Source organism: Schistocerca piceifrons, chromosome 5, assembly GCF_021461385.2.
Source record: "Schistocerca piceifrons isolate TAMUIC-IGC-003096 chromosome 5, iqSchPice1.1, whole genome shotgun sequence".
Lineage (NCBI taxonomy): Eukaryota > Metazoa > Arthropoda > Insecta > Orthoptera > Acrididae > Schistocerca > Schistocerca piceifrons.
The window spans coordinates 146,394,905-146,683,262 of record NC_060142.1 but is presented as its reverse complement, the minus strand read 5'-3'; the positions used below and the strand labels follow the sequence as shown (position 1 = coordinate 146,683,262).

The window sequence follows — 288,358 nt, the reverse complement described above, 5'->3', positions numbered from 1 at the left end:
GATGAGTACCGATCCGAACTGAGCCATGACAACCAGCGATGACGCGTCTGGATTCTCCCCGGATAGCGGAGGGATACCAATCTCAGATTCGCCGGGCATACGGCCCGACAAACATGAGTGATGCTCTGGGGTACCATTTATTTTCATAACTGGACCCATTTCACTGTCTTCCGCGCTACCCTTACAACACAGCAGTACGTTGACGATATTCTACGTCCGTGTTGCTTCCCGTACACGGTGAGAGCTTCTACTGCTTCCCTTCGGGCTTGCCAAACCTGACGTTATACAGCGATGTCGCCAGATCATTCCACAACTGAGAACGTTTGTAGCATTAAGCGCAGAGTCCTCTGACCAACTTGGGATTTTGACGATCTAACGCTCCAATGTAATATATACGATAGGACAACGTAGACGTTCTTGAAAATGGAAGTCTTTCGAAACAGTTGTCTCAATAATCAATAAATGTTTTAAGCACTGACATATGACTCTTACTTACAATGTCCTTTCAAGACATATATTTCACTGCAGTCCCTATCATCAAGAAATTAATTCTAGAGGTATGTTTCAGTATTAGTGACCAGCCAGAACGTTAGTCAATAGTAAAGGTGAGAGCCTGATAAAAACAGCAGAATCGGTCTGTATTTTAAAATTGTACTTTATGCAGCACGTAGTGCATTTAGTAAAGTATGTGGAGAAACATGAGGTTCCACGGGGCTCGCGGAATAACGCCTTCCTCAAATCCATTGGGGCTATAGTGACCATCTAGAGGTAAATGCCAGCGGAATTGCAAGGTTTGCTTGTATGGGATATGTTGTGGATGTCAGTAAATATTTACCACAAGGAACATGGTGATCAGGTAAGCGAAACTGGGATATCCTCCATCACGATTACGGAGTCACTTATCCGAATGTTAGATAGACTTTAACCTCGTTCTGTTCGTATTTTTGGCGCTCCCCATTATTATTAATTTCCTGTGCGTTTTTTAAATTTTATAATGCAGATTATTTACTTTTCTTATTTAGTTATGCATTCGTACACGTTGGCCATCGTTCACTAACATTTTTAACGACATGTGACAAGTGCAAGTGACTAACATTTTTACAGGTTTCCAAGCTCTGGTTGCTATGTCGGCCTACATCCCAATTCATCCTTACATATTTGCGCCACAATGCGTTTGGCCGATTTGATATTAAATGATTGGTCGTGTTTGATTGATTTTAACGCAGTCCGTTACTGTCTCGTGTCTTGAGTTCAATCATACCACATGATTTCGTAACGCACTATTTGACTACAAAATAAATGCTATGACATTTTATGACGTGGAATGCAGGGAACAACGACCTAGTGCTAAAGATGTTTGTAGAATGCCGAGATTCAACAGCCCTTCTGGGGAGTTTTGCGCTCTGGTGAGAGCTTTCTTTGTTACTCGCCCTTGGCAGCGTTAAGGCAGTCGTATCGTGAAGCAACTATGTCTATGTAATGATATATAAATACTGCACGTAAGTGGAGTGTCTGCTGTATTGTTTGTGTTAACCTTTCCTTCGTACAGCAGCACTAGCACCCGCGGTCCTCAATGAGTTGTTAAATGTTTCGGACTCTGTCTCTTCCCTTCAGTTTTTACCTTCCACGGCACCGTCTAGTAACATTGACGTTATTCTCTGCTCTCTTAACGCGTGGTCTGTCATCCGGTTCCTTCTTCTTATTAGTGTTTACCCACTGTTCCTATCTTCGCCGATCATGCAAGGAATTGTTGCCTTCTCTTGGTTGGGAATACCCTCTTTGCCCGTGCTAGTCTGCTTTTTATGTCCTCCCTGCTTCGTCTGTAATGTGTTATTTTGCTACCAAGACAACAGAATTCCTTAATTTCGTCTACTTCGTTGTCACCGGTTTTGCTGTTAAGCTTTCTATATAGCTTACTCACGGCTTTCTCAGATCTTCGAACACTTTGTACCATTTTATACTGTCGACAGATCCCATGAATGAGTCTTGAATTTTCTTACATCTTGCTTCCAATATCAGTCGCAACGCCAGAACTGTTTCTCTAATGCCTTTACCTTTCCTACAGCCACACTGATCGTCAGTTAATGAGTTAGTTACATGTTCCGTAGATCATCTGAATGATTCTTTTACCTAAATGATGTGGAACGAGTCAGTTTACAGGATGTGTATACATGATTTCTGTCAACAACAATGAACACATATTTTTTTAGTCCTATTCGTGTAAAACACTGAAATAAAATAGAAAATACAGCTACCAGTTTTTAAACAGAAATTCGTCCGTGGAATAGAAGGAGCTGTCGTAGAGAAATGATTTTAGGTTAGATCTAAAACTTGCTTTGGTACCTGTCAGAAGTTTTATGTTATTCGGCATGCTGAACTCCTTTCTGAGCCACTGACTACTTTAATAATGGGCAACAGAGATCATTTTTCCAAGACCTCAATGTTCTTCTCAAATTGTGAAGTTCTAATTATGACAAATTTCATTATCGAATATTAAGTATTGTGATTGTGCAATTAAACTGCCTAGCTCCTTCAAACGGTACCTACATGTCTTCCATGGGTGAACACTACATATTATTCTTACTGTTCGCTTTTGTGCAATCAATACTCTTTTTCTCAGTGGTGAGTTACCCAGTAAAATTATGCTACAAGACATTATTGAGTGCAAATATGCAAAATATGTCACGACAGCTATTCATTTGTTTTCAAGATTATCAATTATACGAAGAGGAAAAGTAGCAGGACGTAACAGTTTGAGAATCTCAGCAATATGTTTCTTCCAGTTCAAGTTTTCGTCAATACCTGTACCCAGAACTTTGTAGCAGTCCACCCTACTCACTGACTCAAATTGACGTGTTACATCCGTTGCTGGTATGATTACTTGTTGCACAGAACTGAATATAAGCACAAGCTGTTGATAAGATGGTGAATATCTGCACTAAACGTTGTACCCAATTCTACAACATAGTCTGTTAATATTTTCATAGCCCTGTTCTGAAAATAGAAAATGTGAAACATCAATGTCCAGACGTATTAAAGTTTTATCCTTTTTTTTCTCCTCACCACTGGTAGGCTCGCTCACACTTCCACCCTTGCTGTAACTAGACTGCTGATGCTCTCAAATTTTTTAATAGCTGTAATCTCGGCCAAGAATTCCATCCACCGTTATCTTTTCTGCTTTCTCACTTACTCGCAAAGTGTAGTGCACCGGCGTGGATTGTAGAATACATGCTGACTCATATTGCTTCCCTTGTCGGTTACTGATCAGGACGTGCGTTAATTGCTTCCTTCTTCACATTATTTCTATGTTTTAGACTGTCTGTCGTCAGAATCTTTAACGTTCTCCTCCAGCATCGATTATCAAGATCTCAGAGTCTTTTCTTCTGCGCTTTCCTCAGAGCCCACACGAGGACACGTTCCGTGCGCATGCACCTACTTAGATATCGTTTCTCAGTATCCAGGGTGGCACAACTGGATGTAAGCACCGTTCTTTTCAGGAAAAGTGCTTCTTTCGCTTGCACTATTCTGCTTTCATATCCGTTGTATGTCTTCCATCCACTGTGATTCAACTTCCTATTTACGGTACATAAACGTAGTTTCATATGTTTAGTTTCACATTCAAAATGCGTAATTACATTTTGTTTTCCAGTTATTGTGAACTTCACTTTTTTTCCTTCTACTGACTGTCATCTCATACTTTTGTATTTGAATATCGTCTTGCCATAATGCATGCTGCAGTTCGTCTTTTTTTCTAACTGATAAGTCAATGCCACTTGAAAAATAGATCGGTTTGGAACCTTCTTCACTGTTTTCCCATTGCTCTGATTTTCATGCTATTATTATACGTATGTCGAAAACGGATATTATCAATTGGAACAGCGGCCAACACACACACTATATATATATATATATATATATATATATATATATATATATATATATGGGGGGTGCGTGATCTAAAGTATCCTAATACCTGGTGAAACGTCCCCTTAGAACAATTTATACATGACTGTGCTTAACCTGACACACAATATTTTTTAGCGCAACGCAATCTGACTTTCAAAATTCCCTACAAAAGAATGGCCCTGACTAACATTAGACTATACCTTTCACAAATCACTTACCTCACAAAAATCTTCGCTGCTCAAGCTACTGCAATACAGCGAGCGCCACTACTGCCAGCTAAATAAAAGATTCAAACTATGGAACGCACTAACTACTGATAGGGATAGTTAGCAAATGAAAGATATTAGTAGAGAACAAACAATGTATTTACCTTGATATCATCATATATAAATATAGCAGTTCATGACAAATTACAAATCTCCGCCATCTCTCTCCCCACATCCACCACTGCTGGCGGCTCACCTCCAACTGCGCAACGCTACGCGCTGTTCACAGCCAGCTGCCTCTGCCCAACACTACAATGGCGAGTATTACAACAATGCAAAGCAGCCACAGACTGCACACAGCACAGCCAGTGATTTTCATACAGAGAGCGCTACTTGGTGGCGGCGTTACCAATATAAGAACCTAAACAGCCTACTTACATAAAGAAAACATAAACAGCCTACTTACATAGCCCCCATGCTCCCCACAAAAAATTTTTACAAATGGTGTTGGGCACTGGCCAATACAGATTTGACAAAAATTTTTCACAATTACAGTAACAAAGATATAAAATGCACACACTTATTGATACAATGTTGGTCAAAAGCTAAAAATTTCTCACAGTGCATAAAGACAGTCCAGATTGTTCATCACAGTAAAAATGCAGAGTTTTTCTCAAAGTCTGAGCAGTAAAAGAAAATGCACACAGAAGTAGTGGATTTCCATGCAGTCTTGAAGAAGTAGTGTTGTCCTTCCAACGGAAAGACAGTGCTGACTCGACATGCAGACAGGTAATGGGCCATAACAGAGTAAACCCACAGAAGAGTCAGTCGACGTTTTGAAGAATATTGGTAGGTAGGTCATCACAGAGCAGACCCACTGTAGTCCTGGTAGAGAGTATGGTATTGGTGGGCCACCAGAGGTGCAGACCCACTGCAGACCTAGTAGAAATAATGGCGTTGGTGGGCCACCAAAGATGTAGACCCACTGTAGTCCTTGTAGAGATGGCCAGCAGCCATCTGTTGTGACTGTGCAGGTGCACAATCACTATCGAAGAGTCTTGCGGAGAATATAGCAAGTCCATAAACCACCACTTGTCCACTCACAAAAAATTTGTTTGACCTGTCCTTAGAACCAGCAATGCTGTTAACCAGTTCCTTGCTGAATTATCAACACACGTGCAAACACTATCAGTCCCTACTTCTCACATATTGTCCATATACTATGACCAACAGAAACGTGTGCAGTGAAATGTAACTTACATGTTAATAATATCATGAACTGCTGACAATTACAATTTTATAACATAAGAATACAATAACAAAGGTACAAAATACATCATTAAAAACATAACTATACAGATAACATTTGTAGTACAGGCTTTACAAAAGAATCGAACTAACATATACATCAGTGGAATTATGACATGAGTACATACATAAAAGATCACAATAACTTTTGAAACATCAACTTCACACATGAGCATTAAACAGAACGGAATTAATAATGTCTAACATCTTTACAAAGTAAATAACATATTATTAATGCCAATTATATTCGAGGATAACAGTATTCCTCATCATAGTGAATGTACCTTAATATTAAAAGAAGAAAAAATTCTATGAAACTACACAGAGACAGGAAGAAAACAAATACACAAGGGTACACAAACACATAGTGGGATAACGCCAATAGGAAAGGATAGGGTTCGTTTTCAGTGTAACATTTGGTACTGCAGTCCAATCCAAAACTTCATATATCTTTCCTCTTATTTCAATATTTGTTTCCACCAAAAAAATTCTATCCAAGCATGCTTTCTGTATTTATATGTTCACATATTTCTTACCTCATTATTTATTTTCCATTATCTTACCTCATCATTTATTTCCAAGAAAATCCTACCTAAACCTGTTGTCCCTAAACCCTACTTCTTTGGTTCATATCCTCTTTCAAAATACCCTTTTTTTTTGGCCAAACCATTTTCTTATAGCTTCTAAATGCATTTCTTCCAATTCATCATAGTTAGTTTCTTATATAGTCTACCCCCTCTTAAGCTAACTTAAATCTACTGAGCTCAGATGCTAAACTAAGGGACGAGGCAATGCAGCAGCACATAAAACAATTAATATAAACAGCAATGAAAAAAATGGAAAATCGCAAAGCAAGCTACAGTAAATCTAAATTACCAAGCAATTCAACATTACAACTAATATGAGGCAATGCGCAGCACACAAAAAAATAAATCTGGCTTAGCAGAGTAACACAAACTAAAGTTCAGTGGCACTATGCCTGGCAACCAACAACAGAAAATGAAAGAACTTATACCTAAACATGACAAAGCTTAAGCAGAAAAAATAGTACACTAAAAACAACACTGCAGACAAGGGAAATGTATATTCACATCTTAATGTCTACGTAATTAAAGTGGTGCACCACAAGAAGTTATTCTACCAAAAAGTTACCAAGTACTTGAAAAGAAAATTATGTGTCCAGGTACTGTTACTAGTCCCTTCTTATTGTTCTTTCCTTTCCAAGAGCTCCTTTATCGAAGAATGTGGGTCATAAAATAATTATTTAATAGATCTGTTGACAGAAAGTGTTCACATTAGCAAATGCATTTTATTTTATAAAAGCAATGCTGCAACACAGCTGGAAACCAGATGTCAAATGAAATAAGCAATTACGCAAACCAAAGCATAAAAATATCATTCAATAGCTATGTGGCATTTCGTGTCAGTAGCTCTCAACTCTCGTAGAAAGACACTTGTCATAATCAGGTGTGCAGATGTACGAATATTTCCCATCAATTCATAAGCATTTCAGTAATTAGCACAAAGTATGAGTAACCATATGTTTTCAGGTAATGAGCGTGTAATATTTGCGATGCTTTCTCTAAAGGAATGACAATGGTGAGGATAATCGCCCCCCTTTCTTTTTCTCCATCTGTACCTCTGAATGGCACACGCTAATGGCCCCTTTTTTTTTTTCTACCTGTGCCGCTGAAAGGCTAATGGCTTTTTTTTTTTTTTTTTTTTTTCGGGCGGCTGTCGGCCAGGTGGGTGCCCGCGACACATTACGTGCAGGTGGTCACTTAACTTTCTTACGGAAATATTTACGACAGCAGTTTCCGCTACAGTGACAGTCTCACATAAAAATATTTCACAGGTCAAGAATTAGCGTTGCAAATCTGTAGAAACAAAATCCTATAGATATAAGTGTCCAAAAAGTTTTCGTCGGCATTGTGATACATTCACACATGATTCACACATGTACACACATTTCATAATTCTAAAGTATGATGCTTGGTTTCCAACATCCTTTTCCATAAGTCAGAGTCCCTAATCACTATTCATTACTCCTTACCTTATTACACATATATATATTCGTCGACACGTCAATCTTGCGACGGCACTTCAATATTTCATCATAATAAATACATAGCATAACCAAATTCCTCATATAGCATCAGCTTATTGATCATAAACATACCTCAACAGCATAATACACATCGTCGTCGTAAAAATAACATCATAACACCTCAGTCAAATCTCAAAATCGTCGTAGCTTCCTGCAATAATGTCAAAACCTAAAAAAATTCTCTGCTCATGTCAAAAGTGTCATCTGCCTCAAACGTACTTTAAAAATCATGATCCCATACCAAATACATCATTCAAAGCTCTCATAGTATCACAATGGGTCCGAAAAAATATGAACAGTTCACACAGTACAGACAAAATACAATTTCATAGGTGTGAAGTAATCCAACTCTGTAATTGCGTAAACATCTGTCACTGACGTAGTAAAAAAAGTTTATCTCTCAGTTACATGATCAGATAGCTGTGTAATTTGTGTGTTAGAGAAATATGGTACCGATGTGTAAAGTTGTATAAGCAAATACCATATTAGCTAGGGTTCCTTGTGGTTGCCACACACATGGTACACAAAGTAAGCGTATACCCCCCTGAGGATTAATGTAATTATACCCTCAGGTGTTACAGATTACAGCAATGAAATGAAATGTATCACTGAAAACCTTTGTATCATTGTACTTCAAATATCTTTAAAAATAAATGTTTTAAGTACAAAATTAATCACTCAAATGCGTGTCCTGTAGCGCTAAATGTGCGTCTTGCTGTAAGATAATTCTGTGGAAGTGTCGTACTTATCTTCCTCCGAAAGCTAAGTTCTGCAGAAGTCAATGTAATTACCTCATGATAAACAAAAGTGAAATGCTTTATGTATAGATATCTTAGTTATTACGCTTATTGCCATGATGAAGAAAGTACTGTGCTGTAACGTATTGTTGTGCTACGGAAAAGGCAATCTCATTGTAGCTATACCACAAAAGTTACTACTAAAACATGTTTTACTTTGCAGAATAAAACAGAAAAACTGTGCAGAAATAAAACAGAACACTACAAAAGCAACATTGTAAATTGTCACTCATTAGAAGCGTCGTGATAAAACCGTGTAGTTGTCACTTAAACTAACCACTGTGTCGTCTGGTATCTCCCAGAAAGTACATTAAACCCAGAATGTATTTTCAAATAAACCAAAATGTTGCATTAAAATCTCATTAGCAGTACCAGTATGTGTCCTAAGTATGTAAGCCTGATAGTCGTTACTTACTCTTCCTAGTACGCGGAATTTCAGCTTGAACGCAATTATCATGCAGTATACGTCGGTAATTTTTCACAAGGTTAGCGTCAATGTTATTTTTCTCTGAGCCAGCCGGCGCACGTGGGTGCCCGCGGCGCGAGTCATTGTCTGTCTCTTTGTTGGCGCGCGTCGTTATTGGGATTAGGAGACCTAACTTCTACAAATTCACCTTGCCGAGAAGGCTCTGCTCTGTTTGAATCCCGCCAGTTCTGATGCAATTCAGGTCTGTCGTTACGATCATATCGTCTGTCGTCATGTCGGTAGTTCCTGTAGTTTCTTTCTTGTCGTTTAAGTGGTGGAGAATTTCTCCCTGAATCGTAACTGCGCGCTGGACCATTGCGTCTGAAATTATTCTGTCTCCCTTGATAATAACAGTTCTGGTTACCATATTGTCTGTTTCTATGATTGTCTCTGTCATATTCATTACTACAGAAATGTGATCTTTCTTTGTAACTATTATTACTCTGCCAGTGGTTGTCATATGGGTGGTGTCTGTTTTGGTCACGATTTGCATTGTAAGAATAGACCAGTCGTGTCCGGTTATTGTTTCTGTCGTCACGGAATTGTGACGGATGTGACCTGTAGTGATTGTTTTCCTGTTTTCGCATCCCGCGACGGTCTGTGTCAATTTCCAGTTCTTGTAACAGTCCCTGAAATGCTTCAATGTCGTCTTTGCAACGTCCTGCTAAAATAATGTGTCGTAAATGTTCAGGCAATTTGAGTAAGCAAATGCGGATGAGTTCTGAGGGGCTGTATGGGTTTGAAAGATATTGATTCTTATGCAACATGTCTTCAAAATATTTGACAAGACTGGAAAATTCAGATTGTTCAAAGTGTTTCATCATCATGATGCTATGATTTACACGGTCTTGTGTAGCTTGAGACCAATATGCTGAGAGGAAGGCATGGTAAAACTCTCCTTCACGGTGGCAATCGTGAATTACCGATCGCATTCTTACAGCTGGTTCATTCTCCAAGCAGCCACACATAAATTCTAATCTGTGTTCTAACGACCAGTTGGGAGGAAAACAATGAGAGAATTGATGGAGCCATGCTTGTGGATGAATGTCGTTGCCAGAATTCTTAAATGTTTTGAATTTACGTGTAGTAATGAACAGCTTATAGTCAAAATCATCATGTCGGCGAGTCGCATATCGGTCATTGTTAGGTCGTGTCGGCCGTTACATCTCAAAATTCGGTGCACATTGCCAATTTCTTTCATAACTTCCGAAATGCCCTGTGTTATTATTTTGTGGCTGTTCCGTATTTCTGTGTCCCTCTTCCCGTATTGGGGCGCGAGTATCCTCTGAAATACGTAATTCTTGTATTACCTGTGTCAGCTGATCTTGTACTTCTCGGATTTCTCTTTTGTACTGTGTATTGATTTGATTCTGATTTTGTTTGAATTTTCTTATTTGTTCATACTCTTCTGTGTCAGTGAAGGCTACAGGTCTTGTGTCATTCAGATCATCATCTACCTTTGTAGATAAGTTAGTGACCTTATCCGAAAGTTCGGCTACTTTCTCCGATAGTGAACACATTTCCTCAGAGTGTTTTTCTGAACCAAGTTTCAGAGTGTCCATTTGTGTTGAAATCGTATCTACTGTGTCCTTTAAGTTTTCTTGAGTTTTTGCAAGTTGCGTAACCGAATCGGTAGATGCAACTGAGTCAATTTTAGCTTGCAAGGTGTTGTGATTTTCATGAACTAGGGTTTGTAGTTCTTTTATGGCTGCTTCGTGATTCTGTAATACATTTTCATGCCGCGAAAAAATGGGTTGAAATTGCTCACAAATTTGTGTTTTTATGTCATTACAGACTTTTTGACATGTCGATTCAATGTTATGTAACTCACTAGTTAAATCTTCACGTGTTTGTTCAAGTGTGGTGTCTAACTTTTGAAGATTTTGTCCCATTGCGTCTAACTGTTGCTGTGTTTGTCTCTGGTGTTGTTCCATTGTGTCTAACTTTTGAAGATTTTGTTCCACTGTGTCTAACTTTTGCTGTGTTTGTCTCTGATTTTGTTCCATTGTGTCTAACTTTTCAAGCTTTTGTCCCATTTTTGCATTAATTGTAATAACAATGCACTGGTGTCTGAAACATGTTCCTCAGTGCTTTTCGGCAGTGAATTTGCACCGGCAACATTCACATTTTGACAAGTGGAAAATGTGTCTTGACTCATTTGAGAAAACGGTGAGAACCCAAAACCTGAGTCTGCAGTATTTGCAATATTGTGTTCTGTCATTCCCGATTCCTGAGGCGAGCTGTTGCCGACCAATCGATCGATAACGCTTCCCAGTTCACTACCTGTTTCACTGTCTACACCATTGTTTGCCGCCCGCTCCATTTCCCTATGCGCAATTACCAAATTACTACTTTGAACATCAGTTAATTCATTACTCAGTGGTGCTGGCAAGCTACGCTCGTCGTCACTATCATTTCTCAATTTACTTTGGAGCCTAGTGTTACGTTTTTCACACGCCATAATTGTCACAATATCTCACACGATAACACAGAAAAGCACAATTTGAAGTGCAAAAGTAGGAGAACACATTAACATAGCACTGAAAATAATATCTAGTTAATTGCAAGCGTAGCTGCGAAATACTTGGTGCAAATCTATATGCATGCCACAACTGTTTTACTGTACAACAATGAAAGGCTACAACTACAAAGGGGATTCTCTCTACAATTACGCGCTAGCAATAAACAAAAGCTACACTAAATACACAAACTACAAGAAAAAATCAGAAGATTCCAGTGAGGTATCCTAGGCTAAGGGTCGACATATGAAACGTCCCCCTAGAACAGTTTATACATGACTGTGCTTAACCTGACACACAATATTTTTTAGCGCAACGCAATCTGACTTTCAAAATTCCCTACAAAAGAATGGCCCTGACTAACATTAAACTATACCTTTCACAAATCACTTACCTCACAAAAATCTTCGCTGCTCAAGCTACTGCAATACAGCGAGCGCCACTACTGCCAGCTAAATAAAAGATTCAAACTATGGAAGGCACTAACTACTGATAGGGATAGTTAGCAAATGAAAGATATTAGTAGAGAACAAACAATGTATTTACCTTGATATCATCATATATAAATATAGCAGTTCATGACAAATTACAAATCTCCGCCATCTCTCTCCCCACATCCACCACTGCTGGCGGCTCACCTCCAACTGCGCAACGCTACGCGCTGTTCACAGCCAGCTGCCTCTGCCCAACACTACAATGGCGAGTATTACAACAATGCAAAGCAGCCACAGACTGCACACAGCACAGCCAGTGATTTTCATACAGAGAGCGCTACTTGGCGGCGGCGTTACCAATATAAGAACCTAAACAGCCTACTTACATAAAGAAAACATAAACAGCCTACTTACACTGGCTGAAAATGACTTAAAAGTTCGTGGCGCCCTCCATATGGTGTTGGCCCTCCCTTAGCCTTGATGACAGCTTTCTCTCTCGCAGGCATACGTTCAATCAGGTGCTGGAAAGGTTCTTGGAGAATGGCAGCCTATTGTTCCCGGAGTACTGCACTGCGGAGAGGTATCGATGTCGTTCGGTGAGGCCCGGCACGAAGTCGGCGTTCTGAAACATCCCAAAGCTGTTCAGTAGTACTAACGTCAGGACTCAATGAGGCCAGTCCATTACAGGGATGTTATTGTCGAGTAACCACTCCGCCACAGGCCGCGCATTATGAACATGTGCTTGATCGTGTTGAAAGATGCAATCGACATCCCCGAATTGCTCTTCAACAGTGGGAAGCAAGAAGGTGCTTAAAACATCAATTTAGGCCTGTGTTGTGATAGTGCCACGCAAAACAACAAGGGGTGCAAGCCCCCTCCATGAAAAACACGACCACACCACAACACCACCGACTCCGAATTTTACTGTTGGCAATGCATACGTTCGCAGATGACGTTCACCGGGCATTCGCCAAACCCACACCCTGCTATCGGATCGCTACATTGTGTACCGTGATGCGACACTCCACAGAACGTTTTTCTACTGTTCAATCGTCTAATGTTTACGCTCCTTACACCAAGCGAGGCGTCATTTCTCATTTACCAGCGTGATGTGTGGCCAAAGAGTAGCCGCTCTACCACGAAATCCAAGTTTTCCCAGCTTGCCTAACTGTCATAGGACTTGCAGTGGCCCCTGATACAATTTGGAATTTCTGTGTGATGGTCTGGATAGATGTGTGCCTATTACACATTACGACCCTCTTCAACTGTCAGCAGTCTCTGTCAGTGAACAGACGAGATCGGCCAGTATGCTTTTGTGCTGTACGTGTCCCTTCACGTTTCCACTAAGAAACAATGGACAATGGACCTAGGGATGTTTAGGAGTGTGGAAATCTCGCGTACAGACGTATGACACAAGTGACACCCAATCAACTGACCATGTTCGAAGTCTGTGAGTTCCACAGAGCGCCCCATTCTGCTCTCTCACGATGTCTAATGACTACTGGCGTCGATGATATGGAGTACCTGGCAGTAGGTGGCAGCACAGTGCACCTAATATGAAAAACGTATATTTTTCGGGGTGTTCGGGTACTTTTGAAAACGTAGTATATATAACAAATACTACCATCAGGCCATTGTAAGAGCAAAAAATCGCAGTTCTTAAGTGTAGGATAGCCTGTGACGGTTCTTGGTATTGCACTCGGTAGTTATTACACAAAACAAAGTGCGACTATTCAGAAAAGAAAACTTTTCTGATGTGTTGAAAAGCAGTTGAGAGATGCTCCATTCCTGCTTCTTTCGATGTCCTTACCTTCCGTTTTCCCCCATCTGTAACAACGTACTGGTTCTTGGAGTCTCATCATACCGAATATGGAGCAACAACTCCCATGAGTACGGATGTTGAGATAGAGGGTAGAGGATACAGGGTCAAGAAGAGATGTTTAAGCTCATACGTACAGTTTTACTGCGTCACTTACTCCGTAATTTCATTGCACTCCTCACGAGACCTACTTATGTTTTAATTTTGTGGTTTGAACGTCGTGCACCCAATACCTACAGTGAATGTATTTGTAAGACTATACTTTTCGCTTGGATGTTCCACCTGCGTCAAGAATGCGACGACATTTGATATTTTATTCACACTAAATTGTTTTGCCAGTGCAATTGATACGTAGTAGTGCAGCTAAATGGCGTATTACTTCTGAATTACTATGCATAACTTGGGCATTAAGATATTCAAGTATTATTTGTTTCCTATTTTCTCAATATTATCTCACACACTACTTAAATCAAATGCTGCCTACTCGCAATACACGTATAAAGCAGATGCGAGCTTGATTTCATAACCGGGAGGGCTACAGTTGACCACCTTGCGTTACAACCCTTCCTTCAGCTGCTGCACCCTGGCGAGCCCTTTGTGTGTCACTCACCCCTCGCGGTAAGAGGGGTGTCTACTAGGTGTCGCTAGCTGCTTCACGTAGCCCATCAAGTCATACTGAAAATTTTCTCATGATCATGCGGCTGGAACAACAAGTTTCTAAAACTCAGATACTGACTTGAATTACTGTATCAGACTGACATTCTTAAAAGCAGCAATGGAAAGTACACCTGAAAGAAAATATAAAGGTACGAAATAAAAGATAATGAGGGAAGTTCAGCAACGCACTGAATGTTTCCTGGAAGTAATATGATGAGAAAGTTAAATATAAGTTACTGAAAAAGCAAACCGCAAAGAAATATTGTGTTTTACTTGTCTACACGCGCAACAAGTGATCATTTTTAGACGAAACTGTGGAACAAGCTAATATACCACACGTGAAATTCAAGAAGTCGCTGAATCCTAGATGTATCATCACATGATGGTGGACAGTTTCCTCTGCTGTACCACGTCTTATGTTCGAAAATATCCTACAGTCTGTAGCTGTTGAATAATGATTGTAGAATAATGGATCTCAGTCAGCAATATCGCAAAGGACCGAGGAAATCTAAAATCCAGACATCTTGATTGTAACAGATAACAGATGCCATAACTGAATAGTTGATTTGCAGTGATATGACTATTTGGTGAGCATTAGTGACAAGGGTCATGAACGGATATAGTCTTGATTCAATTTGTTACTTTTCGTGACACCTAAAATTCGCATAAGCGTGCGTAATTTAAAAGATATGTATTGTGAACAATCAGCAGAGCGGTAATAAAGTTACTTATTTTTTGTGGTAATGGAAGACTGCTATGTAGAAAATGAACAGAACAGATATCTAATTGTACCAATTCAAGTGCTAGAAGCAAGAGTACTATTTCTCAAATGTCTATTAAACCTACTTCATTTAGTCACTTCAAATGTGAAGAGCGGAAAGAAGGGATGAGTGCTTTAGCAAGGAAAGAAGTAACGAAATTAAAATAATAGTAATCATAATCTTGCGTCATTCTTTCGTTTTGACCCTCCTTTCACTTCTTGCATCATATAAAGTAATTAGTTACTTACTACAATAAATAAAGCATGTGTTGCAGAAATAACAATAGTTTTAACCATTCTGCTAACGATCTAAATTCTTTAAAAACTGCATTACAGACTGATAGGTCGTATTGAATACAGTTCTGTAGCTCTCGCCGTCAAAGAACAATCAAAGACAAAATTTCAATAAGAGGAAGTGTAATTGGGACAGTCTACTACGATAGAGTTACGACTAATAAGCGCGGAAGTAGGGAGTATCAGCTATTCAGCACTTTTTTCGGCTTGAATCTGTTATTGTGATGTTAAAACGACTTTTTTTAAAACTGTGTGTGCATTTAAGGAAGTTATCTAAGACATGACAAGAATTTTCCAACAAATGAGACAGCAGTTTGAACGTACTCTCTGAGATGCCAGTATGGTGCAAATTTAATGTGATATGCAGGAGTTCTGCCCTTAAATGGTTCAAATGGCTCTAAGCACTATGCGACTTAACATCTGAAGTCATCAGTCCCCCACACTTAGAACTACTTCAACCTAACTAACCTAAGGACATCACACACATCCAGGTCCGAGGCATGATTCGAACCTGCGACCGTAGCAGCAGACTTAACAGGTTTCGACAGATGGTTACTTTCATGTGACGGGACAGTCTAGTATGTATTTCAGTGTGCCATGTTTAACTGTTATTACAGAAGTATTTTGTTGTTCCCTCTACGCCTAAGTTGAACAAGTTACGCGACTGCCAAGCGTTACGTCTGTTTCCTCGACTCCTTCGTGCCCATTGCGCCCAGTGTGTCGCATCATAGATCAAGTACGTGTCCTCTCACCATAATCGCAACACAGAGTCTCACGTATGTAGTACTATAGTTGCGCCCATCCATCAAACAAAAAGATTCGCAGACTCACCTGTTGCCGCTGTCCGCCTCTGGAACAACATACAGTTCACTCTGCGAACAGTTGAGTGCCTTTTTGCATTTAAGAAAGAAAGTAAAGCATTTTCTTTTGTCATCTCTATAACAATTATCTAAAAGAGTGACATGCACGTCCAGTCCCATCCGTCAAACAGTAAAGCAGGCGACCTCATCTTCTCCTAGTTATGGAAATTTTTTCTGTTTCTCCCTCTCCTACTCCTTGACTCGCGACCATTGCAACCAATGTACCCTGTTAATTTGTGTTTGTTGTTATGCCTTTCATGAACAATATGCTGCTGTAGCTACGCTGTAGCTGTTCATGCTGCTAGTATTTATGTCATAGATATTTCTAAGTGTTGGGTTCAAAACTATATACCAGGGCTATTCGTTTATTTATGTCCGATTAGTCGCGCAATAGAGACCACAGTGAAAATCATAAATTTATTTCCAACAGTTAGCTTCGTCTTAACCCCACTTTACTCCGACTAGGCAGCTGTCGTAGTGTCGTACTAACTTTCCAATATCCTCGGCATAGAAGGTTGTCGCCTGTACTTTCCAACAATTCTCTACGATGGTCTGCAGCTCTTATTGTGGATGATCAGACTCTTCCCCTCTATAACGCTGCATGGGCGTCTTCTTTGCCCCAGCACTATGCGGCCGAGAATTGTCATGTGCACACACAGGCTAACTGAAAAGAGCGACGTGGCGCGATCTACGGCCGTACCAACACATCTGTGCAAAACTTCTTCGAATTTTTATTGTGCTTCCCATTTCGAGACCGATCGGACCTTAAGGGGAGATTTATTATCTTTTGGCTCAAAAAATCGATTTTTAAAACTGCATTTTTGGATCCATAAAAGTGTTTAGAATCCACCCCTGAAACGGTTTTCCGAATACGGAACGGAAATGTTTGTTATTCACTATTGAAGAAAAAATGCACTTGCCTGAAATCGGCCTTCCTCACGCACCAGTTTTTTTTCTTTCGGAGGACGAGTTATTGCACCGAAGCTTGGGAGGAAACACAAAATTCAAATGAAAGTTTGAACGCGTGTGTTTGGAAGTTAGCCCCAAAGCCTTTGCATTCTGGTGCTAAGACTGTTGAGACTGCGACTTTCCTGGTAGTGAGCAGCATCAGCGGAGAGTATTCAGCACTTCTGATGACCATGACAACGGTGGACGTCACCCTGGGACTCTATTCGACGCAGTTCGCCAAGCATTCGGACGACCACCGGATTCAAGAGGCCGAAATCCGCTTGTCACCGGCCGCACGAGCGGCTCTGGAGCAGCGCAGGATGGCCCAGATCGAGCAGAATGCCCTCTGTGAGGACGAGGAAGGATTAGTTTATAGACCCGGAATAGCAGATTGAACTACGTTGTATAATATTGAGTTTGTATGTAGCCAAAACTTCAAACGCGTTTTTCTCGAAATGAGTTTTTTTTTTTTTTTATCGCGCGGTATGGTAGCTTCAAATATACTGAACGATTCGCATGATTCTTTGTTTCCGACGAAGCTAACTAAATTCTCTCCGAGTTGTACCACTTTTATTCCGATCCATCAACTATAAATATTTTTACTTGGCCGACGAAGTCGGAAAATGGATGAAAAACCCAATTTTTTTTCAAATGGCCACCATTTTGTTTCCTATGGTCCAAATAACTTAAGCGAGGTACAATTTCTAAAGAAGCTTATATACTTCGCTAACGTCAACTCAGTTTTGATTTCAAACGAGCAGGCTGACCTGTGACACACGGAACGTGGAGGTCTACATCAAAATTTTGTTTCGTTCCGACGGCACTTCCTCCTTTGCTCTTCGACATTTTCGGTCGAAAAACTTCCAATTCATAGTGGAAATATCAATAAACATTTTGACCAAATTTGACACTAATATCTATAACATATCGCGAGAAAAAAAATCTTAAAGAACACGCTTTTTTCGGGCCAAAGATAGTAAACCTCTCCTTAATAGCCGGCCGAAGTGGCCGTGCGGTTAAAGGCGCTGCAGTCTGGAACCGCAAGACCGCTACGGTCGCAGGTTCGAATCCTGCCTCGGGCATGGATGTTTGTGATGTCCTTAGGTTAGTTAGGTTTACCTAGTTCTAAGTTCTAGGGGACTAATGACCTCAGCAGTTGAGTCCCATAGTGCTCAGAGCCTCTCCTTAATAAACGAACAGCCCTAGTATAAGACGTCTTATAATATGTGTGTCGTAATTGTTGTTAAATATGCAGAACGAATGCCTGGCTAGAAGTAAGTGGGGACCTGACGTTCCTGATGTTGGCAAAATAAATAACATTAAAAATAAATAAGCAGTAAACAGTGCGAATTTTGGTCAGAGTGCCTGTAATACGCTGGGTGTAAGCTAAACGCGCAGGCCCTACGCCACCTGGATGGTGGTGCGCTCTGGTGAGTTTTTGTGTCTCTCACCCTGTGCTATACAACGGTTGACTACCAGGAGGCGTTAAGTGCTTCCTGGGGTAAAGCGATTCAGCGGTGCCTTGACGCAGTTGTGAAATGAGAGCATAACCACAGGGCGAACCCGAACACCACTAACAAAATTTTACGTTTTTTTTTTTTTTATTTTGACATCAAGGACCCGGAATCTCCAGTGGCTCAGTACAGAGTAATTGCATTTTGTTCGATTTTTCATCCCCATTTATGTCTATATTTGAAAATATCTGCTCAACAGTACAAATTTCCGTCTATGCACTGTGTTTCTATTTGAATACAATTTTATTCCATTCGTTTGCGGTATTTGCTGTGGGCTATACTAATGTCAATTTTTCTTTTCGGTCTCGGACTTGTATTCAGTACTGCTCGGGTTCCCTCTGAGCGTTGTTGCATTGGGCAATGTCTTGTGCTGTGCTTTTCTGGTGACTGCATATTGCAAGCTTTAACACTCTTTCGAAGGTATTTTCACATAAACAAATGTAATTAGAGCAAAAACCAAACAAATGGTATTTACATTATTGCTCTGTAACGAGCCACCAGAGACCACAATTTCCTAATACCAAAATAGTCAATAAGCATACCTGAACAACTTCCAAAATTTGTGGCTGTATTTCGGGTTCACCCTGTTAATGATAAGCGAAGTAAATTACATGGTGTCCTAAACGTTTCAGGCCAAAGGAATACAGTTATTAGGGGATTTAATACTTAGTGCTTTGAGCTGTGGAACTAGTGGTCAGAGATGAGCATTTGTTTTCTTTATATTTGCGTGAACCACTCATAACTTATGGCAACAAAAGTAGTTCATAGCAATTTCTCGAAGTGGTACTAAATGCATACACTGAATTGGCACCTGAATTTTACCACACGACACAGATAGCTGGTAGGCTGTCTGTCACTCAAGGACCGTTCCAATGAACTCCAGTTTTTTTCTGTTTTCTATATACAAACCGTTTTGTAACCAGGAGAAAGAGTTTTTAAGTCAGACTCAACGACAGCGATGACATTTCAACATGATCTTCCCTTGCAAATCAACAATGCAATCACCTGTTCTTCAAGTGCTCACGCATATTAACTGAAGCGCCAATGAAGCTGGTATAGGACTGCGATTGAAATACAGAAATATGTAAACATGCAGAATACGGCGCTACTGTCGGCAACGCCTACGTAAGGCAACAAGTATCTGGCGCAGCTGTTAGATCGGTTATTGCTGCTACAATGGCAGGTTATCAAAATTTAAGTGAGTTTGAACGTGATGTTATAGACGACGCACAAGCGATGGGACACAGCATCTCCGAAGTAGCGATGAAGTGGGGATTTTCCCGTACAACCAATTTCACAACTGTACCATGAATATCAGGAATCCAGTAAAACATAAAATCTCCGATACCGCTGCGGCCCCAAAAAGATCCTGCAAGAACGGGACCAAAAACGACTGAAGAGAATCGTTCAACATGACTGAAGTGTAGCCCTTCCGCAAACTTCTGCAGATTTCAGTGTTGGGCCATCAACAAGAGTCAGCGTGCTAGCCACTCAACGAAACATCATCGATATGGATTTTCGGAGCTGAAGGCCCCCTCGTGTACACTTGATGTCTGCACAATACAAATTTTTACGGCTAGCCTGGGCCTGTCAAAGCCACCATTGGACTGCTGATGACTGGAAACTTGTTGCCTGGTCGGACGAGTCTCGTTTCAAATTCTATGGAGTGGATGGACGTGTACGTTTATGGAGACAACCTCGTGAATCCATGGAGCCTGCTTGTCAGCAGGGGACTGTTCAAGCTGGTGGAGGCTCTGTGATAGTGTGGGACGTTTGCAATTGGAGTGATATGGGGTTCCTGATACGTGTAGATACGACTTTGACAGGTGACACGTATGTAAGCATCCTGTCTTATCACCTGCATCCATTCACGTCGATTGCGCATTCCGACGGACTTGGGAAATTCCGCCGGCCGCGGTGGTCTCGCGGATCTAGGCGCGCAGTCCGGAACCGTGCGACTGCTACGGTCGCAGGTTCGAATCCTGCCTCGGGCATGGATGTGTGTGATGTCCTTAGGTTAGTTAGGTTTAAGTAGTTCTAAGTTCTAGAGGACGAATGACCACAGCAGTTGAGTCCCATAGTGCTCAGAGCCATTTGAACCATTTTTTTTTATTTTTTTTTGTAAATTCCAGCAGGACAATGCGACACCCCACACGTCCAGAATTGCTACACAGTGGCTCCAGGAACACTCTTCTGAGTTTAAACACTTCCTCTGGTCACCAAACTCCCCAGACATGAACGTTATTGAGCATATCTGGGATGCCTTGCAACATGCTGTTCAGAAGAAATCTCCACCCGCTCGTACTCTTACGGATTTATGGACAGCCCTGCGGGATTCTTAGTGTCAATTCCCTCCAGCACTGCTTCAGACATTAGTCTAGTTCTGTCCACGTCGTGTTGCGGTACTTCTGCGTGTTCGCAGGGTCCCTACATGATATTAGGCAGGTATACCAGTTTCTTTGGCGCTTCCGTGCATTACCGAAGCCGAACGCTGAACCGTCCTGTTGAGACATTTTCTCGGAGACAACAAGAGCTACAGTCTCCAACAACGGTGGAGACATCCCCAATGAACTATAGGCTACGTGCAGCATTGAAACAAGCTGGTAGCAAATACGGTCCTATAAAGTCGACCTTGGACAATACCAGCACATACGTACACAGAGAATCGTTGCTGTGGTCTGAGACAAGGTTTACATATTGATGTTCATCATTCCAGATGTTGTTAATGTGGAAATAAAAAGAGTCATCGCGGCTGAAAGAGGCCTTATCCATGAAGAAAACCAGCTGCGGGAAGTTCGGCTCCGCCACCGTAGTTACCTGCGCTGAATATTTTACTGAAAGACATGAACACTGGATTCAAAATCGTTTGGCTCCGTGACTTAACACTTTCTTTATTTCAGGTGTGTAGTTTCTCGTCTACACGAATTCTGCGAACTGCTCTCTTTGAAGTGTACATTTCACGTAAAAGTTGACGAGTGCTTACTGGTGAATTCTGTCCCACACGAGCCAACATCATCTTCTCAAATTCTGCTGTGTCAACACTTCCCTATTCAGAACTTTGCTCACCTTTCTTTGGTTTGAAAGATCCAAATTTTCGTTCATTCGTGTCCAGGATGACATGTGTTGAGTAATATGTTATCGATTTATCTGCATTTAATATGAAACCAGTCGCTTTTTAAAATTTGGTTTCTGTGCCATTAACTAACTACTACTCGAATGAAACTTCCTGGCATATTAAAACTGTGTGCCGGACCGAGACTCGAACTCGAGACCTTTGCCTTTCGCGGGCAAGTGTTCTACGGGTCGTGAGTCGTGCTTGGGTAGGTCAGTTGGTAGAGCACTTGCCCGCGGATGGCAAAGGTCCCGAGTTCGAGTCTCGGTCCGGCACACAGTTTTAATATGCCAGGAAGTTTCATGTCACCGTACACTCCGCTGTAGAGTGAAAATTTCGTTCTACTACTCAAATAATTATACGAGCCTGGCTTTTCTACATAGTCCATCATGAGCACTCTGGGTGATACAAGCGACAAATTGTTTGCGTCTTTCCTGTCGTACACGTTGCTCACAAAGAGCTACAGATGGATCTCGTTGAACATTGAGAGATTTACATTCAGAAGCTAATAACACCTCGAAATATCGTTAAAAAACAAGTGAATCAACATAGGAATTTTTTTTCTAAAATTTTCAAGACATCCTTCTCACAACAACACGCCTTCAGAAAAGACAAATGTAAGACATATTCATCCTCCTCCATAAATTATTATTTTCTTTTCCATTTACTATTTATGTTACCTGTTGGTTCATTAACGTTTTGATCTTTATTCTTATATTGCCTTGACTCTAAGAACTAAAAGACTGTCCCATATGGTAGTAATTCGTTCACTCTTTAATAATATAGTAAATATTTAATTCTATTTGTGTATCTTTTTGTCCCATATGACATGTATATCATCAAAGTACAGGGCGTTTATAAATTAGTTATAAGAAAGTAGCCTTTAACTATGACAAAGATGATCACCTTACAGATATGTTTGATAGTTCACTGAATGCACATTATCTTCAACTGTTATTTCCGCCTAACACTGTTAGTTCCGGCGTTCCCGCTAGGTGGCATCTACAAATGAGTTATTCCGACAGTCATCATGGAGTTGTATAACGGTGCAGTTTGTGTGAAATGTTGTGACGACAAAACCACCTTCCTTACCTGTACTAAAGTAAATCAGCATAATGTTGAGATATGGGGTAACCAGAAACAACGTCATGTAATCTAACGTGTATGGGACTCGCCTAATGTGAATGTTGCTTTCGCTGTAAGCTGTAGCAAGATTTACAGTCCTTTGTTTTTTGCCGTTCCAACTGTAACTGGCGTGTCTTACCTGTACATGCTGTAATGTTATGTAATGTCTCAATTACAACACGTTATGGGCACAGAATTTATTTTCCAGCAATATGAGCGCCACCACATTATCATTGTGAAGTTGTCGCGCATCCCCATAGGAACATGCCGACTTGGACTGGACGTGGTACAACAATATCCTGGCCACCGCGGTCACCTGATTCAACCCCAACGAACTTCTCTGTATGGGGTTACTTTAAAGACATAGTATTGGTTCCTCCGCTTCCAGGAAACGCCGACGAGCTGCCACCATACATCAAGACTTGTTTCCTGGGATTTGGCAAGAAACTGATTACATATGGGATATTTGTAGTGTTAGGAAATGTAGCCACATAGAACATTTGTAAATAAAACCTGACGATATACGGCATTCAGTGCTGTATCAAACATTTCTGTAGATTATTTACCTTTTTCACAATTAAAGATTACTTTTGCATAACTAATTTATACACACCCTGTACAACACTCCTTCAGGTTGCAAGGATCGCTAACATTCTCTCTTTCTGCTTAGTGCTCTATACAAATGCGTTCCAAAAAGCCACGCGCGAAAATGCGGTTTTTCGAGGGTTCATATCTCAGGTTCTTTGATTACAGAGATATGGGATTAAGCGTTTTAGATAACCCTTGACCTAGCCACCATTTGTATACGTCACTATTGGAAGAAAGGGCATACTGTAGCTATCCTAGAGCACAGGATCGAAATTTAAATATTACTCACTTCCTACAGCTCATGCAAACTGGACAAGCCGATTGGTTCATTTGCATTAGTTGTGGTGAATGGTGATCCTTAGACGAGATATATAAGCACCATCTGTTCATGGACGGTACCTGAGGGAACCCCAAAAAACGGTGATTTCTGGGTACGAAAAATATTCATTGTGGGAATGGCAAGGTCTGCAATTTCTGTTCATGGCATAGCGTCGAAATTTTCACCATATATTCTTACTATCACATTCTTGGGGAATGTTGATACCATTATTCCGTTACCGAGATCCATAGGGTGAAAGTTAATGTACTTACGCATGTAAAATATGTACGTAACACCCGGTCTGAGGCGTAAATATAGTTTTAAATGACATAGCGAACACATGGCAAGGGTTCTAGGGTCATCATAAGGGTTCTGAGGTTACAGAACTAAGTTTTTAGTCAGCATTTTTTCACCCATAAAACTTTATGACGCGCTGCTCTCTATAGTGGACACTTAATGCCTATACAAATGTGCCCAAAGTGGCACTGCAGTGACAATGAATGTCCTAAAAAGTGTCCTAGCATGTCTAGCGAGCACAACTTAGCAGCGTTACGAATGTATATAATAACAAATGACAACGACATATAAATGTGTCAGCCTGTATAAAGCTGACATGGCTTAAAGCCAAAACATCTCCACTTGATAACGGCCTAAGGGCGAAATCGAAATAGCGGATATAAAATGTTTAACAGTCACTGGCGTAAACATGATGTCTTTCAAAAAAAGCTATTACTTTTGTATTTATGCGTTGTTTCGTCTTCACATAGAGGCACTAGCTGCCTGGATTCTTTTATTTCCTTACTGAACACATTTCGACGTTTTGTTTACCTGCCGCATCACATATTGTTTATTAATTAATAATCGGCATGATAGTTAAGCTATCGTATTTTGCTGGAATTTTAATGAAGGTAGCAGGGAACCTGTCACAACCCTACTACAGTAGGTTTCGTTTCCTGGAGAAGCAGCTCATCAACTGCTCACGCCGTACAGTGCTTGGAGCGTTCCATAAGACATTACAGTTTAGGCGGCCCGTAGAGCTTACACCGCAGAAAAAAATACAGACGCGGAAATTACTTTGCATAGAATATGAGACATAGTTAAGGTATGTTATTAAAAAATAAGCTCCCCTGAAATGCTTTCACTTATAAATAACAGCTATCGCTATTTACAACTACAACCTGTTCGCCACAAGTGTCTCATGAAATGTGACTATCTTCATACCATTTGGTGCCACCTGCTTAATTAACAGATGACAGAAAAGCAATTATGAACTGCCTCCTCAATGAATAAAACTGTTTAGGAGATGCATATTATTGAAAAGCCCATTAAGAGTTTAAATTATTTAATAATACTTAACCGTCTTCAACAACTACATGTCCGTTATTCTTACGTTCTCACCCTTATTTTGGTGTTCAGTCTCAAGAATTACAATGAGGTTCTCGAGATGTAAATTTCTTTTATTGTTTTCACTGAACAGTTTCCTAAACGACTATAAATTTGTGAGAATGCCTCGTCACGTAAAGAGTAACGGTACAATGCCAATACATTTTACAACGACTATCTTCTTTCACTCAATGAATAATTGTTGTACGCATCGCAAGAAAAATATCCGTTTCCATTTCACGTATGGTAACACTATCTTCAAGTGCTGCAAGACTCAAATGTTTTCACACAATTGCTACTTACAGACATACTGCACCAAACAAGACGATGTTTTACACGCACAGAAATTTCACCAAGATTCAAACCAAATTAATTTTGTGTTGGAGTTTCGGTTATGCGTACTCGCTGCCCGGACTTCAACCCTGCTCTGAAGCATTGTTGCCGTCGCGCAGCCGTTTACAGCCAAGTTCGCCTCCCGGGGAGACAGCTGAGAATGATACTACTCGTAGGTCGGTCATTAAAATACCGCACACAAAACGTAATCAGTGAATCGGCTGTACACCCGAAAGGCACATCTCAATTGCGCAAAGAGAAACTGGGATATTATTAAAATTCATCAAGCCGTCAAACAATAAAAGAATCACGGGTGATGTGTTGTGAAATTTCATGTGGGAACGTTTCTTTGTCACCCTCAGTTCTGGCGTTAGATTCGTCTCGAAAGTATCTCCCGGTCCTATAACAACTTAACTCCCACATTTCAATCGGAAATCCCAAGGGCACTGGCGCGTTGAATTCCCGAATGCCTTGGAGCTCGGTCGAGCGATGCTCTCAGCGTCTGAATATTTCCAGCCACTCTAGCTCTCTAAGTACTCGAGGTCGGCCAGGTTTACAGCTTTCTGTTTAAGGCTTACACTGTAGCTGCTTCGCACAAAGCACGCAGCAGATTTCTACCTTCAATCAGGAATGGGAGTATCTCGACCAATACTCTCAGTGTCACAGTTGCGGTGACCTTGAATATCATTGCAAGAATGGACCTATGAAGTTCAGCCGACATATTCAAAGTGTCAGTGGCTAAAATCGCAATGCGTCATTAAACAGCGAGACCCACCCACAACGGTATCTCTTTCTGCAGCCCTCTGAATGTGGGAGTCATTTCTTCACTCACTATAGCATCTTTTGTTGGATTTTTCTGGGCATCTCCGTGATGCCCTCGTACACACCAGGTACATGCATCTCTGATAAAGCAGCTGTGTTTTAAATCTTTTTGGTATTTTTTCACTCTTTCTACGAATACCGACAGTCGAGACTCAAGTATAAGTTGTACGAGTATTAGATAAGCTACTCATTTTATAAAAAAGATAGATCTCTACAGAAGTCTTCCGTTAACCCGTATCTCTTGGATAGGTCGGGCTAAGGCATATTAATCCCGCTAATACTTCTCACTTATCGTTGACACTATATCGAAACGACACAGGCACTTTTCCGCCAATAATGTAAATGTCTTACTCGTGCTTCTGCCTATCTCATCAACGCAACTTTACGTTCTTAGCGATGCTGCTTCTGTCAGACAGGTAAGAAAACATTATCAAATTTTTGACATTGCCTAAGACGTACTCATACAATACTAATCGAAATAAGTAATCTCTGTGGCCCTGGGTATATGAGATTCAGCTTTTCAGTAAGAGAAAAGGATGGGATCTAAGGTCTGGAACTAAAGATTCCCAAACCGAAGATTCATCTCTTTCGTCCACGGAATCAATTTACATCACAGCCTCTGTCTGCATAGAGCTGCATTGCTGCGAACATCCCCATAGGGCTTCAAACGTTATCTGCCATATGGTTTATACAAGAGAACAGGGTAAGATATATGTTTGTTTCACCAAATATGACCTTAGTTTTTGATTGGACATGGTTTAGACAAATGTAATTTTTATAAAATTATTCCAGAGAAAAGATTCCATTTCTGGAGATCCATTTAATCGTTGATCGTCCAATTCCGCATAGCGAACCTTCATCATGTTCCTGTCTAAGGATTTGCAGTTTGGGGCATCATTCAGTGGATTAATTTCAATAAGAAAATTTCTTTTTAAGATGATCTGTAGTTTGTAAATAAATCGAAGTAAATTTGTTCACAATGTAATAAAATTTGTTGGTTTCTCCACTTCATTATTCTTCATGACGTTGCTTCTGGATATTCAAGTTTTATATTTATTATGTGACAGGGTACATCGCCTTAATACTAACGCCGTATTTCAAGGTCATCGGATTTTCATTCCTATCCAACAAATTATTTTGGAGCCACTCACAATGAAGGCTCGCTGCACTTAGTTTATCTCGTTCCGAGTGACCCTGGAGTCAATTTTTAAGGACTGTCCCCCGTAAGAAAAACTGATTAGCAAGTAGACACCATGGGCACCTTGCTCCCATTATGTGCTTTACTGTCTGTCTAAGATAACTTGCAGACAACACTATCTATGTACCTCTTTCCTGGTGGAATGACTGGAAGTGATCGGCTGTCGGACCCCCTCCGTCTAATAGACGCTGCTCATGCATGGTGCCGCGCGGGATTAGCCGAGCGGTCTTAGGCGCTGCAGTCATGGACTGTGCGGCTGGTCCCGGCGGAGGTTCGAGTCCTCCTTCGGGCATAGGTGTGTGTGTTTGTCCTTAAGATAATTTAGGTTAAGTAGTGTGTAAGCTGATGACCTTAGCAGTTAAGTCCCATAAGATTTCACATACCTTTTTTTTCATGCATGGTTGTTTACATCTTTGGGTGGGTTTAGTAATATATGTGAAGAGTCAAAGGGACTCTGTCTGTGATGAAATACCCACAGTCAACGTCTATCTTCAGGAATTCTGGGGATCAGGGTGATGCAAAACTTTTTTTGAAGTGTGTATTTCAACTAACCCCTTAAATTATCTTAGATAAACACTTGATAAATAAGTTTACTGAAGTTCTTTCAATTACAATTATCTCCACTGTCAATAAGTACAAATTTCTTTTCAGTTTGTTGAGCGTTCATTATTTTAATATTATTGTAAATGCTTTTAGAACTTCCAAATTTCATATATTAAATTTTCCGTTATCTGTTGAAATTTATGTACACCAGAGGAGAACGGCAATGCGGCGCACGTTCAGCGAAGTTGTAGTAACACTTATTCCGTCTTCGCTTTCCTAGTTGAATGATCTCAAAACTTATTTTCGAACCGCTGAAAACAGCTCTGGTGATATGGGATCAGCCTGAACTGCTTTTCTTTCAGTTATAATTTTCGAAATTATTCATGAAGTCTGTGAAGTCTAGATGCTCTTTTTCGTGAGTCTTCAGTCTTCTGGCTGGTCTGATGAAGTCCGCCACGAATTCCTGCTCTTTGTCATATTTTCATCTTAGAGTAGCAATTGCAACTTACGTCTTCTATTATTTGCTGTTCATATCTATTTCTTCCTCTACAGTTTTTATCTTCCACAGTGCCCTCTAGTACTGGAACTCCCTCATTCCTTACGGTATCAGTCCAACCAATTTTCAGCATTCTTCTGTAGTACCGTTCCGATTATCCTACAGTGCATATGTCACTACATTTATTGTTGTGCTACAAAGTTTCATTATGAGAAATATCTTGTTTGATACTAGCAGACTTCTCCTGGCCAGGAATGTCTTACTTGCTTTTTTCGTTATTGCTTATTTTGCTGTCTAGGTAGCAGAATTCCTCAATTTTGTCTGCTTCATGATACCCACTTCTGATGTTAAGTTCCTCGCTGTTCTCATTTCTGCTACTTTTCATTAATTTCAGCTTTCTTTTATTTACTCTCATTCCATGTTCTTTACTCGTTAGGCTGTTCGTACCATTCAACACATGCTGCAGTAATTCTTCACTTCCACTGAAGATAGCAGTATCATCAGCGAATCTTATTATTGATAACCTTTCACCCTTCATTTTAATCCCATTCTTGAACCTTTCTCTTATTACTCTCTTTGCTTCTTCGATGTGTAGATTGAACAATAGGGGCGAAAGACTACATCCCTGCCGTACACCCTTTCTAATCCGATCACCTCGTTCTTGATCTTCGAGTCTTATTGTGCACTCTTTGTTCTTGTACATGTTGTACATTGCCCATCTCTACCCTAAGGCTTACCCCTATTTTTCTCAGAATTTCGAACATCTTGCACCATTTAATAATGTCGAATGCTTTTTTCAGGTCGACAAACCCTATGAATGTGTCTCGATTTCACTTCAGTCTTGCTTCTATTATCAACTGCCACATCAGAACTGCCTCACTGAAGCCTTTACCTTTCCTAAAGCCAAAGTGGTCGTCACTTCACAGATCCTCGGTTTCCTTTTCCATTCTTATGTTTATTATTCTCATCAGCAACTTGGATGCAAGAACTGTTAAACTGACTCTCTTGCACTTGTTACTCTTGCTATCTTCGAAATTATGTGGCTGTAATTTTTCCGAAAGTCGGATGGCTGCACCAGTCTCATACAGTCTCTTCACCAACAGGAAGAGTAGATTTGTTGCCACTTCCCCAAATGATTTTGGATAGAATGTTGTCTAGTTCTCCTGCCTCATTTGATCTTACATCTTCCAAAGCTCTTCTAAATTCTGAGTCTAATACTGGATTCCATATCTCTTCACTGTCGACTCGTGTTTCTTCTTCTATCACTTCATAAGACATGTCTTTCTCCTTGGAAAAGGCTTCTGTGTTCTCTTCCCACCTATCCACTCTCTCCTCTGCATTTAACAGTGTAATTCCCATTGAACTCTTAATGTTAGCGCCCTTGCCTTTGATTTCACGAAGGTTATTTTGATCTTTCTATGTGCCGAGTCTGTCCTCTTGATAATCATTTCTTTTTCGATTTCCTCATATTATTCGTACAGCCATTTTGCCCTAGCTTCCCTGCACTTCCTACTTATTTCGTTCCCTAAGTGCCTTGTATTTCTGTATTCCTAAATGTCCCTGAACATTTCTGTGTTTACTTCTTTCCTCGATCAGCTGTAACCAAAGGTTTTTTCACAATTGGCTTCCCTGTACCTACAGTTTTCTTTCTACGTTTTGTGATTACCGTTTTTAGAGATACCCACTGCTCGACTGACTTGCCTTCTGAGATATTCATTATCGCATTATCTATAGCCTCAGAGAACTTCAAGGGTCTCTCTTCGTTCCTTAAGTATTTCCGTATCTCACTTTTTTGCTTACTTATTTATCCTGCCCAGACTCTTAAAATGATATTTATTGCAGAGCTCCTCTCGTTTCTATTACCAAGCCCATATTCTCCCGTAACCCTTTCTTCTACTCTCTCCCATACAACCACAGTCTCCTCCCCCTAGACTATCAGATTTTCGACTACCTTCACGTACTGAATTACCCGTTCAGTATCCTCTCATGTATTTTCTAAAAATGGTTCTGAGCACTATGGAACTTAACATCTGAGGTCGTCAGTCCCCTAGAACGTAGAACTACTTAAACCTAACTAATCTAAGGACGGCACACACATCCATGCCCGAGGCAGGATTCGAACCTGCGACCGTAGCGGTCGCGCGATTCCAGACTGAATGTATTTTCTCTATCTCTTCATCCTTTGCTTGCGACGTCGGCGTATATACCTGAACTATGTTGTTGGTGTCGGTTTGCTGTCTATTCTGATGAGAACAAACCTACCACCAAGCTATTCGTAGTGAATCCTACTCTCGTTATACCAGTTTCTGCTGCTGTTGATATTACCCTATATTCATCTGACAAAAATTCTTTTTTTCTTTCCCTTTTCAAAGTTTTTAGCTTTCCTACCATATTCACGATTTGTGCATTCCACGCCCCGACCCATAGAACGCTAAAATTTTGTTGGTTATTCATTTTTTTCTCATGGTTACCTCCGCTATAGCAGTCCCCTGCCGGAGATCTGAATGGGGGACTAGTCAGGACTCTTTTGCCAATGGAGAGATTATCATGACATTTTTTCAGTTACAGGCCGCATGTTCTATGGATACACAGCATGGGTCTTTAATGCGTTGGGTCCCATTGCCCTCTGTATCCGCATGCCGTTGATCAGTGCTGATTCTTCCACCTTTTAGGGGCTGTTTCCCACCCCGAAAGCAAGAGAGTGTCCTGACCCTTTGACCCTCTTTCCGCTCCCCCCCCCCCCCCATTTTGACATGGCCGTTTGCAGAAGAAGGCTGACTTTTCTGTGCCGGAAGTTATCGGCCACCACTGCTCTATATGCCATATAAATTCATAAATATGAGAACGGGTTAAACAGTACTCAAATTAGACCACTTGAGGGCAATAGAATTTAATAAAATATGCAGTAATAATTACTACGCTGAATGTGATCAAGCCCTTTGGGTTCTACTTTGCTGTTTCTGACAACAACAGAAGACTCTCAACCACAATTCTTTAAAGAGTTGAACTCTTGTTTTACGATGATATAATTTTTCACGTACATTCAGCGGTATACGTGGGTACTGTCTGCAAAATGCGTTCAGACTACAGTTTGAAGTAAAGAAGTAACGAATTAAAACGTCTTCACCCATGCTGACGTCTTACTCCATGAACAGCGAAAATTTAAAAAGCGATAAAGTTTTTTTCCTTTAATCTGTTATGCTAATAGGGAGGGGTGTCAGAGAGAAAAAAATTCTTAAATGTTTGTACACTTGTGTAAATTTTGTTAAAAGTCGCTAAATGCTCCTGTTCTCAAACACTGGATGAATATAGTCTCGGTAATTCGTGCGCTGTGAGTTACACTGCCTCAAGAGACGAACTGTAACACTTCACTTATTGTGTTACACATGTAACATAGCTTACAATGAGGTGACGAAAGTCACGGGACAGAGATATGCACCTACGCAGATAGCTGTAATACCGCGTACACAAGGTATAAAAGGACAGTGCATTGGTGGAGCTGCCATTTGGACACAGATGATTCACGTGAAAAATCTTCCGACGTGATTATGGCCGCAAGACGGAAATTAACAGTCTTTGAATGTGCAATGGTAGCTGGTGCTAGACACATGGGCAACTCCAGTTCGGAAATGATTATGGAATTTATTACTCCGCGATTCACAGTGTCAAGAGTGTGCCGGTAATGCCACATTTCAGGCATCTCCCTTCACCACGGGCAACGGAGTGGCCGGCGGCCTTCACGTAACGACCGAGAGCAGCGGTGTTTGCGTCCAGTTTTCAGTGCTAACAGCCATGAAACACCGCGAGAAACAACGGCAGAAACAAATGTGGGGCATACGACGAATGAATCCTTTAGGGTAGTGCGGGAAAAATTAGCGTTAATGGGCTTTGGCAGCAGACGACCGATGCTAGTGCCTTTGACTAACGCTACGACATGGCGTGCAGCACGTTTCCTGCGTTCATGACCATATCGGTTGGACATTGATGATGGTGATGAAGTCCAATATTGCTTGACAGATGGTAGGGTAATGATGCGAGAGACCCGCACCGCCGTACAAAAAATGGTTTAAATGGTTCTGAGCATTATGGGACTTAACGTCTCAGGTCATCAGTCCCCTAGAACTTAGAACTACTTAAACCGTAGCGGTCGCGCGGTTCCAGACTGAAGCGCCTTGAACCTCTCGGCCACAGCGGCCGCCGTACTAGGTTAGGTCCTATAGAGGTGGTTTGCCATTGCCTTCAACCGACCGTAATGGGGATCAATGACGATCATGAAGACGACACAACAACACCCAGTCATCTCAAGTCAGGTGAAAATCCCTGACCCCGCAGAGAATCGAACACGGGACGCCGTGCTCGGGAAGCGAGAACGCTACCGCGAGACCACGAGCTGCGGACGGTTGGACATTAGATGACTAGAAAACCGTGAACTGGTCAGATGAGTCCAGATTTCAGTTGGTAAAAGCTAGAAAAGAAGGAAGATTAGTATTTAGCGTCCCATCGGCGTCGAGATAATTAGAGACGAAACAGAAGCTCGGATTGATCTAAAGTAGGGAAGGAAATCTCCTGTGATCTTTCAAAGGAAGCATCACGGCGTTTGCCTGGAGCGATTTAGGTAAATCACGGTAAACCTAAATCAGGATGACCGGAATCGTGTTTCAACCGTCGTCTTCCCGAATGCGAGTCGAGTATGATAACTACTGCTCCACCTCACCCGATTTCTCAGACCTGATGGTGGGGTATGACACCACAAACCATGGGCTCAAGTTGTCAACAAGGCACTATGCAAGCTGGTGGTGGATCCATAATGTGCGGCCTATGTTTACGTGAAATGCGCTGGGTCCTCTGGATGTTTCACTACTGGGTGACCATTTGCAGCCATTCATCTTCGTCATGTTGCTAAACTACGATGGGATTCTTATGGATGACAATACACCATGTCAGCGGGTAATAGTTGTTGACCCTTTGAGTGAATGATACGGTCACCCAGTTCGGGACATAATCGAGAGGTCATTTCGTGCACAATATCCAGCACCGCCGACACTTTCGCAATTATGAACGGTTATACGGGCAGTATAGCTCAGCATTTCTGCAGGTGACTTCCAATGACTTGTTGAGCCCTTGTCACGTGGAGTTGCCTCGCTACGCCACGTAAAAAGGAGGTATGTCTACTTTTGTCACGTCAGTGTACAGCATTTAATAGGTAGATTACGACAGCATTTAAAAAATTTTAACTTTGACCAATAACTACATGAAATATCCAAATTCAATTTTTTCCCCTGGTAGCTTTTAGATAGGTAACATGCAACTGAGATTGTGCGTCAGACGACATGACGCTATGGATGTAAATATAGAGTTCCGATTTTTTTTTCTGTCACTATTTGCTTCTGGTATTCGCTTTTCATAACAATTAACTGAAGACATCTCCGTGCGTAGCTTATTACATTGTTTTCTGCAACAAGAAGAGCAGCACTGCACAGAATCTCGTAATTAATACCACCCACAAGTATCAAAAACCATAATTCACTTATTAAATAATCTCAAAGTTTGGATGGATTTGTGTATTACCATTTGTTTTTGGTACGCTATGACGGTAGTAGCCCTATGGTCTCATAAAGAAACTCAACATTCATCATTTTCCATGAAATTCCCCTGCGTTGTAGCCCGCATTAAGTTTCAAAATGATATATCGGCAGTGGCCGAAACGTTGGTGCACCATTTTACGAAATGACACGATCTAGAATTGAGAAGTACTTAATGGAAATTGACTCCAGCCACAAAAATCTTCGAGCTTCCAAACATCTTGTTAAGTGTTTTCACTACTGTTACGGTCACCGCTCATCGTATAAATTCACCGTTCTGGTTGCTTATTTGGCACATCGGCTCTCATTCGGTACATTTCTTAGATCGTTACGATTCGATAGTGCCATTTGACTCCAATACAAAAAAGATTCGTTATCCGTTTTCACACTGATGGCTGTCGTAGCTTCAGAGCCAAATAACAACAATCGAAGATAGCCAATAAAGACGCAAGGCTAAGGCAACAGTTTGTGATTGAAGCGTGAATCAGCGCATTACTTCTCGGTCATTACACTAGAAATTACACTGTGCTACAGTAGTGCCATTCTGTCAGGGCCCCAACAAAAGAAATCTCTTACTGTAATGCGGCTCACTTTCTGCTTAAAATGAGTTGATGACATATGGTAGTAATCTTCCTGCTTAAGTAGTTTTCTGAGTGCTAAGAAAATTATTTTCAAGGTTCATATCCATAAATGTTAGACAGTTTTAAAAATTGAGATTAGGAAAATGCAAAAACCCACATTTACTGGCATGAAATTAACATCTAAACCTTCCGGAATTTAAATGACTTCTTTCTAGCTTGTTACCTGATCAAAAGTGTTGAAACGACCAGGGATTACCTCAGCTGAGTGTACACAAGTTTCTTAAAAGCGTATGCAGGATGACTAATCTCCATGATATTATTGGCAGCGATATACATTTATCAGATAATCAGATAAACAAGAAACACGTTTCCCCTGAAAGTCATCTACATAATCACTCTTGCAATCCCGGCACTGTCAATGAATATGCATTCTACAGTGACTCAAGCGTTGAGGATCGTGCTTATTTGCATCAGACTAACTTTTAGTACAGTTTGTCCTAAGGTTAAGGCAATCGTTTACAGTCTGAGAGAAGAAGGGTTCAAATTCTGGTGAAGCCATCATAATTCACTTCAAATGAATGTTAAGATGTTTTGTTTACCAATATCACACCCAATTGTTTGTTCATTTCGGTACAGTCGCAACTAGCAGTCCGTATCGATGTTGATTAGTTGTTAAATTCTAGTCTTCGAACCGTCATCTCATTACGGTTTCCCGTATGTGTCAAAAAGCAAACGCTAAGCTGTGTGCATCACTCCATGACTGGTTGTTAAAATAGTTTTCTGGAGATTTAAGTTTCTTTCATCTTGGTAGGTATATGTGATATCTTTCCCTCCACGACATGAAAGGAAACAAAGAGCAAATGTAGCTGAATTGAGATAGTCATAAATTTTTAAATCCGTGGATTTTTCTCATATACATTTATACATACCGAAAATCTTTGAAACATTTGCTTTATCTATTAAATTTTTCCTACGTAGTTAATCTGTCATTGCGTCTCTCTGTTTGATACGTGGGATAGATTATGAGCTGACAAAGAGAGTGAACGTCAGTAGAAATCCAATCAATATGTATTTTAATTGCATTCCTTAAGATTTCCACTGTTGTTTTATAATTTTTAGGATTGATTTTAGCATTCATTGATGCGTTTGGATCCCGAACCACGGGTCTGCAGTTTTCATTTCTTATTTCATCATACATGATAAATACACCAGAAACAGCACACACACACACACACACACACACACACACACACACACACACACATACACACACATAATAATGCTAATAAAATACACAAGGGGACTGATGATCTCAGATATTAAGTCCCATAGTGCTCAGAGCCATTTGAACCATTTGAATAAGATACACACGTTTCATACATAACACTAAGCAAACACAACTGGATACTTCAATGCAAAATGCAATCCAGCATCACATACATAATTACCATAATCACAGAAATCGGCTTACATTAGGTAAGCTACTAATTGCTCAAGCAAGTGTTGTGGCGTAGCGCAACGGTTAGCGTATAAACCTCACGTGAAAAAGGTCGTGGGTTAAGATGAAGTCAAACACTGTAAAAACAATTTTGTTATATACATCTAATCAAAATACTTTTATTATAATTTTACTCAAATAATTGGTTTAAATGAGTTGTTTTATTTCTAATTCTTTGCTGCGACATTTTCATCATAGTATTGACTGTTTTTGCCCTTATTTTTCTTCCCGTCGTTCTCTTTTCGTTTGGGCTCTGCGTGTGTCATCTGTAATATGGAATCTTGAACCAATGAGGACTCCTCATCGGTTGGTAACGCGGCGGCTCGTGTAGCCACTGTGAGGGTAGTTTCAGGTAGCCAATGACAGCAAGAAACTACAGTTTGTTTTTAGTGGCGAAACAGATTTTTTTCTGTCTTGAGTTTGCTCGTAGAAGTTAGCTCTAATCGCCGTGAACAAAGCGATCGCGATTTTAGCTCTGCCGCAGGCTGTTGACCACCGCTTGCTGCGATACAATGGGCACTACGAGGTTGTGGTTAGCTTACGACATAAGTTTCAAGGCTACAAAACGTGTCGTAAGCGGCGGTTCAGTCATTAGTCGCTTAAAATCAGCTAGCGACAAATCATCTCGCATTTCCGACATACGGTTGAAACAGGTCTCACCTTGAAAAACACAAACAGTGCGAAGTCCGACACTACAACTACTGCTCTAGATAATCCCCTGAAGGAATTGAAATACTATTCCAAAATCATTTCGTCCCATAAGCATCCGCAATGGGGAGAGGGGGTGTTGAAGAAGGGGCGCTTGTAGCCTCCTGGAATCTGAAAGTGTAGACGTTTTTATTCATCGTATAGTTCTCACGAATTATCAGCAACGATTGTCTGTGACACTACTAAACTGCAGTTGTAACATTTCTGGGAGCGACGGGAAACGCTGTGACTTCAGCAGTAACTTACTTCACTCATGCTCATAAATTAAGGATCATGCTGATACATTGTGAAACAATGCTTTAGTGGGCGGTTTGCGGGTTTAAATCACCTCGGCGTATGCCAATGCGATGCATTTGACCTGCGGTCGTCGTACGGTGGCGCTGGCAGCAGTCCACATACGCAGAGGTGTGTTGGTGCATGTTAGAGTACGGTGCAGCGAGTAAATGAGCAGACGTTTTCAGACGTGCTAATGGCGACTGTGTGTTGAAAATGGCTCAGAGAACACATATTGATGACGTTATGAGGGGTAGAATACTAGGGGGCCACGAGGTTGGTCAAACACAGCAGGTCGTAGCACGGGCCCTCCGTGTGCCACAGAGTGTGATCTCAAGATTATGGCAACGATTCCGGCAGACAGGAAACGTGTCCAGGTGCTACAGTACGGGACGTCCACTGTGTACAACATCGCAAGAAGACCGATATCTCAACATCAGTGCCCGCAGACGGCCACGCAGTACTGCAGGTAGCCTTGCTCGGGACCTTACCGCAGCCACTGGAACAGTTGTCTCCAGACACACAGTCTACAGACGACTGAATAGACATGGTTTATTCGCCCGGAGATCTGCAAGCTGCATTCCACTGACCTCTGGTCGCAGGAGAGCCCGTAAGGCCTGGTGTCAAGAACACAGTACATGGTCATTAGAACAGTGGTCCCAGGTTATGTTTACGGACGAGTCCAGGTATGGTCTAAAAAGTGATTCTCGCCGGGTTTTCATCTGGCGTGAACCGGGAACCAGCTACCAACCCCTTAATGTCCCTGAAAGAGACATGTATGGAGACGTGGTTTGATGGTGTGGGGTGGGATTACAATTGGTGCACGTACACCCCTGCGTGTCTTTGACAGAGAAACTGTAACAGGTCAAGTGTATCTGGACGTCATTTTGCACCTGTATGTCCGCCTTTTCAGGGGTGCAGTGGATCCCATCTACCTCCTGATGGATGATAATGCACGGCCCCATCGTGCTGCCATCGTGGAGGAGTACCTTGAAACAGAAGATATCAGGCGAATTGAGTGGCCTGCCTGTTCTCCAGACCTAAACCCCATCGAGCACGTCTCGGATTCTCTCGGTCGACGCATCGCTGCACGTCTTCAAACCCCTACGACACTGTAGGAGCTCAGGAGCTCAGCCAGGCACTGGTGCAAGAATGGGAGGCTATACCCCAGCAGCTGCTCGACCACCTGATCCAGAGTATGCCAACCCTTTGTGCGGCCTTTGTACATGTACATGGTCATCATATCCTATATTGATGTTGGGGTACATGCGCAGGAAACAGTGGGTTCTTGTAGCACATGTGTTTTGGGACGGTTTTCTCAACTTCATCACCAATACCATGGACTTACATATGTGTTTCGTGTGTGTTCGCTATGTGCCTATGCTATCAGCGCCAGTTTTGCGTAGTGCCCCGTTGTGTGGCACCACATTCTGCAATTATCCTTAATTTATGAGCATGAGTGTACATACCTCGGGTTTTTTTTCCGATTCGATGATACGGCGGCGTTTACGAAACTATTCTGCTGTCAAGATGCTCCATAGACCACTGCCGAAATAATGTTCTCAACCTTTTCGCTGTCTCTTCCTCGCACAACCCTTCCTGATCTGCATCCACATGCACAAATTTCTAGCTCTATATGAACATGGCAACAGTACATACGTGCTCATCATCAATCCCCAATTCTCACAAGACGCCCCTACCCCCTCCTCCACCCCTGCCGCAGGATACACAACAGTAGTTCATCATTTCACTGTGGACGAAAAAGATCACAGTCGATTTGTTGGTTTTACTGGTTCTACATTCAGTTTTACACAGCAAAGCTACTGCAGTAGACTTTGGAAAATACAGTCATGCTATACTGTAGCTGTGTTCAGTTTTACCTAATCTATGGGCCCCGGTGGCCTCGATGTCGACGGGACCTTAAACCCAATCTGTGGGCCCAAAAACATCGCCGGCCGGTGTGGCCAAGCGGTTCTAGGCGCTTCAGTCCAGAACCGCGCAGCTGCTATGGTCGCAGGTTCGAATCCTGCCTCGGGCATGTCTGTGTGTGATGTCCTTAGGTTAGTTATTTTTAAGTAGTTCTAAGTCTAGGGGCTGATGACCTCAGATGTTAAGTCCCATAGTGCTTAGAGCCATTTGAACCATTTGATCCTGTTTGTTCACCTGCATCCATTCATGTCCATACTGCATTTCGACTCACTTAGGCAATTTCAGCAGGACAAGGCGGTACATCACACACGCAGAATTGGTACAGAGCGGCTCCAGGAACACTCTTCTGAGTTTAAACACTTCCGCTGGTCACCATACTCCCCAGACATGAACATTACTGAGCATATCAGGAATGTCTTGCAACATGCTGTTCCGAAGAAATCTCCACCCCCTCGTACTCTTATGGATTTATGGATAGCCCTGCAGGATTCATGGTGTCAGTTCCCTCCAGCACTACTTCTCACATTAGTCGAGTCCATGCCAAGCCGTGTTGTTGCACTTCTGCGTGCTCGCGGGGTTCCTACACGATATTAGGCAGGTGTACCATTTTTTTGGCTCTTCTGTGTATCTCAGTATCTGAATAGCATTGAAAATGTCTGCATAACAGTGCAGTTTCCGTCTGAATGCGCAGAATGTGTAGAAACAAACCTGATCTATTCACTCACAGTGCCTGGTGTGGAAAACAGTAAGTCCCAGCTTGCTCTTCGCTCTCAAGTTTTGCATTCGGTACTATTCAGCCCTGTTTGTCTTGTAGTTTTAGTTGTACATTAACAGGAGTATGGATACGTTTATGGAAGAACAGTTGTCCGATATACACCTCGTTTATTAGTGCACTAAATGCAGTGAAGAGCGATACTGCAACGCTATGCTCAGCATTTCTCTCAGCGACGGCAGCCATATCACAATAGCGTTGTATATCTCTGCTTTGTGTTGTACTTTCCGATAATTGCACATTACAGGGTTTTTCACTGTCCTGAAACGATTTTCTAAGGAACAAATGGAAATGGGATAATAAACCCAACAAATCATAATTACATTATTATTCTGTGATGAACACACGGAATAACGCGTATCATACATCAAAATACTCAGAAAACATCTCTGAATGCTTTCCGAAATTTTTTCGATGTTCATCGGATTCACTCTATATACAGGGTGCCCATAAATTATCTTAACAACTTATGAGTAATAATTTTAAAATTAAAAGAAAATCTTTTTAAAAAATTTCAGCCTGTGATACTGATACTTTTTTACCTTCCAGATGATGCAATTTTGACGCAAAATTGAACCTGAAAACCCGATAAAATGTAGACGTCACAGGAGAAAGTTTAGGGTGTGGCCTGATTCGTACAGACGTCGTCCGATACGCAAGTGCAACAAAACTTTCGAACATCGTTTGGAAGGTAGCCATCGACTAGACTAACTATTCAGGCTTGGCGTACATGTTTGCCATAAAACGGGGCGGGTCGCCGATTTGTTTCTGAGGCTTTTGCAAGGTGTTCGACAAAATCGGTGCGTACGGCAGCCAGAGAGTTAGAAATGAGACGATCAACAGTGCATAATGTCGTGCATGAGAGGTTATGGATATAGCCCTACAAGGTGCATCTGCTTCAGGCATTAAAGCTGAAACGTCCCCTTTGAAAAATTTATGAATTACTGTGCTGATAAACCTCTTACATTATTGGCTTTTCAAACAGCTGAGCAAAACTGAACGTACTCAAATATTCACTAAAGTGACACACAATATTTTTAGCGCAACGCAATCTGACATTCAAAAATCCTATACCTTTCACAAATCACTTACCTCACCAAAAATCTTCGTTACTCGAACTACTGCAATACAGCGAGTGCCACTACTGCCAGCTGAATAAAAGATTCAAACTACTGAAGGCACTAACTACTGATAGGCATAGTTAGCAAATGAAAGATTTTGATAGTGAACAAACAATGTATTTACCTTAATAGTGTTGAAAAATCATAATATACATAGCAGTTCATGACATCCAGTCTTACAAATTTCAAAACTCCGCCATTTCTCTCCCCACATCCACCACTGCTGGCGGCTCACCTCCAACTGCGCCACGCTACGCACTGTTAACATCCAGCTGCCCAACACTACAATGGCAGACAACAACGCAAACTAGCCACAGACTGCACACAGCTCAGCCAGTGATTTTCATACAGAGCGCTACGTGGCGTTACCAATAAAAAAAACCTAAACAGCCTACTTACATAGCCCCCATTCTCCCCACAAAAAATTTTACAAATTGTTTTGGGCAGTGGCCAATAATTATTTGATAAAATTTTTCATAATTACAATAACAAAGATATCAAATGCACACACTTATTGATACAGTGTTGGTCAAAAGCTAAAATTTTCTCACAGTCCATAAAGACAGTCCTGATCATTCATCACAGTAAAATTGCAGTGTTTTTCTCAAAGTCTGAGCAGTAAAAGAAAATGCACATGGAAGTAGTGGATTTCCATGCAGTCTTGAAGAAGTAGTGTTGTCCTTCCAACGGAAAGACAGTGCTGACTCTCGACATGCAGACAGGTAATGGGCCACAACAGAGCAAACCCACAGCAGAGTCAGTCGAAGTTTTGAAGAATATTGGTAGGTAGGTCATCACAGAACAGCCCACTGCAGTCTTGTTTGAGATTACGGAATTGCTGCGCCACCAGAGGTGCAGACCCACTGTAGTCCTGGTAGAGATTGCGGTATTGGTGGGCCACCAGAGGTGCAGACCCACTGCAGTCCTTGTAGAAATAATGGTACTGGTGAGTCAGCAAAGGTGTAGACCCACTGTAGTCCTTGTAGAAATAATGGTATTGGTGGGTCATCAAAGATGCAGACCCACTATAGTCTTTGTAGAGATGGCCAGCAGCCATCTGTTGTGACTGTGCAGGTGCACAATCACCATTGAAGAGTCTTGCTGATAATATAGCAAGTCCATAACCACCACTTGTGAACTCATAAAGTTTTTGGAATTGTCCTTGGAACCAGCAATGCTGTTATCCAGTCCCTTGCTGAATTATTAACACACGTGCAAACTCTAACAGTCCCTACTTCTCACATATTGTCCATATACTATGACCAACAGAAACGTGTGCAGTGAAATGGAACTTACAAGTTAATAATATGATGAACTGGTGTCAATTACAATTTTATAACATAAGAATACAATTACAAAGGTACAAAACACATCATTAAAGAACATAACAATACAGATAAAATTAGTAGTACAAGCTTTACAAAAGAATCGAAATAACTTATACATCAGTGTTACAGGAATTATGACATGAGTACATACATAAAAGATCAGAATAACTTTCGAAACATCAACTTCACACATGAGCATTAAAACAGAACAGAATAAATAATGTCTAAACATCTTTACAAAGAAAATAACATATTATCAGAAGCATTCTACAACATAACTCTTATTAGCTAAACACATTAAGACAGGAAAAACACAAATTCACATAGTGTAATAACACAAAAATACAGGACAGGGTTTGTTTTCAGTGTGACATTTGGTACTGCAGTCCACCCCAAAACTTCATTCCATATATCTTTCCTCTTATTTCAACATTTGTTTCCACCAAAAAATTCTATCCAAGCATGCTTTCTGTATTTATATGTTCACACATTTCTTACCTCATTATTTATTTTCCATTATCTTACCTCATATTTCCAAGAAAATCCTACCTAAACTTGTTGTCCCTAAACCCTACTTTTTAGTTCATATCCTCTTTCAAAATACTTTTTTGGCCAAACCATTTTCTTATAGCTTCTCAATGCATTTCTTCCAATTCATCACAACTTGTTCTCTTATATGGCCTACCTCATCTTAAGCTAACTTAAATCCACTGAGCTCAGATGCTAAACTAAGTGACGAGGCAATGCAGCAGCACAAAACAATTAACACAAACAGCAATGACAAAAAAATGCAAATTGGCAAAGCAAGCAGAAATATTACAACTAATTTAAGGCAATGAGCAGCAAACAAGGAAAATAGATCAGTAGTAAAACTGGCTTAACAGAGTAGTGTAAAGTGAAATTTAGTAGCACTATGCCTGGCAAACAGCAGCAGCAACTGCAATAACTTATATCTAAACATGACATAGCTCAAGCAGAAAAAATATTACAGTAAAAATGGCCATGTTTAATACCTATTTCACATCTTAACACTTGAGTGATGCATCACAAAAACTTACTCTGCAAGAAAGTTACCAAGTCATTAAAAAAATTATTTATGCAATTCCTGTGAAGGGAAATGTCTATTTGTGCTCTCTTTTCTAAGAAAGTATATCATAAACGTATTCTTTACTGGGTCTATAGAGAGAAAATAGTGATATTAGTGCATCTATTAAATTTTATAATAACCAATGCTGCAGTGCAGCTAGAAACTAGATATTAAAGAAAATGAGCAAATATGTACAAAGGAAGGCATGAAATATCATTCATTAGCCATATGGCATTTCATAAGGTAGTAAAAAAATCTCTCAACTAGAAAGACAGTAGTCATAATCAGGTGTATAGACATAAAAATATTTCTTGTCATTTCATTAGGCATTTCAGTAAATATCATAAATTAAGAGCTCCACAGTGTTATCATATGTTTTCAAGTTTGAGCATGTCGTATTTGCGATGCTTTCTACAAAGGAATGTCAATAGCGAGAATAATGGCCCCTTTTTTTCCACCTGTGCCTCTGAAAGGCACACACTAATGGCTTTTTTCCAGGCGACTGCCGCGCAGCTGGGTGCCCACGACTCATTACGTGAAGGTGGTCACTTAACTTTCTTACTGAAATATTTACGACACCAGTTTGCATTACAGTGACAGTCTCATAAAAAATTTCACAGGTCGAGAATTTGCGTTGCAAATGCGTAGAAACAAAATCCTATGAATATAACAGTGTTCAAAAAGTTTTCGTCGGCATCGTGATACATTCGCGCATTTACACACATTTCATAGCTCTTATAGTATGATTCTCGGTTTCCAACATCCTTTTCCACAAATCAGAGTCCCTAACCACTATTCATTATTCATATACGTATTCGTCAACACTTCTTCAATATTTCATCATAATAAATATGTAGCATAATAAAATTCCTCATATATGGTAGCATCATCTTATTGATCATAAACATACCTCAACAGCATAATACACATCGTCATCGTAAAAATAACATCATAACACCTCAGTCAAATCTCGAAAACGTTGTAGCTTTCCGCAATAATGTCAAAACCTAAAAAAATTTCTCTGCTCATTTCAATAGTGTCATCTATCTCAAACGTACTTTAAAATCATGCTCCCTTCCCAAATACATCATTCAAAGCTCTCATAGTATCACAATGGTTCCGAAAAAATATGAACAGTTTACAAAGTATAGACAAAATACAATTTCATAAATGTGAAGTTATCCAACTGTGTAATTGCATAAAGATGTGTCTCTGATGTAGTAAAAAAAAACGTTTATCTCTCAGTTGAATGATCAGATAGCTGTGTAATTTGTGTGTTAGAGAAATATGGTACTGATGTGTAAAGTTGTATAAGCAAATACCATATTAGCTAGGGCTCCTTGTGCTTGCCAAACACATGGTACACAAAGTAAGCATGTACCCCCCTGAGGATTAATGTAATTATACCCTCAGGTGTTATAGATTACAGCAACGGAATGAAATGTATCACGGAAAACTTTCTTTGTAATTCAAAAATCTTTAAAAATAAATGTTTTAAGTACAAAATTAATCACTCAAATGCGTGTCCTGTAGCGCTAAATGTGCGTCTTGCTGTAAGATAATTCTGTGGAAGTGTCGTAGTTATCGTCCTCTGTAAGCAACGTTCTGCTGAAGTCAATGTACTTACCTCATCATAAACGAAAGTGAAATGCTTTGTTTACAGATATCGTAGTTATTACATACCTTACCATGATCAAGAAAGTACTATAATGTAACGTATTGCTGTGCTACGAAAAAGGCTGTCTCATTGTAGCTATACCACAAAAGTTACTACTAAAACATGTTTTACTTTCCAGAATAATACAGAAAAACTGTGCAGATATAAAACAGATACACCACAAAAGTAACAATGTAAATTGTGTCACATATTAGTAGCATCGTGATATAATCGTGTAGCTATCAAAGAAACCAAATGCTAAGTCATCTTTAATCTCACCGAATGTACTTCAAATGAAGAGTATCTTTTCAAGTACCAAAATGTTGCATTAAAATCTCATTAGCAGTATATGTTGTAAGTATGTAAGCCTGATAGTCGTCACGTAATAGTGCAACTAACAAGCAAGAATGTACACACACAATAACACGGTGACATCTGTTCACTATAACAATGCATTTGTAATTTCTGTTTAAAGAAGTTCTCTTGGTTCTTGATTGGATATTTAACTTCAAACATTGTTGCATGGTAACAGTTTCTAAGTCTGACAATGCATACTAGAAATGTGAAGTGAAAAATTTTATGGCAAAGACAAAGTTAAAAAGCAGATTATCTCTCAATAAACGGTTTTACATCTGAAATGTGGTGTAAACCTTTAATCTTCCTAGTATGCAGTGTTTTCAACTTCGACGCAATTATCATGTGGTATATGTCGGTAAAGAATACTGAAATTTTTCTCAAGGTTAGCGTCTATGTAATTTACCCTGAGCCAGCCGGCGCACGTGGCTGCCTGCGGTGCGAGTCATTGTCTGTCTCTTTGTTGGCGTGCGTCGTTATTGGCATTAGGAGACCTAACTTCTACAAATTCACCTTGTCGAGAGGATCCTGCTCTGTTTGAATCCCGCCAGTTCTGATGGAATTCAGGTCTGTCGTTTTATCGGTAGTTTACATAGTTTCTTGTTTGTCAGTCATGTGGTGGAGAATTTGTCCTGGAATAGTAACTGCACGCTGGACCATTGCGTCTAAAGTTATTCTGTCTCCCTTGATAATAATTATTTTGGTTCCCAAATTGTCTGTTTCTCTGATTGTCTCTGTGATAGTCACTACCGCAGAGAGGTGATCTTTCCCTGTAATTATTACTACTCTGCCAACAGTTGTCATACGGGTGGTGTCTGTTTTGGTCATGATTTGTGTTGTGAGAATAGTCGTGTCCAGTTATTATTTCTTTCATCGCGGAATTGCGACGGATGTGACCCGTAATTGTTGTGTTCCTGTTTTCGCGTTCCGCGATTGTCAGTGTCAATTTCTAATTCTCGTAAGAGTCCCTGAAAAGCTTCAATGTCGTCTTTGCAGCGTCCTGCCAAAATAATATGTCGTAAATGTTCAGGCAATTTGATTAAGCAAATGCGGATGAGTTCTGAGGGGCTGTATGGGTTTGACAGGTACTGATTCTTGTGCAACATGTCTTCAGAATATTTAATAAGACTGGAAAATTCAGATTGTTCGAAATGTTTCATCATTATGATGCTATGTTTTACTCTGTCCTGTGTAGCTTGAGACCAATATGCTGAGAGGAAGGCATGGTGAAATTCTCCTTCACTGTGACAATCGTGAATGACCGATCGCATTCTTACAGCTGGTTCATTCTCTAAATAGCCACACATAAATTCTAATCTGTGCTCTAATGACCAGTTGGGAGGAAAACAATGAGAGAATTGATGGAGCCACGCTTGTGGATGAATGTCGTTGCCTATATTCTTAAATGTTTTAAATTTACGTGTAGTAATGAACAGCTTATAGTCAAAATCATCATGTCGGCGAGTCGCATATCGGTCATTGTTACGTCGTTTCGGCGGTTCCATTTCAAAATTCGGTGCACCTTGCCAATTTCTTTCATAATTTCCGAAATGCGCTGTGTTATTATTTTGTGGCTGTTCCGTATTTCTATGTCCCTCTTCCCGTATTGGGGCTCAAGTATCCTCTGAAATACGTGATTCTTGTATTACCTGTGTCAGCTGATCTTGTAGTTCCCGGATTTCTCTTTGGTGTTGCGTATTAATTTGATTCTGATTTTGTTTGAATTTCCTAATTTGTTCGCACTCTTCTGTGTCATTAAAGACTACCGGTTTTGTGTCATTCAGATTATCATCTACCTTCGTAGATAAATTATTTAGCTGATCCGAAAGTTCAACTACTTTCTCTGATAATAAACTAATTTCCTCCATGTGTCTTTCTGAACCAATTTTCAGAGTATCTACTGTGTCCTTTAAGTTTTCCTGAGTTTTTGCAAGTTACGTAAACGAATCGGTAGCTGCAACTGAGTCAATTTTAGCTTCCAAGGTCTCATGATCTTCATGAACAATAGTTTGCAGTTCTTTTATGGCTGCTTCGTGATTCTGTAATGCATTTTCATGCCGCGAAAAAGTAGGTTGAAAATGCTCACAAATTTGTGTTTTTACGTCATTACAGACTTTTTGACATTTCGATTCAATGTTATGTAACTCAGTAGTTAAATCTTCACGTGTTTGTTCAAGCGTGGTGTCTAACTTCCGAAGATTTTGTTCCATTGTGTCTAACTTTTGAAGCTTTTGCTGTGTTTGCCCCATTTGTTGTATTAATTGTAATGACAATGCACTGGTGTCTGAAACATGTTCCTCAGTGCTTTTCGGCAGCGAATTTGCACTGGCAACATTCACATTTTGACAAGCAGAAAATCTGTCTTGACTTATTTGAGAAAACGGTGAGGACCCAAAACCTGAATCTACAGTATTTGCGAGATTGTGTCCTGTCATTTCGGATTCCTGAGGCGAGCTATTGCCGACCGATCGATCGATAATGTTTCCCTGTTCACTATGCACAATTACCAAATCACTAGTTTGAACATTAGTTAATTCATTACACGGTGGTGCTAACACACTGCTTTCGTCTTCACGGTCATTTCTCAGTTTACTTTGGAGCCTAGTATTACGTTTTTCACACGCCATTATTGTCACAATATTTCACACGACAACACAGAAAAGCACAATTTGAAGAGCAAAATAAGAAAACACATTAACATAGCACTGAAAATAATATCTAGTTAATTGCAAGCGCAGCTGCGAAATACTTGGTGCAAATCTACATGCATGCCACAACAACAATGAAAGACTGCAACTAAAAAGGAGATTCTCTCTACCATTATGCACTAGCAATAAACAATAGCTACACTAATTACACAAACTACAAGAAAAAAATCAAATTCCAGTGAGGTATCCTCGGCTAAGGGTCAACATATGAAACAACCTACTTACAAAGCCTACAGACGAACCTCAGCGCAAACATTTTGCAATGAATATGCTAGGTAGGACTGATCCAAACAATGACTTTTTGGAAAAAATTTGTTTCTCCGATGAGGCATCGTTTCAAGTATCGGTCAAACTGAATCATCATAACGTTCGTCTATGGTGTTCACAACATCTCCATGTTACATATGAAATGGAAAGAGACAGCCTCAAGGTTAATGTTTGGTGCGGACTGATGTGCAATTGCATCATTTCTCCATTCTTTCTCATCAAGTCTACCGTCAACGGTGGTGTTTACCTGGACATGTTACAAGAGTTTGCTGCGCCACAATTGAAACACCTGCAATCTGACGTCATATTGAAGCAGGATGGGGCACCACCTCACTGGTCCCTAAATATCCGTCAAATTCTAGATGAAAATTTTCCATATGAGTGGCTTGGACGAGATAATCCATTTCGATGGCCGCCACGATCACCTGGCCTCACACCTACAGACTTCTTCCTGTGAGATTTGTAAGGAATTTGGTGTACCGAACCCAGGTTAGAGACATACAGGACTTGAAGGCACGTATTTGTAGTGCATCTGACCCTATTACCGTGGAGATCTAGTACCGTACGTTGAGAGAAATTAAATTCCAACTAGACATTATCCGTGGCACGAAGGGTACACGCATGATGTGTATGAATGAGGAAACAAAATTTCATGAGTTATCACATGTTGAAAACCATTTGTTAATATCCAGTATAGTTTTAAAGGCATTAAAGTCTGAAGCTGTAAAAATTCCGTCGTCTTCAGGGAAGCATCAGACAGGAAGGGATGGAGATGGTTCACAATAACTTTCACGTAGTGCGTAGCTGTTATCGTGCCTCAGACTACAACCACAGGTACCATGGAAGCCCAGGTGAATGTCTTCCGTAGCATAAAGCTTTACTCATCGGCCTGCGAGTGTGGTACAGAGCATGTTCAGAACTACTGTTCTGGTATATCCGGAAAAGATCATCACGATCCAATGTCGATGATATCGTGCCCACTGCATTCATAATTACCGATGTCGTTGGGTCAAAATGGGAACACGTTTGAGTCGTTTGCCGTGCAGCTCCATGTTCAAGAGTGCCGCTGAACTGTGCCTGAACACTCCTGCCTGCATCGTGATCGTGCTTTGTCGTCAGATCAGGTGCGGATCGCAGTCCGTCCCGTTTGACAGAGCAGACAATACATGTTCTGTGGTGAGGCGTCTTCCCCTTACTCTTGGTTTCATTGTCCTTCAATCAGTTTCCATACGCTATATGCTCAAGACGTCACGCGCATAGCCGAGAAGATTATATTAGATTAGACTAGGTTCAGTTTTCGTTCCACAGACCCGAGAATTAGATGATTCTCGTGAGTGTGGAACATGTCAGAAAGTATAACATAAAAAACATAGAACATTTGAATGTAATGCTCGCTTCCCTGGTCATTTGTCTGGAGACTGTCAAAATATGTGAATACATTACAGTAAACTGGAACTGTTAATACCTACAGAATTAGCACACTGTTAGACTGAAACATAGTTATGCACTTTTAATACATCTGTCATAGACAAGATACCTAATCTCGACTCTTGTACCCCAAGTGCTGTCGAAACTGAAATTTAACAGACATTCTTACTTAAATTGATCTAACAGTCCCTGTTAAGATATTCGTCTACAGAGTAGAAGAAATTGTCTAACAAAATGTCTTCCATGCTATGTTGCTTTATCTGAAACCAAGTACAATTGATAGCTGGCAATTTATTGGAAATGTGTCTTTCTGAATGCTGGACCCCTTTTTGGAACAAAGAACTTGAATTTAGGACTTTATGTTTTTTTTCCCGAGGGCATGCAGCTTTACTGTATAATTAAACGATGATGGCGTCCTCTTGGGTAAAATATTCCGGAGGTAAAATAGTCCCCCATTCGGGTCTCCGGGCGGGGACTAATCAACAGGACGTTGTTATCAGGAGAAAGAAAACTGGCATTCTACGGATCGGAGCGTGGAATGTCAGATCCCTTAATCGGAAAGGTAGGTTAGAAAATTTAAAATAGAAAATGGATAGGTTGAAGTTAGATATAGTGGGAATTAGTGAAGTTCGGTGGCAGAAGGAACAAGACTTTTGGTCAGGTGAATACAGAGATTTAAATACAAAATCAAATAAGGGTAATACAGGAGTAGGTTTAATAACGAATAAAAAATAGGGGTACGGGTAAGCTACTACAAACAGCATAGTGAACGCATTATTGTGGCCAAGATAGACACGAAGCCCACGCCTACTACAGTAGTACAAGTTTACATGCCAACTAGCTCTGCAGATGACGAAGAAATTGATGAAATGTTTGATGAGATAAAAGAAATTATTCAGTAGTGAAGGGAGACGAAAATTTAATAGTCATGGGTGACCGGAATTCAACAGTAAGAAAAGGGATAGAAGGAAACATAGTAGGTGAATATGGATTGGGGCTAAGAAATGAAAGAGGAAGCCGCCTGGTAGAATTTTGCGCAGAGCATAACATAATCACAGCTAACACTTGGTTTAAGAATCATGATAGAAGGTTGTATACATGGAAGAACCCTGGAGATACTAAAAGGTATCAGATAGATTATATAATGGTAAGACAGAGATTTATGAACCAGGTTTTAAATTGTAAGACATTTCCAGGGGCAGATGTGGACTCTGACCACAATCTATTGGTTATGAACTGTAGATTAAAACTGAATAAACTGCAAAAAAAGTGGGAATTTAAGGAGATGGGACTTCGATGAACTGAAAGAACCAGAGGTTGTAGAGAGATTCAAGGAGAGCATAAGGGGACAATTGACAGAAATGGGGGAAAGAAATACAGTAGAAGAAGAATGGGTAGCTTTGAGGGATGAAACAGTGAAGGCAGCAGAGGATCAAATAGGTAAAGAAATATCGAATTTAACTGATGAAAGGAGAAAATAAAAAATGCAGTAAGTGAAGCAGGCAAAAAGGAATACAAACGTCTCAAAAATGAGACCGACAGGAAGTGCAAAATGGGTAAGCGGGGATGGCTAGAGGACAAATGTAAGGATGTAGAGGCTTGTCTCACTAAGGGTAAGATAGATACTGCCTACAGGAAAATTAAAGAGACCTCTGGAGAAAGGAGAACCACTTGCATGAATATCAAGAACTTTGATGGAAACCCAGTTCTAAGCAAAGAAGGGAAAGCAGAAAGGTGCAAGGAGTATATAGAGGGTCTATACGAGGGCGATGTACTTGAGGACAATATTATGGAAATGGAAGAGGATGTAGATGAAGGTGAAATGGGAGATATGATATTGCGTGAAGAGTTTGACAGAGGACTGAAAGACCTGAGTCGAAACAAGGCCCCCGGAGTAGAACTACTGACAGCCTTGGGAGAGCCAGTCCTGACAAAACTCTACCATCTGTGAGCAAGATGTATGAGACAGGCGAAATACCGTCAGACTTCAAGAAGAATATAATAATCCCAATCCCAAAGAAAGCAGGCGTAGACAGATGTGAAAATTACGGAACTATCGTTTTAATAAGTCACAGCTGCAAAATACTAACGCGAATTCTGTACAAACGAATGGAAAAACTGATAGAAGCCGACCTCGGGGAAGATCAGTTTGGATTCCGTAGAAACGTTGGAACACGTGAAGCAATACTGACCCTACGTCTTACCTTAGAAGAAAGATTAAGGAAAGGCAAACCTACATTCCTAGCATTTGTAGACTTAGAGAAAGCTTTTGACAATGTTGATTGGAATACTCTCTTTCAAATTCTGAAGGTGGCAGGGGTAAAATACAGAGAGCGAAAGGCTATTTACAATGTGTACAGAAACCAGATGGCAGTTGTAAGAGTCGAGGGGCATGAAAGGGAAGCAGTGGTTGGGACGGGAGTGAGACAGGGTTGTAGCCTATCCCCGATGTTGAGCAAGCAATAAAGGAAACAAAAGAAAAGTTCGGAGTAGGTATTAAAATCCATGGAGAAGAAATAAAAACTTTGAGGTTCGCCGATGACATTGTAATTCTGTCAGAGACAGCAAAGGACTTGGAAGAGCAGTTGAACGGAATGGACAGTGTCTTGAAAGGAGGGTATAAGATGAACATCAACGAAATCAAAACGAGGTTAATGGAATGTAGTCGGATTACGTCGGGTGATGCTCAGGGGATTAGATTAGGAAATGAGACACTTAAAGTAGTAAAGGAGTTTTGCTATTTGGGGAGCAAAATAACTGATGATGGTCGAAGTAGAGAGGATATAAAATGTAGACTGGCAAAGGCAAGGAAAGCATTTCTGAAGAAGAAAAATTTGTTAACATCGAGTATAGATTTAAATGTCAGGAAGTCATTTCTGAAAGTATTTGTATGGAGTGTAGCCATGTATGGAAGTGAAACGTGGACGATAAATAGCTTGGACAAGAAGAGAACAGAAGCTTTCGAAATGTGGTGCTACAGAAGAACGCTGAAGATTAGATGGGTAGATCACGTAACTAATGAGGAGGTATTGAATAGAATAGGGGAGAAGAGTTTGTGGCACAACTTGACAAGAAGAAGGGACCGGTTGCTAGGGCATGTTCTGAGGCATCAAGGGATCACAAATTTAGCATTGGAGGGCAGCGTGGAGGGTAAAGATCGTAGAGGGAGACCAAGAGATGAATACACTAAGCAGATTCAGAAGGATGTAGGCTGCAGTAGGTACTGGGAGATGAAGAAACTTGCACAGGTTGGAGTAGCATGGAGAGCTGCATCAAACCAGTCTCAGGACTGAAGACCACCACAACAACAACAACAACAACAACATGTAGCTTATTTCATTCCTAGTATTGATACTGTGTATTGAGCTATTGGTTGGAAATAGAGACACATTATTTGCAACAAATTTCATTAAGGAATAAACATACTGAGAAGCAGTGGTTAGAATACCTGGTTCCTTGAACAGTTTTCTACGTGATGTTCTTGAATTTACACCACAAATCAGTCTTATTACACCCTTCTGACCTCTAAAAAATTTTGCTCGTTTTTATTAGTTAACCCAGAATATGATGCCGTATAACGTAATAGAATGAAATTAAGCAGAATTTGCAAGTTTTTTTATATTTATATCTCCTACATCTGACATCGTTCGCATTGCAGATACGACTCGTTTGGGCACTTCAGCAATTCTGTGGTATGCCCTTCCCAGCTGAATTTATTAGCGAGTTGTAATCGCAGAAATTTAACTTTGACAGTCTCTTCGATCTGCATGTCATCATACACTACTGGCCATTAAAACTGCTACACCACGAAGTTGATGCGCTACAGACGAGAAATTTAACCGACAGGAAGAAGATGCTGTGATATACAAATGATTAGCTTTTCAGAGCATTGACACAAGGTTCGCGCCGGTGGCGACACCTACAACGTGCTGACATGAGGAAAGTTTCCAACCGATTTCTGATACACAAACAATAGTTGACCGGCGTTGACTGGTGAAACGTTGTTGTGATGCCTCGTGTAAGGTGCTACTGCTACGGTCGCAGGTTCGAATCCTGCCTCGGGCATCGATGTGTGTGATGTCCTTAGGTTAGTTAGGTTTAAGTAGTTCTAAGGTCTAGGGGACTGATGACCACAGCTGTTAAGTCCCATAGTGCTCTGAGCCATTTGAACCTCGTGTAAGGAGGAGAAATGCATACTGTCACGTTTCCGACTTTGATAAAGGTCGGATTGCAGCCTATCGCGATTGCGGTTTATCGTATCGCGACATGGCTGTTCGCGTTGGTCGAGACCAATGACTGTTAGCAGAATATGGAATCGGTGGGTTCATAAGAGTAATACGGAACGCCATGCTGGATCCAAACTGCCTCGTACCACTAGGAGTCGAGATGACAGGCATCTTATCCGCGTGGCTGTAACGGATCGTGTAGCCACGTCTCGATCCCTGAGTCAACAGATGGGGACTTTTGCAAGACAATAACCATCTGCACGAACAGTTGCAGCAGCTTGACTATCAGCTCGGAGACCATGGCTGCGGTTACCCTTGACGCTGCATCACAGACAAGAGCGCCTGCGATGGTGTGCAAACGACGAATCTGGGTGCATGAATGGCAAAACGTCATTTTTTCGGATGAATCCAGGTTCTGCTTACAGCATCATGATGGTCGCATCCGTGTTTGGCGACATCGCGGTGAACGCACATTGGAAGCGTGTATTCGTCATCGCCATACTGGCGTATCACCCGGAGTGATGGTATGGGGTGCCATTGGTTTACACGTTTCGGTCACCTCTTGTTCGCATTGTCGGCACTTTGAACAGTGGACGTTACATTTCAGATGTATTACGATCCGTCGCTCTGCCCTTCATTTGATCCCCGCGAAACCCTACATTTCAGCAGGATAAGGCACGAACGCATGTTGCAGGTCATGTACGGGCCTTTCTGGATACACAAAATGTTCGACTGCTGCCCTGGCCAGCACATTCTCCAGATCTCTCACCAATTGAAAACGTCTGGTCAATGGTGGCCGAGCAACTGGCTCGTCACAATACGCCAGTCACCACTCTTGATGAACTGTGGTATCTTGTTGAAGCTGCATGGGCCGCTGTACCTGTACACGCCATCCAAGCTCTGTTTGACTCAAAGCCCAGGCGTATCCAGGTCGTATTACGCCCAGAGGTGGTTGTTCTGGGTACTGATTTCTCGGGATCAATGCACTCAAATTGCATGAAAATGTAATCACATATCAGTTCTAGTATAATATATTTGTCCATTGAATACCCGTTTATCATCTGCATTCTTTCTTGGTGCAGAAATTTTAATGGTCAGTAGTGTATGTTATACTCAAGCTGGAAGAAAATCTCTTACTGGTCTGAATGCGTATAAGAGTCTTTTCAAAGTTTAATGAGAATGAATTAGTTTTAAACCATTAGTCAGTGAAAATTTGATTCGCAGCCATTTCTAAATCTATACTTGACTTTCTAATTATGGTAATGTTTGTATCATCTGCAAACAAAACAAACTTAGCATCTGGCACTGTAACAGATGAGAGGTCATTAATGTACACAAGATGGAGATGAAGAGTGATTGCTTAATCTGCAGGTATTTCGCAATGGCACCATTTGTTTCCTGTTAGTTAGGTATGACTCGAACCATTTCTAAGCGCTGCTGGTGACACCATAATATTCTAATTCACACAGTGAAAGGCTTGTGACAGGTCACGGAAAAGTCAGTAGCCTCTAATTTGTTATTGAATGAATTACGTACATTCTCACTGTACGTGATGCTCGTCCCCAGTCACCGGGAGTAATAACCTACCTATTGTCAAAAATCTTTTATAAGTGGGTTTACCCATATGCGTCCTTATCGCCGTTGGAATGATTTCCCATCCGCCCTTGCTCCGCCTATGTACTTTTTTTTACCGCATCACACGTCCGCAACGCCACCAGGCAGCATTCAATCTCTTCGTGGCCATTGGTCATGATCTTTCGGCTCGCCATTGTAAAAGAATTCTGTTTAGGACAAGCTACCCTCTGTATAATTTTGTTCGCTTGTGGTTTGGGACACCCTGCAAATCGTGAACAGTAGCCGTCATTTTGTACTTCCGAGAGTAACGGCGCTCTCTGCTTGCGCTTCGGCTAACGCCTTCCCAATAAGTTCACTGAGTCGTCTTGTATAGCAGGTCTTTCATTCCACAGCGTGCCAGTTATATGTCTCTTTATTCACGTTAAGTTTAGTTGTTATAAATATACAGTGGTGCAAATAAATGTTGCACATGGCTTTATTATTATTACTGGAAACAACAGGCGACAAAACTAATTTTATTCTGTCAGGTACAGTCATAAGACAACAAAAATTAACAAGATAAACACTTTTCCATTAATAAAGACAAACAAAAAATAGCAAAAAGCAACTTTACAAAACATTCCACTGCAAACGATGCAGTTTCTTCTCACAGTAATCTTGCATATCACATTGCTTATGAATAAATAGGCCCTCCTCGTAACTGGAGACACTTCTGAATGCGATTAGGCATACTCCTTACCAAGTTGTCCAGATGAGCGTAAGCAATATTGTGTCATTTCCCGCACATCGGCCTCTATGACGCCCTGTAAGGTCTCTGGTGGGACAGGACGATTACAAACCACTCGTTTTAGAATGACCCATACTTTCCCAATGCAGCTCATATCTGTAGAATATGGAGACCATTCTATTTTACTGATTCTATGCTTCACTAGGAAGGCGTTCACAAGATCGTGACTATTGGGCGGCGCACCGACGTCCATCAGCGTGAACCCCGCTCCAGTATCTTCACCAAATAAAGTCACTATGCAAGCAAGGATGATGTCCCAATGCTTTATACAGGTCATCCTCCCACGTATTGGTACAAGGTGTTTCCAGCGGCCATCCGGAAACATGATTGAAAAACCTTTATGAGTAAATTGGAAATTTGTGGTAAGGACTATGGGACGAAACTGCTGAGGTCATCGCTTCCTAGGCTTACGCACTACTTAAACTAACTTACACTGAGGACAACACTCACCCATGTCCGAGAAAGGGGTCGAACCTCCGACAGGGGGAGCCCCGAGAACCGTGACAAGACGCCCAAGACCGCACGGCTACCCCGCGGGGCCCTTTATAAGTGTGACGGTTCAACGATACTGTTAGGTCTCATCCGAAAGAAGCATTGTCTCCTGCTGCTGCCTAGTCGACAAAGATTGGTTTATCAAATGAAGCATAAAGTCTGAAAATAAGTCCATCACCATATTTTGACACTTTATTTTACAGATCCGTCTTGATCACACAAACTTTGGCACTTCACTGTTCACCTGTTTCATTCCTGCTGTATTAGAGTGAATATACGGAGTCTGTGATCGAACGATATTCTTGTGCGAACTGTTCTGTAGCAACACGAACAAGTCCTGAAATGTTTGCAGGTGACAGGGTAGCCCTAGAGTGGAAATTCCACCCCTCACGGTAAAAAAAGGCTGTTTCAGCCAGAAATATAGACAAAAAATCACTGCATTGATATCATACACTACTGGCCATTAAAATTGCTACACCAAGAAGAAATGCAGATGATAAACGGGAATTCATTCGACAAATATATTATACTAGAACTGACATGTGATTACATTTTCACGCAATTTGGGTGCATAGATCCCGGAAATCAGTACCCAGACCAACCACCTCTGGGCGTAATACGGCCTTGATACGCCTGGGCATTGAGTCAAACAGAGCTTGGATGGCGTGTACAGGTACAGCTGCCCACGCAGTTTCAACAAGGTACCACAGTTCATCAAGAGTGGTGACTGGCGTAATGTGACAAGCCAGTTGCTCGGCCACCATCGACCAGATGTTTCCAATTGGTGAGCGATCTGGAGGATGTGCTGGCCAGGGCAGCAGTCGAACACTTTCTGTATCCAGAAAGGCCCGTACAGGACCTGCAACATGCGATAATGCATTATCCTGTTGAAATGTAAGGTTTCGTAGGGATCGAATGAAGGGTAGAGCGACGGGTCGTAACACATCTGAGATGTAACGTCCACTGTTCAAAGTGCCGTCAATGTGAACAAGAGGTGACCGGGACGTGTAACCAACGGCACCCCATACCATCACGCCGGGTGATACGTCAGTATGGCGATGACGAATACAAGCTTCCAATGTGCGATGACCGCGATGTCGCCAAACACGGATGCGACCATCATGATGCTGTAAGCAGAACCTGGATTCATCCGAAAAAATGACGGTTTGCCATTCGTGCACCCAGGTTCGTCGTTGAGTACACCATCGCAGGCGCTCCTGTCTATGATGCAGCGTCAAGGGTAACCGCAGCCATGGTCTCCGAGCTGATGGTCCATGCTGCTGCAAACGTCGTCGTACTGTTCGTGCAGTTGGTTGCTGTCTTGCAAACGTCCCCATCTATTGATTCAGGGATCAAGACGTGGCTGCACGATCCGTTACAGCCATGCGGATAAGATGCCTTTGGTCTCGACTGCTAGTGATACGAGGCCGTTGGGATCCAGCACGGCGTCCCGTATTACCCTCCGGAACCCACCGTTTCCATATTCTGCTAACAGTCATTGGATCTCGTCCAACGCGAGCAGCAATGTCGCGATACGATAAACCACAATCGCGATAGGCTACAATCCGACCTTTATCAAAGTCGGAAACGTGATGGTACGCATTTCTCCTCGTCACACGAGGCATTACAACAACGTTTCACCAGGCAACGCCGGTGGCCAGCTGTTTGAGTATGACAAATCGGTTGGAAACTTTCCTCATGTCAGCACGGTGCAGGTGTCGCCACCAGCGCCAACCTTGTGTGAATGCTCTGAAAAGCTAATCATTTGCATATCATAGCATCCTCTTCCTGTCAGTTAAATTTCGCGTCTGCTGCACGTCATCTTAGTGGTGTAGCAATTTTAATGGCCAGTAGCGTATTTCTGGATCTTAAGATTTAGTATTAGCTTTTAATGAGCGAAAGACGTTTTGAAGGCAAGGGGCGTGTACTAGTGTCCGTGGATTAGACCTCTACGCTGGAAGGGCACCCAGAGAGCTAAACCTGTCCCGTTCGTGGGTGGCTCTATGTCGTCCAAGGCCTAGCCTAGTGAACGGTAGCCGGTCCGGGAGACCGCCAGGAACCGCAGGAAGGCCGAGTGCCACCTGCTAGCTGGAAAATGCCGAATAAGCAATAAAGGCCGGGATCGGCGCGTGCAGCCCGTTAAGACCGGCCGTCCTGTATGCGGGCGAGCGGGTTTAGCTAGTTTCCACCGACCAGTCACGCTGATAGCTCTCCTTCAGACCAAATGCTTCTCGTTTGTGCCCGCGCGGTCGCGTCTAGTTTGGTTCTAGCGGAGCGAGTGTCTGGGCGCGTCTTTACGCTGCGCCCGCAGCATCCAGCGACCTCTACAGGCGCACCTGGGGCCCGCCGCGACCGGAAGGAGCGATAGGTGGATGCGCCACTTCTAGCGACACAGGTAACTCTTCGCCGAGCATAACTTACCAGAAACTTGTTCTGCCGGTTCCGTGTGACCTATGAATAGCTAACCGCCGCGCTTTCGAGTTCTGTCCTGCAATGGCTCGTTTGGTATTCGGCGTCACATCTGACCAGCTTCACGGACGGAGATCATAAACTGAATTTTAAATCACACTAGTGGACTTTTAACTTCATAGTCGGTGATATGGACTATTACTGGCACGATCCACAATTTGGGACTGTAATCAGCTGTTTACGAAACAGTTCAGTGTCAGCTGTCTAATATACCACAATCCCCTAATGCGGCAGTAACGCCTCCATTCGTGCCCAGCAGTGCGACTGCATATGACGTCATTACTAGTCTCTCGGTGATGCTCGCCGTCCTTTCTCCTCATCCCCTCCCCCTCCCCTCCCCTAGCCAGCCCCACTCCACATTTTTACTGTGCCACTGCCGCCTCCACTTCCCCACCCAATCAGGCCGTGGCTCAAGCGCATGCGTCATGTTCTTCACACGCGCCATTTTGCTTTCCTTCATGGCTGTTTATCACGCACCGCGACAACTTCGTGCTAGCGCATGTGTGCGATATTTATATTTCTCGTTGCGTTCGCTCCTTAGTAAAATGCTCTACATTTTCCCAAAGTGCTACTACTTTAAGAAACTGCGTACACAGAACTCTACAAGACTCAACTACTGCTCTGTACCTAAATGAAGACATTTTTCTGCTTGTTGCACACACAACGAATTTCAACTTAGAAAGCCATTTTCGAATGGTAAACCAGAGCGAGGTGTCACTCGCATGAAAATGGCAGCGAATTCATTCGATGTTGTATCTTTCATGCTGGTTTATTTACAAACAGCCACGAGCCCTAACGTATCGTGCGAGTTCGCAACTAAATTCATATGTATGACACTGTAATGGTTCATTATTTAAGTGACCTTGACGGCACTCCAACACCAGTTCTCGATACCAGTAATATCGTACTACTTTTCTGCGAAGTAACAGACATATTTTTGTGACAATATTCACATTTGGTTTTATTAATGTATAGGTACTCCGATGTATCGATATATTACAGTGATATGGTTCTTTTGTGAATTCATTTCTGTCAGACTGTCATAATCTTTGGCTTACTTGTAACCGTTTTGGTGCGAATGCACACAGAGCAGTCTTTGTTTCACTTTGCAGAAGTTAAGTTGTTATTTCGCTTTGTAAAAGAACAGTCAAGTCTTGTGTTTGGTTAAAGTGGAAATTAAATATATGAAGATTGATACAAAACTGTTCTCTTGGTGATATGACAATTAAGAAGAAGTATATGTGAATTTACAAGAAGTTTAATAAAAATATGCGTCGTGAACACCAAGTCAGAAATTATTTCTGCCATTCCATTGTTCTGATCTGGGATTGTTTGATCATTAAGAATTTCCTCAAAAACGCATTTGTTAGGTCTTCAAATATTGCTAAAATACAGATCTGGACCTTCTAGCACTCAAAGTGGAATCACCCTAGAATCAACAAGATGAGCCATAGCAACTTCGACGAAATTTTCGTGGGAATCCATTCAATATAAGTGCCAAAATTAATGACTTTTTTACAGTGACGTCATTATTTCCATTCTGACGATACTATCCACAGCCAATAGCTTTGTTGTTGCCCGATAAAGAGAACATATGCTGCGTGAGCAACATTATTAATCTGATTTCTAACCTACTTTGCAAGTGGTGGTATTGTTAGAACACCTTGCTCTGGATGAACACTGGAAATGGGCTTTTTAAACTGAAACTACATGCGTATCTAAAAAGAGCTCTTCATAAACATTACTGCCTAAGTCGAAAAATACATCTTCATCCAGGATATTTATGGCTTTGGCGCCCACTAAGAGAAAGACTGTCAGTCGCTTATCATAATAAGTAATACGTACCCATAATGAGCTCTATGAAAAAATAGTCTTTTCACGGTTAAGTGCAGTGAAACATCAGATTTCCGGTAACAAATAGGGATAGCCAACTTCACCGGCCGAACTACCTTCGAAAACTTGCTGTAACTGTCGGATCATACCAGTTTCCAAAATCATTTGCAACTTCTATTGCTCTACGTTCTGCGCAACTTACGCCTGCGATGAAATTCTAGCGGCCATTCTCCCTCGGACGATCGGCGCTATAAATCTAAATCCTGACGTTCTTATCCACAAAACTGCACTGCCCCTAAAACAGTGGACTGACAAATGTAAAAGACAAAACAAATGAATATTTGGCAAAAACAGGTTTTCTTTCCCAACTTTATATATACTGAGCTTAAGATACCGGTATCGCAATTTACAATTCTTCGCTCAAGAAACGATTTTATTTTCGACTCCGTATAATACTAGATTATAGTGCAGAAGTAGATATTCCACGTTGATAGCTGCCCCTGAGCGTCGCTTTTATGTTATAAATATGTCAGTAGTAATACATTGTCTTAAGTCAAAATTATTATTTTTCTCATTTATGTACGAAGCATTTCGGAACTGTAATTTTATTTTTACTGACTGACCACTGTTTTCGAACATTATATCTGCTTCTGTTTAACTCCTAGAACCTAGCAATTATAGAACAACATGGTTCTACGTTTTACGACACAAACGTTTCAGATGATATAGTTTGTTTGTGGTCTTCAGTCTGGAGGATGTGTGACGCAGCTCCCCACTATTTCTGGTGGTAACATTCTGCTCAGTAGTTACCGCTCGGAGATGTGAATCGATGATTAGTTTCACTCTAGAACAGTTTACCCAAGAGGATAATCCTCATTAAGCCATACGATATAGTTGGAGGGCTTCGGAAATTACTGTGCCTGTTGTTTCCAGTTCCTTTCAGTTTTGGCCCATTGCTAACACAAAAAGTTCGTGTTGTCTAACATTACAGGGCCCCATAAGTCAGTCACCCTGACCATTGGCCCTGTAATTTCTGAAAATGCCGCAATCCCTCTTTAGGAACCGTATATTCGTCCGGTCTGAATATATTGTTGGGACACACATGTCATGCAACGGTGGAAAGATCCATGGTTTTTGGTGAACAGAATAAATATCATGAACAAACCACGTATTTTTCAGTAATTACCTGCATTCCATCAGATATACGTCGATAAAAAACCTCTTCACTCGCACTCATACTTCAAGAAATCTAGGATTTTTGCTTATAAACAAAATTATTCGAATGTGAATCTCTGTTCTCTAACCTGAAACTGGCTGAGATTTAACATTTATATTGGTGTATCCTTATATTTACTTTAGCGCTCCATATTTAAGGATTCTAGCTCTTCACAGATACAACTAGAAACTTGTCCGAATTACAGTGCAGTCAATATTTGTCGGACTTGCAGTGTTTCTCTGGAAATTTACACCGTCCTTGCTATTGGGTAATTGTCTCTTTCACTATTACTGCTGATAAACCACGAAGAAAAAGTATATCACGTCCGTTAATACTAACATTCTACTGTTGAGGAGTACCTAAAGTGACAGAAACGGAAACTAAAAATTAGATCAGTTCGATACACAGAGGGAAGTGCAATGGATGTGATAGCATACCTGTTACATTATTACACGGAATATAAGGAGAAAACTAACTCAATTTCTAGCACAGCGCATAGGTTGCAGGAACAATAAAGCAAGCCACGGTGGTAAAATTAGAAAATTTCGCGTTCATACAGAGGATCTTGACAGTGTTTCTCTTGCGTAGCGTACGCCAATTGAATAAGAAATGGAAGAAATAATTCTGATGCATAATGTACCCTCCACCACACAGGTTACCATAATATCGACTTGTATCTAGACAATGGGATGCAGATACCTTTCGTGGAGTGTCTGTTAATCCCAGAGGTGTGAAACAGAGTCCCGACAGATTCTATACATTGCATCATGACAGATGAGCGCAGAAGATTAAACCGTTCCACCCATTTCTCCAATTTTAGAGACGCACAGCGTGTTCATCCCTGTTTATATCGCATTTATATGTCACTTTCCATCGTTTTCATTTCTTTACTGCAAATTACAGGTTTTTATTTATTTAATGCAGACGAAGTGCAGAAACACTTTATCGAATCTGGAATGAGGACAAAAATAAAGCGACGTTGTGCCAAAACTGTCTCTGTTGCTTGTCAAAATTTTCGGGAAATTAATCATAGTATTCTTTAGCACCTTGAGTATGTATGTAGAATCAATAGTTTCACAATCTTCCAGTATTAAGTGAATACGTCGTCCTGATAATACGAGACGTGTAGCATAACTAACGTCCGGTGAGCAATATTTAACTGATGGTAGTTGTGAACGAAGTTTCACGCATGGGCGCTGGCTACGGACTCTTTAGAAAACTACTCTGTTGGTGCTTTGATTTAGTAGTCGTTTGCCATCAAGTGAGAACAGACTCCAAATGCAAAGACAAACGTAGATCTCGCCTGTTGTGAAGTGCGCGGTGCGATTAGGTTTTTGCTGGTAAAAGGATGATAGGTTGCTGAAATCCATCGTCAGTTACGCCTAGCGTATGGCTCTGCAATAAGGGATGACAAATGAATGTGAAATTGGTGTCGAGAATTTCAAAAGGGCTGCTCAGATGTTCACGACGAACAGCAAAGAGGTAGGTCCAGTATTCGGACAGAAGACATCGTTGATCAAGTGAATCAAAAACTTCGAAATGTTCGGCGATTGACAATTAATGATTTGGCTAAGAAATTCCAAAATATTGTTCGAATTCAGTTTAGAGGATTGTCACTGAACAGCTCGAATATCACAAAACGTATGTGAGGCTGGTTTCAAAAATGATCGACCCAAAGAAGGTGTAGAGCATGACATTTTTTGGACCGTGTAGACAAGAGGGAGAAGACTTGTTTTTCTAACACTTTACGGGTGACGAGGCGTGGATATTGTACGACGCAGAATCGAAACAACAGTCAATGCAGTGGTGCCACGCAAGTTCACAAAAACCAGATAAAAGTTAAGCAATCTCCGTTCTCGAATCTAAAAATGATAGCTACCTTTTTTGGGACGAAAAGGGCAGGTTTTTGATTGATTTCATAGACCGAGGGTAAACAATTACAGCTGACATACTCCGTGGAACGCTAACCAAATTGAGACATGCGATTGAGAATTGACGCCGAGGGAAACTGTCGTCTGGCGTAATCTTTCACGATAAGACATGCACCCACACCAGTGCCAAAACCAAGGAGAAGACTAAAGATTTTCGTAGAGAAATTTCTGAGCACCCTCCGTACAGTCACAACCTAACACCAAGCGATTATTTCATCTTTTTGCATTTATAAAAATGGCTGGGTGGGGAACTAGGCGGGCTATTGGGAAAGTAAATTCCGCTCGATCGCAAAACGGAAACCACTAAGAAAATCAAAAATGTTTTATTTTCAGTAGTTAGCTGCACCTTAAAGCTACTTCTCTACGTAATCGCCGCTCCAACTTGGACATTTGTCGTAACTTTTTACCAACCTTCCATTACCCTCGTCATAGAAGGTAGCCGCCTGTACTTTCCGTCAATTCTCTACGCTTGTCTACAGCTCATTGTCTGTGCCAAAACGTTGTATTCTTATACGGTGGTTCATATGAGCAGAAATGAAACTAAGAACTAGCCAATTACTGATTGTGTTGTGGGGGATCAAACATTTCCCATCGAAAACGCCGCAGGAACGTCTTCATTGTCCCTGTAGAGTGCTGCCGAGTATTTTCACGAAGAACGAAACGCGTGCCCACATGTGGGCTGCACACCATCGAGCGAAATCTCTCACCAGGCCCTCATACTTGGCGGGAGACACTACTTTCTAGGCATTTTTACGTGCGCACTGTGCGCTCAGAATTCAAACGAGCGATCGACGGGCATACTAGAGACACAACCCAACACATCCGTGCTAAACGTCATCAGATTTTTCACCGTGTTTTCCATTTCGCGACCGATCGGAACTTACTTTCCGAATATCCCTCGTATTTCAAAACGATGATGATCTCAAGACTGGCGCTACCAACTAGTTCACTTCCCAGGCGACAAACTTCTAAGCAGCTTAAAGAATCTGGCGCAGCGTTACAGAAATGTGAATGGTGATTATGTGAGAAAGTAAAGTGGGTATGCAGTAAAATATTACTGTCAGTAAAACCCTTTCCTCCTGAGCTTATTTTCTTATGATCAAACACAGCTTAGTTTTGGAATACGCCAGTGTTTCTCTAGCTTTCCGTGTGTTGTGTGTGAGTAAGAAATAGCTCTTAAACGAACCTGATGTTTCAATTAGCTTGCAAACAGCTACAGCCACACTAAGCAAATATTGTTCCTGTGCGTGTTGGTAACGCTGCATCGAGTTGCGCTTCGGGAGACACCCCGCCACTCCAGCTATATGTAAGCACACTCGAAGAACATGTCGATAAATTTTTTTTTTTTTTTTTACTCATCAGTCTTGTGACTGGTCCATGCGACCTGCGACGAATCCCTCTCCTGCGCCAACCTCTTCATTTCAGAGTAAAACTTGTAACCTACGTCCTCAATTATTTGCTGGACGTATTCCAATCTCTCTCTTCCTCCACAGTTTTTGCCTTTTCCAGCTCCCTCTAGTGCCATGGAAGTCATTCCCTGATGTCTTAACAAATGTCGTGGGGCGCACTCCGCCTCCTGATGCCAATTGAGGAATTACTCGACCGATTAGTAGCGGCTTCGGCCAAGAATACCATCATAACGAGCGGGAGAGCGGTGTGCTGACCCCACGCCCCTCCCATCCGCATCCTCCACTGAGGATGACACGGCGGTCGGATGGTCCCGGTAGGCCACGAGTGGCCTGAAGACGCAATGCTTAACAGATGTCGTATCATCCTGTCGTTCCTCCTTGTCAGTGTTTTCCACATATTCCTTTCCTCTTCGATTCCGCGCAGAACCATTCATTCCATTCCTAATTGTCCATCTAATTTTCAACACTCGTCTGTAGCCGCACATCTCAAATGCTTCGATACTCTTCTGTTCCGGTTTTCCCACAGTCCATGTTTCACTACCATACAGTGCTGTGCTCCAAACGTACTGCACGTATATCCACGCCTTACGTGCGATTGTACAGCGTTTCATAAGACAATTCTGCCTTCATCGGTACTGATTTAGGCTCAGGTTGCCTGTAGTCACAGCGTTTGTTCCCTACAGCATTTTCAGACGCTGACTTGGTATCGATTTTGGCCTCTACTCCCAACTGGTTGACGGCGATGACCTGCCTAGCTAATGATATAAATATCTAGGCTTCTGCCGCCGGAGTCAGCCTCATTAAAGTTCCTCTGTCTGTGCTGCCACGTCATCTTATAAAATACTTAATGTTGTTATGAGGGCATCAAAAAAAAATGGTTCAAATGGCTCTGAGCACTATGGGACTGAACATCTGAGGTCATCAGTCCCCTAGAACTTAGAACTAACTAACCTAAGGACTTCACACACATCCATGCCCGAGGCAGGATTCGAACCTGCGACCGTATCAGTCGCGCGGTTGCGGACTGAAGCGCCTAGAACCGATCGGCCACCACGGCCGGCAAGAGGGCATCAGAAACGTAAAGTATTAAAATACTACCCGAACTTTCCTGCCGAATTAGTCTGTGACAGGAAGAAGACCGCTGCAATACAGCCGAAATGTCGATTATTTCAATATCTTAGCAATTTACGGCTCTGCATGAGATTGCCTAGTTAGTATCAGGGTATGATATAAAAAAGACCAGTTGTAGGCTTTCGTATACTGTTCCCTAAGGACGAACGTCTTATTAAGTCAGTATCAGTCTTCTGTCCGAAAGGTAAATACAAAATCATTCTGAATAAACAAACCCTTGGTACACTGCGCCACAAGGAAATGTAAAATGCCCTCTGTCCTTCCAGACAAACACTTCGTCTAGCCGAGTTTAAACTCTAAATATTTAAGGATGTAAACCATTTCCTCACGTCGTTGTCATCGTAATTTAGCTACCAAGGAGACATTAACCAGTACAATTGGCTTGCTTATAAATTTGTTGGTTAGGAAGAGATGAACAGCAGTACGTCTATTTTTAATAACGTCATATATTTGTCATTCGTTAATCCATTTCCTCATACTATCACAGTTTCCAGGTACCCGGAATGAGGCAACTCTTGGACTTGCTGGAGCTGACAGTAAACAAATGGAAACAAGAAGTATACACACGTGCCGTTCAGTCAAGTCTTGAGTTGCAGGTATGTATGAGTGCAATGTCCACCAGCGAAGTGAAGTTATGAATGCTATTCAGTTATGGAGAAAGTAAATTTGCACTACCGTCAGGCCATTTGTCTTCTGTCAACTTCATCAGGTATACGCGTTACTTCAGCCCACGTACCTGCAATGTATACTTGTACAGGAGAGTCAAAGTCAGTTTTGTATTATGTTTTTCATAATGGCAGTTTAGTCAAATGGCACACTGTGATGAGTTTTTGAACTGGTCTTGAATAGAGAAAGTGGATTAACAAATAAAAAATAAAGGACGCTATTTAAATTAGACGTACTGCTGTCCACATTTTCCTAAAGAAGGAAGTTACAAGAAAGACGATCTTCCTGTTAAACATTTCCTCTACATATTTTGTATCTTACTCCTAGACAAAAGGTCATTTTGAGTGGCAATGATAAATAGGACATCATATACAGAGTATCAGGGATATAAGTGTAGATATTTCGATTGATGACTGCGGACAGTGGACTGAGTGATTATCTGCAGACTAACTGTTATAGCTATTATTAGTGGTATGTTTCTAAGTTGGTTAGTACCTCCAAGTATGTGCAAAGGTAATATATTAATGATTATTTTTCCCTGTTCACCAGGTCAGGTATTGAAGTGTGGATGCGTGGACGCAAAATTGTTAGTGTACACTGGCAAGCGTAATTCACTTCATGGCACAGTTACAACCGTGCAGAAAACATCAGGTATTAATTTGAAACTTCCTGGCAGATTAGAACTGTGTACCGGACCGAGACTCGAACTCGGGACCTTTGCATTTCGCCCGCGAAAGGCAAAGGTCTCGAGTTCGAGTCTCGGTCCGGCACAGTTTTAATCTGCCAGGAAGTTTCATATCAGCGCACATTCCGCTGCGGAGTGAAAATCTTTTTCAGGTTGTAAATTTTGTGATGTGCTTGAGGGAAGACTGTTAGACAAAAAGAAAAGAAAAACAGGTAACACACTGAAGTGGTTACATATTTAGGTACCAATTATCAAAATATCTTCGCCTATCCCCCTAACACCCCGTATAATCTGCCTCCGTAGCTGAGCAGTCAGCGTAGTTGTCTGCCATACAGAAGACCTGATTCTGATTCCGATTACTGCCAAGGATTTATGGAATGGAACGGGGTGCACTCAGCATCGTGATGCCACTTGAGAAGCTAACTGTTTGAGAAGTGCGGCTCCAAGGTCTGGAAAGTCGCCAAAACAGCCGCGAGAGCGTTGTGCTAATGGCATGCCCTTCCATACCACATCTGCATGACGTCACATGGCACAGAGTGACACGGCGGCCAGTCGATATCTATTGGGTCTTCATGACCTGGACGTATATACACACTACAGGCCACAATACTTGTAAAATGCGTAGTTACGGTACTTCTCAACGGTATTACTGATATCCCATTTAATTCTCCTAATGTACAAAAGAAAAACGATTCACTAAGCGTCCATGGGCTCTAATCTCTCTTATCTTACTCACAAGATCCCTATATACGGAGGCAGCAGAACTATTTCAAGTCTTCCTCATATAAGGGTTTTCAACATTTACGCCACGGATTTCGCGAGGTCCCTTCTCTTCCAGATATTCGCAGTTTGTTTTCTCTAATAGACTTCCGTATGATCTACACCGAGCAGTTAAGACCCTCACAACATCTTTCTAAATTCATCTGATGTCTGCTGCCGTGCCTCGTGTCGGTTTGACAAGGCTTTCAAACTCCGGAGCAGTACTCTAGGAATGGTCCCACTAGCGTTTTATGAGCTTCATTATTGGGGACGAGGTACTTTTACCTTGTACGTATATGAAGTGGCAATCCTCTCGGTTTCACGTTAAGATACATATGGCTGTCATTTTCCTTCTGTTCTAATTTCATGACCCAGTTAATTTTCGAAACAAACATTCCTATTTGGTTGGTTGATCCGGGGGAGTGGGACCAAAGAGCTAGGTCATCGGTACCATCGGTTTAGGGAAGGGTGGGGAAGGAAGACGGCCGTGCCCTTTCAAAGGAACCATCCCGGCGTTTGCCTGAACCGATATAGGGAAATCACAGGAAACCTAAATCAGGATGGTCGGACGCAGGCTTGAACTGTCGTCCTCCCGAATGCGAGTCCAGTGTGCTAACCACTGCGCCACCTCGCTAGGTCATTCTTGATAAGACTAGTTGCCAGAACAGCCAGTGAAGACCTCTGGCTTGCGAGTACGCGGCATCTGGTAGAACATGGCGCTCTCGTCTTCATTACATGTTCCGTGTTCGAGATCATCTAGCGGACGGTCCAAGGCAAATATTTTTATGTAATCGATGCGCAATTCATCAGCGGGGCGTGGTGACCCGACCGTAAATTACGACCCGGAATCTGAACTGCGCTGTCGCGCGTAATACCATGTTAATTGAATCGCCGTAGTTTGGCGGTAAACGCAGCCGGATCAGGCCGACTAATGGTGCGGCAATTTACGCAGATTCCTCGCCGTAAATCAAGTCCCTATCCCGAGCCACGAAACGCCATGTATACAGGCGTGTAATTTCCGATTGATTATGCGTCTCCCTCCGAACACCACAAGCTGCGCCTGTACTGTGGGCGTACGCTCTAATCGGTCACGCCGCGGAGCGTTTTTTCCGTCAGTGTTCCTTTGGCTTCAGTCTTCAGCCGTAGCTCGAGCGACCAAAATTGTAGTAACTCACTCCATTCTGTTGTGAAATTTTCTTCTCTGTAATCTAGAGGACATAAGCACTGACTCGTATTTTTCCTTGAGAGCTCCGTCACCAAAAACTAACTGACATCGTTCTATTCTTTCTATTGTAACGGCCTTTACACTTCATTATTGACAACGGCAACTTCTTTATCTTTCATCGTTTCATTGTGCTTGTAGGTTACATTTCGTCGAAAAATTTTTATTTCTATTGCACCGTTGATATGGCTAAACCGGCACATATCACCTACCGCTTTCAGTAGTCGACGATGCCGTATTTCTTGTGGTCAGCGCCAAGCTCTACCAATCCACTTATGCCTCAACTAGTTCATCTCCTTCATCACACGTCCCAATGCACTCTAGTGGTCTTAAAAATAGCTCTATCACTCTCATGACCTGTTTAATTGCTAGTGTTAACAATTATTCGTCAAGGCAAGTTCAATTAAAACCCAATCGCGCAGTCAGCTTCATTTTTTTGGAGACGCATTTACACATATGTATAATTAAGTTAGATGTAGCTGCTGTCGCCACGGTAAATGGAATAGCCTCGCGTGTCACGTGACTGAGACGTCGTCACATCCTGTACGAGGGTCATTCTAAAACTAAAGACCCCACCCACACCTCCGTATTCGTAGGCGTTCCTAATCTCTGGCGCCAGTATGGCGCTAATGGAGAGCAGAAACGGTCGTTAAATATCTGTGCTGTTTCAATACTTTTTACAAAATCATCGCTCATCGAAGGTGTGCAGTTCATAGCGCAATTCGGTTCTGAATGAAAAACGAAAGCGCGACCTGTCTGAATTTACCAACAGACAATCGAAGTGTATGGGAATGGGACGAAAGAATCTCAGTTCGAAATGCATCATGTATAACGGCGGACGAACGAATATTCAATATGAGAAACAATCACGCCGGCCTTCAGTTTTGATTGACGAACTCAAATCAAGAATTGAGGCAAAAGTTCAATATATAGACGTTTAACTATTGACAGGATGAGCTTATGCTTTCCAGAAGTCTAATGATAAGTTCCTTACCAAACTGATAGCTTTGATTTGAGCTAAGGAAAAGTGTGTGCCAGCTGGATTTCTCAACTATTTACAGCTGAAGTGCCGCGTTCCGGCCCAGGTCCAAGCAACTATTACAGAACTGGTGTGACCAATGCGGCGCAGTCAGGACGTTAACGAAAATATTGTTCGGCTGTGTTTCCCTCATTAACTTTTACAAAGGAGTCGAGAGGGAGTAGAACCTCACTGGCTGTTTAGCTTTGGTGTTGGAAACTGGGAAGGATGTTTGACAGGGACCATGATCTGCAAAAGTAGGAAAGTGACATGAAATCTTTAACCAGGTTTGCTTACCATTAGACACATTTATATGCGAGGTGTGTGGTGTCACCACCAGACACCACACTTGCTAGGTGGTAGCCTTTAAATCGGCCGCGGTCCGGTAGTATAGGTCGGACCCGCGTGTCGCCACTGTCAGTGATTGCAGACCGAGCGCCGCCACACGGCAGGTCTAGAGAGACTTGCTAGCACTCGCCCCAGTTGTACAGCCGACTTTGCTAGCGATGGTTCACTGACAAATTACGCTCTCTTTTGCCGAGACGATAGTTAGCATAGCTTTCAGCTACGTCGTTTGCTACGACCTAGCAAGGCGCCATTATCAATTGCTATTTATCTTGTGATGCATGTACCGTCAGACCGATGTTCACCAATTATGGATTTAAGTTAAGTATTGCAGCAGCTACGTACTTTTCTTGCTATTATAACTCCTTTAACTGTTCCAGACCTCACGCCAGCCTGCGTGAGCTTAAACGCGTGCCTTTCGGCTTCTCCTCCTAGTGGCTTGGCTGTTTTGCCAAGTCACTACAAGGTGTATGACCAGCAAATACCCTTAACATATATACATAAACCACACTTGATACTAAATATTTTACTATCTAAATCCCTTTTACCTTGCTGTCAAGAGGCAAGAGCCACCTGGGTTTCTCGTTCCAGTCACTATTGGATGTTCTAGCTGGTTTGCCTGCCTCAGAGACAAGTGTAATATATATAAAGCCAACTGCAAAACTGCTACACTTCATCAGTTGTATTTGCGCCGCCCAAGCACACTGAGGCGACAGGCGTCATGGGATAACTAGTATCGTATATCGTGTCGGACCTGCTTTGGTCCGGCATAGTGCAGCGTTTCGAAGTGGCATGGATTCAACAAGTCGTTGGGAGACCCTTACAGAAATATTGAGCCATGCTGCATCTATAGCCGTCTATAACTGCAAAAGTGTACCCGGTGCAGAGTTTTGTGTGCGAACTGACCTCTCGATTATGTCCCATAAATCAACATCTACATCTACTTGATTACTCTGCTATTCACAATAAAGTGCCTAGCAGAGGTTTCAGTGAACCACCTTCAAGCTGTCTCTACCGTTCCACTCTCGAACGGCACGCGCGAAAAACTAGCACTTAAATATTTCTGTGCGTGCCCTGATTTCTCTTATCTTATCGTGATGATCGTTTCTCGCTACGTAGGTGGGTGCCAACAGAATGTTTCCGCAATCGGAGGAGAAAAGTGGTGATTGAAATTTCATGAGAAGACCTCGTCGCAACGAAAAACGCCTTTGTTTTAATGATTGCCACCGAGCTGCTCTTCTTTGTACTTTTTCGATGTCATCCGTCAGTCTCACTTGATGCGGATCCCACACCGCACAGCAATACTCCAGAATATGGCGGACACGCGTGGTGTAAGCAGTCTCTTTAGTAGACCTGTTGCGCCTTCTAAGTGTTCTCCCAATGAATCGCAGTCTTTGGTTTGCTCTACCCACACTATTATCTATGTGATCATTCCAATTTAGGTTATTTGTAATTGTAATCCCTAAGTATTTAGTTGAATTTACACTCATCCGATTTGTGTGACATCGCGTAATCGAAATTTAGCTGATTTCTTTTAGCACTCATGTGAATAACTGCACACTTTTCTTTATTCAGGGTAAATTGCCCCTTTTCGCGCCATACAGATATCTTATCTAAATCGTTTTGCAAGTCGTTTTGATCATCTGATGACTTTACAAGACGGAAAATGACAGCATCATCTGCAAACAATCTAAGACGGCTACTCATATTGTCGCCTATGTCGTTAATATAGATCAGGAACAATAATGGGGTTGTAACACTTCCTTGGGGAACGCCGGATATTACTTCTGTTTCACTCGATGGCTTTCCGTCTATTACTACGAACTGTGACCTTTCCGACAAGAAATCACGGATCCAGTCGCACAACTGAGGCGATATTCCGTAGGCAGTTTGGTTAGAAGACGCTTGTGAGGAACGGTGTCGAAAGCCTTCTGGAAATCTAGAAATATGAAATCAATTTGACATCCCCTCTCGATAGCACTTATTACTTAATGAGTATAAAGAGCTAGTTGTGTTTCACAAGAACGATATTTTCTGAAACCGTGCTGACTATGTGTCAATAAATCATTTTCTTCGAGGTACTTCACAATGTTCGAATACAATATATGTTCCAAAACCTTACTACAAATCGACGTTAGTGATATAGGCCTGTAATTCAGCGGATTACTCCTACTTCCCTTTTTGGGTATTTGCGTGACTTGAGCAATTTTCCAGTCCTTAGGTACGGATCTTTCTGTGAGCGAGTGATTGTATATAATTGCTAAATATGGAGCTATTTTATCAGCATACTCTGAGAGGAACCAGACTGATATACAATCTGGACCGGAGGCCTTGCCTTTATTAGGTGATTTAAGCTGCTTCGTTATTCTGAGAATATCTACTTCTATGTTTCTCATCTTGGCAGATGTTCTTGACTGGAATTCAGGAATATTTACTTCGTCTTCTTTGGTGAAGGTGTTTCGGAAAACCGTGTTTAATAACTCTGCTTTAGTTGCACTGTCATCAGTGACTTCACCGTTGTTATCGCACAGTGAAGGTATTCATTGCGTCTTGCCACAGGTGTGCTTTATGTATGACAGAATCACTTTGGGTTTTCTGCCAGATTTCGAGACAGTATTTCGTTGTGGAAATTATTAAAAGTTCGATGGAATTCATGTCGGGTGATCTGGGTGGCCAAATCATTCGAATGAATAGCCCAGGATGTTCTTTAAGCTAATCGCGGACAATTGTAGCCCGGTGACATGGCACACCGTCATCTATAAAAATTCCATCGTTGTTTGGATGCAGATAAGTCTCCAAGCAGCCGAACGTAACCATTTCCAGTCAATGATCGGTTCAGCTTGACCAGCGAACCCAGTCAATTCCCCCTAAATACGGCCTACGATATTAAGGTGGCACCACCACCTTCCATAGTGCCTTGTTGACAACGTGGGCCTATGCCTTCGTGGGATTTGCGACTTACTGTAATCCAACCCTCAGCTCTCGCCAACTGAAATCTGAACTCATCTGACCAGGCCACCGTCTTCCAGTCGCCTAGAGTTCTAGGGTCCAATTGGTATGGTCACGAGCCCAGTAGAAGCGCTGTAAGCCATTTCGTGCTGTTGGCAAAAGCACTCGTGTCGATCGTCTGCTGCCATAGCTTATTAATGCCACATTACTTTCTTCCGTTATTTCACAGAGTGTTGCTCGTCTGTTAGCACTGACCACTCTACGGAAACGCCGCTGCTCTCTCGTTAAGTGAAGGCCGTAGGCCACTGCGTGGTCCGTGGTGAGAGATAATGGCTGAAATTTGGTATTCTTGGCCCACTCTTGACGTTGTGGATCTCGGAATACTGAATTTCCTAACGATTTCCGAAATGGAAATGGAATGTCCCATGCGTCTAGCTCCAACTACCATTCCACGTTCAAAGTCTGTTAATTGCCCTCGTGCGGCCATAATCACGTCTGAAACCTTTTACATGAATCACGTGAGTACAGTCAGAGCCCCGCCTGTGCATTGCCCTTTTGTACTTTGTGTATGCGATACTACGTCATCTGTATATGTGCATATTGCTATCACGTGACTTTTGTCACCTCAGTGTAATAGTGTCTTGTGGTGTGCTCTCCTCTACTATATTCTAGTATTGATTTCATACTGCTCATAGCTTTCCCTTTATACTCTTATTAAGGACTTTTACCCACTCGTATCTGGTTACAAATGGCGTGCTTCACTATCTTTCTAAAATATTCCATTTACACATACTCGCCTTAATTTCCGTCTAATATCCAATAATTGTGGTTGGGTGCTTCGTATCGCGAGAGTGGTCTCGATGATCGCCTTTGTTGGCGTTTTGACAAGTGGTAATCCCGTACTGGTGACCTGACCGACTTTCAAGTGATAACCGTTTCCAGCTGTGTCCAGAGCGTTACTGTAGCAAACGTTCTGGTCGCATGGGTGACTTCGCACGCACACACATGCGTTACTGCCAAGAAGTGTTGTACTAAGCTGCTCCACTTATACTCCAACATTTTACTAAAATGTTCTCCAGTCATGAAACATACACAAAAAGGGGAATAATGGAAGCTATACTGCTTTTTCTCACCTGGTAGAATAATGGTGAGGGATTTGGAACTACATTGTTGCAATTAACGGGACCCAGATTCGCATGGAAGTCCAGGAGCAAAATGCCGGTTAATGTAGTGATGTCATTCACAACCCCGACAAAATAACACAAAATCAAACAAATTCTAAATTTTGACCACCAAACAGAATAAGGCTGCAGTATTTAGTAATTGAAACGGTTTCCTGATCATTGCCTTTACACCTAAAGGAGAGATCATAAATGCACCAGCACACTGTCAGACCCTGCACCGACATTACGTGGCCGAGCGGTTCTAGGCGCTACAGTCTGGAACCGCGCGGCCGCTACGGTCGCAGGTTCGAATCCTGCCCCGGGCATGGATGTGTGTGATGTCCTTAGGTTAGTTAGGTTTAAGTAGTTGTAAGTCCTAGGGGTCTGGTGACCTCAGAAGTTAAGTCCCATAGTGCTCAGAGCTATTTTTGAACCGACACTACCACACATTTCAAAACCAACTGTTTGGAATGTCGTCCAGCCCCATTGTGCTTCTTCACAACACTCGCCCGCATTTTGATGCGTTGGCCAAGGAACTGCTTCGTTAGTTTAATTGGGAAGTTTCACAACATCCACCTTACTGCCCCAGGATTTGGCCCCAGTGATCTTTTATCCATTTTGAAGGATTTTTGGGCAGAAAGCACTACGGAAACGACAACGAACTGAAAGAGAACGATAGTTGTTGGTTCCGCAATTTGGCAGCAACTGAATATGCTGAAGGCACCAGGAAACTTTGGAACGCTACAACAGTCGAGCGCAAGATGTTAAAGTGCACGAAATTTGCGGTTTTTAACGTCGGTGCGCAACATCTTGGGAAAATAGCCGCTGTCAGAGCGCTGTTGATGCCAACATGCGGATAACCTATGTCGTCGTCAGATAATAGAAGGGCCAAAGAGCAACACATCACTAGCCATTTCGATGCTGGACGCTGGAGCCAGTGAGCAACCATTGCCATACAGAAACAACTCGATACTGGAAAAAGAAGCCAACACCCCATTTGTGTACCAAAAATTCACTGCAAACCTCAGGCACAAGAGGCAAACCGTCATTGGCAGCTCGAATCATGCAGAAAGGTCTCGTTGACTTGACAAATCGCAGTACCCGTCGGTATACACCGATGACAGAATAAGAGTATGCTGGAAACCACTTTAGGCGGGACATTCTTTTTGCCAAGTGAGCACCATTGTGTCAAGTGGGAAATGTTCAAATGGCCCACTGACGCATCTGCTTTTGCTCCTCAGGGGCTAATGATGTAGAAACCTACTCTCTAACCATGTGCATTCGCTAATCGCCTACAGCACAACACAGGCACTCGTTACTTTCAGCAAGATAACGCACCTCCTCCTCATCATTCTCGAACTGAGTCAGATTGATTAGAGGACCACTCAACAGATACGAGGGTGCTCGTGCGGTCTCCAGCTCAAATGACCATGACTCTGTTGCTTCCTTCTGGGATGCATTCGAATCGGATGTATATTCCTTGTATCCAGCTCTCGCCCATTGCCGCATGGTACAGGAACCAATGGTGCTATTATGGAGCAGGATGACCCACGGCCTTTAGTGTTTCGTGACTTCGATATTACATCAAGCCACCACCTTCATTAGGGTGAAAATACGTAATTATACTACGGAAGAGGTCTGAATCAGTACCTCACGTAACTGTACATGGTGTCAGGCAAGTAAGAAGTGCAGTTTTCACTAACGTATAGAGGAAAATGTGGCGGATTATCTGAGACACACAAATAATTTTGTCACTTATGTCTCCCAATCATGGCACCGACTGCATTTCTTTAACGAAACTGGGTACGTTTTTCCCTGGGATTAGAAAGAGACTTCGAAGAGGAATTCAACAGCTTAAATGTAGTAACGCCGCTGTTTTTGGTTCTAACCTGAAAATAAACATCTGCTACGGCTGTGTTGACATCAGTGGGCCAAGCAACGCCCAGCAAATCTGGCAACACTGGAGAAGTGTAGCGTAGCTGTAAGATGGACCAGGGGATTACTATACAGTTCGGCCATGAGGGTGCTGATTCGTGCTTGGTTGTACTGGCGTAGCAAACCTGCCATTAACCGGTATAAATGGTCGTTGACTTCAGCAGAGACACGAGCGGCCTGGCAACACCCACCACGAAGTGAGGGTCAGGTAAGCTACTGCCAGATTATGGGTCAGCAAGCAGCCAACGCCGATCTCGGCCGCCATCTCCGCCACACCGGCACCCAGTTCTAAGTACACCGGCTGGGGACTTACCTCTGTGCACCGGATGACCCATTTCCAGTCGCTCTTCAATAGAAGCTGAACTTCTGCCTTAGGGGGCAGCGGTTCGTGTTTGGGGTGGTGTGGCCGCCTGCACGTCAACATCAGAGCGAGGGCTCCTGCGCATGCAATAGTCAACCACTGCTGCATACCCATCTTCGGGGTTCTGACGGTCTCAACGTGAATTCTGGCTGTTACATGTGCCACTGGCATATGCCACACCCCATGCTGTGGAAGCTGGGGGTACATGTTACTGTGGTGGCGCGGGCTAGAAAAGCGTCAGCATCGCTGGGCGTAGACGTCACAGCCATCCAGGCTGCCGGCTTCCACAGCTGGACATCCATGCTGCACGCATGAGGAGACGTGGCCACGACATCGCAGCCCCACGATTGTTGTAGCACAAGTTGAATGAAAGTGCTTTACCTTCCAGCTGTGTTTTCCTAACCACCTCCAGTCAGTACTCCCTCCCCCCTCCCTCTCCACCGGTTCTGCTGCACCTTTAACTCTGCATCACAGTGGCGTCTAACCCCCAGGTTATTACATTAAACCTTCCGTCGGAGGTTCGAGTCCTCCCTCTGGCATGTGTGTGTGTGTGGTGTCCTTGGATTAAGTTAGATTAAGTAGTGGTTAATCTTACGGACCGATTACCTTAGCAGTTTGGTCCCAAAAGATCTTACCACAAATTTCCAATTACATAACATAACGTCAAATTGTAACAAGACAGAAAGACCTCACCACTGATCTGCCGCCAGTACAAGAGGTCCCAGAATCGTCCGCCTCACTACACCAAACGGAGGCAAACATAAGACTCTCATATAAAGTGCTCAGTTGTTGACTGTCAGCATTAATACATGCCACAAAGCGACTCCGGACAAGCAATACAACATCCGGATTAATCACAGCACAGGGCCTTGTTATACAGCATTACGTGCCTACGGGAGTCATCAGTTTACATCCTGTAGACCTTTCTCTTAAGACAGATAAAAGCTCAGAAGCGTTAAATCAGTTAAGTGTGAAGGCTATTTTTGTATCCTGAAAAACTAATCCAACAATCTCTACATGTATTAAGACAGTGTGTGGAATGGAAGGCAAATTCTTCGTGTTGGTACTACTTGCTTGATTCATTGGAACAACTTCCAACAAATGCAGCAGCACATCTGTGAGGAAATTTAGCTGTAAGGGGCAGTCAAATGAATGCCAGACAAATGGAAAAATTAAGGCATCATTTAGTAAGGCATTGTTCGAAAATGCACCCCGATTCCGTAGAAATATCGTAACACGTGAGGCAATACTGACCTTACGACTTATCTTAGAAGAAAGATTAAGGAAAGACAAACCTACGTTTCTAGCATTGGTAGACTTAGAGAAAGCTTTTGACAATGTTGACTGGAATACTCTCTTTCAATTTCTAAAAGGTGGCAGGGGTAAAACACAGGGAGCGAAAGGCTATTTACAATTTGTACAGAAACCAGATGGCAGTTATAAGAGTCGAGGGGCATGAAAGGGAAGCAGTGGTTGGGAAGCGAATGAGACAGTGTTGTAGCCTATCTCCAATGTCATTCAATCTGTATATCGAGCAAGCAGTAAAGGAAACAAAAGAAAAATTCGGAGTAGGTATTAAAATCAATGGAGAAGAAATAAAAACTTTGAGGTTCGCCGATGACATTGTAATTCTGTCAGAGACAGCAAAGGACTCGGAAGAGCAGTTGAACGGAATGGACAGTGTCTTGAAAGGAGGATATAAGATGAACATCAACAAATGCAAAACGAGGATAATGGAATGTAGTCAAACGAAGTCGGGTGATGCTGAGGGAATTAGATTAGGAAATGAGACACTTAAAGTAGTAAAGGAGTTTTGCTATTTGGGGAGCAAAATAACTGATGATGGTCGAAGCAGAGAAGATATAAAATATAGACTGGCAATGGCAAGGAAAGCGTTTCTGAAGAATAGAAATCTGTTACCATCGAGTATAGATTTAAGTGTCAGGCAGTCGTTTCTGAAAGTATTTGTACGGAGTGTAGCCATGTATGGAAGTGAAACATGGTCGATAAATAGTTTGGACAAGAAGAGAATAGAAGCTTTCGAAATGTGGTGCTACAGAAGAATGCTCAATATTAGATGGGTAGATCACATAACTAATGAGGAGGTATTGAATAGAATTGGGGAGAAGAGGAGTTTGTGGCACAACTTGACAAGAAGAAGGGACCGATTGGTAGGACATGTTCTGAGGCATCAGGGGATCACAAATTTAGCAGGGCAGCGTGGTGGGTAAAAATCATAGAGGGAGACCAAGAGATGAATACACTAAGCAGATTCAGAAGGATGTACGTTGCAGTAACTACTGGGAGATGAAGAAGCTTGCACAGGATAGGGTAGCATGGAGAGCTGCATCAAACCGGTCTCAGGACTGAAGACCATAACAACAAACAACAACAACAACGAGGGGATTAAGTAGGGGATGAAGAGTTTTTTGACAATATTTCGCTAATAAGACAATTTTGAAGCTAGAACTACAAAATTTGTTATTTGACTTCCTCGTCAGAAATTAAAAAATACATGCTCAGTATTTTTAAAAATTCAACCACTAGTGGGGCAAAATGCTGGCTGACGCTTTTTTTAAAACAAATCATTATTAAGGTACTATTTAAGCATTTTTAAAGCTACATCTGTGAAAACTGGTGTTTGATTTCTCGGTTAGAAATAAAAAAATACATTATTCAGTATTTTTGGAAATTCAGTCCCCAAGGGAGTAAAACAGAGGATGAAAATTTTCACAGAAATATTTAATTACGAAAACATTCTTGAAACTAAATCTCTGAATATTTGTATTTAGCTTCATGGTTACAAATAAGGAAAATACGTGTTTCAGTGTTTTATATATGTTCAAACCCTACGGGTAAAACAGAGGATGAACTTTTGTATGAAAATATTTCGTTATACCCAACCACTTATAAAGTTAAAGCTATAAAAACCGGTTTTTTACATGTAAAGAAATATGTGCTGGGGGATGAAAGTTTCTACGGAGATATCATCACATGAACTCAAAAGGCAGGATTAACAAAGACTTCCGACTCCAGATCTCAGTATCACTTTTTGGTTAGAAGTACATTCTGTAAAGGCTTTGCCGGCCGAAGTGGCCGTGCGGTTAAAGGCGCTGCAGTCTGGAACCGCAAGACCGCTACGGTCGCAGGTTCGAATCCTGCCTCGGGCATGGATGTTTGTGATGTCCTTAGGTTAGTTAGGTTTAACTAGTTCTAAGTTCTAGGGGACTAATGACCTCAGCAGTTGAGTCCCATAGTGCTCAGAGCCATTTGAACCATTTTGTAAAGGCTTTCTTTTATGGCCTTAATTAGCGTGAAAGTTTTAAAAGTGTTGCAGTTTGTGAACGACATAAAAATTCCATTAAAGAAAAACGAACAAATCTGTGCAGACCTTATAATTTACGAGAACGAAGCAAAGGCTCTAAGCTATTCAGACGACTCAGGTTATTCAAGTAGGTGTTTAAAACCAGGGTCTTTCTTACAAAAAAAATTAAATGAGCTATTAAAACTCACAAAATTAGACCAGAAGCATAATCATTTGTTGCAGTGCTGTTGCAGGGAGCAAAAAAGGAAAAAATAAGAAATTAAGAAATAAAGTTTAAAAAATTAAAAAAAAAACATATCAACATGCTTATGTACTACATGCATATCCAGTACTAAGCCTGGGTAAAATGTGGGGAGGTGTTCTTATTACAAAACGGTCGGCAGAGCATCCCCACACGTTGCAGCTCCCTTTCACAATCTATGACCCGCAAGTAACATATTGACGTCACGGGTCGCAAAGACCACGACGCCAAAAAAGCTCTCGTTTCCCTGGGAACCGACCTTGTCTTAGACAAAAGCCACTGTAATAGCACACAAGCACGGTTAGGTAATGAAGTGTACAAGTATCGTACTTCGACAGCTATAATACTTTAAAATTACTTACGTACGTCACAATATTCACGGCAGTGACCGCTATAGCTTAGCGAAAATTTCCCCGCGTTCCAGTTATTTGTTCTGAGCATATCTGTGGTGACCTACCTTAGCTCCTTCACCCTATTGATTACCATTTCTATTTCAGCACAGTTAGTGATAGACGCCCGATAACTGCACACTTCAGAACTGTCCCCAAGGCAGCACTCGAACCAGCGACTCCAGACAGACAGCGATACCAAAACGGCGACCTAGCGGACACTTAGGGTGTCACGACTTGGGGCACTTGCCACTGCCGAGAACGTCCAGGCAGATAAAAGGCACCTGCAGCTGTTCGGCAGAACAGACGGTCATGCTCTACTTCACGTGACAGCCGCCTCGTTCGCTTTATACGTTCCCCTTCTCAAAAGAATGAATGGCGTCGTAGGAGATTTTAAGGGAAGCGGTGCATCAAAAGTGTAACACTCGAGACCCACGGGTGTCCGACGTCGTAACGATGCCTGTCGGTAACTGTCATGTTGACAGGGGCATGGGAATTAAAAAACCTACACAATGTAAAGATGAAAAGAAGAGGAAAATGGTCAAAATTTGGTGATATTATGGGAATAAAGATACATAAGAGCTCCAACCGCCAGCCAGCCGCACATACCTGAAAATAGTTCTCTTATTTAGATGTTGGAATTTAATAAGAATTATCTTATCAGATGGATTTGTGGTTCTCTGGCTTGAGAAAGTTCTTCACGAGGTTGCTTTCCATTTCCATCGGTCTTCATTTTCACATAGTTTCCACTACTTTAATGTCATCCACCATCTTGTATAGTTCCGTTCATTTCACTCTTCTCCCAAGGACTACTCTTGTTAATGCGTACTCTATAAAACAGTCCCATCGCAACAAGTGACCAAGCCGTTTTTTCTCCTTGTAAGTTCCTACAGTCTTCTCTCTCCTTTTCATCTTAGTACCACTTCATTGGACAATAACAATGCACTTTCTTTTCCCTCTGATTCATCTTCATTCTATTTTATTAACAGACCTCATTAAGACATTGTAACATTTTGTTTGTGCTTCTTACACTTCATGCCGTATCACCCGCAGGCCCGTACGCATGCTGTTCTCTTTCCTCCGATCCACTTTTTCCAAATGGGCGTTTCTCAATAATTTCCTCTAGGCATAGTTAAATAGCAACGGGGAAAGACAGAAGCATTACCTCAATCCACTTACGATCATACCTTCCTCAAACATTTCATTTCCTACTTTTATTCTCATATTCTGTTTTGATATAAATTGTGTACACAATCTCATATTCACTATAATTTTATGGTACGTAAGATTTGGTGCACGGATGTGTATGCGATGTGTGTGTGTACGTGTGTGTGTGTGTGTGTGTGTGTGTGTGTGTGTGTGTGTGTGTGTGTGTGTGTGTGTGTGCGTGTTGCAGTCTTGCATCTGATAGTTTTATCGTACTTCAGACTTACTGACTTTTTCCTCGTTGTGCTTGTGGTCGGCCAAACTTACTTGTATTGTAAATTTAAAACTTTTTGTTATTAGTTCAATTTTAATCGAGTAATTCGTTACCTTATTTCCATAATCGTTGTTTTAACGTATTCAAAAGCAAGGCTCTAATAGTTTTAATCTTAGGTATCTGACAAGGAAATTAGGTGGACGCCTGTAACACAGAAACTGACTGCTCTCAGTCCCAAACGTAAAGATGGAAACTCAAAATATTACGCTGGAGTTCACCGATTCACAACTTGGATTCTCATAAAACACTGGGAGCAGAGAAACATGAGGAACGGCTGCGACAGATTCTGAAATTTACAACATTCGGCGGAGAAAGTCTTGTCGGCTGTGCGATTACTAGTTCAGGGAGAGAATTTGATACTTCTACTTCGTCTCGTCGTGGATAGCATCCATCCGAGAAACGAAAATTTTTGTGTTAGGAGAAGAGCCAGCACCGTGTTACGAGTGGACGCCGAAATGCACGCGTTTTAGCTCAAGCAGGCTGGCGTGAGGAAGGAAGAACTATACTGACGTGAGGGCTGGAACATGACAAGGAATGCGAATTCAGAAAGCGGACATAATTAGTTTTATACTTAACTTTAACCCATTAATGATGAACGTCGCTCTTGACGGTACATGATTCACAATATTATCTGTTCAGAATACATTCTTGAAGTAATTATGATAAGTGAATATGGCGCCTTGCTAGGTCGTAGCAAATGACGTAGCTGACGGCTATGCTAAACTGTCGTCTCTGCAAATGAGAGCGTATGTAGACAGTGAACCATCGCTAGCAAAGTCGGCTGTACAACTGGGCTGAGTGCTAGGAAGTCTCTCTAGACCTGCCGTGTGGCGGCGCTCGGTCTGCAATCACTGATAGTGGCGACACGCGGGTCCGATGTATACTAACGGACCGCGGCCGATTTAAAGGCGGTGACACCACAAAAATGAAGTGCTAAAATGAAGGTCTACCTTTTGAAAGGAGGATGGCGGGTAATAGTCTCGTCAACTTCCAAGTAGTAAGAGACAGTGCTGTTGCGCAGTTAGACAAAGATGAAGTTGATCAGCCGTGGTCTTATTCCAGAAATCATTCATGCATTCATTTGAAGCGGTTTGGGAAAATGCGGAAAACCTAAAGGAGAGAAGTTGGATGGATATTTTAGCCGTACTACCACAAAATTAGGGGAGAGTGTCTTAGCCGCTGCATCTTCCCACCTCAGCACTTCTTCAGAAAAGCCCAAATTCGTCTCATATTTGTCACCCCTTATGGTACTTATGGTCAGATCAGTGTCAACACGTGAAAGACGACTTTTTTTTATTAGAAGTTCTGCTTAACCTGCCAGGACTATTTCGACTGTGCTGTGAAGGTAGCTTATCATTCCTGTTTGTGTGGTTTCTCTATAAAACCTAACCTCCTCAACAACGAATGCTCACATATTTCCGACGACCTTTCTGCCAGATTTTGGAGCAACTTATAGGTTCCACAGTATCTCAGATTTCAATAATATGTACCAGAAATCCTATGCAAAACATGAGTGATACTGTTATCTACAAACAATGCACCCACGAAGTCGGGCAGTGTTCAACGTAACAGTTAGTGACGCAGTAAACATAAAGTTCTCTCTCTCGTTTCTAGATGATAGTTAGACATGAAATAATTAATATTCTGCAGCATAAACATCTGCCATTTTATACACTAACGATCCAAAGACACTGGTACACTTACCTAATATCGTGTAAGGACCCCGCGAGCACGCAGAAGTTCCACAACACGACGTGGCATGGACTCGAATAATGTCTGAAGTAGTGCTGGAGGGAAATGACACCATGAATCCTGCAAGGCTGTCCATAAATCCGTAAGAGTACGTGGGGGTGGAGAGCTCTTCTGAACAGCACGTTGCAAGGCATCACAGATATGCTCAATAACGTTCATGTCTGGGGAGTTTGGTGGCTAGTGGATGTGTTTACACTTAGAAGAGTGTTCCTGGAGCCACTCTGTAGCAATTCTGGGCGCGTGGGGTGTCGTACTGTCCTGCTGGATTTACCCAAGTCCGCCGGAATGCACAATGGACATGAATGCATGCAGGTGATCAGACAGGATGTTTACGTACGTGTCACCTATCAGAATCGTATCTAGACGTATCGGGGGTCCCGCTTCACTCCAACTCCATACGCCCCATACCATTACAGAGCCCCTACCAGCTTGAACAGTCTCCTGCTGACATGCAGGGTCCATGGATTCATGAGGTTTTCTCTATACCTGTACACGTCCATCCGCTTGATACAACTTGAAACGAGACTCGTCCAGCCATGCAATATGTTTCCAGACATCAACAATCCAACGTCGGTTTTGACCGGCTAAGGCGAGGCGTAAAGCTTTGTGTCGTGCAGTCATCAATGGTACACGAGTGGGCCTTCGGCTTCGAAAGCCCATATCAATGATGTTTCGTTGAATGGTTCACACGCTGACACTTGTTGATGACCCAGCTCTGAAAACTACAGCAATTTGCGGAAGGGTTGCATTTCTTTCATGTTGCACGACTCTCTTCAGCTATCGTTGACCCCATTCCTTCAGGATCTACTCGCGGCTGCAGAGATGTCGGAGATTTGATGTTTTAACGGATTTCTGATGTTCACGGAACACTCGTGAAATGATCGGACGAGAAAATCCCACGTCATCGTTACCTCGGAGATGATGTGTCCCATCGCTCGTGCGCTGACTATACAGAAAATATCCCACGTTCAAACTCACTTAAATCTTGATAACCTGCATTTTAGCATCAGTAATCGATCTGAAAACTGCGCCAGACGCTTGTTGTCTTATATAGGCGTTACCGTCCGCATCGCCGTATTCTGCCTGCTTACATATGCCAGTTTCTTTGGTACTTCAGTGTATATCGGCAGGAGAGTTACAAATTAATCGCGTGGCTCAGAGACAAACTATTCAAAGCTCTTGTGTGTGTCACAGAAGTCTCATTTTTGGTTGCTTGGTAAAGCATCTCCGCAGTTTGTACTCATATACGTGCGGAGCCCTGACGACCAGTCACGTGATTAGGCGGTCACGTGCAGTTCGAAGAGGGCCCTTTGGCAATACTCTCTTTCTCTGCTTCTTCCCCTGGTTCGCCCCTGCAGGAGCTAACATCGTTTTCGTTTGAAGTTCTGACGTTATTGTCTTTTGTATTGCTGTGATGGGCATTTCTAGGCTACAGTATTCAAGATTCATGGTGAGAGCGTTGCTTGCTACCGTTCCTGCGACGTAATTGTACACATTAAATGATTCTTTCAGCTTCGCAGATGTGTTTTGATTGTAAGCAAGGTTGGGTTTGTGTCCAGGACGCTTCTTTGTCTTATGCAGTGGGTATTTGTACTTATTTTTGTTCGAGCGGTCTGCAGTTTTTAATCGCTCTCCGTTTTACTTCCTTACTCACTAAATAATATTACGACGACTTGAAAGTTTATGTGGGCTATTTTCTGTTTTTCAGAGTGTGTGGTACTGTATTTCCATACAGCCCTTTGGAGGAAACTGAATCTACTGTTCCTGAACCTTCATGCTTATTCATGGCTCTCATCTCACGTTCCCCCTGAAGTCATTTCTCAGTTTTACAACTTTTATGTTTAATCTACATCAGCTCGTTTGCCCTCTAATTACTTCAGTAGCTGCGGCGAGCACCTGCCTTCAGCAGAATAAACAATATTTTGCCGGACAACGGAAGTTAAGCTCCCATAAGAGTACTAGGGAACGAAATAAAATAACAAGTTTTAAGAGTGTATGTGATGTTATTTCAGTGACTACAAAATCGGGTCAAATTTACACAGAATTTGGCACTGTGGATCCACTTATCAGTAAGACCGTTGACATAGAGTCACGCACTGATTCGGTTGGGAAGGATATTTGAACTGCGTTATCTCCTCTCCTGAGGCCCACAACTGATGTAGCAAATTCCTCTTCTTCTTCTTCTTCTTCTTTTTCAGTAGCACTACAGCCCTTCGTGAGCCTTGGCTTCTTCAACCATCTTTCTACACATTTCTCGGCTATTTCCTGCTCTTTTCCACCCCCGGGCTCCAATACTGATGGGAGCAACTATTACGTCGTCAGTCTATCTTCTTCTAGGTCTCCCTTTTCCCCTACTAAATGCATCACACCTTTGATCATTTTCTTTGGAATTCTATCCTCTGACAATCTCTCCACGTTACCTAGCCACCGTGTTCGCTGTGATTTCACAAATTTTTCTTTGTCCCTACTTTGTATTAACACTTATAATTCGGCGTTGTAGCGTATTCTCCAGCCCTCTTCCTCCCTTATTGGACCATAGATTTTGCGTAATACACTCCTGGAAATTGAAATAAGAACACCGTGAATTCATTGTCCCAGGAAGGGGAAACTTTATTGACACATTCCTGGGGTCAGATACATCACATGATCACACTGACAGAACCACAGGCACATAGACACAGGCAACAGAGCATGCACAATGTCGGCACTAGTACAGTGTATATCCACCTTTCGCAGCAATGCAGGCTGCTATTCTCCCATGGAGACGATCGTAGAGATGCTGGATGTAGTCCTATGGAACGGCTTGCCATGCCATTTCCACCTGGCGCCTCAGTTGGACCAGCGTTCGTGCTGGACGTGCAGACCGCGTGAGACGACGCTTCATCCAGTCCCAAACATGCTCAATGGGGGACAGATCCGGAGATCTTGCTGGCCAGGGTAGTTGACTTACACCTTCTAGAGCACGTTGGGTGGCACGGGATACATGCGGACGTGCATTGTCCTGTTGGAACAGCAAGTTCCCTTGCCGGTCTAGGAATGGTAGAACGATGGGTTCGATGACGGTTTGGATGTACCGTGCACTATTCAGTGTCCCCTCGACGATCACCAGTGGTGTACGGCCAGTGTAGGAGATCGCTTCCCACACCATGATGCCAGGTGTTGGCCCTGTGTGCCTCGGTCGTATGCAGTCCTGATTGTGGCGCTCACCTGCACGGCGCCAAACACGCATACGACCATCATTGGCACCAAGGCAGAAGCGACTCTCATCGCTGAAGACGACACGTCCCCATTCGTCCCTCCATTCACGCCTGTCGCGACACCACTGGAGGCGGGCTGCACGATGTTGGGGCGTGAGCGGAAGACGGCCTAACGGTGTGCGGGACCGTAGCCCAGCTTCGTGGAGACGGTTGCGAATGGTCCTCGCCGATACCCCAGGAGCAACAGTGTCCCTAATTTGCTGGGAAGTGGCGGTGCGGTCCCCTACGGCACTGCGTAGGATCCTACGGTCTTGGCGTGCATCCGTGCGTCGCTGCGGTCCGGTCCCAGGTCGACGGGCACGTGCACCTTCCGCCGACCACTGGCGACAACATCGATGTACTGTGGAGACCTCACGCCCCACGTGTTGAGCAATTCGGCGGTACGTCCACCCGGCCTCCCGCATGCCCACTATACGCCCTCGCTCAAAGTCCGTCAACTGCACATACGGTTCACGTCCACGCTGTCGCGGCATGCTACCGGTGTTAAAGACTGCGATGGAGCTCCGTATGCCACGGCAAACTGGCTGACACTGACGGCGGCGGTGGACAAATGCTGCGCAGCTAGCGCCATTCGACGGCCAACACCGCGGTTCCTGGTGTGTCCGCTGTGCCGTGCGTGTGATCATTGCTTGTACAGCCCTCTCGCAGTGTCCGGAGCAAGTATGGTGGGTCTGACACACCGGTGTCAATGTGTTCTTTTTTCCATTTCCAGGAGTGTATTATCCGCTGATAGGTTCTCAGTGCATTTTTATCGCGTTCTGTCAACGTCCATATCTCTGACCCGTATGTGATAACTGGGCGGACTAGGGAGTTATCTATTAACAGATGTGTTCTTCTTGTAACAAGGCTATTTTTGAAATTTGCATATTTGCAAAGTAAGCTCTGTTTTCTGCTCGTAGTCTTTCTCTTATAACCTTTCCAATACTGTTCTCATTTGTTATTAGGAATCCCAAGTAGTTAAAAGAGGACAGTCTTTTGAAGCATTTCCCATTGATGTTTGGTTCGTTAGGGGTTCTTCTGGCCTCAGATTGAGAGATTACCTTATATTTTCTATTGTTTTCATTTACAATTAGGCCAATTTTTAAGGCTTCTGTTTCCATTGCCCGGTATGTTTCTCGGACTGCACTGATACTTCTTCGTACTATAGCAATGTCATCAGCGTACGCACATATCTGGCCAGTTTTCATAGGTATGATGCCTCTTTTGTTTATTTTATTTACTACACTATGCAGGTCTATTTTGAATAGGACAGTGGAAAGACTATCACCATGCTTCACGCCTGTGTTAAAGTCAAAGCTTTCACTTGTTTTGATAAGGACCTTTACTTTTGTTCCCGTCTCTGTCATAGTCATTCTGATTAGTCTTGTTAGTTTAGCACATATACCAACTTCTTCCGGTACTCTGCGCAGTTATTGCCGCTTTATGTTGTCAAAGATCTGCTTTTCCCATTCATCACCTTCAAACACGCCTTTGACTGCTGTAGCAACTGGACCTTAATATCACACATGCTGGCACTGAGACAGACTTGACGTGCGAGTTCGTCCCACATGTTCTATTGGGGGGAGATCAGGGTATCTCGCTGGTGTCCAGAGAACCCTCATTTATTTGTCAGAAATGTGCCTTGTGTAGACGAGCACTGTCCTTTTGAGAAATCACCCCAAGACACTGGCCCCTGAGAGCTAACACATGAGAGTGCATGATCTCAGTAACATACTACTGTGCCATCAGATCTCCTATGGTCACAGCTAAACGTGACCCGAATTCATGCTCAGTAATTTCCCCTGACCGTGACGCCAGAAGCAACCTCGCTTTGCCTCTCCAAAACATTCGAAGAATGGGACGTCGCCCTAGGTCGCCGCCGCCGCCGCCGCCGATGATGGTTGTCCGGTGTAGTGCAGAAATGCTGAACACTGTGCGAAGCCATTTATCAGCTGCCCATGCTTCCCAATCACGGCACCACCCCAAACGCATGGGATGGTAGTTCCCCAGTCTGGCTGCTGTTGCTCTCCAACCAATGGCGCAAGAAGGCACAGAATGTTGCTGGAAGCCCATTACTTATTCTCAGGTGGCAGGTGTAGATTGGAATGAATTAGGACGCTCTTGATGCCCAATAAGGCGCTCCTTTCCTGTGGTGGTCAGACGTGGTTGACCGAAACCTTGACGATAGGTATGCTTGTGCTCACGACACCGAGCAATCAATTATCGGACGGTTGTCACATCCGAATGTGCCACAAACCTGGATATTGAACGATTCGATTTGTCTTCCAAATGGAAATCAAGACTGAGGCCACTTTCAAACTTTTACAGATGTTGATAACTCTGTCTCATATGGGTATGCGGCACCCCCAAAGAAATACTGCGAACAATGTATGAAGGGCAACAGGCAGAATGCATATTTCCAGATTTCCAGAAAGCATTTGACACGGTGTGCCATTGCAGGCTGTTAACGAAAGTACAAGTGTATGGAATAAATTCACTGATATGTTAGCAGCTCGAAGACTTCTTAAGAAATAGAACCCAGTATGTCGCCCTAGACGGTGGGTATTCATCAGAGACAATGGTATCGTCAAGTGTGCCCCAGGGAAGTGTGATAGGACCGCTGCTGCTCTCTATACACATAAATGATTTGGCGGACAGCGTGGGCATCAGTCTGCAGTTGTTTGCAGATGATGCTGTGGTGTACGGTAAGGTGTCGTAGTTGAGTGACTGTAAGAAGATACAAGACGACATAGAGAAATTTCTAGTTGGTGTAATGAATGGCAACTTACTCTGAATGTGGAAAAATTTAAGTTAATGCGGATGACTAGGAAGAGCAAACCTGTTATGTTTGGATACAGTATTACTAGTGTCCTGCTTGACACAGTCAAGTCATTTAAATATCTGGGCGTAATGTTGTAAAGCGATATGAAATGGAACGAGCATGTGGGGACTGTGGTAGGCAAGGCGTATGGTCGACCTCGGTTTGTTGTTAGAATGTCAGGGAAGAGTGGTTCAACCGTACAAGGGACCACATATAGGACATTGGTGCGACCTATTCTTGAGCACTGCTCGAGTGTTTGGGATCCGTATCAGGTCAGATTCAAGGAGGACATCGAAGCAATTCAGAGGCGAGGTGGTAGATTTGTTATCTGTAGGTTCAAATAACACGTAAGCGTTGCGCAGATGCATCGGGAACTCAAACCGGAACCCCTAACCGGAAGGAGACGATCTTTTCGAAAAACACTATTGACAAAATTTATGGAACTGGCATTTGAAGCTGACTGTCAAACGATTCTCCTGCCACCAACATTAAACGCGCTAAGAACGGCAAAGATAAGATACGCAAAACAGGGCCCATACGGAGGCATATAGATGGTCGTTTTTCCCTCCTTCTATAAGCGAGTGGAATAGGAACGGAAATGACTAATAGTGGTACAGGGTACCTTTCGCCAGGCACCGTACGGCAGCTTGCGTATTATCTATGTAGATGTAGATATACACACATCGAAAACAGTTTTGCATCACCCCGGACCCCAGAACTCCAGAAGATAGACATTGACTGTGGATATTGTATCACAGACACAGTCTCTTTGACCGTTCAGAGATGTTACTAAACCCACCTAAAGATGTAAACAGCCACGCATGAGCAGCGCCTATTAGACGGAGGGGGTCCGACAGACGATCAGTTCCAGTAATTCCACAAGGAAGGAGGTACATGGTTCGTGTTATCTGTAGCTCAATTGTGCCTACCACTGTTCGATCGCGCCGCATTGTTGCTTTGAGCCAGGAAGGACTCTCAACAAAGGAAGTGTCCAGGCACCTCAGAGTGAACGAAAGCGATGTTGTTCGGACATGAAGGAGATACAGAGAGACAGGAACTGTCGATGACATGACTCACTCAGGTCGTCCAAGGGCTACTACTGTAGTGGATTACCACTACCTACGGATTAACCCTCACAGCAACGCCGCCATGTTGGATAATGCTTTTTATGCAGCCACAGGACGTCGTGTTACGACTCAAACTGTGCGCTATAGGCTTATGCTGCGCAACTTCACTCCCTACGTCCATGGCGAGGTCCATCTTTGCTATAACGACACCATGCAGCGCGGTACGGATGGGCCCCGAAACATGCCGAATGGACCGCTCTGGATTGGCATCACGTTCTCTTCACCGATCAGTGTCGTATATGTCTTCAACCAGACAGTTGTCGGAAACGTGTTTGGAGGCAACCTAGTAAGGCTGAACGCCTTAGACACACTGTTCAGCGAGTACAGCAAGGTGGAGTCTCTCTGCTGTTTTGGGGTGGCGTTATGTGGGGCCGACGTACGTCGCTGGTGGTCATGGAAGGAGCCGTAATGGCGGTACGATATGTGAAGCCGTAACGGCTGTACGATACGTGAAAGCCATACTCCGACCGATAGTGCAACCATATCGGCAGCATATTGGCGAGGCATTCGTCTTCATGGACGACGATTCGCGCCCCCATCGTGCACATTTTGTGAATCACTTCCTTCAGGATAACGACATCGCTCGACTAGAGTGGCCAACATGTTCTCCAGACATGAACCCTATCGAACATGCCTGGGATAGATTGAAAAGAGCTGTTTATGAACGACGTAACCCACCAACCGCTGTGAGAGATCTACGCCGAATCGCCGTTAAGGAGAGGGACAATCTGACCAACAGTGCCTTGATGAACTAATGGATAGTATGCCACGATGAATACAAGAGGACGTGCTACAGGGCATAAGAGATACCGGTGTGTACAGAAATCTAGACTACCAAGTCTGAAGGTCTCGCTGTATGGCGATACAACATGCAATGTGTGGTTTTCATGAGGAATGAAAAGGGCGGATTCTTCCAATTTTCTGCACAGGTTCTGGAACTCTCGTAACCGAGGTGATGCAAAACCTTTTTTGATATGTTTAGAAGGCAGGAAAGTTAGATTTTAATGTCCTGCGAGATCGAGGTCATTGGAGACGGAGTATACCCTCGGAATGTTTCGAGGATGCAGAAAGAAATCTGGCGTGCCCTTTCAAATGGAACATCCCGGCAATTGCATGGAGAGATTTTGGGAAATCACGGAAAATCTGAATCTGGATGGACAGTCGTCCTCGCGAAAGCGAGTCCAGTGTCCAAACCACCGTGAGAGCTGGTTCGGTGCGGCGTCTCTGTGATCACTCTACATCTGACACAGTTCATTCTCTACCAGGCCTGGCAACGACATTTAATACGAGTAACGCTAATGCACTCTGGTAGGCGTCACAGAGAATTACAATTCTGGTTATATACATACCCGCCGATGGTGTGTATGTGTACAACGTTACGTTGACATACGATTGTGTCATCTGGGTGCCTCATTTTCTTTCTCAGGTAATGCATAAACTGCTTTCAACAGACAGAACATTTTCTTCTTCGCGCGCAATTTTCAGGTGTTATAAAGTAGAAAGATTTGAGACCCATGTTGCAGTCGTGAATATATCGAGAGTTAGCTTTCTTGTGATTAACGCTTCTTGCTATTAGGTATTAGGCAATACAAGATACAAGTTACATCTGCATTCCATGCGTTTTCTCTACAAGACGCAGCTACACGTATAGGTTATGTTGAATTGGTTGAATGTCTCTCGTATACTTTCATTATCTTAACACATGTTAAAAGACCCCTTCGAATACTCTGTTGAGCTATGAAAATGTGCTTACTAGCTAACATTTCATCGAAAATAGTCAAACCGCATTGTTGTTCATTCAGGGCTCAAAATTTTGTCCAAGAAGAGGAATATTTTCAGCGCACTGGTAATGGAGTCATAACTGCTATGCATACAGGCTATATATAGTCTAACAGGTAGACAGGGCGAGGTGGCGCGGTGGCTAGCACACTGGACTCGCATTCGGGAGGACGACGGTTCAGACACGCGTCCAACCATCCTGATTTAGGTTTTCCGTGATTTCCCTAACTCGCTTCAGGCAAATACCGGGATGGTTCCTTTGAAAGGGCACAGCCGACTTCCTTCCCACCCTTCCTTCACCCTACGGGACCGATGACCTCGCTGTTTGGTCCCCTGCCCCAAATCAACCTAACAGGCAGTAACTAGCTTTCAACAGTATCGAGATTTTGAGGTAGGACCACCGATTTTGACCGATATTCACAAAAGTCATTGCTTACAGCACGACAACGATGAAAATTTGCAAACAAATTCTAAGGAGTCCTCTACATTTAGTAGGTTGAATAAAGCGATTCAAGGTTCAAAATATGGCTATGAGCACTATGGGACTTAACATCTGTGGTCATCAGTCCCCTAGAACTTAGAACTACTTAAACCTAACTAACCTAAGGACACCACACACATCCATGCCCGAGGCAGGATTCGAACCTGCGACCGTAGCGATCGCACGGTTCCAGACTGAAGCGCCACACCGACCGGCCTGAACTTGTGGTCGACGCCTTTCGACCATACGGTACAGTTCTATCCCATATGGCCTAAAAATGGGCGAGTTTTACCGCATACCCCGTCCTAAATGGGGTGAGACAAACACGGATAGAACTGAGAAAGCACGACCCCTCTTATTGGTATATAGGGTGTTGTCGAGCGATTGATGGACAACCTCGCACTTGCTCAGGGTGCGGGAAAGAAGGCCACGTCCGCTCGGAATGCCTCCAGCGTCGTTTAGTGCAAACCCCGTGGGATGACGTTCAGGCACCACAACAGATGACTGTATTACCGTTGACCTTTGTGGAGGCCCTGAGAGAAGAAGTGAGGGAGATTTCCGATGGGCGCCAGCAGCTGCACACTATAGAGAACATGGACAACAACGGATTGGGACTCCGACCACCGGTTCCACTGTAGCAGACCCCATACAAGAGATGCAGCTGAAGGTAGATCCAGGCTCAACCGTGGTGGTTGCCAGTACTTCCACAGAGAGCGTGATAGATCAGGCCCGAGACGGAGGATACGCCATCCAAGCAGCCGAAGCGGAAGCACGACAACGGAAACAGCGTTCGCCGAAGAGAAGAAAGAAGTGACGACTGACTTCTGCGATGATAGTCATAGTCCCGAGGGGACAGTAGACGACAACGACAGTATAGACCTGCGACCAGTGGATTCAACAGATACCGAGGTGACAATGCAGGAGTTGCACAGCGACGATAACTTGAATTATCCTTCTGGTGACCAGAAGGTGGAAGTGGAGATGACGATTGTCCAACATCAGAGCGGTGACATCTCTGTCTCCCATCCTTCAGCCGGCTCTGGAAATATGCTGGAAGACTGGACGCATTAAATGGACCAACAGGAGCAGGATCGAGGATGGTCCTGGCCAAAGCAGGGAGGGGCCGGGGAATGTTGAACAATTTGGTGTGGTGAGGAGTGACGGGGGCACCGATGACCGACAGCAGTTTGGTTTTCAACACCATCGCTTGATGACAACCACCTCCAACTGATGAACACACGCCAGGCGTACCATATTGTGACGATCAACATTAATGGCATCCGGACACCACTTAAAATTTAAATGCTGAAAGATATGTTACACGCTGCAGACGTGGATATTGTACTCCTACGAGAAATGCTTTTCACATCGCCGCCGGAGTTCTACGGCTACGACGCACATTCTTCAGTGGACGATGAGAGTGGATGCGGTATGGTGATCCTCAGTAGGGAAGAAATAAGAGACTGATTACCACAATGGCGCTTCTGGATACCTGGGAACTGCTGCATGACGATAGAAAGGGTTACACGTATGTAACGGGACAATCGGCGAGTAGGCTTGATAGAGTGTATGTGACGCGCGCTCTACTGGATATCGAAATCTGGCCGACGGCTTTTACGGATCATATGGTGTACGTCTGTACGATTTTTGAGTAAGGGTCTCTGGAAAATGAACAGAGCACTTTTATGTGACGCTGCATGTCGCTGGTCGATAGAGGAGGTCTGGGAGACCTGCGTTCGCCGCCAACGGGCATACACATCGGTTCTCCAGTGGTGGGTCAAATGCGCAAAACCAGCGTTACGGAGAACATTGATACAATACGGGCAGGACAAGTGGAACCGAGCAACGGCGGATTTTTATTTTACAGCTCTGAGGGTGCTGACGACCCAACAACCATCGCCGGAAAGCCGCACGGCCATGCGCAGGATAAAAGCCAAGTTATTACAACTGACGAGACTAAGAATGGAAGGGATAATGGTCTGGGCGAGATTGAGGGACGCAGCTGCTGCCGAAGCCCCCTCAATGCATCACATAGTACGTGAACGCCAACGACGACGGAGGACATTGATCAGGGAAATAATCTCTGGAACTGGAAAGCAAGTTGTGGCCCAACGTGACATTGTGCAGGTGTTTACCGACTTCTTCCGCCAGTTATTTGGACCTGTACAAGTGAACCACGAGACACTAAATTATGTCATCTCCGACATGCCAGATAGAGGACCACCACTGGATGCACAGACTTTCAACACAGCGATAACGGAGGACGAGCTGACAGACGCAAATGCCAGGGGAGCTCCGAACAAGCCGCTGGACAGGACGGCTTCCCAATTGAATTTTACCGCGCCTTTGCGTACCTCATGGGAGAGATGTGGATTCAGATGTATAACGAACTCCTGTTATCGCAGACTGAGATACCTGTCGAATTCACGGAGGGTATCATCATCCCAATACCCAAACCACGTGGTGGCAAAATGCCAGGAGATTATAGACCACTAACCCTCCTGAACTGCGACTACAAGATTTTCTCGTGCATCCTTGGGGCTCCCCTGAAGTCTTCAACTTCTGATAGACTCCTCACAGACCAAATATGCCTCGGCGGTAAGAGTAATGTCCATACGGCGCTTGGTGATTACCGAGATATCGTCGCATTAGTAACGGCGTGCCGACTGCGCAGGACACTTGTCCCTATTGACTTCGATCATGCCTTCGACAGAGTGGATCATATCTTTTTGTACGCCGTGATGGGCAGTTTGGGAATTCCCCAGGCCTTCATTCTAGTGATCATGCGACTGTTACACGGCGTGCGATCCAAGGTCTCAGTGAATGGATGGGGCACTGACTACATTATCATTTCACGGTCAGTTCGTCAAGGTTGCCCCCTTTCGATATTTGTGTATGCGATGGCGTTGGAACCCTGCCTATATGGTCTCCGAAGACAGCTGGAGGGAGTGCCGTTGCCACAGCTGACCTTTCATTACCCGTTTATGCTGACGATGTGATGCTGCTGGCACGGACAGGCGATGAAGTACGTACGGCGTTGGCACGGATACAGCGTTACGGGATGGCAGCGGGAAGCGTGCTTAATCTACAGAAGTCACGCTGCATTAATGCCGGTCGCGGATTACAACCGGGGGAGGAAGACCCGCTCATGTTAGTTAACACCATAAAATGTTTAGGTTTCACGTTCCATTCAGATGTGCAGCGGACAGCAGCGGATAACTCCCGACGCATATTGAAGCTGATGCGGACAATGGTGCTGTTACAGAAATTAAGAGCGTTGGGTATGATTCAGAGGGTGGCCTATGTTAACGTGTACCTAGCACCGAGACTCACTCACGTAGCGCATGTCCTGCCTTTAACGCGCACAATGGCAACACGGATACAAGCAAGTTTCGGAACTTACGTGAGTGTGGGACACCTGTTTAAGATCCAATACACAACGCTTACGATGACACCTGGAGAGGGTGGACTTGGTCTGGTGAACGTATATGAAAAGGCACGGGCGTTATTCATCAGTATGGTTTTCCGACAGTGGTGCGGTCAGTTTCACAGTATCTCGGGTGCCTTGGCAGATGACTTTTTTTTTTTTTTTTTTGCTTAGCTATGTCAGAGAAGCCTTCCCAACAATACGACTACCGACAACGCGAGATATGTACCAAATATTACTGCGCCGGTGCCCCAGGAATACCCTGGGAAAGAAGTACCCAGACAAGAACTGGCGACAGATATGGCGCGTTATACGGAACGTTTACCTCCCAACGTCGGTACGTTCAACATGGTATGTGGTGGTAAATAGGAAGTTCGCAACGAACCAACGGCGGCATGCGATTCGTTTGGCACACACTCCATTATGTTTAAGCTGTGCAACAGTGGACACTGATGAACATCGTTTAGCATATAGTGTGGCGGCTCCGGTGTGGCACTTGGCACGACAAATATTGGCGGCCCTGTTACGCACCGCCCCTCACACAATTTCATCGGACACACTGCTTTTCCCCCAAGAATCTTGTTTTCAGTCCATAAGACAAATGCAGTGACATGCGTATGGGGAATGGTTGTGGGCTACGTCTGCAACGAATCGGAAAAGGACAAAATGAATTTTTGGCATTTTCTTCTGGATGGACACGCGAAGCTGCAACAGCATAAGAAATGTAGGCAAGACTTCGCTAATTATCTGCTCCGACCAGATGGGGTGTGGCAGGTGAGATATGAGATACACGAAGTAAGCCGAGACAGACCTCGATCGCACTTAATGGAATCATAGTAATTTTCGAGAAGACGACCCAGTCTTACACCAACGTCTGGAGAACGGGTCGATAGATGGCTCTATTGCTCTAACGATCGTAGGGGTGGTGATCAGGTGTCGCTCCCGACTTGAATTTCATTTCATTGCTAGAGGAGCATGTTTCTTTTGTATTTGTACTGTCAGCGATGTGATAATATCACTTTCATTTGGACATTTTCAATTTTATTCATTTACTTACTAAATTAATTTCTAATTGGCCGCCGGCCGGTGTGGCCGTGCGGTTAAAGGCGCTTCAGTCTGGAACCACGTGACCGTTACGGTCGCAGGTTCGACTCCGGCCTCGAGGATGGATGTGTGTGATGTCCTTAGGTTAGTTAGGTTTAAGTAGTTCTAAGTTCCAGGGGACTGATGACCTCAGATGTTAAGTCCCATAGTGCTCAGAGCCATTTGAACCATTTTTATTCTAATTGGCCACCACTTGTCAAAATTTGGACATTGTAGGAAAAAAAGCGGTCAGCACGAAAAAAAAATGGCAGAGCACTTGCGACAAATTACCATTCATTTACACAACAGTTACTTACATGGCTCATTGTAAACAGTCTGTTTGACCAAATTACACTACTGGCCATTAAAATTGCTACACCACGAAGATGACGTGCTACAGACGCGAAATTTAACCGACAGGAAGAAGATGCTGCGATATGCAAATGATTAGCTTTTCAGAGTATTCACACAAGGTTGGCGCCGGTGGCGACACCTACTACTTGCTGACATGAGGAAAGTTTACAACCAATTTCTCATACACAAACAGCAGTTGACCGGCGTTGCCTGGAGAAACGTTGTTGTGATGCCTCGTGTAAGGACGAGAAATGCGTACCATCACGTTTCCGACTTTGATAAATGTCGGATTGTAACCTATCGCGATTGCGGTTTATCGTATCGAGATATTGCTGCTCGCGTTGGTCGAGATCCAATGACAGTTAGCAGAATACCGAATCGGTGGGTTCAGGAGAGTAACACGGAACGCCGTGCTGGATCCCAACTGCCTCGTATCACCAGCAGTCGAGATGACAGGCATCTTATCCGCATGGCTGGAACTGATTGTGCAACCACGTCTCGATACCTGAGTCAACAGATGGGAACGTTTGCAAGACAACAACCATCTGCATCAACAGATCGACGACGTTTGCAGCAGCATGGACTATCAGCTCGGAGACCGTGGCTGCGGCTGCCCTTGACGCTGCATCACAGACAGGAGCGCCTGCAATGGTGTACTCAACGACGAATCTGGGTGCACGAATGGTAAAACGTCATTTTTTCGGATGAATCCAGGTTCTGATTACAGCATCATGATGGTCGCATACGTGTTTGGCGACATCGCGGTAAACGCAAATTGGAAGCGTGTATTCGTCATCGCCATACTGGCGTATCAGCCGGCGTGATGGTATGGGTTGCCATTGTTTACACGTCTCGGTCACCTCTTGTTCGCATTGACGGCACTTTGAACAGTGGATTTTACATTTCAGATGTGTTACGACCCGTGGCTCTACCCTTCATTCGATCCCTGCGAAAACCTACATTTCAGCAGTATAATGCACGACCGCATGTTGCAGGTCCTGTACGGGCCTTTCTGGATACAGAAAATGTTCGAGTGCTGACCTGACCAACACATTCTCCAGATCTCTGGCCAATTGAAAACGTCTGGTCAATGGTGGCCGAGCAACTGGTTCGTCACAATGCGCCAGTCACTACTCTTGATGACCTGTGGTATCGTGTTGAAGCTGCATGGGCAGCTGTACCTGTACACGCCATCCAAGCTCTGTTTGACTCAATGCCCAGGGGTATCAAGGCCGTTATTACGGCCAAAGGTGGTTGTTTTGGGTATTGATTTCTCACGATCTGTGCACCCACATTGCGTGAAAATGTAATGACATGTCAGTTCTAGTATAATATATTTCTCCCATGAATACACAATATATATAAATATATATAAATAACCTAGTAGATAGTGTCGGAAGTTCCATGCGGCTTTTCGCGGATGATGGTGTAGTATACAGAGAAGTTCCAGCATTAGAAAATTGTAGCGAAATGCAGGAAGATCTGCAGCGGATTGGCACTTGGTGCAATGAGTGGCAACTGACCCTTAACATAGACAAATGTAATGTATTGCGAATACATAGAAAGAATGATCCTTTATTGTATGATTATATGATAGCGGAACAAACACTGGTAGCAGTTACTTCTGTAAAATATCTGGGAGTATGCGTACGGAACGATTTGAAGTGGAATGATCATATAAAATTAATTGGTGGTAAGGCGGGTACCAGGTTGAGATTCATTGGGAGAGTCCTTAGAAAAAGAAGGTGGCTTACAAAATACTCGTTCGACCTATACTTGAGTATTGCTCATCATTGTGGGATCCGTACCAGATCGGGTTGACAGAGGAGATAGAGAAGATCCAAAGAAGAGCGGCGCGTGTCGTCACAGGGTTATTTGGTAACCGTGATAGCGTTACGGAGATGTTTAATAAACTCAAGTGGCAGACTCTGCAAGAGAGGCGCTCTGCATCGCGGTGTAGCTTGCTCGCCAGGTTTCGAGAGGGTGCGTTTCTGGATGAGATATCGAATATATTGCTTCCCCCTACTTATACCTCTCGAGGAGATCACGAATGTAAAATTAGAGAGATTCGAGCGCGCACAGAGGCTTTCAGACAGTCGTTCTTCCCGCGAACCATACGCGACTGGAACAGGAAAGGGAAGTAATGACAGTGGCACGTAAAGTGACCTCCGCCACACACCGTTGGGTGGCTTGCGGAGTAAAAATGTAGATGTAGATGTAGAATACCCGTTTATCATCTGCATTTTTTCTTGGTGTAGCAATTTTAGTGGCCAGTAGTGTATTAGGTGATATTTTAACAGTAACAAATAACCGTAGTAATGCCATTCCTCAACAGTGACGTCCATGGTCGTTTGTAAGCAAAAGGCCACATTCGTACTTTGTGGACAGATGTGAATGGTACGCCGTTTACGGTATCCGATGCTGGCAGCTATGGGACACTGCGTTATTCCCCGAAATACTCTGTGAATTTTACCTGGGTAGTGGGAGGGGGTAAGGGTGAGCGCACAACGATGACGTACGCAAGCAGCGCGCCGAAATTACGGGCGCATTTTGTTGACTGATAGGAGCGGCGATTATACGAGTCCCGAACAAGGCGCACCGCCTCTTCCGCCGCATATTTTAATAGGAAATTAAAGTCTCGCCAGTGCTGCCGCGGACGTAATAGGGGCGGAGGCGGCGGCGGCGGAGGATGAAGAGGAGGAGGAGGAGGAGGAGGAGTAGGCACAGGATGAGGAGAAGAGGAGGAAGAGAAGGGGAGGGGAGGGGTAGGAGGGAGGCATCAATTTTCGAGGAGGTGGCTGCTGCTGCTTCGGCCGGCGGTGTTGAATAATGGAAGACGCGTCGCCGGGGCGCGCTCGCCGGCCATGTAGGGCGTCGGCCGGACTTCTCGGAACGGAGGCGGCGGCGCCCAAAGAAACAGCGGCTGCGGCTGCGGCTGCGCTCGGGTATTTACTGCGGGCCGCGGGTCGCCTCGCGATTCCCGACGGCGGCGTGCCGGCGCTCCTAACTAGAGGCCGACGGGACGCCGCACAAGAAAAGGGACGCGCGGCCATAGCGCTCCCACTTTCAGTATTGTCTGCGGCCAGACCGTTGGCGCGGGCCGGCAAAAACTGAGGCAAGGCGGCGCTGGCGACGGCGTCGCTAGCGGGAACCGCCTAACCGAAAGCGACGACGTCACTTCGGAAGGCCAGCGCGGTGCCGGTGACCTCTGCCGTGACAGTCTCACTCGATCTCCAGGATGATCCATTATTAAATCTAAAGAGTAGAAACTTAAAACGTTCTAACGCCTTTTCAGTGCTGTTGTGTGCTCAGGACTATGTTGCATGTCCCGCTATTTAACTGAGGTGCCAAACCGTTGAGAAATGGTTCAAGTGGCTCTGCGCATTATGGGACTTAACTTCTGAGATTATCAGTCCCCTAGAACTTAGAACTACTTAAACCTAACTAACTTAAAGACATCACAAACATCCATACCCAAAGCAGGATTCCAACCTGCGGCAGTAGCGATCGCGCGGTTCCAGACAGTAGCGCCTAGAACCGCTCGGCCACCACGGCCGACAAACCGTGGAGAATTTTTTTTTTTTATTATTATGCGTTAGTAGATGGCTCGTCGTCTACGTGCCAAGCTGCGATTCCTTCTTCAGATCCAAAATTTGAAAGATATGAGAAGTAGTTTTCTTTTCTGCAGTTCTATTAGTAAAAAATTTAATGTTGTATTTCTGCTCTTGTATTACAACGAATTAAACATAGTGTCTCAGTATTAGTGAAAACTGGAACAAATACTTTCCTTCTGCTATTTTGCCGCAAAATGACTTTGTTGAGGCCGCGGCAGTGTAGGAAATAAAATTTGATTATTTCAGAAAACAGTACAGCAATCAGCAATTGTTAATAATGATACTCAGTTACGCAAACAGTGCTGCTACCGGTTTCGAATCGAAAGGTTCATCTTCGTACGGTGGGATTAAAATGTGGGTATGACAGGAAAGTACACTTTCGCCACTACTATTTAACCTATACATCGAAGAAACAATGACGGAAATAAATTTATAATTCAAGTGTGGTATTAAATTCAAGGTGAAAGGGTATGAATGACAATATACGCTAGTGATATTGCTATCCTCAGTGAAAGTGAAGACAAATGGAGCACTTATTGGAAGGAATGAACAGTCTAATGAGTGCGTAATGCGGATTGAGAATAAATCGCAGGAAGACGAAGGTGATGGGAAGCAGCGACAGATGAAGCATGGAGGACATAAAAGGAAGACTAGCAAAGGCGAAGGGGACGTTAGCGGCCAAAAGGTGTCCACTGGCATCAAACATAGGCCTTCGTTTGAGGAAGAAATATCTGAGAATATACGTTTGGAGCACAGGATTGTATAGTATTGAATCATGAACTTAGGAAAACAGGAAAAGAAGAGAATCGAAACGCTTGAGGTAGTGTACTACAGAGAATGTTAACAATTATGTGGTTCAAAATGGTTCAAATGGCTCTGAGCACTATGTAACTTAACTTCTGAGGTTCAAAAAATGGTTCAAATGGCTCTGAGCACTATGGGACTTAACTTCTAAGGTCATCAGTCCCCTAGAACTTAGAACTACTTAATCCTAACTAACCTAAGGACATCACACACATCCATGCCCGAGGCAGGATTCGAACCTGCGACCGTAGCGGTCGCGCGGTTCCAGACTGTAGCACCTAGAACCGCTTGGCCACACTTCTGAGGTCATCAGTCCCCTAGAACTTAAAACTACTTAAACCTAACTAACCTAAGAACATCGCACACATCCATGCCCGAGGCAGGATTCGAACCTGCGACCATTCTTCCTGCAGAGCTGCTCACAAGTCTTGGAGATGGATGGTGTCGTGACGCAACCCGTCTCCCTAGTGCATGAGAGAAATAAATATACGGTTCAAGTGTGGTATTAAATTCAAAGTGAAGGTATCAATGATAATATTCGCTAGTGACATTGCTATCGTCAATGAAAGTGAAGTGAAATGGAGCACTTATTGGAAGGAATGAACAGTCTAATGAGTGCGTAATACGGATTGAGAATAAATCACAGGAAGACGAAGATGATGGGAAGCAGCAGGAAAGAGAATGGCAATAAACTTACCATCAAAATTTGTGATTACGAAGTAGATGAACGTAAAGAATTATGTTACATTTTATTCAAAATATCCGTGACAGGTGAAGCAAGGAGGACATAAAAGGCAGACTAGCACAGGCGAAGAGGACGTTAGTGGCTAAAAGATGTCCACTAGTATCAAACAGAGGCCTTTGTTTGAAAAAGAAATTTCTGAGAATATACTTTTGGAGCGCAGGATTGCATAGTATTGAATCATGAACTTAGGAAAAAAGGAAAAGAAGAGAATCGAAAAGGTTGAGGTAGTGTACTACAGAGAATGTTAAGAATTATGTGGAATGATATGGTAAGGAATGAGGAGGTTCTCCTGAAAATAGGCATTCTCATACTGTGATGATATCCAGTTTCCGCCTCAGAAAATACGATACACAAACAGTCAAAATACGGTCACATACAGAACAAAAGACATAATTCACAGACAGGTAGCTCACACGACTTCCCTCCCTCAGGTATTGACGACTACGGCCACAGAATTTAACTAAAGTAAATCTGCCAAATGTTGGAGAACTGAGGACCCCATACTTGATAGTATTCACGCGGAGGAAAAAAAAGGAAGTAGAAGTAGTACTTTATCTCTATTTCACTGATTCTCCTGTGACTAAGAGGAAAGTGCATATGTCCCAAATAAATGGCTGAATGGTGAATGATAAGGTTCAATGATATCAAGTTTCCAGCATAGAAATGCACTGGTGTCCAAAATTAAAGCAACAAATGCAAATGTGACAAGGTTACGTTTATTTTGCCACAAAACAAAATAAACAAGTGATAGTAAAGTAGAAAAAATGTAAAGAACGCAGAACGTAATCAACTGCAACATGCATAACGATAGACAAAAATGTTCTTCATTTTTTTCCAACTTAACGGATTTCCACAAACATTCTGACAAATGATTAACGTGCTCAGTATGGGGTGTGACCCCTCCCCCCCCCCCCCCTGGCACCAATACAGGCCTGACAACGACGGCACATGCTGTGAATGATGTCATCAGTCTCATGTTGAGGAAATGACGCCCATTCTTCCTGCAGAGCTGCTCACAAGTCTTGGAGATGGATGGTGTCGTGACGCAACCCGTCTCCCTAGTGCATCCCAGACACGCTCTACGTCTACGAGATTCAAATCGGGAGAGCGAGCAGGCAGTGCCATACGTGCTGTAACTTCCGTTCCAAAACAAAAAAATCATCAACCTCTTGTGCTCTATGAGGTCGAGCATTACCATCCATCACTGCGAAGTCTGGGTCCAAAGCACCTCGCAACAACTGATCTCCTCACGGTACCTGACAGCAGTTAAATTTTGCTGATTAACCAGTACAGTTCCATGAAGACGCGTTGGAGGCCGTTTGCCAATACGGTATCTTCCTTGAGGCTGGTATGGAAGGTCTTCTCAATTGCAACGTACAAAAAATACAGGTACTTTTTTTTTGAGTCATCAGTTTTCTGATATGTTTGATGCTGCCCGCCACGAATTCCTCTCCTATGCCAACCTCTCGATATCAAAGTGCCACTTGCAACCTACCAATCTACGTCCTCAATTATTTGCTGGATGTATTCCAATTTTCTGGAGCCGAGCGACTGCTACGGTCGCAGGTTCGAATCCTGCTTCGGGCATGGACGTGTGTGATGTCCTTAGGTAAGTTAGTTTTAATTAGCTCTAAGATCTAGGCGACTGATGACCTCAGAAGTTAAGTCGCATAGTGCTCAGAGCCATTTGAACCTTTTTTTTTTTTTGTATTCCGATTTCCTTCTTCCTCTACAGTTTTAACCCTCTACAGCTCCTTGCAGTATTATCCAAGCTATTCCCGGATATCTTAACGCACGTCCAATCATCCTGTCCCTTCTTCTTGCCACTCTTTTCCTTTATTCGCCGGTTCTGAGGAGAACCTCATATCAGTCCACATAATTTCTACATCTTCTGTAGCACCCTATCTCAAATTTTTCAATATTCTTTTCTTGTACTTTTCCTACAGTCCATGATTCACTATTACACAACGCTGTGCTCCAAACGTACATATTCAGAAATTTCTTCCTCAAATGAAGGCATATTTTTGATAATACAAGATTTCTTTAGGCCGGCAATGCTCTCTTTGTCTATGCTAGTCCGCATTTTATGTCCTCCTGGCTTCGTCCGTCAAGGATATTTTGTTTCCAAGGTAGCAGAATTCATTAACTTCGTCTGCTTCGTGATCGCCAATTTTGATGTTAAATTTATTGCTATTCTCATTTCTGCCACTTCTCATTACTTTTGTCTTTCTTCGGTTTACTGTCAGTCCATATTCCGTATTCATTAGACTGTTCATTCCTTTCAACAATTCCTGTAATTCCTCTTCACTTTCACTGAGGATAGCAATTTATCAACGAATCGTATCATTGATGTCCTTTCACCTCTTGAACCTCTCTTTTGTTTGCCTCATAGGTTCTTCGAAGCATAGATTAACAGTAGGGACGAACGACAACAGCCCTTTCTTACACCCTTTTTAACCTGAGCGCTTCGCTCTTACTATTCCACTGTTATTGTTCCCTCTTGGCTCTTGTATGTATTCGCCACTGCTGTGCATGTGACGGTGGAGGTAAAAGTACCGCCCAGGTACTTGAAAGTCAGCGCTTGGAGCAGGGGTGCCCCTTCACCTTCGAGAGGCCTCGTCCGATGTAGATCGCGGATGATTTGATTACGTTCAAGGCACTGACTGCGGCAGGCACATAACGCGTAATTACACTACTGGCCATTAAAATTGCTACACCAAGAAGAAATGCAATTGGTAAACGGGTATTCATTGGACAAATATATTATACTAGAACTGACATGTCATTACATTCTCACGCAATTTGGGTGCATAGATCCTGAGAAATCAGTACCCAGAACAACCACCACTGGCCATAATAAAGGCCTTGATACGCCTGGGCATTGAGTCAAACAGAGCTTGGATGGCGTGTACAGGTACAGCTGCCCATGCAGCTTTAACACGATACTACAGTTCATCAAGAGTAGTGGCTGGCGTATTGTGACGAGCCACTTGCTCGGCCACCATTGACCAGACGTTTTCAATTGGTGAGAGATCTGGAGAATGTGCTGGCTAGGGCAGCAGTCGAACACTTTCTGTATCCAGAAAGGCCCGTACAGGACATGCAACATGCGGTCGTGCATTATCCTGCTGAAATGTAGGGTTTCACAGGGATCGAATGAAGGGTAGAGCCATGGGTCGTAAAACATCAGAAATGTAACGTCCACTGTTCAAGGTGCCGTCAATGCGAACAAGAGGTGACCCAGACGTGTAAACCAATGGCACCCCATACCATCACGCCGGCTGATACGCCAGTATGGCGATGACGAATACACGCTTCCGATGTGCGTTCACCGCGATGTCGCCAAACACGGATGCGACCATCATGATACTGTAAACAGAACCTGGATTCATCCGAAAAAATGACGTTTTGTCATTCGTGCACCCAGGTTCGTCGTTGAGTATACCATCGCAGGCGCTCCTGTCTGTGATGCAGCGTCAAGGGTGACCGCAGCCATGGTCTCCGAGCTGATAGTCCATGCTGCTGCAAACGTCATCGAACTGTTCGTGCAGATGGTTGTTGTCTTGCAAGCGTCCCCATCTGTTGACTCAGGGATCGAGACGTGGCTACACTATCCGTTACAGCCAGGCGGATAAGATGCCTGTCATCTCGACTGCTAGTGGTACAAGGCCGTTGGGATCCAGCACGGCGTTCCTTATTACCCTTCTGAACCCACCGATTCCAAGTTCTGCTAACAGTCATTGGATCTCGACCAACGCGAGCAGCAATGTCTCGATACGATAAACCGCAAACGCAATAGGCTACAATCCGACCTTTATCAAAGTCGGAAACGTGATGGTACGCATTTCTCCTCCTTTCACGATGCATCACAACAACGTTTCAGCAGGCAAGAAATCGGTTGGAAACTTTCCTCATGTCAGCACGTTGTAGGTGTCGCCACCGGCGCCAACCTTGTGTGAATGCTCTGAAAAGCTCATCATTTGCATGTCACAGCATCTTCTTCCTGTCGGTTATATTTCGCGTCAGTAGCACGTCATTTTCGTGGTGTAGCAATTTTAATGTGCAGTAGTGTATTTCGAGGACAGTTCGGATCTAGGAGCCGAAGCGGACGGAGAGTAGCAGATCAACAGCATATGGCCAGCAATGAAAGGTATGAAGGTCGGCGGGGCCCCAATGAGGGGCTCTAGGGCAATAATATACAGGAGAGTACAGAGCGGGCACCCTTGCCGTATTGAGCAGCGGATGGGTACCGGCCCTCCAAAATGTCCTTTGACTTGGATTCGGGAAGTGGCACTGCTGTAAAGCAGCTGGAAGACATCGATAAAAGGAGGTGGGGTGTCCATGCGGACTGCCAGTGAAAGTAGGAAAGGATGCTGCATTTTATCGAAGGCGCTATCGAAATCTATAGCGACGACCGCTGCGCTCAGTCTGCAAGTCGGCACCATCGCAGATAAGTCGCGTCATTAGCCTGTGGCAGTCTGTATGTTAACCTGTCCCCCAAGCGTCATTTACACTAGGGAAAGGACGCAAAGGAGTAGCGTTCGGAGATGCACTGCCAGTGAGATGAAAGTCTTGTAATCTGTGTTGAGTAGGTTGAGTGGACGATAGTCTGTGATCGACGAACTGCGGAATGGTTTGTGGACCGGGATGATTATGGAGGACCGCTTGGTCAGATCATCAGTTCTTGGAACATGTCGACCGCTACGATGCCAAGAGCCCCCGGAAGGTTCGGTAAAACTCAATCGGTAAGCCGTCGATGTCTGCGCCCTTATGGATTACATCGTCGACTTCTTCTCTAGCACTGTTAACGAATTCGCCTCCGTCTGAGTGAGGTCACGAGACATGTTGTAAGACGGTCGTCCGGACTGGCGTCAACATCCTCTTCCCTATACGTATGCCAGCAGTGTTCGACGAACACGTTAACGATGTCATTCTGATTCGTCATGGGCGAATCATGTGGAGAGACCAGAGTGTCGATGGCTGTGGCCATCATTAGTAACATCCAGCGTCAGTATCTACCCATATGGTTAAAAATAATATATATAATTAGTGGTCCATAAGTTCAAATGGTTTAGAGTGCTATGTGAATTAACATCTGAGGTCATCAGTCCCCTAGAACTTAGAACTACTTAAACTTAACTAACCAAAGGACATCACACACATGCCAGCCCGAGGCAGGATTCGAACCTGCGACCGTAGCGGTCTCGCAGTTCCAGACTGAAGCACCTAGAACCGCTCGGCCACTAAGGCCATCGGTCCATAAGTAATGATCACGTAGAATCCTTTGCTGTATTAACCTATAACAGTTTAACTTACATGACAGTGTTTGTTATTCGACATTATGGTCCGGAGACTGGTTCATTGTACTACTTAGCCTTACGTCTATGGTTCTCAGATCTACTGTCTTTTATATTTGTCCCAACAGCGTGATTACTACGTTTTTGTTTGTGGCATCTGGGTGTTTCCCGAGTCGTAGGTATTGTGTATGGCACATATGACCTCCTGGATTTTTGCACTGGATTAAGTCATGGCCCACGGTGCAGGCCTATTATTTTTTGATCTTTCTGAGTTGGTGGTGTCCTGTTTGTCTGTCACTAAGTATCGCGTAGTAGATAGTTTCTCGCACCCGGAGGTGTCATTTTACCTTTGAGATGTACTTTCGTGTTATTGCTTCAGTTGATTATGTGTAGGCCACTAGTTGCTCTGCAGATGTTCAATAGTTTTGTTGTCCTGTGTTTTTAAGTAAGTACATATGATGCCTATGACTTGCCGTCCACGGTGTGTATATGTATTTAGTTTTTAGTTTTCTTAAGCTTTTATGCTTTCAGGTTTTTCTAGGATGCTTGTCCAAAAATGTTTATTGTGGTGGTTAACACATGTAAAGTGGTTCTGGTTATTTGCAAGTGGCTATTGAGGTCATTTGTAGTTTAAGGTTAGTGGGTGTGTTATGTACAAGTTTCCCAGTATGTGGCGTTGGAATGATTGTTTGGATCATTTAGTCTGGACGTTTAACGACCACTTCCTGTATTTAAGGTGTGTGAGTGTATCGTTTGTTTCGCAAATTAGTTCGCCCTCTTACTAATTTGTGTGTACTTATGCAGCGTTCGGTTATCACCTCGTTGCGGTGGATGACTTCAACTGTCACTTGTAGTATTTTTTTTTTTTTTAATCTCTGGTTGAGTTTGATTCATTAGCAACTGAGAGTGGGTTCAGTGTCGATTTTCTCCGAATGAAGTGCCTTATGGGCCCACTCTCACAGTGTAGTTTAGGTGTGTGGAACTTCAACATATGAATTACGCACTTCGGCTAACATAACTTCATGCAGATCGCGACTAGATCTGTAAGTAGGTTGTTTAGGTTTTTTTATTGGTAACGCCACGTAACGGTCTGTATGAAAATCACTGGCTGTGCTGTGTGCAGTCTTTGGCTGGTTTGCATTGTTGTTTGCTATTGTTGTGTTGGGCAGTTGGAGGTGAGCCGCCAGCAGTGGTGGATGAGGGGAGAGAGATGGCGGAGTTTTTAAATTTGTAAGACTGGATGTCATGAACTGCTATATATATTATGACTATCAAGGTAAATACATCATTTATTCTCTATCAAAATCTTTCATTTGCTAACTATGCCTATCAGTAGTTAGTGCCTTCAGTAGTTTGAATCTTTAATTTAGCTGGCAGTAGTGGCACTCGCTATATTGCAGTAGTTTGAGTAACGAAGATTTTTGTGAGGTAAGTGATTTGTGAAAGGTATAGGTTAATGTTAGTCAGGGCCATTCTTTTGTAGGGATTATTGAAAGTCAGATTGTGTTGCGCTAAAAATATTGTGTGACAGTTTAAGCACAGTCATGTATAATTGTTCAAAGGGGATGTTTCATACGGCGACCCTGCCAGGATACCTCACTGGAATCTTCTGATTTTTCTTTGTATAATTAGTGTAGATTTTGTTTATTGCTAGCGCGTAATTGTAGAGAGAATCTCCTTTGTAGTTGCAGTCTTTCATTGTTGTACAGTAAAACAGATGTGGCATGCATGTAGATTTGCACCAAGTATTTTGCAGCTGCGCTTGCAATTAACTAGATATTATTTTCAATGCTATGTTAATGTATTTTGTTATTTTGCTCTTCAAATTGTGCTTTTCTGTGTTGTCATGTGAAATATTGTGACAATGGCGTGTGAAAAACGTAACACTAGGCTCCAAAGTAAACTGAGAAATAATAGTGACGACGAGCATAGCTTATCAGCACCACTGTGTAATGAAGTAACAGACATTCAAAGTAGTAATTTGGTAATAGTGCATAGCCGGCCGTGGTGGTCTAGCGGTTCTAGGCGCGCAGTCCGGAACCGCGCGACTGCTACGGTCGCAGGTTCGAATCCTGCCTCGGGCATGGATGTGTGTGATGTCTTTAGGTTAGTTAGGTTTAAGTAGTTCTAAGTTCTAGGGGACTGATGACCACAGATGTTAAGTCCCATAGTGCTCAGAACCATTTGAACCATAATAGTGCATAGGGAAATGGAGCGGGCTGCAAATAATGGTGTAGACAGTGAAACAGGTAGTGAACAGGGAAGCATTATCGATCGATCGGTAGGCAATAGCTCGCCTCAGGAATCCGAAATGACAGAACACAATATTGCAAATACTGTAGACTCAGGTTTTGGGTCCTCACGGTTTTCTCAAATGAGTCCAGACACATTGTCTGCTTGTCAAAACGTGAATTTTGCCGGTGAAAATGCACTGCCAAAAAGCATAGAGAAACACATTCCAGACACTAATACATTATTATTGCAATTAATGCAACAAATGGAGCAAAATCAGAGACAAACACAGCAAAAGCTTCAAAAGTTAGACGCAATGGAGCAACACCAGAGACAAACACAGCAACAGTTAGACACGATGGAACAAAATCAGAGACAAACACAGCAACAGCTTCAAAAGTTAGACTCATTGGAACAAACTCTTGAACAAACACGTGAAGATTTAACTACTGAGTTACATAAAATCGAATCGAAATGTCAAAAAGTCTGTAATGACGCAAAAACACAAATTTGTGAACATTTCCAACCTATTTTTTCGCGTCATGAAAATGCATTACAGAATCACGAAGCAGCCATAAAAGAACTGCGAACTATTGTTCATGAAAATCACGACACCTTGCAAGCTAAAACTGACTCAGTTGCATCTACCGATTCGGTTACGCAACTTGCAAAAACTCAGGAAAACTTAAAGGACACAGTAGATTCGATTTCAACACAAATGGACACTCTGAAACTTGGTTCAGAAAAACACATTGAGGAAATGTGTTCACTATCGGAGAAAGTAGCCGAACTTTCGGATCAGTTCACTAACTTATCTACGAAGGTAGATGATAATCTGAATGACACAAAACCGGTAGTCTTTAATGACACAGAAGAGTGCGAACAAATTAGGAAATTCAAACAAAATCAGAATCAAATTAATACGCAACACCAAAGAGAAATCCGGGAAGTACAAGATCAGCTGACTCAGGTAATACAAGAATTACGTATTTCAGAGAACACTCGCGCTCCAATACGGGAAGAGGGACATAGAAGTACGGAACAGCCACAAAATAATAACTCAGGGCACTTCGGAAATTATGAAAGAAATTGGCAAGGTACATCGAATTTTGAGATAGAACCGCCGAAACTACGTAACAATGACCGACATGCGACTAGTCGACATGATGATTTTGACTATAAGCTGTTTATTACTACACGTAAATTCAAAACATTTAAGAATTCTGGCAACGACATTCATCCACAAGCGTGGCTCCATCAATTCTCTCATTGTTTTCCTCCCAAATGGTCATTGCAGCACAGATTAGAATTTATGTGTGGCTATTTAGAGAATGAACCAGCTGTAAGAATGCGATCGGTCATTCACGATTGCCACAGCGAAGGAGAATTTTATCATGCCTTCCTCTCAGCATATTGGTCTCAAGCTACACAAGACAGAGTAAAACATAGCATCATAATGATGAAACGGTTCGAAAAATCTGAATTTTCCAGTCTTATGAAATATTTTGGAGACATGTTGCATAAGAATCAGTATCTTTCAAACCCATACAGCCCCTCCGAACTCATCCGCATTTGCTTAATCAAATTACCTGAACATTTGCGACATATTATTTTGGCAGGACGTTGCAAAGACGACATTGAAGCTTTTCAGGGACTCTTACAAGAATTAGAAATTGACACTGACAATCGCGGAACGCGAAAACAGGAACACAACAATTACAGGTCACATCCGTCGCAATTCCGCGATGAAAGAAATAATAACTGGACACGACAAGACTATTCTCACAACACAAATCGTGACCAAAACAGACACCACCCGTATGACAACCGTTGGCAGAGCAGTAATAATTACAGGGAAAGATCACCTCTCCGCGGTAGTGAATATCACAGAGACAATCGGAGAAACAGACAATATGGGTACCAAAATAATTATTATCAAGGGAAACATAATAACTTTAGACGCAACGGTCCAGCGCGCAGTTACGATTCAGGGAGAAATTCTCCACCACGTGACAGACAAGAAAGAAACTATGGAATCTACCGACATGACGACAGATGATATGATCGTAACGACAGACCTGAATTCCATCAGAACTGGCGGGATTCAAACAGAGCAGGGCACTCTCGACAAGGTGAATTTGTAGAAGTTAGGTCTCCTAATCCCAATAACGACGCACGCCAACAAAGAGACAGACAATGACTCGCACCGCAGGCAGCCACGTGCGCCGGCTGGCTCAGGGAAAAATTACATAGACGCTATAAGGTAAATACATCATTTGTTCTCTATCAAAATCTTTCATTTGCTAACTATGCCTATCAGTAGTTAGTGCCTTCAGTAGTTTGAATCTTTTATTTAGCTGGCTGTAGTGGCGCTCGCTATATTGCAGTAGTTCGAGTAACGAAGATTTTTGTGAGGTAAGTGATTTGTGAAAGGTATAGGTTAATGTTAGTCAGGGCCATTCTTTTGTAGGGATTATTCAAAGTCAGATTGCGTTGCGCTAAAAATATTGTGTGACAGTTTAAGCACAGTCATGTATAATTTTTCAAAGGGGATGTTTCAGATATGAGGAATGGCACCACATTTTTCTACGTCAGCGAGGACATGAAAGGATGTGCTTGGCGGTTGTCACGTTTGTGTAAGTTATTGTCTGAGGTTGCCTTCTTAGGGCCCTTCGGAGATCATTGTCTTGCTCTTGTACGTTAATACGCATGTGCGTCTTGGTTTTATTCCATTGGAATTACATATGGACGTTTCTAAGTTCGAGGTCCTGTATGTGTATGTTATACATGCTACGGGGCCGCGCGGGGTAGCCGCGCAATCACGGGTCCCTTGCCACGGTTCGAGCGGATCCCACCGTCCGAGGTCCGAGTCCTCCCTCGGGCATGGGTGTGTGTAGTGTCCTTAGCATAAGTTAGTTTAAGTTAAATTAAGTAGTGTGTAAGCCTAGGGACCGATGACCTCAGCAGTTTGGTCCCACAGAAACTTACCACAAATTTCCAGATTTCCATGCAATGGGTTTTAGTGATTAAATTCTACTAGCTTACTGTAGAGGTTATATTTACATAAAAATAGATGATCAGCCACAAAAGATGTTCTTCGGCAACTGTTCATCGATATGTATCATGTATGTTACGTTATTTCTAACCCTGTGGGTACATACTGACCCTGGATGTCACTAATTTTGGCAGCACTGTTTACGTCCAGTAAATTTCCTGGAATCAGTAGAAACACAGGTGCATTGTTTTTGTTGTTAATTTCGAGATATTGCATTTAGGATATTTTATTTACTCAAGTTACACATTTACTATGCTGTTGTGGTCGTGGACCTTAGGTATATGACTCGGTTGCTCTATACTAATATCAATGGAACATGTGACTTCAACGCTCGTTGTGTACTAGGTTTTAGACCGTGACTTACGTTTCTTGTGTATTGGAGGTCATTAGAGTATGTGCTATTGTATCGGTGGATTTGCATTATAGACCATGCCATTAAAAGTAACAGGACATCTGCTGAAAATGACTTATAAGTTTGTGGCGTCTTCCATCGGTAATACTGAAATTGAATGTGGTGTTGGCCCTGCCTTAGCCTTGATACAGCTTCCACTCTCGCAGGCATCCGTTCAATCATGTGCTGGAAGGTTTCTTGGGGAATGGCAGACCATTCTTCACGGAGTGCTGCACTGACGAGAGGTACTTATGTCGGTCGGTGAGGCCTGGCACGAAGTCGGCGTTCCAAAACATCCCAAAAGTGTTCTGTAGGATTCAGGTCAGGACTCTGTGCAGGCCAGTCCATTACAGGTATGTTATTGTCGTGCAACCACTCTGCCCTAGGCCGTGCATTATGAACGGGTGCTCGATCGTTTTGAAAGATGCAATCGCCATCCCCGAATTGCTCTTCAATAATGGGACACAAGAAGATGCTTAAAACACCAATGCAGGCCTGTGCTTTGGTAGTGTCAGCAAACCAACAAGGGTTACAAACCACCTCCATGAGACACACGACCACACCATAACACCACCGCCTTCGAATTTTACTCTTGCCACTGCACACGCTGGCAGGTGTTCACCGGGTATTCGCCATATCCACACCCTGCCATCGGATTGCCACATTGTGGTCCGTGGTTCGTCACTCCACACAACGTTTTTCCACTGTTCAGTTGTACAACATTTACGCTCCTTATACCAAGCGAGACGTCGTTTGGCATTTACCGGCGTGATGTGTGACTTATGAGCAGCCGCTGGACCATGAAATCCAAGTTTTCTCACCTCCCGTCTAACTGTCATAGTACTTGTGGTGGAAACTGATGTAGTTTAGAGCTCCTGTGTGATGGTCTGGCTAGATGTCTGCCTATTACACATTACGACCTCTTCAACTGTCGGCGGTCTCTGTCAGTCAACAGACGAGGTCAGCCTGTACACTTTTGTGCTGTACGTGCCCCTTCACGTTTCCACTTTCTGTCACATCGGAAACAGTGGACATAGGGATATTTAGGAGTGTGGAAATCTCATGTACAGAGGCATGACACAAGTGACGCCCCATCACCTGACCACGTTCGAAATCCGTGAGTTCCGCGGAGCACCCCATTCTGCTCTCTCACGATGTCTAATGACTGCTGAGATCGCTTATATGGAATATCTGACAGTAGGTGGCAGCAAAATGCATCTAATATGAAAAACGTATGTTTTTGGGGATGTCCGGATACTTTTGATCACATAGTGTACAATGAACCTTCGTTCACTATGTCTCTTTTGCACTTTTTATTCCGCCATTTGGTATTACGTTATTATGTTGTTTCTTTTTATGACTGGCGTATTCCGCATTCGTAGGTATTCAATTAGGAGATATACGAGACTTCGGTTGCTTGCTGGTGTAATTGGTTTTATGCGTGGGTCCCCTCGGGTATATGACGTCACTGGAGTGTGTGATTATTGGATTTTAAAGAAATAAAGTAACGTAAATTAGATGCTGAATTTAGTTTTGTATGACTAACGATAGTATATTTTTATAATGTGATTTATCGCTGTTTTAGTAACAAACTATAATTTCTGTTGTCAGTATTCTCATACTTCACTATCATGCTATGTATGTTTCCGTATACAGTGGCCTGAAGATGAAGCTTTTCGGCGTCGAAACTGGTTGCATGTTTTGAATAAACGACGTTGGATTACAACACAGCTGCTCGTTTTAACTATCATTATTCAAGTTCTTCAAGTACGGCTGCTAACCCAGTGTCCTCGATGGATTTCCCAGAGAGTTTGTAACCTCTGGCAGGGTTCGTTCTCTCTGACAGTTTTAAAGAGTACTATGGCGAAAATAATAAAGATGTTAATTTATTCAAAGCTTCCTGACTTCTTGCGCGTGTGAAGCGGCTGCTAAGTGTCACTTGTTGCAGAGAAGTGTGCAACAAACAATGTGAAAAGTGTGCTGGCAAAACGTCACCAGCACTTTGGAACCTTGAGAGACAAAAACAGGAACGATAAAAATGCAGTGTATGACAAGATAAAAAAATAGTCCCTAGACGCTGCTGTCCGGCACAGATTCTCGGCATTCAACGCCGGAGAAGCGACAAGCGGCCATTCCAGTCGGGATCTGCTTATTCGCTCATTCCAGCGTATAGGAGAGTCGTTACCAGTGCCACTCTTTATGAGCGCGCGTAATGAGGGCTTAAGCCATGTCACGGCCGCTGACTTTATCCGCTGGCCACTCTCCAGAGACTGTCCGGGCAGCCGTGGGCTCATAAACATCTTTTTATGCAGACGGTTCAGAGAGGTCGCGCGAATAACCATTAAAGATGTCACACGCGTCACCATTAGCTCCTTGTGATCCGCGAAAACCGTCTGGCTCCTTTACTTCTTTTTCGCATTTAGCCGTTTCGCCTTCCCTTTTTGGTTATATAGAGAAATATCTTGTTGCATTGAGGTTGAGTAGGCAAGGGTCAGACTACACGAACAAGGATTCGGAGCTCTTTCTGACCGTACTCATCCGCTATTTTCAACTTCGGGCAAATCTTGTGTGTGTATGTGTCTGTGTGTGTGTGTGTGTGTGTGTGCACAGTGTGCATCAGTGCCCACTACCAATAAAACTACCGCTAGAAAATGATTTGGTGTTGTTCAAATCGATTCCCAGCTTGCAAAACGTATCTTATTTTGCGTTAGTGAGCACTGGCAATCTTTAGCGAAAATATTATCGACTGCAAGATTTACATGACCTATTGACAGACGAGCTGAGGCACTGGTGAAGGCAACCTCGGGCTTACGGTCGGCTGGGGATACAGGTGATAAAGATCGTGAGTTTTCTATATTACATCAAGCGAATATTCTCCCAGCAAGGGCAGTGATCATGTGACCCAATGACTACCGTGTATACCCGACACTAAAAAATCCATTTCTTCTTCATCTTTCGATTTTGGATGCGACGAAACGGAGGAAGACCACTAATTTCCATCTTTTTTCCACTTCCTCTCTCAGTTGCGAATTTCTCTTTATCCTTCCACTTCATTTTTCTTCCCTTCATTCATCCAGAATCGTTTTTTCATTCTCCTCTTTTCCTCAGACACCACTACATTTTGTATGAAGTGCCTAAATATAATTTTGGGTTTGCGTCATATCTTCTGTTAAACGCGTTCCTCTCGTATCTTTCGTTATTCCTTGAATCGACGAGTTTCCGTTTTCCAGTTCTTAACCCTAGAACACGGAAGGGGCGAAATGTTACATCGTTACTAAACCAATGTAAATTTTACGACTCCGCACTTTATTCAAAGGAAGTCATAATTTATAGTTTGCGCACCAATTAATTACAAGTTCTCCAATCATACGTCACATTCAAAATAAGTACAAAATGTCCTGTTTTACACCCTGTCCTGATAATACCAGATCGGCGAGAATCGCGATTTGGTACCAACTGCAGCCTTAAATTTTACGACGGTTTCGTTATCTAGGGTTGAAAACACTATTTAAAATTCATTTTTTTAAGTTTACTACTGTCTGGGCTGACCACACGGCAAACAAAATAGCTCGCCTTATCCTCATAGTACCTGTCCAATCGGCCGCTTGCACAGCTCTTCTTCTGTGTATTAATTCACTCATCTCTCTTCTCATTACACCAGGAGGTTTATTCATAGGAATGAGTCTTATTTTGACAATGGTCAAGTGAGGAATCGCAGTGCTTAAGACAGTGGACTAACTAACATGTGGTATAAGTTCAAATTTCCGACAGCCATCCACACTTAAGAACTCCATTCTTAGACCATACGTCTGTTGGGTTCCGTGGAAAAGAACACGGTCGATTTCCTTTTCCATTCTTGTCCAGTCCTGTTTCTTCACCCAGCATTATGCTTGAAACAGCTATGTAACTTCCTGCACACCATCTGAAGACGAGCCTGAAAAGGTTCGAAAACCGGTTCATGGAATGAATAAGTAACTATTTCAAAAAAAGTGACTGGTCGCTGTTTTATGTAGTTACATGCAATCATAACAATTTGCATTATTAACAAAAATAATAACTGGAAATAATAATAATAATAATAATAATAATAATAATAATAAAATAGTGGATGATATTATTGAGTTATACACAACAAATTCAATAATAATAATTTGCATTATTAATAAAAAGTAATAATTTGCAAATAATAGGAACAGTAACACTAATAATCACAGTAAAAAATGGTGGCATTAAGTATGATATTGATTAGTTTGGCACTTTTGAAGCCTTGTTTGGTATTAGAAGAAGTGGAAGAAATAATGAAAGAGGAGAGGATTGAGATGATAGTGACAACGGCTGCTAGGAAAGAACCGAATTTCTGTAGAGAACTCTGTACCTAAGAGGAGGGAAAAGTGGTGAGGAGGGAAGGTTGACGACATTGAGCTCCGGAAGAAACAGTTATTGTGATAGAAGGTGGGCCATTAGCTGTCTCTTGAAGTTTGAAATGATTTAAATTCCTCTAATCTTTCGAGGAAGATTGTACCAAAGTTGGGATCCTTGTATAGACAATGAACTAGAGAACATGGAAAATTCGTGTACTGGTATGGAAAGGAGTTTGCTTTGTTGAGACATTTGTTTTAGGAACTTGAGTTATATTACAACATTGTTCCTGGACATTTTATTGTCTGATTCTTTTGGGCAATATGAAACGTTATTGGAGAGTGGCATTAATTGATGTAGGAACTCATGTTTTAGGCTGAAATATCGACACTGTTGTTGCAGCGAGAATGGATCGCACATTAAATGAAATGCGACAGACAAATGATAGAAATGAAGTTTCGGATCTTGGTTTTCTAATTTGTAGGATGTGCTATTGGAGCTGGCACTTGATGTGTAGTTTGACAATCGCCGATGGGACGTTAAATTATTATTTTTTTAATGAATGACGAGAAGAGGGTACATAATTGTCGATAAAACCTGGAAGTTATATTTCTGACGAGTAGGAAAGATCTTTGCTCTTTATAAAGAAAAACTGTACATTCCGGCCGAAGCAATCGAGAAATTTAATAACGTTTGCTAATTTATTGGAAGAAAGATATAAAGAAAAACCTTAGCACTAAAATTTGACAAGCGGATGCGTCCGATGTCTTTTGCGATGTGTGTGGGTGTTATCTCAGAGCTGAAGAAACCGACATGAAATCTTCTACTGGGCAGTTGTTTGTAGATCTAACAAATATTTGTGAAGTATAGCGTTCAATTTGTGTTTATGTGCATGAAAGATGACATGAAACAATCGGAAAATATGAAGCGGGGTGTGGGCCCATAGCTCAATTATTTCGAAGTTTATCGAAATGGCCCCTGAGTTTGTACCAGTGCCTGGTAAAGTAATTACAAGCAGCGTTCTATTACTCATCCGGGTAATACTGTCGAAATATGTGAATATTTCCCAATGCATTGCTCCTCCGTCATGTGGCCCACAAATGCACACGACCAACCTATCTCCTTACCAGAAAACGAAAGTGAGACAGACTTGACGTATGTTAACAATCTCTGCTGCGAGGCGATTATGTGGAACTATATAATGGTGAATATGGCAGATAAAATATGGATCTATAGCTAACAGCATAAATTTAGAGGAGAAATAAGCATATGTAAAAACTTAACCATCTGAAGGGGGAAGGTACTGATAAATGTTTTACGCCAGCAAATGTGATAATGGGAGGAACCAAGAAAGTTTCAATATGCCATAGAACGACGTGATTTGGGAATAAAAAGCAGATGATGGGTGTAGAAACCACTCAGAACTCGGGTATCTATTTATGAACAGGAAGACACAAAAGAAAACATCAAAGTAATCCGAAGGTTAGTGGCACAGTGAGGAAAACGGATAGAAGGAAAAGGGTTTTCGGCTACACGTCTACGACGTGATCATTGACGATGGGGGAATTGGTAAAGGAAGAAGATCAGTGATGTGCTTCTAAAGAAAATCTTCCAAGCATTTAGTTTAAATGATTTAGGCTCAAATGGTTCTGAGCACTATGGGACTTAACGTCTGAGGTATGGGTTCCCTAGAACTTAGAATTACTTAAACCGACCTAACCTAAGGACATCACACACATCCATGCCCGAGGCAGGATTCGAACCTGCGACCGTAGCACTCACGCGGTTCCGGACTGAAGCGCCTAGAACCGCTCGGCCACTCCGGGCGGCAAATTATTTTGGAAAACAACGGAGTAAGTAAATCTGGATGATGGTACAGGGACTGGAAATCCCCTCCTACTGAATGGAAGAAGGAAGAGAGAAAGGAAGATTAAAATACGAGACGGAGCACGGATGACGTGGGAGACAAAAGAAGCTACTGGTTCTGAATGACTCACCCTTGAATACGTCCAGCCAAGGGCGAGGCGGGAGGAATTCGACATCTTTTTTATGCTGCGCGGGCGGTTTTTAATTGGAGGAACTGGTCTGACTTGCTCTGCCCATTATCTGAGCACCCAGTAATTGGTGGGTCCCGAGATGAGGCGAGAGGGAGATAGTGATAATTAACTAGGAATAGAGAAAGGGATAGAGAGAATGAGCGAGGTAGGAGGATAACGTCCTAAAAAGGGGCATAAAGGCCCCTCGTTAAGCCGGAGATATTATTTAGATTCAGTGCATCTGTGGGAGGGAACAGGCATGGCCCGGAGCGGTATCGGCAGCCATCCCGAAAGCAATAACTACTGTCTCGTCAACTACCGCCGCCACTACCGGAAAATCCGGAATCGTGATAAATAAAAGTGGAGACTGGTTAAGTTATTTCCTGGCGTAGCGAGTCGGTCCCGTCTCGTCTCGGGCGGACGTCGCCGCAGCAGCAGCAGCAGCAGCAGAGAGGAGCCGGACCCGAAAACCTGTTGGTCTCGCTAGGCGCTATTTGGAACGAGTCCGGCGAAGAATGCAGCAGCATCGGCGCTAGCTGCAGGATCACCCTCGTCTGGACCGCAGCGTGGCTCAGCATCTCGCAGTGCCTACCCGAGCCGCTCGCCGACGCTACCGACGCCGACTGCCGCGCAGATGGTGATGCTGACGCTAGCGGGCGACGCGCCTTCTCCGCGCCTGCGCTCTTCGCAAAGAGGGGGCCGGCCCGTTTCACCTGTTGCTGCTTCCGCCGCCGCCGCCGCCGCTGCCGCCTGCCCTGCTGGTGGTGGTCGTGACGTCACACGGCGCGCACGCCGCCTGCGCCTGCAGCCACCGCGAAAGCCCCGGTCTGCTACCAGCGCCACTTTGCTTCTTTTTTTTTACTTCTGTTCGTAATTGTCCAATTGTTATTTTTTATTTATTTATTTTCATACCACAGTGAGTGCGTTCTAAATCGAACCGCGTGATGCACCGTTCGTGATGTGTGTGACCTCTGGATGTGTTTCCGTGTGAGTGAATCTAATTTCGTTGCCTTACGACAAATGGCGTACCTGTCGTTAGCGCTAGGAGCAGGGATCCTGAACAGTTGACACACTGTCTTGTAGCTTATCGATCATCGTGTGTAAGTCCGCGGCTCGTGGTCTTGCGGTAGCGTTCTCGCTTTCCGCGCACGGGGTCCCGGGTTCGATTCCCGGTGGGGTCTGCCTCGAGATGACTGGGTGTTGTGTGTCTTTCATCATCATTTCATCTTCATTCACTCGCAAGTCGCCGTAGTGGCGTTAAAGAACTTGTGGAGCGGCGGCCGAACCGCCCCGCGACAGGTCTCCTGGCCACCAATGCCATACGCTCATTATTATCGTGTTTAAAATCTTTAATGTCAGAGCAAACTCCTTTTACGCCTACAAATACCTCACAGCCCGTAAATCTAAGTTAAGGGGTGTAGGACGTCAAACCGGCCGACTTGGAGTAGGAGAGGCACCACAGGACATTTTAATTTCCAGTGTCTATATTTTTGCAAATAAATTCATAAAACTTTGTCAGCATGACCAGGAAGGCTTCAGAATTCACACTCATAGCAGTGGAAGTTGTAAAACATAATGAAATAATTTTTTTACTTGTGAAATTTCATCATTTTTTTCACTTACTAATGGCAGCATTTGCTGCTATAGGTACACTTTTCTTCATAAGTAAGAGAGAAGGTTCGATTAATTTTGCACAGCATACAAACCATACTTAAAGGTGTATGAAACTCTAGAATTTTCCAAATCTATTAAAAGCTGTGGTAAAAATTGAGGGAATTAACTACAAAATTTGTGTTTTTTCTAAACATGAAGTTTAAAATACAACAGATCATTCGTTTTTTCATAAATTAAATAAATTCTAGAGTTTCATACACTTGTAAGTATGGTATGTACGCTGTGCAAAATTCATCGAAGAATCTCTCTAACTTATGAAGAAAAGTGTACCTATAGCAACAAATGCAGCCATTAGTAAGTGAAAAAATGATGAAATTTCACACGTAAAAAAATTATTTTGTTATGTTTTCGAACTTCCACTGCAATGAGTGTGAGTCCTGAATTCTTCCTGGTGATGCTGACAAAGTCTTAAGAATTTATTTGTAAAAGTATAGACACTGGAAATTAAAATGTCCTGTGATGCCTCTCCTGCTCCAAGTCGGCCCGTTTGACGTTCTACCCCACCTTAAGTACGGAAGTAGCAGACGGAATTTCTCATTGTACCACATTACGTCTACATCTTTAATCCGTAAGCTATCGTGCGGTATGCATATCCAGTGTCCTCCCCTTTCCCCCACCCGTTTTTTTTCTCTTTTTCTTTTTTCTTTTTTTTTTTTTTTTTTTTTTTTTTTGTTCATTTCGCCGATGGTAAACGGAATGGAAGATCTCCAGTGTTCTGTGTACCAGTTCGAACATCACTAACTTCAGCATTATTAGAGTATGCGACAAACATAGGGCAAGAAGTGTGATCTTTCACTACTACTCGAACGTCAGATGGAATTTTCTGAATAAGTCTCCCACTATGCAGAACGTATTTGTTGTCTTCCTTGTTTTTCGGTCTCTCTTTCCGCAGTTGCAGATATACAAGTTGTGTAGCTAAATTTTCATCTTTCTCAACGGTAGTGAAAGTCTCACTAAGACCAGACGTGTTGCGCTTTCTTCTAAAGCACCTTCAGCGGACAGGTTTTTTGTTGGTCGCTTCATCTTTCTTCATTAGATGTATTCGCAACTGCGAATAAGGACAACCATCAGCAGTTGAATGGAACGACAGTGAAAATTTGCGCCGGACCCGGGTTTCCCGCTTCGACTTACCATTTGGCTACCCGTGCACGACTCACGGCCACATACAAACTTCCATATGTCTATGACCTGTACTCGTACATCCACTATGCATATCCCCGTACAGGTCAGACGTTGTATTCGAGAGTCTCTTGCCCGATATCGGCAGATAAATACGATATTGCAGTGCCTGTTTTATTCTGATTACGACGCAAGGTTTCTTTGAATAGGCATTCAAAGAAGAATCAAGTAAACAACAAAAAACTTGACCACTGAAGATACCTCAGAATAAAACGAGAAGCATCTGGTCTTATTAAGACTTTCATTAGAGTTGCAAAAGACGGAGATTAACCTACACAACAACGTATTTCTTGTAGCATTTCTGTGTTCTTTCTGCATAGCTTTTTCACATTTTAACAAATTCACTGTCCCCAAACAGGTAGTCAGACACTTTTGTGAAGTCACACTTTGAGGGCCTCCAGTGTTAATCGAACAGGTATGTAGTTCCTGTGAACAGGAATATAAAAAATATATTCCTTTCTTCTGAGTCGGTTAACTGAGAACTGACGGTAATCCAACGTGACTCTGTTACTAGATTTCTACCTCTTGTACGGTCCAACATGGTCTACACAGACCATTTGCAGCTGTTGTTATCAACTTCATAAAATAGCAGCTCCCGTCGTTCAAATTTGTATTTCTTTCCGCGACCAGTTTCGGCTCCTGGGCTATTATCGAGTGGTAATAAACAATTTCATTAAATTGCATTTGTTTAAAGAGCTGCATATTCTCTATGATATTTGCTATCAGTTTGCTCCTTTGATGATCATTAGGTGTCATAAAGTATCATGTTGTCATGTCTAACGAAGACTCCGAGGACACATAATACTATGCCGTCAATTATACATTACTATCTATGGGGTTCTGATAGTATCGTAGCCAATAGAAGATCGTACAACATCAAAACTATGGTAGTCATAAGGTATCCGTCAGTAATGGTGGACAGAGGATTTCATTAAAAGCGATTTCTGTTACGCCGTCAAAAATCAAAAACGTACAGATGTAACAGATACCGGCATTTCTTGAAGTTGGCATAGTCTGCATACCGACAAAATGAACAATTGATTTCTGTTTATTCTATCAGTAAGAAGATATACCCTTTATTCGAATAACTTGGTATCAGTGTCTGATATTAAACACTTTTTTAGCTTTTAAGAGTATCAGTTGACAAAGCTTACCAAGTTTCTGTTGTGTGGAGGTGGTAAGCTTCCGGAAACTGGTTCCTTTCCAAATCGATACCTCCTTCCATGTAACTAGAAGCCCTCAAAGCGAGATGAATAAGCTTATCTTCATCTGAGTGCAATGAAATACATTTTTTCAGAAGGATGATGAAATAATGTGGACAATCCTGAAGAGAAAAGTAATGTAAATGTATTCCATATTCCAGCTGTTCCGAGATAAAGCAATTTGAACTTCACGATATTAGTCGTGTTGGTCGCTTAAACGAGAACATGTTCAGTCATCCTTCACGGAGTTGCTGTTTATGGACGCGGTTTCAGACTATAGTCCAGATTTGAAATGTACAACCGGTTGAGGGATTGATTTCCATCTTTTAAACACTTGCCCTCGCGCTACAGAAAAATATAAGTACCGATACTGTTAGCAATACAGCTGTATTTAGATGAAGTCAAATTTACAGCTGCATTTTTGTTGAACTGTCAGATCAGCCTGGCAACGGACACATCAAACAACGATTTGTTAAATTATCTCCACCAACGCCGCTAGCATTCTTGACATAGTCAGTAGATCTGTACTTCGCACATTATTGAGAATAGAGTATATGGTTACGTGATGTTTTCACTTAAGAATATTAACGGCCTTTAGCACATGGTGATTCCTCCTGTGACATCCTGTTGGAGTAATCTTATAATCCACCTATGGTTTCTGAAATTTCGCAAGGAAGTATTAATTAGACGGTCGGATCTTTTTTTTTTTAATGGCTCTGAGCACTATGCGACTTAACTTCTGAGGTCATCAGTCGCCTAGAACTTAGAACTAAATCAACCTAACTAACCTAAGGACATCACACACATCCATGCCCGAGGCAGGATTCGAACCTGCGACCGGAGCGGTCTCTCGGCTCCAGACTGTAGTGCCTAGAACCGCACGGCCACTCCGGCCGGCTAGTCGGATCTTTTCTTGAGCTGGTTTACATATGTATTTGTTCTCGAATACTTCACATTAAACCTAAAAATTATATACCCATCAACACATCCTTGTTTGCACACATACAATTTCTTTGCGTGTCGTAGGTGGTTTCGGATCAGCATATTATATCAATATTGTGTGACGAGTTGTACAAGAGTTTTGTTAGTCCGCTCTCTCGTAAATGAAAAATGGTTTTACGCTGTTGCCGGTATAAATAGGAGATTGTAAGTGAATTTAGATACGATTTACTCAAACCGTAACGCCGTTACGACGAAGTCTCGGAAACTGCATCTAGCCTACGCGACATAGTACTCATAAAACTATTGTACGATTTACACAACAAAATGGAGGGTACCTCCTATCAACATTATTTTCTTTCCTACTCCATTCGCACACTGAGCAAGGGGGAAGTAACTGTCCATAAGCGCCGTATGAACTGTAATGTCTCTTACCTTACACTCGTGCTCCCTAAACGTAATTTATGATCGTGGCTGCAGAAGTGTCGCACAGTGTTCACCGAATACAGGCTCTCCAAATTCGCCAACAGGATTTCGTGAGAGCTACGCCTTACTTCTTGCATTAACATTCCCCGAGTATTACACTACCGTGTGTGCTGTGCCGACTCATTACTATCGTAACATCGCCTCTCCGAATTAGTTCAGTATCTTTTGCCGATGTCTACTTGATAACAAAATAAGCAGCCATTCTCCTACCATTCTGCTAGCACAAAAAGTATTATGTTACGTGTATTTGGCGGTGTTTTGCAGAGCTCAACCGTCGATGCAGGCGAATGTTGTTGTACCTAAAGGTGAGTCGGAGGGTACAACTTTTAAGCCAATCGCCGTACCACTGAAGAAGCGGAATGGCTACTCATTCCTTCGGTTGCATTCCATCGTGGATAAATACATCCTAGTTCCATCATTTTAGTTCAGGTGCGCTATAGTATTTTAATATTAAGCACTTACCGTTGTATTTCGAGTCCGGTGCTATTTCTGCCAGTTTGAATTATTACATTCGCATTTATGGCGTCCAGATCGCCAAAAGCTATTTCGTGCAGTGTCACTTCCTCTCTCTCCTTCCACGTCCACTGTGTCATCAAATGCGTGATGAATGTTGGATGAGAAAAGTATTTTATCCGTTAAGACACTTTTGATGTTTACTCAGTGTCATGTCATGTGGGGGACGAAATATTTTTTCAGTGTCCTTACTTCTGTTTAGCGCGCAGTTGATAAATAACTTTTCGCATACCTCATAATAAATTATACAAAATATATTGTAGAGAAAGTCTAGCTGTAGGATTACTTTTTATTATTCAGTGTGCCCACGAGTAACTAGTTTCTTCACATTTACAACACTGAGTAACTGACAGTGCTATTTCCGGATACGTCGTCTGTGAAATAGCCGAGATAAAACTGAGATACCTGTCAATTACAACGACGGGAGAAACTTTTTCTGGCGAGCCTAGATGTTGCTATAAATACTGATAGTGAGTCTGTTACGGCAGTAATTTTCGTAACTGGTAGTGGTTAATACTTTGTATCATCTGTCTTCCCTTCTGTTTTATGCTCTTCGCAGATAAGTGACTAACGTTTTCTCGCATGTTATCGTTTACACTATTGTATAACCACTATTTTTCTAGCAGTCTGATTTGTCGTAAGTTGTATTTTACAATTTTGATTGTATCTGATTAGCTCTGAAGAAAAAAATTGCCCATCATTTTTATGCCATTTTTGTTGTGCTAACCACATGTTGAATCGTTAAGTGAAGCATCGTTTAAAATATATAGGGTGTGAAAAATAAACGTGTTTCAGGGATTTCGTGACAGTATAATGTAGTCTACACAGACAGTGTTAGAAACACAACAGAAACGAATGCTAGCATTACAAAACAGTCAACGATATCCTGCAGAACAATGCGGCTTTACGAGTGGATATCTTTCTATTTCCTGCAAAGACTCTGATGTCTGTAAAATTTTACTTACGGGTAATATTAATATCTACGACTAGCAAAACATCGGATAACTGTGCAAGCAGGACTTAAAAGATCGTAGTCTCAGAACCGTATCAGAAAGGTGCTGCATCTTCATCGTCAGGAATTTTCTGTTGTCGATGAACTAAAGCTTCTAAATGAACGTGTGCATACTCGGTTCCAACGGTGGTTTCTGAATGAGAAGGTATCGGGACATTTAGACCTTCACGTCTTGTTTTTTTTAATGTCTTCAGATGACATCCGGTTCAACGTGACCAGGTATGTAAGCTCTCGTAACACGAAGCATTCCGCATCAGCAATTCTACTGCAGTACCATATAAAGACTCTGCCTATGCTACGATTAGTGTTTGGTTCACAGTTTCCGTACAAGTTCTACTTTGGCCACCCTGCATAGACAGCGTCTGGATTCACAAGTAAATCCTTTTCTATTTCCGACAAAAATTTTGGCGCTAATAAACCGTTAATTACCAGTAACATCAATATCTGTGACTATCAAAATTATGACATAAACTGTACATGTCGAATGACACAATGTCTTGCTGATCTGACCACTCTCAATAGCCTCTGCGCCCTCTTCTAGGACGCTGTAACGACAAGTGGAAGTCGAACAACGAAGGACACGTGGTACGGCACCAAAGATAAGCAAGGCTACAAGGCTGGCCTCGGTTAAACAAAGTTTTGATAAAGGTGCTGTTAAAAAGGCGCTGTGCGAAATAGTGTCACGGAAAAGGAAACGTGCAGAGAATGTCCCATTATCTCGACTCCTGTCGCTGGTGTTTAACCTCCCGAAAATAGGGAGGTCCTTGTAGAGCACGACAGGCTTCGAGTTGCGAATCGGTCTTAGCCTTGTCCAATGGTTCCCCTTCAGTTGCTCGGAACGAGGATTTGAAATTGCTTTCTCCGGAATACGAGTTTAGTACTCTGAACGAACGACAGCTGTGTCAAGAAAATTGGAGTTTAATTTCACGGAGGTGCATGTAAGCGGCGTGCCATCGTAAAAAGAGCCCCCGCGATAGAACGGGCCCTCAGACGGAGCGGATGATTGATCGTTTTTAGTTACCACCATGCATATTCATACACTTCACGTTGCGACAGGCAGACGTGGAATATTCATACATAAAGAATGACACCGAAACTATGTCGATGTAATCGGGTAGCTGATCGCCACCTTGCTTATACTTCTTACCCTTTCTTCCTGTCCTTTTTTATACGTGACACGCAGACACAGGCAAGTGCTGGGGGTTAAACGCATGTTCGTAACTGAAGCTAGTAAAGCTAGGCGCAGGGTACCACAAGTTTCAGACGAGGATCTGCAAGAGGTTATTCCGGATCCCATTCTCTCTCTCTCTCTCTCTCTCTCTCTCTCTCTCTCTCTCTGCCTGTGTGTGTGTGTGTGTGTGTGTGTGTGTGTGTGTGTGTGTGTGTGTGTGTGTGTCCTAAAGTCCAACAAAAGTAAAATGTCGTGTAACGGTCTTTTTTTTTTCAATGTAGTTGTAGAGCTGAAGTTTTAGATTACACAGAATACGTTTTAAATATATTTTGCTTTCTCATCTCAATCTAACTTATCAAGTATGTTATTTTGAAATGTTAAGTGAAATCACCCTGTGCGTCCTTCAACCGTATTCTTCCTGTCACTGTCTGCCTCTCAGTGTTTCCGATTCTGCTTCACTGTATTCCATTTTTGAGTGGCGTCTTCTTCAGGCCATCCTTTCCGTCTACTATCACAGAGTTGTTCATTTCTCGCCCAATCCAAATGTAGTTAAGGTTTACTGCGTTTTTATTTTCAGTATTTCTAGTACCCGTGATGATTTTTTTCTCTCATAAATTCTCTTTCTGTCGAGAAAAATGAACTATAAATGTGTTTCGAAGGCTGTTTCCGTGACTGGCCGTTTAAATTGTGAGTCAAAGAACACGACGTAAGTAGACTCTAAACTTCTGGTTTTTATTTACGACGCGTTTAGGAGAATTTCCTTCAGTGGTGATCGAGGAGACAAAATTAGACGAAGTACAGTCCAAACAGAGACGTTTAAACAATCATTCTGCCCGCTCTCTATCAGTGAATGGAAAGGACAGAGGCTCTAATAGCTAGTACAATCGGAAGTATCCTCTTCCATGCACTTCACAGCTGTTCCTCTCACAAAAACCAATAATTTCGAAATGCCTGCAGTCTTCCTCGAGAGGTGTTTTTCTTTTGGGGTCATCAGTCTTCTGGCGGGTTTGATGCGGCCGCCACGAATTCCTCTGCCGAGCCAACCTTTTCATGTCAGAGCAGCAATTGCAACCGAAGTTCTCAAGCTCTCTGTAGTACGATGGAAGTTGTTCCCTGATATCTTAACAAATATCCTGTCATCCTGTCCCTTCATGTTGTTAGTGTTTTCCTTATATTTCTTTCCTCATCAATTCTGCGGAGAACCTCCTTATTCCTTATCTCATCAGTCCACCTAATTTTCGACATTCTTCTGTAACACCACATCTCAAATGCTTCGATTCTTTCCTGTTTTGGCCTTCCCTCAGTCCACGTTTCACTACCATACAATGCTCTGCTTCAAACGTACATTCTCAGAAATTTCTTCCTCAATTTAAGGCCTATGTTTCATATTAGCAGTCTTGTCTTGGCCAGGAATGACCTTTTCGCCAGTGCTAGTCTGCTTTTTATGCCCTCCTTGTTCTGATGCTTAGTTAGCGGAATTCCTTAGCGTCGTCTACTCCGTTTCACCAACTCTGATGTTAAGTTTCTCGCCGTTCTCTTTTCTGCTATTTCTCATTACTTCCGTCTTCCTTCGATTTACTCTCAGCCCATATTCTGTACTCATTAGCCTGTTCGCTGTTCACTCCAATCAACAGCTCATGTAATTCTTCTTCATTTTCGATGAAGATAGCAATGTCATTTGCGAATCTTATCATTGATATTCTGTCACTCTGAATTTTAATCCCACTCTTGGACCTCTTTTCTATTTGCGTCATTGCTTCTTCAATGTTCAAATTGAACAGTAGCGACGAAAGACTACATCGTTGTCCTCCGCGTTTTTTAATACGAGCACTTCATTCTTGGTCTCCCATTCTTATTGTTCCGTCTTGTTTCTTATACATGGTGTGTATTAATCCTTCTTAGCCTATAGCTTACCCCTATTTTTCTCAGAATTTGGAACACCACTTGACACTGTCGAGCACTTTTTAGGTCGACAAATCCTATGAAGGTGTCTCGATTTTTCTTCAGTCTTGCTTCCATTTTCAACCGCAACGTCAAAACTGCCTCTATGTTTCTTGTACCTTTGTTTTATTTTTGTTAATCGTCATCTTATAACCTCTTTCATGGACATTAAACATTTCATTCAATTGCTTTTCAAAATCATTTTCCTTCTCTGACGGAGCAACAGTGTCATCGGCAAATCTCAATGTTTTAATTTCTCTTCCCTGTAAGTCAATACCCCTTTCCAAATTTCCCCTCGGTTTTCACCGGTAATAACGTAATTCACTAGGTGAACGCGACTAAAATGTGAGGCATGATTTGCATGATTGGGGTTTATGCCGGTATTGGCAGCAAATCGCTGGTCAGGATCTAATGAGCAGCTCTCGCGCTAATGGAGTGTTCACGCTCGGCTGTCGCACCCATTGGCTGTGATGGACTCCTGAGTGCTTCGCAACCCACAGGCGGCTACTTAACGAGGTCGGTTTTAGAAAAGCGTTGGCGCGTCCGCTGATCCGTTAAACGACCACTTACTTAGGGGCCGGGTTAAAAACAGGGCACTGTAGTGGTAAAAAAAAATCCACCTTCTGATACTCCGAGAAGTGCGGGACGCCTCTGGTGAAAAGTACGCTAGGCCTCAAGACCGACAAGTAGAGCAGTAAAGTTAAATGCGAGATCAGCCACCCCAATGAAAAGCTTGATTTCTGTTTTATTTTCAGACTGATCTTATCGGAATTAAGGCTTTACACACTCAGTGCCTAGAAGTCTTATCCGTTGCAAGTTAAGAGAGTGATTCCATAACTGCCGGAGCGTTTTCTCACGAGACTTGGCCCTGTTATACACTGTCTTTTGCAATATTTTGCGTAGAACATTCAGAGCAGAATATTGCCTCCAACCCGTTCAAGGTCGTCGACTGTCTAAGGTGGTCCTATTAATTAAGAAAACAAAACAACAGCAAATTGATGACTTGGCCTGCAGGTACATAATTTACGTCCGCTACGTCTGTCAATTCATTAATAAGGGAAACCATTCTGCAACTACTCCACGAGACTATTTGTGAAATGTAGGGGCATGATTCGATAAAAGCAAAACTATGCAGCCTCCTTGGGCAACAGTTACTAGCCATCTATACGAGCAAAGGCCGTATTAAAAATGGCAAACTATGTGATCCCGATGCAATTAGTGTTCTTAACCGGTATCTCTTTTACGTCGTTGGAAGAATTTTGCTCTCGATGGACTGCTGTCTGCATTGCGGGAATACAGTATTTAAATGGAAGAGATGCTGAGTCTCTTAACAACACAGGATTTAAATAAATCAGTATTTCGCGTCCTGTCGATGTATCATATACTATTACAGTCATAAGTGGACAATCGTTGTCTGGGGTATGCAACCATTTCCGCTTTCGTTGTAAACATGCGAAACTATGACGGAAAACCTAAATTGAAATTGTCATTTGAGACTGAGGTTCATCCGAAAGCATCTTCAGTTTGTAATCACAGTACATGCTCTGGTAGACATGCAGAGGAATGAACTACAGTGGAAGGAGAGAAATATGATGTCTACGAAGACTGCAGCGCTCCCTCATTTGCATACCGATCTCTTTTTACGAGTTTAAAACTATACGACGCCAACGTAAATACTGTCCTAGCTGGAGTAAGTACGTATTGCCTTTTTGTGCAACGCTTGCCACAGGATAAACCAATTATCCAACATGACCTTGTCCCTACCTTAGTGTGTAATTCCCATTCTACGTAGCTTTTCTTATTAATCCCCTCCTTCACCCGGCCCTCTCTCTCTCTTCCTCTCTCTCTGGTAGTTAATTTGACTATCACCTTGAACTACAGTTTGTCTGTGTGAAAAATTCCAGACGCTGCTTGGTTCACACACAGTGCTAACGGTATGTATTCCTACAAATGTCTGCATTCGTCAGTTCATAAACCGAACAGTATTTTGGCAAACCAAATAGGTTGAAGACTGTACCACTTAAATATTTTTATATTTTTGCAAATACTTTGATTACATACTTAAGCACGTAAATACATGTGCTCCTCGGCCGGCCGGAGTGGTCGAGCGGTTCTAGGCGCTACAGTCTGGAACCGCGCGACCACTACGGTCGCAGGTTCGAATCCTGCCTCGGGCATGAATGTGTGTGATGACCTTAGGTTAGTTAGGTTTAAGTAGTTCTAAGTTCTAGGGGACTGATGACCTTAGATGTTAAGTCCCATAGTGCTCAGAGCCATTTGAACCACTTGAACATGTGCTCCTCATTTTAATAATGTCTCAGTCATCTAAAACAACACAATTAAAGGTGCTTACTGGTCCACATTGCAATTTCTCTTTTACATTTTATCTATATATACGAATTAAATGTAGGGCTTAGTGTTTAGTGAAAGAAGTTACCAAGGACTGTAAAAACAAACACTTCCTTTGCAGGTTTATTCTGCCGCTAAGAATGACGATTTTTTGAAAACAAAAAAAATTGCTGGTTTATGAGAGCTCTTCTATGAGAGTTGTATCTACCGTAGCTTCTCTTTTTTATGTGAAGTGTCACTGAATAGGGATAGTTATTATAGTAGTCTACCTTCAGTTACACTTTTTTAAAAATTGTCTTATAGATTTAGCGCTCTGCAGCCTGCAAATATTGAAAATATTTCATTACATAATACGCGTAATGGAGTAACCTGCTTACATCACTACAATGTATTATAACATGACATACTTTCAACTACAAAACTTAGCTACACGCATGTCTGAAACTTTACGAAAATATCGGAAAATGAGACCTAGTATTATTTTCGTAGAAAACTCTCACACTAGGAACAAGTATCATAAGCCTAACAATATGACTAAAATATTGCCATATCACGTTACTACAGCAACTTCTGTTCTTATTCAGGCGAGTGAGGGCGAGTGGAAACCATTTTCACCTTCAACCACAGCTGCAACTGGAACTAGAACTATTTCGCCGTCGGTAATCTTAGCGTACACACTGCATAGGAATCATTACTTGACACAGTCAACGAACATTTGATAATATATTGGGTTAACTCAGTCCCAGTAGCAAAAGGTGTGTTAAGTTCAAATTTCGAATCAGAAAATTCATACGGCGGTAATGATAGAGTAGTAAAAAATACGTTGAAAATCAGGAAAGGTCTTAGAGCGATAATGACAGATTGATAACAGTTCAATAACAGCCATAACGACTAGCTGCACAATTTCTGCAAAGTTGTAAAGACAGCTACAATATCAACAAAATGTTTATGCACGAAACTTGGGCAGACTCCTCTGTCTTTTAGTAATGTGAAAGTATTCGAGATATGTCTTACCTCCGGAAGTAATCCATATAACACTGTTTCTCGGGAGACATTATCCAGAATTACTGGAGGCTGATCCTTGGGGTATATACAGGGTGACAGTTGAACTATATCAAATAAAATCGTCATAACTTCTAAACGGTTTGCATTAGGACTGTTGGCCACGGAGCATGATGGAAATTATTATGCGCTGTGTGGTTTGGTTTAGCGACGATGCCCGGGTTGGTCAATAACCAGAATTGACGCATTTGTGGGACTGAGAATCCGCGATCGGGAAGTCTCTTCACTCTCAACGGGTGACTGTGTCGTGTGCAATATTCCAGACACGGAATAATCGGTGCGATATTCCTTGATGGCACAGTGACTACCGAACGGTACGTGAAGGTTTTGGAAGATGATTTCATCCTCATTATCCAAAGCGACCCTGATTGCGACAAGATGTGGTTCATGAAAGAGGGTGCTCGACCCATAGAAGAAGAAAACTGTATGATGGCCTGGAGCAGCATTTTCGGGACAGCATACTATCTCTGGGGTACCCAGGGGCCACCGGTACGCGCCTAGATTGGCCGCCATATTCTCCGGATGTGAACACATGCGACTCCTTTCTATGGGGCTATATTATAACAAGGTGTACAGCAATAACCTCAAAACCATTGCTGAGCTGGAAACAGCCATTCAGGAGGTCACCGACAGCATCGATGTTCCTACACTTCAGCGGGACATGCAGAATTTGCAGAATTTCGCTATTCGTCTGCGCCACATCATCGCCAATGATGGCAGGCATATCGAACATGTCCTAATCTAAATCCGAATATCCGTAGTGACGTTTACATAATGAATAAACCGTGTATACGCTGTAGTTTGTAACTAATTTACGTTTTTGTTCATATACACTCCTGGAAATTGAAATAAGAACACTGTGAATTCATTGTCCCAGGAAGGGGAAACTTTATTGACACATTCCTGGGGTCAGATACATCTCATGATCACACTGACAGAACCACAGGCACATAGACACAGGCAACAGAGCATGCACAATGTCGGCACTAGTACAGTGTATATCCACCTTTCGCAGCAATGCAGGCTGCTATTCTCCCATGGAGACGATCGTAGAGATGCTGGATGTAGTCCTGTGGAACGGCTTGCCATGCCATTTCCACCTGGCGCCTCAGTTGGACCAGCGTTCGTGCTGGACGTGCAGACCGCGTGAGACGACGCTTCATCCAGTCCCAAACATGCTCAATGGGGGACAGATCCGGAGATCTTGCTGGCCAGGGTAGTTGACTTACACCTTCTAGAGCACGTTGGGTGGCACGGGATACATGCGGACGTGCATTGTCCTGTTGGAACAGCAAGTTCCCTTGCCGGTCTATGAATGGTAGAACGATGGGTTCGATGACGGTTTGGATGTACCGTGCACTATTCAGTGTCCCCTCGACGATCACCAGTGGTGTACGGCCAGTGTAGGAGATCGCTCCCCACACCATGATGCCGGGTGTTGGCCCTGTGTGCCTCGGTCGTATGCAGTCCTGATTGTGGCGCTCACCTGCACGGCGCAAACACGCATACGACCATCATTGGCACCAAGGCAGAAGCGACTCTCATCGCTGAAGACGACACGTCTCCATTCGTCCCTCCATTCACGCCTGTCGCGACACCACTGGAGGCGGGCTGCACGATGTTGGGGCGTGAGCGGAAGACGGCCTAACGGTGTGCGGGACCGTAGCCCAGCTTCATGGAGACGGTTGCGAATGGTCCTCGCCGATACCCCAGGATCAACAGTGTCCCTAATTTGCTGGGAAGTGGCGGTGCGGTCCCCTACGGCACTGCGTAGGATCCTACGGTCTTGGCGTGCATCCATGCGTCGCTGCGGTCCGGTCCCAGGTCGACGGGCACGTGCACCTTCCGCCGACCACTGGCGACAACATCGATGTACTGTGGAGACCTCACGCCCCACGTGTTGAGCAATTCGGCGGTACGTCCACCCGGCCTCCCGCATGCCCACTATACGCCCTCGCTCAAAGTCCGTCAACTGCACATACGGTTCACGTCCACGCTGTCGCGGCATGCTACCAGTGTTAAAGACTGCGATGGAGCTCCGTATGCCGTGGCAAACTGGCTGACACTGACGGCGGCGGTGCACAAATGCTGCGCAGCTAACGCCATTCGAGGGCCAACACCGCAGTTCCTGGTGTGTCCGCTGTGCCGTGCGTGTGATCATTGCTTGTACAGCCCTCTCGCAGTGTCCGGAGCAAGTATGGTGGGTCTGACACACCGGTGTCAATGTGTTCTTTTTTCCATTTCCAGGAGTGTAGTTCAATAATTGTCACCCTGTACCTACTTACTTCCTATATCGCCTATTGTCTACTAGAAATGTTTCTACTATGGACACCAAGTTGGCGCATAGCGTAATCATCCAAAGCAACGGAGAAATCGCCGCAGCCGAGAGACGGATCAACATGACAGTATTTTATGTCCGCCTCGATGAAACAGACGTTTCCGCTCAAACCATGACGCTGAGGCAAAGTCTGGTTTCTTCTGGTCAATTACGAACGGTAAAAATAGCTTCAGTCATCAGGATGTGATCCGCCTGACTTCAAATCAAGCACTACCACCCCGACCTTAAGTCAGCGATCACTTAGGCCAGATCAACGGATGAGCAAATTTTTAAAAACAGGCACTATGCCTCTGAATATTGAACATTCTAATGTTATTTCGTATTGTGTGTGCAGATAGTGAATCACTGGCATGAATTTCGTTTTTATCTGATGTTCTTCGCGGCACTGAGCTTTGCGAAACTATTCCGCGATTCCCAAGGAGAACGTGAAATTCCCAGAAAATATGCGTTTAACAGTGGTAAGCGGTGTGTTTCGGAGAAGGACATCTGCACTTCTCACGCAGAAGGCCGATCTCGAAGGCTATCGCAAGCGTGGCTGGTTACTCATTAGGTTCTCTACATTTTCGGCAACGCAAAATTTAAAAATAGATAGATTACGTAAGTCTTTGCAGACGACTCTGCTGCCAACAGATTAAAGTTCCGCACGTGTACAAGAGTAGATACCGGTAATATTTAAATTCGCACTCGGCTGCATCCGTTCATTTCACTTCTCAAAATATTTCTGCCTGTCGTTTATCGTGAGTCTGTGGAGGAGCTCAGTATTTTTTCTCGTCTCTTCCACTGGTGAGAAGGAAGACGTCTGTAGCAGACCACTCGTCAACTAAGACTAAGCTTGACTATGCCTATAAGACTTGTCTCAGGTGATCATTAATATGTAATAACAAATATTTACTTATTAGTGTGAGCAGATTCGAATCGTCCGTTTTTTCTGACCTCGTGACTTCACTTTTGGAATCCAAAAAGGGCTACTGGATAAACATCAGGACAATCAGATAGCTTGGTGTAGCTTAATACGTAATATAGATTTTTGACCACTGTGCTATATCGTTGTTGTATCTTTCGAGAAAGAAAGGAAGAATCTAGAGACCCAGGGAGAGGTCAGGGGCCTAGAAAGAGGTACTGTATAACGCTAAGAAAAATCGCTTCTTAGTTTTTGGCAAGATAAGTGTATAGTTTTTATTGTCTGTACTAAACAATTAGATCAGCAAGCAAAATTACTTTACAATTGTTATTACCAGCACTACATCAAACAAACGTGTATTCATCTCCATTAATTTTTCTTCTTATTGTGAGAGTCAGTGGTTTGCAGCTATCACTCCATATGGTGACGTTTGTAATGTTCTGGTTGTCTCTGATATTCTAAATGTCTACCATGCTATAACATATCTCTCTTAAAATGCTTCTAAACCTCCATAATCCTCATATGAATCAGCTACAACTGCTACAGTCATCCCTGTGCTTCCTCCAAAAACTGTATTCATCAGAATGGGAATCAAAATGTTATCCTCTAAATACAGATGGACCTCCAATTATTTTCTGCAGAGGAAATCCATCTTTATTTTAACAGCACGCAAAATTCTATACGCAGGGTTGTAACGGCGACGAAATCGTCGTCGGAGTGGCCTTGCTCTGCGGTATCGTTCTCCCATTGTCGTCTCTGGACCTTGCGCAAATGTTTTTGTGTGCCTATGCGAATTAATGCATTCGCTGTTCGGCCCGCCCATTGTGGCCGTTTTAGGAAAATCGGATGCAGCGCTTTCGCACATATAATTTACGGTGAAAAGAAGAAATCCACAGACAGGTTGCTTGTTTTTGAGCAGCAATTTCTTTGTCCGACACGGCTAGAACAGCGTTGGAGTAGAGGTGCGTTTTGCCTTCTGTGACAGTTCGGCTCATAAGGCGAGAGCAATATCACATCTATAGCCTATAATTCAATATACTATAGATGACAACGTACTGTGTGCGATCGAATGAATCCACATATGGAAATTTTCAGACTGATTTTTTTTCTCCTGCTGGAGCGGTATGTAGATTCTTCTTTGAAAATCATTTCTGATTTTGTTTTTGTTTCTTTTTTCTTTTTTTTTCTTGTCGTCGTTTTATACGAGATAATAGGAGTAATTCATTATAATGTTGTATCGCAGAACTGACGGGGTTGTTGAAACATATAAGGCAACTGTTTGTTCTCTCTCTCTGTCTCACTCTGCTTCTCTCTTGTTTTTCTGCGACTTGTTTCCATACTGTTTCAACATACTCTTCAGTGTATGAGAAAGAGCTCCGACGTGATGGTGGTACTCTTCCGTAGCTTATCTTACCCTCTCGATACTTGCTGAATCCTCTGAATATTGCAGATATATGCGTATTTTACAAACAGAACACAATATTCCTTGCTAGATTGATCGAATGTGATTCCATACACACAATACTACCGTAGAACTTGTCATAACTTTCTTTCACTGCGATACCTGCGTAATCACACTCAACAGTAACTATTGTAATCTAACAAAAGCAGTTTGACAGTTTGGCTACAGTGCATGTATGGTCAGTTATCCAAGTCGTGGCCAGATAACCTAGAGCTCCACTCCGCTAAACTTTCTTAGGACACTTTGAACGGCAGGTTCGGCGAATAATCACCGACGATGCAAATGGGGACCCTATTGCGCTAATACACAAAGTGAATGGGAGTGGAGGCAGCCACCTGCTGTGAGCATTATGGATTCTGCTTTTACTTCCGGTCTCAAAATGGCACACCTGAACTACAAGGACTTACAATATATTGCATAATTAAAGACAATGCATAGCATTCATTTCAATATTAAGGTTTACTGATAAGATGCATAGAACTGTCACCAGTGTGTTTTAGAATAATAAAAGACATTTTATTCTCGCTTATGACATTTTAGGTCGTCGATGAACTCGCGTATAGGAAACAATATAGTTTTCTCAGGAACCGGTCGTATGAAACTCCATCTCGCTGTGTTCCTTCCTAATATTCAGAAGGCAGTAGCTCTTATTCATGCCTTATTACCTCATTTCCAGGAATAATTAGATACAGTTCCGCATCGTCAAATGCTGAACTTTGGTATAAATACTCTTCATCGAACATCAGCTGTGGCTTCCGGAGAACAAATACTGTGGACAAGCGATTTAAAAGCATACGGAATGAACAACGAATTTTTCTGTCAGTGCATCCACAGTTCTCTCTTCCGTAAGGAAGTCACCGAACACCAGAGCGCTCATTGAACAATTGTAAACACTCTTACGTGTAATATTATTTTCGCATCGCGCCTACGAAATGAGGACACTGCACGTGGGCAGTACGTTGGCAACGAATAGCATTGCTAGGAAGTTTACCAGGCGCCTTAAAAGCCAACAAATGCCTCGACATCCTAGCTATTTGTACCCTAACGTCACTTATTTTAGCAATCGGATGCTTGGGTTTGGTTTACATGGCCTTGATTGCAATGCTTTTCGTCACTATCCTATGTGACAGTGATCTGTTTGAAGGATATATCGATGAAATGAGGTCCTAAATATTAGGAAAAAATCGTGAAGACAAAATTAAATTAACCGAGCTGAGTCCTCAGAACTAGTAACCCAGAATTTTATCACTACGCCAAAAAGCTCTAGTGAATTTCATTAAACAAATAAAATATGGTCGTTAGGATTTTCCTCTTTCTACTGCTAGAAGAAATTTAGAGTCCACAAATTTAATACAGTGATTCATAAGCCTTGTTCGCCGTATTTCCAGTACCGTCTACATAAAACGTAGCTGAAAACGTGTTCGCCGAACAGCTCATGCAAGCTCGGTGTGTGGAACCCTGAGGCGTGCATGTCGCAAATTGCTGGTTGGTTCCTTAACCCAGCCAGTAAATCACTGTGCACACGCCGTCAAGTAATAACAGCCATCCATCACAGTGTTCGCGAATTACAAGTATCTGTCAGCTACGATTAACTCACCAATGGGGCAGTTATGCAATTGGAGCACAACACTAAAATTACCTCGGGTGTGTTTCCTTCTTACCTTTTATTGTGCCTGTCTTTAACGATCTCTCCGTCGGCCTCATATTTAATCTGCCTGAAGAAGGAAGGAAGCCTGGAGTCCAATGCCCCGTCGACATCGAAGTCATTAAAGGCACAGGCCAACTACAGTTGGACAGGGTGGGAAACGAAATTGACCGTATACTTGTGAAAGGAATAATCACAGCAATTGTAGAGAATGATTTAAGGGTAGTGTGAAAAACTGAATTTCTTGTGGCAGGTGGGGGTAGTGCCAACCACGAACTATGCGGCTGTGAGTTGAGTGCCAAACACTGGAGACTTGTGAGTGTACAACGCGCATCGTTAAATATTTTATATCTGCTTTAAGTGTGAATTTCCTAAGCTTCTTTTCTAAATGTCTCTCTTACTTTTCTATCCTAGAATATACACAACGGCCTTCCAGCATATTCTTAAGCAAATTAAATCATTATCTCAAAGGCTGATCCGGAAACAACAGTGTTCTTCAAAAATGGTTCAAATGGCTCTGAGCACTATGGGACTTAACATCTATGGTCATCAGTCCCCTAGAACTTAGAACTACTTAAACCTACCTAACCTAAGGACATCACACAACACCCAGTCATCTCGAGGCAGAGAAAATCCCTGACCCCGCCGGGAATCGAACCCGGGAACCCGGGCGTGGAAAATGAGAACGCTACTGCACGACCACGAGCTGCGGACCACAGTGTTCTTCCAGGCACAGTTCTGCTATAAGTTGTCTTTCCTCAAAATAATAAATGGTTGACCTAGACAGTTACATGGGCCATCCAATTCAGAGTGGTACCCGAAACATAGTGAAATTTGCCTTTTTTACCTCCATGAATCTTTTCTATAGACAATATCGACTTTCAGCGTCACGAAATATTGTGAGAATGCTTGTATATGGAAACCCTATCCTTAACATTAAGCTGATCCAGTAGGCCAGCACTGTAATCTATTAAGAAGTAACTTAATTGCAGTGGCGAAAACAGGGAGCCCATTTACTTGCTTAACACAGGAGTCAAGTTTCCTGAAAAAGTTTTTTAACTGAATCCCTTTATTCGTTGAAAAAAATTCTCGCTCCTCAAGATGGATCATCGGTATGCAGCTTTCATTTTTATCAGATTTACGGATTGAAAATACAACGTTGCACCGCGGTTTTGTATATACTCCGGTTTCACCAGAGCAGTTTCTAAAATATCTTAGCTTGTGGTTATGGCAAGTGTGCGGTTCATGGAATTCGCTTGATGAGCACACAGGTAACCAGGGAAAATTGGGGCTTATAGTTCTTCCACAGTCGCTTACAAGAGTTTAGGAAGTTATATTACACGAAAGTTGGGAATCATGAAAATGTATCTCGATGGGAAATAGTTTATGTAGATTAAAAGCTGTTCAGCTCGATGCTATACAAACCATGGTCTTCTTCAGCAGCGCAGTTTTAGGGACTATCGGAACCGGTCGCCTAAAAATAGATTGCTGATTGTGTCACAATGTAAAAATTACTTCATCAAGTACAGCAATTACAATCATCTCCAAACGATAGAAACTCCGTACCTCATACAATGGAAAATTTAGCGCTTCCTTGTCATTTCCTTAGAAGATCTACTGGTAGTTACGTACACCCAATCTAAATAGAGGGAATTTTAGTGAACAGATACCTTTCTTACATTTTTTGTAGTTCTCTTACGATAACAAACTCAGATAACTTAAAAAGAACACACGAAGATCAAGTGAGAGCGATTGAAGGACTTTATGGTGCTAACTAAGATAATTTTCTGTTCCTGCTTTTATCCTGACGTACTAATATACAGTTCCCACTGTTGAAAACTCCTAACTTTTATATTTATTGCAGTGTGTACCATCATTTGGCACTATCAGTTCGTCATCAGTTAAATGAAAAAATCATTGCAAAAGCGCAGTACAGACGCGGTACCATACGACCTATGGAACAGGTAACTAACAAAGTTTTCCGTTTTCAAGAATCGACTTCAGCACGTGTGCTCGGCCTCACATATATATCGGCATTATTTTGCAACATTTATTTTTTATCCGCATTCAGTTTTCCTGATTGATGACGAACTGACTGCTTTATATGTCGCCGCTGTCTTGCAGTGTTCATGTTTTGTTACATACAATTATGTTGTGCGAAGCGAGACATTTCGTTTCTAAGAGACGAGCAATTAAGTTTCAGACGTCGTATCATGTTTTGCCTGAATTTACTTTTTCTTCCGAAATTTTGTCAAGTGTCTGGAAATCTGCAATTCAATTTGTGATGATGCTTTTGTTATGTGCTGTTTCCCTGCATACATATAAACATGAGCTAGATGTGGATTATTACAAATGTACGACTAGGTAAAGATAAACGCGAGCATGTGGTCCACCACATCGATAAGTGATTATTTATATCAGTTGATTAACAGAGGACTTTTTGATATTACTGTCCACAGTTTCAATGAATGGCTCTCACGATAAAATGTCTGCCACGATGCGTTTGGCTATCTTCTCAGAGTTCAGGGCCTTGCCTCACGTATACCTTCCGAAAATAGTGTCTAAAGGGGATGCCTTCTCAATGGTCCTCTGAGGACCGAGTGTTTAAGGGCGTGATCCCCTGTCGTCGGTCTTTCAGCTTTCTCAGTTTTCTTTTATGCTACAGTGAGGATTGTGCCCCAGCTACCTGTGCTCGGAAGCGCGCCGGGATTGTAGACTAGTTTTTTCTGGTGGCGGTCACAGCCCCGGCGCTTCGCGGGCCCGTGAGTGCAAAGGGTTCCCCGAACACCGGATGTGGACGTTCTTTCTGAGGACGGAGGCTTCTGAAACAGAGACGGTGGATGGGTGCGGCCGATGACCATCCAGTTTTCTTTTAAGTCGTATCTCACTAAACGTCGGAAGCGGCAACGGAGCTCACTTTCTTTACGAGACTTAACGTCTAATGTTTTATTTTGTTTTATTCTGGGGACTACAGTCAAAATTTCAAAGCAGTGTGCAGATTTACTACACAAAATACTTGAAATGGTAATCTTCTCGCTTTTTGACTTCCAACTGCTGTTTTCCTGCCAGTGACCTTCTTTGAGTCCTGTTGAGACCATAACATTACAGACATCTCCATAACAGCTTCTACACTGGCGTCTGATCTTCCTTCTCTCAGAGAGAATCCATTTCCATTATTAATTCTATTTGCTTTCATTCATCGTTTCAGGTCAAAATTTTTCCCTGTAATCCCAATGGCCTACATTCTTTTCGGTGAACTACCGCACGTTGTATGCATCAAAACCTACCACTATTTACATTGGCTCTTGTTCAGAATTTGCGTCTCTGGCCTGTGAACATTAATTCTGCCAACAACAGTCACATATACAAAGGCCTTCGGTGTCGTCGTTACATCTATGCTTAAAAGTATGACTGACGTATTGCACAGTTATCCTCCGTTTATTGTTTAGTGACGAGACGATTCCAGTATGAAAATAATTCACAGTCGTTAATCCTGTTTTAAAGTGAACAAAGCTCACATGTTGTTTCTTGTTGAAACCTACCTACATATTGATTATTACGTCTTATTTAGAATACACTTCTATCAAAAATTCTCCCATTTAACCCTGTTTTCCCTTCTATTGTACTTTCGTATATTCTTTACAATGTGCTCTGTGTATTATGCTCCCTAAGACCCTCATATCATTTTTACAACCAATTCATCTGGCCGTTAACATTCAATCTTGTACTATTTAGTCAGTATAGGTAATCTTAAATGCCTACCAGTAAAGATGATTCAGAGTAACAGTTTCTGTATTTCTCCGGTGTTATGGAGCGTAATTTATATAATACGAATTCTGTTACAGAATTTGCGGAATTACGTCCAACGAGTTATGTTAACTAACACGCTCTTAGATTTTCTCTCTAATATCTTTTAATATCTTTTATAATAACTCGAATGTCAAAACTGAGCAAAAACTTTGCTTTCATTTCTTCCTCTGGGTCAAGGTGTAGCCACTGCCGGAGTCCAAAATGGCTCTATCTTATTTATATATAGCTTTCTAAATCAAGTCAATGTGGGGAGAACAGCTGACTGGGACATTAACCATGACGTCACCTTCTCCCAGTAATTGTTGCTTAATTTGGAAATGCATGTCCAAGATGGGTGTGTCAGTTGCAGTTCCGTCAGTTGTCTGCATTTTTCTGTGGAGTAAACTGTCGCTGACATGAATTATTATTTCATCTGCCTAGTTTGCATCAACTTCCTAGACTAAAATTTGTGCTTCAGGTAGCCTGATGTTTAGTGGTGCGAGAACCAGATGCTGTGAGTTATCGCAGCTAGAAGTTTGCTGATGGAATCTAAAGGAGAATAATTATTCTGACCAGTTGCTGACACCAGTTGAATGGTTCACAGGTAGATAAAAAACTACGAAAAATGATTATTTGGCTGACTTTTGATTTGACAGATGCTAAATGGTTAAAATGGCTCTGAGCACTATGGGACTTAACATCTGAGGTCACCAGTCCCCTAGAACTTAGAACTACTTAAACCTAACTAACCTAAGGACATCACACACATCCATGCCCGTGGCAGGATTCGAACCTGCGACCATAGCAGTCGCGCGGTTCCGGACTGAAGCGCCTAGAACCGCTCGGCCACGGCGGCCGGCTTGACAGGTGCTAGCCCCTGATTAATTTGACCGTTTTCCTCTGACAAGTAAAGCAGCGCTTTACTTGGATGTGGTGTGCCCTCACCTTCTTCCAACTTCTGAACAATGTTACCCGGCCATGACCAAATCAGAGGAAAGTGTTCCTTGACAGGCAATAAAGTAGTAATGTAAAACAAATTTTTAGAGAAGAGTAATCTGAGACACGAAGAAAATAGGTAACAGTTGACAAGCAATCAAAGCAAAAGGATGGAAACGCGAAATAAACGAACAAAAATGAACTTGACAATGAAAGGATTAAAAAAATTTGAAAGGATAGATATGAGCACTTAATTTTCCGGAATATTGTTTTCGGCAAGGGTATATATGAAATGGAATGACACTAGACTAGAAAGGACGTTCTGTTTTACAAGAGGAAGCATAGTAGAAAACTAGAGAAAGGAATTTCTGTGATTGCTGAAACCAAATATGTCGAATTCAGAGTCATTACTGACAGCTAGTACATAGCTAATAAATAGTTGCTTCTGCAATACCGTATTTTACACTCACGAGGAAAACACACTGCAATCGAATTTTTTTAATGGTATGTGAAGTTCAGAACTCAAATAGCTATCACCCAAAGCAAATCAACATAACTCTCAAAAATTCTCGACAAAATCGACTTCGATGTTTTCCAAACGTCTGAAATACGTTGAAGTAAGGCCGAGCCTTCGATAGGTAGCGTGACTCTGAGATAGAAGGTTCACCTGCCACGTGGACGGACTGTATATATCCTGGCTATGGTAATGTTATAAACAAAGATGCATGTTGTACGAGCATTTCCATGAAGAATAAAATATGTAAAAATGTAATATGTAATATCTGTTTTAAATGGAGACAACATATAGTGAGAGTCTTTTACAAAATACCGATATTAAGGACGAATTCAATGAAAACTTAATTTTTGTACGCGATAAGTAATCAGAAATAACATGACGCGCATTTTTCATAAAAATAACGATACGTGTTAATTATCATATTTTTGATGAATTCTATGTTGAAATGACATACGTATTCCAACTGAATGAAAAATAAGGAAAAACATAATGAACAAAATGAGGCTCCAACCAGTCATTACCAGTCTCAAACTCTATCGATTTTTTTCGATCTTTATATTTTTACGCTTGCCGCAAATGCTTTTTTTAAAGAAATTGCATCGGCTAGGAACCGAACACAGACCACCCACGCAGCAGGCAAGCACTCTAGCACACAGCCAGGCTGCTTGTCGAAAAGTCGGTCTTACTTTGGGGTATTAAAGACGCTTGGAAAAATTCAAGGTCGATTTTCTCCAGAAATTTTGAGAGTTTCATTGAATTGCTATGGACCATTGCTGTGGACAGTTTGGTTCTGATCTTCAAGTACCGTAAATATAAAAAATCGCAAAAAGCCAATTGCCGTGCAGTCTCTCTGTCAGTGAAAGTCCGTGTATGGCATCGTCCTTACAGAATAAAGTAATCCAAGACACTACACACGCACCACAGCTGTTGTGTCGCTAGATTTTATTCTAAATCAGATATGCAGCAGTACTCTTAACAAATAATCAGTAGGAAACGACTCATATACATTGGAACAAACCTTACGAGGTGATCATAAGCCCAGTGTCTCCAGAAACAGAAATGTGGAATTGCATAATCACAATAATTGTTATTATCGACACGTCTCAGGTTTCGAATCCGCAATATGTTCCTGAAGCGCTAATTGACTGTCTTAGCCTTCCACGGCCTTGTCTGTGAGAAAATGACACAATTTACTTTTACTTGCTGGAGAACTCCTTGACCACTAAGCATTCGTCATTTACCCTGTGGCAACTCAAATACGTGACAGGGCACAGTAATGGATGAACGTTTTTCTGGTGGATTTCTGTCCTGCTCTTCTTATTCACGCCGTTAATTGGCACTGATAAACAAGTAACAAGTCGAAACTTCCTGGCAGATTAAAACTTTGTGCCCGACCGAGACTCGAACTCGGGACCTTTGCCTTTCTCGGGCAAGTGCTCTACCATCTGAGCTACCGAAGAACGACTCACGCCCGGTCCTCACAGCTTTACTTCTGCCAGTATCTCGTCTCCTACCTTCCAAACTTTACAGAAGTTCTCCTGCGAACCTTGCAGAACTAGCACTCCTGAAAGAGAGGATACTGCGGAGACATGGCTTAGCCACAGCCTGGGGGATGTTTCCAGAATGAGATTTTCACTCTGCAGCGGAGTGTGCGCTGATATGAAACTTCCTGGCAGATTAAAACAAGTCATAAGCGTTACCACTCTGTGTGGTGATGCTGAGCTGATGATTCAATGTTTTTGTATAAGCTACCGCTGTAACACGAACCAACGTCCTGTACCCTAGTCAGCCTAAAATCATATACTGGCTGTTTGTGTAGCAACAGACATGTTTCTTTCCTGTTGCTGCTGTGTGTGCAACTGATCATGAGGGAAAAAACTGCCTTTATTTGACCACAGTTATCAGATCTCATAGTTCTCTATTTCATTAAAAGATGACTGTACAATGAACGTTATACAAGGTACGAGTTGTTGTGCTGGGGAGGAAGGTTAACATACAACTCAGAGAGTCTTATGAAAAATTGGAAAGTCTAAACACGTTGACCTAAGTAGCACCCAGTATTTCCTACCCTGCAACTTTGTGCACCATCTTCTCCTTGTCAGTGGCAGAACGACAATAATAGCCGAATTGTATTCTCCAGTGGCTATGGAACTTTTAAATTTGACAGTATATCCTTTTTTGGTGAAGCCATTTTCTACATTTGTGTATACTTCCTGTACACAGACGTAAGATATATGATTACACATGCGACAAAAATTAATTTTTTGACGCATTAGTTGACATATGGTCAATAAGTTTCCCCTTGCCGTTGACTAACATTATCATCGTTATAGTTATTATTATTATTCTACTATTATTATCACTAGCAGGCAATCTCTTTTAACGAATGAGTTTCTGTGATGTTCATATGCCTGACGAATGGTATTGTTCGCACGTAAAAATGAGGAGACGAACAAGCAGGTGATGCGCCATTTCTTCTCAAGGCTTCCATCAGCTCTCTTGTTGCGCAGTTTCCCATTGTGCCCTGAAGTCTCTGTTTTTCAAAGAGTGCTACTCGTCGGTGAGTCACTGTCTCGCCGCTTATTGCACTGAACTCACGTCGAAGACAAATGGAGACGGGCAGTCATGGGTCACATCTTATGATGTACTTTCCTACAGATTATCATCACAGGAAAATAGTTGACACGTGTTTTTGCTTTTACATCTAAAGTCTGTAGTTTTGAGAAAATTAACATAGATTTATTTCTGTTTCGCTGTGAAATCTACATTTTTCACTAAATAATCAGCATTTGATTGTTGTAAATAGTTACTCAAATGAAGTGAAGTAATTCATGAAAATCGACATAATTAATATTTTAATTCGTTGGTCATTATACTTATTCTATTTCGGTCCGATATATAATAATAAAGGTAATTTTGTGTGTGATAATAAACGTAAACAGCATTACACAACGACAATAATTTATTTCCAGTGGAGCTTTTTAAAGTAGCAGAAACATAAACGTTTGTTGCCCTAGGTTAAAGAACATTAATGATATTATCCTATGTCTCGTTTCTTCTACATCAAATGAACATAGCTTTTTATAATGCTGAAAAATCAATCATTTTGTTGAAGACATATTTTTAATGAAAACGCTTTATCTAAATCGGGATGCGAACTACAATTAGAGTCTGTAAATCTGTGTGATGCGTTGACCATTCGTCCACCGGATAGGCTCACCGTCTGATTATAGGCATCACAGATTATACGACACAGAAAATTTCTGCGCCGATTTATTGGAAAACCAAGCTTTGTCTAGCTTACAGCAGATTTTCTTCAATCCATTGATGAACATCTGGATGAACCCTCATAAAATCAGTGAACCATAATTTTCGACTTTCGATTGGGAGCATGAATAATACACTTAACTGTTATGATCTTCTGCTTTCTCTCTTTCATTTACGTCTGCAAAACATTCTACAATCTTTGAAGCTACTGGAAATCAAGAAGCATTCAGGTTTTGAAACGGAAATGATGAGGTTAGAGGGGGAATTTGAGACAGGTAATTACGAAATGAAGAAGCAATCAACGTTAACAGCAATTGAGGTATCCAATATCTTGGAAAAGACTGCATCGAAATTTCTAGAAACCAGTATTAATTATAATATTAGCAAACTTTCCAACCTCTACGCACCGTTCTTGCAGAAATCATGAAGCTAAAATTTGATTAACATCTCCTCGAGCCGTGCCTTATAAATAGTCATTCTTCCCATCCTCCATCCGGGAATATCACGGAAGAAGCTTTATTGGGGCACAAAAATAGAAGTACCCACAACCTCGCATTTTATAGAGATTTACAGGGAACAGTTGTCGACGTAGATTTTCAGCTAATCAGATGAATATCATAATTTTAAGAATAGCAAATACAGATTAGTGCTCGTACTGATGGAACACAGTTATAAACACAGAATGGAGGGACTCTCAGCAAAAAACGTAAAACAGTCGCCTCTCAACATCAGATATGGAATTATTTACGCTATAAAATGCTCCAGCCATGTCCGAGTTCGATATATTCTTGAACTGAAGGCATTTTGTTTATACATCTTAATTCTCGTGACGACTTACGTCTTAAAGTAAACAGTTTCTCAGATACTGTACTCGAAGATATACAGAAATGAATTAGGTGCATACCGCCGTTCCTCATTGCACTAGATATTACAGTTTGACTAAAGGACCGACTTCCATGTGATTTACCACATTATTTCTGGATCATGTCCCACTTGCCACTGAACACTTTTCAACGCCTGACCTGTTTCAACATGTAGGTAACGTGGATTATGTGGGACATGAAATAACTGTGAGAGTTGTTGCTCTAAACATAACAACTGTCTTTTAGATAGGTCACTGAATACGGATTTTTATTCGTATAGGCAACTTGCAACAAAATCTAGTTATATCAAGATAGAACACGAACATCGTTGTCTGCAATGATTACGAAGACTGGAGAGAATTTTAATGATATCAACTAATAAAAATTCTGTTTCAGCCGCTTGACCTCTCTAAATTGCTAAAGACATACGCCCGGGTGATTCCACTGGAAAAGAGCATTCGATTTCCTGATCTGTCGCTCCCTCGATCGCACCTCGCCGCTGTCGAACGTTGATACGCTGGATTTGTTCACACTGACGCTCAACTGCCAGTTCCTGAAGCAGTCGTAGATCCTTGCGGGTCTTCCAGTATTCCACTACAATGTTCTAGCATTGCGAATTCACTGGTAGAACAGCGTAACCTGCGAACATACTAAAGAAGCGACTGACGTCATCCAACAGGTCATTTCTGTTTACAGTGAATTGTAATGGTCGTACAACATTCCTCCGGAGTATACCCGAAGTAACTTCACGTTTCTCTCAGTTAATAGTGCCGTGCAGTGTTCTGTTAGCTAGATACTCTGCGTTGATTCCGCACAACCTCCTGATACATACTCAGTATTTCACTGCCATGACTTGCGTCAGCGGTGGAGCGCCAAGCCAAGCCAAGTACCCGTTCTGTATAATCCAAAGCAACTAGTATACTCCTTTAGGATCGGCTAATATTTTTTGTCGTTATCTTAAACGTACTTCCGCAGGTTCAAATGGCTCTGAGCACTATGGGACTCAACTGCTGAGGTCATTAGTCCCCTAGAACTTAGAACTAGTTAAACCTAACTAACCTAAGGACATCACAAACATCCATGCCCGAGGCAGGATTCGAACCTGCGACCGTAGCGGTCTTGCGGTTCCAGACTGCAGCGCCTTTAACCGCACGGCCACTTCGGCCGGCTTCCGCAGGTTCTCACTTTCTTCAAGCGCTGTGATACCCATAAAATATATCTTTCACCATTACGCACCAGCTCATTTGTGTCCATCATGAATAGTAACCATACTATAACAATTCCTTGGGAAACATCTCTCACGTTTGATGATTTCATCCCGTTGAGAACCTTACGCTAGTGTCTACGTGCTAGGAATGTTGTAATCTAGACAAAAAAATGCCCGATGTTCCATTAGCTTAAATTTCGTTCAACAGGCAACAGTGTCGAACTGCAGCAAAAGGTTTTCGAAAGACAAGGAACACGGAATCATCTTGCAAGCCACTCTCTATGGTATTTCGTACCTCATTCACGAACAGAGCGAAATGAGCTTCATAAGACCTCTAATTATCTCTTCGATGATTGTACGTAAGTCGGTTATCATCCTCCCCTTTCTTTTGCTACTGTATCTTTCTCCAGCGAAGATGCCAAGTACGTAGGGCCACAAGAAACTAGGTAACACATGTTCTCCCAGGCTAAATTACGCAACAAGAATTGCGCACTCTCAGAGAAGAGTACATGTTCCGGGATTCCTGCAGAGACAGTTCTGCTGTGGTACGGATAATAGGCGCATCACAGTGTGCGACTGAAATTACGCGGTAACTAGAGAGCACGGGGGCAAAACGTCTACATTGCATACGAATTCCCTGTGAAATTCTGACGGTACATGGACCAAATGCAATGTTGTATCAAGCCAAAGTGAAATGGTGTCAATTATTTGACCAAAGTCACAGAGACGTGGGTGAAGCAGATCAGGAAGTCAGGATCTTGCACTATGTGATTTCCATCTTTTGGCAAACTGAGAGAGCATCTGGAGAAAAGAGGTTTCCCAACTATGATGGCGTTCACACAGAGGCTCTCGAATGGCTCCGTGACGACAGGTCGGATTCCTATCGGCGAGGAGCTGATCGACTTCTCTAATGTTCCGACAGTTGTTTAGAGTTTTGGTGGCTATGTTCAAAAATAGCGTCACGTATCTGTGTAACTTCGAAGTGTAGCGCAGCATTTAATAAAAAAATATGTAACTTCACCTTGGCTATGAGCACTATGCGACTTAACTTCTGAGGTCATCAGTCGCCTAGAACTTAGAACTAATTAAACCTAACTAACCTAAGGACATCACACAGATCCATGCCCGAGGCAGGATTCGAACCTGCGACCGTAGCGGTCGCTCGGCTCCAGACTGTAGCGCCTAGAACCGCTCGGCCACTGCGGCCGGCTAACTTCACCTTATGAGGTCCCTACCCCCCTGGACAGCCATGCGAGTTAGCACACAACTCTCGGTATTCAGGAAGACGTGTCGGCCCTTCATCGAATCCACCGAATGGATTAACGACGAGGATCAGTTTTCCCGCCAGCCTGGATGTGGTTTTCACTGGGTTAACACATCCGATTAAGTGAATACCGGGCTGGTATCCACGTCCTGCCTCAGTTACATGATTCGCAGACATTTCGAAAACGTTCACACACTTCATCTACACACTTTCACATGTATAACTCTAGACGCAGATTTGTGGGGTACACATGTTCTGTCCCAGGGGCAGGATGTGGGGCAGGGTGGGGTTGACAGAGAGGGCATAAGGCTACTCTCTGCTACTAACATCCAAATACCGATTAGCTTGTCGATCCTGTGAAAGAATTGGTAAGGCTAGGAAAAGGAGGAAGAAGAAAATACTTTTCGCAGTTCTCTTGTATCTAAAGTCGCTATCACAGGGGCGATCTGGACTGTGAAGACTGGGAGTGTGATGCAATGGTCAACGCTCTGGTCTCCTATTTTGAACAATCTGTGTTCGAATCCTCTTCTGGCCATACAGACTTAGGTTTCCCATGGTTTCCTTAACTTCATTAAAGAAAATACCACATTAGTCCCTTTGAAAAGGACGCGACGTATTTCTGTTCTCATCCTTCTCCAGTCTGTGGTTGTGCTCTGTCAATGGTGACCTTATCGCCGACTGTATGTTCAACACTAATCTTTCAGTTTTGCTCACGAGGTTGAAAACCGTTTCGCCTACCATCAAGTCATTAGAAACTTAACGATAGTTCATTGCACAACACTGGGGAAGTAAAATGTCTGTGTCGTTGATCACAATAATATTTTGGGCAACGTGAATCAGGTTTCCTGACCTTGTATTTAGATTCTGTTGAACCCAACAACGATTTAAGAGACACTGTACCACCTCTCTAGGTTATGCCAGTACAGAATGATATGGAGAATCCTTAACAGAAGAAGAGACTTGGGAAGTTGGAGAGTTATTTGAGCAAGCGGACGTATTACAAAAATTATAAACGACTTTGGATGCAGTAGTTAACCTGACACGGTGACCATTAAAAAGTAATACACAACAATTAACCTTCTCCGTGCTTGAAGCAATTGAATCATGGTTGCATTCAACCTGCAGATAGCTGGCTTCGGGCATGGGTGTGTGTGATGTCCTTCGGTTAGTTAGGTTTACGTAGTTCTAAGTCTAGGGCACTGATGACCTGAGATGTTAAGTCCCATAGTGCTTAGAGCCATTTGAACCATTTTTTGATAGCTAGCTAGAATGACAGGGGTAAGGAAAATTGCAGAGGTGTCTGTTCCGATCATCAGAGTGTACTCCAGGTCTTAAATTCAGTTATAAATCACTCCGCAATGTGTATGAAATGAGGGCATAATATAAAGTTGATTGCCATCGGTCAGGCTAACGGGAAAGTTGAACTCGGCCGCTGTCTTTGATCTGCTCAGAAGTAGGTTGTGTACCAGCTCCGGATTTCACCCTCTCCCTATGTTTTACTCCATTCTCATGGAAATCAATACAAACACAGCAGGGTTCACACTGGAGAATATCAGACAATCGTTGTTCTGCTATTACATGTCAAAGTGTCATATGCGTTACCTCAAAAGTAAACGAAGGAAGCCATATGTACCAAGATACAGCTCACTACTGCTTCAAATGTCAATAGCGTTGTTGTTTAATGCAACAGTGCTTAGTGTAGCTACCACAACAAAAAATTGAGAACGTTTCTATCATCAAAATATGATCTGTTAAAAAAAATTAAATTTCTTGACAGTCTTGACCGCAATAAAAATACATTATTACAACCTGTTAATTACCGCATTCACTTGTTAAAAACCATTTTCAGATCTGTGAAAATAAACAGAAATTGTCTTTCAATTAATGTGAGAACATAGATTCCTAAAAATTATTAAAACACAAAAATAGTAAAACACGTACAACCCTTACTAAAGAAAGCTAAGTTAGTAACGAAAATGTTTCTGCCAACTTTGTTCACAGGTACAGATTCTTCAGTAAACATAGTATGTTTCTTACTATTTTTATGTATCAATACTTTTCAAATAACGTAGGTTTTTTAAATATCGATAAGTTCACTTTAAGTGAAAGGCAGTTTTCTGCTTATCCTCATGGACCTGAAGCTGGTCGTTAACCAACCGAAACCGGTGATCAACAAATTATGTTTTTATGTTTTGTATTACTATCAAGACCATCAAAAAATTTAAAAAATAATACAGATCGCTGTATATCTTTCACTCAGCGATGCGTGCATTACAAACATCGTACATGAAATATAATGATGGGGCTTAAACTATCTGCGAAGCATGTATGTGCTTAGCACGCAAAAGTAATTGTCTGTGTTGTGAAATGTCCTTTTTAGCAAATGAGCACGTCTGCCTTAAACCTTTCGAAAATTTCATGAGTGCAACGTCTAGTGACCAAAAATATGATTTTCCAGTGAGATTTAGAGAGACCAACTAGCTTTTGGTTTTGTGGGTTTTCATGAAACATTTATGGAAAATATTGGGATGATCCTTTGAAAATGAAATTGCCGATTTCTTTATTCGTCAGTCCGAGCTTGTACTGCGCTTGTAGTGACCTTGACGCTTACGGCGCATTAAACGATAGTACATCTGCTTCTACACACGCCACAAACCGCGCTATAGAATGTGGCAAAGCGTACGTTAAGTGCACTGTCACTCGCCCCCTCCACCGTCCCCATCAATGTTGCAGCCGCCAATGGTGCGCGGGTTGAAAGATAGTGCGTAAGCCACCGTGTGACCTTGAATGTCTATAATTTTATCTGCGTGGTCATCTCGTGAAATATAGCGTAACTATACTCCGTTTAGGCCTAGGAACGCCCAACGGTACCGACCGGCCGCCGTGTCATTCTCTCGGCGAAGGGGCGTCACTGGATGCTGATACGGACGGTCATGTGGTCAGAACACCTCTCTCCCGACCACTGTCAGTTTTCGTGACCGCAGCGGCTACTTCTCATTCAAGTAGCTCCGCAGTTTGCCTCACAAGGGCTGAGTGCACCCCGCTTGCCAACTGCGCTCGGCAGATCGGACGGTCACCCATCCAAGTGTTAGCCCAGCCTGACAGCGCTTAACTTCGGTGATCTGACGGGAACCGGTGTTACCACTGCGGCAAGGCCGTTGGCATGTGAAATATAACATGCGATCTCAAAATTTTAACAATATAATACACTGTGACGAACACCGTCTCTATTGTGGCATCTGCCAGTGAAGTTAGTTGCATGAGCATCCCTACGACGCTTTCGGGCTCACTAGATGAACGTGTGGCAAAACGCGCTGATCTTCTTTGGGGCTCCTCTGTTTCCTGTATTAGCCCCATCAGGTAAGCGTTGCAGAGAACGAACAATAAACTGTGGGTCGGACGAGTGTTTTTCAGTCTATCTTCTTCTTGGGTTAACTACACTTCCTGAGGTCTCTTCCAATGAATCTGTCTGGCCTGTGCATGTGTCTACGATTAGTTTTATATGGATCTTCCCCTTTATACCACTGTGTACGCATACTCTCTGATGCCTAATGGATGTGTCATGCCTAGTGTCTGTTTGGTAACTGTGAAATCGCCAATTATGAATCTTTCCGCCCATTTGTGCGCACTGGGTTACGTTTGTTTATGTGGTTTTATGTTTTTTCCTGTTATAATGTGTTGAATCCGATTGCGTGGCGTGTGTTACATTGAAACTCTAAGAAGGTGACACACGCAGTTCCCAGGACAAATATTTTATTGATATGGAGACAGTTTGAACTTTTCTCCTGAAAAGGTGCGTGTAATGAATGAGAATAAAATTAATAAGTAACAAAAATATTTCATTTCACAAAGAACTGTGATAACGTGAAAAGAACGCTTGAGCTGTATTAAAATTCTTTTTTAATTTTTTTTCAAATTATCTTTTTTGTAGGTCGTGAAGTAAGATGTAAACCAGAGGACAAGCTACTGTACAGGACATTCTTCGCTGCATTACTAATATTAACTCCAAACACGTCTAACAGCATTGTTTTGTTACTATTATAGATCTATTCTTCCTCCTAAACTCTATGTTCACGGTAGATAATTCGAAAAGTGAGAGTTTGGGTTTTTGGTTGGTACGACGTCAGAGCACTACTTACGAAATGGACATACTCTGAAATTATGAGAAAATACATCAGTATTAATGTACCTATAAATATTAATGACCTAGTTTGGACTAAGTTAGTTTAGTGTTGTTGTAAACGCTTGAGAGTTGAGTGGAAGAGGTGTTTCTGTATATTTCTGGCACTGCCTGTGTAATCACTTTAATATCATGTAAATAGTGGACTGTGACTCGACGTCAAAAAATTCGCCCACACAACATTCATTATCTCACAGTGGTTTTATCTTCCGGGGTTCTCTATGTTTTGCTGTTTATTGCGTAATATCAGTCCACAAAACTGTAAGTAAATCATAAACACTTCACGCTAATACTGAAGCAGTAACCGAAAGGAAAACTTGGTAAACAGATAACAGTACTTGCAGTCTTTCCTTGCTCTTGCCGCAGTTATTATTTCCTATATCACTGTGTTCTTCGCATGTACACTTAGCAGGTGTTTGAAGTCATTCGTTATTTGCTTCGACATGTCAACCGTTATCTGGCTCACCAAGCTCAGTCAACATGGCGTAAAATATTCGACATAATAATACATAATATCAGGCGGAAGAGAAGAACGATAGAGGGGAAAATAGTCGAAGAACTAATAACGTGGTTATACGCGTCCTTTTCTACAGTTTATCACACACTCGAAGAAATACGTCGTTGTTCATGGTAATGAACGCAACTGAAAACTATTCCTGTCTCGCAACAGTCCGACTGAGAGCTATCTCTTTTGTGTACCTTTACAATCACGTACGCCTGTGCGGACGCGCGTTCTGCATATTTCGTCTTGCACGCATGTTCATCGGTATGTACTACAGTGCCCATTACTCAGTTATCACCAGGGAAAGTACACTCGCTATTTTAATTTGACCCACGACGTACTGCAACCTGCTCTTGTAACACCAAGTATTAAGCACTATTTTACGAGGAAAGGAAACGAAAGCAGGTAGTGATGAAACGATTAACGATGTCTGACAAGATACAAGAGTCAGTGTGGCTGCAACTTTCAACTGGGTCTCCAGATTGATTTAAGCATGCAGTGTTCGCGTTCCCCGTTCTAAGACCCGTAATAGTCCAGTCGAAAGGAAATGAATATGCACTGAACGAGGACTGCATTACTTGCAGTAATGTGATATAGGTGAGTTACTTACGAAACTGAGGACAGTTAGATAAGCCGATCCGAAGTCGGAGAATGCATCTGGCAACAAAAATGTAGACACCAAAACGCACTAACGACAGTATTAAATTCATAGAAAAATAGGTAATCTGCAGAAGAATAAGAAGGAAAACAATAGCTACATTATCACACATGAAAGGCAGTCTTTTTAAATTCATCCCCTGTAGATGTACATTTCATCCGCCTCTGTTCACAACTAATTTCGCGTACAGAACTCCCGCACAAATATTTCACTGTGTTTATCCAGTATAGCTTTTTTTGACGTACTCTGGACATGTTTTTCATTCAAAGAGATGAAGTGCACCCGACGTCAAGGTTATCAGTAGGCTCAGTCGGTTCAGTAAGCTATAACAAAGTATCCGTCCTGCTGTTGATGGAAAATTTTAATGTCTATTGGCCTGAAGAGATTTAAGAAAACCACAAGAAGCATATTCGAAAATGACAGAACGAGAAAATACACCTAGTACTTCTGAGGTACGAGACCCATATCTAAATGATATTGGACAGGATTAATCAAAAGTACTTTTATAAGAACTGCCTTCGAACTTTTCACAACACAACGGGTAAAAACTGGCCCGAAAACCGTTTTTGAATTTTTACGGAAAGTTAGTATCCAACGCATCTCTGGGTAAAATAAATCTTAACCTAGTAATCAAAAATAAAAATTTACTTTGTTAGATAATCGAATAGTGTTATCGACACAAGTCAATTGTCCTAAGTTCCTAAGTGTATCCCCTATGGCGATGCGTTGCTATAGAGACGTATTTACCTTCGAAATAACAAATTTTCCCAACTACTCCTGTAGGCGGATGAAAATCCTCGTAGTACGGTCCGGGTTACGCAAGAGAAGCTGCATAAGATTAACGTGTATACCGCAACTGAAAGTGGCTGGTAGCTTAATACGTTCTCTTAGCTCTGATTATACTCCCTACAATAACATCATTCAGAACACTTGTACAGGTTTACTGTTTATGAAGCACACTTTGCTGATACAGAGTGTCTTCGTCAACGGGCAATGGAAGCGCGCGAAACTATTCCATACCGTCCAGAACTGCTTTAAAAACTGCGACAGTCCTTAATTTGACAATTACATGAAAATGTGGAAACAGCCGAGATATTTTGGACATTTGCTATGACTTTCTCGCTAAAGAATTCAGTAAAATGATTAATCACTAAAAACAAACCATATTCGGATATACGTTTTTATAATCTTTTTTTCCTATTTTGGTTTGATGAATACTCCCCTCCCCAAAAGTTTTTAAACACTTTTTTGATACGCGCTGTGTTTTTTGTGACAAAGAATCTATAGTGGGCACTGTCAGTAGTGTGTAAATGTGAGTGATCAAATGTTTTTAATACTTCAATGTTTCTTGTGGATCGCTGAGAAAATGTTATGTTGCTTCCATACAACCTTGAAATTATATAGTGAAGGTCAATGCAGTTTGGAAGATACAGAAAAGTGTAATAGAATGAATAAAGGAAGGCTGGTTACAGTTAAACGTCACGTCTACGACGAGGGCATTGTGGATTGAGGATTACACCCACGGAACAAGCGTGATGGAAGAATTCGACCTGATGTTCACAGTTTAATTTGACAGTAACGGGATCTAAAATTTTTGTAACGTAACGAATATAGATTAAATTAGATATGATAAAAGACGTCGTCTGGTTAAGACCTAATTAACAGAAGATATATTCGTAATAAACACACTTCAATGGAATAAAAGTCAAGCCATTCGCTTTTCAACCTTCGAGATGAAACTGTTTTGCCAAAAAGTGACGGAAGTACAAATTAATATGTTACAAATATAGATCAATACTGTATACTGTTACAAAGAGACTGTCTAATAATAAGGAAATTAAAAAGAAACTACAGTGTTTGAAGTGGACTTATTTAGACTATATCCAATTTTATGCAACATTCAGATGGATTTAGTTCTGCATTGTCGTCCTTCGGTAAGGGTGAAAGAATGTGAAAGATAATTCCGTATTAGTGCAGCTAATTACGAAAGCTGGAATAAGCAGATTCAAATTACAGGTCATCAAATTGCTATTCGCCACAGCAAGACAAGCAGTAAACAAGTTACATTCTCAGACAGCTGATCGGATCTAGTAACTTCTGCATACAAAACTCTTCGATTTCTTTCTAATATCGGAGTAAATATAGCAACATTACATTAAACATTTACTGTCTGAATTTATCCTTTACAAAAAATGTCATTTCCTAAAATATCCCGTCCGCATTTCTTCGAATAATTTGAACTTTATCTAAGTGTTGACGTATCCCCAACACCAAAAAAACAAAAACAAAACAAAACCGCCAATTGAACTCACTTCCTGCCTCTCCACGCAGGCAGACGTATCAGTTGAGTGTAAGTTTGAACAAATACAAATGTACGTAGATCCAATAGTCTTAAAATCTCAAAACTGTTTCGAATTCACCGCGAAACTGAATTGCTCCTACACCATCCCACTCGGCTCAAATCCTCTTGAGTACGAACTTTAGAGTTGTTTTTCTTAATGACATGGCACCACTAATTCACTACAGTAAGTGAATTTCTTTGTGTCACCTAACGTATACGAGATAATGATACATCACCACGGATCTTAGTGGTATTGATTTTAGTACCATGGACGGTCGTTGTGCATTAGGTCACTCTTCCACTATGACACACACGTTCGGCTGCAACGTGCACTAGTGACCTTGCCACTCCTGGCCTTTTTTTTTCTTCATTTCGCACGTGCATCGTGCAGCAGACTCAGAAACTATTACGTAATACCTCCTGTAGTTAGTTCACAATTTTCTGCTCTGCGTTTCACTGTCTCACAAACACATATTTCCCCTGTTATTATGTTCAGTTTGTAGTCTACATTTGTGTGGTAGCATAACATAGGTTCCACAAAGCATACCGGCCGATGTGGCCGAGCGGTTCTAGGCGCTTCAGTCTGGAACCGCGTGACCGCTACGGTCGCAGGTTCGAATCCTGCCTCGGGCATGGATGTGTGTGATGTCCTTAGTTTAGTTAGGTTTAAGTAGTTCCAAGTTCTAGGGGACTGATGACCTCCGATGTTAAGTCCCATAGTGATCAGAGCAATTTGTACCATCCACATAGCATTGACGAACCATACCGCCGTCAGAGTAGCAGTAAGTGGAATTGCCCTAGCAGTTTCATGCTCTTAAACAATAAAATCCACTTGCATCCTGCTCGATGTCAAATCAGTTTCATACATAATATTACTGTTCTGATCTTGTACGTTTTATCCCCCTTGCCGTCAAAGGATAGCAGCAGGCATATCTTTTACTATACGTTTTTTTATCGCTATGGATAACATATACGACCTAAACATGAAAATTTCCGAACTGAGTTCTATGCTGCCAACCACAGGAAGTCGCAGACTGAACTGGTACGAAACCTAGACGTACAAAAATACTGCTACGTGGTCAACCCTCTGGAAATGTTACTTCTGAGCTGTGAAAGAGGTTGAACAGCCCTCCGCTAAGTTTTACTTAGTCCAAAGGAAGACGTATGATTTAGTACGGTATCAAAAATGGTTCAAATGGCTCTGAGCACTATGCGACTTAACTTCTGAGGTCATCAGTCGCCTAGAACTTAGAACTAATTAAACCTAACTAACCTAAGGACAACACACACATCCATGCCCGAGGCAGGATTCGAACCTGCGACCGTAGTGGTCGCTCGGTTCCAGACTTTAGCGCCTAGAACCGCACGGCTACTCCGGCCGGCAGTAGAGTATCAAATAATGCGTGAAATAACGTCGAAGTATACAACCGTCAATATTGTTAGCAATGGAAACCATAAACGAAAGTATTCCTGATTTAATGGCATATTTACTTGGCCTTTCAGCATTTACGGCAACCTATGTGTAAATACTGTAGTGTCGGACGAAGAAATAGGTAGCATGACCGAAGAGAAGGCGCTGACAGTTCAGAATCAGCCTTCAAATGTTTTTCAAGCATATTTTAATCATTCTGAAGTGTATGGGAAATAATCGGGAAAATCCTAGTTAAAGAAACAGCTTGAACTGTATATTGTCAGGCATGCGTTAACATCACAGGAGCACGAGAAATGTTACGGGGAAATCAAGAAACTTTGACAGGCCTTTATCCAAATTTTCCAGTGAGAAACGCGTGGGAACAGAGACATATTTACTATTGTAAGTTCCCGATTTATTTACAGCGTCCTTGAAGTATCTTAAATATACACTCAGTAGTGATGTTACTCTTTTCCGCAGTCGAAAACTGAAACCCACTCAACTTGTGGAAAATGTGGTAGTTGGTATGTTATGAACATAAACAATATGACATTATAATTAAATTTTGTTTTTATCTGCGTCCACAATCCTGCAATAATTTGCAAAAGATTTTGTCTTCTGACTGCACTACTATTCAGTGCATTTAATTATGATCGTGATTTAGGCCTAATGTGCCACTCTGGAATGACAAATGTCTACGTAATTACTAAAATACCAGTTAAACTTCAAGAATACACGCTGTTCTGAGTTTTTAGCACAGTCCAGGCGGAAAATGCCGTCATTTATTGTCTACATTTTTGTTAAAGTACGGTCTTGGACTGATGGACAGGGTAGTGGAGGAGGTAGACACACAAGTCCTAATACACTACTCGTCAAAAACGAGCTGTCACATGATTTAACAAAATGGTTCAAATGGCTGTGAGCACTATGGGACTTAACATCTGAGGTCATCAGTCCCCTATAACTTAGAACTACTTAAACCTAACTAACCTAAGGACATCACACACATCCATGCCCGAGGCAGGATTCGAACCTGCGACCGTAGTGGTCGCTCGGTTCCAGACTGCAGCGCATAGAACCGCACGGTTTTACGAATGTTCGGTACTTGTTGTTTATTGTATACATCTGTAAGATTTAAATCGCCGTTGTCTGTGGTCAGTGTCTGTGTTTCATATTTAACTACAAACATACGTCCGCAGCTAACGAAGTGACCCATAGCGGCAGTGGCGGTACTTGTGCCATACAACTTATTTTGAATGTTATTTAGGTGTATACCACATCCACTCTCTGTATTTTGTCAAGAATCCTTAGGTTGCGCTGACATATACCGGCTAGAATACTGATTAGTGTTTTTCTGCAATGTCTGCCCCCTTTGCTTCTTCAGACAGCCTCTATAACAAAATAAAGTGAGTGAAACATTCAATAATGAACTTGAAGGGCTGTCATGTGACGACCACCCAGACCAAATGCCGTGACCAATGACGAAAAAAAAAAGGAGTCAGCGCGTCTGACTGCCATGCAACGGGTCCGGGTTCGATTCGTGGTTGTGTCGGATAATGTCTCTGCTTGGGGTATGTGTACTGTGTTGTCATCATCATTGATACGCAAGTTGCTCAGTGCGTCGTCAACTTAAAAGAGTTGCAACTCGGCGGCCAGCTTCGTCAGGTGGGGATGCCCGACCGTCAATGCCACACTATCATTTCACTATATTTTTTCTGTAATTTATACCAGCTGTGTGCCGTATATTACACTACTGGCCACTAAAATTGCTACACCGCGTAGATGACGTGCAACAGACGCGAAATTTAACCGACAGGAAGAAGATGCTGTGGTATTCAAATGATTAGCTATTCAGAGCATTCACACAAGGTTGGCGCCGGTGGCGACACCTACAACGTGCTGACATGAGGAAAGTTTCCAACCGATTTCTCGTACTCAAACAGCAGTTGGCCGGCGTTGCCTGGTGAAACGTTGTTGTGAAGCCTCGTGTAAGGAGGAGAAATGCGTACCATCACGTTTCCGACTTTGATAAAGGTCGGAATGTAGCCTATTGCGATTGCGGTTTATCGTATCGCGACATTGCTGCTCGCGTTGGTTGAGATCCAATAACTGTTAGCAGAATATGGAATCGGTGGGTTCAGGAGGGTAATACGGATGAGTGTGCTGGATCCAAACGGCCTCTAGCAGTCGAGATCACAGGCATCTTATCCGCATGGCTGTAACGGATCGTGCAGTCACGTCTCGATCCCTGAGTCAGCAGATGGGGGCTTTTGCAAGACAACAACCATCTGCACGAACAATTCGACGACGTTTGCAGCATCATGGACTATCAGCTCGGAGACCTAGGCTCGGTTACCCTTGACGCTGCATCACAGACAGCAGCGCCAACGATGGTGTACTCAACGACGAACCTGGGTGCACGAATGCCAAAACGTCATTTTTTTCGGATGAATCCTGGTTCTGTTTATAGCATCATGATAGTCGCATCCGTGCTTGGCGACATCGCGGTGAACGCACATTGGCAGTGTGTATTCGTCATCGCCATACTGGCGTATGACCCGGCGTGATGGTATGGGGTGCCATTGGTTACACGTCTGGGTCACCTCTTGTTCGCATTGACGGCACTTTGAACAGTGGACGTTACATTTCAGATGTGCTACGACCCGTGGCTCTACCCTTCATTCGATCCCTGCGAAACCCTACATTTCAGCAGGATGCACGACCGCGTGTGGCAGGTTCTGTACGGGCCTTTGTGGATAGAGAAAATGTTCGACTGCTTCCCTGGCCAGCACATTCTCCAGATCTCTCACCAATTGAAAACGTCTGGTCAATAGTGGCCGAGCAACTGCCTCGTCACAATACGCCAGTCACTACTCTTGATGAACTGTGGTATCGTGTTGAAGCAGCATGGGCAGCTGTACCTGTCCACGCCATCCAAGCTGTTTGACTCAATGCCCAGGCGTATCAAGGCCGTTATTACGGCCAGAGGTGGTTTTTCTGGGTGCTGATTTCTGAGGATCTATGCACCCAAACTGCGTGATCATGTAATCACATGTCAGTTCTAGTATAATATATTTGTCCAATGAATACCCGTTTATCATCTGCATTTCTTCTTGGTGTAGCAATTTTAATGGCCAGTAGTGTACGTGTGAGGTCTGTCCCGAGACATCTGAAGTGAAGCTGCCTCTCCGCTCGCGTGCCGTGTGAGTCGACCTATAAGCACAGCGGCACCTAACAGGTAGTTGATGGTCGCGGAAGGGCAGCTGTTGACAGTAGTGGAGCAGAGCTGTGTTCCCGCATACCTGTCTGCCGGCTGCCAGGCAGACCGGACCCGGCCCCTGCCCCGAGGCGCGGTGGTTCTGACCCTCCCCATTATTATCACTCGCGTCCGGCCAGATCAACCGCGGGACATCTCACACACCGTCTCCCCCCATCTCTCGTAATCACAGTTGTCCCGGCTGATTGTTACAGCGGCAATATTTAACACGACTATAGCTCCACGACTGGTGTTGCTTGCTTATTAATGACGCATAAAAGCAATGAGCAGTCACCGTCTCGCCCATGTCCGCTCGAAGCACGTTTCGGTCTGCGTGACGTTAACTTCTGGTCGGACAAAAAGAGTTTGGAACTACAGCGTTCTTATTTTCCTGTTAATTCTGTTCCCCAGTGGACCTTGCCAGCTTCGGTTCAGCCATGCTGATGATTTGATATAGACTGTCAACGTACTTGCAGATGCTCTTCATTAACATCTATGTCATTGTAGCCGACCATATGGTTAGGAAGCATAACTAGTGGATAGAAGAATGGGAAGAAACACAGGGTCATAGGGACTGCAAATATTGTAACCACAATTTATTGCCCACAGAAAATCATGGTTTACAGTTGGACTGGTGGTAGACGTCACTTATTATCGATTATAAGACTGCGTATCATGACGTTCACAGACTTTTCTTTCTTGTGAATCAACAGTCTTCTGACCGGTTTGATGCGTGATGCTGCCCGCCACAACTTCCTCTCCTGTGCCAACCTTGTCATCTAAAAGTAGCAATTGCAAGTTACATCCTCAATTCTATGCTGGATGTATTCCAAGCTCAGTTTCCTTCTACAGTTGTTACCCTCTAAAGCTGAAGAGGTTATACACTGATGTCATAACAGATGTCCTATCATTCTGTACCTTCTTTTTGTATGTGTTTTCCATATATTCCTTTCCTCAACGATCCTGCGGAGAACTTCCTCATTCCTCACTTTATCAGTACACCCAATTTTCAAAATTCGTCTGTAGCACCACATCTAAAATGCTTCGATTCTCTCGTGTTAAGTTTATCCCACAGTCCATGTTTCACTTCTATACATACTATACATGTTTCACTACTACGTGCTGAGCTCCAAACGTACATTTCCCGAGATTTTTTCCTCAGATTGAGGTCGATGTCTGATAGACTCCTTTTGACCAGGAACGCCGTTTTTGCCATTGTTGATCTCTTTTTTATGTCCTCCTTACTCCGTCCATCATGAGTTATTTTGCTGCCTATGTAGCAGAATTCCTTGACTGGATGCATAGTACGAACAAAAAATGCAAAAAACATAAAAGTGATGAGATACAAACAATGGTAATAGGTGAAGTAGTGATACGTCTCTAATAAGCTGCGAAAGGAACATAGTCCTTATTCATGTGCCCGACCGTCTGGGTGATAAAAGGTTCATTCGAACCCTTTTGACTTTAGCTTAACGTTGCTCGTACTGCTTTAACATGCCGGACAGTGATCATGGTTGATCATGAATTGTTAACTCGTTCCGTTTTGACTTTGAATTAGTACTATTCATACTGTTTTGACACTTTTTATTTGTAAGCATTGAATTTTCTTCAAGTTTCTATTGCATTCCTTTTTTTTTTTTACCTTGTAGCTCTTTGGTAGTGGAATCAATGTATCCTGGTATTCACTTTAAACGTACGTAAATCACTACGAAAAGCTACAGGCTTTATCGTCTATAGGCTCTTATAGACAGACTTGTCTCCATTGACTTTACAAGCACGGTCTTTTGTCTTTTTCTCTGGGAAGGTATTACTAATGGCGTTAGCTGTACGTACATGATGCTTGCATTTGTATTGTGGAAGGAATGTCAAATATGTACAAAACTGTACAGTTGTCCATACTCAGAATATAGCAGTACAGTTTGAATTCGAAGTTCGATTACAGATTCTGACAACAGTGCTCCCATCGAACTGCCCGTTACATTATATATTTTTAACGGGTTTGTATAAAAATCTAAAAGTGTGTAGTGTTTATTACCGTCCTAATAGTTGAGGTATTGAGATAACTGCTGAATTTTCGAAAATAACTATTGATTCTATTGTTTCTTACTGTCTTGGTCACCGGTTTTTATCCAGGTACTAATCTCCTTTAGGTACTAACAAAGTTAGCCAGATCTGACTGCGGACATGTCACGAAGTACATGGAATTTAAATTAGATTCGCACGCTAGTGTTTTGTTCTGTATCAGCAAACACAAATTGCTAGCCACTGCAGAAGAGCACACAAAATAATCCGGCAAATTCCTTGAATCCTTTTGAAACTCTATCGCATGTATTCTAGCATGACTAAACGTGAATGCTCAGTTAAGCAAATATTTTAAATCTGAATAATTTCTTTGTATTGCAGTTAGTGGAGTCATTTCCATTACACTGCGCCAGGAATGTTAGCGGTGGAGAAAGTTTCTCTCTATGACGGTAGTACCGAGTTCTAATTATAAACCCACTATTATCAGTTGCTCGATCTTCTCTTTATGCGAGATTCAATAAATGCAAAGTCATTAGAGAAAGATTCCCATTTTTTTAGGTATTATGTAACATTTGAAACAGCAGCACATACCGAGTAGCGTAGTATTCATAACGCAGTTCAGTTTGAGTGGGAATGGAGTTTTTCCTTATCTATTGAATAACTTTACTATGAAGCGAATAGTATTCATCTAGCACACATTTTTCCATTTATTCCGTATTTGATACTACACATCTCTTAATATACTGAATTCAGCTTACACTTCTAAATGAGATCTTTCTTAGTGTGATGGGAGAAAAAGCCGAAAACACGTTTTACAAGAGAGAAAAGCCGCGCTGGAATCTAAAGAAAAGAAATACCGGTAGACCAAGAAATATTTTAACAGAACAAGTTTTGATGTTCATAAAGGCCAATATGGCTGCACATAAATCCCCCCAGTGGACGTTTAGCTATATCTGAGACGTACGGAAAGGTTCCTTGTTGAAGCGGCAGGAAAAGAGAGTAATAGAAGATTGGGAAGTGTGGTAGCTCACTTCATTGAAACGATAGCTATTAATTTTTTTATGAAATGAGAACTGTGATTATAGAAGACGAATTCTTGCGATGGATCACACAAGAACACCAATTAACAATTTTTATTTTCATTTTCTTTAAAATCAACGATCCTCGCAAGATATTTGAGCCTATTATGTCGTTTTTGTTGGAAGAGTCTTCGTAACGCGTCTTGCATTCTCAGAAACGAAATTAAGACAAGCAGTTAAGGTTATAGTTTATATGTTATCTCTTCTTTTGAAATGCGAGTTCAATAATTACAAGAAGTACAATATAACATTTAAATTATAAAATGAGCGCTGATGAGATCAAAATCCACAATTTCATCTAATGAATGTGTGTCCGACGGTAGACGTGCTATGATGGAGAAGGTCGAGGTAAAAAGCATAATGTAAGTGAAAATTCTGAGTCCCGTTAAACGTCTCGACGTACATACAAAATACTGAAATAAAGCTTGCGAAACAACTGTTGTCCAAACGCAAATGTGGAGCTACAGTGAATTGTACTATTCCAAGCCTCTGAGCACCATATATGGAGGCTATTTTAATCCCAAACTGACGAGGGTAAAGGTAGGTCTGAGGAAGGATTGCTTATGAATCCAAAACGTCTGTTGTGAAGAAAACTGGCGATATCTGACGGCTAAAACAGTAAATGTTATTGAAACACTGCCACGGCTTTTCTTTTGAAGTAAAATCTGTGGTTTAAAGGCAATTAGCAAGAAATCTTACGAATAAGCACTTTGATTGAGGAAGCAAATATGCGAGTTGTAGTGAATCCGTCATTTTCGCACTGATTTCCAAGGATACTTGGAGTCGGCATGATATGTACATCTCTGACTCACAAACAAAAAATAGACACCATTAACCGATTACACGCAATGCTACAGAAAGCAGAAAATAAAGTATGTTGGGCTCTGTGGTCTCAAACAGGTAAAAATAACCATCACCGTTAAGCAAGCACACATTATTCTTAAAATAATTTTTACTACCCGAAGTAATCGCATGAGATATTTTAACAATCAGCGTCGTCTAGACGCGACAAAAAAAGTCGTTCTGCATAAAACTCGTAATTCTCTTTGAACAATATTCGTACCTCAATTTCTGTCAGTGTCAATAAAGCGTCAATAAAGGATGTGGGGCACTCTTCGTTACAACAATAGTAATTTTCTACTTCAAACTCTCATCCTCGGTGATGTTGCGTTGCACGTTTTCGGAGTACAGAACATTAAATTCGACTCTCGGTGCCCAGACCAGGGTTTCCCTAACTGTATTCCACGTAACACTGGTGCTCCGTGGGAAGTGAATAAGTGCATCTCAAAAAACTATTAATAATATGGCGTTTCTTTCGGCATATTCAATTATTTCTTTCAAATTCCCTTATGATAACTGTGTTGTTAGTTATAATTTAAAACTGAAGTAATCACTGATAGAGCAAGTTATTTTATTTTTTTAATTGTAATAACTTGCAATATAAACACGGTGTTTCATTGAAGTATCACAATCCTCAAAGTTTTCCGTCAGGGGGAGATTTGGGAACCCCTGTTCTAGACTACAACTTTAACACAAATTTGGGTTCGTCATCTAACATAAGATATTGCATGTTGTTGACTGCTCTTCGTTTCGGTTAACCGTGATGTATGTTTTCGGAAATCTACGTTTTTTTTTCTTTTTCAGTTTCTTTGCTTCATTTTGAAAACGTACAGTGCACGCACTTACTCTTACATTTTAGTTACTTTCATTTCTAAAAGAGAAGAACGTCTTACTGCACTTTTAATCGACTGATTTAATTGACTCTCGTGAATTTTAAGACGAATTTTCCAGACAAGAGCGTCTGTGCAAGAAAATGGATCGAGTGGTAATGGGTAGAGCTGTGTTACGAAAAAGAGTAACGGTGCAAAACTGCAGTGAGCGGCGTGTTCCATGCTCACACTTGTATATGTTATCTGACGAAGGAAAGTATATACGAAGAAATAGCTGAAGAAACAGACGTCCTATATTTTGATGTAGATACATCATCAAATACGTCTAGATGAAAGAAATATATTGCAATTTAAACTCGCGTCAATGCTATAATTTCGCTGGAGGTGACTATAGCGTGGAGTTGACTGTGGTGCTGCTGACGGTATGATCGCGGCCCTGGCTGACATGTTTTACGGAAGAAATAAAATCGAACGTTATGTGAACCAGTCTCATCCCGGAAGAAAGATAATGCGTAACAAGAAGTACGTAGGTTTTTAAAGAAATACTTAAACTCTGGAAAAGGACCAAGTAAAGCTAACTGGGAACTAAACTGAATGCTGAAAACAAAAGAACGTTCCCAATATAACAATTAGCTGTACCTCATATATTAAAGAAAAACGATACATCTATTTATTAGACAAAACAGTAAGAACAACAGTTGCTAGAAATCACTCGTTGTCGTATTACTTCCAAGTTTCCTTTGCTGGTAAACAAGTTCTACCTGGAACAATCAAGCAGCAAAATGCTGAACACAATGATATTGTACTCGATCTAATGATGGACGAAACTGAAACACAGAAATCAATCTTGTTGTTTAATTGTCTTAAGTTAGCTATAATTCGGCTCTCGAAGTAATTCTGAACAGCTTATTTAGAAGCCATCTTCTATTCACTTAACAATGACGATAACGGTCTTAGAATACTCGAATTACAAACATTATTTCGTAGTGAATGCTTTGTGTACGACATATTGAATAAGAACGAATGGTCCGGAAAGTATGATTTATTTGCTATAAACATGGCAAAATTGAATTGTTTGTTTAAACCTCTAGATTCTGATGATGTAGAGCGCGACTCCTAAGATAAGATTTTATATGGGCCAATCTGTTTCCGTTTTTATTGGGACATCGTTAGTTACATATTTCAAGACATTCACAGGAAAAAAGTAAAATGAGATTAATTCCGGACGTCGGGGAGGTCAACAGTTGCTCCCTCTCAGGCTATTCATCTTGCTCCTGGCGTTTGTTCGGAACGACTGCAGACAGCTGCTGTCAGATGCAGTAATACGCCTCCGTGTTACGTCACGACCAAACTCACGCTTGTGAGAAATCTTTGGAGTCAGAATAAGTGTTGAAATTATACACTTCGTTACATTTTGCATTAACCGTAGCCGATAAAGGGAATATCTCCTAATAAAACTCCATATTCGAAATCTTACTCACTCAGCCTAATTTCTAACGACCCGCTGTATACGAATCTGTATATTTGCTGCGAGAGAAAGTTTAGACAACCTACGACTCCCCTTCGTGCTGCACCCCAGATACCGCCGCATTTTTCTCTTCTTGACACTTGTACAATATGTAAATCAGTTTTCCCCAAGTAGCGGAACGAATCGGAATAACTTGTCACTGTACAAGTAAGGCGGTAGCCACAGGCTGCTCCAAGCGCCCGTTTGAAATTTATCTCTATCAGGCAGCTACAGTAGCTGGTCACTTATCGGCACTATAATGTCACAGCAATAATTTAACTGGAAGGTACAGTCTTGTCTGCAGTCATTCACAGGATTTTGCTAAATCATCCTATTTCCTCATAAAATAGTTGTATGAGCGTACCGACGCCCTCTGAAAGAAATACTTTGCGCAACTCTTGTTCTGTGAGGACTCAGCACAGTGGTTCAGTCTCCAGAGTCTGTGACGAAGCTCGTAGCGACGTGAAAAAATTATTTCACTAGCAAAAGTGTGTAATGATTATGAACAATTTATATGTTCTTCAACAAACTGCCACATCTTTTAAGCGTTTAACGCTGATTAAGGTTATAGAAGCATGGTCTTTTCAGAATATACTTCTGACAAAAAAGTGATTCTGGTAACTGGAGTCAGACGTCTTTGTTAATCCTGCCTTTTGAATTCATGTGGTGATACTCCCACACAAATTTAGAAGTCAAATTTCACTTTTCATATATTTAGCTTTAAAATATTTTAATATAAAGAAATATTTTCATAAAACCTTTTGCCTCCTGTTTCACTTCCTTAGGGGCTGAATTTACAAAACCACTGAAAGACGTATCTTTCTTACTTCCAACAGAGAAATCAAATACCAATATCCACGTCTGTAGCTTTAAAAATGCTTTAGTAGCACTTAAATAAAGATTTATTTTCAAAATAAACTTTCACCTACTGTTTTACCACCTTAGTGGTTGGATTTCCAAAACTGCTGAAGCATTTATTTTTTTATTTCTGATTGAGAAACTAAATATCAATTTTCGTAGTTCTAGCTTCAAAATTACCGTAACAGCGATATATTTTCAAAACAACTCTTCAACCCTTGCTTCTCCCCCATAGGGCTGGTATTTCGAACAGGCTTTTACTAAACGATGCTGACAGTATAAGAGCAACGCCCTCTCCAAATTTCAAATTTCTATCCCTAGCAGTTTTGGCTGGGCGGTGATGAGTTAGTGAAACTGTCAGCCCCTATTTCACCCCCTTAGAAGTTGAATTTCTCGAAGCACTGAAACGCGTAATTTCTTACTTCTAACCTGGAAGCCAAATTCACATCTTCATAGATTTGGCCTCAAAAATGCTATTTTCGTAAAACATTTCATCCTTTGTTTCACATAGGGGTTGAATTTACAAAAATAATGAAACACGTATTTTTTTATTTCTAACCAAGAAGTCAAATACCAATGTCCACATAAGTAGCTTTAAATAGCTCAGTAATGATTTATTTCCAAAATAATCTTCCACGCACTATTTTATCCCCTTAATGGTTGAAATTCCAAAAATGTTTAAGCACTTTTTTATGTTTCTGACCGAAAATCCAAACACCAATATTACTAGTTCTAGCTTCAAAAATTGCCTTAAAAGCAGCATATTTGCTAAAAATCGTTCATCCTCTATTTCACTCTTTAGAAGTTAAATTTCTAAAACTGCCAACATAACCTTTTTTTTATATCTGACGAAGAAACCAGCTTCTAAATTTTCTTCAATATCACATTTTTTGCAAAGCCTTTCATCCCCTATTTCACCCCTTAGCGGTAAAATATCGAAAAATCCCTTCTTAAACGACGCCTACAGCATAAGATCAACGCTCTCCGTAAATTTCAAGTTTCTATCCTTAGTGGTTTCAGCTGAGCGATGATGGGTCTCTGAGTCGGTTAGTCGGCACATTGCCTCTTACATATAACGACAATTATAAACTACTGCAAGTATCTGTCTACCTTTCCCCTTATGAAGAGAACCTCTATATCATTTGAACACTGCGATGTGTCGCTCGCCTAGTGTTCAGTCCATTCTCTCACGTACTCACAGCCGAGCATGCGATGTAAGGGCAAATGGAGCGAGCACAATTGCTCGCATCCATTGCTTACAGAGCGTCGGATAGGCAAACTGGTTCCCAGCCTTATATGTGGCCTCGGCGAAGAGCAGATGCTACTCTGCGCACTCGTTCGCAGCGACGTATTCCGTGAAACACTTCATCCGGGATTCTCGATAGAGCCATGAGATCGTATCGGACAAGTGAAGATGACGCACTATTCACATGCTATTACAGCGCAAACAGTATTGTGTATTTGCCCAAGTATTCTGCCAATAAAGCTAACTGTTTGCTTCGCTTTCCCCCAACATTTTCTACTTGATGGTTCCAGTTTAAGCAGTTTGCAGTTGTAATCCCATGGTATTTAACTGAACTGCAACAATTAATTTTGTGTGATTTACATGCAACCGAAATTTAATAGATTTTTTTTTTTTCAGTGTTCATGTGGAGGGCTTCACACTTCTTATTGTTCACGATCAACTGCCACTTTTCACACCGTATCTTGTTTAAATCATTTGCATCTTATCGAATACAGACATTCGTTTGCTAAATAATCCTACTGTTACAACTGTCATACTAGTACTGCTCTGAGAGCCAGGGTAACTACATGTGCAATTAAAAAGGTTTTAAAAAGCGCTTTTGATTTTAGTTATTCGGGTATTAAGCCATCGTCAAAGGGCCATATAACCGAGGTATCAAGTTTGCAGGTACCACCCGTGAGAGCCAACATTGTATGGTTTTAAAATATCTTAAAACATGTTAGTTACAAAAGATAAGAAATAGCCCCTGAAAAGCGATACTGTGTCGCCTCCTATGGAGTATTCATTCTCTTATTTTCAATTTCGGTCGTGTACTTTCCTCCGGATCTATTTAATTTTTTAATACGTGTGTATTTCAACAGATGTGCCAGATAGTTACGACAGAATAGATCGTCACTACACAAACGCTTTTTAAGTTTGAAACATTCAAAGGCCGTACCTTGATAACTTTTTGCACGCCGACAACTGATTTGTAGCAGCTTGACACTTGAAATTCCTCTCGTGAACAGCTTTCATGTGGCGAGTAAACAAAAATGAAAAAACGGATGTGTTTAAACTTTCCGTTAACTTTCATCTTTTTTGTAAATTCAGCGTTTTAGCTAGAATGATGTGCACCAAACATTTACTGCTTATATGCAAGAGCGGTCAAATATAAAAATTTGAAGAAAATCGTACGAAGTGATGTAGAATAACGAAACTCTTCTCAGCTGCGTTCTTATTATATTTAGTTTGTTCCTAACTTATTTTTGTTTGTTCTAAAACTATTGTTGTCTGCAGTACAGAAGAACTGTCAGCACTAACACTAACACAAAAAAAATTCTCACATTGGATAAGAATAGACTGTAAACTTTCCGCATTGTTTCCGGAATAGTTAATCAAAGTTCACTGACATCTCCTTTTCCGTAGTCAGTTTCAGCAGTCAAATGATAATTCCAGAAAACGTAAACATTGTAAAGAATTTTAATGGAGTCGCACTTCTGTCAACAAACACGTTTAAAAGCAAATTATGAAAATATCACAAAAGAAAACTCGTACCGTTTCTACACGTAAAACATCCGTATCAGATTACGTCAAACTGCTTTTGTTGTGAGAAAATACGGACTATGCAGTCACCACACGAAATCATTTGCTAAATATTAATAGTGGTGGATTTATTTAATCTATTGGGATAACCAAGAAGTTTGTGTGTATATAAAGACACCAATATGAGGAAGTGTTGTGATTAGTGACAACAAAGTAATTTATTCGATAGTTTTTAGTAGCAGCTGATTGTAGATTACCTACGGGAAACTCGCCTTAACAGGTGTGATGTATTATTTTCCTTTTCTTAGACAATAGAGGCAAAAAAACACATTATTTGCCCACTGTATAAATTATTCTTTACACACAAGTTGGACAGTGAGTCTTCCAATGAGAGGAATATCATGAGCAAGAAACTTCATTGCCTGAGAAACATCCATTTTTTTTTTTCATTCGGCTCCCATTTTCGCTTTCATGTATAAGCAGAGTCTGGTGGTATAGTACACGTGTTTCGAATTCCACGTTAAGGTGTAGGCTCGCTTTCCCCGGATGGGTAAGTGAGGTAGGTTAGGGCCACTCAAGTCGTCGAAGAGGCGTCCAATTGAAAGACTTGCACCAGGCGACTGAACCATACGAAATCATAACTACTTTCTAATGATTAGAGCCATACGGCATTAATTCACACTGTCATTACGCAATATTCTCGGAAGTTGTAACAGTCGTTTTGTCAAAACTCAGTAACAGATAAGACATACACTTACTATTAATCGTGTTACATATTCCCGTGATATGCGTCAATAAGAAATTCGATAATCAATAACTTGCGGCAACCAAAATATTTTATTACCTTTATTTCAGTTCCCCAAGAACGAGTGCATGTTCCATTTCTTAATTGTTAGACTGTTTAATCAATTACGTCACCACCGGCAGATTTTCATACGTGTTTCACGTTCCAAAAATGGTTCAAATGGCTCTGAGCACTATGGGACTTAACATCTGAGGTCATCAGTCCCCTAGAACTTAGAACTACTTAAACCTAACTAAGCTAAGGACATCATACACATCCATACCCGAGAAGGATTCGAACCTGCGACCGTAGCAGTCGCACGGTTCCAGACTGTAGTGCCTGGAACCGCTCGGCCACCCTGGCCGGCTTCCCGTTCCAGAGAATGAATTTACATACAGGTCGTAAAGTAATGAAAAATAATGAATTTCCTATTTTTACGTTCCTGCGATTCTTGAGTTGCATAATTTAAGTTTATAGAACTTTTCATGAGAAATTCGTAAAACGTACTTGCAGGAGATACTAGAGTCAAGTAAAAATTTCAGTCATCGCCGGACATGTTTTGAATTGTTATTTTATTCGCTCTTTCTGTTATCTGTGTTCATAGAACTAGTAAAGCGAGAGAGATACAGCTATACCCTCTTATTGTGTAGGAACCTCAAACTGAACTGAATCATCTGGGGTGTGGACTGCCCGGACTATTGGGATAGTGTCATTTGCTTATGTTACACTAAAGTCATTAATCATTTAATTAGCGCAGCACACAGCTTGCCTACAAACTGCTATTTAACCTCAATTTATGTCATTTATGTAAAATTAAATAGTGGTGTTTCCTAGTCAGTTTTTCTTACAAGCTCAAGAAAGTGTAAGAAAGACAAAGTTAGAGAGACATGCATGGGAATTGGAAGGTCAGAATTTCTCCCTACTGATTTCATTGGTTGTGGAACGATCACACGTATGACAAGCAGTACGTTTTTCATTCGAAGCACTTCACTACAGCGCTGACTCTGCAAAGAAGAGTCCAACCATGAAATTAAATTTCCAATTTTTCCTGTTATGTGAATGTGGCGATACACGGACTAAATCCTTAGTATTTGCTTAGCGATATATCGGCGTAGTCTAAAGTCAAATTTCCGAGTTCTAGAAACCGCTAGAAACGCAATGGCTATTCGGACCTAAGATACGTGCCGCAATTCACCTCCTCGGAGTCAGATTGCGATGTTAGAAACTTTAAAAATAAATATTTATATACCATCAACATTAACTGGCGTCATCGTATTACTGATTATTAGTACATGTTAACTAAGCCGGCCGGTGTGGCCGTGCGGTTCTAGGCGCTTCAGTCTGGAACCGCGTGACCGCTACGGTCGCAGGTTCGAATCCTGCCTCGGGCATGGATGTGTGTGATGTCCTTAGGTTAGTTAGGTTTAAGTAGTTCTAAGTTCTAGGGGACTGATGACCACAGATGTTAAGTCCCTTAGTGCTCAGAGCCATTTTTTTGTTAACGAACATCCAACTCACTCCGATTGTTATTCTTGATTACCCATTCTGAACGTAAGAGTGCAGCAGTACTGTCGCAAGATATACCGTTCTAAGGTCATTTTAGGAGTATATCACCAGTTCTACGCCGTGATTGCAACCTTAGTGACTACTTCAGGCGCAGTTTCAAGTTTTTGAGCATATAATAAAATCTTTTAGTTGAAATTAAACACGCTGAACTATAGTTCTACGCTCCGCCACACGCAGTAATGTCACTCACGGTAAAAATAGAGGTAGTGTCGATAGTTCATAACCAGAAACTTTTCTATTAGTTGCGATACTAAGTTGCCGATAGTTCTTATTCTACATGTAACACCAGCTAGCAGTCGTAATCTCCTACTGCCATTAACTGCAGTTACCTTAAACAGTCCTCCGGCTGTGGTGGCGACAGTAACTTATTTTGTACTGATGTGAAAGTTTCTTAGGACGATACCGTAGAGCTTCGTAACCGATAGCAATCAAACACATAAATAATAAGAATTATAGAGGAAACAAAATTGTAACGGAATCCGTAGTAAAATAAATCTCACAGTCCTGAATTTTTCCTTCGTTCATACGTCATGTGCGTGTATGAAAGCTATGTGTCCCGTTCGTCATGTGACTGGAAGCGGTCTAGAGCTATCACCTACTTTAATTTCCCCCTCACGTGCAGGAATGTCCTGCAATCACGCTCGGTGTTACGGTATTGACTAGTTAACCGATTAGCTGGGAGAGCAATTGAGGCTTAGGGTGGACGGTGGCCGAAAGTGCGGGCGCGCGGCTCGAAACATGCCGGCCGACGACGGGCCAACTGCCGGCCTGTAGTCAGCCGCTCCCCCGGACACACTAGTGGCGTATCGCTCTGTCTTTTGTGAGTGGCTGTGAACTGCAGAGAGAAGTATATGATTAGTGTATTTTAAAATTTACGGGTACTTATTCTGTTGTTTAGTTCACTAGCAAAAGTACCGTATTAGAAAACTTGATGTGACGCTCAACACAATAAAATTTGGGAGTGAAAATTGAACCACACAAGGCCTAGAAGCTAACGTCTCTCCTGACGGTAAGATCCTTCGCCGAAACAGCTAATGCTCGAGCAATTATTGCTTTGATTGGAAATCAGTTTTAAGGTAGATTAGGTTTGTTGAGAGCTATGCAGAAATTCCTTTGCTTTTTGTACTGTGAAAAATATTTATGTTGAAACACGTTTTATGTTTAAAATCATTTTCACGAACGAATATTCGGCTGCCTTGCTACTAACCTGTGAAGAATATCTCCAGAATAGATCAAGAACAGCGAAACAGAACTGTAATGGTTTGTGGGTAGGTACTGTCCGTTGCGTCCCAACGTCATCGAAGCTTCGAAAAAGCTTTACAGAACTATAGGTTGTTCTTATAGAAAAGTATTAAAGTAAAAGGGTGAGCATAGAAGCAGTAAGAGTAGGTTCTTGAAATTAATGTAATATATTCGCACGCCAACTACTGTCAAACGCACAAATCTTACAAGAAACCGAGTGAGGTGGCGCAGTGGCTATGACACAGCATTCGCATTCGGGAGGATGACATTTAAAATCCCCATCTAGCCTTACAGATTTTAATTTTCTGTGTTTTGCCTAAATCGCTCCAAGAAAATGCCGAGATGATTCCTTTGACTGGGAAATGATCGATTTCCTTCGCCATCCTTCTGTAATCCAAGCCTGTGCTCCGCCACTAATCATTTCTCGGCCGATTGGACGTTAATCTTACTCTAAAATGGTTCAAATTACTCTGTGCACTATGGGACTTAACATCTGAGATCATCACTCCCCTAGAACTCAAAACTACTTAAACCTAACTAACCTAAGGACATCACATACATCCATGCGTGAGGCAGGATTCGAACCTGCGACCGTAGCGGTCGCGTGGTTCGAGACTGAAGCGCCTAGAACCGCTCGGCCACAAGGGTCCGCAATCTTCCTCTCTTTCTTCTTCAGCGAACAACGTACAGTAAACAGATAACGTCATACTTTCCAACAAACCTGTTCTATAGAGATGTTCGTCCCACTATATTAGCTTCAAATACTCCGAGCAACAATTTGTGACTACGTGTCTCCCATCTACACAGCGCTGTAAAATTCCGAATGTTGTGCCATTCAAGTAGAACACGACAAAACCAAAGTATTAAAAGCATTTTACTTGTTTTTTTTTCTTTTAACCACAAAACAATCTTCTCGTACTGTTACGTCTTATCGAGTATCACTGTTATCAAACTAAAAACAACATATTTCAATTTATAAAAAAATATGTCTGTGGCTTAGTGGGCTACAAAGTTACGGAAACACATTGGTTTTTATGTTACCCTCTCGTGACAGTTATTCAAGCTGAAATTTACGAAATTAAACTGTCGCTTTCTTTAAAGTATCAAAAGTTATTCTGAAGGAAAATGTTTAGCGGTCACGATGTGTACAGTACTATCGCTACTCTTTGCTTCCAGTTCAACTTTTCATGTTTTCCGTTTTATTAAATCATATGTTTATCTTAGAACTAAATCCCCGTCTGACAAATTCCTACAATGAATTCACTAGGGAGAGAAATGCGAAAGAGCCATCTCTGTAGACGGGCATGTGTCTCCACAGCTCTTTCCCGCTCCTTTAATATACCAGCAGTCGACGAAATAGTGCACCTGCCTCACTAAATAAAACTTTGTCTCCTTTGCTACCACCACAAAAAAAAAAAAAATCTGCCTCGACCTTCCCCACGGGGACGTGCTGAAAAGTAGTGCTTCCGAATTTTTCATGAGAAAACTCTTTAAGGTTTTTAAATAACAGAAATGTTATTAACATTCTGCTCTTTTATTCTTCATGTCTACATATTTATTTCTCACCATAGTCACACGCGACGAACACGTTTCACCAAACGAGACTAGTTTCTTGATGCCGTCACAGTAGAATGTTTGACTCTGTTGACGAAGCCATAACCTCCCTATTGCTTGTACTGCTTCATCAGTATGAAGGCATGGAAGGTGTTCCTTAAGTTATACAAACATATCAAAGTCGGATGAGGGATTGTTGTAGATATCACAGCGCTCAATGTTCTGGCATTGTCGTGCTGGAAGAGAGGGCGCTCGATGTGTAGACGAACTCTTCGAATTCGAAACTTGATCACAGCACGTTGTTTCTCACACGCCAGTGTACCTAACGCTACACATCGCCATATTACACGCTACAATTCGGAGCCCTCTAGCGGCAGAAGGTTTCAAACATGTAGACTTGAGGAATAAAGAGGTAGAATGTTAATGACGTTTGTTTTATTTAAAAAGCAGTAAGAGTTTTCACATAAAAGATTCAGAAGGATTACTTTTCAGCAGGCTCTCGTAATTTTGGTTTCCTTAATGCGCTTGCTAAAGATGGAAATTAACTGCATGCCGCGCAAAAATGGAATGACCTAGTCAGCTGCCGTTGAGCTCCGATGAACAAAAGATGTTATCAAATATGTTATAGGCTAACACGTCGTAGCGAATTGGTAGTGATAGAACACTAACTACATGAGAATTGATGAGACTCGAATCCTCGACAGGACTACCTTACCTTCCTTGTCACTTTTCTCTTTAATTCTCCATTTTCCCCGCTTCGTAATGTTCACAGCTTTTTTCCTCCACGCTTTTTTTTATTTTTGTTTGAAGACAGCACCAAAAAATCTTATTTCCGTAGCTCAGATCCTAACTGAAATTATTACAAGGCTCCCCTAACAACATACCAAGAGCAACTCTGGCGATGATAATAATTTTGAACAGCATTTGATATGTATCTTTCTTATCTCAAAGCAAACTTCAAACACTGGTCAGTCGGTTGTTGCATGAAACAACGTCCCACTTCCAGGACAAATATTTCTGTCATCCTGTCATATTCCTAGTGCAATCTGAGATACAATGATCTAAAGAAAAGAAAGAAATTGTCGTAACAGAAGGTGGAACAGTTATGCGCACAGTGTCTTCATCACTCTGCGGTCTCCATCTGTGTGTGGAACTACTGATTTCGCTTCGATCAGGTAGATAACAACATTTCTGAGGCACGCCCTTTTTTTTCGCTCGGCTAATTCATATGCAAAGGCGATGGTCTTTTTCTTCCTTCTTAGTCCCATGTTTTCTTTCTATCGCGATGGTTGCCCGTTTCTTGCTCAATCGTTGATTATGATGTCATCGTTCCCCCTCCTTCTCCTCCATTTCCTTCTGATTCTGCTTCTTCTTCCCAATATTCCAAAGCGTTTTTATTGCGGCGGACATGACAACATACGTTCATTTCTCTCCTTTTTTATTAGTGGTTTTTCGTTCTTATTGTTTCACGTTGCTCCTACCTGACATTTTCGAGGTTGGAAACTTGCTTCCTCCGCTCTCCTTTTTTTTTTTTTTTTTTTTGTTACATACAAACTTAGTCTTTATTTTGTTGTGACATAACACACTAAACGAGCCTGACCTCTTAAGTAGATAATAATTTATTTTGTCGCGTACGTATATTATTAAAATACACTCTTAAGCCAAATATAGTAACCAAATATTTAATCAAATATATGGATACTTTAAAGGGATTAAGAGCAATTCACAATCTGGAAAAAGAAAGGGATTCGATCTCCTCTGTAAGAATGACGATGGCACGTTAATATAGTTACTGCTAGAAACGACATGCTCTTAAGTAGATAATAATTTATTTTGTCGCGTACGTATATTATTAAAATACAGTAAAATATAGTAACCAAATATTTAATCAAATATGTGGATACTTTAAAGGGATTAAGAGCAATTCACAATCTGGAAAAAGAAAGGGATTCGATCTCCTCTGTAAGAATGACGGTGGCACGTTAATATAGTTACTGCTAGAAACGACATGCACAAAAGTAAATTTGCTGCTAAATATTAGGGAGCCTGGGGAAACATTTTTTATCTAGGTAGGCAACTAAAACATAATTCTTCATTGAAAACCTAGCAACGTGTCAGTTATCCCCCGATTCTTCAAATAATCCAATTCGCATGTATAAAACATCCTCAGACGTTGATTACTTCACTACTGTGTTAAACATTTGACCTTAAGCATCTAGTCGAGTAAAGTTTTGTAGAGGTTTCAAACTGTCTTTAAAGTTTGTTGGAAGTCGCTAAGTACTCTCACTAAGAAACAGTGGATAAATAGTCCGGGTAATTTCCGCTTCGTTTTAGCGTCCGCTAGTTTTTCTCACATCTAAGTGTTTATGACGTCATATCTCTTGAACTGTGAGTCGTACAATGTTATAACTTCGTAAGTACATCGAGTAGTGTATGTGGACACTGTCTGCAAAATATGTTGCGAATAGAGTAGGTAGTAAAGAAGTAATAAATTAAAAAGTCGTGTCTTACACCGTTTTACTACTTGAACGGCGAAAATGTATTAAGCGATACACTTTTTCACTTTTGTCATTTTGAGAGGGATGTCAGCGACAGAAAGTTTCGTAAAGGTTTGAAATTGTGTGTAACTTTCGTTGTAAGAAGGTAACTGCTCTCATTCTTAAAATCTGAATGAATAAACTCCTTGACTGTAATAGTAAACTTACTGTGTTAAGCCTTTAACGTAATATCATACCTCTCAATGAGTAGAGTATGATAGTCTTTTAAATTTTTAAATTCGGCTAATGATTATATGAAATACTCAAAATAAAATTTTTATATCCCCTGAAAACCGTTAGATAGACAACGTGCAGCTGGGAATGGGTGATAGTCCCACGGAAAAGCTATTTAGTAAAGTAGGATGTAGATTTCGTGTCCATAGTTGTTGATTGTGGATTGCAAAGTATAAGTGAATTTCTTTGGATTATTAGCTTCTTTGGATTATTATTTATCAACGCACGTTTTCTAAATTATATAAACTATATTTCTGTTCAGATATCTTTCCTACTGTGGCGTCTGGAAAGAATACAAATATAACAGCGATTTTATATATTATGATAATTATTAAAACTGTTAATGATATAATTTTGTTCCAGTTGTGCACTTGTATCATAAGAGAATTGTTTATGATAATTACTAACAACACAGTACGTGAGGTGTAGGTAGTTTCCTTTACGTGGTAAACTGACGGCGTCCCTCTACCTAGTAAATATCTTCTAATTTTTTATTACGTTATTCGTTCGTTAACGAAAGTTCACCTTACTTAGCTCTATGTAGCATTAAGTAGAAGTTACAACGGTAATTTTGATCTGACGACAAAATATTTACTTTCGTATGTATTTTTGCATGATTAATAATAATGTTGTCAAATTTCTTCTTGCTACTAAGAAGGGGACAACGTTTGGTAGCACTGCATTAGAAAAGGACATCAGGAAATTAAATAGCAGTTCAGCACTTTAAAAACAGCGACTGTCACGTGTCACCTGAAGCATCGTCTGGTAAAAGCTGAAAAGCGTGTTCCCTGCAGGTAAAATACTGCAAATACTCACTTCACAGAGGAAATTCAAAATACACAAATAAAAGTAAAATTGATGGGTAACCATAATTGTTTTATATCATCACCGTCATTGTTTCAGTTTAAAAACTATATGTTGATTACACAACTCACTGTTGTTTACAGAACACTAGATTGTGACAGGACTGAAATGCGAAGTTTTACATCTAGATTATATTTACCATTGGGCGTATGAGTGCAAAAATAATATTTTCCTATTTTGTTTTCGGGTTCTATTCTTTCTGGCTTCCACAATGTAATCTTATTAATAATTTTTTAACTTACTCTGTAGCTTCTGAGGCATCCCTTGCAATATATAGATGTGCTAATGAAACCGGCAAAGCTTCGCAACTGCTAAATATTTATGGGGACCTTTGCCTTCTTTTTTGGTTGTTATTGTTTTTGAGGTGTTTTTAAATGATAAACAATGAAATTAGAGGATATTAGAATATACAGCGTTTTTTTGTTTTTTGGTTGCTTTGTGGAAAGAGTGTCAACTGGTTTTCTGAACTAACAGTCCGTGAAAGGACGTACAACTGACCATGCGGTAAACACTGAGCGTAAATCAATTCCCACATATATGGCTTTCTGACCTTGCGCCTTCTTTATTGTCATCGCATTCGAAACAATGACTGAGAGTTTAAATCGCTTAAAATGAATGGGTAAATCGTTTGGGATAACTAGAATGCGAGGTATGAGAGCGACCTCTCGAACTGCTGAACCTGTGAGAACTGACATCACTTCTCATAGGTTAAATCTGCAAATGTGTATCATTACCAAGTTTTGGAGAATTTTGGTTGCGTAATAGTATTACTGGAACGCCGCCTTTAAGCCTCAAACTGTGTTTAGTGGTTTGAATGGTTTTTTTGTAGTTGAAATCGACTGCGAGAATGAAAACGAAATCCCAAATTTTCACAGCACATCACTGCATTTTCTCCTCGCAATCGACTTAAGAGAAAACCCGTAAGTTGTTGTTTAAAGAATTAATACCGTATGTTCGCCCTAAAGTTTATTAGAGTATCGTGTAAAATAAGAAGTAAATCAATCAAGAACTTTTCGAGATTTTTGCTAACAACCGTTCCCCTTTACATAACAGTGCATATGTTTTAACACATAACGCATTGGATACGCACTCTCTTTCCGTTTATAAACATCGTCTTATGCTATTAGCACAATGATTGTGTTACAAAGAAAAACAACTACTTTGTTACAATGGAACAGCAGACAACGAGCTTAAACCCAAGACGTAAGTTGTAAGCAGTATACCAACAGATACAGAAATTCTGAGGAACGCTTCATTTCGTTTTATTGACTTCTGTTCTTTGTAATCACGCGGCTGCCTATAACATGCAAAGAACATTCTTGTTTACTCACACAATATATTGTGCAAGTCAAACGTTATCACTGAATTCTCAAATCCACTTGGCGAGTTTGCCTTGATGTATTTGAATAACACTAGCTGCCTTCATATTGTAACGTGCAATCATTTTAATTAATAAGTTTAGTTTCCTTAAAAGTTTTATCTTTCTGCTATGGAAGAACTTCGCAATTCCAACGTCCCAAAGTAATTCTAGAACACGACCTCTCAGGTTTTCTCGTCGTGATTGACTGATAATGTGCTTTTGGGTGTTCAGCCAAATTGTTGATTCTATTTTCATGTACGATACTTTGAAATGTCATATATATTATTTCTCAACGATGTTTCTTTTTGTCGGTACGCCGTATATCCCATGTTACTTATTCAAAGTTAATGACTGAGACACAATTTTCAAGGTTTCGTTCACCTCAAATGACAAAAAATACATATACAGTTTAAAATAATTTTTTGGTTAAAGTCTATATTTTATAAAAAAACAAGGTAGAAGGTGCCATATTTGTCAATCTCTTTAACTAACGTGCACGACAGCTCTTACTATTGTTAAAATTCTTCACGCAAGCATTGGCTACCACGTGATTTCGATCATACACGCCGGTGTAAAGAATTTAGAAGGCGCAATCTATTGACAATATAGTTTTACTATAATGCCCAACAGCGGTTGGATTGTTTACTTTCAAACACGCGCTGAGCATTGTCGATCAACTTTTACGACAGTGTGACTAATAGTCTCTCTTATTGTGGCAAAATAATTCTGTTTGGTAGAGATTTCCGTCAAGTATTACTCGTCATTAGACACCTCAATAAAAAAGCCTTTGCCGAAACTACAGATAAACTATCACCCATACGTTCTCATGTTAAAATTCACAAGTTGACTCAAAATATGAGATGAAATGGTGATCGTGCTTTTACTGAATGATTACTTCAACGAAACGATCAAAATTCCTAAACGTTGTCATGATAATTATGATAGTTTTATTACCACCATATTCAATGCAAGAGAAACCAATGAACAAAACGTTTCGCAGCTGTATTCAAAGGCAATTTTATGTTTAAAAATGATTATTGTCGAAGAACTAAACAATATGTCATTTATAATTTGTTACCTGGAGAGGCAAAGATTTACCACATTTCAGATATTGTCCAACTAGAAGCAATAAACACCGTTTCTGTTGCATCCTGTAGCATTCCTGATTTCTTTAAATTTATCCAATGTACCACCTCTTCAATTGGTTTTAAATGAAAAACGCTATTATTATATTAATCAGAAATGTCAACGTTAATCAGAGATTAATTATTGGTGCAAGATTAGTGCTAACTCTCTAATGCTAGTAATCATCACTGCTAAATCCACAAACTCCGATGAGACTGTGGTCATACTCTGCCTTCGTCTCACACCTCCTGAACAAACCACGGCTTTGCAAATGATGCGAAAGGAATTTCCAATAATAGTACCCTTCGGTATGACCATTAATAAGGCACAAGACCAGACGCTTCAAAGGGCAGGTTTGTATTTACCAGAAACTGTTTTTCGCATGGATAGCTATACGTGACTTTCGCGCAGAATCAGCCGAGCGGCCAGGGCGTTGCAGTCGTGGAATGTGCGGCTCGTCCCGGCGGAGGTTCAAGTCCTCCCTCGGGCATGTGTGTGTGTGTGTGTGTGTGTGTGTGTGTGTGTGTGTGTGTCCTAAGGATAATTTAGGTTAAGTAGTGTGTAAGCTTAAGGACTGATGACCTTAGCAGTTAAGTCCCATAAGATTTCACACACATTTGAACATACACGTGGTTTTCTCACGAGTTCGCACATTCAGTGACACACGCACACACATACAATCAAAAACTAAATGTCACATTATAACTGCTAAAATTGTTTTCAAAGAATTTTTGTGAAAAAAAGATAAGTTTCAAGAAATAAAATTGATCTGACAAACACAATACCTGCTTTTTAAATGTTATACGTCCATTATTAACTTACTTATTGGTGTCTGGTCAAAATAGTGCGCGAATTATTTGCATAGGTCAACTAGTCTTATATAGCATGGAGTCAACTGAACATCCGAAAGCAGACCACATTTCGAAAATAATCTGAACATCTTGAAGGCTGTTGTTGCCGTGAGCATTTTCACGTTGAATAGTCCGCTATCCCTTGTTCCTCGGCAGCAGGACTAGGGTGTCCGTCACTTGTTTCCGTCGTCGACACGCCAAGTAACTCGATGTTAAGATCTTCTTCCTCTTCGGTTCGCAGTAGGGGAAGTAAATTCGTCCAAGTCACTGCCGATGTTTCTGTTTGCAGCGTCCGTGGTTAAATTCCAAGCCTTTATAGCTAAGAAATGTCAGATGTAAGTTCATCAATGACGAAGGTCGCACAGAAGCAGTGCGTTTCCAGCTGCGGGCTGCGTCCAGCACGCGAGTCGCAGCTTCCTCGCAACCGGCCATATTTATTGCCCACTTGTCTGCACTCGCGTGACCGTCGGTAATGGCTCGCTCCACTAAACGCAGAAATTCCGGCATTTGTCGCGGCTATTGCACAGTGTCGCGCAGAACGCGGAGTGACGTGAATCGATGGAAATCGGACGCGAGGGCAGTTGCAGCTGGGTGTTTGCCGCAGATTACGGCTCGGAGGCGGCCGTTTGCGTCAGCGAGGCGACCGCTCGCCGTTCATCAGCTGAACCGCCGCCGTTGCGCGGTTATCGGTGTGGCGGACGGCGAAGTCGGAACAAGCGCTCCGCAATTGTAAAAGGCCGTGCTCGACCGCCTCCTTTGCATGCTCGCCTGCCACCGCCGCTGAATTATAGCCTCGCGGGCAGGGAGGTCTGCGCCGTGTGTCGCCAGCATCCGGGAACTGCAGCCAGGCAATTCTTTCCCGATGCGATAATTACCCCCAAACTGCTTGTGGCCTCTTTCATTACCATCTCACTGTATTTAAATCAACTGCGAACGAATTGCTTTCGCTAAGCTGCGGAATGTTGCCTGGGCATTTCCATTAACAGCAAATTAGAAATTAACACTTTATCGTAAGACAAACGCAGACTGTCGGCTGTGATTCACCCGTACTGAGAAGAGTAACACGCATACAAAGAAACGAAACGGAAGCTTCGATTCAGTTACGATTGCCTTAAGGGGGGTAGGACGTCAAACGGGCCGACTTGGAGCAGGAGAGGCACCACAGGACATTTTAATTTCCACTGTCTACACTTTTACAAATATCATGAAACTTTGTCAGCATGATTGCCGGCCGCGGTGGTCTCGCGGTTCTAGGCGCGCAGTCCGGAACCACGCGACTGCTACGGTCGCAGGTTCGAATCCTGCCTCGGGCATGGATGTGTGTGATGTCCTTAGGTTAGTCAGATTTAAGTAGTTCTAAGTTCTAGGGGACTGATGACCACAGATGTTAAGTCCCATAGTGCTCAGAGCCATATGAACCATTTTTTTGTCAGCATAATCAGGAAGGATTGAGTACTCACACTCATAGCAGTGGAAGTTCAGAAACGTAGCAAAATACCTTTTTTTTACATGTGAAATTTCATCATTTTTTCACTTAGTACTGGCTGCATTTTTTTCTGTAGGTATACTTTTCATCCTAAGTAAGAGAGATTCTTCGATGAATTTTGCACAGCATACAAGCACTACTTGCAGGTGTATGAAACTCTAGAATTTTCCAAATCTGTTAAAAACTGTGGTAAAAATTGAGATAATTAACTTTAAAATTTGTGTTTTTTTCTAAACAAGAAGTTTAAAATGTAACAGTTCATTCCTTTTTTCATAAATTAAATAAACTCTAGAGTTTCATACACATACAACTATAGTTTGTACGCTGTGCAAAATTCATCGAAGAATCTCTCTTACTTAGCAAGAAAAGTGTACCTATAGCAACAAATGCATCCAGTAGTAAGTGAAAAAATGATGTAATTTCACATGTAAAAAAATGTATTTTGTTACGTTTTTGAGCTTCCAGTACTATGACTATGATTCCTGAATCCTACCTGATCATGATTTCAAAGTTTTATGAATTTATTTGTAAAAGTATAGACAGTGGAAATTAAAATGTCCTGTGGTGCCTCTCCTGCTCCAGGTCGGCCCGTTTGACGTCCTACCCCCCTTAAATACTAAAACGCTCCTCACTGGCGCTTCTAATTAATTTTAATTCGCCTAAGTGGTCGAAGTCAGACTAACAAAAATCTACTCCAATGTTGCGGTTTGGTGAAAAATAAAACACCAACTTTCACGCTTCTATAATTTACTCATATGTATGAAGGGACAACAAATATTTTGTTAATTTCCCAACGCGATTCTCCTACTGACTATTTTTTTCTTCAGTTTATTGGCTTTCGGGCCGTGGCCTTTCAGCTTTCACAACAGTGTAACGTCAGTTATGACGATGCGAGCATAAGGACAACACAACAGCCAGTCTCCGAGACTGACTGACTCTTCAAGAGAACATGAAGCTGATCGTCAATGCTGACTGTAAAAATTATAAGTACAAATACTTTTGATTTATAACGGCAAGATTGAAAAAAATACTTTTTATCGATCTATTTCGTGTCCTAAAGATGCCGAGAAGCTGAACGCAAAATCAAAAATGTTTCAAATGGCTCTGAGCACTCTGGGACTCAACATCTGAGGTCACCAGTCCCCTAGAACTTAGAACTACTTAAACCTAACTAACCTAAGGACATCACAAACATCCATGTCCGAGGCAGGCTTCGAACCTGCGACCGTAGCGGTCGCGCGGATCCATACTGAAGCGCCTAGAACCGCTCGGCCACATAGACTGGCAGCTGAATGCATCTCGAAAATATTTGTTGTCCAGAGAACCGTATAATTAAATTGTATAACTGCAGCTATGCCCCCTATTTTCCTTTCATTTTATATATTTCCATCTGTCACCTTGTTGAGGGCTACTTTCTTTTTCCGCCGCGATTCAGTTACACAATAGTGGTACCGCAGCAACTGCATTACTCCTCTAGAGTAAGATGGTGTATTTGTAACAGAAGTTAATTAGTAGAGCCGGCCGGAGTGGCCGAGCGGTTCTAGGCGCTACAGTCTGGAACCGCGCGACCACAACGGTCGCAGGTTCGAATCCTGCCTCGGGCATGGATGTGTGTGATGTCCTTAGGTTAGTTAGGTTTAGGTAGTTCTAAAAGTTCTAGGGGACTGACGACCTCAGAAGTTAAGTCCCATAGTGCTCAGAACCCTTTTAACCCTTTTTTTGCTTAATAGAACGAAAAACCAGTCCAAGTTGCAAATATTTTATTTTTCATTAGATGACTAGTTTCGGGCCTAGACTCATTTCCAAATCAGCATAACAAAGTCGAAACTGGCATTACCGAAGATGTCAACAAAATTTTTGCAACTTGGACTGGTTTACCGGCTTCTGATTAACAGAAGTTGCTGACCGAAGTTTCTCTAACATGCTGGAAGTTCCTCAAGATGTTACTTTTTTCTTGCTGATTCTTTCTACATGTTTCGATGACAACAGGTTTTTCTCTTATTATCGGCAGTAAGTAACGTGGATCCCTATTCATACGCAAAACTGTTTCTAACTCCAGAAGAATCAAAATGTAGTAACGTATATGTTTGCAAAGTATTTACAGATTCACCACTGATGATGTCTTGACAATAAACGCGAAACGTCTGGCACAACATTATATTAAAATTAGAGTGAGCTGAAGACGGATAAAAAGTAAATAGTCACTGTTATACAACAGTTGTTGCGGAAAATGGCCATCCGGACAAACATGTAAGGTTTTTTTTGTTAATTGATGCAATCTTGGTGTAAAGGAGTATTATTTGTGAGCTACTTCAATCTTGTTATTCGAGTTCTAGTGGTGTATACTTAGTCGCAACGATATTACAGTTCTGATGATCTTGTGTAAACTCAGGGAAGAATACAGAGCCAACTTGGTTAGGAAATACGGAATCTTCCACCGACTGTTTTGAGTTTAATATTCTTGCAGCTAACAAGCGATAGAACCGCTTTAAATGTGAATAAGAATGCGGAGTAAATTATTTTGGCAGATACTGTATTTTACGTGATACAGAATTATCTTTCAGGGGTATTGATTTTTTATAAAATGAGTAACATTTTTAGTTCATTTTCCTTGATGTAAAATTAATTCACACAAACCTTCAGTTGAAGGCGGTTGATTCTATGAGTCATATGCATTTTTCATGTGTTTCCATTTCTTTACTGGCAGCTCCGTCAAGTGAACGAGTTACATTACCTCGGATAACCTCTGCAGTGAGCCTAAGTTAACATTGCGTAATATTTTTAACAACGTCACGTTAACGTGAATGGTACACTATGATACATTTCTGACAAGTCTTTTGGCGAAGAAGTGGGTTGCCGAATAAAAAACATTACATGCAGTTACAAAAAAGTACTGCTGTTCGTATCTTCGTAACGAATGAAGTTACAAGAAAAGCAGTTATGCTGGTTAATGTTCCCCTCGTAACTTCACAACATTACCTTGCAGTATTTTTTTGATTTGCTTGTGACAAACAGTTATTTGACAGCGATCGAGATACTATAACGGGATTGCTTGGGCTATTTTATCTGTTTATTTAATTTCATTCAAGCAATTACTCTCAGCAAACATCAGAACAGTGCCAAATAATAGGCCTCTGAATTTTTTAGACAAACCTTGCTGCCTTATAAAGCACAGGCAGCGGCTTCGAGGCCCGTGTAGGACATGAGTAAACATTATAAATTACGAGACAGTGAATGTTTTTTAAATGTGTAAAACAACTTCACGTTACGCATTGTTGTATGTTTTGACATAGTTTTGAAATTAATCTAATTTCAAGCGATCTTTATAATTAAATTTAATATTGCAGTTAACAAAATATCCTCAAACGAAGTAGCTGGACTTCGTGAGAAAAACACATTCTGGGAAGAAAAAAGAATAGACCGCAGACAGATTTCTGGCAGGTTAACTGTAACAATTGGTAATCACAACGGTTAAACAGAAATAAGGCAGCATTCTCATTCTTTTACAGCAAAAGAAAATCCTCTGAGAAAGTATTGTGTATTTGATTTACATTTTCATCAAGACAGGCATTTTTCTACTTTCCCGTACGAGCAGCGATGTTATCATTTCGTAATTCTCTTTTTTTATTTGCATAGTACATATAAAACAATCATAGAGTTGGCTGACGATGGAGTTGTATAACTCCGAAATCGATAAAACATTGTAAAAATGAACAGTAAAAATAAACACAGCTGACTGGAACATTCCAAACTAAGAGAGCTCCTGCGAGAAAACTGAAACCTTCTCTTCTGTTCCATTAAAGTCACCTGCGTATGAAGACGCCTTTCGATAAAATAAAACAAACCAAAATAAAAAATTCTGGATCAGGAAAGGTCTTGAGCTTTAGAATATGATCCTATTGTTTCACTACCGAATCACCTCTGTCAGTCACTTCTTCATTGACGCCAACACTAACACATTTTCACTCCAATGAACACCCACGTATCTTCATTCTGTTGATTCTATCAAGCGTCATTCGCAAATAGTTCGTGATGAGGATTACACATATCAGTGCTACTAAATTACGAGTTACATAACAAGAAAAGAGGGAACATTTCCGAAGAGGTTTTTCTTAGTTTCGTAGCATTACACACGCTATAATGTGCTTAGAACGGTCAATAAATCAATAAGCGAATTGTGAACTTGTTCTTTAGCTTTCATTTAAAGCTCTGTATGACTTTAACGCCGGAAAAATTACAATTTGGCAAATAAGCTGAACGTTTTCCAATGTCCGAATGAAAATGTTTTTGAAGTATCAGAAAATTCCTCTACTGCAGAAATACAGCAATCTTAACGAGCCTAACATCCATTTCCGTGTGCCCTTCTTATGCAAATATGCATAGCACATCGTACTGGACGTTTTCGAGATATCTGAACAAGGCACAAGTCTAGGATCTGGATGAAGGATGTGCTGATAGAACTTATCAAAGTAGTTTAAAAAAAATTTATAAACAGCGAAGATTGACTTGTAAAATACGTTGTATCGTTCTTGGAAATAATAAAATAAATTGTATTGAAACTGTAATGGAGTGAAATACTTGTAATCTCCTGTACATTAAGGGGCGCTCATTTTTTATCAGTATCCTTAAACTGATAAACGTGCTTGGACAGCATTTTCAATAACGTTTGACAACTGCATTTCATTCTCATCGTGTGGAAAAGAAATATCAGTCGCTTCTTTTTGGCAGTTTCGGTGATTTTCTCAGAATGTTTGTGTAATTTGTGGGATTTTCTCTTTATATGTATGCTCTCTGTATGCACTGAGCTGAAAAATTTATCTTATGTTTTTTCTATCTTTTTGTATGTCTGTAATCACTGTTGCGATACGTCGAAGCATTCAGCTTTTTTATTATGACGTGATGCCTTAATTTTGCGTTCTGGGATACTGATGTTTTTACTGTGCCAGTTTCAAGATTATAATGCTTTGATTTAGATTAGTGACCCGATCTCTCGTAAGTGTTTCAACTTAGTTTCTTCACTAACATCAGTTGAAGGAGTGTCTCCTCTAACTTTTCTTATAATTAAAAGAAAAAATAGAAATAAACACTAAAAACTGAAATATTAAGACCTTTTTATACCGGAATTTGAACACATTATCGTGTTACAGGATACCAACTGTTGTCAACTGGTTTCAACAATTGAAGCGTACGTAACAGCAACACGTAACGCATGTATTTTCTGTTAGACTACGCCTTCAAGATGTGTCACCGTAAGTTTCGGCATACATAGGCTGTAAATCGTGAAGGTTGCACGTGTCTAAGAGAGACTGTGTAAGAGAGATTTAATCTTAAATATTCCTCTGACATGAACGTCAACAGCATAAAGCCTAAAGTGATACATGATTCTCCGTGCTGAACATGTTTGCTTTGTAGTGATTTTGCTCGACTGAGAAAAGAGGCGTATCGTGCTCCAGACGTAAACATAAAGCGAGAAGGATAGCCTTCAATTACTTTCAGACCTGTTCCCCTCTCTCTCCAGACTGCACACACGTTCGTGTCGTCACCCTTGCGGACGTCTCCGCCTCGTCCAAGAATCAACATTTTTACCGAGCCGAGCACGCGCGAGCTGATAACCCGAAGTTTGTAGCTCAGATATCTAAGGACAGTGTTCTAAGTGCCACTTCTTACTGTAAAACTCGGCACGCAATTTTCTTATTAAATCACGAGAGAGGAGCTCTACAATTTCTGAGCTCCAAACCCGTGCACGCGAGGCACTGCACGCAAGACGATTCGCGATTTTCAAACTATAATTCGCCGCCTAACGGCGCGACTCTTTCGCTAAGTTTGCCTGATTTGCAAATTGAATGTAATCGGTACGTTGACATGTTGCCCCGTAATTAGCGCAGAAAAATGCATATCGCAAAAATTGACTTCTGTTGTTTCTCTCCTTTCAGAAATAATGATTTTTTATTACCACTGCATGCTGTCTCTAGTCCTGGACAGAAATTAGCAGTGATGGTTTTGTCAGTTTCCTCCGTATAAAAAACATAAATAAAACTCTTTCACACACTTTCAGGAATGGTGGAAGCTCCAGAAACGTATAAAAATATGTAATGTCCAACATGTTTTACTGTACTCTAGAAAGGTAGTAACTAGTGGCAAGCGTGCTTCGCGAAGAAAATGATCTACAATCCCTGCGTGAAATTTTCCATGGTCTGGGTGATATTGGTGATAGCGGTATATTTAAATGATGTTTTCCACAATATTTGGATTATCAGGGGTAGAAGCGTTTCGTGTGAGAGACAGGTAACTGATTTCGAAGTGTTGTTTACTAAGCCTGCAGAAGCCGCCAAAATTATTCACCAAACTCCGATCTCGTACGAGCTTGTCAGACAGTCATTAATTCGAAAGTGTAAGGAAGAGTCAACAAAAGCTCCAAAGCAGCGTAAATTTCAACCAATGAAAACACAGAGAGAAGTCATACCAGGACTTAATTTATTCTCCCGGAAACGTGCTTGAGCTCGTAGCATGACTCTTTTACTGTCTTTGCTTGTTTCCATTGCTGGAATTTTATGAAGTTTAAGAGTCTATATTCCAAAAGTAAGATCTGAATGTCTCCCGTCCTTTCATTTTAGGTTTTCTTTGTTTATATTGTTGTCTTATTGTGTAAGTTTATACAAAGAGGAGTCCGTGATTTTCTCTGAGGATTTTAAAAGTGTAACTTGTTCCCGCCTCAAGAGTTTTTCAACGACTGCCCAAGGTTTACATACAGCGAGCACACTATAATTATCAAATCTGCGATAAAAACCATACCTATTCTCCTATTTGTCTCATTTTCTCATCATTTTATGAAAGCTTTATTTTTCCAGTTTATATGCAATCCACGTCAATGAGTGTAATAACAATAAAATGGACTTTCTTCACCAGCAGTCTCGTTTCCTAAATGTGGCGTATCATCAGAAGACACTACTTCAAAATTAATGTCTATGAAGTAAACATATTATGATGTCAAGTTTTCATGAATTCATTTGTCGTGACGTTTTTTGTGTCTTACAGATGAATCAATGAATAGGAAATTCGACATGGTTTTTGTATAATGCCGATGTTTAACTGCGAAGTAGTATGTTTTATATTAGGGTTCATGTGTCTTTTATCAACGTAACCTCCCTCAGCTACGGTTGCTTTAACGATCCAAAGCCTAAGAAAATTTGTGAACCGAGAGAATAGAAGTTCGGCTCTGAAATATGTATAGGTTCAATAAAAAAACCGAAATTCTTACGTTCAGTGGGTGTTCATTGAGAAAGAACATTCCACCAAGTACGTTTACGAACAGTGTTAATAAAACGATTGTAGTCATTATATTGTGGATAGGATTACAGTAAACAGATCCCGAGAAAAACAGCAAGTAACACTCTGCCGAGAATCCATGTTCGACTACAGGTCTGGGTGGGTAAGCCGGTTCTAACACGAGAAAAAGACAAGAGCACACCAGGTCCAATAGCATTTTACCCTATTCGATGTAGCTTTCCTTTTAATTACAATGATTCGAGTATTTATTGATGTTACAGCTCTTTTTCCTAGGTAATAACTATCTGATACGCTCCTGCTTCGTGAATAAATGATAGCCATTTGCTACGACAACTAGATACATCTGCTTAAAACTAAATTGCACTCAACTGCTCTCTCCATTGCCCAGTAGTGGCAACTTGCCTCCGTTAGCGAGCACTCGCAATGCTAGTTCTACGCAATTCTTGGTTCGCGAACTGCGTTCCGTTTCTTATAAATGATCTTTTAACTTGTCGACCTGCTCACCTGTGATTAAAACAGAAACTCGTCGCATACAACCTTTTGATATCAAGCGAGCTTCTGTTTTGGGTTACCTTCCGGAACATTAACGCTGTACAAGAACGGTGCACACGGTCCTCTGTGACAAAACGATAGTCTTGGATACTCTCCCTCTACACCAGCAATTTTTTTTCATTCAAAGTAGAAATCACCTGCCATTTTTTTAGCCTAATGTGAATATGTTTAGGCGAGGCGTTGCATTAAAGCCATGAACTTTAAAAATTACGTGTTGTGCAACATAAGGATAACCTAATGTCTTCTTCTTTTCATGATTTCCGTGAGGTATATGGATTACACACATTGTCAGTAAAATTTAATAGCAGTTATTCTAATCTAGTAAAACTGTGAAATTTTTTTTATGTTTTCATATTTTAATAGCGCTTGTACAATTAAAAATTCGATTCAGCGTGCAAACCAAGAGCACTGCATTCTTTATTGTTATAAAGATGAACGAAAAGTTAACGAATTACTCGGGCAAAATGTATCATTCTTCAGTTGGTTATTTTATTTTTTTCAATTGGCATAAAATGATAATTTGGCTGAAGCTGCCTCTCTTCAAACGACTGCACGAATAATTTTCAAAAGGTATCGTAGACCTACTCGAGTTTGCTCAGTTACGCGAGTACGTAACCGCCTTCATCGCAGATGTTGTGATCACTTGACTGCCTTTATATAACCACCACCAAACACTCCTTGTTTATCCTCAATCACTACTGGAACGCTGCCACACGTCTCCACCACAATTATTTTGTAACAGAATTCCGTCCTCAGTTACACTCCACTACTTATTATCTTATTCGCTCAAAATCCTTTGCATGATACTACACCATCTCACATAAAGTATTGTACCTCTATACAGAAAAGTATTCTATATTATTTGTCCTAGTAGTTATCAACAGAACATGCATTTACTTTTCTCAGTCAAATCATCTAAATATTATAAAACTTAGTTATTATGAAAAAATTACCCGAAGAAACATATTTCGAATGCCTGAATCTGTGTAAAATATCTATTTCAGTAACTTTTCTTCAAAGATGCGAAGCTACGGTTAATGTTTAATAGTTTTGTCACTTGTTACCTTAACACTAAATATTTTTGAAAAATACTGAAGAAATCATTTCTTGTGGTTCTGTTTTTCAGTGGACTTCATTTCAGATTTCCTAAAGTACATGCAAAACAATAAGTATTCGTATATATTTATCACGCACTCTAACGAGGTTGAGAACTTGAATAACACTTTTATGCAAAAATTCGTAATACTTAATACCTGCCGCATGAATCGGAAAGTAGTTATTTCATGGTAACCATATGGCAAGTGGTCACATCTTCTCGAAACTTTATGCAGCGCGGACTTATTATGGAAAGAAAAATGCCGAAGATAGTAAAACGATTATGAAATTATATTGAGCTCTTACACAGTATGAACGTAACCATATAATAAGTGTAATAGGTAACATCCATACCGCAAGGGTTGCATGAAACTCTCTTTCCATCGTTAACTTAATGTCATTGTCATTTAAATTAATTTCTGATTTAGAGCTAGCACAGAAAAGAATAGAAGAATGCGGAAAGCGCGTAATAAACGTTCAGTGAAATCAGTTTACTGTATAATATTTACGTCGACAGCTGAAACTTTTTTTCCATGGAATTTACTGCAGTAAACACTATTACATTTGCATGTGTTAACTAACAAATGAATAATAAAATAGCACTTTACAATGCAGTCAACTTACTCTGTTTTATGAGAACTGTTGTTGAAAGCCTGTGACTTCAAAAACAGTGATTTTTGCTGCTAGCAGATTAAGTTATTTTCAGACAACGCTGGACACGTTTCGGAAATTATTTGTAACTGCAAGAGCACTTTACATGTCAGATGCGACTTTTGTTTTTTTGGAAACAGCTGCATAGTTACTATAGCTTAAATGTAATGTGAATTGACCGAAATGACGCACTCACTCGAACATGGTGGATCTCATGTTTGAGATGTTATCTGTATGAAATAACGAAACAAATGACAGTGAGAATAATTACTTGAAACTCGTGTATTTTTTTAACAAAAAATAGACTGCCAAAAGAAAATGCATTAGAAATAAAAGTTGTTAACACGCAAAACTGATCATTTGTAAACAAATAATTTCTACTTCTATGTATCGTGTAATTAGTGCAAACTATCTAACACACACCAAGCTAAGCATTTGCTACGTATTTTAGTGCCGCAGTGTTAGATTATTTCTTTTAGGGTACAAACTGATTGCGAGGTACTAATCGTAGCCTACAGATCCAAAATATGTTGCCAGTTAAACATATTTGAAGCTCACTTTCTCATACTACTACATAATGTAACACAGTCTGACAGCTTGGTTCAGATGTTTCCCTAGCAACATGAACGCTCTACGTTTATTCAAAAAACAAATCTGTGGATGCGTGATATACATATTAATCACTCTGTGCAAATTTCTTTTCAAATGCAGAAAGTGAATAGGATATCGCTAAAAGTATATTTGGTATCACCTGGAATCTATAATAATTTCTTCCACTGAAAAATATATTTTACGAAATTCACGTACTTCAAGGTCAGTTCAAATAGTACTTCACAAGAAGCAATTATCGAAGGTCTACTTCCTCCCTTTTTAAAACAGGTATTTCAATCCTCACTTTTCGTACTATAACTATCTCGAATTATTGAAAGTTTAAATGGAAAAGTTGTTCCAAAACCCACACCTCTTTTGCAAAGAGGGAGCAAAATCAACAACTGCCGACGTGACCAAAATCTCTACCGGAAGCAGTGCAGTTATGTAATTGTTCATGTTACATATTCGATGTGTATTAGCATCAGCTTTAAGAGTTGTCGTACTACAGCGCAACATGCATCAATAAATATACAGAAAAAGAGTTTCGCTGTTACTTACGCAACGCCGTCGGGACGCCTTTCGTATAACCTCAAAACTATTTTCTTCTGTGTTCCTCATGTCACTCAGTTTCAGACACACCTCGGTAAGGGTAAAGTGCTAAGTCTTTCGACGAGAGTCAGTCAGGAAAAATAAAATACAAAGTAAAATATTACGACAACGAGAAAAAAAACGTGTACACAGTCAACTATTTCTCAAAGATGATACAGCATTATGCTGTTCTACAGCAGCACATTAAGCTGATTCTTCCTTTTCGCACACAGAGATAAAGAAATAGCTGGAACTTAGAAACGTAAGTGGGTCATTAAGAAGCGAAAATAATGAAATTATGTGCTCAACTCCCTCCCCCCCCCCTCCCCGAGATGATGTGCTCATCTGTCTTATAATGCATGGCTTTTTTCCTATACAACAAACGGGTACATTACACTTTACATAGAATTTAACTGATTCGAGTCGAAATTATGTAAGCTGAATGAAACAAAGGGTGTCCCCGTACCTATAATTGACTTTTTTTTTAGAGAAAAGTATTTGTGTTTCATCATATGAGGTATATAACCGTATTTTTTTGCGAAATTTTCTGTAACAGAGATAGTTATCAGCGTAAAATTTGGTAATGTAATCATTCTCCGAGAGACTAAATGAACAGAAAGACTGTTAATATTCCGTATTCAACGGTAATAGCAGAAGTGAGGGCGTGAGTTCGTCGTTTAAAATGCTCCCTATATCATCTTTTATCTTCCAGCAAATTTTGAAATTTTTTCGTATGTTAACAAGGCATAAACTCCTCACAGATGCTCAAAATGCCTTCCGCTTGCCACTACAGACGGTGCGTCATGATCTCTCAGACCTTTCCAGTCAATGTCTGAAGATGTCGAATTGTTTCGCACGTTTCAGTGACGCTATAATGAAGCCTCATGGCGTTATGAATGTCAGGTGGCCCTACAGATGACGAGGTCATTATAGAGGGAGTGAAAGTTTAGACTTAAGGAGGAAAAGAAAGAAAAAAGGCAGTTTCGTCTTAAAAGAACGTATCAGACCATTTGCCTTTTTATATTTAGATAAGACTCGGAAAACCTAAATCCAGATGGCCAGACAGAGTTTTTAATTTCTTCTTACAGTCGCTCTGTCTTGTGTCTACGATCATTCGTGTGAGTCGCTCTCGAAATTAGTAGCCTACCACTGTTAAGTCTTTAGTTCACTCGCTCTTGCTATCCATGCCGAAGCTTCAAAACAGATGAACTACAAATGCGTACAAAGATAAAATGTAAACATAGCTATGTATTGGCTAAGCGACTACTTGTCGCTGCTCTGATGATGGCTGCAAAGCCGAAATAGAAAATCGGTTTTAATAAAATAGCATTTCGACAAAACGTTGACTGTTACAATCTAATCAGTTACAAATATCACAGGTCGCCTTAACATGTCCAAACAACCACAATGAAATGAAAACATGACCCACCACGCCGCAGCATTTATAATGAGTGTCTCAGCAGACTGACTTGCGTCGATACTATCACTTGTAAGGTGTACTGCTATCTTTGATGTCATAACGTATCGATATTTTACTCCGTACTTATCGCTCGCTTCTGGAGCTTTCGGAACCGAGCGGAGGGAGTGCTGTGGTGCTGTAGAATGACAACAATGCCTCAGCGCTGGTGGTGACACGACGTTTTGGCGTGGGCGGGAGGCTCGGTGTTCGTAAGAGAAGGTATTTCAGTTCTTTCGCGGTCAGCCATCGTGGCCGAATGGTTCTAGGCGCTTCAGTCCAGAACCGCGCTGCTGCTACGGTCGCAGGTTCGAATCCTGCCTGGGGCATGGATGTCTGTGATGTCCTTAGGTTAGTTCGGTTTAAGTAGTTCTAAGTCTAGGGGACTGAAGACCTCAGAAGTTAAGTCCCATAGTGCTTAGAGCCATTTTTTGCGTTCTTTCACGGATTAATTAAGATATTTGTGATTGATACGGTGTCATGTTTGAGAATCACGTACTGTTGTGGAGAAACATGTTGATAGTAGAACGTAAACGAAAATGCTTCCGTGATCAGTGACTACCTCTTTAATTAGAAATCCAACGTAGCAATGTTTACCTTAATCTTAGTGCGAAACAAGCTTAACTGGTAAACCAGACTGGATGAATGAAAGCATTGCTAGGGAAGTACGCTACTTGCAAAATGGGCGATAAACCAAAGTAATTTGACCTGTACTGATATTATTTCAAAGTGACATTTTCAAGTCATTAATTGAATAACTTAAATATTTGAGAAGTATAAAAGACACGTAGTCACATTAGGTTCAGTTTTATTACGTAACGAAGCGTGATCTCTATGTAAAAAAAATCTCTATGCAAAGCTCCCACACTTGCGTAGGACTGCCACAAAAATAAAGCAGGGAACACTTTATCGAGAGGGACGAGGAGCTTTACATGTGTTGCCGTGACAGGGACAGTAACCGTAACAACAGGGAACAGCAGTAACTTTACGTCCTCAGTGATCCAAGAAAATGAATTTTAAATTGTGGTTAAAAACTTTAGTAGTAGTTTTTTTATCTGGAAAATTGATGAATTTAAAGTAAAAAAAAAATAAAAATAAGGAAGTAATTGGTCATTTTACTTCTTGTTTTGGTGCGAGTAAATGAGAAGTCCCTTCTCCTTGAGCCGTATTACGACTCATGAGAACTGCTTCACTTAATTTAACAATGCGTAATTTTACACGTATTTGTCACATTGCATCTCACAAGTGACAACACAGCTACTCAGTGTCGTAAGAATACGATATACATGTAGATACCTCAGGAGTTAGAGAAGAAAACAAAAGAGCAGAGGAGAGAAAAATTGAGAAAACATTGAGGGTAAAAATTAGAGTTGCTCAGCCGTCATAATGACGCTTGTTATAGCTAAACTGTAATAACAGTTAAATGCTGTGCCGTACTCAGATTTACTAATATTAGCGAAATAAGGTCGCTAGTAATCTCGTCTGCGGTAGCAGCGCAGCCAGTTTTTTTACCTCTCGTCTATATATTCACGACGGTATGTTACCTTGAGTTGTGAGAGGACATTACTTTGACAACTCATTCATTATCGTCTACTGTTCAGACCTGTGAGCGATATGATCGCTGTGTTGTCACTGCGGATAGCGGACCAGAGCAGCAAACTTTTTGCACTTTTATTTTAATTAAGTGCTAAACTCGTTTTATGAGGGAATTGTCCTGTGACGCTCTGTTACGCAAATTCAGGCTCGGCATGATAGCGTTAAACCGTTTATACTGTCTTGAAGAACATCACAGCTATTTCCCTCAGAGAGCCGCATTGACTGAACAAGTTTTATTTATAGTTCTTCCTCACAAACTAGTGGACGCCGGACTAACAAAGCCGGCCGTCAGGTTTCTAATCCCTGTGAAAGGGTCCTCGTATATCCCTTCTGTTTATTTTATTTACTTATTTATTTAATGTTTTTCTGAGTCACAGAATGGTTCATTAAGGTTGGGCTGCATTCAGTTTCTTCCCCGATAGTCATATAAATATTTCAGCGTTATATTTCTTATGATAAAGTTGATGTTACTGACGAAAAATGTGTATTAAAATTCTGTGAGAAAATCTAGATTGAATTACGAAATAAATTTTACTTTGAACCAAGTTTTTGTACTTACGGGGCTTCATTCTCAGTTACAGCCACCCGTTTTAGCTTAATGGACTACAGACACGCTAAGTTCTTCAACGATTTTTTTTTCTTTTTACGTCAGTCTACCGACCAAATTACGACACATAGATACATTTTTCCACGTCAGAACATCACTCACAAAAGTAGTAGTATAAAAAATAAAAATTAGTGGATGTGAAAGTGCTAGTGTGATGAGTGGAGCGTAACTAGTTTCTGTCTACAAGTAGGAAGGAACGTTAGTGTTTAACGACAAGTCGACGACGAATCTTTAAAGACGTTGAAAAAGCAGGGGTGGGGGAAGAAGTGGGGAGGAAACTGCGTGTGTTGATTTTAAAGGAACCGTCTTACCATTTGCCTTAAGCAATTTAGGGAAACTTCGGGGAAACGTAAACCTATATAGCTGGACGGAGATTTCAACTGGCGTTCTCTGAAATGTGAGCACAGTTGCTCACCACTGACTCATATAGTTCGTTCCACTCCATGAGAAAGGCAACAGAATCAACCCTATACTGCCTTATTATACCAATTACAACAATGACATTCATCAGTCATAAAGATTTTGGTAATTTTATACACCATGAATGTCATCAAAAAATCGTGACGAAAAATGAAAACACCTACAGCCGTCTTTATGATTTTATTTTATTTTGTCGCTACCAGTTTCGACGCTTCATTGCGTCTCTTCAGGCTGTTTTGATTTGGTACAGGTTGATACGATCCCCATGCATGACCCATCAGTTGCCAGAATTACTGGATTCGCAGATAATGTGTCAGCACTCCAACCATCAACTGTCAAATCACAGTTGACAGTTGATGGCTGGAGTGCTGACACATTGTCTGTGAAGCGGGACTTATCACTGAAGACAGTTCTGCTCCATTCAATAAGATTTCAGGCCGAATGATTTCGACACCACTGCTTTTTGGTGTACGGAGGTCAATGGTAGTCGGCGCAAAGGGCGCCATGAGCTCATTTCCCGTTTCTAAGCCTCTTATTAATGATCCTTGAGGTCACTCCAGCACCAGTTGCACGTCGGATTGATTATAGTGACGAGTCCGGGACTCTGAGTGCCTCTCTGACGATTGCTCTGTGATCACGTTCTATCGTCTCTCTGGGTAGACCGTTTCTTCACCCATTCATGCCAACATCGTCGAACACTGACATTGCTCCTACAGAAATGTCGAGCGATTCGCCTATTACACCAACCGGCTCTCTCAAATTTTGACATCAGTGTACATTGTTCACGCACCAGTCTGCGAAGCATAGTTATTCTCCAAGTGAGAACACTGAATGAAATTCGCAAAGACTTTACTCCCGGGTATCGACGTTTCCCCTGTTTACTACCCTTGCCACTAGAACTCTGAAACTGCGTTGAAGCGTCGCACATTCATCCGTCGGCGACCGGTAAAGTTCACAATTTTGCGTTTTCCGTCGATACCTGTACGAATAGCAGATTGTGACTATCTTCTTCTGGTGCGTTGTTTTGGTTTTGTCTCAGAGTGTATGTTAAATTAAATACACTGAAGACCCAAGAATATGATGCATCTGCCTAATATCGTGAAGGGCCCCAGCGATCACATAGAAGTGCCGCAACACGACGTGCTATGGACTCGATAATGTCCGAAATAGTGCTGTAGGAAACTAATTCCATGAATCTTGCAGGGCTGTCCATAAATCCGTAAGAGTACGAGGGGGTGGAGATCTGTTACAAGACTGCGCGTCGTAGCCGCGCGGTCTTGAGTGCCTTGTCACGGCTCCCCACGTCGGAGGTTCAACCCTCCCTCGGACATGGGTGTGTGTGTTGTCCATAGCGTAAGTTAGTTTCAGTTAGATTAAGTAGTCTGTAGGCTTACGGACCGATAAAATGTAAATGTCGTGTGACTAGGGCCTCCCGTCGGGTAGACCGTTCGCCGGGTGCAAGTCTTTCGATTTGACGCAACTTCGGCGGCTTGCGCTTCGATGTGGATGAAATGATGATGATTAGGACAACACAACACCCAGTCTCTGAGCGGAGAAAATCTCCAACCCAGCCGGCAATCGAACCCGGGCCTCTAGGACTGACATTCTCTCGCGCTGACCACTCAGCTACCGGGGGCGGACTACGGACCGATGACCTCAGAGGTTTGGTCCCGTAAGACCTTAACACATCCTTCCAAATCTGCTCAATAATGTTCATGTCTGGGGAGTTTTGTGGCTAGCGGAAGTCTTTCAATTCAGAAGAGTGTTCCTGCAGCCTCTCTGTAGCAATTCTGGACATGTGGGATGTCGCAGTGTCCTGCTGGAATTGTCCAAGTCCGTCGAAATGCACAATGGACATGATCAATATAGGTTATCAGACAGGATTCTTACGTACGTGTCACCTGCCAGAGTCGTATCTAGACGTATCGGGAGTCCCATGTCACTCAAACTGCACACGCCCCACTCCATTACAGAGCTTCCACCAGCTTGAACAGTCCCCAACTGACATGCAGTGTTCATGGATTCATGAGGTTGTCTCCATACCCGTTCACGTCCATCAGCTCGATGCGATTTGAAACAAGACTTGTCCGACCAGCCAACATGTTTACAGTCATCAACAGGTCAATATCGGTGTTGACGTGCCCAGGCGAGGCGTAAAGCTTTGTGTCGTGCAGTCATCAAGGGTACACGAGTGGGCCTTCTGCTCCGAAATCCCATATCGATGACGTTTCGTTAAATGGTTTGCGCGCTGACACTTATTGATGGCCCAGCATTGCAATCTGCAACAGTTTGCGGAAGAGCTGCACTTCTGTCACGTTGAACAAATCTCTTCAGTCGTCGTTGGTCCCATTCTTGTGGGATCTCTTGCCGGTCGCAGCGATGTCAGAGATTTGAAGTTTTGCCGGATTCCTGATATTCACGGCACTTTCGTTAAACGGTCGTACGAGAAAACCCCCACTTCATCGCTACTTCGGAGATTCTGTGTCCCATCGCTCGTACGCCGACTGTAACACCACTTTCAGACTAGCTTAAATCTTGATAACCTGCCATTGTAGCAGCAGCAACCGATCTAACAACTGCGTCAGACACTTGTTGTCTTATATAGGCGATGCCGACCGCAGCACCGTATTCAGCCCCTTTACATATCTTTGTATTTGAATACGCATGCCTATACCAGTTTCTTTGGCTCTTTAGTGTATAAGACAAATAAAAGTGACTGGTAGCAGAAAATACACATAAACAAACTTTGATTTTATCCATACTGGATGACAGGTCGTGGTTGTCAATACACATGTTAAAAAATATATCGGCTCAATCACTTGTTTATAGTGTAAAACACTAAGACTGACGCGTTTCGAAAGTCAAGCTTCCATCATCAGAATAATAAAAAGTAAAAGAACCTGTTAAAACTCGCTAAAATGGAACATGCACCAGGCACAGTAAAATTGATAATAAAATTAAAACATCGTGGCTACTTCCCTTGTTGCAGCCGTGTCTTCCAAGGTGCATCTCCACGTAGCCGTCAAAATTAAAAAAAAAAAAACAAAAAGCTCTAAAATGGTGTCGCCTATGGTGTTCAACATCTAACGACATGGCTCTCTCCTCTATCGGTGTAAACCGCCCGTGCGTCTTCGTTGATACCACACACCACGTAGCCAAACACGACACTGAAACACGAGTCAGCTCACGCGCAAGTAAACAAGGAAGTCACAGAGATGTCTATGCAAACAGATAACATATACATGTTCCAAGGACCTCATGAAAGATGGCATCCTGCCAATTGCTAAAAATGGAGTTACTAAAAGAAACCAGTGAAACGTTTAAAAAAGTTATTTGTATCACCTGTTGGCTGTTCATTCAGTGTGTTTTGATTATCCACGCTACGTATCGTAATTTCCAGCTGTTCTAGTAGATCCAGCTTTTGCCTTTGTCCTGTCTGTGTAAAATAACGAGATCTTGATCCGTTCCCAACATGGTGTGTCCCGTTTCCCAAATGTGCGTGGATACAGCTGACTTTTCGAAATTATTAAGCCGGAAAGCATCGCTATGTTCTTTGTAACGTACTTTAAAGGACCTACCAGTTTGGCCTACATAGCTTGCCTTGCACGTGTTACACTGAATTTTATAGACCCTAGCTCTCTCATATTTATCGCTTTCCTGCTGTAAATTATTTCTTAGTTTAAACCGCAGCGTATTATTGGTCTGAAAAGCGGTATCAGCTTAAAAAGGTTTGAAGATGTTAGCCACTTTTTGCGAAATATCACTGAAGTATGGTACTGTGACTCTCGTAATATTATTTGCGGTATTCTTCCTAGTAATCTTAGTGTTTTACACTATAAACAAGTGGTTGAGCCGATATATTTTTTAACAAATAAACAAAGTTTCAGTGTGTTTTCTTCAGTTGCAAGCGCCTGTATGGGACAGTGACACGTACACCGCCCAGAGTTGCTCTTTAAGGAACGCACAAGTCAACGGAAGCTGCACCAACTCGTGTGTGGTTGGGATCAATGCTGGCCTGCGAGTGTCTGACTCACCTGCTAGCGGCCCCCATCTGAGTGTTGGGTAGCCTGTCGGCTCTCAGACACGTGCAGCTTTTGTTCTCATTTGGTTGCCGGGCGTAGCTCTCCGGAGCGGCTGTCGGAAGGTCTCGCTGGCCGTCAGGGGGACTTAGGCTCGCCGGCTCGGCCCGACAGCCTCGGAGTTGACGTCTGCTGGAATTAATTGAAACTGGTGCCCGCCGGCGTTTCAGCTGCGAGCGGGAAACGGTACCAAGCCTCGTAGTCCTCACTCAGCCCATATGATTCTCCTTGCGGCTATACGTATCGAGTTCAATATCAAGCTCGACGGAAAATCCGCTGTAGTTTGCTAGAGCACGATTACAACAAATACTCGCAAGCGTTCTACAGTTGTTTATGTTCGAGTATTATGACTTTTCTGGAGACTAGAAATCTACTCTGTAGGAATCAGCATGGGTTTCGAAAAAGACGATCGTGTGAAACCCAGCTCGCGCTATTCGTCCACGTGACTCAGAGGGCCATAGACACGGGTTCCCAGGTAGATGCCGTGTTTCTTGATTTCCGCAAGGCGTTCGATACAGTTCCTCACAGTCGTTTAACGAACAAAGTAAGAGCATATGGACTATTGGTTGCCGGCCTGGACAACAGAACGCAGTATGTCATTCTCAATGGAGAGAAGTCTTCCAAAGTAGGAGTGATTTCAGGTGTGCCGCAGGGGAGTGTCCTAGGACAGTTGCTATTCACAATTTACATAAATGACCTTGTGGGTGACATCGGAAGTTCACTGAGGCTTTTTGCGGATGATGCTGTGGTATATCGAGAGGTTGTAACAATGGAAAATTGTACTGAAATGCAGGAAGATCTGCAGCGAATTGACGCATGGTGCAGGGAATGGCAATTGAATCCCACAAGTGTAATGTGCTGCGAATACATAGAAAGAAAGATCCCTTATCATTTAACTACAAAACAGCAGGTCAGCAACTGGAAGCAGTTAATTCCATAAATTATCTGGGAGTATGCATTAGGAGCGATTTAAAATGGAATGATCATATAAAGTTGATCGTCGGTAAAGCAGATGCCAGACTGAGATTCATTGGAAGAGTCCTAAGGAAATGCACTCCGAAAACAAAGGAAGTAGGTTACAGTACACTTGTTCGCCCACTGCTTGAATACTGCTCAGCAGTGTGGATCCGTGCCAGATAGGGTTGATAGAAGCGATAGAGAAGACCCAACGGAGAGCAGCGCACTTCGTTACAGGATCATTTAGTAATCACGAAAGCGTAACGGAGATGATAGATAAACCCCAGTGGAAGACTCTGTAGGAGAGACGCTCAGTAGCTCGGTACGGGCTTTTGTTGAAGTTTCGAGAACATACCTTGACCGAGGAGTCAAGCAGTATATTGCTCCCTCCTACGTATATCTCGCGAAGAGACCATGAGGATAAAATCAGAGAGATTAGAGCCCACACAGAGGCATACCGACAATCCTTCTTTCCACGAACAATACGAGACTGGAATAGAAGGGAGAACCGATAGAGGTGCTCAAGGGACCCTCCGCCACACACCGTCAGGTGGCTTGCGGAGTATGGATGTAGATGTAGATGTAGATGTAGACAAACCAAACATCTGGAGCTGGTGCACGCCAGTTACAAAAGTCGATAATGTAAATCAGTGTATCTGGGAATGAACGGCAGAAATTTTAAAACTACGAGCATACAAGAAGCTGGAAGTATGAAAATAGCCCTTCAACCTTTGCAGAAACGGGATGAAACATGGCCAGGAACCATTTAACAGGGAACGGGATATTAAAATTACCAGAATGAAGAATTACAACAGAAGACTCTATCATTACAAGAAAACTTTCACCAAACGCACACACACACACACACACACACACTCACACACGTACACAAAGACAGTCACACAGAATAACACACTCACACACATAACAACACACGCACACATATAGAAAAACAATCAAATATCAGACTTTATGTAGGCATTACAACACGAACAAAAGATGAATGGTAACACACGGTGACAGTTGGTAACACCACACAGTGCACACACATACACACACACACACACAAAATTCGCAGTGAAAAGTTTAAGTGAAGCATTCATATAAATGTTTCCCAAAAAACGCCGAAAAACGGTCACTTCGAGGTTGCAGACCAATAGTGTAAATATGGCTCAAATGGCTCTGAGCACTATGGGACTTAACATCGATGGTCTTCAGTCCTCTAGAACTTAGAACTACTTAAACCTAACTAACCTAAGGACAGCTCACAGCACCCAGCCATCACGAGGCAGAGAAAATCCCTGACCCCGCCAGGAATCGAACCCGGGAACCCGGGCGTGGGAAGCGAGAACGCTACCGCACGACCACGAGATGCGGGCAGTGTAAATATGACTCCAGCACAACACATATGAATTAATAACATCAGAAATCGTAAGTAATGCCATATCGAAATTTGACATCACGAAACTTGTGCAGCAGAAGTTGTTTCTCACGCAGAAAACAAGATAACATCAAGAAAAAATGTAATATATTGTATGTCATTAGTACACATCTCAGTTATGATCGATATGAAACAAACGTGTGCTACAGGGGGCTGAAGATGCTCTACAGATAAAAGAAGCGAAATTCGTATGACACAAAACAAACTGCCTTTCAGTTAGCTGAAAAGAAGGAATACATTTTACTAACACAGAATCAACTAAGGAACGACGTATCGCATATGTAAATGATGACTGAGTTTTTAAAAATTTATTTAAATAGGCTTCGGGCAATGGCCCATACAGCCAAGTACTAGATTTTCAAACGTCAGGCTAAATTATCGTTACTTTATGAATAAGAACAAACTGAAATCTTTAATTTAAAATTTGTACGCATTGTTGTTTTGATGAAGCTTGTCTCTAAAATAAAATATGAAGAAACCAATAAAGAAATAACTACAGTCTTAAAGTATCATCGAAGATAATCTGAGTAATCGGAATTTTAGACCGCCAGACGTACAAATACATTGGTAAATACTTCAGAATTTGTCAAAGCGATCTTTAATTATAATTTGTACTTATCAACTGATTAAAACTCTGAAGTGTGTTAGAACACATAAATATAACAAGGAAACGGAGTAAACTCCAGTGTCCAGGTTTGTTTACAATATTCTACTACTGGCCACTGGTCTACGTATCATCTTCTATTTACACTTTTCTACTTTATTTTTCTGACGGTTAGGCAGATGTAACTAATGAGTATTCATTCTGAAGTACGGTATATGTAATGTGGCGCTATATAAAGCCATGGCTTCCATTAATTCTAGTTTTTTTTTCAAATTTGTTTATGACAAGAACCACTCGGCTTCATCTAATCTATTGTGCCATCATGTGATGTAGTAAGATCACTACTTCTGATGAAGATATTTTTAACATGGTCAAGAGTTTATAAACCTTTATTTGCAACTTGCTGGCTGGTTTTTCCCTCTCTTCAGATATTTATACAGTGTTGGCAGTCCATCTCCTCCTGCTATTCCTGCTGCAATTACAAACTATTTTGCATTGTTACCTTAACTTCGTATCTTTTCCTGCTTTTCCATGCTTTCTTTTACCATCTCAACTCAAGCACCTGTCAATAAACGTTATCTTCTTTGACGGTATCGTAATAAGTTCTTTATCTCTTTAAAATCTCCAGTACTATTTATTTTTTCTGTGCCAACATTTCTTAATATTTTAGCATTCTTAATTATTTTAACTATTTCTGTACAGCTTATCTTCTCATGTTTCCATGTCCGCACCTCAAAGGCCTCCATTCCGTTTTTTCTTCTTGATCGTCCACACCCCACACAAAGCATTTAACCAGTATTTTTCTAAGTTGTCGGTTCTGTTTTCCACTTAGCAGCTTCCTCTTCATGTTGAATGATTGCATAACCATGACACGTTATGGTTTATACTTCTCGACAACATTTTATATTCTCTCTTATTAAGCTGTTTAACTATTCAAAATTTTTGACTTGTTTCTTCCCTTTTTTGTACCGGTGATCATACTCTTGGTTTTCCCTTTAATACTTTGACACGCTGCATTCAAATCATGTGCCACTTTGTTCAGTGCCAGCCCTTTTTCGTCAGAAAGCACAATATTGTCATCAACTTTTACACAATTTGTGCATTTCCACTCATAGCATTACTTTACAGTTTTCCAAAATATATACTGTACTAGATTAGATAGAGACGACAACCTTGTCTGATCCAGCTGTAACCTAGGCATTCGTTTGTTGTCTTTTCTCTATTCTATGCCTTGATTTTCTGCTGTCGATATAGGCTCTTAAATCAGTCCCTTTTCTCTCCAATCCACTGTCTTTTCCCTTTACACCTGTAACATCTTGTCCCGTTGTGCTCTATCAATTACTTTTTCGAAGTCGCTATATACAGCACAAAGTTATATGTTTATCTCGATATACATCTTTCCCTCACAATAATCCTGCTGTACCTCTTGTTCCTCTTCCTCTCCCAAAATCATACCGTTTTTCATCATTTACGTATATACTTCTTTTAAACACTCTGTAACGTTTTCTCTACATTTAGCATTCGGCTGATGGTCTTGAATTCTTCACATTTCTTGTTGTTTCTCTTCTTCTCAGTGTGCGTCATTATCGTCGTCAAGAAGTGCTATGGCCACTTCCCGCGTTCATACCTACCCCTAAGTTAAACTGCAATCTCGTTTAATTCCCTACTTTATAGCCACTTAAATACCTGTGCTAACTCTGCTAGAAGTTCATTCAGCCCAGTTGCTACACATTACGCAATCGAAGAATATTACATGAAAAAGTTTCGAACTGAAAAATTTTTGCCGGCCTGTGTGGCCGAGCGGTTCTAGGCGTTTCAGTCTAGAACCGCGCGACCGCTACGGTTGCAGGTTCGAATCCTGCCTCTGGCATGGATGTGTGTGGTGTCCTTAGGTTAGTTAGGCTTAAGTAGTTCTAAGTTCTAGGGGACTGAGGACCTCAGATGTTACGTCCCATAGTGCTCAGAGCCGTTTGAACAATTTTTTTGAAAAATTTTTGTTTGTAACATACAAAATGGACGTGTCAGTCTGTGGTGTCACCGCCAGACACCACACTTGCTGGGTGGTAGCCTTTAAATCGGCCGCGGTCCGTTAGTAAACGTCGGACCCGCTTGTCACCACTGTCAGCGATTGCAGACCGAGCGCCTCCACACGGCAGGTCTAGAGAGACTTACTAGCACTCGCCCCAGTCGTACAGCCGACTTTGCTAGGAAAGGTTCACTGACAATTACGCTCTCATTTGCCGAGACGATAGTTAGCATAGCCTTCAGCTACGTCATTTGCTACGACCTAGCAAGTCGCCATAGCATTTGATAATTAATATTGTGAAGCTTGTACAGTAACGAGAGATGTTCACCAATTGTGGATTAAAGTTAAGTATTACAGCAACTGCGTCCGTTTTCCACGTTCTCATTTCCTTGTAATGTTCCAGACCTCACGCCAGCCTGCGTGAGCTAAACGCCTGCCTTTCGGCTACCTCCGAGTGGCTTGGCTGTCTTGCCACGCCACTACACAGTCGAATAGGTACAGGTTTACTGTGATCTCCGCATTCGGGGTACGTGTAAAGGAACGATGGAGGGACGCAGTACTGACTCTCTTCTGGCTCTGTTTTGAATACGCACTATAGCGGAACGTCCTCAAGATATTTAAGTCTGTAAATCGTTCTACAAATGCAGTATTCTTCATTACTATTTAAAGCAATGCTAAAACAAAATTAATGAGAACTATCCCGTTTCTCTCATCCGCTGCGTGATGGGAAACGCACGTAGTGGGGCACTTAAAGCTTTTTCTTCAGATGCATTCCGACTATAGCGCCTATTTTACGTTATAAGCGAGAATCATCACTTGCCAGCCTGACGAGGTATTCACCAGACGGAGAACAGACGAACTGGATATTCCATGTACGGCATCTTGAATATCGTCTGCGGGTTACGGAGCATGCAATTCCGCACCTGTTGCCGCTGATCTCGGCACTTGAGATCTTTAATTTAGATTGTTGTCGTGGCCAAAAAGAAATGAGAGCCGCTTATTGGCAGGAGCTGACGCCGGGCACGTAACAGGAGAACAGCACTACTTCGTGCATAATGGTAAGACAGTTTTCCGTTTATACAACATAGACATGCAAATATTGTATTTAGTCTCATTGTTACAATGTCCGATTAAATATATGCGATATACGTTCATTAATGATTAAATTATTTGGCTATGAACGTTTATCATAATCAATCATCGGCGATAATAGTGACCACAGAAAGCTCAAAACACAATTTATAGAAGTACTTTCAAATAGCTCTGAGCAATGTGGGACTTAACATCTGAGGTCATCAGTCCCCTAGATCATGAACATCACACACATCCATGCCCGAGGCAAGATTCGAACTTGCGACCGTAGCAGTAGCGCGGTTCCGGACTGAATCGCCTACAACCTCTCGTAGAAGTACTCCACTGAAGAATTTTCATATTAGTATGAGGCATTAAAAAATATCAATATTAAGACGAAGTACGTTATTTCTTCTTGTGTACTGCTTTCTAGTTCCTGATATGTGCACGTGACATTATGGTGAGTATAATACAAGAGGCGTTCTGTAAGTAATACAACACTTTTTTTTCTGAGAGCAGATTGGTTTCATTGAAGATTCCGGTACGCCATGTTATTCCCAATCCTTTAGCTACAAATCCTATATTTCAACATAATCTCCATTCAATACGACGGCTTTTCCTCCATCTTACTAGAACTGGATGCATGCCCTCGTGGTACCACTCCACTGGTCAACGTTGAAGCCAACGTATTTCAGCACCAATAACGTCCCCACTAGCCACATACTGCTTTTCGCGATGTGCATCCTTTATTAGACCAAGCAGATGGAAGTAGGAACATGTGAAATCCGGGCTTTGGGGTGGATGAGGAAGAACAGTCGAGTGAAATTTTGTGAGCTCCTCTCCGGGGCACAGCCTTGTGTGAGACCTAGTATTGCCATGGAGAAGGAGAAGTTCGTTTGCACTTTTGTGGCGACGTAGACACTAAAGTCTTTTCTTACATTTCCTGAGGATATCACAGCTGTATGCCGCTGGTCGGCAAACGGAAGCTCGGTGAGGTTTGCGCGACCCTGTTGCGATGATGGCAGACGCCTAGCCCAACGGCTCACCGTGCTTTTGTTCACTGACAGATCTCCGTAGACATTCTGGAAGCGCCTGTGAATATCTGTGATGCTCTGGTTTTCCACCAAAAGAAACTAAATGACAACCCTTTTCTTGGAACGCATCTCCGCTACAGACGTCTTTTTGAAGGCTGCATATAGCTCCGCCCCCTATAGAAACTTCGCAAAACTGTAGAAGCTGTAACAGAAATATTCCACGATGTTCACAACAGATTCCGCATTTTACTCAGCTGAAATCGGCCGAGGAAAAAAAAAATTTGCTTTACTTACCGAGCCACTCCCGTGTTAACAGATATTGAGCATAACCAATTCCGTACGCGGTAACTGAGGAGAGAATTCATCTAATTTAAGCCGTAACGGCACTTATTTGTCAGACTTCCTTTGAACATAGTGAGGACTGTTTTGTCCCAGGTCTAAGGTCCCCGTTTCTAGATCTTCTCACTCCCGTTATGTTTTATTTCGTGGAACTCATAAATTTCTATGATCGTTTAAATTGACAACAATAATCGAACTTTGACCTTCTAATTACCCAACCCGATCTCTAGTTCCGATATCTGATTAACTAGCAAAAAACATTTTATGATAATGTAGCCATATTTGGTTGATCTTACAAAATACTGGCCATTAAAATTGCTACACCAAGAAGAAATGCAGATTCATTGGACAAATATATTATACTAGTACTGACATCTTATTACATATTCACGCAATTTGGGTGCATGGATCCTGAGAAATCACTGCCAAGAACAACCACCTTTGGCCGTAATAACGGCCTTGATACGCCTGGGCATTGTATGAAACAGAGCTTGGATGGAGTGTACAGGTACAGCTGCCCATGCTGCTTCAACACGATACCACAGGTCATCAAGAGTATTGACTGGCGTATTGTGACGAGCCAGTTGCTCGGCCACCATTGACCAGACGTTTTCAATTGGTTAGAGATCTGGAGAATGTGCTGGCCAGGGCAGCAGTTGAAGATTTTCTGTATCCAGAAAGGCCCGTACAGGACCTGCAACATGCGGTCGTGCATTATCCTGCTGAAATGTAGGGTTTCGCAGGGATCGAATGAAGGGTAGAGCCACGGCTCGTAACACATCTGAAATGTAACGTTCACTGTTCAAAGTGCCGTAAATGCGAACAAGGGTGACCGAGACGTGTAACCAATGGCACCCCATACCATCAGGCCGGGTGATACGTCAGTATGGCGATGACGAATACGCGCTTCCAATGCGTGTTCACCGCGATGTCACCAAACACGGATGCGACCATCGTGATGCTGTAAACAAAACCTGGATTCATCCGAAAAAATGACGTTTTGCCATTCGTGCACCCAGGTTCATCGTTTACACCATCGCAGGCGTCCCTGTCTGTGATGCAGCGTCAAGAGTAACCGCAGCCATGGTCTCCGAGCTGATAGTCCATGCTGCTGCTAACGTCGTCGAACTGTTCGTGCAGATGGTTGTTGTCTTGCAAACGTCCCCATCTCTTGACTCAGGGATCGAGACGTGGCTGCACGATCCGTTACAGCCATGCGGATAAAATGCCTATCATCTCGATTGCTAGTGATAGGAGGCCGTTGGGATCCAGCACGGCGTTCCGTATTACCTTCCTGAACCCACCGATTCCATATTCTGCTAACAGTCATTGGATCTCGACCAACGCGAGCAGCAATGTCGCGATACGAAAAACCACAATCGCGATAGGCTACAATCCGACCTTTATCAAAGTCGGAAACGTGATGGTACGCATTTCTCCTCCTTACACGAGGCATCACAACAACGTTTCACCAGTCAACGCCGGTCAACTGCTGTTTGTGTATGAGTAATCGGTTGGAAACTTTCCTCATGGCAGCACGTTGTAGATGTTGCTGTTGTGGCGTAACAAGCTAGCTACGCCACACTGAGAAGGGAGCCGAAAGGCACGCGTACACACACGCCGACTGGCGTCAAGTCTGGAACAGGATACGTTATGACTGCTATTAAGAAAATACGTAGCTTTGGAATATACTTAACTTTATTCTTTGTGGGTTTACAACGTTCTTCTTGAGACATTTATACGATAACTCTCAAACTAGGTAAGGCTAATGGCGCCTTGCTAGGTCTTAGCCATACACTTAGCAGAAGGCTATTCTAACTGTCTCTCGGCAAATGAGAGGAAGGCTTCGTCCGTATTGTCGCTAGCAAAGTCGTCGTACAACTGGGGCGAGTGCTCGTCCGTATCTCGAGACCTGCCTTGTGGTGGCGCTCGGTCTGCGATCACACAGTGGCGACACGCGAGTCCGACATGTACTAAATGGACCGCGGCCGATTTAAGCTACCACCTAGCAAGTGTGGTGTCTGGCGGTGACACCACAGTTGCCACCGGCGCCAACCTTGTGTGAATGCTCTGAAAAGCTAATCATTTGCATATCACTGCATCTTATTCCTGTCGGTTAAATTTCGCGTCTGTAGCACGTCATCTTTGTGGTGTTACATTTTCAATGGCCAGTAGTGTAGCCGGCCGCGGTGGTCGTGCGGTTCTAGGCGCTGCAGTCCGGAACCGCGGGACTGCTACGGTCGCAGGTTCAAATCCTGCCTCGGGCATGGATGTGTGTGATGTCCTTAGGTTAGTTAGGTTTAAGTAGTTCTAAGTTCTAGGGGACTGATGACGTAAGATGTAAAGTCCCATAGTGCTCAGAGCCAGTAGTGTAAACGAGAATGAATTGTAGTGAAACATTTTCATTTATATCTTTTCTGTTTGCAGACTTATTCCGATATAAATTACAGAAGCCCAAAGTTGTGGATTGGCAAGACAGCCAACCCACTATGAGAGGAAGCCGAAAGGCACGCGTTTTAGCTCACGCAGGCTGGCGTGAGGTCTGGAACAGGTCAAGGAAATGAGACTAAAAAAAAACGTACGTAGCTGCTAGAATACTTAACTTTAATCCATAATTGGTGAACATCGCTCTTGACGGTACATGTTTTACAGCATCAATAGTAACTGGTAATGGCGCCTTGCTAGGTCGTAGCAAATGACGTAGCTGAAGGCTATGCTAACTATCGTCTCGGCAAATGAGAGCGTATTTTGTCAGTGAACCATCGCTAGCAAAGTCGGCTGTACAACTGGGGCGAGTGCTAGGAAGTCTCTCTAGACCTGCCGTGTGGCGGCGCTCGGTCTGCAATCACTGATAGTGGCGACACGCGGGTCCGACGTATACTAACGGACCGCGGCCGATTTAAAGGCTACCACCTAGCAAGTGTGGTGTCTGGCGGTGACACCACAAAAGTAATTTTAGATTTAATGCAGTAGAGGAGAGATTACATTCATGTTTGTGTTTTTAACACGATATTTCCTGACAATTTCAATGAGCCCCACAACTATGTAGCTTATTCGCGGTTGGTTCTAAACAGGGGAATTCCGTCGACTGCTCTTCTGCTTTCCCTGATCGTGTCCTCAAGATTCGATGCCTCCAAAGTTCACTGTCTCCGACGCCGATTTATCCACGATCTTGAGGGCGCTGGACCAAATGAGATGTGCGGCGGCTGCTAAATTCCTTGTCTGATCCGACTCCATTAGTGCTTTTCAATCCCTGCAACGCTCGTATCCGGCAAATAAAGAGGTCCAGAAAATGCAGGACGCCCTTCTCCGCTTACAGACGCTGGGGAAGGAGGTGCCTTTCTTCTGGGCTCCAAGGCACATGGTTACTGCTGAGAACTAAAGGACGGTTGTAGCAGCTAAGGAGGTGTGTCGTGATCCTCAGTTATATACAGAGTCCGCCAGAAAAGTGTATACACTCTTTGTCAGGCTCTATCGGGATATCGATATTGTGGTTCGATTTGAGTTGCGATTGTGTTACAGTGTGGCTTTGGCTCAACAGATGTTAATACTTTCATCTCGGTATTGAGAAAACAAGATGGCTAGAGCACGCTTGACATTAGAGCAAAGAACATGTATTGTGAAGTGGTTTTTCAAGTTTGATAATGCTGATGAAGTGCAACGTCAGTGGAGGCGGGAGTCTGAAACAGAACCGCCAACCCCCTAACAATTAAACGCACCATTGACAAGTTTGAATTGCATGGGACGATTTGTGATATTCACGAAGGAAGTTCAGGAAGACAGTGTACAGCTACAAGTCCTGATTCGTCGGCTCTCTTGTTCGAAACGTTTGTTAATTCTCCACAAAGTCTGCTACGCAATGTGCACGTGAAGCGGGGGTTAGCAGTACAAGTGTACGAAGAATTCTAAAAGCTGCAGAGTAGAAATTTTACATTCCACGATTGTTGCATGCGATTAATGATGGCGAACCTGATCGCCGAATGCAGTTTTGCGAATGGTATCAGCAAATGGTAACTGATGACGAAAAATTTGTAACGAAGGTAGTGTAGAGTAACGAGGTACAATTTAAACTTAATGGAACCGTGAATCGGCGCAACAGTGTACTGGGCACCGGAAAATCCTCATGTGTATGTGGATAAAGCTGTCAATCTACCAGGGGTTCATGTGTGGTGTGGACTTAGTGGACTTAGTATGACCCTTTTTCTTTGTTGCTACTGTCACTGGAGAAGTGTACTTGGAAATGTTACACTCATCAATTTTGTCAGGTATACGTGCGTTTTATGAAGCTGATGAAGAGGTCTTCTATCAACAGGACGGGGCGCCATCACACTACCACCTAGCCGTACGGGCTATCCTGGATGACAATTCTCCGGGGCATTGGATTGGACCGAGAGGGTCCATTGAGGTCCCTCCACGGTCGCCAGATCTAACACCTATGGACTTTTACTTGTGGGGCACTGTGAAAGATAACATCTATCGACGTAAGCCACGCACGCTGGAGGAACTTCGCCAGGAGATTACAGTGACATGTGCAGCGATCTCCTCTGTAAAATTGACTGACGTCGCTTTGTTACGTGTATAGCCGCCAACGGTGGACTTTGAACACTTAAAGTAACCACGTGCCAAACTGAAGATTGTACAACATGTGTGATCAATTATTAAATGTAAAATAAACACATAAGTAATACTTTTTGTTCTTTAAAGTGTGTATATATTTTTCTGGCAGACTCTGTAGTTCAGTGTGCCATCCTCCTGCATGTTATCACTTCGCTGTTGAGGTACATAGTCATGCGTCGATGGGAGGAAGACTGGCTGGAAGTGACGGACTATAAACTGTGTCTAGTAAAGCACAAAACGCGGCCCTGGCGTACCTCCTTCCATACACGCAGCTGAGAGGAGGTCCTCTGCATTCGTCTTCACACAGGCCAGAAACGTGTTACACGTGGCTTCTTGATCCGGCGAGAGAACCTTCCAATGTGGTGCTCCTGGCGTACAGATCACTGTTCGCGACGTATTACTCGACTGTGTTTTGTTTTCGGACCAGAGGGCAGCGGCAGGCTTGCCGAAAGATCTGCCCTCTAGTTTAAGCGACATACAAACGAAATCGGTTAGAGTCTTAATGTTTCGTGATATGTCAAACTCGTTTCCTAAAATTTTAGCGCAATGTTTTTAATATGTTAACGGGGACACTGACTCACCAACGGTTTTTGTAAGTTGTCAATCAATCACATTAACTTATGCTGCTATTTTAGCTCTTCTCAAGTGTTTCTTGTTTTACTTTCAGTTTTGGCGCCTTTAAGGTGTTTTACGGACTGGTTCACTCTCGCGTTTGTGAGTGGTCAGCCTGTCACACTTTCCTGTCAGTTACTTTAGCTCCTCTGTCTTTTTATTTGTGTTTTAATTCCAGGTACAGCACTTGCCACCCTTTCTCCGTTGTCCTAAGGCGTGTGAGAAGGAGCTTGTAGGTCAGCGCGAATGAGGTGGGAGTGAGTAAGTGAGTGTCATTTTGTTTGTTTACCTCTCACGATCAATTTCCAACTTTATCTAACTGAACTAGACTCTGTGCGTGAGCATATGTATTACTACCTCGCTGCTTGTGTGAGTGGGTCAGATTTTTCTGGGCGTCGCTGTTTCTTAACTTAATTACATTCAGTTCTGTTTATCCATTGTCTACAATGTCGCTTTTAATTGGGATGAGCCCCCTCATGAAGTGAACCAATCAAAAGCTAAATTATTCTTATGCAGCGAGGCTAATTGGTTAATCATCTTTGATAACAAAGCGTTAGTAGCCATATTTAGCATCTAACGGTTGCCAGGTACCACACTTTGAGCATAGTACCATTTGACTTATAGGTCCAGACAGCGGTTGAAATTCTCGGTCATTCCCATGGCAACAAGCTGTAGTGGAACCTGAACATTATACACCACTGAAAAGTGCAATATATTGATCTGACTAACGCTTTACTGCCCTCTGTTGCGAACCCACTTTGATTATGCCTAGCTATGCTTAGACTCGACGTTGATTCAGCATTACGTCGCCTTAAAATGGGTCAATACAAAGCACTCACAGTTTTTCTTCACGCCATGGTGCAAACGCAAACGAACGCCGCTCTGGTGGAGATGAAGGGAATATCTCAGTGTATGGTAAGATTTTATTCACTACGTTTTTTTGGTAAAATATATCATCTCACTCATGTAATTTCGGACAGTATAGTATCTTAATGTTAGAAAAGCGTTTGAAACTCACATGTACCTACAAATCTTTTACTCACATCCCTGATCTATCGGAGATTTTTTCGTTAGTTTTGAATTAAATTTACGTCGGTGTAATTTGGCGAGGAAACTGAATTCTTAATTCCCGAACTTTCAAAAAAATTTCTCAAGGCAAACTTGAGGATACTTCATGAATAATCAAGCTAATGGGATAAAAAAAATTGCGAGCGTCAGGTGCGTATATTTATTTATTGCGCTCCGTTGGTGAAATACTTCTTGTACATGCGGACCCAATGTTGAAATTTGTCTTAACCGGTTCCCATTTATTTAGAGTTATATAGAACGCTTTCAGTAATACAACATATTACATTCGTCGTAACTCTAATTACGATTACGGATATTTTATAAAAATTGTATTTTCATTAATCTGTCAACACCTTTTAAAATTCTTACATGACATTATCCAATTACCACATTAATTGTTTCACTTATCATCGTCACTCATGCTCCAACAACATTCTGGAGCACCATTATCTTGAAGGACTTCTTACCGCAAAAAGTAAACAGCGTGTCTGGAATGTAGTGATTTGTTGCTCCTAGGTCTTCGACTTCTAAAACGACACTCGTTTTCTGATATACAATCAAACAGGATGTATCACTTTAAAAATTTCAGATATGGTAAATCGATAGTGCGTCATACTGGGCGATACAGGCTAGATCAGCATTCCACAGTGGGGCATTTCTTGTTCTTATTATCCGTTAACAGACCATTCTGTCTACATAAACGTCTTTTGACAGCTGGTCCATTTCTGCATTCTCTTCCGTCCTTTGCCACCTGTCTCTAAAGGCTTACCATGAACTAAATATTTTCTAAAACTGGTTATTTTTAATGTCTCCCACACAAACTGTAGTTTACATTGGCCTTTCCAAGCCCTGTTACCTCGAGTGATTTACAAATCATTCCATTAGGTGGATCCTTTCCTTTAAACAGATTTTATTCATACACTTTTCCTCAACGACTTTGGTGAGTACTTCTATATTGGCAATGGTTTCCTTGCAGTTTTAAAATTTTCTCATACTAGTTCGCGAATGCTGCGCCTCTAGTACCTTCTCAGCCTTGTTTTTGAGTTCCACTCAGTTATTTGCGCCTAACCCTTAATGTCAGAAATTTCTTCCCGTATCGCTATTTGTGTTTGTCACCGAAACATTTATTAACGTGAGAGAAAACTTCACTGTTCCAACTGTTCAGCTTACCTTGCCTTGCTTGCGGCAGTTCACTTGTAGAGAAGCCTGCTTTTATCTCTTTTTCAGCGATATCTCTTCCAACTTCATGTTTAAGTTATAGTTAATCTCTTTTGTCCAACGACGCCAAAGGCTACCTCCAAAGGTTACCTGTAAGATACTAGCTGGCAGATAAATTATTCTTGGTGCTGAATAGGGTAGACGTTTATTTGTATAATATCTTTTCTTCCACGCAGAGGATATCTTTCATAGCATTTTGAGGCACCAGTCCTCACATGGAAAAGGAATACTTACTCAGTTCACATCAACATTCGTTGTCAGTGGTTACGACTGTACTACACCGAATCTGATGAATCTCATATTGTGTATATTTCAACACCATGTTATGTTGCTCCATTTATTTTATCACCCAGTGAAGCTAATCAAAACGCCTTGTGCATTTTAAAAAGCTAAACCCCCGGAAATGTTACTAGGTGCAGCGCTTGCAATACATAGACTTATAACACTATTCAATTATCAGTTGAGTGCGCTGAGAAATTTATCACATTCCGTATAGACAATGACGGACTGAGTATGGAAAGGTGTGTCTGTTGCCGGGCCAGTTAGTTGAGATGGAAGCTAATACTCAGAAGATTCAGTTTTCATTCCCCAGTTAGCGCTTGGGTATTTTTCTAATTTGTCACCTCCGAAAACGAATGAAAAATTGTATGTTAACGTTTTGATTTCTTTATTACTGGCTAGGTGAAATAGTTCAAAAATCGCAGTAGGGAAACTCTATACGATATTCAATTGAATCGTACGTACTTACACGAAAATCCATTGCGTACGGGAAATTTTGCTTCATGAGCAATTACGTAGTGTTGATATAATGACAGATTTGCAGTCTCCACACGAGAGTTGATAAATCAGCCACACCAGACAAACAATCTGAAATACTTGTTTAGAATTTAACAGGGGATATAAACTGAGAAATGTAACAACAGAAGAGCAGTTGCTGTTACCTGTTTCATTAGCATTTATATTCGATATTCTAGTAGTAAAACCAAATTCGTTCTCCAGTTTGTCTTCAGGATCTCATAAATGTGCTTAAAGAACAATACAGTAAATTCGAAATTTCTTCGAGGTCTAACCGTGGTGATAAGCTGAAAACCAGCCTTACACATACACCTGAACTTTCTTGACTTTCGACTGTTATTACTCCTGTAGACTGTACAGAGCTGTTAAAGTAGGTACGTAACAAACAGTCAGTCCAGATCGCAAATGTTTCTCACTTTTACGACACGGTAACCGGTTTCAGTAGTACATAGACCATCATCAGATCAGTAATATCTCGGAAATTAATAAAGTAGGCCAGGAATAATACAGCTACTTATCTTAATTCTTTTGTAGCTAACGTTTTAATGTTACACATATACTATATGGAGATTTTATAGTCATTGCATACGCTGTTTTGTGTGTCTTAACGTTACTGATTCTGCATCTGATCACTCGCCGATCGATGAGAGCAGCTCTGTCTCTTTATAGCCCGTTGGCGTCCCTACGCTAGCTAGCAGTTGCCGACAGTCGCTTCTTACCCCCATGCGTCACCAATAGGCGTATACACGAAGTATTTTCTTTTTTTTAGCGTTGTTTACCTAATGACATTTAAGCTGAATATCTGTTTTATTCCTGGCCTACTTCTACATCTACATGGATACTCTGCAGATCACATTTAAGTGCCTGGCAGAGGGTTCATCGAACCAGCTTCACAATTGTCTATTATTCCAATCTCGTATAGCTCGCGGAAAAAACGAATACCTATATCTTTCCGCGCGAGCTCTGATTTCCCTTATTTTATTATGGTGATCGTTTGTACCTATGTAGGTCGGCGTCAACTAAATATTTTCGCATTCGGAGGAGAAAGATGGTGATTGAAATTTCTTTACGCTGTCAAGCCTATCTGGTAAGGATCCCACACCGCGCAGCAGTATTCTAAAAGAGGACGGACGAAGGTATTGTAGGCAGTTTCTTCAGTAGATTTGTTACATTTTCTCAGTGTCTTGCCAATAAAACGCAATCTTTGGTTAGCTTTCCCCACAACATTTTCTGTGTGTCCTTTCCAATTTAAATTGTTCATGTTGTAATTCCTATGTATTTTGTTGATTTTACGGCCTTTAGATTTGACTGATTTATCGTGTAACCGAAGTTTAACGAGTTCCTTTTAGCACTCATGTGGATGACACTTATCGCCATTTAGGGTCAACTGCCAATTTTCGCACTATACAGACATCTTTTATAAATCGTTTTGCAACCTGTTTTGATCTTACGATGATTTTACTAGTCGATTAACGACAGCGTCATCTGCAAACAACCTAAGGCGGCTGCTCAGATTGTCACCCAAATCGTTTGTATAGATAAGGAACAGCAAAGGGCCTATAACACTACCTCAGCGGACGTCATAAATCGCTTCTGTTTTACTCGACAACTTTTCGTCAGTTACTACGAACTGTGACATCCCTGACACGAAATTACGAATCCAGTCACATAACTGAGACGATATTCCATAAGCACGCAATTTCACTAAAAGCCGCTTGTGCTGTACAATGTCAAAAGCCTTCCGGAAATCCAGAAATACGGAACCAATAGCTCTCAACACTTCGTGCGAGTAAAGAGCTAATTGTGTTTTACAAGAACGATGTTTTCTAAATCCGTGTTGACTGTGTATCATTATACCGTTTTCTTCGAGGTAATTCATAATGTTCGAATACAATATCTGTTCCAAAATACTTCTTCATATCGACGTTAATGGTATGGGCCTTTATTAACTTCAGAGACATGACCTGTCTCTTGATGGTCTATATACGAATGAGACTGGTCATCATACCATAAAAATAAAGCAATCTGCAATTTGAATTTTTTTTTACATGCGATACAAGATCGCTGACGTTCCAATTATGAGGTCAAAAATTATTATTGAAGTAGCCACTTCTCTCAAGATGCATTTCTCATTGTAGGAGAAACACTTTCAAGAATACACCACCACAGAGCCAAAGATCCTGGACACCTGCCTAATAGCGTGTAGCCCCCCCCCCCCCCCCCCCCCGGAGCACGCAGAAGTGCCACAACACGACGTGGCATATCCCCTAATGTCTGAAGTAGTGATGGAGGGAACTGACACCATGAATCCTGCAGGGCTGTCCAAAAAAACGTAAGAGTATGTAGGGATGCAGATCTCTTCTGAACAGCACGTCACAAGGCATCTCAGATATTCATCTCTGGGGAGTTTGGTGGCCAGCGTAACTGTTTAAATTCAGAAGAGTGTTCCCGGAGCCATTCTGTAGCAATTCTGGACGTGTGGAGTGTCGCATTGTCCTGGTGGAATTGCGCAAGTCCGTCGGAAAGCACAATGGACATGAATGGATGCACGTGATCAGACAGGATGCTTACGTACGTGTCACCTGTCAGAGTCGTTTCTAGACGTATCAGGGATTCCGTATCACCCCAACTGTACACGCTCCGCACCAGCTTGAATCGTACCCTGCTGACATGCAGGGTCCATGGATTCATGAGGATGTCTCCATTCCCGTACACGTCCATCCGCTCGATGCAATTTGAAACGAGACTCGTTCGACCAGGCAACATATTTCCAGTTATCAACAGTCCGATGTCGGTGCTGACGGGCCCAGGCGAGGCGTAAAGCTTTGTGTCGCGCAGGCTCCGAAAGCCCATATCGATGATGTTTCGTTGAATGGTCCGCACGCTGACACTTGTAGATGGCCCGGCGTTCAAATTTGCACCAATTTCCGGAAGGGTTACACTTGTGTCACGTTGAACGATTCTCTTGAATCGTCGTTGTTCCCGTTCTTGCAGGATCTTTTTCCAGCCGCAGCGATGTCGGAAATTTGATGTTTTACCTGATTCCTGATATTCACGGTACACTCGTGAAATGGTCGTACGGAAAATCCTCACTTCATCACTACCTCGGAGATGTTGTGTCCCATCGCTCGTGCGACGACTGTAACACCACGCTCCAACTCACTTGGCCGGCCGGGGTGCCCGTGCGCGTCTAGGCGCTATAGTCTGGAGCCGAGCGACCGCTACGGTCGCAGGTTCGAATCCTGCCTCGGGCATGGATGTGTGTGATGTCCTTAGGTTAGTTAGGTTTAATTAGTTGTAAGTTCTAGGCGACTGATGACCTAAGAAGTTAAGTCGCATAGTGCTCAGAGCCATTTGAACCATCCAACTCACTTGAGTCTTAATCACCTGCCATTGTAACATCATTAACCGATCTAACAACTACGCCAGACACTTGCTGTTTTACATAGGCATTGCCGACCGCAGCGCCATACCCTGCCTGTTTACATGCCTCTGTATTTGAATCAGCATGCCTATACCAGTTTCTTTGGAGCTTCAACGTTGTTGTTGTTGTGGTCTTCAGTCCTGAGACTGGTTTGATGCAGCTCTCCATGCTACTCTATCCTGTGCAAGCTTTTTCATCTCCCAGTACCTACTGCAACCTACATCCTTCTGAATCTGCTTAGTGTATTTATCCCTTGGTCTCCCTCTACGATTTTTACCCTCCACGCTGCCCTCCAATACTAAATTGGTGATCCCTTGATGCCTCAGAACATGTCCTACCAACCGATCCCTTCTTCTGGTCAAGTTGTGCCACAAACTTCTCTTCTCCCCAATCCTATTCAATACTTCCTCATTAGTTATGTGATCTACCCATCTAATCTTCAGCATTCTTCTGTAGCACCACATTTCGAAAGCTTCTATTCTCTTCTTGTCCAAACTATTTATCGTCCATGTTTCACTTCCATACATGGCTACACTCCATTCGAATACTTTCAGAAATGACTTCCTGACACTTAAATCAATACTGGATGTTAACAAATTTCTCTTCTTCAGAAACACTTTCCTTGCCATTGCCAGCCTACATTTTATATCCTCTCTACTTCGACCATCATCAGTTATTTTGCTCCCCAAATAGCAAAACTCCTTTACTACTTTAAGTGCCTCATTTCCTAATCTAATTCCCTCAGCATCACCCGACTTAATTAGACTACATTCCATTATCCTTGTTTTGCTTTTGTTGATGTTCATCTTATATCCTCCTTTCAAGACACTGTCCATTCCATTCAACTGCTCTTCCAAGTCCTTTGCTGTCTCTGACAGAATTACAATGTCATCGGCGAACCTCAAAGTTTTTATTTCTTCTCCATGAATTTTAATACCTACTCCGAATTTTTCTTTTGTTTCCTTTACTGCTTGCTCAATATACAGATTGAACAACATCGGGGAGAGGCTACGACCCTGTCTTACTCCCTTCCCAACCACTGCTTCCCTTTCATGTCCCTCGACTCTTATAACTGCCATCTGGTTTCTGTACAAATTGTAAATAGCTTCTCGCTCCCTGTATTTTACCCCTGCCACCTTTAGAATTTGAAAGAGAGTATTCCAGTCAACATTGTCAAAAGCTTTCTCTAAGTCTACAAATGCTAGAAACGTAGGTTTGCTTTTCCTTACTCTTTCTTCTAAGATAAGCTTCAACGTATTAACAGTAAAAGTACTCTTTCAGAAGCACCTGCCAATGTTTTGCAGAGGGATAGATCTGGAAGTGGATGCGCGGGCTCGCGAAGGCAACCAGTTTCCTGGAACCAGTAGCCGGCCACGGCTGCCTCTCTCGGCTTCCGCCAGCCACTTCGCTCGCCGCCCGCTTCCTGTTCTGGACCACTCGCCGAGGCGCCAAATTCCGCAGTTGCACGACCCGACCCGCGAGACCTGCTCCCGTTGCCACCCACAGGTTCCGCCGGCCTCTGCAGACTTGCCGGCCAGTCCAGCGGCTACCGGTTCGCCTCTGACCAGAGTCGAAGCGGCCGCTCGGCTACGCTCAGTCGGCGACCACGCTCCACGGAGCGAAGGTCGAGGCGTGGGCCCCCCCGTGCGGAAGGCGTCTTCAGACGTGACGACTCTTCCGCGTTGGTTCATTCATCGTTCTTTTGAAAATCGAAATTTTTCCTTCAGAGTGACACCGAGTCATTCCTCTCAATTTCTTCTTTTTGTTGGCAATACCGTATTGGTAAGCCACTAACAATTGAGTCTCATTCCAGTTCTCTCTACTTCACAATCAACAAACGAGGAATAATTTTTCTTTCCGAGAACAAGATTAGGCTTTAACATCCCGTCATCGATATGACCACTATCGGCGGAGCATCACCAAGTATTGCACAAGGATAGAGAAATGTGCCGTGGGTACACTAGGCTACCTTAACCACTGCATCACGTGTTAATTTGGGGATGTGACAATGTTTAATTTCGTTCAAACAACAAAGCTGTTTGGTGAACTGTTATTTAATTTATGGGGCCGCTGAGGGAGCGAAAAGGGTATATCTGAAAAACATTGAAAGATAAAATTCTTAATATCCACGCGCTGCCGCACCAGTGTTCTTTGAATGCAGTCGAATTAATTAAGCCAGATATGGATCCAACACTATTGAACATGATACCAATACAGGTCGAGAATGTGGTTTGTGAACAAGCATTTTCGTGGACAAACTGCGACTTCCCCCACAACCAGGTGTAACTGACTCTTCAGCTTTGTATTATTAAGTCAATTCCCGTGTTAGATCCAATTTCTGACGAAGGTTTTTGATGAAAGGGATATAAGGTACGTTGGCGTGTAACTTTATTTTGAAAGGCCCTCTAAACCCGGCTCCGTGTGTAATGGTGCCGTTTAAGGGGTCGAATTGCGAGCTGGATGTGTGGTTGAAAGGTTCGTAATTGGGAATAACTGTGAAAGGACTTCCAGTTCCAGCGTTCGACAGATAACCAAGGGAAGTTTCTCGAAAATCTTGATCGGAACCGCAAAATTTGAACTGATTTGATGGAATTTCTTCTGGTGACGCTCCAGAGCTACTAATTATTTCAAAAAGGGAGCAACGAAGGCCGAAAAGTTAGGAAAAAATCTTTACATTCGGCGTAGTCCATTAACATAATGTTACCAGTGGGCTGCACGAACTATACAGATACATATACAGATATTTGAAATGTGTAATGCTCCACGCTATATGATGACAGTGGTTCGTAGTAGAAAGCCGGTATGACTGTCGTCTAGATGATATAATGATCTCGAGGCTTGTTGTACAATAAATAAAATAATAATGCAGTTATTTGGCAGTTTTGTCTTCCTTTTCCAGAAGCTATTTTTAGTTTCAGTACAATACAACAGTTAATACTGCAACGGCCCTTACTGGATATGCCACCTGCCAGCGTATGTGAAAGCTGCGCTTCAAGTTTTGCCCTTGAATCTATATTGTAACGAAATTTTCTGGCTGAGGAACTGTAAAGTATGTTGACATTGAAATTTTTTGTATGGCTCACTTAAGAGGCATTCGTTCGTCATCTTGCCGTTAGGAGCCGTTATTTTCTGTCTCGCTATGTCATTTGATGTGGGAAAGTATTCGTAGTACGTAGGGGAAAAAGATCAGTCCAAGTTATCCTTTGAGGAAGCAAACAAAATACCTGCCAACTAGAAGAATTGTCGAAGAGACAGAGGTGTAGTCCGTTGGTCGGAAGTGAAAGGTCACCCCTTTGAAATTTCGTCTGTAAGATTTGGGCACGGAGCAGTAAGGGACCGGCGGGAAACTAGTGGGCTGAGGCGATGGTCGAAAAATCCCGGCCCGTCTATTGTACGGGTGGTGGCAGGTTCCCGTTAACCCTTCTCGGAAGGTCACGCCAGCCTCCAACAGAGAACACGTTCTTTCCTTTAAACGCGGCTCCGATTTACGTTGGGCGCCAACGGATGGTCAGTCACCAGCAGCGGGCAGGCAGCCGCCTTCCCACGGCAGAACTCGTCCAGTTGGTCATCTGCAGGTAGGGCCCAGTGGTCGCGGCGGGGAAACAGGTTAGTCAGCCAACAGCAGTATCGCACCATCTAGGGCTGCCGCTCCGCTTTGAATAAACTGCCGGCGGCCGATGGATATTAAGTATTAACCCGATCCGGCCCTGCCCAGCTCAGCGCTAGCCCTTTGGCCGCGGAACTGGACTGTCCAGTCTCCGACTCACGGAGGCCCAGCTGGTCATCGCAACCCCTTCGTGCCGGCAGGTTCTCACGGGCGCCTCCCTCCGCAACCGGACTGTCCAGTCGGGAGCAAAGGCGGATGGCGCGCCCCTTTGATCCCGTGGTCACTCGGATCCCATTCAGAGGCCGGTGGCAGTGTAGCCGCCGCTGCCGCAGTTGTAGCGGAACCGGGTCGTCCTGTTAGAGGCAGGCGGTTTATATTAAAAGCGCGAGCGTGAGGAGGCAAGTGGTCACTCGCTGACCGGTTCGGCCGCGCCCTTTGTCATTGAAATGCGCGCGCGTGTGTGTGCGCCCCTGCCCGCGCGCGCATCTCTGTGGGAAGCGCAACAGGCGACGCGCCGGCACCTGGGCCGCGATGCGACTCGTGGTCACAGCTGAATCCTTTCGGACCGCCACCGTATCTGTTGGGCCCTTGTGCCCAATTTCATTCTTTCGAGCTCACTGGGAAGTAGCCGTTACGTCGCGGTCCGGAGATGACCGTTGAAGATCGCGATGTACTAACGAAAACCTCTAATTGTTGTGAAGAAGAATATACCTGCTTCTTGGCGACGGTTCGTTACTTCTTGTGTGACCTACTACGGTTCGGTGGACGATCACATGTCTTCAGTTAACGGTCCCGTGACTTAAACCTCATTGCGAACACTACCATATACCTTACGTAAAAAAGACTTAACGAAAAGCGTGAACATCTTGGGAATTTCAAATCAAATAAATAACTCGGGGCAAGACTCACAAGCGATAACGTAAAATCATTATTGCCGAAGTAGAATCGAGATTTAAATTTGTAAGAAGAGTCCTGAAAAGAGCGTTACATCTCCAGCCCGATCGTCCTTATTTTCCAGTATTCTTACCCGATGTAGTCTCCTTAAATGTCTTTTTTCCAAAACTAACTATATCAAGAAACATCGTTTTGCAGGCTTAGAAATTCTTCTCTTATCTGCCACTGTTATTATTGTTATTAACGTCACAATAATTTTCATTATTATTATTATTATTATAAAGTTATTATATTATTATTATTACTGTTATCACTATTAGTGGCTGCAGCTGTAGTAACACAAGTAATGCCAGTATTAAATTTGTTACTTCACAGTCAGTGCACTTTACAAACACAGACATTCAAATCATTTTAATATTAAACTTCCTGGCAGATTAAAACTGTGTGCCCGACCGAAACTCGAACTCGGGACCTTTGCCTTTCGCGGGCAAGTGCTCTACCATCTGAGCTACCGAAGCACGACTCACGCCCGGTCCTCACAGCTTTACTTCTGCCAGTATCTCGTCTCCTACCTTCCAAACGTCCCGAGTTCGAGTCTCGGTCGGGCCCACAGTTTTAATCTGCCAGGAAGTTTCATATCAGCGCACACTCCGCTGCAGAGTGAACATCTCATTCTGGAAGCATTTTAATATTAGTTATCATTCTACATTGTTATTTTCTTCGGTAACTATGATGTAATATATATAGTATGTGTGAAACCATGGTCCAATGTAAGAGAGGGACTGATGGCTCAAATAAGATCAAGTTAAATAAATAAATGAATAAATAAATAAACAAATATAATAAGTGTCTTTGTAACGGCGTATCAATTTTATAAATATCAGTCATTTTTCGTAAAACTGAAAGCAGTCATGTCCGCTTTCATAAAATTATAGATCTAGCACTTGGCTGATTATATCTTGGTTTCGTTGACTCCTTCATGGTGTGATTGTAGTCTCGAGTTTTTCCAGTGCAAAGAAATATGCAACTTCGTAATAGCTCAATGGTTGATTGTAACTACTAAATCGTAAAAGTTCATTCATTTTAGCTTCTGTGTTTTTTCAGCACTCAAACAACTGGTTCACAATAATCATTCAACTTCCAGTGGGAACTTGTAACCTTGTGTTGTCTGCTGTTAGCATTTGGTAGTGGTGAGGAAACCTGTTTATACATGTACCGGTTATTCATCTTTTTAAACTGAAAAATAGTTCACACAAAATGAATGAACGTCATAATATGTTGTCATTCTAAATATCTAAGAACTATTGTATTAGTCGTCCACAATATTATGACAACCGGGACTTAGACTTGTCGGATGAAGTGGTTTGTCTCCTTAATACAAAATGTGGATTCAGTTCAGCAAAGTGCATAAGCTTGATGCATATCCCATCACCGAGGACAGCTTAACTTTTTTGTACTTCTATTTCCCGTAGTGGCAGCAAAACTACACGACATGATCAAAGCAAGGAGGGTATTGCGGCAGATTATAATGAAAGAATAAAACTTTCTACAACAATACAATTTCTGGTATCACATATTACAGTATTATTTATGACTTCATTTGCGACGCAGGTGTATGCAGTGCAGCACTACATACAAGTGAAACGTGTATCCTACGAGAAGAGGAGAAAGTTGCTAGAAATTAATAAAGTGGATAAAGAAAGTGTGAAACAAAGAGGTAATAGAAATAGTGGAGAATAAAAATATCAGTGGGAAACCCTTACGAGGAGAATAGACAGGTTAGTGGCTCAGGTGCTAAGTCATCCATGGTAAGATAACAGTTTGGTAAGATCAGTAAGGAAGAAAATTTAGGACACCAGGCATCCATTAGAAAGTAAACGCCTTATTGAACTCGCGAAATACTGAAAAATAAATGAATCAACTTTTGTTAAGCAGATTTAGGTCTTTGATGGTTACAAATCTATCTGTGGGCTAGTCCTAGGTGTTGAAAGGGTAACATCAGTTTCTTCATTTCTGCTCCTAATGAAAGTGATACTCAGTAAACGTTTCTTTCATGTACAGAATTGAAAACGAAATTTTAATCATCGTGTCATCCAATTCTTTCGTCAAAGTTCATTGGCGTTCAAAATGTCATCGAAGGTTTTGATGGTGCCTTCAGTGTTTTCAAAATAATTACACAAATTATAAGTACGTAAAACACTACTTGAATCTGAATCCATGATGTTTTGCCACAGTAAATATACAAAAGACTTTTTTTATGTCGTCATACATCTGTTTATTTCACCGAAAACACTACACAGCCAATATCGGATTCCGCAAACAGAGGTAAGAAAGATCTCAGTAACAGCAAACGTACGCCACACACTCAGTAACACACAGTGCTGCCGGAAGAAGGCTCAAACAACGCTGCTGCACGTCGCCAGTTTGGCCCAGAGAACGCCCTTCACCAGGTAAGCATTTTCGAAATATTACAAATCACTTGCTGACTAGTGAAGCACATTGCAGAATGTGGAGACCCATCAGCATGTACTCAAACAGAGAAATTTCTGCGTAATGTCAAACACTGGTGGAGGTTTATAATATCAAAATGTACGATAGGAACATCATTGCAAAAGGATGTTTATCTTGATAACGGAGAAAAAGTGTCTTAGCGTAATATTAGAGATAAAAATACTAATAGTCTAGTAACGACTTTGGAACCAGAGAAAGTATTTTCACAAAAGCAATTAATCACTCCAGAGACCATCAGTAGCACGGATTAGCACCACTGTATATGGAATAAACATCCGGAACTTTCGCAAGGCCTCACAGTGAAATAAATGACAGGAGGGTAATACAATGTCCGGTCATATTAATGTGCCTACCTGTCAAAAGCCTGAATAACCACCTTTTGCATCGCGTGCCGCTGCAAGACGTGCAGGAAGAGTGTCAGTGAGGTTCTGGAAGGCACCGAGAGTGATGTAAAGCCACACCGAGTCCAGTACCGCTGCCATATGTGCTAGATTTCTCAGTTGAGGATTCTTAGTGCGAAAAGTCCGATCGAAATGATGCCACAGCCTCTCCCATGGTTTTAAATCTGGGGACTTTGGGGACCAGGGGAGTAGGGTAAATTCATTCTTGTACTCTTCGAACCACACACGTACACAGCGCTGTGCTGGTATTTTGCTTTGAAGTGGTCGTAAAAGCAAAAGCCATCGTGCTGGGAAAAACGAATTGCATGCAGGTTAGACATGGTCCCCAAGGTTAGATAAACATTTGTATTCATCCATCGTGCCTTCCAGAATGACGAAATCACACAGGGACTGCCTTCCGGCCGGGACCCTTCGGCCAGTTGTTGCAGGGTGTTTTCTTTCAGGCGTTTCACTCCCTACATGCCAACAGCCACCAGTGTGATGGAGCATAAAACGTGATTTATCCGAAAAAACGCCTGTCGCCACAGACTGGACGTCCCGTTGCAGTATTGGCGTGGAGATTCCATTATTATGAACCGCAGTCAACATGGGTGCATGAAACAGGAGCCTGCTGCGGAGGCCCATACGCAGCAGGGTTTGCTGAACTGTCGTTGAGGAGACACTATGGGTTGTCCCGTGATTCACCTGGGTGGTCAGTTGCTAATCAGATGCACGTCTATTCGCCCATACATAGCTTGATCACCCTGTCATCTATATAGCCCATGGTGCACCACAGCTACCTCGGCACTGGTTCTGACATGCACGGTATACTTTAATCAAGGCGGCACGCGAGAAGTTTACAAACTCAGCTGTTTCGGAAAAGTTTACGCTCTTAGTCCGAAAGTCAGTGATCACGTCCTTCTGAACGTCTGATAAACCGCCCCGCTTCCGCATTACGACAAGGGCTGCACTGTTTTCTGCGTCCCCCCCCCCCCCCCCCGACGACTCACTTTATTTTATATGCCCTCCACTGTTAGTGCGTCACCTGCCATGTGTAAATGGTTATTGCACGTTGACTCTGAGCATAGGTGGCTGTCACATTAATGTATCTCGACAGTGTATGTTGAATTAGAGAAGAAGTACATCGGGAATTATATATATGAACAAGGTATCTGTTCTTTCGCCGCGACAACAAGAAAAATGGATCATCAGGAAACTCTTCTTTCGTACACCGGAGATTTACGTAGAGGGTCACGAAAAAGGGAATAAAGTTTTACTGCGTTATCTCAAAGAACGTAGTTCACAGTTTGTCTTCGCGAAACACAAGAACAGAATCAAAATTTCGGCCTTTTCCACTCTGTATTTATCTTCCGTGATTCACAGAAGTAATTCAAGTATACGAGTATGTTTAGCATGATGAAAGAGAGAGTTTTTAATAGCTTTTGGACGTCAATAATGACGAGCCAGTAATGCACCAGATCGATATCGTCAATCAAAAGTAAAACAAAAATGAATAAGACGAAACAAGTCTTGTAGTCATCCGCCTGTACATCTAGACATAGTGAATTTATTGCCAGAAGTACCTGATGTTCTTTTATTACTTGAATTACTTGAAAAGACAGCATACAGCCACTTTTTAGAAAGCTTTATTTGTGCCAAGACACGTTCCAGGCTTTCGCGAATCCTCATTTGGTGCAATGAATTCGTATCTTCGTTAATACGTCTCTATCAGCTGCATTTTGGAGTCTGAAGATGCCTTTCCTTCTGTGATTTACAGCTACTTTTTCCGCCATCATAGACATAGCACAAACACTTTTTGTTTCGCTGACACGCAGCGCAGAATTGCCATGTGGCTGACTTAGTGTTTCTTTATGATATTCATCGTAGTTGTGACGAACTGCTAGGGAGCTACAAGTTGCTCTGAAAGTTGCTAGTATATCATAAACTTCTTCCTTGAAATAAAAAACTGGGTATTCAGATTGGCTCCTATACTATGGGCGAAATACGGTACCTACATGCATGCATGTGTGCTGGATGTGAGCCAGGACGACCTTGTGTGTCTGTGGGCGCTTGTGTAGGCTCGCGTACGCTCACTTCCTTGTTTATTTGTTTCTAAATGATTTTGAGTCATGAGATGATTGCAGTCATAAAAACGTGCGTAAATTGGAATGTCTGTGAACTATACGCTCCAGATGGAAATTCCCAGCACTAGGTGCTGGGACTCCCGGCATTGCTACCATTCTCAGCACGTAGGGTTCCTGTCGTTCGTCCTGGAATGTTACTGCGCATTTTAATTAAGTAGGGCGTCCTCACAGACTCCTCTGGTTTCTCTCCTGGCTACGCACTGCTCTTGCTGCCCACTTCGGTTCTTTTCCTTCTTACGTGCTTCGTACTAACTAGCCGCAAATTACGCACATAATGCGATGGCAACGATTATTACCTGCGAAGGAAATTTCCTGCCAGCAAGGATAATTCACCTTCGTTTGACCTTCAAGAGATGTCGATTACACACACGATGCATCAGTCGGAATATGCTTCATATTCTTGTTGACCTTATTCTTCCTTGTTGTGAAACACATTGCTTAACAGGTGTATTAAGTCTGATTTGATGGAGTATTCTTCCACGAATTTTGAAAAAAAAATGTGATGACGAGAGGGATATCAATTTAAAAAGTACTAAAGCATTCAACTCATAAGTACAGAAATCATCGAATCCGATGGTCTGTAAGATTGGTATGTGTCTCAAGGGAGAGACAGATCGATTTCCTTTGTAAAGTCATGGTACGTTGGCGTTCCGAAAATGGTGGATGGTTCACGCAACAGGACCGGCGACACCGTTTCACATCTCGTGGGCCATTTCTAAAAAGTTAATGTCTGTCTAACAAGCTCGCCCATCTTACAAAAAGTAGTGTTTGCTAACAGCGCTATGGAATTATCAGTGGTGATGACTGACAAAGCTAATTATCGATATCCTTGACAAATCTGCTAGTATAAGCTCAACGTCTGCCAGATGTTGACAACAGAAAACGAAGTGTGTTTTTTAATATCAGTGTTTCACTTTTTACAAGCTTCGGATAATTTTCATAAATATAGAAAAGTAATATGATTAAGAGAAGAATCAACGTGCCTTTCACCTTATAAGTGTCCTTCTTTCGAATTCCGAATTAACATATCAAACGCTTGTTTTGTCTTCGTTTTTCATTGTTGAAGCAATATTCATGATAAAACTTTTCAGGTGAAAGAGATTTACACACTGTTTTACCTCCGCCCTCACACCTACCATGTTATTCTTTTACGGATTATTCTGTCACATAACTTCGCATTGTGCTTAGAATATCAAATACTCACCAGAAAACAACAGGTGAAATGCATAGAACAATGACGAGAGTTGCAGGGTATGGAAGAAACCGCAGCTTTGTTGAATGTAGGGCAACATCGTATAAGGTAACTCCAGTTAGCCTACTTGTATGAAACCAAGACTATCAAGTACTTATTTTAAGTTCTGGTTTCAATAACAAAAGTGAGGGAATCAGTCTAACTACGAGGCGCGTTCAGTAACTAATGAAACGATTTTTTTTTCTGAAAGCAGGTTGGTTTTATTATGGATTCCAATACACCATATTATTCCCCACTCTTTTGGCTACAGAACCCTGCTTTTCAATATAATCTCCGTTCAACTTGGCGATCTTACGCCACCTTACTAGGAGGGCGTGTATGCCCGCATGGTACCACTCTACAGGTCAACGTCGAGCCAACCTCTTGCTGCACCAATAACTTCGCCCCCATCCATGTATTGCTTCCTGCGGAGTGCATCTTTCATTGGACCAAACAGATGGAAGTCGGAAGATGCGAGATATGGGTTGTGAGGCGAATGAAGAAGAACAGTCTAATGAAGTTTAGTGAGCTCCTCTTGGACGCACAGACTTGTGAGAGGCCTTGCGTTGTCATGGAGAAGTAGAAGTTCATTACCTCGAATGAGAGTGTCCGCACGTTTCAACAATGCAGAAGGTACAGCTGCGTGTGGCCGACGAGAGATCGGACAGGTTTGCAAGAACTTGGTGCGATGACGACAGGCGCCTCACCCAACGACTCGTCGTTCTTTTGTTGACTGCCAAGTCCCCGTAGGCATTCTCGGGCGCCTATGAATATCTGCGATGCTCTGGCTTTCCGCCAAATGAAACTCAGTGGCATTTCTCTGGCTGGAACGTACCTTCGGTACAAACGCCATTTTGAACGCTATGTATAGTGCCGCTACCTATCGCAACTTCATGAAACTATTAACCAAAAAAAAAATGTGTTACATTAATTATTCAACCCCCTCATAAAACCGAGAGCATTAAAATATTAGCAGATTAAGTTGCACTGAAGCAAGCGTTAAGTTGGATGTCATGTTTAAAGGTAATTCCAAATATTCTTCAGACATGGTCGGGGAAGATGCGAAGTGGTTGCGAATCCGGAAAATTACATCCTGTGACGATTAGACAGGTTGAAGGCTTGAAGGCTACCAGCGTTTCGGCCGTAGGACTGATAGACGAAGCGAATAAGTGCCATTTTTGTTAAATGTAGTAGTCTCAAAATAATACTCACTCTACTGAACAATTAATAATGCAAAATGAATAAGTCACTTGCTATGCTTCCCCTGTAAGACGTTTCGAACATCTTGATACAAGTGAGGACTTTTTCTATATCGAGTTATAAGAACACACAATCGTTTCCGTGTTCAACATAACTTATAGCAATCACGAATGCTTACATCTCTACTTGCATTTCAATCACGTCTTCTCCAACACAAAAATGCAAGCGACGTGCTTCGTGAACATAGTAGGTAAAAGGCGATGTATTCAACTCATTCTTGGGTAGTGTTTGTTTGCTGAATTTCTTTTCAGGCAGTAGTGACTTAGATTCATCCTTACCCTACACGAATTTTTTAGACAGGCTCATCAGATGGTACCAGGAAGTACTGCAAGACAGATGCTAATTGTTTGCCTTCCACCCTTAACCCATCTATATTAAAATTTTGTCATATGTTATTACGCCTTCCGGAAGAGTTTGCTTCATTAGATAAGTTAAGATTATTCATTTTTTTCTATTAAACAAGAAGAAAATTGCTCTTTAGTAACTGTGCATATATGAAATTTCAGTTTTTAGGGGAAGTATTCACAAATTTGAATACAATTTTTTCTATATATGCGCTCTGTTGCTACATGCTTTCGTTCTTGTAGTTTCCCGTATTTTGCATTACAGCTGTTTTTCTTTCACAGTTTGTTATCTAAATCCATAGGTAAATTAATGTAGAATGGTATCTAAATCGTAAATTTAAGACTGGGAGGTTAAGGTTAACACTTTTTATTATATTGGGAAGGAAAACCAGAAAAAAATCTTCATAGATTCACTCTCACAGATTTTTGTTTACACACACGTATCTGCTCTAGGCAGAACGTATCTAAAAGTCAACGTTAAGATTGACTAAGCAGGAAGCTCTGTTAAATCTTTATTAATGGCAGCAGCAGGAAGTATTTACAGTTATACCAAAACACTGTAGAGGTTCATCATTCTCTTAGTACTCACTTGTACAGGATGTCGTAAAAATTTGGGTTCAGAATTATTCAGCTAATAAAGGAAGATATAAGAAACTAATTTTTGAAAGCTAATATTTATTTTTTATCAGCACCGCCGGGTTACATCTTACAGCAACAGCTTAAATTCGTAACAACTGTTCGGCGTCTCAGCCTCAACCAGTTCAATCTATGCATTACAACAGTTCACAAAATTTTTTTGCTTCATGTGTAACGAGACAAGAGCTTGGACACCATCAACTAGTTCCTCTCCGGTTTTGCAGTGTAGTCTCATACAGCATCGCCTTTATGTAACTCCTCTGGGACACAAAATATGTTCAAATGAACGCCGGTGACCACGCAGACAATGCGTCAGGACTTCCTCTTCCAATCCACCGTAAGAGGCATCACTCAAATGGGGTGGGAGCATATAAATACCTGTCGGCTGTCGTACGATTCAAACTGAATATCGGTTCTTTTGCTCGGAGACGACCACGGCGTATGGGTTTTCATTACCCGCGATGAATAACGCAGCAAATGAAAAACCACCGACACCATTGAATGAGGACTCACCAGTGTACAATACAAACTATAGGAAACTCTGCACTGCGGTACAATGCTACACACTATTGACAGAACGGATCTTCAGACCCAGAAGTATGTAGTTTTGTTTCTAATGTCTTTTAATAAATACGCTCACTCCGGACATTCAATTAAGGTAACCACAAAGGAGGCCGCTGACAAAATCTGTGATTTGGTAATGCAAGGCCGCTACATAAAATTCTTGAGATTGCTGAAACTGTAGGCATCTCAATCGAGCGAGTGCATATTATCCTGCAAGGAGAATTGGCTGTTAAGAAGCTGTGTGCAAGGTGTTTGTGGCGATTGCTCACAGTAGACCAAAAGCGCATGTAGCACATTTCAACATAATGTCTGGCGATGTTTAACCGCGATCTGGAAGATCTTTTGCGCTGATTTGTGACAGTTGATGAAACCTGGATTTATCATTACACACCATAGTCAAAGCTGGCGGTCGAAACAATGCACAAAGGATGGTGGAAGTGAACCGAAGAAGGTAACGACTATTTTGTCAGCTGGTAAGGTCATAGTCACGGTTTCTTTTTTGGGCTTCCCAAGGATTAGGCCTCATAGATTACCTGGAAAAAGGTAGAAGCACAACTGGACACTCTTATGCTTGATTATTGGGCCGTTTAAAACTTGCGTTAGCTGAAAAAAGACCAAAGTTGGCACGCAAAAAAGTGATTTTTCATCAGAATAGTCACCATACCACACATAACTGACAACAATGTCGAAAGTACATGAACTGAGCTTTGAACTGATTCCTCCTGAACCCTACTCACCAGAATTATGGCCAAGTGACTTCTTTCGGTTCTCTAAATTGGAATTTTGGCCTGTTTGGAAGAAATTTTCTTCAAATGGGGAAGTTATAGTTGCAGTCAACGAGTATTTTGCGGCATCTGACAGAGTCTATTTTTCCGATAGGATGAAACAACTGGAGGATCGCTGGAGCAAGTGTGTATCCCTCAGTGGAGTCTATGTCGAGCAGCTACGTGAGTTGGTTACTAAACAAACAGTTTTTCTTGCTTTTTTACCAGGCTTATCAAACCACTCTCGTACGTGTGGAGAAAAAGAACGGCCCAGCACACTACCCTGCGGCACTCCTACGATATCATAATCCCTGATGACCACCACCGTCCAGGACAAAACACTGTTGTAGATATTCCTCAGTATACGGTCACTGCACTCTACGTTGTTTGCTGCAAGACTCTGTAATACCGCATGAAAATTGTTTCTCAGCATTCAAGAAGACGACAACCATTGATCCCGCGGCCAGATGTGATCGCCGGGCAGACTGTAGACGGTTTGCGTGATAAGCCTCAAGTAACGTGGAAATAAAACAGCCCATGCATTTCAGCCGACAGTCGCGGAAGTAAGCATATACGACTACTGACAAATATAACGCTATTCATACAAAACTAGTCATTTTCAGATCCAGGTGATGTGGACAGTTGCCATAATGAGCAGTGATTCGATAGGGTGTCCATACAACCACCAGACAGCTCATTCGGTTTTTCCCCCAAACACTTCATCGAATCTGAAATGAGATGTAAAGTAGTGTACGCAAGTGTGTGTGTGTGTGTGTGTGTGTGTGTGTGTGTGTGTGTGTGTGTGTGTGTGCGTGTGTTTAAATGGTTCAAATGGCTCTGAGCACTATGGGACTTAACATCTGAGGTCATCAGTCCCCTAGAACTTAGAACTACCTAAACCTAACTAACCTAAGGACATTACACACAACCATGCCCGAGGCAGGATTCGAACCTGCGACCGTAGCAGTCTCGCGGTTCCGGACTGAAGCACCTAGAACCGCTCGGCCACCGCGGCCGGCTGCGTGTGTTTATATTTGAGTGAGCACGTGTGCGCGCGCGTATGTGTATTTCTATTTGATCGAAGACCACGTGTGTGTGAGTGCGCGTGCGCCTACAATGTGTGTGAGACGGAGTGAGTGACACACACACACACACACACACACACACACACACACACACACACAGATAATGAGAAAATACTGAATTAGTATCCTAATAATGAGCAACAGAAATCAACAAAAACAAACATCATTTTAAAAGCTTTATTTTATTTTTACTTCAGATTACTTTCTTACTTAGCAGATTAACAAGCTTAAAATCTTCGTTGATGAAATACGTAGCGATTTTAGAAAGTAAGTTATGCATATCGTCCGCCGCCAATGTCATTGCTCAACGTGACTGGTGCCTTTACAGAAGAGAGTAGACGTTCCAGGTTTCCTGAAGACACAGTTCTTCTGCTGTATGTGTAACAGGTGCTTCAAGTGTGTAAGTGAAACGGCGCAGCAGATGGAAATGTACTCCAAAGCTGGAACAGGCGGGGCAGTACTTTTACTAGTGGGCGAAGCGTCTAAACTGCACACGTAATTCACCGCGAAATTCTGGCGGTGTATGGACCAAATGCAATATCGTGTCTGTTCGCCAACAGTCTGGCCATGGTCTCACGGGCGTGAGTGTCGCTGATCGCGAAGGAAGGTCTTTGACATCGACACAGGCGACAATGCCCAGCCAACCGAGGGACTGATTCGCAGCAGTATCACAGTTACTGTGACTGGCACCGCTCAGCAGATGCCCAGCACAATATGCAGCGATCATTTCATCGTCCGAGATCGTCTCTGGCATTAGAAGTTGTGCTGACGTTGAGTTTTGCTATACGTGTAGCCTGCAAAGGCGCAAGGCAAGGAAATTTAAGCACGACAACGTAACCTCCCACGCAGCCCACGCGTCGCAAGCTTTGCTTTATGTTTCTCGTGGGAGGTTTGAAAACATGCGCCATACAGCCCAGATCTTGCACCACGAGACTTACATCTCTCCTGCAAACTGAAGGATAATCAGCTTTTCTACAGATGAGGATATTCACACCGTGGTTCTCGAATAATTCGGTGACCAAGGAGAGGGTTTCTATCGTCGATGACTTGAAAGCAAACAGAACGTTCCGAGTGTTGTTTTCAGAGACTTGGTGACTATTTTTAGAAATCTTGCCACGTCTCTGCGTTAATTTGAAGTGTAGTGTGGCATTCAGCAAAAGTTACTTGTCCCGCCATAATAACGTATAACTTATTTTTTGAGTCCGCCCCATTAGCCGAGCGGTCTAAGGCGATGCAGTCATGGACTGTGCGGCTGGTCCCGGCGGAGGTTCGAGTCCTCCCTCGGGCATGGGTGTGTGTGTTTGTCCTTAGGATAATTTAGGTTAAGTACTGTGTAAGCTTAGGGACTGATGACTTTAGCAGTTAAGTCCCATAAGATTTCACACGCATTTGAACATTTCTTTGAGTCCGCCCCGACAGCTGAGTGGTCAGCGCGGCGGTCTGTCACGCCAAGGGGCCCGAGTTCGATTTCCGGCTGAGTCGGAGATTTTCTCCCCTCAGGGACTGGATGTTGTGTTGTCCTCATTATCATTTCATCCTCGTCATGGGAAGGCAACGGGAAACCACCACTGTAATTACGTCCCTAGACGCTCATGCGGTGGACCTCTCTGACCAGGCTTTCCCCATGCCAAGACCTGCCGTAAGGCAGAACACATTTAATGAATAAAATAAATAATTTTTGAAGTCCCCTCGTAGCATATAAGCCGTCCTTGACAGTTATTCTGTTCCCTCTCTTGTTACTTAAATATTGACTTTTCACTTGACAGGTGGCACTGGAGTCCTAAAATTAGTTTTGTAAAGCATAAATATGTTGTAAGAAGTTCGTGGTAACTTTATTTCTGTGTGGCCGTGTCTTTTCAGGAGAGTGAAATGCATTTTTAACGCTTGTTGGCTTTGTTATACTTTTACTAAACTCTTTCTATTTTATAAAGTGATTTTTAACCCGTATTGTAGTGGATGCTAAAACATGAGATCTGCCAAATCAACATTTTAAAATGTTAAATATTTTCGTTGGGAAGGGAGGGAGACAGGGTTGTAGCCTATCCCCGATGTTATTCAATCTGTATATTGAGCAAGCAGTAAAGTAAACAAAAGAAAAGTTCGGAGTAGGTATTAAATTCCATGGAGAAGAAATAAAAACTTTGAGGTTCGCCGATGACATTGTAATTCTGACAGAGACAGCGAAGGACTTGGAAGAGCAGTTGAACGGAATGGACAGTGTCTTGAAAGGAGGGTATAAGATGAACATCAACAGAAGCAAAACGAGGATAATGGAATGTACTCGAATTAAGTCGGGTGATGCTGACGGAATTAGATTAGGAAATGAGACACTTAAAGTAGTAAAGGAGTTTCGCTATTTTGGGTGCAAAACAACTAATGATCGTCGAAGTAGAGAGGATATAAAATGTAGACTGGCAATGGCATGGGAGGCGTTTCTGAAGAAGAGAAATTTGTTAACATCGAGTATTGATTTAAGTGTTACGAAGTCGTTTCTGAAAGTATTTGTATGGAGTGTAGCCACGTATGGAAGTGAAACGTGGACGATAAATAGTTTAGACAGGAAGAGAATAGAAGCTTTCGAAATGTGGTGCTACAGAAGAATGCTGAAGATTAGATGGGTAGATCACATAACTGATGAGGAGGTATTGAATAGAATTGGGAAGAAGAGGAGTTTGTGGCACAACTTGACAAGAAGAAGAGACCGGTTGGTAGGGCATATTCTGAGGCATCAAGGGATCACCAACTTAGTATTGGAGGGCAGCGTGGAGAGTAAAAATCGTAGAGGGAGACCAAGAGGTGAATACACTAAGCAAATTCAGAAGGATGTAGGCTGTAGTAGGTACTGGGAGATGAAGAAGCTTGCAGAGGATAGAGTAGCATGGAGAGCTGCATCAAACCAGTCTCAGGACTGAGGACCACAACAACAAATATTTTCTTATGTTTACACAATTGTATTTGTATTGGATTACAAGCTCGCTGAATTTCTTAAACGAGAACGTGTTCGCCTTCGATTGCACTATTTATTATACATTCCCAATCGCAGTTTCGACTTTTAAGTCGTTTTTAAATGATTAAACTGCTGAACGCACAGCAGTTCTCAGTATTTAACAAACTGACCACTTAAAGATAGAAACCGCCACTGTGTGTTTGCCTATAATGTGCAACAATACCGAATGAAGAGAAATCGAAAAAACAGAGAAGCATGAGGTGTAATTCTTCGTTTCCTGCATTCGGTAGGTGTGTTGTGTGAGGAACCAGTTTTACAATGACCCAGCAGGTAATTTAATAGAACAAGGATACGGCATTGCGATTATGGACATTATATTCGCCTACGGTTTTTCCTTCCTATATTGTAACAAAAAAGAAAAATGACAACATGCATGTAAACTCGCTATGTTTTGTCATCTTAACTTGGCTTATGCAAGCTTTCAACAAGGTTAACTCGGTTTGACGTAGGCCCAAATTCATTCCAGATATCGAATGCAATTTGTTAGACACCTGCGAGACCCGTATGCAAAATCCACGGTACTTTTTGACGGGATATGTCCGTACTGTTCTTTTTTATTGCGATGTATTTACACGTAACTGCGCAGACTGCTTTACGGGTAAAACAACTTGGGCAGTGGACAAAGAACCTGTTTCTGTGCATCCGAATGCTCACTCCACGGACATTTCTACGGTGTGCATATAACACGATTTAGACAGCCATTGGGTTAAAAGCTGTTGTTTGAGTTAATAATAAATATCAACATAAGTGCCACTGGAAACTAAAGTTGTTGTCTTGGAACCCTTTTCTAGTATATTTCGCTACAATTTTTTCACGAATAGTTGAGTACGTAGCCCCAATACCAACATTTCAAGATGCAGCGTATCTACCTTTTTTTTCTACTTGTGTCTTCGTCAATGTCATTAGTGAGATTTCGTAGCACTCCGTATGATACTTGAACTGATAGCCGAGTGCTTCTGACTCTTTTACATAGTTCCACTGGTGGATCCACTTACAGATGTTACTTAAACAACTGTCGTTCGTGTGGTGTCACCGCCAGACACCACACTTGCTAGGTGGTAGCCTTTAAATCGGCCGCGGTCCGTTAGTATACGTCGGACCCGCGTGTCGCCACTGTCAGTGATTGCAGACCGAGCGCCGCCACACGGCAGGTCTAGAGAGACTTCCTAGCACTCGCCCCAGTTGTACAGCCGACTTTACTAGCGATGCTACACTGACAAATACGTTCTCATTTGCCGAGACGATAGTTAGCATAGCCTTCAGCTACGTCATTTGCTACGACCTAGCAAGGCGCCATAATCCTTTGCTGTATATATTGTGATGCCTGTACCGTCAGATCAGTGTTCACCAATTATGGATTAAAGTTAAGTATTACATCATCTACGTACTTTATTTGCTACTATAATTTCCCTTAACTGTTCCAGACCTCACGCCAGTCTGCGTGAGCTTAACGCGTGCCTTTCGGCTACCTTACAGTGGCTTGGCTGTCTGGGCAAGTCACTACAGTTCGGAACTGAAGTCTACTGTCGCCGTTGCCACTTTAAAAACCTTTTGCTATAGCTAAGTTTTCTCGGCTGATTGAACGCACAGTTCCAACGCTAATATTTCAACAGTTAGTATCATCAGCAGTTGTGACGGTTTTCATACCTCTGCTTTAGTGAAGAAGGTCGTTTGTGCGATTTCATAACGCTTCGCTCGAAGCTTCGACTGGTTGTGCTGTGTAGTAGTCGGTGATACTTTCCCGAACAAATTTACACTTTTGAATCCACTCATAGACGTTTCCGTGACTAAAACATTTCTCGGTATAATGTGTCAGCATTCCCGAGTAAATCTTGGCCAATTTTATTCCTTCGGACAAAAGGAATCTTTTGGATATTGAAGCACAAATTTCGAAGGGACCTTACGTTTTGGAGTGAACCAAAGAGATTAGGTTTGTTCAGATTTACATTATCCCCTCTTTTCCTGAGCCGCTTCCAGTGAATTCCGGAATAGTTCCTTTTAACATGTCCCCAAAGATTCGTTTCTCATAGCTGACCAACGTGAATTTGTGCTTACTAACCTCGACGAATATATGCTGCTTATTTGTATCCTTCTTATTGTACAATGTATGAAGAAATCGCACAATAATCACTTCAGTCTAGGAAGTACGTATTTCAGGAAAAAGCTTAAGCTGTGCGTCTTATGAGACAGCCCCATTAGTACATTGTTTGTAACGAACGGCAATTTCCGTTTGTTCATTACATTCTGTGAATCCTTTACCTTGACCTCGCCCTTGAAGCGTGGTGGTATCTTGCTTTGCTGCATTCCTTTGTTGCAACTGCCACCAACATGCCATTACGTTAGAAACAACCTAAAACGGTTGGGAAAGCTACCACGAGCACGCTATTAACACGACTGGCGCACGTGAACGTGACAGTTGTCACGTGATGCTTTTTTCTGCAGAATGCTTGCGTCAGTAGTTGCCGTTGACGTTACGAGGGATGCGTAAGATCAAACTAGACTTAAGACGTCGACCTCGATCGCAAGTCGTCAACAACGCTCTCGACTTCTAACGAGTGCTTGTGAGACATCGGGTTTGTCTCAGGGAACATGAGAGCACTTGTGTTGTTTTCAGCATGCACGTCGTAAATGGAAAGTGTTACACCGCGAAACACCAGTGTGATATTTATCAGATCTTCTGGAGATGTTCGGCGGCCGCGGTGGCCGCGCGGTTCTAGGCCCTGCAGTCCGGAACCGCGGGACTGCTACGGTCGCAGGTTCGAATCCTGCCTCGGGCATGGATGTGCGTGCCGTCTTTAGGTTAGCTAGGTTTAAGTAGTTTTAAGTTCCAGGGGACTGATGACCTAAGATGTTAAGTCCCACAGTGCTCAGAGCCATTTGAACCATTTCTGGAGACGATCGTCACATAACGACTATTATGATATAATTCCATTCCATTCGGAACAGATGTCCTCCATAAAACCTTAATATGAGGTTTGAGCTGCACGAGAACGAATGTCATGTCGAGGAATTTCGTGCCATACCGGCATCATATGCTGCGTCAGTTCACGAAGGCTAAAGGATGGTATGAAAACTGTACGTCTTGCCTGACTAACCTGGACATGCTCTATGGGTGATGAATCAGTGAACTGGGCAAGTCGTTGAAGGATCTGCACTTTACTCAAGGAATTCCTTGTATGAACTCAGTGCGTAGCCTTGAATTATCCTACTATAATATACCATTTTTTACCCTGGTCAAGAATGGTATCATCGTAGGGTCTGCCGTTCTTGCCACATGCATTACTGGCCATTAAAATTGCTACACCACGAAGATGACGTGCTACAGCCGCGAAATTTATCCGACACGAAGAAGACGCTGTGATATGCAGATGATTAGCTTTTCAGAGCATTCACACAACGCTGACGCCGGTGGCGACACCTGCAACGTGCTAACACGAGGAAAGTTTCCAACCGATTTCTCGTACACGAACAGCAGTTAACCGGCGTTGACTGGTGAAATGTTGTTGTGATGCCTCGTGTAAGGAGGAGAAATGAGTACCATCACAATTCCGACTTCGATAAACGTCGGATTGTAGCCTATCGCGATTGCGGTTTATCGTATCGCGACATTGCTGCTCGTGTTGGTCGAGATCCCATAACTGTTAGCTGAATACGGAATCAGTGGGTTCAGGAGGGTAATACGGAACGCCGTGCTCGATCCCAACGGCCTCGTATCACTAGCAGTCGAGATGACAGGCATCTTATACGCATGGCTGTAACGGATCGTGCAGCCACGTCTCGATACCTGAGTCAACAGATGGGGACGTTTGCAAGACAACAACCATCTGCACGAACAGTTCGATGACGTTTGCAGCCGCATGGACTATCAGCTCGGAGACCATGGCTGCGGTTACCCTTGACGCCTCATCACAGACAGCAGCGCCTGCGATGGTGTACTCAACGACGAACCTGGGTGCACAAATAGCAAAGCGTCATTTTTTCGGATGAATCCAGGTTGTATTTACAGCATCATGATGGTCGCATCCGTGCTTGGCGACATCGCGGTGAACGCATATTGGAAGCGTGTATTCGTCATCGCCATATTGGCGTGTTACCCTGCGTGATGGTATCGGGTGCCATTGGTTACACGTCTCGGTCACCTCTTGTTCCCACTGACGGCACTTTGAACAGTAGACGTTACATTTCAGATGTGTTACGATCCGTGGCTCTACCCTTCATTCGATCCCTGCGAAACTCTACATTTCAGCAGGTTAATGCACGACTGCGTGTTGAAGGTCCTGTACGGGCCTTTCTGGATACAGAAAATGTTCGAGTGCTGACCTGGCCAACACATTCTCCAGATCTCTGGCCAATTGAAAACGTCTGGTCAATGGTGGCCGAGCAACTGGTTCGTCACAATGCGCCAGTCACTACTCTTGATGACCTGTGGTATCGTGTTGGAGCTGCATGGGCAGCTGTACCTGTACACGCCATCCAAGCTCTGTTTGACTCAATGCCCAGGCTTACCAAGGCCGTTATTACGGTCAGAGGTGGTTGTTCTGGGTACTGATTTCTCAGGATCTATGCACCCAAATTGCGTGAAAATGTAATCACATGTCAGTTCTAGTACAATATATTTGTCCAATGAATACCCGTTTATCATCTTCATTTCTTCTTGGTGTAGCAATTTTAATGGCCAGTAGTGTACTTGGGAGCACTCCGCCTCTCTTCAACATTCATAAAATCAGATCTATTTTCGTATCCAATAGCTCTCCACATCACGATTTCAGGAGTTGGGGCGGTATAGGTCTCGAAAGTCACTGGTTGTTTTGATCTTTCAACAGGTTGTCTACAGACACGTGGGCGTCAGTCTTATCACTACAAACTGAAATGGCTTTCACATGCATAGAACAAAGATGAAGAAGAAAGTTGCATTAAGTACTAGAAAACTATCTAGGAGTGGACGAAATTGGATTTTTATGCTGCCAGTTACCAACTGAGTCTCTATTCTAATAAACATTATTCACCGCACGGGTAATACAAGCTATCTAAAAAGTATAGCATTAATTTCAGACATTAGATGCTGAATTATTATCCATGGTGAACTCCCGGATTGAATATTCTAAAGTTAAGTTGTAGGATATCAGTTCTAACTTTGTTACTTCTTTCGTACGTAGGACAGCTCTCAGCAGACAGCAAACATCAGACACTCCTCTACACACCCCGAACGCTGGAGGTCAGCCTGTCGCGACATTTGCGAGTTTACGCAAGTCGCAACGAATCTCGGCGAATACTTAATGAGAATGAGAGAACGCTGTCGCTTTCGCGCCCGCGGTGAAAGTTTCTAGGCAAGCAGATCAGTCTGAGATCATCCACAGCCGTTGAAGGATTTAGTCATCTCTTCTAATAACGGTGACCAGGCATTGCCGGTATGTTCACCAGTATTCAGCACATCTCCGACTCCAATGAACGATTGACGAATGATGGGAACTTCAAACATGGAAAAAAGAAGGTATGAGCACCAAAATATAAGGACTGATCACTGCTACAAATGTACGCGCACAAAGCCTCAGACAAGATTATGTAAGTCGTTAGTCCACCGAAAGAGTTTGAGGCAGACACTAAGGTAGTTCCCCCAGCCGGCCGTTGTAGCCGAGCGGTTCTAGACGCTTCAGTCTGGAACCGCGCGACCCCTACGGTCGCAGGTTCGAATCCTGTCTCGAGCATGGATGTGTGTGATGTCCTTAGGTTAGTTGGGTTTAAGTAGTTCTAAGTTCCAGGGGACTGATGACCTCAGATGTTAAGTTCCATAGTGCTCAGAGCCATTTGAACCATTTTTAGTTTGCCCAAAGAAGCGACAACAACGCCAGTTGCTACTAAGCACAGTGTTACAGTGATAACGTTTTTGTTTCTTCCCTCTCTCCATCTTGTATTAGCGCTTACAGCCAAAATCCTCAGTTGTTTGCTGAATGTATTCAAATTTCTGTCTACCCCTACGACTCTCGCTAACACCGCAGAAGTTACTCCTAGACTTTCGAACACACTACCAATCAGCTTGTGACTTCATCTAATTAGAATTTTGCAAGTATTCCCTTCCTCGTCAATTCTGAATTTTCAGCATTCGTTTTAAACGCTTCGATTATCTTCTTTTACTGCTTTCTCACAATACATGATACACTTTCGTGCAACGCTGTGCTCCAGAAGTAATTGCTAGATATTTCTATCTTAAGTTAAGATATTCGTTGAATACAAATTCACTTCTTTTGGCGATGAATTATCTCTTCGTCTGTATTAGTCTGCTTCTTATGTCCGTCATGCACTATTTTGTTACTTAGGCAGAAAAATTTCGTTATTTCGTCAACTATATGTTCCTCAATTTTGATCAGTTTGTTGTTGGTCTCGTTTCTGCTAGACTATCATACACGATGCAGCAGAAGTCGGAATACTTTGTACGCATGTCAAGTGGGTATAGCGCTACAGCCGCCGTCCGCTGTGGCCGAGCGGTACTAGGTGCTTCAGTCCGGAACTGCGCTGCTGCTACGGTCGCAGGTTCGAATCCTGCCTCGGGCACGGGGCTTTGTGTGATGTCCTTAGATTAGTTAGATTTAAGTAGTTCTAAGTCTAGGGGACTGATGACCTCCGATGTTAAGTCCCATAGTGCTTAGAGCTTTTGAACCATTTGGCACTGCAGCCGAATTTCCGACATTTTCCCACTTATCACACTGCTGCTACTAACAGTTAGATTGCTGATGTTTGCTGTTAAGACTTCGTTACTCCCATATGTCCACAGGGCACTTTCATCTCATCGTGTACTTCGTTCTTCTGACAGCGGGCAACTCATGATGCGACCAAAATACTTCATGTCTTTGTTGGTTTTCGTAGATTGGTTGAGGGGAGTGTTGGAATGGTTGACTGCAAAGACAACTGCCGGTGCATCTCGAGTCGGAGCTTGTGAGCAGTATCTCACATCTGAATGGTAAAACTTACTCTGTGAATGGCAAAACCAATCTTTCTCCATTTTTCTGTTGTGGTGCTCTAACGCAACTCAAAGTTGCCATTACACTACTCAACTACAACCGCTAAGTTTCTAAATGCCGAGACAAGGTGTAATAACGAGGAGAAAAATATCTCACACCACAAGTCTCCACAGTTGCGATCACTAACGAGCAGCAATGACACGGTTCTAGTCCTGAGGGCAGCCGGTTCGAATCCTGATGGTGGAATAAATATAGCCAGGGAAGAATCGAGTACACACTGTGCGTGAACGGCTGATTATTCAGTTCTTTGACCACGTTCATCAGGAATTCCGTTGGTCTCCGTAGTTTCCAAAAAATATCGAAACACTATGAAGTTACTCCTTGACTTCCGAACACACTACCTATCAGCTTGTCACTTCATCTAATTAGAATTTTGCAAGTATTCCCTTCCTCGTCGAGTGTGAATTATCAGAATTCATTTTAAACGCTTCGATTCTCTTCTTTTACTGCTTTCTCACAATACATTAGCTTGTGAGCAGTATCTCACATCTAAATGGTAAAACTTACTCTGTGAATGGTAAAACCCAATCTTTCTCCATTTTTCTGTTACGGTGTTCTAACACAACTCTTGCTTTTCGCTGTCAATGGTTTACCGAATGAGATACCTAACTGTGACTTAGGCCCTCTCTCACAGACTTGCTTCCGCGAGTGCCTCACACCTATCCTACGAACTTCAAATAAGTTCTCCTGCATTCCTTGAGAGACTGGCACTTCTGGAAGGAAGAATATTGTAGCGTTTCATACACGAATTCAGTTACGCACAACCGAAATATTCTTCCGAATTCGTGCGACAGATTACCGCCCTCTTGGTTTTCTTGCTTAATCTGTCAGTATGTGCAGTCACTCTGTTTTCCCGAATCTCCTCTATTGCTATGTAACTGCTCACCGCAAGACTTGAACGTTTATAGCTGAGTGTAAACCCTTGCTTGCACCTGTAGTATTCACCTGTCATTATCTGCTGTGCCTAGTCAGGATGATTGCGATCAAAAAAAGATTGCACGGCTACAAGACGCTGTAACTACTTAATCTTTTTCTCTGAGTACATGGCCTGCATTTCAGGTGCCTTTCATGTCATCATAATCGCATCACAACATCTGACATCTGATATATTGGTTGTACCCGTCCATAAAATTGAAACTTTCTTGGTCACTGCTGCTGTTCGCCTCTGGAACATACTACGTATCGGTATTCACACACTCAAATATAACCTTTGCATTTAAGAAAAATCTTGAGGAGTCTCTACTTTCACCTTAGTAGTTTCTCCATCAAAAATCAACAAAATGATTATTGCTCTTGTTCAAGATTAAAGAAAATGTTCACTTCTAGTTCCGAAACTCTTCTTTTCTTTCCTCAGTCACTCATTTATAATAATTTTTTCCGCTCCGTTCAATTGCATCGGTTTCGTACACCACTGTATCTTCCCTTCACCCCAACTGTTCTTTAACTATTCCCATCCATAGCTTTGTTATATTCTTCTCCTCAGAAAAAATTGATACTGTTGTAGCTGTTACGGTCATCACTCTTTCCTTTACCACTTTTTCTATATTTTAATCTCGATATTAAAAAAAAAGACCTATGGTGTCACAGGTATCATAATAAATGTAATTGTGCAAAAAATGTCGCGTTAGATGAGAAGCCTTACGGTCCTAAACAAATCATTCGTGTGACAGATGACCACACTCTTGGTTTTCTTGCTTAATATGTCAGCTAACAGTCTACTGCCGTACAAATCCCATACGCATGTCCATCAGTATATAGATTAAATGGTGCTAATACATTGCAGCTAAAGCGTTTCATACACGAGTTCTGTTACGCAGAACAAAAATACTCTCCCGAATGACCGAACTTTCATACTGCACCCTTAACGGACCTCTCAGAAGCTATTCGTTTCGTCTGCTTTGCATCACTAGTTCCATCTGTTGGACAAAGCAACATGAGCGGTCACACGACTCACAGCCTGTTAGAAGTGTTTCAGTGATACATATGTTTACTGAGTTCATTGACCTGCACAAAGCTAACGGATTATCTGCAGATCATTCTCGAAATAAGTAGACGGAAGTGACTACTCGAACTGACTCCGAGAGGTACGGAGCAGTAGTTACGGTTTCCAAAGGCTACTCGACAGCACTGGACTGTTATGAAGAAAATCCAAGTTTTTCCTATTTTGTGTTGCTTTCTTTTCATTTCTCCTTATATTCTCTATCTCCATTGGAGGGAGGAGGGGGATAGATTCAAACTGTGTACCGGATCGGTTCTCGAACGCCGAAACTTCGCTTTTTCCGGTCAGTGGTTTACCAAATGAGATATCTAAGCGTGACTTAGACCTTCTCTCACAGGCGTGCTTCCGCGAGGGTTTCTCACCTATCTTATGAACGTCAAAGAAATTCTACTGCATGCCTTGAGAGACTGGCACTTCTGGAAGGGAGAATATTGTAGAGAGATTACTTAACCATACCCTCTGCGACTATTTCCAAAATGTACTTTCACTATGCTGGGAGGTGTGGATGATTCGAAACTCCCTGACAGATTAATGTCCTTTCTCCTAAGATTGATAATCCCGCTAGATGTCCAGATGGACTTCTGTGAGGTTTAGAAGATAGGAGAGGGATACAGGCTGAAGTGAAACTGTTAAAGGGGGTTGTGAGTCTTGCCTGGACAGCTTAGTCTGTAGAACATTCGTCCGCGAAAAGCAAAGGTACTGGATTCGACTCCCGGTTTCAGGCCAGTGCACATTCCGGTGTTCCACTATTTCCGTAACACTCTTCTGTAGGATGTAAGATGGACGGAGCATGTAAAGTGTGGCATGTAAACAGGGGAAAATTGCTCGCCTGTTTCACTCTCGTGCTAATACTGATGTTTGTCGCTAAACTGAGTAGTAAATCTGCAGAATATGACGATAACCAAGCTCGTTTCAGACATTGTGTCTTCACAGTTCTGATACACATAATCCACAAATACTTGATACACCGTGAATCATTTCGCTGCACCCACAATCAATACATACAGGTTTACCCTCAACTGCACAGGGGTCTCGTAAACAAAACTTCTCAAGTATCCAGGCAAGAAAGTGGCTAAACGTGCCAAACCTGTGGACCTTGTTGCCCAAGCAAGTGGTCCACCTCGGTCAGTCCAAACTTTCGTAAATTTTGCATCAAGTTCGTCTCGGACAGACACTACAAAATGAGCCGATACGCCATACTGTTAAAACAACATTTCTCCACGAATCATCAGAGGCACGTCTTGCACTGACTCTTCTTGTGGGAAAAATCAGAACTGCAGCACTGTATGACCTTAGTTACCGACGTGGTTATCAGATCTGTGAGGAAGGGAGCATGAAAACATAGGACATCATTTGACGTCACGAGGCCGTATAAGGCAACCAATCAATGTTGTTGGCCTTCGGGGGCAACTTTGCAAGAAACATCAGTATTAGCGCTAAAGATAAAAATGAGAATCGGGTTTATTTTCTTTACGTATATCAAGGAAGGGAACCGTTTCCTCACATATATTGCTATGCGAAAAAATTTTTGATAGCTGTTTTAGAATGGACCGTTAAACGATTGGATGAATAAGAATTAACGAGAAATGGTTCAAATGGCTCTGACCACTATGGGACTTAACTTCTGTGGTCATCAGTCCCCTAGAACTTAGAACTACTTAAACCTAACTAACCTAAGGACATCATACACATCCATGCCCGAGGCAGGATTCGAACCTGCGACCGTAGCGGTCGCGCGGTTCCAGACTGTAGCGCCTAGAACCGCTCGGCCACCTCGGTCGGCAAAAATTAACACTGCCATAACAATTCACAGAACCCTATTAAGGATTTCGTCAAGTGTCTGAACCAAAACACGATCATAACGCCTTTTACATGCTCCTAGTGTCAGTGTAAAAGTAGGTTTGTTTCTGGTTTCATTTTCTTTTTTTTTACAGCTGAAATTTTATATGCCTGTTCTACATTCGTACCAACAATATGTCTTTAGGACAATCTCTAATCGTTATTCGCTTGACTTGCTGCGTCTTGTTTGAAGGTAATGCCCGACTGGTACCGCCGTGCAGCGACGCTACTCAGTCGCTGTTGGATTAGTCGTATTTTGCTCTCGCTATTAATACAAATCACCAAGCGGAAAGTAGATTTTTTTGAGGCCGCTATAAGGAGCGGGTATATAAAACTCCACCTAAAAATTGTTTGTAAGGAGATCAAATCGACGTTATTCGTTAACACTAGAGTCTCATGATCAAGTGATTAGAAACATTTATTTGCGTTGATTGCACCTACACATTGCTATAACTAAATTGGTAGTATCTGCCGAAACATCAGAGAAAATGTTACTGACGACTTTTTAAAGAGACACTCGATATGGGGGGGCGCTTTTAAAAATGTGTCACGTGTTCTTATAGGAGAAGAATGGTTTCTATGGATCAAATGGCTCTGAGCACTATGGGACTTAACATCTTAGGTCATCAGTCCCCTAGAGCTTAGAACTACTTAAACCTAACTAACCTAAGGACTTCACACACATCCATGCCCGAGGCAGGATTCGAACCTGCGACCGTAGCAGTCCCGCGGTTCCGGACTGCAGCGCTAGAACCGCACGACCACCGCGGCCGGCAATGGTTTCTATAATTGAATGTCCAGAAACCAGTATCTGTTGAGATATAGACCATTTCCGTCTATCTCTTACGTAGAAATAGACACTATAGACAGCGTTTTATCTGATTGACATACATCCTGGCAAATCCTTCAGCCATTCTTCGCAGTTAATCGCGCACTCTTTCAAATACACGTGGCTCCATTCATATTGTGTAGCATGCGTTGGTCACACGCTCCTATAACGTCTGCACTATGTCGATGGGTTCTGTGTACGCCAATGCAATTATATGTCCCCATAGCCAGAAATCCAAAATATTCAGGTCTGGAGAACGGGCAGATCATCCTACTGCACCTCCTCGACCAAACCTTCGCAGATGAAACGAAGCCTCATCGCGTACAGATCAAAGTCTTAGTGTTTCTGCAAGGATAAAGTTCTCCCATAGCGTTGGTAATTCATCGCAGACGCACTGGTGTATGCCCAATCTATCGACATTGTGCGGACGCTACAGGAGGCTGTCACCAATGCGTGTGACGCGGTTCGAATAGAGCCAGGTGTATCTGAAAGAATGTGAGATTCACTGCATAGAAGAGCTGAAGGATATGTCAGGACGCGCATTAACTAGATGCCTGTAGTGTCTACTTCTGCGTAACGGATAGATGGGTTCAAAATGGTTCAAATGGCTCTGAGCACTATGCGACTTAACTTCTGAAGTCATCAGTCGCCAAGAACTTAGAACTAATTACACCTAACTAACCTAAGGACATCACACGCATCCATGCCCGAGGCAGGATTCGAACCTGCGACCGTAGCGGTCGCTCGGCTCCAGACTGCAGATAGATGGGATGAGAGGACAGACTAACCCATACCTCAACAGTTGCCGCTTTCCAGACATATCATTGCAGCAATATGTAAGAGCTTTTTTAAACACCCTGTAGGCTATAATGACATTCGAAAGCAAAAACATACGATAAAATAGCTTCATCTGAAGGTCCGTACAGCCGACCAGAGTGTTTTTTCCTTCGTTAGCATTCAAGGTAAGATAATGGTGCTCATCCAGCACTGTGCCCACAGCTTTCATGACACTGTGGTGACGAAAGTCATGGGATAGTGATGTGTATATATACAGATGCCGGTAGTAACGCGTACACAAGCTGTAAAAGGACAGTGCATTGGCAGAGGTGTCAGTTGTACACAGGTGGTTCATGTGAAAAGATCTCCGACGTGATTATAGCCGCACGACGTGAATTAGCGCACTTTGAAGGTTGAGTGGTAGTTGGAGCTTTACGCATGGAACGTTCCATTTCGGAAGTTGTTAGAGAATTCAGTATTCAGAGATCCACAGTATCAAGAGTGTGCCGAGAATACCACATTTCACCAAGGGCAACGACGTGGCCGACAGCCTTCACTTAACGACCGAGAGCATCATCATTTTTGTAGAGTTGTCAGTGTTAACAAACAAGCAACACTGCTTGAAATGACAGCAGAAATTAATGAGAAACTTACGATGCACGTATCCGTTCGGACATTGCGGCGACGTCAGGCGTTAACTGAATATGGCAGAGCAGGCGACCGGCGCGACTGCCTTGTTAACAGTACGCCATTTCATTCAGCTCTTCAGCTGGGCTCTTGACCATATCGACTGGACCCTATACAACTGTAAAACGGTGGTCTGATCAGATGAGTCCCGATTTATATTGGAAAGAGCTAACGGTAGAGTTTGAGTGTGGCGCAGACCCAACGAAGCCATGGACCCAAGCTGTTCAAACATAGTTCAAATGGCTCTGAGCACTATGGGACTTAACATCGGAGGTCATCAGACACCTAGAACCTAGAACTACTTAAACCTAACTAACCTAAGGACATCACACACATCCATGCCCGAGGCAGGATTCGAACCTGCGACCGTAGCGGTCGCGCGGTTCCAGACTGTAGCGCCTAGAACCGCTCGGCCACACCGGCCGGCGACCCAAGCTGTCAACAAGGTACTGTGCAAGCTGGTGGGGGCTCCATAATGGTGTGGGCTGTGTTTGCATGGAATGTAGTGGTTCCTCTTGTCCAACTGGAAATGGTTGCATTCAGCTACTTGGAGACCATTTGCAGCCATTCAGCCATTTCATGTTCCCACACAACGATGTCGTATCACTGGGCCACAGTTGTTCACGATTGATTTGAAGAACACTCTGGACAGTTCGAGCGAATATTTTGGCCACACAGATCTCCCAACATGAATCCCATCGAACGTTTATGGGACGTAATCAAGAGGTCAGTTCGTGCACAACATCCTCCGCCGGAAACACGTTTGAAATTATTGACGGCTATAAAGGTAACATGGCTCAATGCTTGGGCAGGGGACTTCCAACGATTTGTTGAGTCTTTGCCGCGTCGAGCTGCTGTACTACGGCGATCTAAATGAGGTATCCCATAACTTCTGTGACCTTAGTGTGTAGCAGCCATAAGGACGATCCACGTATAGCTATCAGAACGTCCTGGGCCCACACTGTGAATAAAACTTAACAGCAATGGCGGGCGAATAGTCTTGGTAGAAGATGCCACAACACTCGTTCTGCCAACAGCCCAACAGCCTTGTCACCACAGCTTCTTGCTCTTGGGCACGGAGGGGGAGGGGGGGCGAAGAGCAAAACCTGTCCTAAAAGGCAAAAGAATTAGCAATTGTCAACGGCATGAGAGTGCCGATGGCAATGGAAACCGCTGTATTAAAGACACACGACATTTCTGGTCTATAATCGAAGAATATCATCATGCTATCTCCTTTGGCAAAAGATTTCGGAATAGTCCCCCATTCCGATCTTCGGGTTAGGGACTGCAAAGGTGGAGGTGACCATGAGAAAAAAATTGAATAACAAAAGAAAGGGCACTGCTCGGAGTTTGAAAGGTCAGCAGTATGAATGTGGTGGGAAGATAGGATATCTGAAAAGAGAAACGCAAAGGCTTAGTCCAGGTATAGTGGGGTTCATTGAATTGAAATGGGAAGAAGATAAGAACATCTGATCAGACGAATATAGGGTTAGTAGCAACAGCAGCAGAAAGAGCAATAACAGGAGTAGAATTTGTTGCGAATAGAAAAGTAGGACAGAGAGTTTTTAGCTGAGAACACATCGATGACGGGGTTGTTTTTATCAGAATCGACAGCAAACCGACGCCAACAACAATAGTTCAGATTACGTATCGACGTGAGAAACGGAGCCGGCCGGAGTGGCAAGCGATTCTAGGCGCTACAGTCTGGAACCGCGCGACTGCTACGGTCGCAGGTTCGAATCCTGCCTCGGGCATGGATGTGTGTGATGTCCTTAGGTTAGTTAGGTTTAAGTAGTTCTAAGTTCTAGGGGACTGATGACCTCAGAAGTTAAGTCCCATAGTGCTCAGAGCCATTTGAATCATTTGAGAAACGGAAGAAACTTCCCGTATCGTCAGAACTTTTCCGGGTATACTTGCTCCTACTGCGATTTTTGAACAGTGTATTTGCTATTAGTAATTGAAATTTATTGCAATAGATTAAGAGATAGAGAAAAGATATATGAAGTTTTTGATCGGGTAGTTCAGAATGTATAAGAAGATGATAATCTTATAACCATGACGAAGTGAAACGTAGTAGTATGGGAAGGATTAGATTAAAAATTTGCAGGTGAATATGGGCTTGGTAGTAGGAATAAGAGAGGAGAAAGAATAACAGAGTTCTTGTCTGATAACGTGATGGCGGAAGAGATGGAAGTTGATATGGAACTTATGAAGGATCCAATATTAGAGTTTAACAGAGCTTTGGAAGTCTTGCGAGCAAATAAAGCAGAAGGATGGACAAGATTCGTTCGGAATTTCTGAAATCACTGGGAGAGGGGACTGGGGGCGACGGAGGTGGGAGAGGGGGGGGGGGGAATTGGCAACCAAGTACCTATTCAAGTTGGTGTGTAGATTCTATGAGTGTGGAGACAGACTTTCAGCAAAATCATCATCCACCCAGTCTCGATTGTAATAAGTGCTGCTAAGTGCGAGGACTATTGTACAATGAGCTCAACGACTCATACATCCAAATTGCTGACAAGAACAATTAAGTGTGTACCTGAAACCTCCTGGCAGATTAAAACTGTGTGCCGGACCAGACTCGAACTCGGGACCTTGGTCTTTCGTGGGCAAGTGCCCTACCAATTGAGCTACCCATCACGACTCACGACCCGCCCTCACAGCTTCAATTCCGCCAGTACCTCGTCTCTTACCTTCCAAACTTCACAGAAGCCCTTCTGCGAACCTTGCAGAACCAGCACTCCTGGAAGAAAGGAGCACTTGCCCGCGAAAGGCAAACGTCCCGAGTTCGAGTCTCGGTCCTGCACACAGTCGTAATCTGCCAGGAAGTTTCGCATCAGCGCACACTCCGCTGCAGAGTGAAAATCTCATTGAAGTATGTACCTGCTCATACCGTCAAGTTACGAGTGCTCGAAATATATTGCTTCCCTAATCACTGAGTGAAAGATTCCGCGGCGTCCCGATAGGGGCCACGCGAAGAAGCAGAAGGAAACTTCATCCCAAGAGCGCCTGCGCGAGTTTTTTCTCGGCCCATGCTCTTAGTGGTTATTACGCAGTCCAGTCACATTAATGTAACCACCTGTCAAAAGCCTGACTAACTACCTTTTGCAATGCGTGGCTTGCAGGACGAGAGTAAGTAAGGTTCTGGGACGTACCGACAGGGATGTGGAGCCATGCAAGACTCCAGCGCTGTGCCCAACTGCGCGAGATTTCTCAGTTTAGGATCCATGACGCGAACAGCCCGATGGAGGTGATCCCACAGATTCGCCATTGGATTAAGTAGGGAAATTTGGTGGCCAGGTGGGTACGGTAAACCTATCGCGGTGCTCTTCGAACCACGCGCATACACTGTGAGCTGTGTGACATGTTGCATTGTCCTGCTGGTAGATGCTATCGCCCCGAGGAAAAACAAACTGCATTCAGTGGTGGATATGGTCCCTAAGGATATATGCATACTTATGTTGATTGAGATTTCCATAATGACGAGATAACCCAGAGAATGCCTCGGAAATATTCCCCAGATCATAACGCTCCCTCCTAACTTCAGGGTGTTTGCTTCCGAACGTTTCACGCCGTACACGCCATCTGTCCGATGGAACATAAAACGTGTTTAATCCGAAAAATTCATGTGTCGTCACTCTGTGGACGTCCAGTTGAGCTACTCGCGTGCAAATTCCAGCAATCGTCGTGGGTGCATGAAGCAGTCGCCTGGTGCGGAAGCCCATACACAGCAACATTTGCTGAACGGACGTTGAGGAGACACTGTTAGTAGCTCCTTCGTTAATCTGGGCGGTCAGCTGCTCAAAAGCTTCACGTCTTTTCGCCGGCAGACGTATCTACTGCTCTCGTTCACCCCTGTCATGTATGGGGGCCGGATTTGGGTAGCACCATTTTGCCATGACGGTATATTTTAACCGCCATGGCACATAAAAAATTTAAAATCCTTGACATTTGGGAAATGCTCCCACGATCTGCTCGAAAGCCAATTTTCTTGCGCTTTTGCTCGTTAGGCAAATCGCACCGTTTCCGCATTACGACACGACCTCACCATTTTCCCCGTCCTCCCGAGCCTTTTTCATTGTGTCTAATTGAGTCAAGATCCCCACACTCGAACACTGCGTGATCTCACACACGTATTTACCTCCTTACCTAACGGCATTTGTGGAAAACTTTAATTCTACCTCGAATGGTATCCTTTTTATCTTTGATGGGCGAAATTCGCATAATGCTGTCGTCTGAGGCGTTGATCAGACGCTGCACGTCTTATCGCTCTTAATTACAATAATTTGCACGCCATTATAACGCCAGCGTTTGCTTACGACCTCGCACCGGTACTCCATCCATTATATGAAGGCCACACCGTCGTGTGCCTCATGCAGATAACATTGCTGCCTACTGTCGGAAAATTATAACTCTGTATAAAGATACGCTATTGCTTTGTGATGAAACTGAAAAGATAACGCTTTTATTAGGCGTACGGGCCTGCAATCGATACCGTAAATCTCTTCCAGTAGCAATAAATCTTCTATGCAGTGTGTTCCGTAATACATTTTACAGACTTTTACCGGTTATAGGAGGGACTTAGCAGGCAAAGTTTTAACATGGAACCCGCGTCAGAAAGTGTAACGTTTGGATATAAGGTAAGTTTGATGATTGTATCGGTTTGATATCTCCAGCGTCATGCGCTCACCGGAGACAATAAGCTCTGACTGTGTTGTCTACAGTAGACCATGAAACAGGCAATGTTTCGGGTTCTCTTCTGCGTTACGAAGGGCGTCCTCTTCAGAACCGAAAGTGGACCACCATCTTAGTTGTGAATATACCAGTTCCCCGCAGCCATTGTGGTTCGTTCAAAAATGGTTCAAACGGCTCTGAGCACTATGGGACTTAACATCTGAGGTCATCAGTCCCCTACAACTTAGAACTACTTAAACCGAACTAACCTAAGGACATGACACACATCCACGCCCGAGGCGAGATTCGAACCGGCGACCGTAGCGGTCGCGTGGTTCCAGACTGAAGCACCTAGAACCGCTCGGCCACACCGCCCGGCCGTTGTGGTTCTAGGAAAATCGTATGCGTTGTGACAACAATAACTGACGGCGGTGCCCACTTCCCAATTTGTGTGCGCACTAGAGATAGCGGTTATCGCTGAAACAACCGGTTTTCGGTTATACCGGTTTCAGCGGTTATACCGCCCCCCCCCCCCCCCCACACACACACACACATGTTTAACCAGTTTAACCAGACTGTTAAAACGGTTGAAAGTAACCAGTTTCTGAAATAACTGATTTTCTCATTTTTATTCCCATTATTTCACCTAATAAACATAGAAATTCAACAAAGATTGAAGAACTTTGACTCTCTCCGTTTCAAGACACACATAATCAAAATATTAAATTAAATAGGATAATAAAAAAATTACCAACTTTTCGCCACTTTTCTCGAAAAGTGGTAAGTGGTTGAGTACTAGAAAAACCACAAGTATTCTCGTATTGATTCTAAATTATTTGAAACTCTGCTCAAAAATCATTTTATAAGCGGGGATGATGCCACTATCTGTGCATTACTAACAGGGAGTGCTAAAGGGTGAAAACAGAGGTTGACGCACTCTGTGTTTCTCGTGTTCATTTGTCCGTGCAAGCACGTAAAGCAGTATTATGAAGACACAGGCAGTAGAAAAGCTGCTAGCTGTTTTTATTGTATGTTATGAATGAACTGTTGTTAAATTTTTAATGTATTACTGTTACCATAATAGCTTCCTCCTGTATTATTTCTTAGAAATCATTTAAAGGAAATGATGCATTGTGCTTCATTACTACGTCACTTCGTAAAAATATTTCCAGACTGTGGTTGGTGCCATTCTGCAATAGCAACTACCATATAGGCCATGTGGGGGCGTATCTTGCACGTCTACCTTATGTTGAGCCTTGTACCACGGAATCAAGGGAGATGATGTTGTTTGGTGGCCGGCAGTATCCTCTTTCTACAAGACAACTGCACACATATATTAACAGGGTTCTTTATTTACTTAAATAGGAAGCTACTTGTCTTTAAGAAAGTCCATGTATTTTGATACAAGCTCTTCAGTAATAGTCTACATTAGTCTCACTGTTGGTGAAGTACAGATCCCGCTATAAACACTATCCCGGGCGCTATACACTTTTGTAGCCGTGATGTGAACTGACAGACGTCAACTGGAATAGTGACTGAGTGACTGAGACAGACTGACTGACTGAGCCCTCCGGTCCGCAGTGGCGAGCTATATACATGCGGTCGAGAGGGCGTTGGCGGCGTACTGCTTGCAAGTCTGTCTTTGGCGTCCCTCCTGATAGGCGCACTTGATCCAGCGCCTACTATCGATCTTCTTGCTACATCTTTGCCGACCGGTGTACTGGCGACAGCTTAACACCAGCACACCTCGAGCCATGACACATGGCAAAAGGGACATTATTGTCTCAGCTATGCTCTACCAATTCTTATGCCATGTGTTTGTTCCTCATTTCTGTCGGCATTGTTACTAAAATAGCACTGATCGCTTTTCCGATTTTCTATAATAACGCAATATTTCAAACCAATGCAAATTTTATAAATAAAAGTTTTTCTTTTTTTAAAAAAGGTTTACTTAAAATGAAATATTTTAGCATTACTGCTATGTGTAACTGATAGGTCGGTTTTTTAACTCGGCTATTACCTAAAAATAAAAACAAAAACACCTGTCATAAGCGAGACCATACAAATACCGAAAAATACTGGTCATTGAGAACCAAAATACCCGTATTAGTTTTAACCGGCCGATTTTTTCCATCCCTAGTGCGTACCGTGATGTGGGGTATTTGAAAGCAATCCGATCTTCAGAATTATAAGGGGCGAACAAACAGTTTCCCTTTGAGGGCGTTGCTCCAGTGAATATGTAATGTAACCCGACTCCGATGCGCATATATGACCACAAACGTGTAAGCAAGGTATTAGTGTGACACTCGCATCTTTCGACGTGCGTGCTGTAAATGCGGAAACGTGAACTATGTCGATGGGTACGTCCAAACAGCACAATCGTACTGTTACTCTGTTCTTGGCTGTCGAAGGACAAACATCGGCAGACATCGATCGGAGAATCAAGAATGTGCATGGGGCTACAAGCCTGTCGAAACCATCGATGAAGAATGGTGCGCCATGCTAGTCGCGGTTCGAGACAAGAAGTCGTGGGAGGCGAGGATTCATTGAATACTACCGATGAACTGTAGATGAAACCCGACCAACAGGCATTACATGCATTGATAAAGAATTATAGTTCATTGAAATTGGCTAGTTTCTAGCTGAAATCTAGATCTACCAATAAAATTTAAAAAGGATGACTGATAGCTGAAATCTATGATTTACATGTCAATAAAACAGCCGCTGGGTGCAACAACGTTCTGAATAAAATACGTGTTAGGAATATACTGATTTTCAGTTTCGGGTAGACTATTGCACTACTTCCATGAAGGAGGAGTGGAAAAACCTCACCAGTGTAATGATTAATAAGATTATAATCAATGAAAAATAACTTTCAGCCTGGTGCGTAAAGTGAAAGGCAGAATTTATCTGTAGCATAGACTTTCTCGTTTGTAGTGTACAGATGATATAAATTTAAGGTTTTTGTATTTCATTACTTGACGAGACCGGCGAGGTTTTCTATGCTTTAGTGCGAACCGTGTGAGCGCAGTAATCTGAAATCACCCTCCTGTCTGAACTTATCTCAGACGCCCTCAGCGAAATTTTTCGGGTTCGAGCCGGCCAAATACCGGTAGCATGGCGTGACAGGTGGCGCCTCTAGCGGTGAGTTCAGGGTTCTGTGTGATGGCGGACGACGGTGGCGCGCCGTGGGAGTAACTGTCGCCTGAGTGGAAGGAGGGAAGGGGCGGGAGCTGTCGAGGTCGGTCGACCACTGCGCGCGCGTTTCGATAAGCGGCGACTCCCACGCCTGTCGACAACACTTATCGATGCCGGCGCGCACATTACGGTCCATAACTCACAACATCTGCAGCGCTTGCACCGCATCTTGGGCGCCGTCTGATTGCGCAAGGCCTCGACGTCAGGTAATGAAGATACACGAGCCACAGCCTAAGCAATTAAGTGGAATTCGTAAAAGAGATAGAGAATGTGACTCTCTTGTAAATCTCTTTCGTATTATGGTTTCCTCGCAAACACGGCCCTTATACATGAAATTACGGCAGAAGACCACAACGGCGTTCGCTACATTTCATCGTGCTAAGTAACTATGTGTCATGGCGGTGATCCGTGCAGTTACGAAAGTCACCCGCTAACTGAAAGCAACATGAGCGTTCCTCTCTCGCTTTTTATGTTTTCACGTGGCGCTTAAAGTAACGTCCACCTGCTTCCAATTTTTTATAGCAAACTTTCGAAGAATAAAGTATAATGAAAACTAAAAGAATCGAGAATGGCAGAGGATTGTTAAGGTGGTCGATTGTTCGTTTTATAATGAAACACTGGTATGGTAGTGCAGCACTGTAAGGGATATGTGGCGGTACAAAGAAATGACAAATTATGAGGCAACTACGGGTCTGGCGTTCTCGGCTGAGGTTCTCCCTTGATATTTGTTAGGATTATGCAGGCACTGGGTCCATGAGATACAGAAACACGTCAACACCGAGTTGTTAACCTGTACTACTTTATTTTCGTAAGAACAGTTATAATAAAGCCCTCGTTACGCCGACCTGTCAGGACTGTGACTGACGTCCTACCAACAATAAATACGGATTTGTCAGGGCTATATTGTGAGCCGAATGGGTATAAATTCCATGTTGAAACCACATTCGTTGAAAACAGTTCGGTCCGTGCAGGTAACCAGCGACACGACTCGACTAATGCCTGCGCGAAGGCGCTCTGCGGCCAGCGTATACTGAGTAGGCCAGTTGATATGTTTAAAAATATCGGGAATCCGGTACATCGATATTTGATAACATCATTAACCGCCCTAATGTATATCGAAGAGAAGTATCGATATATCGACAAAAAGAATATCGACGTTCTGCCCTATACAAATATCTTTTACACATTGTGAATGTACTGAAGGTTTCAGAACTGTATATTTAAGTATTGATTTACTATTAGATATCCTGTACATCAACAAGTTAGCTGCCTGCTTATCCCCTTTAGAGCAAGAATTTAAAGGAAGACAATGCACGCTCACGCTTGGCGATAAATACTTTGCTAACAATGGTAACAACATCTATGTTGCACAATAAAAGGTGTCCGATTGATCGGTCGTGCCTTTTCGCCACATAGCGGATTTGTCTGGAACACTTCTTGCCGACTTCCCGGTTTTTTCATTTCTGAAAACGCCATCGACCTAGCAGCTGTAGTGTCAAAATTGCCTGGTGAAGTTGAACGTTGCAGTTTCTGTTGCTAGCGCCGAGTGCCGATTACTTTAGCATATCCTCTCACACGTCCCGGCCACCGCAAAAACCAATCTTGCCCTTTAGATGATGGTCATGTTTTTCATCAGCTGGTTTTGAAGAATGTCGACGTGAAGAAATAGCACACTAGTCTTGTTAAAAACTGTTTTTTAATTCAACCGGTGTGATGTTTCTCTACACTGGAAATCTTGATATTTCATTCCCACCGCTACCCCCCAGTGCAATCGGACTTCTTTGTGCCACCTACACTTGCTTGACACAGTCAAAGAGAAAGACTGGACGTGACGGGAGCTCAAAAAGTAGTAAATCTCTTTCACATAGTGGAAGTAAAATTATATGCTACTACTATATCAAAAAGAACAATTTCATATATTCATCTAAAATTGCGAAAAAAATATAAAATAAAAATATCGGCACTCGATATTGCTGTTTCGATGTCGATATATAGGTGAGAAAATTACGCCGATATATATCTATATTTTTGGGAAAAAATATGGATATTTCGATACTTTTACAACAGCCCTAATAAGAGGTGCATTCAAGTTCTAAGGCCTCCGATTTTTTTTCTAATTAACTACTCACCCGAAATCGATGAAACTGGCGTTACTTCTCGACGTAATCGCCCTGCAGACGTACACATTTTTCACAACGCTGACGCCATGATTCCATGGGAGCGGCGAAGGCTTCTTTAGGAGTCTGTTTTGACCACTGGAAAATCGCTGAGGCAATAGCAGCACGGCTGGTGAATGTGCGGCCACGGAGAGTGCCTTTCATTGTTGAAAAAAGTCAAAAGTCACTAGGAGCCAGGTCAGGCGAGTAGGGAGCATGAGGAATCACTTCAAAGTTGTTATCACGAAGTAACTGTTGCGTAACGTTAGCTCGATGTGCGGGTGCGTTGTCTTGGTGAAACAGCACACGCGCAGCCCTTCCCGGGCGTTTGTTGCAGTGCAGGAAGGAATTTGTTCTTCAAAACATTTTCGTAGGATGCACCTGTTACCGTAGTGCCCTTTGGAACGCAATGGGTAAGGATTACGCCCTCGCTGTCCCAGAACATGGACACCATCATTTTTTCAGCACTGGCGGTTACCCGAAATATTTTTGGTGGCGGTGAATCTGTGTGCTTCCGTTGAGCTGACTGGCGCTTTGTTTCTGGATTGAGAAATGGCATCCACGCCTCATCCATAGTCACAACCGACGAAAAGAAAGTCCCATTCGTGCTGTCGTTGCGCGTCAACATTGCTTGGCAACATGCCACACGGGCAGCCGTGTGGTCGTCCGTCAGCATTCGTGGCACCCACCTGGATGACACTTTTCGCATTTTCAGGTCGTCATGCAGGATTGTGTGCATAGAACCCACAGAAATGCCAACTCTGGAGGCGATGTGTTCAACAGTCATTCGGCGATCCCCCAAAACAATTATCTCCACTTTCTTGATCATGTCGTCAGACCGGCTTGTGCGAGCCCGAGGTTGTTTCGGTTTGATGTCACACGATGTTGTGCCTTCATTAAACTGTCGCACCCACGAACGCACTTTCGACACATCCATAACTCCATCACCACATGTCTCCTTCAACTGTCGATGAATTTCAATTTGTTTCACACCACGCAAATTCAGAAAACGAATGATCTACATGCCTATGGTACCACTTGGAAGCCTATGATATTGCCAATATAACTGCTGTAATGTTCCCAGACACTGTTGCCAGTCGTAGCTCTCCGTAAATACGGACTGTTCGCAGTATTGCACTGAGCTGTGTGCTGGCACCCAACTGAAATGTCTACCTGCTGGCTCTTGATGCACGTCATCTGAAGGAACCCCATGTCCGTCAGTATAAGGCCAAAGCGACGTAGTCTGCAGTTAACAGCACTTTCTGTCATCGGTGGTTATGTACGACACACTGAAGGGAGGGCCGAAGGAGCAGGAAGAGGTTCGTCTTAGTGACTGCAGTCTGAAGGCTGAGAGACGCCACGTGATTGGTTATGGCTGTATGGTGACGCAATCTGGCGGTATTTGTTGCGTACCTCATGCTTGGAACACAACGGTAGACTACCATACCGGACGCCCAACGGCTCTGTAGAGGCGTTACCTCAGCTGGTGAAAAATTAAATTACGTGAACTGATTGCACGACACTATTACAATGTTGCAGGTTCAGAGAGAAATATTACCTCGCGAAGATTTCAGCATTCTTCATAATCACGTACTGCATCAGTTGACAGGTAATAGCACGACGCTGTCTCATGAAGATTTCAGCATTCTTCATACCCAGGTACTCCATCAGTTGATGGGTACTGTATTCGTACTTAACGTTGAAATGCACGTTGTTTGCGTATAAATTTTTTCTGAAGAACCATCCTTATAAGATGTCATTGAGCTATTTTCCCGTTGTAGTTAGCCGGCCAGTGTGGCCGAGCGGTTCTAGGCGCTTCAGTCAGGAACCGCACGACTGCTACGGTCACAGGTTCGAATCCTGCCTCGGGCATGGATGTGTGTGATGTCCTTAGGTCGGTTAGGTTTAAGTAGTTCTAAGTTCTAGGGGACGGATGACCTCAGATGTTAACTCCCATGGTGCTCGGAGCCAACCCGCTATAGTTATGAAAAATAAAATGTCATCTCAAAGTCCCCACAAGTAAAAGTCACAACTGGACAAGTTTGGTGACAGAGGTGGCCACAAATCTTTGCTGATTGTCCTCTCTGGTGTAAACATGTCGTGCACACGGGACAATGATGCAGCTAACCTATGGCTTGTTGCCGAAAGTAACATAACTGACGCTCCTCTTCTGTCAAGTTTGAACAAAACTCCTCCAGGAATCACAAATACATGTCACAATCACTGTCGTCTCAAAGAATATAGGCCACACAACACGCGTGGCGGAAAAGGCGCACCAAACACAAAACTTCTCGTCGTGAAAGGCTACCTCGCGGACCGCGTGTGGATTTTCTGTCGACCAATACCAGATGTTTTGCGAATTTATGTGTCCAGACAGATGGAGCCACGTCTCATCACTCATGGTGAGCCTTAGTGGGTCCAAGACAACACCGGCAACCTTTCTCAATAGCCATGAACAGAAATGCACTCTGCACGTCAGACTCCTTCAGTTCTTGCACAACGCTTAGCTGGTAAGGTTTTAACTTCAGTCCCCTTAAAACACGTCTGCTACTTCTCTCACTCCCATGAAACTGTTGACTCACTGTCCTGGCTTGACTTACGAGGACTTCTTTACCTTCTACACCTGCCTCTTCAATTCACGTGTGCAGATCTGTTCCTGGAAGCATTTTGAACCGATCCCGTAGGCCGCCATTTTCCAGTCAGTTCCTGTAAGGCGCTTTTTGCTGGCGCAGAACGTCCTGGAAATATCTCCTGAAACAAAAGTCTTTGTTTTCACAAAAGATGCAGTGCGAATGGACGCTTCAACAATGGCAACACGCTGGGGTAACGAATACGGCATTGTCACACACTCACACTAATCCAGCTTCACACAACGAGGCCTTTTTCTCAACTCTTTGACATGTTTCACTGGCTGAGGCTGCAGCTGCCATACTCAACAATGAAGTTCCGAGCAGTGTTGGCACATCAGAGGAAACTGTTAGAACGTGCGGGACTGTTTGGACGGCGTTTCTTGTTTTCCGCTATTCCCGTAAATGAGATATGGTGAGATTTTCCCAGAGCCCTCCCCTTCCACTTTGAGTTCACGTAATTAATGGATGTCTCCTTAGCGGCTTAGCCGGTTGCCATTAACGCTGCTGCACGACGGCTAGAGCGCTACTACGAGTGTAATATTGAAAAAAGCTAAAAAAACTTCGAGTTCTACCAAATGTTTGAGAAGAGTATCGTACTGCAGCAGCTGTGACATGTTGACTGTGTGCTTCTCTTGTAAAATATGCCAGCTCCACTAACCTAATTGCAATGAAAATACTAGGGTTGTAATGTTCGCGGTTAACTAGTCTCGACGCATTCGCATAAAATCCCAAACCTTGGATGAATTTCGTGACGAAGTAGGACTTGTCCCCTGACGACGATGAGGGATGCAGAGATTGAAAGCTCGGGAATTTATCCGACTTTGATGCGGAGAGTTAACCGAGACGTTTTTGTCGAGCACTCGGCCACAAAAGACTTGGTAGCCAAAGTCCTAGTGTGTCCTTGCGTTCTGCTTTATCTGTGCTGTAAGCACTGTCACAAAGCGATGGACGACTCTTAACTAGCGATGACTAGGTTTTAGTGTATGGCGAAGAATTTTGTTGCTGTTTATGTATGAACAAAATGCTATTCCGTCAGTGACGCCAGTCTATAGGCAATTACAGACTCGCCTAAAAATGTTAGGAAATGCTATCGTTAGACAAAGGTAACGGACGCTCAAACAAAATATCCTTATTTAGCTCCAAAGTAAATTCCCTTTCCCACAATGGCGCTTCGCCCATATTTCTAATACTACAAGTTTGTTTGTGTTTCGGACCTCACCTGTTTAATGGTGAAACAGGAAACATCTTGCCAAAAATGTCATCTCGGCTGCTATGTGTTGCACCACTATTTTTTTATCGTACAGCTAATTTCAAGCTTGACGCTAATAAGTAAATAACAATTTACGCCTAAAGTGCATGACAGATTTCCCCTGACAGCTTCGCAAGGCGGGTCTATGAAAGTTTTCGCAGCGTGTCAACGCAAATAAATCGTCACGACTTTCTAGCCGCGTACGATCGCAGTGTAATCGCGACGTTTAGAAAAGGCTACTCTCTGAAACTTCCTGGCAGATTCAAACTGTGTGCCGGACCGAGATTCGAGCTCGGGACATTTGCCTCTTGCGGGCAAGTGCTCTACCAATTCTCTCTCTACCATTCTGGGAACATCCCCCAGGCTGTGGTTAAGCCATGTCTCCGCAATATGCTTTCTTTCAGGAGTGCTAGTTCTGCAAGGTTCACAGTAGAGCTTCTGTCAAGTTTGGAAGGTAGGAGACGAGGTACTGGCAGAAGTAAAGCTGTGAGGACGGGGCATGAGTCATGCTTGGGTAGCTCAGTTGGTAGAGTACTTGCCCGTCAAAGGCAAAAGTCCCGAATTCAAGTCTCGGTCGGGCACACAGTTTTAATCTGCGAGGAAGTTTCATATCAGCGCACACTCCGCTGCAGAGTGAAAATCTCTTTTAGGCTACTCTCTGTCCACATCTGGCGATACTCAGGTGTATCCCAGTCCGTCTCTACATACGAATACAGTACTAGTGGTGTGCTGTCAGCAGAACCGGTTCGAAGCTATTTTTCCACACAAGCGACTTAAAATCTGGCGCCCCCCCCCCCCCCCCCCCCACAGTCATCCCTCGTACACTTTCCTGATTTCAGTTTTCGCTCCTAATTGTCATACGCACTATATACAAATGTTGCGCGTAGGCGACCCCCTAAGCTTGGCGCCCCGATCGGCGGCTTGGCACAGCCACGTCGAATTAAATTAAGCATGACGCTTCAAAACGGTAACCCTACAACAGTAAAGGGGGAGGGGATACATTGTTAGTAATCATCCTAAATTGAAGTATTCCATATTTTATTCGAAGGAAGTCATCATTTACAGTTTTGCACAAGTTAATTACAATTATAACGTCTCCAGTGGTATGTGTCACTTACAAAATAAACACAAAAGTCTTGTTTTACTCCCTATACTGCCAATACCAGATGGCAGGAACCATTTGCAATACAGAATTTTACGAGGGTTTTGTAATCTAGGCTTAAGATCGGTAGCAGGGATGGTGAATGGTCGACTACGGTTTATTGGTAGAATTCTAGGAAAGTGTAGCTCATCTATGAAGCAGACCGCATATAGAACTCCAGTGCGACCGATTCTCGAGTATTGCTTGAGAGTTTGGGATTTACACCTGGGCAGACTAAGGGGACACAATGTAGCAAATCAGAGAAATGGTGCTAGATTTGGTGCTAATAAGTTCGATCAGCACGCGAGTATTACGGAAATGCTCCGTGAACTTGAATGGAAATCCATTAATGGAAGACGTTCTTTTCACGAAACTCAACATTTATAGAATCTGCATTTGTGACTGACTGAAAAACGACTTTGCTACCCGCAGTCTACATTTCGTGTAAGGAACGCAAAGAAAGACGAAGTCAAATTACGGCTCGTACGGAAGCATATAGAATTACTTTTGCCTCACTCCAAGGCGCGAGTGGAAAAGGAAAGGGTTCAAAATGGTTCAAATGGCTCTGAGCCCTATGGGACTTAACATCTATGGTCATCAGTCCCCTAGAACTTAGAACTACTTAAACCTATCTAACCTAAGGACATCACACAACACCCAGCCATCACGAGGCAGAGAAAATCCCTGACCCCGCCGGGAATCGAACCCGGGAACCCGGGCGTGGGAAGCGAGAACACTACCGAAAAGGAAAGGGAAAGACAAGTCGTCGTACAAGATACCTTCAGCCATTCATCGTGTGGTGGTTTGTGGAGTATGTACAAGGGCGCGCTGAAAAGTAGTGCCTCCGAATTTTTGTTCTATACTCAATACCGGTTGAAGTATTACATGTCATAAACGTTACTCGATCGACTTTCCAGTTTCGCTGACGCACGTTGCAATCCTCTGCCGCTAGAGGGCTCCGAGTTGTAGCGTGTAACATAGCGGCGTGTAACGTAACTATGTCGGTGCATGAGAAACAACATGCTGTAATAGATTTTATGACCGCAGAAAACGTGCCTCCAATTGAAATCCATAGAAGAATGAAAGCTGCGTTCCATGATGATTGTATCGAATCAGTAAAGTGCGACATTAGGTTGTTCGTGCTCGTAATGAAGGACACGGTAGTGCCATCTTCAACGAGTGTGACCGAACTCAGGGTGAACGGTAGCGTGCTGCATCCGACGAGACTCATTGGAATCGGCTTAATGAACACATCAGGGAAAATTGAGGCACCCACCGTCCTTATACTTTTCTGTACCGCAGTTCTGCAACGGTACTCCCTACACGCTCTCATGATATGCCTCACTTAGCTGACAACTGCGCCCGTGTTATCCGACGATTTTCTCTGACATGCATGATCAATCGGTTAATTGCAATTAATCGCTTACCTATAGCACACCAGCACATCGCCAGAAGATGCAGACAGAGAGAATCCTTTCCGAAGCACTGTGCTGACACTCCGATTTTGTGCGACAAGAAACCCGTGAAAGTGTGGATTGCATACTACCAAGGTACGAGTATATGGCGGTTGTAGCTTTAGTTTTAGTTTAGTTATGTCAAGTTCCGTTGATCATTTTCACGATTACTTAATCAATATGATGTGGAACAAGACAGATTACAAGATATACATATACACACATATAATTAGTGTTACTGTTAATATCATTGAAATTTTTAGTTCTTCGCATGCAACTACATTGAGAGGTACCTTTTTTCAGTTATCTCGCCATCATGTTGGCCTGACAAATTCTAAGAAATGGCGGTCTTCTGGCTGACAATGCAGTGGAAGGAGATCACCACCGACTCCGACACAGAATCTGCCACCACCAGTTGACCAGGTGTCACATCTAGATGTAATTTAGCAAGTGAAGTTGCAAGTTACATCCAGTAAAGAGCATATCAGTGTAAGAGACGGCAGTGCAAGAAACATTCCCAAGAATTAAGGCACTTTGGCATGTATCAGTGGAATTTTCTCGTAACGATTTGTTTCTCAAACTTCAAACACTAAATACACTCCTGGAAATTGAAATAAGAACACCGTGAATTTATTGTCCCAGGAAGGGGAAACTTTATTGACACATTCTTGGGGTCAGATACATCACATGATCACACTGACAGAACCACAGGCACATAGACACAGGCAACAGAGCATGCACAATGTCGGCACTAGTACAGTGTATATCCACCTTTCGCAGCAATGCAGGCTGCTATTCTCCCATGGAGACGATCGTAGAGATGCTGGATGTAGTCCTGTGGAACGGCTTGCCATGCCATTTCCACCTGGCGCCTCAGTTGGACCAGCGTTCGTGCTGGACGTGCAGACCGCGTGAGACGACGCTTCATCCAGTCCTAAACATGCTCAGTGGGGGACAGATCCGGAGATCTTGCTGGCCAGGGTAGTTGACTTACACCTTCTAGAGCACGTTGGGTGACACGGGATACATGCGGACGTGCATTGTCCTGTTGGAACAGCAAGTTCCCTTGCCGGTCTAGGAATGGTAGAACGATGGGTTCGATGACGGTTTGGATGTACCGTGCACTATTCAGTGTCCCCTCGACGATCACCAGTGGTGTACGGCCAGTGTAGGAGATCGCTCCCCACACCATGATGCCGGGTGTTGGCCCTGTGTGCCTCGGTCGTATGCAGTCCTGATTGTGGCGCTCACCTGCACGGCGCCAAACACGCATACGACCATCATTGGCACCAAGGCAGAAGCGACTCTCATCGCTGAAGACGACACGTCTCCTTTCGTCCATCCATTCACGCCTGTCGTGACACCACTGGAGGCGGGCTGCACGATGTTGGGGCGTGAGCGGAAGACGGCCTAACGGTGTGCGGGACCGTAGCCCAGCTTCATGGAGACGGTTGCGAATGGTCCTCGCCGATACCCCAGGAGCAACAGTGTCCCTAATTTGCTGGGAAGTGGCGGTGCGGTCCCCTACGGCACTGCGTAGGATCCTACGGTCTTGGCGTGCATCCGTGCGTCGCTGCGGTCCGGTCCCAGGTCGACGGGCACGTGCACCTGCCGCCGACCACTGGCGACAACATTGATGTACTGTGGAGACCTCACGCCCCACGTGTTGAGCAATTCGGCGGTACGTCCACCCGGCCTCCCGCATGCCCACTATACGCCCTCGCTCAAAGTCCGTCAACTGCACATACGGTTCACGTCCACGCTGTCGCGGCATGCTACCAGTGTTAAAGACTGCGATGGAGCTCCGTATGCCACGGCAAACTGGCTGACACTGACGGCGGCGGTGCACAAATGCTGCGCAGCTAGCGCCATTCGACGGCCAACACCGCGGTTCCTGGTGTGTCCGCTGTGCCGTGCGTGTGATCATTGCTTGTACAGCCCTCTCGCAGTGTCCGGAGCAAGTATGGTGGGTCTGACACACCGGTGTCAATGTGTTCTTTTTTCCATTTCCAGGAGTGTATTTAGCTAGCACCGTCATCCACTACAGTGGACCGAATGACCCCTGTGCGCGTATGGCATAAAGAAGGACACCAACGATGTCTTTATCCAATATCCTCTGTTATCACAAGATTAAACTTGTACAGAGGCCAGTAAAGTGACGCGATTTGCATCCGGCTCCACAAAGAAACAAAAGTACCAGCAGGAGAACTGGAACGAACAAGTTGTCAACCAAACATATCACAGTTATGCGGAACGAACCTATAGCCCAGGGACACAGCAGCACCTTCTTCCCTGGTTACCTGAATGAGGGGCAATATCTCGGGCTATAAAATCTTCCTGAAATTCCAGTTCCTACTCAGACTGGTCTTTATACCTACGAAATTAGAGTCAGATGATTAACCGCCTCAGTTGTAAATAGCTTTGTCGGTTCGAAATTTAATCAATAAAACTATTTACAACTGAAACGGTCAATAATCTGGCTCTACTGTGAAGCTCAAATGCGGATGCTCTTCTAATCAAAGCTTATATAAGTGGTTCAAATGGCTCTGAGCACTATGGGACTTAACATCTGAGGTCATCAGTCCCCTAGAACTTAGAACTACTTAAACCTAACTAACCTAAGGACATCACACATATCCATGCTCGAGGCAGGATTCGAACCTGCGACCGTAGCAATCGCGCGGTTCCAGACTGAAGCGCCTAGAACCTCTCGGCTACACCCGCCGGCGCAAAGCTTATATACTTGGGAAGTTTCATGCTTTGTTGCCCTTAGCCATAATACCTGCTGTTGTTAGCTACGCCTCTCAACAACGAGAGATGCACGTTCTTTCATATTTCCACCTCGTTTAACGGTTCATTAGTGATTTTTCTGGTTACAGCATCTGTCTGTAACATTACCACTTACTGCTGATACACTGTCATTCACATCGCTCGAGATTGATCTGTTTCGGGAAGTCTTTACTGTTTGTCGCGTTTTTTACGAACGTCCTGTATTTCATAAAAGAAGATGACTAACTAAGCGTTGACTTGGAAAACTGACAGAGGTTACTGTAATATATAAGGCAAATAAAAATGCGTACAGCGAAGAAAAACTGCTATTACTATTCAGTACATAGCGATACTTCGATAGGAATTACAGAAAATATATGAGAAAGTGTATTATGTCGTGGCCGAGCGGTTCTAGGCGCTACAGGCTGCCACTGCGTGACCGCTACGGTCGGAGGTTCGAATCCCGCCTCGGGCATGTATGTGTGTGATGTCCTTAGGTTAATTAGGTGTAAGTAGTTCTAAGTTATAGGGGACTGATGACCTCAGAAGCTAAGTCCCATAGTGCTCAGAGCCATTTGAACCATTTTTGTATTATGTCATCGTTGCGCAAGCATTGTGAATGAGAAGTTGGCGCTTGCGCGATAATGCATCAGTGAAAATTTCTATGCCTTTAATGAAAATGGTGGGTTCGAACACAAGGCATTACGCGTTTTAGAATGTAACTACTGTAGTTCTATAATCAGAGTGCAGAGATTTCTACGGATGACATCTTTCAGGAAGGTGGAGCGTTCACCTTGGGGATACTGAGGTTCACACATTTTTAAATCAAATCTTTCACACCGTCGTACTGGACTTGCCAACGCTGTGTTGTGCTCTTAGTCACACTGATTTCCGGAACTGGCACCCTCGATATTTTTGTATTGGTGCGTGTGAAACGCCTTGTGTTCCAGGATTCAGAATGGGTATTTCTAATGCGCTTGAGTAGGGAACTTCACATATGCTTGAGAATGTATGGCATGAAATGTACTCGTATTATCGCTTAACATTATCTATGTGACCAAGAGCAGTCACACAAAACACCTATAAAGTATGTAAAAAAGGAACTTTCTTCTACATTCTCTGTAGAAATTAAATAGCTATAGCTTCCGTCATCGCTATATTCGTTTTGAATTACTCTGTATAAAGTAATTTATTTATTGTCTTTACTGTTTCCAGTAACCTATGGATACTATATTTTTATGTTTCTGATAAGTATTTCAAGTTAATTTCTGTCGTTTTCAGATGTTTAGTGTACACACAGTTACTTATTAATCTCAACAACCCATTGTAAAGCAGAGCTGCTACCCAACGTATTTTGCTGTATTGCCGTAGGATTACTGAAATGATGGTACTACAGCCCGATTGATAATTGATTTGAAAGTTTGTTCCTTGATTGGTGTGCATGCACTGTGTGTTGCCTTTGTATTCTTGTACTAGGCCATAGATTCTCTGCCGGTGATTGTTTAAAATCTTCTCACCTCTAAACATTCAAAATGGTCACTAGAGTACAAACGTAACGGTGAACTCATTGAACTGCTGGGGACGCGAGAAAATAAAAAAAAGTGAAATGTATAACTTAATGGTAATTTTTGTAAAGAACATATCTTTTCCGCACCGCAGAGGAACATGTGAAATCCTGTCCGCTAAGCTGTAGGGAACAAATCAGTCCCATAGAAACGTCACTTTTTTCTTTCCCAAATTATCTCTGCGGAGTTTCTGGACTGCGTTCGACCAGGCCCTTTTTGCTGATGAATATTAAAGAGTGTGACGACGGTATCACGTAAAATACGATTATCGCAGGAACCTTAACTAGGTCGTATACAAGAGCGCTTGAATATTCATTTCTTATTTTTTCGTACAAAACCTACGATTAGCAGCTTGCGCCCATACCTGCTGTTGACGGCTGGGCCACGTCTACATAGAGGCAATCTATGTGGCGCTACAGTTTGCGGGTTAACGAGAACTTCTAAAGAATCAGTTCTACCTTACTAGCATCACATTCTTCCAGGGTTATCCCTTGTCGTCACCCTCTAAGTTACAATAAAAACTGCCTATCTGGTATAGTCATATAAAGAGTCAGTACTGGTAATGACTGCAAGATTTCGTGTGGTAGACTACCACAAAATTGTCAGATTTTCTTTTATCATACCCTCTAGCATCTTTGTAATGTGGCCTCTTAAGTGTACCTAGCGAGGTGGCGCAGTGGTTAGCACACTGGACTCGCATTCGGGAGGACGCCCTTCAATCCCGCGTCCGGCCATCCTGATTTAGGGTTTCTGCGATTTTCCTAAATCGCTTCAGGTAAATGCCGGGATGGCACCTTTGAAAGGACATAGCCGACTTCATTCCCTAATTCAATGAGACCAAGGACCTCGCTGCTTGGTCTCTTCACCAAACAACCAACCCTCTTAAGTGTAACTGCTTAGTGTAAATGACGGTACCTACTGAGTCTAGAGTGTACCGCCGTCCCATAGCCTACTCCTCTAGAACAGGAGAAAGTAGCTTCCGAGACAAATATCGGAATGTATCTCTATTGACCAGGTAGAAATGAAAACTACGAGATAACATGGCGCCACGCAGGCAGACAGGTTGAAGTATAAGCTTTGATGACATTTACGTTAACTACATTCAAAATGGTGCCATGCTCAAGTTAGTGATCTATGTTCGATTGCCGAGCGACGGGCGAACATAAAATTTTAACGTCTGTACACGTAAGGATCGATCAAGAAGTCTATTTACGTTCGAAGGCCACATTAACCCCTTGCTAGGTGCCGATGGTTATGCACTGAGGTGCCAAAAGTTGTGAGATATCTCTCATTATCGTGGCGGACCGCCTTTTTCCCAGCATAGCGCAGCACCTCAACTTGGAATGGACTCAACAAGTTTTGGGAAGTCCCCTGCAGAAGTACTGAGCTATGCTGCCTCCATAGCCATTCATAATTGCAAAAGTGTTGCCTCTCGATTATGTCCCGTAGATGTTTGATAGGTTTCATGTCGAGTGATCTTGGTGGCCAAATCATTGGCTCGAACTGTCCATAATGTTCTTCAAACCAATCGCGAACTTTTGTGGTCCAGTGATATGGCGCATTGTCATCGATAAAGATTCTGTCGTTGTCTGGGAACATGAAATTCATGAATGGCTGTAAATGGTCTCATAGTAGCCGAACGTAACCATTTCCAGTCAATGATCGTTCAGGTGGACCATAGAACCGTGTCCACTGAGTGTATACGCAGCCCACGCCATTGTAGAGCCCCCACCAGTTTGCACAGTGCCTTGTTGACACCTTAGGTCCATGGCTTCGTGCAGTTTGCGCCACACTCGAACCCTACCATCACTTCCTACCAGTTGAAAACGGGATTCATCTGACCAGGCCCAGAAGGCGGGCTGGGATATGTCAATTGGGAAGAAATATACCCCGCGAAAGGCAGAGTTGCCGAACATGAATATCTTACAAAATGAAATATTAGTGTCGTCGGCAGGCGAACGGATCATCATCAACACTGACATGCCACATCGAACAAATGTATCACAATCAGCACTGTCACATGTCTCATCGAATGAGTGGATCACCATCACCAGTACCACTTCCGTCATCGAACAGACGGATCAACAGTGTCGTATGCCTCATCAAACGGACGGATCATCATCAAATGTCTCATGTGGCATCATTACACGAGACATTGAGCACAAGTCGATTAATTTATTGTGGGAGTGCATCACAGCGACCAGAGATTCAGAGACATCATTTCCACAGGGAGATGTTTGAGACTTAGATCAAGTCCTCGGTGCAACTACTGGGGATCAATAAATTTACCTCTTCGCATCTCCATAGAGAATCCAGCAAAGTGGCGTTGTTGGTAAAACACTACAGGGCGGTTTGGAGTGGTGGAGGAGGGGGAGTGGAGGATGAGGATCGGGTTTCGCTCTAACTCCAGTTAGCTAGCTCTGACTTTTCTGTTGTTTCACTGAACCATTTCTACATGTATAACCTGCAAGCCAATTTACGGCGTTTGGTGCAGAGAACTTCGTGTACTATCAGTTCATCATTTCGTCCTTTCGTGCTCCATTCGTGACTGGTGTACCGGAGGGAGGACTGACCGCAGTATTTGCCACCTGAGTTTGACGAACACTTCGCTAATTCTCTCGCCACTACTAACAGACCCGTCAAAACGTGTGTTACTCTTCTTTAAATCTTGCCTGTCTGCTCTATTAGACATTGCTGGCAAGGGTGTCAGGCAATATTCAAGAATTGATTGGATCTTGAGTGAATATAGCTTCCTTAGTAGTATTCTGGAAAATCTACTTCTGCTGTTTTGTCGAAAACTGACATTTTGAGCCCGTGACTGTGTACAAAATACAGGTTGATACTTGCAGAGAAGATAACAGCAACCAGACACTTTTCGTTATGCTATTTATTTGTATAAATAGGGCCGTTACCGGTTTCCAACCGACAGGTTCATCATTAGATAGCTTGTACACGTTCATCTACATTTACATCTACATCTACATAGATACTCCGCTAGCCACCGTACGGTGCGTGGCGGAGAGTACCCTATAGCACTGCTAGTCATTTCCTTTCTTGTTCCACTCGCAAACAGAGCGAGGGAAAAACGACTGTCCAAATGCCTCCGTTGAGCCTTAATTTCCCGTATCTCATCTTTGTGGTCCTCATGGGCAATGTATGTTGGCGGCAGTCGAATCGCGTGGAAGTTAGCTTCAAATGCCGGTTCTCTAAATTTTCTCAATAGTTTTCTCGAAAAGAACGTCACCTTCCTCCCAGGGATTCCAACTTGAGTTCGCAAAGCATCTCCATAACACTTACGTATTGCTCGAACCTATCGTTAACAAATCTAGCAGCCCGACTCTGAATTGCTTCAGTGTCTTCCTTCAATCCGACTTGCTACGGACCCCAAAGACTCGAGCATTACTCAGGAATAGATCGCACCAGCGTCCTATACGCGGTCTCCTTTACAGTTGAACCACTCTTTCCTAAAATTCTCCCAATAAACCGAAGTTGACCATTCAACTTTCCTACCACAGTTAAGATATTGTTAGCTGACTTTAGTTCTAACTTTTTATCTCCCCATATGACGAAATTTCCTTGGGGTGGTGGTGCCGTAGGAAATTCTGCACCATTACGTTCCAGTGCTGACCTTCTCTGCAAGAAACAATTATAAATTGTCTTCTAAAATCTTCTTTTCCTACAACTATAGCGGCATTCGTAAGTACCTCTGGGGTTTCAAAAGATGTCTGAGTGAAAACTGCAAGATACAGAAAAAGACACATTTCAGTGGGTAGAGCATCTCTCGAAGTTTCGATTCGTAATACGCGTTGTGACGTCATTACACTACGGACCATGCTAACTAATGCTGCGTCCTCCAGGTATTTCGTGTCAGCAACTTCAATAAATTACAGCCGCGTTTTTGCGTTTACCACATCTCAAATGGTGCCCATGTTAAGCACTTGTAATGCGAGATAAAAGCTTTGAGAAATGTTTTATCCATTGATTGTTTTTATTTTCTGTGTGTATACGTTTTGTAGTCGACTTCAGAAACCCCAGAGGTATTTATGAATAACCCTCTGTCTGCCTGTGTGGAACAGATACACTTACGAACCAAAAAATTATGACCATCTGCTTAAGAGCTTGTTGGGCCATCTCTGGAAAGCAATGCACCATCGATTCTCCTTATCACCCACTCTACGGTTCGTTGGTAGGCTTGTGGAGGTATGTGGCAGTGCATGTCTAAACACAAGTTATGTAATACCGGTAAATAACGGGCCGCTGATTTGCGTACGCGGTAATGGCACCCGATAGCGAACCAGATGGTTTCCATCGGATTCACATCAGGCATATTTGGTGGCGAAGACATCAACGTGAGTTCACTATCATGCTCCTCAAACCACTGTAGCACGGTTCTGGCTTTGAGACATGGACAATTATACAGTTGAAAGACGACATCGGTGTCGGGGAAAACATCAAGGATGAAGGGGTGTAGGTGGTCCAGAGCTGTCAGAGTGTCTTTGAAAACTACCACAGGCTCCATGTAAGCGCAGGAGAATGTCTACTACAGCATAATACTGTTCCCATCAGCCCACGTCTGTGGCGTGGTGCACCGGCCGGAGTGGCCGAGCGCTACTAGGCGCTACAGTCTGGAGCCGCGCGACCGCTACGGTCGCAGGTTCGAATCCTGCCACGGGCACTGATGTGTGTGATGTCCTTAGGTTGGTTGGGTTTAAGTAGTTCTAAGTTCTAGGGGACTGATGACCTTAGCAGTTAAGTCCCATAGTGCTCAGAGCCATTTGAACCATTTTGTGGCGTGGTCCACTCTTCTAGTCGCCGTTCACCTCGTTGACTGCACTTATGGAGATGGCTATCTATCTGGTGTAATAAGAAACGTCATTCATCTGCCCAGGTAACAAGTTTCCATTAATTCGCGGTACAATGCCGCTGATACCGTGCCCACTGCAAACGTAATTCACGATACCGTTGGGTCAATATGGGAACATGTAGGGATCATACTAAACTGGACCACTTCTACACAGGCTGTCTGACCTGTAACTTTGGTGGTAACAAAGAAAAGTAATATACAATCACTAGCAAAAAAATTGTAACGAAAAGACTCTGCGTACGAGCTAGCTCAGTTCCTTGCGAACTAATCGAGTCAAATATTGACTGAGAAACGAAATAAGTTACACAGAAGCTAGTTATCTAAAATACGTTTTGTGTAATGCAATAGGGAGAACTCTAAAGTGTATAATAGAGTAAATATTTTATTAATGCTATTAATATAAGGGAAACATTATTTTTAATAAAAAATTTATTTACATTTATTGTAAGAATAGTATACCGAAGACGGAGAAAGAAAATTGAGGATCTATTACACGACGATTAGTTTGGCTCACGCTGGGATTGAAAATGGAAGCAAGACTGAAGAAAAATCAAGACATGTTCGTGGGATTTGTTGACTTGTAAAAAGCATTCGACAACGTAAAATGGGACAGAACCAAGAGGGAACAATAAGACTGGGATACCAAGGACGAAGTGTTCGGATTAAAAGGGTTGTGATACAGGATGTAGACATTCGCTCCTACTGTTCAGTCTATACATCGAAGAAGCGGTGACGGAAATAAAAGAAAGATTCATGGGTGGGATTAAAATTGCGAAAGGATGTCAATGACAACATTCGCTGATTGTTGTCTTCGGTGAAAGTGACGAAGAATTACAGGGTGTGTTGAATTGAATGAACAGTCTAATGAGTATAGAGTACAGACTGGGAGTAAATCGAAGAAAGATGGAAGTAATGGAAAGTAGCAGAAGTGAGAACAGCGATGAACTTAACATCAGAACTGGTGATCATATAGTGGACAAAATTAAGGAATTCTGTTACGTAGGCAACAAAATAACACATGATGGACTGAGCAACGAGAACAAGAAAACCAGATCAGCACTGGCAAAGAAGGGCACTCCTGGCCAGGAGAAGTCTACTAACACCAAAAATAAGCTTTAATTTGAGGAAGTAATTTCTGGCTATGTACATTTGGAGTACAGCATTGCATGATAGTGAGACACAAACTGCGGGAAAAGCGGAACAGAAGAGAATCGAAGTACCTGAGATGTGATGCTAGAGATAAAGGAATGTTTGATTGATTTTTTATATCTGTTGAACGTAAACATCTCTTTCCCAACTTAAGAATAAATTTTTGTGAGCTTTTGAATTAGAAGGGGTTTTTCCTTTTTCGAGACCTTAACAGATAAGAGAAAGAACTAGACGGCAGATAAATGCTGTTGGTTAGAATTAGAATAATTTAATCTTTAGTGTTTCCCACTTCCCAGGTTCCCATCTAACGCCCTTGATTACAACTGAAAGCGCCTTTTTCAAAAGAGAATGCATGTACGAAAAAAAAGGAAACGTTCTTGGAAATATGCGCACTGGTTTTCTTCCTAAAGGCCATTCAGTATTTGCAGGCAACAAAATAAATACTGATTTATTAGTTTAAGGTTTTCTTCTAAATGCTGTTATTTACTGGCGTTTTAACATTAAAAATGAAATCTGTAGTTCATTTGCACTAGTTCATCGAATTAGATCAATAAGAACTGGCTCAGAACGAAAGGTTCCGTAAAAAGAATTACTTTCCCCGTCTCTACTTTAGACGCGAAAGTAACTTCGGAGGTATCCCACGAGCGTGATTAATATATTACTTTTCATGGTATAAGCCTCTTTAAATGACCTAGCTGATAACCTTGGAAGTTCCATGAGATCTTTCGCGGAGGATTCTGCTGTATAGAGTAGTCGCAACTATAGATAACTGTAGCGAAATGCAGGAAGACCTATAGAAGATCGACACATGGTTCAGGGATTAGCAGTTGACCCTCAACATAAAAAAATGGGACGTATTTTACATAAACAGACATAAAGACTCTTTATTGTATGACTACACGTTTGCAGAACAAGCGCGGAAGTAGTGACATAAGGAGCATGTGGAGAGATTTAAACTGGAACGACCAAGTAAAACATATAGCAGGTAATTATTGGAATGACCGTATTGCTTCCTTCCGTCTATTGTTCGCGAAAATACCTTGAAGATAAAATTAGATTCGAGTTCACACGGAGGCTTACAGGCGATCCTCCTTCTAGCGAACCATTCGCGGCTGCAAAAGAAACAGCAGAAAGGGACAGTGGCACATGAAGTACCCTCATCCACACAACGAAACGTGGCTTGCGAAATATAGATGGAGAAGTAGACTTTTTTTTTTTTTTTTTACAATTTGTATGTAGCAATCTCTACGGTAGACATCTTGTCTAAAGTTATTGAATGATAAAGTCATTGTTGCAAGATGGTGAAACGAACTCCTTATAGAAAAATGGAAAAACCGATAAAAGCCGACCTCCGGGAAGATCAGTTTGTATTTCGAAGAAATGTAGGAACACGCGAGGCAATACTGACTCTGCGACTTCTCTTAGGAGAAAGGTTAAGGAGAGGCTAACCTACGTTTATACCATTTGAAGACTTAGAGAAAGTCTTAGACAATATTGACCGGAATACGCTTTTTGAAAGTCTGAAGGTAGCAGGTGTAAAATACAGGGAGCGAAAGGCTATTTACAACTTGTACAGAAACCAGACGGCAGTTAAAGAGTCGAGGGGCATGATACGTAAGCAGTGGTCGAGAAGGGAGCGATACAGGGTTGTAGCCTATCCCCAAAGTTATTCGATCTGTACCGTGAGCAAGCAATAACGGAAACCAAATAAAATTTGAACTACGCATTTAAGTCCAGGGAGAAGAAATAAAAACTCTGACGTTTTCTATGACATTGTATTTCTGTCAGGGACAGCAAAGGACACGGAGGAGCAGTTGAACGGAATGGACAGTGCCTTGAAAGAAGGATATAAGGTGAGCATAAAGAAAAGCAAAACAAGGATAATGAAATGCATTCCAATTAAATCAGGTGATACTGAGGGAATTAGATTGGAAAACGAGACACTTAAAACAGTAGGCGAGTTTTGCTACTTGGACACCAAAATAGCTGTTGATGGCCGAAGGCGAGAGGATATAAAATGTAGACTGGCAACACCAAGAGAAGCGTTTCTGGAGAAGAAAAATTTGTTGATATAGAATATAAACTTAAATGATAGGAAGTCTTTTCTGAAAATGTGCGGAGTGTAGTCATGTATGGAAGTGAAACATGGAGGGTAAGATGGGAATTGCGGCTTTTGAAATGTGGTGTTACAGATAAATGTTGAAGATTAGATGTGTAGCTCATATATCT

At 42.4% G+C, this 288,358-nt stretch overlaps 1 long non-coding RNA gene across 1 annotated transcript; it reads left to right on the top strand.

Annotated features, from left to right (window-relative positions):
- Positions 1 to 122,483: 122,483 nt before the first annotated feature.
- On the top strand, positions 122,484 to 232,700 carry LOC124798274. Its single transcript, XR_007016932.1, has 3 exons — positions 122,484 to 122,832; positions 221,380 to 221,466; positions 229,011 to 232,700. It is a non-coding gene; the product is annotated as an uncharacterized LOC124798274 (long non-coding RNA).
- The last annotated feature ends 55,658 nt before the right edge of the window (positions 232,701 to 288,358 follow it).